Source organism: Vipera ursinii, assembly GCF_947247035.1.
Source record: "Vipera ursinii genome assembly, chromosome: 6".
Classification (NCBI taxonomy): Eukaryota; Metazoa; Chordata; class Lepidosauria; order Squamata; family Viperidae; genus Vipera; species Vipera ursinii.
Window position 1 is genome coordinate 11115327 of NC_139515.1, and position 288358 is coordinate 11403684.

The window sequence follows — 288358 nt, forward strand, 5'->3', positions numbered from 1 at the left end:
TGAACAGACATGCCACATTCCTTTTATGGATATAAAATTACAAGAAAAATGTCTTTGCAACTGAAGGAAATTAAGAAAAATGCAAGAAAGCATTCCTCTCCCTCCCATTCTCTCTCTCTCTCTCTCTCTCTCTCTCTCTCTCTCTCTCTCTGTGTGTGTGTGTGTGTGTGTGTGTGTGTGTGTGTGTGTGTACACGTGCGTGCGTGCGCCAGGGGTGGGGGAGAAGTTGAAAAACATCTATTAACCCATCCTGGACCAGTACATTGTATTAGAATCTGTAACCTTCAATAAAGAGGGTTGGTCATCATGCTCTGGATTGGTCTAGATCAGGGGTAGGCAATCTTGGCTCTTTTATGACTCGTGGACTTCAACTCCCAGAATTCCTGAGCCAGCATGGCTCAGCTTGGAAACTTCTCTCTTTCCCCTCAGCGTGGCTGGCTCAGGAATTCTGGGAGTTGAAGTCCACGAGTCATAAAGCAGCCTAGGCCTAGGCCATAGGTAGGCAACCTTGGCTCTTTTATGACTCGTGGACTTCAGCTCCCAGAATTCCTGAGCCAGCCATGCTGAGGGAAAAGGGAGAGGTTTCCAAGTTGAGCCATGCTGGCTCAGGAATTCTGGGAGTTGAAGTCCACCAGTCATAAAAGAGCCAAGGTTGCCTACCCCTGTGTGAGAAACAATTTCCAACAGCACTTCCCATAAACCAAGATTGAAGGCCTGTTGTCTAGGATTCAGAAAGTAGTCACGACCACCATCTATAATAATAGCCACTGATGGGCTAATTGCCCGTGAATCTGTCCTGTTGCTGTTGTTCTTTTAACTGTCCTGACTGACGGCTACTGGAAGTGAATATGCTGCGTGGCAATGTTATTCGCTTCCCTCATTTCCATGTCTCCTTCAGTGGAAGATCTTGAGATCTAACACCTTGTGAGAGAAAGAACTTCTCTCTCCGCAGTACCCATGCCGGACTCAAGGGTCCAGGGCTTCCCTAGGAAAAACATTAATGGATGGAAGCTAATTCCCATTGCCGCAAATATCTGCATGTTTATAATGATAGTTCTCGGCAACCACAGCTTAGTCCACTGTTGTGTTTGAGCCAAGCTGGCAACCACAGTCAACTGAAAATTGTTAGCTTTGGCTAAAGCCACCACTAGCCATGCAAGATTTCATATATCTCTACATCAGCTTTCCACATCTCTTTTATTCCAGTTGCTGTAGTCTTTCTTTGCGAGAAGACAGCTGCATTTCCAGATATTTTTTGCACATGGTCTAATACTTTTGTGTTTCTCCTTTTCCAATGCAGTGACCATTGGCTTAAGCTCAAAGGAATAAACAAGTTTTGATAGAGATCAGAATCCTAGCTAAGCTTGAGAAAGTCTGCCTGCCCAGCAGAGGACCCAAAGCAGGAACGGGGTGTGAGAAATGTGTTTCCCTGCAACCAGACTTTGCAGTAAGGTTGCATCGTCAGAGACCAAGAAGGCCTTCTGGTGGCAACTCCCATCTTGACACTCAGGGCTGAATGTGTGATTGACGTTTTTTTCACATTCTGCCCTAAGGAGGGAGGCTGGCAAATGGGGCACGGGTAAACCAGCCACATAATGGTCAATCCAAAATGAATTAGCAGGTATTAAAATGCAAAAAGGTAACATGGATGACATTAGCCGATGCCTTCTGATTAAAGAATATGAGCTTAATTGGTGGCATCACACCTTGTTTGTGGACGATTCCACCCAAGTCTCATTTCCCAGCTCTTTTTGAAGCTTTAGATCAAATTGTTCTAAAACTGATTTGCTGAAAATTGCTTCTTTTTGGTGAATTGGCTGACCTCTATTAAGAGGCGTGTTTAGTGAGATGCTCACACCTTCACTCAGCAAGTCTAATTTCTCCCTTTTAAACGGCATCAAAGCATCAGACACTAAAAACTGGTTATAAAGTTTTGCTTTGCTTTGGCCTGTGTGGGCAGAACAGCAGCTCTGCCCTCTGGGTGGGAATCTGATCCAGAGCAGGAGTAGAGGTGGGAAACCAAATCCTACAAAACAAAACAAAGGATCTTCAACCTCTCCTGCCAACTGGGAAGAAGCCGCAGTTGGGGGGAGCTAAGCCTAAGCCATTTCAGCCCTTCTCCAGCAATATATTAAAATCAATAGTTACAATGTCATGTTCATTTTAGTAAAATCAGAACTCCAGCCTTGCGGAAGAGAGGAACGTTTTACACAGTACCGAATCTGGAGGAATCTTCTTTATGTTCCATATCCTGGGAAAGAATTAACACAACTTATTGGGTCACGTGGAAATTTACTGGTTGCTCTGAAAAAAAAATGTGATTTCGGCTTTCTCACCCTGTATTCCTAGGAGCCCTGTGATTTGGCCCCATAATTAGTGCTTGTTCCTAAGTATGTTTTTTACTTAGTAAGCAGCAGAGCTTACTTTAACCATGGCTTACTTTTCACATTTTCTCTAGCTTCACAAACCTGCCTGCTTTGACTGTATATTTTCCACCCACTGACGTTTAATTTATGTCTCCAAAGACTAAGCTACTTTAAATCTGTGAAAACCCTAAAGACACTCTAAAGGAAGTCATGTTTTAATTGTAAGTAATGTGATAGGTTTTTTTACCTTTTTTTTTCTTCACACCAGGTTTAAAAGCAAGTTCTCCTGTGATAATTGTGTGTTTTCATTCAGCTTCAAGTTACTTCTTGACTGATGTTTCTGTTTTATCATTTCATATCATGGTTTATTCCCCAACCATGATATAAGAGGATATATTTAAATCTAGTATTATAGTTTTAATATTAACCTGGGCTCCTATCCCACCATTTTCTTTAGTTCCCCTCCTCTGCAACAGCAAGGGGACCATTTTAGGTGGGTTTTGCCAAAACATGAACTCCATGAAGTCATTCAGCAAATTGGCTGAATGAATCAATGCTTACCTTCGCTGGCAGCGCAAGAGTGCTTTTATGCTGCCTGTGCAGTTTGGGGGAGGGGGGGCAATCAGTGAGCCCATGTTTAAACCCAGTGCATTACTATCCTTGGAGTTCATTACCCATAACAGATCCAAGATTACCGCAGATGGGGACTGCAGCAAAGAAATTAAAAGACGCTTGCTCCTGAGGAGGAAAGCCATGGCAAATCTAGACAGCATACTAAAAAGCAGACACGTCATCCTGCCAACAAAAGTGCATATAGTCAAGGCTATGGTCTTCCCAGTTGCAATGTATGGCAGTGAAAGTTGGACTGTAAGAAAGGCTGAGAGCCAGAGAATTGAGGCCTTTGAACTAGGGTGCTGGAGAAGACTCCTGTGAGTCCCTTGGACTGCAAGGCGATCAAACCGGTCAGTCCTAGAGGAGATCAACCCTGACTGCTCTTCAGAAGGTCAGATCCTGAAGCTGAAACTCAAATACTTTGGCCACCTAATGAGAAGGAAGGACTCACTGGAGAAGAGCCTAATGCTGGGAAAGGTGGAGGGCAATAGAAGAAGGGGACGACAGAGAATGAGGTGGCTGGATGGAGCCACTGAAGCAGTAGGTGTGAGCTTAAATGGACTCCAGAAGATGGTAGAGGACAGGAAGGCCTGGAGGAACATTGTCCATGGGGCTATGATGGGCCGGACACAACTTTGCAACTAACAACAACAACAACAACAACACATAATGGTGATGGCCGCTATGGAGAATGATTTTAGAGGGATATTGGGGACATGTCTATCCAGGACAAAGGGCTATCTAGAGGTGGGGACAGCAGCACACCTCCAGAGGTAAGGTACAGAGGAACAAAGTCTGGAAAGAGGCTTGGATCCTGCTGGTGAGCAGCCCGAAGCATCCACTATATCCCTACAAGAAGTGAAAGGTTGACCTGATCTTCAAGGCTGATCTCATGTTCTTGCATGCATAGTTTTCCTCATCCCCCTAGTTCAGGGATAGGCAACCTTGGCTCTTTTATGACTCATGGACTTCAACTCCCAGAATTCCTGAGCCAGCATGGGGGAACTATGGCCCCTTCATGACTCATGGACTTCAACTCCCAGAATTCCTGAGCCAGCCATGCTGAGGGGAAAGAGAGAGGTTTCCATGCTTAGCCATGCTGGCTCAGGAATTCTGGGAGTTGAAGTCCACAAGTCATAAAAGAGCCAAGGTTGCCTACCCCTGCCCTAGTCGAACTGAGGCAGAGCCACTTGGATGAAATTGAACAGGGAGTATCAAACGTAGAGCTTCTTTTTTTTCATATAAAGTGCTAATAAGCATAAACTAAGAATTGCTTAAAATTATATAGTTAAATCCTATCGATCCTCAAACTATTTATTGAAAGGTACATTTTGACTGAAAAGTGTATACAATAATTTTTTACTCAAGCATATTATATGAAACTTAAAATATTTAACTTGAGCTGGATCGTGTCCAATGGCGTTTGAAACATTAGCCCAAGATTTATAGATTGCATTGCTTTCATTACATTTGAGATTAATATATCAAACTAATTTGGCTAACTTTTCATATGTTTTACCTGTATTTATTCAAAGAAACTATTTTCATTTCCCTTTTGCTAGATCTTAACTTTCCTTTGTTTTATAATGTAAGCGTTTATCTTAATAAGCATTTATCAAACGGGGAATGTGAATCATTTGCTTCCAGCGTAAACCAATTATTAAATCTCTCTGGACATTCAGCTAGGGTGGATTTTTGTTCTCTGTATACGTGCGGTTTTACAATTAAACTTTGCCTGGTTTACCATTTTTGGAAGCATGTCAAAAGATGCCTGTAGAGTCATTTGTTGGGAAAGAGTTGCTATAGTAAGTTCTTTTTATTTATGTTTTGATTCATTTTTAGTATCCCTTTTTATAGAGTGAACCTCTTCAGAACAAAGAAGAGATGTGAGCTGTACAATTTTCGACCAAGTAAGATGTTATGCTCAATTTGTCCATCAGTGTACAGTCCAAAGCATACCTGCTCAGAAGTAAATCTCACTAGATTCAGGTGCCCCTTTCTTCTACCTAGGTAGGTAGAAAATTGCGCCCTAACTGTGCCAACGAAATGTACTGCATTCCACCTTTTAGTACTGTATTTGCTTCTTCTGACCTTGCATAATTCAGGAAGGAAGAATTTGTGGTGTTGCATATGTGCCCCCTCAATAGCTCTCTCCTATTGGCTATGCTCAGCGAAGGCTTATGAGGGTTGTAATCCAGAATATGTAAACATTTCTGCTTTAATTGCAGCATTGAAACAAAATAATGCTAGAGAGATAGAAAATAAATACTGGATGGGTGATGGAAGCTCTGGTGACTTTGCTGCTCAGACAATTTCCCCTCCATACCCCCCCCCCCCCCGTTTCTCCCTTTTGAATTGGCCACGGCTGTACGTATGGCACTGGCCCTTATGGAATTGTTCCGGAAGCTTAAAATAACTCTGTGGTAAATTCACAGCAGCCACTGGGGAAAACCTCGTGAAAGATTCAGGTGATTCATTGTCACTCTTCATAAAATAACCTAAGAACATGAATACTGTAACTGAAGAAAATCTCATCTTCATCTGCCATTCCTTGCCCCAGGAATAGGCAAAACCTCTCCTCTTCCAGGAAACCAATGGGCATCAAAGCTAGTCTTGGCTACTGATGTGCTTCATTTCTCTAACAGTAAATGCAATGACCTTGGCAAGATTGACGTCAAATGCCTTTAGAATAGAATAGAGCTGGAAGGGACCTTGGAGGTCTTCTAGTCCAGCCCCCTGCTCAAGCAGGAGAACCTGTACCATCTCAGACAGGTGAATGTCCAGTCTCTTCTTAAAAACCTCCAGTGATGGAGCGCCCACAATTTCTGGAGGCAACCTGTTCCACTAGTTAATTGTCCTCACTGTCAGGGAGTTTCTCCTTAATTCCAGGTTGCTTCTCTCTTTGATCAGTTTCCAACCATGGTTTCTCGTCCTTCCCTCTGGTGCTCTGGTGAACCACCTGGCCCCCTCTGCCTTGTGGCAGCCCCCCAGATACTGGAACGCTGCTATCACACCTCCCCTATTTTGTCTTTTCTTTAGACTAGCCAAACCCAAGTCCCGCAGCCCTTCTTCGTACATTTTGGCCTCCAGGCCTTTGATCATCTTACTTGCTCTTCTCTGAATTTGTTTCCAAATTCTCAACATGTTTTTGGGGATGTGGTGACCAAACTGGGCTGCAGAATTCCAGGTGTGGTCTCACTAGGGTTTTATAATGCTCCCAGCTGACTTCCTCACATTAAAAAAAAAAAGAAGAAGGAGGATGGCAGCTGAAAAGCCTTGGCCAGGACCACCATATCTTCCTAGATCAGTGATGGCGAACCTTTTAGAGACCGAGTGCCCAAACTGCAACCCAAAACCCACTTATGTATCATCGGGTGCTGGGTGGGCGTGGCCCTTTGGGTGGGCGTGGCTGCAGTGGTAAAGGCAGACTGGGTGGGACTAAAAAGTTCAATCAATCAATTCCAACTTTGCGGGAACTTTTTTTTCCCGCGAGAAGTTGAAATTGATTGATTGATTGAACCTTTTTTTCTTGTACACAGCACCGGAGGCCTAAAGCGAAAAGGTTTTATAAAACCCAGCTTGAAGGCCTAGGACTGGGGCAACGGCACACGTGCCCACAGAGAGGGCTCTGCATGCCACCTGTGGCACGCGTGCCATAAGTTCGCCACCACGGCCCTAGATGATAGCCTGAGAAACCAATGGGAAACAATGGTGCTACAAAGGAGATGCTCCCCCTAAGGAGCCATTTAGTCCAAGCCTTGTTGTTAACAAATATTGCAAATGTTCATATTCCTTCTGAGCTGAGATGTGTTGGTGGCCTTCTCAAGCAATGAGTGCCTACCAAGATTAACCATCTGGGTGAGGTTTCATGCATCAGTCTGAATACAGAAACATCTCCCAGGTATGTAAGAGTGTTGATCTGTCTGGATTCTTGCCCTCTCCTAAGTCCTAGTGTGACTTCTTTACTGTAGTTCTGGCCTAACATTTTGTGAATCCAAGCTTTGGTGTTTATACACTATCGTTTTATTCAATAAGCCACGATCAAATACATCCAACACAGTGCCCCTGTGGTTTATTCAACAAGCCATGATCAAATACATCTTGACTCAGCAATCTCTGTGGGTAACCTTTGTGTATTGTGAGTACAAGGGATGAAGTAAATGGATTCCATTAATTTCTGAGTGATATTTGCTACCACTACCTGATTACTGCAAGTTTCGTGCCTGAAACACGCTCCAGCACTGTTTCAAAACATTTGAATAATTTTACGAAAGCAAAATGCAATTGATATCTACTTGAAACCTTGCCAGAAAAGTCACAGACTGGATGAGCCATGGAAAATGAATTACGCTCCAGTTGTGTAATGTGGAAAGTTAAGATACAGCAGGAGAGAAACGCCATCCGGTCCTTCCTGGGGCTTCTCCGTGAACAAACCGCTGACATTTTATACCCTGCAGCGCTCAACTCATTATCTTATTATTAATGGGAGGCGAAGATGGAGAGGATTGTATTGTGAGCGTATGTGTGTCTTAATTGCTTTAAGTGGGGTCAGACTTTTCTAAGAAAATTCTGGCTGCAGGGGAAGGTGCCTTGAGCTCCTTCATGTACGACATGAAAAGATTTCACTCGGGGGGGGGGAGGGGTAATTGGCACAGCCAAGAGAGAAATATTTGCATCCAAATCCAAATATACAGTAGTATTCTCAAGCTTCTACAGCAGGGGTGTCAAACTCAATTTCATTGAGGGCCGCATCAGCATTGCGGTTGCCCTCAGGGGGCTGGGTGGGTATGGCCAGGGTGGGCGTGGCCTACTGGGTGGGTGTGGCCAGCTCTACATTGGGTGCCTATGGGGGCCTGGGCAGGAGTGGGACAGATCTGAGGGTCTCTGGCAGAAGGAGGGTCTCTGGGCCAGGGCCAAGGCAGTGGGGGCCGTTCCCTCACTGTTTCCAGGATGGCTTCGTGGGCCACATGAAACCACTTCGCGGGCTGGATCCGGCCCCCAGGCCTTGTGTTTGACATGTCTGTTCTACAGTGATAAATGTTGTCAGATAGCTAACAGGGCATTTGCTGAACACCTCCAGCTATAGTCTTTTCTCCAAGCCACCTCTGGGCATGCTGGAGCAACACCTCCTGGGTCTGAAATGTCTGCAGCCAAGGAAGTCTTTAGCAGCAAAAGGAAGAAGAACAGCAGCAAACTCTTCCAGTGAGGTGCTCATGCCACCTCTTCAGTTGAGGTGGCAAGATCTTTTCTGGATCAGATCCCAGCTGTGCAACATTTCCAGATGTGGTATCTTTACTTCCAGAAGGCTTCAAAACTCAACAGAAGGAAGCTGCAGAAGGCTCAGGCCATTGTGGAAGAACACCTGAAATCCACCAGAAAGCAACCTCAAGTTCACATGATTATTCCAAAACTGAGTTCCCAAGGACTCGCCACCATGGAAGATGATTAAAAGCTGAGAGTGAGAGAAAAGGTGTTAGATTGAAAAAGGGGGCTGTGGTGGTTAAATCACATCTGCAGCAGGAGTACCAAAGTTCCTCATAGATGTGAAGATTGAGCGTTGGTCAAGTACAGATGCGGGGTTGGGTCGCAATGAAACACGGAGGCCCTGTTCCCCCACAGCCCAATCTCATTTCTGTTGCCACATCCAGCCTGCCCTGAAGCCATTTAACCCTCCTCAACAGCCAAGACCTGGCTGCTAGTATACCACCGTGCTAGGTGACAAACTTTATGGCTGATGGGAGGAACTTTTGACAAATGCTACTGTAGTAACTGGTTAAAAGCATCATGCTAGAAACTATGACAAGTTGTAGTCCCACCGTAGGTACCAAGGCAGCTGGGTCACCTTAAGCCAGTCACTCTCTGCCAGTCCTCAGAAGGAGACAATGGCAAACTGGAAGACTGTGTGGTAACATTCCCTGTAAGGCTGACATTGAGTCAAGTGGAACTGTGGTCATCATTTTTGGACAAGAGGGCCTTCTGTGCAGATGCAAACTGGTTGACTTGCTCTGAAGCAGAAACGAGGGTACGAATTGACCAACCACCACCTTACACCTACAGGCATTCCCCACTCGATTGATATATTATGGCTCAGAATGTAGAATGGATGGGCTGGGTGGTTCCTCAGAATTCATCAAGCCCTACCAAGTACTCAGGGCAGGGATCCAGACAACCAGGTGGGGGAGGGCTTCATGTGGTTGACTGGATGAAAGATTGACATATTCCTTTTAATAGATGATAGATAGATAGATAGATAGATAGATAGATAGATAGATAGATAGATAGATAGATAGATAGATAGACAGACAGACAGACAGACAGACAGACAGACAGACAGACAGACATGATATAGCTATAAAAGGTAAAGGTAAAGGTTCCCCCGCACATGCTGGCTAGTCATTTCCAACTCTAGGGGCCGGTGCTCATCTCCATTTCAAAGCAGAAGTGCGCTTGTCCGAGGATGTCTCTGTCGTCTTGTGGCCAGCATGAATAGACACCAAAGGAGCACGGAACGCTGTTACCGTACCTATTTTTATAGTTGCATTTTTATGTGCTTTCGAACTGCTAGGTTGGCAGAAGCTGGGACGAGTAACAGGCGCTCACTCTGTTATGCGGCACTCGGGATTTGACCCGCCAAACTGCCAACCTTCTGATCAACAAGCTCAGCGTCCTAACCCACTGAGCCACCGCGTCCCTTGATATAGCTATAGCTATAGCTATGGAGAGAGAGAGAGAGAGAGAGAGAGAGAGAGAGAGAGAGAGAGAGAGAGAGAGAGAGAGAGAGAGAGAGAGAGAGAGAGAGAGAGAGATATGAGGGGGTCCTTGATGCTCTCCGAGCTTGATAGTTTTCTTGCAGACGTTTCGTTACCCTAACTAGGTAATATCATCAGATCTAGTGCTAAATAGATATAGATATAGAGCTCTCTGTCTAAGGATTGACATACCCCTTTTCATACATAGATATAGATGATATAGATATAGATTATAGATATATAGTTTATAGATATACAGCTCTCTGTCTGAGCTATGTGTGGTTTACAGACGGCTGCTTATGACATTTAATGAGCTGCAGGCCAGGGCAGCAGAGAGCTTCCGATGTTGTTGGGCCTGGACCAAGAACATTCAGGTTCAATGCAATCAAACTAACCCAGGTGCCAGTGTTGGACCACCATCCCAACCTATCCTTATCTTGGTATCCCCCGATGACTGAGTCTACCCAGCTGAGCTCCCACCATAAGCCAAGATTGTATTACAGGTTGTCATCTAAATTATAGTGACATTCATTCAGCAACGGATGGCATCTTAACCAGCAAAGAACCGTCTGTACAGTTTTGGAAGATGGGTATCCCTTCTTTATTTAGAAGAGCTGAGAAGCACCATTATTTTCTCATGTCTTCAGCTCTTTCTTCCAAGTCCCTGGATTTGCGGCTTTAAATAAGAAAAACATTGGGGAGCATTGAAGCAACTAGCCACAGATTTCGGCTTATTTACGCCAGTGGTATAAGCGCTAGATGTGCACAATTTTATAGGTTTTTTGACTCCCAGTTTCTTTGCTGCCCATCAAACAACATTCGATCTCTTTTCTTTTTTTTTGTTTGAACCTCCGTATTACAGCACTTCAGCAATAATTTAACTGGCTTCAGCTCAACTCTCTGAAGCCACACTTAGAAATGCTTAATTTCTGCGTAATGATTGGTATGATGTAACTCTTTTGAAGGCAGGGAATGGGACCGCCACACTCATTTATTCCTGCTAATGATGTGAGTTTTCCCAACAGGGTGCCATCCCGTGTTGCTTCAAGATGAAAATGCTCAGATGTCTGGCAGTTGAAGCAGAGGGGCGTAATTGAAAGGGTGATCCAGATGCTCTTTGACACCTCGTCATATACCCTCTCGTGGGCAGGCCAAGGGCTTCGGATCTCTGCTGAAGAAAGGATTTCCAAAGCACCAGAGACTTTTTTTTAAGGCACTAGTTAAGAGTCTGCCCAAGTAAATATGCCACCAGCCAGCTGAGGTCAAGTGTAAAATGCAACAATAATAACCATGATCAGGGAAAAAACGATTTCTTGCAGCACGAACACCAAAAGGAGTCTGTCGTTTTTCAACGATGCAGGGAAGAAACAAAACAACAAACAAACAAACCACCAGCTTGTCATACTCCCAAGATGCTCTGCCTAGAAGAAAAGACCTGACTAAGCTTAGGGTGAAGATTGGTGCAGAGATGCTTTAATCAAGCCAGGACGGGTGGGAAAGTAAACAGCCTTTCACAACTCGGCACATTTCAAAGGTTTTGGAAGAAAGCCTGCCGATTTCCTAGCCAGCTTGGCCAAAGTTGCAGAAGTCCCATTACATCTGGAGAAGTGAGTTGCTCGAAAGCTGCCTTGCGAAATGCTAACTCATTGGCAGTTGACCTTAGGGATTCAACAGACGGTCATTCATAAGAGGGGAATCTTCACTGGCTGTGAGCTTTGGAGACCACAGTTGCAATGTTTAGTAACGGCTGATTTATTTATTTATTTTTAGCACAATAACATTCAATGGCCAAGGGCCAGTCTATGGTCAGTTTCCTTGCCTAACCTCCACCGGGGCTGGAGGAACCCCTGATGAGCTGCTAGGTTGTGAGTTCCAGCCTACTGCACAACACCACAAAGGGATAATTTCTGAAGGAGCGAGTGGCAGACCCTTGCACCAATCAGATGCTACCTTGGAGGCAGAGAAGTGCTTCTACTTCCTCTTAATGGTTTAGGATTTAAATTCAGGCTGAGTAAAATACAACCTTTGAACTCTGAGGGGAGAATTCAATATTGCACTCTCCCGTCTTCGGCCTGGATGAGCAAGTCACATTTATTGATCCGTCAACAAATAGACCTTCTTTTGTGCATTTATCAAGACCGCCGGTGGAACATATTTGAGTCTAGTGTAAAGAAAATGCTTTCTTTGCCCACCAAGCAAAAGGTAAAGGGCCCGGTGACCATAAACTAATATTAGGAATGATCACATTGCTAGGGAGAGAATACTGTTAGAAGACTGGAGAGGGAGGGGGGATGCTAAATGCTCCATGGAGTATTTGAGCCATTATTTCCAGAGTCTGGGGTAATGCAAGTGGATGTGAGCGTGTAATGTGAATTCTCTGTAGCGAAGAGATGCCTTTCATTAGAATTCACAGGAAATGACTCCTGTATGCAATCGTAATACTTGGCTTCTTACAGTCACTCAACCATCAATAAATTTGCACCCTTAATTTAGTTTGCTGCAAGAGAGCCAAAATATCTGGATATGAAAGACTGAGAAAAGGAATCCCTGGATCTACCCTGAGGGGTTTTTTTTCCTGGGGGAGACAGAGGACCACAGTAGCTCTTGACCCACCCTGGAGCAGCTGATTTGCATGAACAATTAACTTGCATGAACTATTTATTTATTTATTTATTTATTTATTTGGATTTGTATACCGCCCTTTCCCGAAGGACTCAGGGTGGTTAACAGGGTAATTAAAACAAGAAATACAAAAATTAAAAACAATTAAAAAGATTATAACAGTCCCTGAAAAAGTAAAAAAAACAATTAAAATTAGAATTAAAATTCTCAGCCTGGGCCGGAGAGCTCGAAGAGCCAGGTCTTCAGGTCCCAGCGGAATGAACGGAGGTCGGGGGGCAGTCCTCAGCTCCACGGGCAGCTGGTTCCAGAGGGCAGGTGCACCCACTGAGAAGGCCCTCCCCCTGTGTGTTACCCACCGGCAATCTTTTACCGGCGGCACCTTGAGAAGACCCTCTCTGTGGGAGCGCACTGGACGAAGGGAACTTGATGCCGGCAGCAGGTGTTCCCTCAGATATCCCGGACCCAAGCCATTTAGGGCTTTATAGGTCATTACCAGCACCTTAACTTGCACCATGATTCATCTGGAGTCAGTAAACACAAGGCCTCACCGTGTCAAAGCCATCTTTTGTTAGAGGGTGTGAAAAAGACTTCTAAGGCATCTGGGATGGCTTTAGTATCACCCTTTTGCTCCTCTGTAAGGGTTAAATTATGCTTGTAAACATGGAGGCATTGGCTGCCCATCAGCCTTCTCAACGTGGCTGCCTGCCCTGCTGCTGGTTTGTCATCTAAGCTTGTGGCTAGGAAGAAATCTCCACACTCTGCTCTGAGGTTGGCCCAGTTACTGCTGCAATCTCCACTCACCCTCATTGCCTCAGGTGGTACAATGCTGTCAGCAGCTGCCATGATGCTGAGACTGAACATTTAGACTAGGGCTTTTCAATCTTTTCACCCACTGTACCCCTTTTAGGATAGGGCAACATCCGAGGACCACCAGTCGCCTAGCAAGGTGTCAAAAACTTGATGATCCCCCCCAAAAAAGGAAAAAAGGGATGAAGTACAGGTAGTCCTCAACTTACAACAGTTCGCTTAGTGACTGTTCGAAGTTACAATGGCACTAAAAAAAGTGCCCCCCAAGCCACAGCCGAGCAAGACACCTGCCTACCTGCCTGGCAGCGCTCTTCCTCCTGTCCGAGGTTGTGAGCATTTCTGTTGAGGATTGGCAGCAGGGGTGGAGTGGGGGTCGTTTGGTTTTTATTCCCCCCCCCATTTGCTGGGTGGTTGCAGCAGGTTTTGGTCACTTCACATGGGACCTGGGACACTGTGACCGTCATAAATATGAATCGGTTGCCAAGCATCTGAATGTAAATCACAAGACCCTGGAGATGCTGCAACATTCCAGATGATTGGTGCTTCTTCTGGGCTCAGCAGACGTGCCTGGATGAGTGCTGAGCTCCAGCTGGAGCCTCGCGCTGATCCTGGCGCTTCCGCTGAGCCCTGACAGCCCTGCAGCTCCAGCCATCTCTGGCTCAGGCTTGCGCGGTGCGGCCAGCGGTTCAGCTCATTCCCCTCCCCCGCTACCACTTTTCTAGGATGGTCGTGTACCACCTGCCAGGTGCCAATGTACTACAGGTGGTACCCGTACCACTGGTTGAAAAGCCCTGATTTAGAGCTGACGTGGATTCATGTTTACTTAGGCTTCATTCCAGCCACTTCTACAGGGCCGGTTCCCAAATGAACGGGCGCACAACACAGCAGCTCTTACTCATTAGCCGTGGATTTCTTTGCTGCTCAGCTCACAGCATGTGGCACCTCTGGACCAGCTTTAAATATTATTCATATGTGCGATGGGAAATGTAAGGTGCAGGGCAAGGGATTAATTGTGCTCTCAGATGATAATCTTGTCTCTGTGCTGGTGTGTGAATGTGACATTAAACTGTCAAAAATCACGCTAATTTTCAGACATCTCAAAAGAAACACAAGATGATGTTTTCGAGCCTCTAGCCAATTTGCAACTGAAACCGTTTATTACTGACCACCCATTTTCCAGCTCATCTTTAACAGATTAATCAAGCTAAATTAAGCTCAGGGTAAGGATCAGAAATGATAGCTTGTGTAATGAAGAATTAATCAAGCCAGTCGGATGCATTTTTAGTTGCCTTGCCCACTATTTTCCGGTCTCAGTCCAAGAGAAAAGAGGATAAAGTCACAGAGAGATTAAAATTAAAATGTGCACATCAGCAGTAAGAGCAATAGCACAATTGCTGACAACAGCATCGCTGAAACATAAACTCTCCTTTAAGAAATTTAAATCAGGAAAGCATAAACTAAGTCAACTCTTATGTAATATTGGATTAGAATTAGAATAACAGAGTTGTAAGGGACCTTGTGGGTCATCTAGTCCACCACCCCCAATCCAAGCAGGAGACCTTACACCATTTCTGACAGATGGCAGTCTAGTCTTTTCTTGAAAGCCTCCAGTGATGAAAGTCCCACAACTTCTGAAGGCAATCTGTTCCATTGGTTGATTGTTCTCACTGTCAGAAGATTTCTCCTTATTTCTAGGTTGAATCTTTCCTTGATCAGATTCCATCCATTATTCCTTGTCTGGCCTTCAGGTGCTTTGGAAAACAGGTTGACCCCCTCTGTTATGTATGCAGGCACCTGCATAGCAACAGCCACCAGGGGGCATTGGCCTGAACGGTTTTGGCAGGAAACCTGTTGTGATTCAGGGTCAGCCTGTGGGTTCGGCAGTTGGGTCGGACGACTCAGAGGAGGAGGGGGGTGTTGAAGACCTTGCTGAGGGGGTTGAAGATCTTGCTGATGATAGCCCTCAGCCAGGCCCCTCCCACTTGGTCACCACGGAGACCCAGCTGTGTGAGCCTGACAGTGTGGATGAAGATGACCCACAGCTGGCCCTGTTCAAGGACGCCAGACGCAGGAGGCAGTCAATTAGGAGTAAACAGAGGAAGGCAATGGGGCTTCTCGGAAGGAGGCAGAGAGAAGCCACACCCTGAACTCTATATAAGGGGAATGTCTGGGAGGGCTGGTTTGCTGAAGGCAACCGCTCGGATGGTTCATGTTTCTTAAAGCTCCTGTTTCTTGGTTCGTGTCTTGTTTGTTTTTGTAGCTATAAATTTGGCAGGCGTAATTCCAGCCTCTTGCCGGTTGTAAAGGGGTTGTCCCTGCCTTTTCTGCAGGGCCGGTAGCAGGCTAGTACAGAACAAAACCTAGTTTCGGCGGGAAACCTAGGGCCAACCCCATTGGCTGTCCGCTTACCTGGCTAGGTATTTAAGGAGGCCAGGTAACCCTCATTCCTCAGTATGCTACCCCCCTTCCAATAAAGAGCTGAACACGTACTCCGGCTGGTGTCTCTTCCTTGTGTCGGACCCACTACACAATACCCTCCTCTCTGTGAGACCTCCTCAAATTTTGGAACACTGCTAATCATGTCACCCCCTGGTCCTTCTTTTCACTAGACTAGCCATGCCTAGTTCATGCAACCATTTTTCATGTGTTTTTTTAGCCTCCAGTCCCCTAATCATCTTTGTTGCTCTTCTCTGCACTTTTTCTAGAGTCTCAGCATCTTTTATATAGTGTGGAGACCAAAACTTGTTGCAGTATATGATAATCACCACTTTTTTAATCCTGTGAAATTAATAGGTTCTTTGGATAGGAGACCACCAGGAATTCCCAGGGGAAAAGATTAGATTTGGGCGGAGGGGGAGAGGGAGGAAGCCAGAAAAAGGCCATGCCAACCCTCTTCCTTATTATAGCCAAGAAAACCTCATGTCATGAATAGCTGAACTCAGCATGAAGGAGCTCACTGCAGAGTCAGAAATTTTGCTCCTCTCTCTCCCTACTTCTGTGTGTCTATAAACAGTCTAATGGAAATTTCAAGGTGCTTGTCTCCCTCACACTACTTATGGCTACTTCTGTTTTCAGTGAGGGAAATAAAATCTCTCTCATCCTGAAAAGGGGAAGTATTTCTGCAATCTTGTGCATACTACATCAGGGGACATGATAAGCCTGTTAGTTAATTGAATTAGTCATCAGTAGGAATGAACAGCAAGCCCTGGATGTAATGAACCGTGTTTTAGCAAAGTTTTAATATAAAAGGCACACGGCACCCTAAAAAGCAGAGACATCACCCTATTAACAAAAGTGCGTATAGTCAAGGCTGTGGTCTTCCCAGTTGCAATGTATGGCTGTGAAAGTTGGACCATAAGAAAGGCTGAGCGCCAAAGAATTGAGGCCTTTGAACTATGGTGCTGGAGAAGACTCCTGCGAGTCCCTTGGACTGCAAGGCGATCAAACCGGTCAGTCCTAGAGGAGATCAACCCTGACTGCTCTTTAGAAGGCCAGATCCTGAAGTTGAAACTCAAATCCTTTGGCCACCTAATGAGAAGGAAGGACTCACTGGAGAAGAGCCTAATGCTGGGAAAGATTGAGGGCAATAGAAGAAGGGGACGACAGAGAATGATGTGGCTGGATGAAGTCACTGAAGCTGTAGGCGTGAGCTTAAATGGACTCCAGAAGATGATAGAGGACAGGAAGGCCTGGAGGAACATTGTCCATGGGGTCACGATGGGTCGCACACGACTTCGCAGCTAACAACAACAACAAATATAAAAGGCAAAACAAGTATACTGCACATGTTTTAAGATGGCTAAAACAGGCATATGTAAAACTGCCATTTGAATTTGCAGATATTCCGCTTCCTCCCATTAGCCCATGTAAATAAAGTGGTTTTGGTGGATTTAAGCATATCTGCCACTTGAAAATTCAGCACTCATCAGGGATTAAGTTTATACTTAGACTGAGCATTATGAGAAAATCTCAGGGCTTCCTACTAGACTGAGAAAGATCCAATACAGCCAGAGAGAGAGATGTACCTACAATGGCAAATACCAAATGGGATAGCAAGGAGTGTAGTTATTTCACTCCATTGGAGGAGAAAGCTTGCACCCGAGTCCATCAGTGTTTCTCAACTTTAGCAAGATATGTGGGAATCCCAGAATTCCCCAGCCAGCACTCATCTTCTCTGTATAGCATCCAGGGGTTCTACTTCATTCTTCATCCAAGCATAAATTTTATGTGTGTTCATAAAATCACAGACTGGGGAGCGGGCGTGGAGCTCATCTAGAGCATTGTGTCCCAACCTCGGCAACTCTGAGGTGAGTGGACTTCAGCCCTGGCTGGGGAATTCTGGGAACTGAAGTCCACCCATCTCAGGGTTGCCACAGATGAGAAAGGGCCCCCTGACATGGTGCAGGGTTTGCTAAAGCCTTTCCTGACAGTTAGAACAATTAATCAGTGCCACAACCTGCCTCCAGAAGTTGTGAATGCTCCAACACTGGAAGTTTTTAAGAAGAGACTGGACAGCCATTTGTCTCAAATGGTATAGGGTTTCCTACCTGAGCAGGGGGTTGGACTAGATGACCTCCAAGGTCCCTTCCAGCTATATTATTGTTGTTGTTGTTGTTGTTGTTGTTATTTTTATGTTTTATTCATTAATCATGAACCAGTCAACTGAACATTCAAATTGGCACCAATGGTTGACATGGGTTGCTGCCAGCATCCTAGGTATCAGCCAGGTATCTCCTTAAAATGTAAGATGTTCCAAGTAGCACAGATGATTATTATTGTTCTGGCTCCCAGAACTAAAATGCTTTGTAATCCCAGATTCCAGACAGCTTAACTCAACGAAAATTATTGTAAAACAAATATTTTATTGCCCAGGAACTTTAAGCAAAGACTTAGATTTTGCAGTAAAGACACCTGGTCATGGAAACTTATTCATGTTACATATATGTTCATTCTCGTAATGTAAAAAAGGAATGGTTTTCTCCATCTCCGCTAAGCACTGCTGAGCATTGTTACAGATGCTATTCAGAGCATGCAGGATGGTGATTAAAACAAAGGTTTTTACAACCTGGCACATACCCAGGATGTCCTGCAATAAACTTTGAAGCTCCTCCCACTGACTAGATAGGATATAGGCCTAACAACTAGACTACATTTCTCAAAAGCCATCTCTTAAGGAAATGGCGTTTAACCCTTTAAATGCTAAATGTTCTTACATAGTTCTTTCAGTGATACAACATTAACTCTGTAAATTCTAAATACTTTAACACAGTTCTTAATTCCTAAGTTAGCTATAATAATAGACCAGCTGACTATATAATGGTCCAGCACTATTGTTGTTGTTGTTGTTGTTGTTATTATTATTATTATTATTATTATTATTATTATTATTATTATTATTATTATTAAGATGGCTAGCCAGCCTCAGCCTGAAGACCTTCTGGGAGGGCCAACGTGCCATGTCATGAAGTAACAGCAAATTCTTCTCAATATCGGAGCTGGGCCCTGTGGCATCCTGACTGAGCTCTCGTTCTGCTTTGCCTGCCCAAAAGTTTCCTTTGTTCAAGAGTTTCTGCAGACTCTGTGAGAAAAGAGAATTAATTAAGAGCTTAGGTATGAAATTTCAGGATAGCTGACATATCAGTAGTTTTATTGGTAAAATGACCTAATGGATTATGATTCTTTTTCCCCCCTTTCTTTCAAAAAAAGGCACAAAATGGAAACTGCAGCTCAGATACTGTCTGGAGGTGGAAGAGGAGAAAGAAACACAATTCTGTCCCCCCAAACTAATGAAAAGATCTCTGCATCCCACAGATAAATTCAGGCCGCAAAGCATTCTGGGAAATGAGAATTCAGCTGCTGAGATTATTAAGCACATTCAGATGCTGTTTGATGTACTTTGAGTGGTGGAAACTAGAAGTGTAGTGTGGGGGGGGAGATCTCAGAGTGGCCTGAATTGGAATCAGGCGGGCCGGCGGATGACATTGAGATGCCCCAAGGGAACTCTCTCCATCAGCCGGACTTAATGGGGGAGGCTCATCTCGCATTCTCCCACTTCAGAGAAGGCTCTCTCCAACATAATGAACAAAACAGAAATCACATTAGTACTTTTTAAGCAGAACTCTGGTGGGCCTCTGAGATGTTTTGCAATTATAGGCAAGCCAGGAAGGAGGGGAGGTGGTGTCCTTGGAAATATGGTAGAATGCAGAATTGTAGCACCGGCAGGTATTGTCCAGTCATTAAGGTTAACTCTTTTTAATGGCTTGGCCCGCCTCTTTTCCACTCCTGCTTTTTTCTCAAAAGATACTTGTTTATTTAAAGGAGCTTCTCATGCATTGGTATTTATTGCTGCCTCTGTTAAGCACTTGGGGCCTTGATTGCATAAACTTTTGTGACAGGAGCCCTGATAAGGAAGGGGGTTTTTTTGGTGGGGGGAAGGAGCACATTATGGCTAGCAGGCAAAGAGGTTGTTTATGTCGGGACTTGCTTGTGGCAGAAAACACAAATGATGTTGGCCCTCTTTTTCACAATTCAATCATTCTTCCAGCATTTATAATCAGCCTAGGTGTACATCCAATGCTGGAATCTTCTTAACAGAACTTCTGCCCTTTTTACTGTTTTTACTGATTTGGTTTGCATTGCTTCTATTACATTCAAATTCCTCAACATAAATTCCTCAGCATCCTTTTACTCCAATTATCAGAAGTGCTTGTAAAAAAAATAATTTAATATCCAATAATGTAAGTTATTCACAATCTGGCTCAAAGCAACAAAGCAATAAAACAAACCAATTACAGCAGTTTCAAGGAACGTTAAATTAAAAAATAATTAGTGCTGCAGGGGCAAATTCTTCCCAGGAGAGAGACTGTAAAATTGTAATGGCAGCACTTAAAAAGATACTTTTTCAAGTCAACAACCTATTCTACCCAATCTGCTCCATGTCACATATATTTGGACGAGTCTTTTAAAGGGCAAAGAGAAAAAAAAATGGTGTGGTGATTGCCTGAGATAATTGTTTCTCAAAATCACTTTCTGAAACCTTTTCTCCAAAATATGTTGCATTCCTGTACCTTGCATTTAAACTCAAATGGAGAACTAAAGTTTTTTTGCAGGTAGTTTTCCCTCAACCCAAAAGGAACTGATATGGTTGTGTGGGAAGTCAGCCCCCACAGAGAAGGAAATATTAAAAGGGCGGAAAAATATATTTCCTCAAAGGATCTTAAAGAGGCAGAAAAGCATGTCCAGTTTTTTTCTTAATAGCTCCAAGTCTCCCTCCCCCAAGCAGAAACCAGCTCTGTAGAAATGTAGATGTAAACCATTTTGGAAAGTTGAAGCTAGAAGATTAAGAAGATAAAGACACCTAAAATCTACATACTCCACTCAAATTCTAAAACAGAATAGGATTAACACAGAGATGCTAAAGGAGCACACTCAGACTCAGGTCAGAATACATGACACAGGAGCCTCAAACAGGAACAGGAAACAACTCCAAACAAAGCCCCAGAGGGTATGAAAACCCACTCCCTACATGTGCTCTCTCTCTTTTCTTCAAGAGCCATCTTTCTGTCTGGCTCTCCTCTTCAATAAACTGCAACCTTCTTTCTAAAGCAGTCGCCATGTTGTTTATTCCCAGCTTGGACTGAACCATGATGAAGACTTTTCCTTCAATGGTTGCTAAACACCACAGTTGCTAATCAGAAATCACAGCCTTACTTTCCTTTTGTTCATTAAGCCCATGTCAGTAAGCAAAAAAAAGCAAAAAACATAACCATGACTTATTTTACTTTGCTGTTCTCCATTAACTGTTGTAACTCAGTTGTAACTGCTGCAAAATGTGAATGGCGATCACAAGACTGCAGGATGCTGTGGCAGTCATAAATGCAAGTTTGCTATGTTATTTTTTAACTTTTGTGCTGACGTAGCTTTGAGTAGTAAGTGAGGACTACATATAATTCTTACCCTTCCCCGTTTCATTTAAGAAAGTGAACGGGGACTCCCAGCTTCACACAATTAATTTAACCACAGGCCTATTGACCTGTTAGACCAGGTTTCTCAACAGTGGCAACTTCCTAGGAATTGAAGTCCACATATCTTAATGTTGCTAAGATTGAGAAACACTGTTAGGCAAATCCTTCATGGTTTTATGACTTCACTGTGGCCAATTCCTAGCTCTAATCCTTTGCTAATACATAGCATTTTGCTTTATTTGACACTGAGAATTTGCTATAACTTCTTATATCCTGCTGATATATTTAGAGTTCATGGGCCTTTTAAATTCATCTGGAAAGCAAATTTTCTTTATCCCAGACCATTTGGTATCAGGATGAAAATCAAAACGAGTGAGCTAATGATAACAATTGTTAGAGCCAAGTGGCTTTTCAGAGTTATAAAGGGGGAAGAATTGACAGGGCACTGACAGCTAGGTGAGAAAACTGTTATCAGAAGAACATAACTTTTCGTGTTTTCAAACTCTAATCTAAAAGATGATGAAATTTCCTAATGACAGTATCAGAAACCCTAGGGATTTTTTTCCAAATGGTCTCTGCTACTATGAGGTCAATACGGTTTTTGTTCTCTCTTGCAAGTCAGTTTGCACTTACGTGCCAATTAAAATTTAATAGAAATGCATGAAGGCTTAAATGTTTTACTGTCAGGGAGAGAGATGGCTTGTTTATCTTGGGCTGAAGCTGCCTCTCAGGAGGAGATCAACTTCTGTACCCGTGTTTCACACGTGTTCATACAGTGAATGGTACAATCCCTCAGCTTGCAAGGAGGGCTACTGAAGTAGCACTTTTAATGGTTCCCATATGTCCTCTCTGGCCCCTTTTTAATGCATCGGAGGTCATGAGATCACACATTATTACACAGGTTGGAAACTTGGTGCAGACCATCCAGCCTGTGGAGTTAAGCAGAATGTCTGGACACCAAATAATTTTATGGGGACTCTCAGAGATGGTTGTCTTTCTTTTTATTTTAATTTGGGGTGGAGGAACGAATGAAAGGAAAGCAAAACTAGAGGAGGAGGAGGAGGAGGAGGAGAAACAGCAGGCAAACATCATCATACATCTTTCATCCAACAAAAAAGCCAAGGCCAGAGTGTCACAGGCTGAAATCAACAGCCACATCCCAGTCCGCAGCAACACAATCCAAGCCAGGCATAAAGGCTCCCAACCATTAATTCCTGGGGCTGCATCAGCAAGTTAAGCTCAACACCTGATCACTCCATGAAGTTTCCTTGGTAGAAATATAGGTTTTTTTCTCCCCCTTTGGGAACTTTTTCAGCTTCCCAACCACCGCTGTGGTTGTCCGTGGAGAAATCCCATCCAAATGCTAACTAGCACGGGCCCTTCTTAGCTTCCAAGCTCGTAATTCCCTAATCATAATAGCCATCGTAATTCCCTCACCCGATTGTATTGAGGTGCGTAAAACACGCGGTTTCACCTGGACCAGACTTATCTCTTCATTCCAGTAGTTTTCCGCTAACCAGTTGCACCAAGTGCTCAGGCCAAGGCTGAAGCACAAGACAATTAATCTGGGAATTAACATGAATATAACCCCTCCACCACCACCACCACCCCCATTTTAAAAAAAAAAAAAACAAAGGATGAGAACTATCCATACAAAGCATGGCTCACTTATGTTGGCTTCATCTCTTCCAGAGTCTAAGATCCATCTCACGTATATTTAAATCTCAGCTCAGAAAAACATCCGGTATCTTCAGTGGTGGGATTCAAATATGTGAACAACCGGTTCTCTGTGTGGATGCCACTTCCGGAAGTCCATTCTGGGCCTGGGCAACAAAAAATTAGCTGCCAGTTTTGCCAAAGTGGTACCAGTCGGTTGACTCCCACCACTGAGTATCTTGATTAAGTATAATTACAGGAATGCAGAAGATGAGAGCCTTTCATCCATCTAGCCCAGTTTTGCCAAGATTCCTAGCAAGATTTTTGGAAACGTAAGGATGAAAACAACTCGCCTAGCTCTTCAAGTTGTTTTTCTTGCAAGCTATCAATCAGCCTGTGAGCGAAAATCAGTCAGCAGAGTTTGAACACCCCAGGAATTAGGGTAACTGAGGCGACATTGTTTTAGCTTTGAGGAAAACAGGTGTCTCTAGCAGGAGATCTAGTGTGATACTTCACAGAGAGATCCTGAATTCATAGCCTTTTGAGAAGTGGACAGTAAGGAAAGGGGCAATTAGAAGACTGTAAAGCTGAACAGCTGCTTCTCAAAGGGATCGGAGACGAATTTGATGAGAGCCTCGGAAGACAAAGGGGGTGAATAGAACTCAGATTTTTCCCTCAAGACTGCATACCCATCCAACCAGCTAATGGAAGGCTGGACAATCAATCCCTCCTTCTTTGGGCACATCTTCTGGGCCTGAAGGAAGGCTGCCCCCTGGTGGAGCATGCTTGCATTTCAGCTGGGAAAGCCCAACTTGTTACTGTTGTTTGCTGTTCTTGTTGATCATCGCACAGTCAGCCAGATGTTCAGACTGGATTTGGCATTTTTGTCTAAGACCTGGGATAGGCAGATGTGGATGTTTGATGGTATTACAGATCTCGTCGCAGAGTGGAAGCTGTTCCTAGTAAGGCCTTCTTTTGCAATTGACTAACGGCGAATTTGTCAATGCCAATGGTGTTCAAGTGGTGCTCCAGTTGTTTTGGGATTACACCCAAGGCGCCTATTACTATTGGTACTACCCTTGCTTGCCTTTGCCACAGACTTTCTATTTCTATTTGTAGCTCTTTGTAATTTGTTGCTGCTGCTGCTGTCGTTATTATTAAGAACTTTAATCACTGTGAGAGCCAGGGTTTTTTTTGTCATAGAACGCTCAGAACGGAGTTCCGGCACCTTTTTTGGATGGAACCTTGTAGGGTAGGCAAGGCGGGTTGTATGATATGTGTGAGTTCCGGCACCTTTTTCTTTTACCAAAAAAAAGCACTGGTGAGAGCACTTTTCTCAGTCCCTTCCTGGCAGCGATTTTTTCCCCCTCTTATTCTCACAAGACCCCTCAGGTTTCATCTCCTGTCAAGAAATTAAATGAAGAGAGGAGATATGTAGGGAGAAAAGTCCCTTTTCAGTTATTGCAATTTGAATCCTAAAGCGCAAATAAAGCAGGCACTGAAGCTTCTAAGTGGATTGTAACCAGTTAGTAGTTACAAGTGGCAGCTGAAGTTGAGAGTTTTAGCTCTCACTCCCACTAGTTCCCAACTTCATGTAATGAAGTTTCTATCACTTAAAGCAATAAATGAAGGAAGCATCGGTCAATCAAGGAGGCTTCCAACTTTTCCCATAATTTAGCGTGGGACAGAAGGGTGGAATCAGGAAAAGTAAGAATGGTGAAAAATGATCTGAAATGCATGTGGCAGCATCTAGCTAGTTAGATGGTTTAGTTGTTATTCTTCTAGTTCCCTGTCTATATCTAGGGGGCACAACTAAAATTTTAAATAGATTGAATATCTGGATGGAGAAAACTGACAAAAAAAATTCCAACATTGCTTCAGGTAGAGGCGATCTCTGGAAGCCATTGCTGGGTTAAATTAAATGAAAGATAACTTCTATTGTTTGGGCTAAAATAATGTTTCAGACTAGTTATTCTGGAAACGTAAAACACATCTGTAACTCCATCTCTTTAAAATCAAAAAAAGGCTCAACTGTCACATTATTACTTTCCTCCTCCCCAGAAAATGAGGCATTTTAATGGGTGACTTCTAAGGCCTTACGGGTGTATAAAAACTAAAATAAAAAAACAAAAAAAACATGGAGGTACATATCACCTAAACTGACATTGTGAGGAAGCAGCACTCAGAACATAGAAATAAAATATTATCATTTGACCAATTAAAAAGATTATGTAATGATTTATCCATCTAAACCTGGTTGTGCAAATAAACTGCAGAAAGAATTTTAATGAGAGCTGCTGGAGTTTTGGGGGGGGGCGGGGGAAGGTAAGTCAACCCAACACAGATTGTTGGGGGCAATAAGCTGACTTTGTAATAATGCCGCTTGGGGGGGGGGGGGCGAAAGCCCTAATAAGCAGGCATATACATAGAATGAAGGCTACTGCTAAGCACATTGGTTTGTGCTTAAATTGTAAGCCGCCCTGAGTCTTCGGAGAAGGGCGGGATATAAATGGGATTAAAATAAATAAATAAATAAAACCTGCCTTGCAGGAATATGGAGCAAGTAGAAGGTGAGAGCATTATGCACCACTGTCTGGAGTTGTACAGAAATAAAAAAACAGGTTATAAACCTAACAAATAATCCCTAATCAGTCTGCAGCTGATCCACACTCCTGGGATCCCTGAGTGGATTGATTGGATCAGGTGCCACCAACCCTCTTGAGGGCAGGTGTCTATTTCTTTCCTGAATCTGGTCAGCATCCCCACCATCGCCACTGTTAACATCCGCCTTGGCTGCTGGCCTCCCGTTCCGATTCTGAACAAGTTCGTCTTTCTTTCTTTTTCTTTCTTTCTTTCTTTCTTTTTCTATCTTTCTTTTCTTTCTTTGTCTTTCTTTTTCTTTTTTTATTTTTTCTTTCTCTCTTTTTCTTTTTCTTTTTCTTTTTCTTTTTCTTTTTTCTTTTTCTTTTTCTTTTTTCTTTTTTCTTTTCTTTTTTCTTTCTTTTTCTTTTTTCTTTCTTTCTTTTTCTTTTCTTTTTTCTTTCTTTCTTTTTCTTTCTTTTTCTTTTTTCTTTTTTCTTTTCTTTTTTCTTTCTTTTTCTTTCTTTTTCTTTTTTCTTTTTTCTTTTTTTTCTTTCTTTTTTTCTTTCTTTTTCTTTTTCTTTTTTCTTTTCTTTTTTCTTTCTTTTTCTTTCTTTTTTCTTTTTTCTTTCTTTTTCTTTCCTTTTCTTTTTTATTTCTTTGTTTCTTCTTTCTTTCTTTCTCTCTCTCTCTCTCTCTCTCTCTCTCTCTCTCTCTCTTCCTTCCTTCCTTGATCAAAAGTCAGGTGTGCAGTAAATGGGAATTAAAGGGAAGCTCTCCGTCCGTCTAAAGAGGGCGCGCGCACGGGAGCCGTCGGCGGAGCATAAACCTCCCGGCTTGGGTCCCGTGTCCCCGACCCCACACACACACTAATCCTCCCTCGCCATCCAGGTGAGGATAGGGCAGAAAGTTGCGCAGCTTTCCTTCGTGGGCTCCGTGCCCCCCCCCCCCGCCTCGCGAGCCCAGCCCGACGGCCGCCACTCTGCTCGGGACAAGATCGCGGAGACGCTGCGGAGGGTTCGCGTGGGGACGAGGGGGGGGGAATCCGTCCCGCGGCGCCTCTCCGCCTCCTCCTCCTCCTCCTCCTCCTCCTCGGCCGTCGCCTATCCCGGCGGCTGGAGAGAGGGAAGCGGGCAACCCCCGCGGCTTCTGGTCCTCCCGGGGGGGGGAAGGGGGCGTCCCGGCACGTGGCTGCCCCCGCCGCTCCTGCCCAACTTCGGCAAGGGGAGGGGGCGCCGCGGGTGGAGAGGAGGGGGCGGGGAGCGCACCCCCTAAGCCCCCCCCCCAACCCGGGCGCGTCCCGGCAGGTCCCGTCGAGCGGCGGCCGCCTCTTTTCTCCTCCCTCCCGCGGGCTCGGCTGTGCGGCGGCGGGGGGTGTGTGTGTGCCGAGGCAGCTCCTCCCGGAGCCGAGCGGCAGAGCCGGGGCAGAGGCAGCGGCGAGCAAACGGCTGGCTTTGTCTCTCTCTCTCTCTCTCTCTCTCTCCAGACGGGGCTCTTACGCAAGCCCCCCCCCCCGCCGCCGCCCTCCCCTTTGCAGGAGGCGGCCAGAAGGAGCCGGGAGGGATGCTGGCTGCGCTGGGCGCCCCCAACCTCCTCCTCCTCCTCCTCCAGGCTCTCCCGCGCTAGGCGTGGAAGCCGGGGAGCCCCCACCCCACACTCCCCAAACCCCGCAGAACTCCGGAAGGGCGCAAGCCGGACCTTCCCAACCCTCCGCCGGCCGGAGAGCCCCCCCCATCCCCTCACCCCTTTGGAGGAAGGGGCGCCGGGCTTCTCCCGGGTCGGCATGGCCCGGCGGGACTTGCTTCTCTTGACCTTGGCCGGGCGGCTGCTGCTGCTGCTGGAGGCCTGGACCGGAGGCCACGCGGCGGACCCGAGCCAGCCCAGGTTGCGCCTGGCGCATAAAGGTAAGGCGTCGCTGTCTTTGGGGCAGGTGCCGCGCTTTTTTTTTTTTTAGGAGAGATGGCGGGGGGGGGAGTCGAGCTTAGCACTTCGGAAAGCTTCGGTTGCCCTTCGGCTTCGTTCAGCGAGGGGGTAGGGGGGGTGAGGGGGGGGAAAGAAAGAAGGTGTTTGTTTTCAGTCTAGGCAAAAAGCTCTCCGGGCGCCTTTAGGGATGCGGAGAGGAGAGGAAGCGCGACGTGTCTTTCTCGCTTAGCGGGCGTCTGCTCACCGCCGGCCAACTTTGCCTCGTTTTGCAGAAGTGGCGCCGCTTGACAAGACGACCCCCCCACACACACCAAAAAAAAAAAACACCTGCTCCACCCTCGCCAACCTGGCTTGCCTCCTCCGCCTTGGCCCGGCGCGCTGAGCTTAGGAAGCCCAATGCAAGTTTATTTATTTTATTTATTTTTATTTTAATTCCATTTATATCCCGCCCTTCTCCGAAGACTCAGGGCGGCTTACAAGCTTAGCAGTAGCCTTCATTCGATGTATATGCCTGCTTATTAGGGCTTTCACACACACACCCCAAGCGGCATTATTACAAAGTCAGCTTAATTGCCCCCAACAATCTGGGTCCTCATTTTACCTACCTCGGAAGGATGGAAGGCTGAGTCAACCTTGAGCCTGGTGGGATGCGAACCTGCACTAATTGCAGGCAGCTGGTGTTACTTAAGGAGGCATTAGCCCACTGCTCCACCAAGGCTCTTTATAAGTTGCGCGTAGGATCGTATCCAGGCAGCCGCGTCGGAATCCTTCCGAGAGACGCCCGGAGTCAACTTCGGGACCTGATTTTAGGGGCCTGAAATGCTCCAGGATCCAATCTGCCTCTCTTCACCCCCACCCCACGCACCCCGCTTTCCCCTTTGCCTCTCGTCCTCCTCGGAATCCAGATTCGGCTTAAGGAGCAGGTGGGGGGGATTGAATTCTTCGAGCGAATGAATCATCTTCCGAACGAGCAAATGTCATCGTGTAGCAATTACACTGATGATGAACAAGCCTGCTTCTAGCTGAATTACGTTGCCCAAAGTGAAAATGGGGGGGGACCCAAAAACCCTGCCTTATGTGTATATACAAATCTGGGGGTGGGGATGTCCCACTCTTTCTCTTCATGATGGGAGATTCACCCTCCTGCAATTTCTTGCTCAGCCCTGGAATTTGAAATCTCCTCATACAGAACCTTGATTTCGTGCCAAGGACTTGATGTAATTTGACAAGAGGCTACTTTAACATAGAGAGGGTGCTCTTTGCTTATTTATTAATTTTGGCTTTTAATCCCGGGAGAAAACTGATAAAATGTCCCGTGCCCCTTGCAAAGGTTCACTTGTTTTCAGATTTAAATCTTAGATTCTTTGGAGTCCCATTGAAGCCACTGGTATTTGAAGTGTGTGTGTGTGTGTGTGTGTGTGGTGGGGGTGATGGGGAAACTTGCACGGAGTGAGAGACAATCTATGAGGACCACAGGTGGGACTTAAACATAGCGTTCATTTGGAAGCATCACCTATTTTGTTGACTATTGTCATGTGGATGTGCAGATGAGGGCACTTTGCTGACCGGGTTGTATCTGGGCTACAGCCAGGAATATCCCAAAGAAAGAAGACAGAGTCTGACTCTCTTAAATGGCAGTGCTGTACGGATTCGTTTCTGGATCATGCCTGGGTTTTTGGCTTTACAGCCAGACAAGATTAGGCTGTTCTGACTGCAGTTCTTTGCACATGAGCCTGAGGGGAAACCTGGATGTTTTTATCTGTGTGGGACACATTCCACGAATGGCTGCCCCCCCCCCACCGCCGCCTTGTAGCTGAATGGTACTCAGTGCAGGTGGGACCCTTTTGGCGTAATTGGTAATGATGGCATCATCTTGGTTTGTTTTTCAGTGCTCATCAGCAACTGGGAGGGAAGCAGTTACGTTCAGAATACGTTCAGCTTTTTTTGTCCCTTCAAGAGGGCTTTTTTGACACTTGGGCAACTCCTGCACTTTTCTTGGCATTTTTCGGGGGGGGGGGAGTGGTTTGCCCTTACCTTTTTCCTGGGGCTGAGAAAGAGTGTCTGGCCCAAGGTCATCTAGCTGACTTTTCCGTCCCAAAAGTGGGACTTGAATTCACAGTCTCCAGGTTTTTAACCAGGTGCCTTAAGCACTCTGCCAAGCTGGTTCTATTACTGACATTTCCAAAGATGAATAATACATTCTTTTCTAAAGAGATAAAAACTATTCTTCTCCTTATATTGCATCTTTACTTACCTTTTACAATAAGAACTTCAACCGAACACTCCATTGTGGAAACTGCTATACATTCCCCCGTACAAATATAGAATAATTGCTATCTACTTCCTGTACTTCACTAAGAAATTAAAAGCCTCCCTTAGTAACTAGGCTCTCTATCCATACTTGGGAAGAGAGGGAGAAGCAACTCAAATTGTACATTTGATTGTAATTGTTGAAATAGATGGTTAAAGATTTCTGAAAGGAAGCTAATTAAGATACTGGTAATCTTACGCGGTGGCTCAGTGGGTTAGGACGCTGAGCTTGTCGATCAGAAGGTCGGCAGTTTGGCGGGTCGAATCCCGAGTGCCGCGTAGCAGAGTGAGCGCCTGTTACTCGTCCCAGCTTCTGCCAACCTAGCAGTTCGAAAGCACGTAAAAATGCAAGTAGAAAAATAGGGACCACTACAGTGGGAAGGTAACAGCGTTTCGTGCGCCTTTGGTGTCTAGTCATGCCGGCCACATGACCACGGAGACATCCTCGGACAAGCGCTGGCTCTTCGGCTTTGAAACGGAGATGAGCACTGGCCCCTAGAGTTGGAAATGACTAGCACGCATGTGCAGGGGAACCTTTACCTTTACCTAATCTTATTGTGACCCAGACCCATTGAATACAACTGGGCGGGCATAGACTGACCCTAGCTACATTCACATGACACATTCAAACAGATCACTGAAATATTGACTTCTCATATTGTTCTAAACATTTTTTTACAGCCCGTGTTTATGACTTAGTGCATTGTGCAAGTATTTTCTGGGTTAAACACAATGTAAGAGCATAGCCTTACTTAGGTACATAATATTTGGTATATACCTTAATGTTTTGCACAGAACACTCCAGGAACTGTAATTGTACTTTAGCAAGTAACCTGTTGCTTAACAGGGAAAAAAAAGTTGGAAATAGAGGAGACCATGTGGTGGATCAAGTAGGGTGCCAAGGGACCCCTCTGTACTTTAAAATATAATACATGGCATCACTTTGGGCCAAATCCATCCTCTCAACCCCACCCACTTTGTGAGGATAAAGATGGAGCAGAAATGCTCTATAGGTTGCCTTGTAAACCTGGAGGGGAGGGGGAGGGAAAGGGGAAGGAAAGGAAAGGAAAGGAAAGGAAAGGAAAGGAAAGGAAAGGAAAGGAAAGGAAAGGAAAGGAAAGGAAAGGAAAGGAAAATTTAATTTTCTATAGTGCCATTGTTTTGTTGGAAGCGAACATCAGTTTAAATCTGATGTGGCTGGCTGTGTGGCAAAGCCTTCGTGAGCCTTCTGTTGTACACTTGGCAGCCAAATTCATCCACATCAGAAATGTACCGGGGTGGCCAGTACAATATTCCTTTGGGCTGATTGTGTCCTCAGGACATGGACAATGGCAAACTTTATCTCTTGGGAGAAGACGGTTTGATTGCGTTCTCTGCCTCACTCTCTCCACACTCGTAACTTCTTGTCTCTACATTTACAGAGACTTCAGAATACCCCAGCAATCATTCAAAATTTCTCACCCTTGCTGGGAATAAATGCCGCAATCAGACTATTCACAAAAACGATTGATTTCAAATCCGGGACAATCATAATGTTCAACAATCAGTTCCAGTTAAATAGCTGTAGTAACTCTTATTTTGGCTCTTTTCTTCTTTGGGCTGCAAATGGAGATAGAAACGCCATGGAAGAAAACCTCTCTTTGGCATTTTTGCATTCTGCTGGGTTATCTGTCAGGAACTGGCTAGCTTCCTCTAATACAGGGGTCTCCAACCTTGGCAACTTTAAGACTTGTGGACTTCAACTCCCAGAATTCCTCAGCCAGCTTGGCTGGCTGAGGAATTCTGGGATTTGAAGTCCACAAGTCTTAGCCAAGATTGGGGACCTCTGCTCTAATACACCCCTGAATCAGTGCCTTCTGTTTTATCACTAGCTGAAAGTTGTACAATATTTTTTTTACATTTTTTATCCCACTTTTATTATTTTTATAAATAAGACGGTAAACGTACCTAACACTCATTCCTTCCTTCCTTTCTCCTCCTGTTTTCCTCAGAACAACCCTGCGATGTGAGTTAGGCCCAAGTCACCCAGCCGGCTAAGAGGGGACTAGAACTCCCAGTCTCCCAGTCTGATGTCTTAACCACTGTAGCAAACTGGCTCTCATTACAGCTCTTTGTGGGTATTAATATCTAATATTAGTAAAAGCTTTAGATTAACGGTCATTAACGAAGCGAAAGAGCAGCTGGCACATTCCCACGTTGGTCGCTCCGTGTCCTCTGCCATTGTCTGCTTTGCAGCAGTGCAGGAAGGTGGTGGCCATTCTCCCTGAGATAGGCTGTTCCTGAGCCCCAGGCGAAGGCTGCGGCCGAGGCTGGCAGCCTCGGCCTTCAGTGGTGGGGAGGCAGTCCTGCCAGGGAGAAGTGAAGCTCGGTCCAAAACCCTCCGTGTCTTTCCAAATGAGCAGGTCCTCTAGCCACGGACCCGTCCAGATTCTGAGTCAGACCCTCTTGGCGTTCCAGATGTTTTCTGCCTTCGGGGGTCCCAGAGAAGAAGGCTCGGCTAGGAAGGCCTGCCTACCTTCCCATCATGGCTGCCTTAGGGAGACAAGGCCAACACGGAAGCTGCCTCAAGGGACACCTGCTTATCATGCTGCTGTGGAGATGGAGGCTGAGTTTAGGACCCCTCTCTAGATGGCAGTTGTAGTGATCAGGGATTGGCACCGTCTTTTGACTGAGTTTCTGCCGCTCGCCAGGCTCTTGCTTAGCCTCAGGGCAGGAAGAGCCTCTGAAGAGACTGGGGTTAACAGTGGAGTTATGGGCCCAGTGGCGGGATTCAGCCGGTTGGCACCACTTCGGCATCCACACAAGAGAACCGGTTGTTCACATATTTGAATCCCACCACTGTATGGGCCTCATCCTGCTTCTCAGCGCTGCCCAAGCTTTCTGTTGTCAAGGGCTGTGGTGAATCAGTATTCCGTTCTTTTTTAAACAATCGAGTGAGTGGGATTTGCTTCCTCACTGAAAAGAGAGAGAGAGCACTTTAGAGCAGCAAGGCGGATGGAGAAGCCCTGCTGAAATGGGGAATTTGATGCTCCCCATTAAAGCAGCCAGGCTGGAGAAGTCACAGAAACCTTGAGCATCTTCTGAGGGGTCCTCACAAGGCAGCACAAAGACATGCCTGGAGGCTGGGTCTGTTTATTTGGCTGTGTGGAAATATCCTTAAAATTGGGAGTGACCTCTGACCCACCCTTAAGCTTTATGTGAAACTTGTCTTCGCCAGAAATAATCTGTTTCATCCAAGGGATTTCCATGGCATGAATTGCATTGTACTAAGAGGCTTCAATAAATCAGGCTTGTTGGAACTGCACATCTGAGCTTTGTTTCTAAGACAGACATGTCAAACACAAGGCCCGGGGGCCAGATCCGGCCCGCGAAGTGGTTTCATGTGGCCCACGAAGCCATCCTGGAAACAGTGAGGGAACGGCCCCCACTGCCCTGGCCCTGGCCCAGAGACCCTCCTTCTGCCAGAGACCCTCAGATCTGTCCCACTCCTGCCCAGGCCCCCATAGGCACCCTTGATGCAAACGATGTAGAGCTGGCCACGCCCACCCAGTAGGCCACGCCCACCCAGGACATACCCACCCGGCCCCCTAAGGACAACCGCAATGCTGATGCGGCCCTCAATGAAATTGAGTTTGACACCCCTGTGACAGAATAGTCTTTACAAAGACCTGACTGACTGATCTTTTGAACACAGGATTCGAATGAAGCATCCATAGTATACTTCACTCTTCCAAAGCTTGTTTGAGTGGCCATTCAACTTCAGCTATGCATCCAGCTAATCTAATAAGCCGGTTAGATTTTGAATGGGAGACCACTCAGCGATCACAAGACTGCAGATTGGATTGGCAGTGTTTTGGGTTTTGTTTTGTTTTTTTGAAAAAGCAAACATTTTGGGAGAAGCAGCCTCGCAGGAAGTGGATTGTGTTGTTGTCAGCAAAGCAACAAGGGATCTGGCAACCAATTGGATTTAACACAGGGAGCCCCATTTTATGCCTGAAGATTTCAGTCCGTGTGTTTTCAAAAATAGGCCAAAGAGAGGTTAAAAAGAACATAAAACAAAGCATTCTATTTAATGATAAAACGATTCTTTTGCTTAATGGACGTTTTTATATATATGTCGATATTAATATGACCTATTACTGTAACTTGCTTCATTGACAGTGAATTGTGAAATGTGAGATACTCATTCCTAACTAAAGTACATTTGTCACATGTAACTTTTTAAACTATTATTTTAAATTTGTTTTGTGTAGAGATAACAACTGTAGAATATTAACTGGGAGATAGGAAAAGGCTCACAGTGTCCAACTATTCATTCTCAGCTACATTGAGAGGTCTTGGCAACAAATTTGTAAATATTAGAGTTTTTGGACATAACTTTTATGTTCCATCTTGTCTTGACTCTTTCCCTAACCATTGCCTTGGGCGATTATCAAGGATTAATGGATAATATTGAGTTTACATGCTCAAACATGTTAATAGCAGTATAAGTTGATGCCTTCTGGCTCTCTCAGATAACTCCGCATTTTGCAAACTGATCTACGTATAGCAGTAACCTCAGGGCTGATCTGACTTCATCAGATCACTTTTTAGACAGAGGGTAGATGCGTTCCCCGGGCTATAGGGTCACCTCCCATAACTGCAGTTGTCTGCAGTGAAGATCTCCTGTTTTTATGCACGACCGTCCTCATCCTAACATTCTTTTGCCGTCACATTAATGCACGTACGGATGCGATATGCTTGTTTTAATCTCTGTTGAGGCAGGAATAATAAATGGTATTTACACTCGTGTAAGGATCAGAAGGACATGATTAGGGGACATGATTCCTGCCCTATCACTTACATCCATGTCTTCTTAGTCTTGCCATATCAAACAGCTACATCTTCGGGGGAGGCTCTGTCGGCCATTTTTGAAGAGAAGGAGATGTGGAAACTATCCAGCATGGCTGGTTGGGATCTGCTGCATCAAACCACAGGCCACCCTGGCCCATGGAGGAGATGGGAGAAGCAACCGCTTTGGTAGCCACACAGGAGAGGGCCAGTTTGGTGAAGCTGCTGATTAGAATATAATCTTCCTTGGTTGTCCAGAGAGAGCCTTTGGCCACTCAATATTTTTGTTGATTTCAAAATTTAATGGATCTTATGTGGGCCTCAGTGAAGATGATGCCGGAGGCTAACGTGTACACGTGGGTATTGTATGTGTATATGCATACACGCAACACAGTTCTGGAGAGAAAAAAATGAGTAGGGTATACGCGCAACAAGGAATCCAAAGCAAAACCAGTCAGGTAACTGTGGCACTGGGAGAGTGAGCAGAACCTCAGAGTGGATTGATAGAAAAGGGGCCTCAGAGAAGGAGATCTCTGAATCTTGGGACAATTTAAACCAAGTCATACAGATAAGGACAAGAAAGCCATAAAGCAAAATATGTTGCGGTGCCCTTAGTGGTTTTGAAATTGTTTTTGCATTCGAGTGTGTGTGTGTTTTTGTGTGTGGAGTATGTGGCGAAAAGGTCCAGATGGTAGCCGGAACCATGTGGTCAAAACCCTAACTATAATAATAATGATAAAGTTGGAAGGGACCTTGGACGTCATCTAGTCCAACCCCCTGCTCAGGCAGGAAACCCTATACCATTTCAGACAAATGGCTGTCCAGTCTCTTCTTAAAAAACTTCCAGTGTTGGAGCATTCACAGCTTCTGGAGGCAGGTTGTTCCACTGGTTAATTGTTCTAACTGAATGAAATGAAGGAGGGGTTTTGGGGTTTTTTTTAAAGCTTGGTGGATGTGTGAATTTCAGTCGGTATAACTACTGCTGCCTAAAAGGAGTTCCCAGATGGTATATTTCAACCAGCCGAAAAGCGTTGGAAGCTGAAGGGGACTAATTTTCCCACTGCTGAATGGGCCAACTTGTGAATCAGCTCCCTGTGTGGTGCCTTGGCAGCTCTCTGTGCATTTAGCACCTCAAAAGTTCACTTAATCAGTGGAAGACACCCAGACGCAGTGGGCACGCCGACCTCTGCCAAGGGCTCATGCCCATCAAGGGAATATCTGTGTGCGGGGAGGGCCCCTCTCTGCATGCACCAATGTTTGGCTCTGGGCCCTTCCTTTCTGACAGTAGGGCGTTTTGACTCACACGATCACTGAAAAGTTAACGCTTAGCTCTGTGACCGCAGTGCCAGCAGACTCGTGCTCTCCGGCGTGGCAAGGTTGGCACCCAGCAAAACGCTCTCCATGCGAATATTGTGGACGTCGGCTTGACAAGGTGGGGAACAGGATGAAAGGCCGGTGGGATGAAAGTGGCTGTACCAACCAGACAATGGCTAATCTCAGACCCCAAGAAATCAAATGGGGATTACTTGGGAATTAGGCCGTCGGCCAGAGTCCAGGGGTAGGCAACCTTGGCACTTTTATGACTCATGGACTTCAACTCCCAGAATTCCTGAGCCAGCCATGCTGAGGGGAAAGGGAGAGGTTTCTAAACTGAGCCGTGCTGGCTCAGGAATTCTAGGAGTTGAAGTCCATGAGTCATAAAAAAGCCAAGGTTGCCTACCCCTGGCCTAGGCCTATGCTGCTTTATGACTTGTGGACTTCAACTCCCAGAATTCCTGAGCCAGCCATGCTGAGGGGAAAGGGAGAGGTTTCCAAACTGAGCCGTGCTGGCTCAGGAATTCTGGGAGTTGAAGTCCACGAGTCATAAAAGAGCCAAGGTTGCCTACCCCTGGGTAGACAGAGAAGTTGGGAAAAGAAAATAGCTTGCAAGAAAGCGGCGACAGACTATGTCACCAACACGGCTTACGAAAGTACATTGGATGCAGGCTCAGGAATTAAGCCTGACTGGAGGACACCCCTGGTTTTATGTTGCGAGTGGCTCAGTGATGGAAGGAAGACATGTTGGAGGCACCTCGGAGCCCAGTTCTTCGTGGTCCCAAGGCCATTGTTCCCTGGTTTCCTGAGAGAGAAAAGCCTGGAATTCTCAGGCTTTTATAAGAACATGGAAGTGGCACAGAATGCTCCATATTATCTTCAAGGAACCTGCTGTGACAAATTCTAATTCCACTTTGGCAGTTTAGTCAATTACTGATGGCTTCTACACATTATAATTATTCACACAGCTTATGCAGACAATTGCACATTTATTTACAGTATCTTAATTTACACTGAGTTGGTGGTTCACATGTTTTTTGTTTGTCTGCAGATGCAGACTTGGTCTGCACATACCCACACTCATGCACACACTCATGCGCGCGCGCGCACACACACACACACACACACACACTGGTGTTTGAGAATGGGAAGTCTGTATTGTGGGCAGAGAGGAATCTACATAAGAACAAGAATGCTAATCAGAAATTTAGAATATTGAGAAGGATCCAAACCATTTTTCTTTCTAGTATTTAAAAAAACAACCAAGAATACAAATGGTGTGTCTTTTCTGCACTGGTATTATATACATATACATATACATATACATATACATATACATATACATATACATATACATATACATATACATACATCATACATACATCATACATACATATATATATATATATATATATATATATATATATATATATATATATATATACTAATGATCAAACCAAAAGTTTTACGGCAAGCCCTTTTCATAGCCCCTTGACCTGGCTTACAACGGCTTTTCAAAAGTTGTGGGGAATGCTTGCCACAGTGAATTGAATTTACAAAATGTTCTATGATTTCCTGGTTATAATCTATTGCTTTGAATATGTAGGAAATATATGTTGAATTTACAAAATGTTCTATGATTTCCTGGTTATAATTATTGCTTTGAATATGTAGGAAATATATGGGAATTTTGATCCTGTGGATTCCAGAAGAGAGAGGCATATGGAATTTGGTTAATTTTCTTGTATTATTAATCTGTTAATTTGGTTAAACTTATTAACGATTGTTAATAAGTCATCTTATTTTAGGGACCCTCTCTTTTTTCTTTTTTTTCCTAACAGTGGCGTAGCGTGGGGGGTGCAGGGGGGGCCGGGCGCACCGGGCGCAACATCTGGGGGGGCGCATTAGATGCATTTTACTTTAATTACATCAGTATTTTCATAACAAACAATACATGTGCTTAGGGGGTAAGGGTTTCTTTAACTAATCTAGTGGAAGAGACTCAAGTGCTAAAATCCACGGGTTAGGGGGCGCAAATTACTTGCCTTGCCCCGGGTGCTGACAACCCACGCTACGCCACTGTTTCCTAATGACAAAGCTGACATTGAAATGTTCCTCTTTATTTTGTGCCTCTGAAAACCAGCACAACTCATACAAAGTCCCGCTTCGTTCAGATGATAAGTCAGTAGGCAATATGAATGAGAAGAAGAGAGATGGATGGAGTAAAGATATTATCTTCTGCTTAAATCAATCAAATGGCTTTTCCTCCTTAGTGGAAATGACTTTCATGATGCTCATAAGGGGCCCCCAACCTCTCCGAAGAAGAGGTTCTATGCCAGTTCCTTCCAACTGCTAAAACATCCACCCACGGTCTTCCTGCAGGCCATCTGTCCCTTTGTCCTAGAGGACTATGCAGCAGGCACCTCCCTGAGGGAGTGCGGGCTGTGTGTGTCGCCACTTCCCCATGCGCTTTTCCTGCACCCAGCGGCATCTGCCAATTTCAGAGGACCTGTTTTGGAAATGATGGAGATCCAGAATTCTTCTCTGGCTCACAGTCACAATCCAAGCTGATGAAGCATATTGGACTTTTGCATCCTCGTGCAAATCTGGTGGCTCCTGTGATTAGGATTGTCTTTTCACTGGATTTTCAGAACTCATGCATTTCTTCTATTATCTTTTTTGGGGGAAAGTGTGAGTAGAGAATATTGCACCAACATGGGTTGAACATCAATAGCAGTAGCGCTTAAGACTTATATACCACTTTCAGCCCTCTTTGGGTGGTTTACAAACTGCCCCCAACTATCTGGGTCCTCATTTAACCAACCTTGGAAGGATGGAAGGCTGAGTCAACCTTGAACCCATGCAGATCGAACTGCTGGCAATGGGCAGTGAGCCGGCCTGCAACGCTGCCTTCTAACCACTGGGACACCAGGGCTCCTGATGCCCTGCCCACATCCTTAAAGTTAGCAAGTGGAAAAGTACCCAGGACACGTCACCCATCAGGATAGGATGTTTTGCCTTGTAACTTCAGGATGGAAAGAGAAATGAATACTTTATTGTTTGACTTGGAAGACTTGGTCACAAATAATTCAAACAGCCACTGGTTTGTTAGCATGTGAAGTGGACTTCCAATTGCCGTTTTTGAGTTTGAGAGTGTTATTTTTCCTGGCTATATTAGGGCTGTGTGGTCATTTTGGACAAAAATCTTTTTTTTAGCTCCTTTCTTCAGTTCAACTCTTCAAATGACTCCCCCCACCTTTTTTCACTTTTTACAAATAGAACTAAGGTGAATATGTTTAACATAAGGAACAGGGCATCAGGGCCCGATGATGATGACCAATGAAGATGATGACGATGATGATGATGATTTTAGGTTGAAGAAGTGAGCATTACGCCTGAACCTTGAATCACCTGGATGCACCCATTTCTTTCCCTTTCTTTCTCTAATGTGAAACCATCTGGTGGAAACTTTTACTGCAGCCCAGGTCTTTACGGGAATACAAGTTCTACTGAATGAAGGATTAATATTCTCAGTCTGATTTACTGTGTGCTTTGCCTCGGCATCCATCCGCTTCGTCCCTTCCAAGGATGAGCTGTATATGCATTGCAGAATGCTCCCCTTGAGAGCGCTACTAAGCGTTATTAAATCTGGGCTCCTAGCTCTCTTCATTTTGCCAGACAAGAAAGACCAGGCAGCAGTGGGCAGTTTGCACCAATTAGGATCTCTCATTTTTTTTTTTAAGAAACAGGTTTCCCAAGAGGAAGGAAAGGATGGAAAACCACTTCAACTCATTTAAAATGTTTTCTCCCTTATTGTAGCTCTTTTCCAGCTCTTTTCAAGGAGGAGAAATATTCCTTGACCACGTGCCCAGTTTTCTGCAAACCCCAGGAGACAGACTTTGGGGCTGCAGAAACAACACGGAAGGCAAATAGGCCATGGAGCAGCTCCGTGTGTGACGGTTGTGACTGATTGTGCAGCTGCTCTGCAGCTTGTTCTGCTTGCATATTTATGCTGCTCGTACACATGCAGAATAGAGCCTGAACCATCTATTGAGAACGGGTTGTGTTGGTCCGTCCCTGCAGCTACTAATTAAATCTTTCAAGTATTATTTAAATATGGGGGTGAAATGTTGAAGCTTTGCACTGACGCCAAGGAGCCAGCGGTATTTAAAATAAAGCAGAAGATTGCTTCGGATTAAGTTTGAAATAGATACTTTGAACCATCTCGGGAGAAACAGACAGTACGTATGCATATTATTTTGTCAGCCCAAATCCATGTGTCTGCAGGATGCGACATCTTTACTGGAGGTTATGGATCCTAAGCTACCACAGGCCCATTGTGGGTTGGTAGATGGATGAATGATTTTTTTTTTTTACTTCACAGCCTAGGGCTAAAAAAGAGGAGAGATGACTACATAGTCTCACAACTGGCTTTGATGCCTAAGGAGAGATTGAACCTCGTTCTCCTGACCCTCATCTTAATCACCACACTGACTCTCATTTCACACACACACACCCCGATCAAACTCATTAAATCACAACTTCAAACTGCCTCTCGAGTGATTTGCACAAGTAGATGCAAAATGTATGCTTTGGTATCTAGTTACACTTCACTGAGTGCTTGTATCTTTATAGGATTCTGCCCAAATAACTCATGACCTGTTTTACTCATCATGGATAATAGCTTGAAAATTGAACATGGACATAGCTTACAAGGCTGTTCAATCTGCCCTGAGATCTCTTGATGAGACCCTAGGACAGGGGTAGGCAACCTTGGCTCTTTTATGAGTCGTGGACTTCAACTCCCAGAATTCCCGAGCCAGCACAGCTAAGCATGGAAACCTCTCCCTTTCCCTTCAGCATGGCTGGCTCAGGAATTCTGGGAGTTGAAGTCCACGAGTCATAAAAGAGCCAAGGTTGCCTACCCCTGCCCTAGGAGCACCGTTATACAATACGTTTTGTTCCTCTTCTACAGAAATGTCTTCTTTTTAAGCAAACTCTTAATCTTCCCAATTGTCTTGTGGTAGAACTGGAAGAAATATACTTATTCTTTTCTGGTTACTGGTGCAGCCTTGCAGAGAAGAGGAGTGAAGGATGCTCTCTGGTGCATTTACCTGGGGCCTTCCTTTGGCTGTGGCTGATGGGTTTTTCTCGCCTGCAGACAATTCCTGAAGCCGCCCAGACAGCAGCCAATCTCTAAGGGGCCTCTGCACAGTTTCTCTTGAGAGAGCAATTTCACTAAGCCGTGGCTTGGGGGGCTTCCTTGGGTTGTCAGGAATCTCTGTATCCATAGGCTACCTACGGAGTTGTTCACAGGAAGAAGCTTCCATATGTCAGATATGTGTCAACAACACTAAGTTTGATAGACACCCATGAATTGCAGAGCAGACATACAGAGAGTTATCCAATTAGAGGACGGGGGGGGGGGACTAAGAACGGTAGCTAAAAAATTATAGATGCTTTAGGCAGATGCCGGTAGATTTAAAATCAAGATTTATCTGCTTAGTTTATATGCCCCATCAATTGAAAGTGGCTGTGAGCAATTTATTTATTTTATTATTTTATTTATTTGATTTATATACCGCCCTTCTCCCGAAGGACTCAGGGCGGTGTACAGGGCAATAAAAATAAGAATACATACAATATATACAATTTACATACCCTACTTCACATAAAGCAGGTTAAAAAGTACAAGGGACAAATACAGATAACTACATAACACAAATCATAGTACCAGAGAGGAAGAATTATATTTGTTATGCCCCTTATTACAAAGGAAGCGGTTTACAACACACCCACGAACAGATATAGACATACATATTATAATAATATAATATCATTCCTGTGTGAATGCACATTGTAAGAGCAACTGATGCCCCTTCTTCTCGTTTTGTTCCCATCTAGGTTTGTTTTCTTTGCCATCATTGTCCTATTGTCTTGTGTTGTCTGTGTTTTTTAAACTGTTCTTTGTTCATAAATGTTTATCACAAGTGTAAATTGCTAGGATTGCAGGGAGCCAGGCAGCGTATCAATTTAACGAACGATATTACACAGGATTAATAAACTGACCCTAATTATGCACTGTCTCTTCGGCTTTTTCCTTCCTCTGATCCGTTTTGATCACAGGGGGAAGATGAGCCCGCGTGCCTCCGACGGCTCAGATGTGTCCTACCTGCTTTGTAGCCCACGCTTGTTCCCTAATTTATTCTCCTCGCGAGTCTTTCTCCGTTAAGTCCATCTTGCAATTCTCACTTTATTTCCAACCGAAATGCCTGCTGATGTTCCCAAATGGAACACAGTGTAAATTATTTGCCCTGAAAACCATGAGCACACTGAAACGTTGTAAGATAGGCGGAAATTGCAGCCTTGTATCAGGAAATAAGAATAATTCACTGCATAATATATGTGCATAATTAGTCGATAATTTTGGAGAGGCCCCCCTCCTCCCTTCCTGTAGGTCAGAGTACTGTATATGAGGCTGGAGGCTGGCCAATATCCGATCAGAGGAGTGGGGGCTGTGCAACTCTGCTTGAATTCTTGGGCTCCAGCAAATGGGCAACTGTTGGGGAAAAGAAATTTCACGGTGAATATGTAATACTTACAATTGTGTTGCTCTTTTTTAAAAAAAAAAAGTGGGGGGGAATGATTAACACAGGAACAGCAACATGCTCAGGCATTTCAAGCATCCTAAAAGTACAGCATTTGATCTTCATTTATTTTATTTTTTAGCTTCTTTTCCAAATTTCTCAGAAAATGAATATATTTGCTAATTCAGTTATCAAGACTTTTTGTATGGTTTGGATTAGGTGTGGGAGGCAGTTAATCTACCTCAATCTTCTGTTCTGAAGGTTAATTATTCCTGATTCCTTCAATTCCTTCAACCTTGTTTCTAGTCCCCTGATAATCCTCGTGCTTTGAACTTATTTCCAGTGTCTTCAAAGCTAAATGAAATGTGTACTAAAATTGGACACAATCCTTGAGGTGGATACAACATTCCAGTTGGCCAATAGATGGCAGCAAAGCAGTACAGAATCCTCTCTTTGCTGACATCTAGTGGTCTCCACTTGTTTGAAACCCTAATTGTGGGAACTGACCCAATGCATAAATTGTAGAATTATTTACTTCGTATGAATTAGAAACTATATTTGTTTTGTTGTGACCTAAAATTGTACTTGACTTTTTCATAAAGAGGGCTGGCTCATATTTAGCTTGTGAATTCTGCGATCATTTTCTTGGAATGATTAGTGGTCACAAAAAAGCAACAATATTGCTGTCGTCAGCCTCAAGTCCCTTCAGGGCCACAAGAGTCTAAGTCCAGCCCACCTCGAATTCTGCTGACTCTTATCTATTGATTGTTAATGGTTCAGATTCTTGTGGAAAGGGTTAACAAGCTATAAACCTGCAGCCATTTGAACCACTTTGGCTCCTGATTTGTTGTGCCTACTGACAAATACAATGCCAATCATCACCTTTAAAGATGGATGGTCACTTTTGATTCTTCTTTCCCACCTGGACCACTGGGGGCTAAATGAGGAATAGACTGGAAGACCGGCTTTTTTTCTTTTTTTTTCTCCCCTGTAAAATAAAGGGGTAGCTTGGCCGCATCTGTTTGCTACTTCAGAAGGCATCAAAACCATTTTATTTCAGCAGATCTTTGGGCTTTAGGGAGTGCTGTTGGCAGCCATTTAATTGGAAGTGGAAGTGGAGTGGAACAAGAAATAAATAACATCTAAAGCTAAAGGCCTGTATTTTCTCACCAATCCTGGAGATTTCCTACCCTTCATTTCAAGGCCAGACGCGATGTGTTTTCACTCCTGGTTTTTGTTTTGTTTTGTTCTGTAAACTTGTTTTGAGAGAGAAGGAAGCTGGGCTACACATTCCTCTCCTTCGGATGTTGGAAGAAACTCGACAGAGTTTGGACAGAGAGCGGGCACACGTCTGGCATTAAAGTGCATCAAAGGTCTCAAAGCAAATGGATGGCGCTGGCATAGAATTCATTCATTTCCAATTTCTAATTTGTTGGATGGGCTGTATTTGGCTGGAGAGACGGGACTGCCTTGCAGGAACTTCCCTCAATCTGTGCATCAGGAAGATCCTGAAAAGTGGACCATTATCAAATTAGAAGGTTGCTGTAATAAGTACTGTATTAGGGCTGGGCATGCTTATAAACAACAGAAATGTTTTAGAACTTGATGCAAGCACAGCAGCTGTTTAGAGGTGTGCAGTTTTTGGATCCGAATTGGGCAGGGAAATATCTATTTAGGAGGAGGTAGCAATGAAATCCAACCACATGCCTTCTCTCTCTCTCTCTCTCTCTCTCTCTCTCTCTCTCTCTCTCTCTCTCTCTCTCTCTCTCTCTCTCTCTCTCTCTCTCTCTCTCTCTCTCTCTCTCTCTTTAATGTATCTGTGTGAGCCTGGGTGGGAAAAATCAGCTTCTTTCATGTTGAATTTTTATGCATTTATATCTCCATCTACCATCTACCTACCTATCACTTTTGTTAGGAGTTCTGATTATAATAGTAAAATCTAATACAAAGTAAAGTTAAAGAGATAAAATAGAAAGGAGTAAAAATGCAAGGAAAGAGAGAGAGAGAGAGAGAGAGAGAGAGGGAGAGAGAGAGAGAGAAGAAACATTTCATAGCTTAGAGCAGGGGTCTTCAAACTTGGCAGCTTTAAGACTTGTGGACTTCAACTCCCAGAATTACTCAGCCAGCCCTCTTTTAGAAGTAGTTAATGAGCAATTTCCAAAAGTGATTACAGTGATACCTTACTACCTGTCCTTAAGGTAGGAGAAGGGAGGAGTGCTGAAAAGGACGAGTCCCAAACAAACCAGGTAACCTGCCCCGTGACCCCTTGCTTTGGGTGGTTCCTTTTCCTATGTCAGCATGGCCAACTTCCTTTCCACCCTTTGCGGTCCTCCCCTGCTTCCTTGTGCAGTGACCTTCCCTACAGATTCTCTGGCTGGCCTTGAGTTTGAATTCTGTCTCTTTCTCTTAGAATCATGAGAATAATGTTACCCTGCTCTGTTTAATCCTCAGGGCCCATTTTTCAGCACAATTAAAGGACAGCTCAATGTTAAAGAAAGCAAAATATCTGTACTGTGGGTTGGAGAAGGGATCACTTTACCCATTCTAGCTGTCCACCCCCCCACCCCACCCCCATTTACTCCCTGTACAGCCTGGGGCTGGTGAGTCAAACTTGCTTACTTGAGCGTCCACTTATTCATTTATGCCTCAGCAACCAAGCTGCGCTCTTGACAGCTTATGGACAAACATGCATGCCACCCAAGGGCTAGTAGGTCAGTGGAATGGTTTGCTGTCACAAGTAAAGTAGCACCCAGTGAGGAATGTATGAGCAATGTGCAAGTAGTCAGATGGCTGTTGAGAAATGGAAAACTCCAGCTATTTCTAGGAAAAGGCAGGTCATTACTGCATCAAGCTTTCCGCTGTAGCTGCTTTTACTATTTTGCTACCAGGTTTGTGTGAATGTTTGTCTGTTTTGTGTTTCCCAAGCAGCTGTGGTGTTAATTTCAAAGACAAATGATACAGCAAATAGTGAAATTTACGCATTTTGAATAAGTTGTTACTCTGAAAGTGAGATCTCTTGAGTGCAAAAAATGTTCACGCTTGCAATTGTTTGAACTGCTGTTGATTTGACATGCAGCTGTCATTTATAATTAAGCTGATTGTTTCAGTGTGGGTGGGGAAATTAACCAAGGGTAAGAGACCATAAAAAGGCATATATTTATTTCTCATGACTCAGCGCAGCTGGCTGAGAATGTCAGGATGCTGAAGTACAGACAGGGAGCTTAGAACAGCAAAACATGACCAATATTGATGCTGTCAGTTTGGGAATTTAGTTTCTCTTAGACATTCTGGTTGCATCTACCTCCAGTTTGGGTAGATGTTTAGTATCAATCATGATTCCTGATACTTTAGTTTCCATTTGCACATCTAACTTGCTCTATTACTTTTCATTTGTAAAAATTTTTAAATATTACTATAACAATATTTTATGATGCATATAAAGAAATTATATGCATTCTCTTAGATGAATAGGAGCAGAGTGTCCAGACAGAGGCTGGGAAACCCTACTCTCCCTTAGTCAGGCCTCACTCAGAATATAAGGTTCAGTTTTGAAAACTGACAGACTCAAATAAGGGCCACCAAATTCAAGATACTAAGTCCCATGTAAGGAAGAGTTAATAAGCCAACTGGACATGTTCAGCAAACGAAAGAAAAGGTCGGGGTGAAATGTGAAGGGAAATTTTTGTCATAGAGAAGAGAGAATGACTTGTTCTTTAGCAGGACCATAGGTGAAGGGTTGAAACTGCAAATCAGATGAGATGTTAATGGCTTCCACAGGATTGTCTTCTCCTGTGCTCATCTGCTCATAGGATTCGATTGAACAGGGACTATTGTCCACCATCTATCTAAGTCTGTGTTTGTCCGGCTGTAGAAAATGGGCATGTCAGAATCCAGCCCCATTTCCTCAGGGTAATCCCATCCATCTCTTCCTCCTCAGGGCACAATTAAACCCTGGATTTTCCCTCTAGCGCAGGAGGAAGAGAAGAAGCTTTATTTTGGTCAATGACCAGTAAATATCAGCTAAATCAGTGGCCAAGATTTTTTTAGCTAGTGTATAAAGAGGTTGCTGGCTCAAAACCCATCTAGTTGAAGGGGGAAATTCTAGAAAGCAGGAATCTCTCTGTGCTACTGCATTTGATTGTTGATGGAAAAGGGAAAGTCTTCATAGATCAGGGACTTAGGGCCTTGATTGAACCATGTTCTCTCCTCTGCGAAACAGCCAACAGACCTTGTAAGGCCTCCAGATGAAATGGACAATGACGTGGAAATGGACAATGGAAATGGAAACAAAATTGGTGGGGGGAAAATTTCAAAGTGCAGGAAGAAAATACACTTGGAAACCAAATCTGCAATGCAAGGATGGTGAGCAAAGGATGGTGAGGTTGCCTATTTGTGCCCTTTAGAAATGACTGCTATCTGCTCTGCTCAAGGAACATGGGTAGACAAGGCAGTCTCCTGTGCATACAGGGAAGGATGCTGGGCTTTGCACAATGAAGACATGAGTCGCTCCACCCTTCCAGTATGGACTTTCTGTGTATATGAAGCACCCAGCTTAAAAAGCAAGTCTCTCTCCCCACTGGGTACGAAGGGCCTTCTTGAAATCGGGGAGCAGAGACGAGAGCGCATTGCCTTGAGACAAATAGAGCTGGAACTGTCTTCATAAGACAGTTAGGGATTTGGTTGTGCTCATGCACTTTTAAGTCATAGTTCATATAATAAACCATTCCACTGTCTTCAGGCCACAGCCACAATCTTTGCCACACAACATAAATAAATCAGTGGAAATTGGTTTGTGAAAGTTGGGACTGTAAATACCTCAGAACAATGTACTCTGTGAAGGAGGGCCCCAAAGAGCAGAGGCTGGAGGGAATAAGTAACCAAAAGTATAGCTTGTCCAACCGACCTTGGATGACTCACATTTGCTGATGGGGCTGGTGGAATATTCAGTCTGGCAGCTCATCTCCTTTAATTTGAATAGAGAATTGTAACAAGATTTTAGGAAGTTTTCCATTTTAAAGGTTATTTTTTTAAAAAAAATGAATCGATACATCTTTTAATCACTTAACTTTCTGGCTGGGAATTCTGGGAATTGAAGTCCACACATCTGAAAGTTCCTGAAGTTGAGAAGCTCTGGGTTAGATTGACAATCCATTCAAATTGTTAGGGAGTAAAAAGGATAGGACTCAGGGGGTAGGTAACTTTGGCTCTTTTATGATTCATGGACTTCAACTCCCAGAATTCCTAAGCCAGCCACGCTGAGGGGAAAGGGAGAGGTTTCCAAGCTGAGCCATGCTGGCTCAGGAATTCTGGGAGTTGAAGTCCACGAGTCATAAAAGAGCCAAGGTTGCCTACCCCTGGAATTGTATCCAGTAATTTGTTTTGTTCTGAAAACGTGCCTCTCAATCTCATCATTGCTTGGCTATTCCTGTTCATTGTGCAGACAGATCTCTTTGTGGCAGCCATTTATAGAGGACACCCAGGACACGTTCTCAAAATTCAGCAAGGCCCAGGAGTCTCTCCTATGGTCTCCCACTAGGATCAATATTTTCAGGCAGAAAAGGGCCCTGGTTTATTTGGTTTTCATTTAAAATCTCTGCGTATTCATTTAAATATCCATTGTCCAAAGTGATAAAAAAAATAAAAGAAGTTAATTAAAATAATACAAAAGCTGCTGTGGGGGCTGGCAGAATGTAGATTTATGGGTGACCCACGGCACGGAAGTGCTATCAGACCCGGTTTCTTCTGATTTATAGAAACCAATTAACAGCTTGATCTTGGAGATGAAAGGTGTGGGTTTGAACTGAAGGCAACCAGGACTGTTGCCAGATTGTCCTGCTTGATTTTCTTCTGTTGATGTCAGGCCCTGGGAAATGAATCTTGTGTGCAGCACATTGAACAAAATGCTTGGTGCGCTGCCCGGTTTCTGAATCCATCCCTGTACTAATGATGGAAGCCTTAACTAGGATTCCCACTTCTGTGGTCTGTTGGGAAGGTAATTGATTTACAGAGGCAGGGATCTAATTTCTCAAATCCACCCTACGGTATATATTACATATATATATAATCCACCCTATGGTATATACTGTATATAATCCACCCTATGGTATATATTACATATATTCAGTGAGTTAGCCACCCAGTATTCTGCTTTTATTAGCTTCTGTTCCCCTTTTTGATCTTGTTTTTTCTTTTTTTCTGGCCAGTATCATTTTTCACTCGGTATCCTATAACTGCCCTGCCACAAGCTTACTATTATTCTCTACCTTGGAATTTATATTCAGATTTTTTTTCTCCCTTCTTCTTCCTGCCTCAAAGAAGTCTATTCATGATGTACATGAGGCCAGACTAAATATTGCTGGAGGCTTTCAAGGTAAGCAAAGAGAAATGCGTAACTCGGCAGTTGTAGGTCTGTCTGGCAGACACTCCAAGGAATTCCAGCTATCTGGTCAACATATTTCTGTTATTTCTTGTAAGGCTGCTTGAGTTTTGAGTAACAGTGATTCTCAGGACTCATTTTGTAATGTATTGGGCTTTGTCTTGTTAAGGGAACACAACGTGGGTTAATTGCTGGAAGGTTGCTTAAGCTGGGAAGCTGGCTAACGGCTCCCAGCTCCTCAGACAACTCGTCTCCAGCGCCGCCATTGGCTGCCTCTAGGGTGGCAATAGGTTGCTTTAAACCTATTGGCCGCAGCCTAGAGGCCAGGGTGTAAATTGCTGCATTCGCAGCCCTGTTTTTCAGTTCAGATCCTGCAAGCAATAAACAATGATCTTTGCTGAACTCACTCGTCTCGTCTCGTCATTGAAGCAACGAACCCAGTACATAACACATTTCATCGGTTATTCTTGCATGCCACACTTTATTTTAATGGCATTAATCCTTGGCTTCTTCCGTTTCTGCAAATCAGTTCGAGCAAAGATGATTGTTTTGAGTTATATCTTCATTTTTACTCATCTTAATATTGGAATCAAAGCAATAATGCCCAGGCAAAGCTAACTAATTTGGGGGAACTTAGGGGTCTTCAGACGTGTTGGGTAGGCCTCAGGATCGCGTGTTGTGTTCGTATTATGGGGTTTGTCTCACCAAGATGCTCCTCCACCCTTGTGAAGAATTCTTGGAGCAGCATAGAGGTGACTCGTATGAGAAAAAGCAAAACGGGTCACAGGGAAAAATGTAATTGTGAATCACACCTTGGTATATTTGTTATGCTTTTTCCCCGTATGACTGTACTTGTTTACTTTTTTAAAATAAGGCTTGGAACTCAAGCACTTCACAAAAAGAGTTTCCATGACAACCGATCTCATGCCATTTGAATATTTCCTTGCACTCATCCGTCCAATAAATTTGTGTATACTTGAAAACCCTAGCCCAAAAAAAGTCCCTTGTGATTCAGGATTTTAAGGTGTCTTCTAGTTTTGGGTGATTTCTGTCAAATGTGGGATCTGATTTAAGGGTTTAGTGGAGCACCAACAGTCGCAACTTTGAAGGGTGCTCAAACCAGATTTGGCCAAGATCACTAGTTATGATTATTAGATGAAAAGGTAGGTAAAAGTTAAAGGTAAACTTGTTTTATTTTAAATGTTTGTATACATATATAACTATATATTTTAGGTAGTTACATACAGTATGTAGGTAAAGAGAAAGATATACGTGTGTCCAAATTGGCTAAAAAATTGACCATTATGAAGAGGGACCTGTATGGGCCTGTTTTTTAGAAGATGTTCTTTAGTCTATGCTAGGATATTTATGCTGGAATCTGTCAGAGATTTTGCCTTGCCTGTTAAAATGATTCCTCTCATGGAGAAAAACAAAGTCCACTGTGCCCTAAAATTTAAAACATTTTGAACCCTCCAGGGAATCTTATAACTGTACCATCTAAAGCAGGGGTCTTCAAACTTGGGCCTTTTATGATTTGTGGACTTCAACTCCCAGAATTTCTCAGCCAACGTGCCTGGCTGAGGAATTCTGGGAGTTGAAGTCCACAAGTCATAAAAGGGCTAAGTTTGAAGACCCCTGATCTAAAGCAATACCTACCAAAGCGTGCAGACCTTCAGCAGAAAAGGCAATAATATACCTCTCCACATTAAAGTGCTCCTGTATTCTCTGCTCCATAATGCATAAAGTTTCCTTCTCAGCCTCAGTGCATATTTAGGAATCTTTCGCAGAAATCCTCATTGCCAAACTATGAGAATCCATTCCTACTTGTTTGAACTCATATTTCTGCCAAAAGGTATGTCTCGGAAACAAAACCTGTCTCCTTTAACAGTCAACAGAGCAGTTGTCCAGGTTGATTTCTCTCTGGATTGAGACTTGCTAGTTAGCTTTAACTTTCCAGCTCCCAAGCTGGACTCTTTCAGAATGCTGCCCATTGAGTGGAGAAAGCTTTCCTTACCCAACTAGGTAGTATGATTAGTGTTGTGTACTGGGTTCTTTTCTTGAAGCAAGAGATGAGGTGAGAGTGTTCAGGCAGGAGCATGCTTTATTGAATGCAGGAACTGAACTGTTAATCAAGGCTTCTACGCAGCTATTTATACACTGGCCACTAGGCGGCGGCCAATAGGTTTAACCTATTGCCGCCCTAGAGCCAACCAATGGTGGTCCTGGAGACGGCTTGTCTGAGGAGCCAGCGACCGTTACCCAACTCCCTACTTAAGCAATCTCACAGCATTCAAAACCCACGTGGTACAGTTCAAGTAAAACTAGGCCCAATATATTACAGCTAGTTCAAGTTTTCGTCTGTCTTCCTGGCTGCTTCTTTACTTAATGTGTAGGTAAAAGGAATATTGACCAGGGATCTGCAACAAAAGGACTGGAGCGAATATAACACTCTGTCTATATTCCTTCACAAAGGAGATTCAAGAAATTTCCTTTATGAAATTTCTGTTTCATGGCGTTTGATTTCACCTTTCGCCTTTTCTTCTCATTAGCAGGGAACAGACAGCCCCAACTGGATAGCACCATCCCTGCTCCCTTTGGGCTGTCAAAGAGGGAAGAGATATTCCAGATATCGTCGTAGCAACCCAGATCAGTTTCAGATCCATTTGGTATTAAAATCCAAATGGTTGGGAGGCGGAAAGGCTGGTTGCCTGGAAGACAAATTGTGAGAGCTTCAGAGCAGATTGCTTCTCCTCCCACTCGATGGGTTTCAAGGGGGCCATTTTGACTTCTAAGTAAAAACTAAGTTTCAGGGTTTCTCCTGCGGGGAACCCCCACCGTACTGATCAATGACTACGACACTGTTGCTATGAAATATTCACCTGAATCGTCTTTGCAGCATCCATCACAACCAGGAAAGGCATTAAATGCTCCTGTCCCCTCCTCTAATTTGGTAACGGAAGTTTGTCTCCTCTGAGCCACAGGTTCCCAGCTGCCCTTTCTCTACCCCAGGCTCACCAGCGACAGCAAACTGCAGGCCCTAAATCTCGGGCTAAGTCACAGTGGCTGTTTGCTCCAGGCTGTGGGAAAAGGAGGGCAGACGGGCAGGCTCCTGGCTCTGCCAGTCAAAGACCAGGCTTCCCGTTTCACTGAGGATTCATTAGATGCTCTGATTTCCCCCTGAATCCAAGGAGAACATGTAATAAACCATCTGTTGTCACCAGGGCTCAGAATGGAGTTCCGGCACCTTTTTGGGATGGAACCTTGTAGGGTGGGCAAGGCAGGTTGTATGACATGTGTGAGTTCCAGCACCTTTTTCTTTTACAAAAAAAGCACTGGTTGTCACTCTCAGGAAGTTGTTTCATCATGTGTTAACTCCTGCTTAGAATCCGAGCACATTTGATAATAAGTGCAGCCTGAGAATTTAGCCCGTGCAGGGCAATGAAGTATAGAATATAACAGCTATGTTTCATTATTTTATTCGGGTACATTAAGTAAATTTCAAAAGAGAAAATTAGGGTGTTTTCCCTAACCAGTTGGGGAAATACTAATTCTAAAAATCTGATTTTCAGCAAACCCTGAAGGGCTACAGAAAATAAGCACTTAATTTTTAATAAGACTCAGTTTCAAGGTACTTCATATCCCTGTGTCCATATTTAAACTAAACCAAATTAACTTTTGCAGGGGTTTTTTTAAAAAAACAACAACAGGTTTCCCAGATATAATTTAATAAATAAATAAAGAGTAAATAATCACATTGCAAAGTCTGAATTAAATTATTTGAACTAATGTGCAAGTAAGACAGAGTGAAGGCAAATTTTAAAATGCGTGTGTTGCTATCATTCATAAATTAATTATCTATGTAAGATCAATATTATGCTGAAACCATAATAATGTTGATATTACCAACATTTATTCAGAAGCTAAAGATGGAAGGGTTACAGATTTATCTTTCTTTTTGAAAGGGTAGTGCTTAATAAGAGTGACACCAATAACCTGGAATAAAATTATGAAGAAATTAAGTTAAAATTGGAGAAGTATCCCTCTCAACATCTTTTTATATGGATGAAAATGTACTTGTAGTACATCAGTATACTACAAGTAATCCAATCCCAGTAATTGATGTTGATATATGGTACCTATTGTAGAATATAATATATTGTGTTGTTAAAACAATCAGATACGCTTAGCACTAATAAAAATAGAGAAATTGATTGAACTGATAGACTAAAGTGAAAATTTATTGCTTTTTATGACCCATAACTCCAAAATGAAGCATCCATGATGACAATCTGCTTCTAACCTATGTATCATGAGCACCAGCAGCTTACAATGTGGTGCTACAGGGTTACTTCTGCTGACTGCCGGCTGCCTGCAGTTTGGCAGTTCGATCCTGACCCGCTCAAACTTGATTCAGCCTTCCATCCTTCCCAGGTCAGTAAAATGAGGACCCAGATTGTTGGGGGAGGGAATAGGCTGACTCTGTAAACCACTTAGAGAGGGCTGTAAAGCACTGTGAAGCGGTACATAAGTCTAAGCGCTATTGCTATTGCTATTTCTGTGATGCAGAAAGTAAAGCACAGAGTTAGTGGAAATCCTTAAGAGAAGGAAAACCAATAAGCTCAATGAACATAATGTACTTCATGGTGAACAGCAACGTCAATTGTTAGAGGAAGATGGGGGGAGGGGGAAACCCAAATGGCATAATGCCTAATTGAATTTAACCAGTGAGTGGGGCATTTCATGCTATCAGAATTTTGCTTCAAGTCCATTTTATCTCTTATTAAAATTCATGTCAATCGGAGCCGACTTTCAGATTTCCAGAAATTTCCCCGAAATCTACAAACTTGGTTCATTGGCTTAGAATCATGAGAGTCTCCATCGGTCAGAAGGGAAGTTTTTGGATTTTTGCACCCGGTCATTGCATTCTTTTGGGAGTTCAAGGGCCACAGAAAGACAATGATACAAATTGGATGGAATTATTTTTTGTTCTTTTGGTTTTGGAAAGGTCCTTAGTTTGTTATAACTATTGAGGCTATGTTAGCATTTGGACTAGAGGAACACCAGGATCTTGAAAATTGTATCCAGTATAAAAGAATGCACAGTTGACAGCAGGGACTTCATTCAAACAATCAAGCAGCCCCACTTGAAATAACTTTCCCCCTCTTCTCACTAAAGTGTCTTCTTATCTTATAGAAATATTTAAGCAATTCTACGCAGCTTTCTATCTCTCCCCTTGCCCCCAAAAATAATTAGTAGCGAACTATGCTCTGAATTCATACTTCCTCTTTACTGTGCCAATGATGTAACCCAGTGGTTCATCTGAAGAAGGTCCAAGAAAAAAGCCCATCTTCAAATTCCTCTTCATCTATGAAGCTGTTTGGATGATGGTGAACAGGGGGGCCTTTAGCCAGCTCTGTGTTGTGCGCCTGTTGCTCCCAGATCAGTGCATGATATACCTTTGGGCTTCGTTGTTTGCATAACAACAACAATAACAATAATAATAGAGTTGGAAGGGACTTTGGAGGTCATCTAAGTTCAACCCCCTACTCAGGCAGGAAACCCTATACCAGGGGTAGGCAACCTCGGCTCTTTTATGACTCACGGACTTCCAATTCCCAGAATTCCTGAGTCAGCTGACTCAGGAATTCTGGGAATTGAAGTCCGTGAGTCATAAAAGAGCCGAGGTTGCCTACCCCTGCCCTATACCATTTCAGACAAAGGGCCGTCCAATCCAATCAATTGTCGAGAATGAGAGGGTGAAGATCTTGTGGGACTTCCGAATACAGACAGATCGCCATTTGGAACACAACATGCCAAATATCGCAGTCATAGAGAACCGAAGTGTACAGTTGATTGATATTGCTGTACCAGGAGTTGCCAGAGTTGGAGAAAAAGAAGTTGAAAAAATTACGAAATACCGCGACCTGGCCATCGAATCTGCGCGATTATGGATGAAACGTGTAACAGTGATACCCATTGTCATCGGGGCACTGAGAACTATGTCCAAAAACTTTGCAAAATACATCAAGAAATTGCAGTTTCCTGCAATAACTGCAGCAAAGCTACAGAAAACTGTGCTACTCGGAACAGCTTACATTTTAAGGAGATACCTGGTTGAGACCTAGGATGCTGGCAGCAACCCGTGCCAACCATTAGTGCCAGTCAATTTGAGTGTTCAGTTGACTGAGTTTCATGTTTTATGAATAAAAGTTTTATATAATGATAATGATAATGATAATGATAATGATAATAATGATAATAATGATAATAATAATAATAATAATAATAATAATAATAATAATAATAATAAAGTTGGAAGGGACTTTGGAGGTCATCTAGTCCAACCCCCTGCTCAGGCAGGAAACCATATACCATTTCAGACAAATGGCTGTCCAGTCTCTTCTTAAAAACTTCCAGTGTTGGAGCATTCACAGCTTCTGGAGGCAGGTTGTTCAGGAAGTTTCTCCTTAGTTCTAGGTTGCTTCTCTCCTTGATTAGGAGATTAGTTTTCATCCATTGGTTCTTATCCTGCCTTCAGGTGCTTTGGAGAATAGCTTGACTCCCTCTTCTTTGTGGCAACCCCTGAGATAATGGAACACTGCTATCAGTTTACTTCCGGGTTTAATTCAAGGTGCTGATTATAACTTATAAAACGCCTGGTTTGGGCAAGAGGTCAGGTTATTTGAGGGACCTGCCCTCCGCGATTATGTCTACCTGTCTCATGACGCTGGGCAGAAGAGTCCTGCCCCAGGTTTCACTTGCCAAAAGAATGCCCTTGGCTGAGCCTTTTCTGTTACTGTGCCTGCCCTCTGGAATATTGTTTCCCTAGAGATTAGACTGGCTTTTCATGGGGTCTTGAAGATTTGGTTTGGTCACCAGGATGTGTGGTTGAGCCTCACAGAATCATGGAATTTGCGTTGGCATGCTAGCCATTGACTTTTACCTGCCCTTCCTCACTTGAGGATGTCTGCTGAAGAAAGTGAGGGCAGGAGGGGTACAGAGGTTAGGCAGTGGGGGGGGAGAGAAAAGATCCTCATTGCCCCCCCCAATAAACTGGACACTCCCAACCCCTGTTTTATTAGGCAGTAGTCCACTTAAATTTGAAACACGAACATGTGCTATAGGCTTGATAGAGTAATGCATTAATGCATAAATAAAGTAAAAGTGTTAGCAAAATATATCGAATGCTATAAGGTGCTAGTCCTTAGGAAGCTGATATTTCAATGAAAAAAGAGGCTTGCCAAGCTTGGTGTCTCTCTCTCTCAATAGAGAGTTTCAGTCAAGAGCAGCTGAATCAGGCAGGCAGGGCGTCCCCAGAAGACTTTGGTGGCCAAGCGGATCTGGGTGAATGGTTGCCTCCGAGGGTCACCTCCAGGCTGGTCACCAAAGCACCCTCAACCATCCTGAAGGTAAACAACCAGAGATGGCTCAGAAGGCCAGGGAAAGGTCATGAGGACATGCCTTTGCAACGCATTAACTGAGCCCTCAAAGAAGATTTTTTTTTCTAACGCAGGATTATGCGGAAATCTGTACTATGGTTTGGAAACAGCCTTGATCGCAATGAATTACAAGCTCTGGTGTGCTAAAGTCACTTTCTTCACCAACTGCACTGCAAAACAACAGAAAAGAAAACAGCCTCTCCAAATGAATCATTTAAAATGTTTCTGTCATTTAGCAGCTTCTTGTCTGCAAAAACAAACCTTGCACCCATGAAAGGAACTCTACCTATTTTTAGTGCATAGCAGCTACTTAATGACCCACCCAGTCCTAATAATTCCATTAGTCTGAACAGGCTGGTTTGCTTGCTGGCAAGTCGAAGCCGTGGAGCTCTTTGGTTTGGCTGCGATTTTGGCTTGCCATGGGCTGGGCTGGGTTTCGAGTGTTACGGGAGGTGTGAGAGGAAGGGAGGCTGAACGCTGCTGGATCCTCAGGAAAACAAGGCTGGGCATTCGGCACCAGGCCTCAGGAGAAAAGCTGAGCTGGCTCTTGCCATGGATGCCCGGCAGCTGGCATGTGTTGGTCAGAGTGGCAATATCGTAGAGACCTAGACCATGCAGTTACCATTTTCATTGGTCAAGCAAAGATCCCCTTTATAACGGCAGTGATTCACTTCAGAACTGTGGCAAAAAAAAGGTTATAAAATCAGGAAGGACTCAGTTAACAACCACTTAGCTTAGCAACGAAAATTACAGCAGTGAGAAAGGTTCTCTGAGCCTCCAGTGGCTAAAACAGGGGTCTTCAAAGTTGGCCCTTTTATGACCTGTGGACTTCAACTCCCAGAATTCCTCAGCCAGGCACGCTGGCTGAGGAATTCTGGGAGTTGAAGTCCACAGGTGATAAAAGGGCCAAGTTTGAAGACCCCTGGGCTAAAACCTGAATCAAGTACCGAAGAGCCACTGGTTGATGCTCCCCATGGGATTCAGGATTCCCCCGAGAAGGGCTGGGGAGTAGAAAAGAGGCCTCGGCCTTCAAAGCGGGCCTGTATTCCCCATGTTGCATCTCATTTCTTCCCCCCCACCCTCCCGACGCCTCTTAAAGTCATAGCCGCAGTGGATGGTTTCCAAACATTTCGTTCAGAGGTCTGGACTGCACAGCAAACAGGTGAGTTTGTCTGATCTTGAAAAGCTAAGCAGAATCGGGCTTAGTTAGTTCTTAGGGACCGGGATGGAAACCAGAAGACACCCCATCAAAAGGCAGTAAGAAGGCTGCTTCCTGTCCCCCAAATACAGATGGGTTTGTTTAAACATCAGGACTTCACTTTGATTTTGAGGTATCTTTTCATGGGCTGAAGCCTTACACCCTTCCGAGGTCAGTAAAATGAGGACCCAGATTGTTGGGGGAGGGAATAGGCTGACTCTGTAAACTACTTAGGGAAGGCTGTCAAGCACTGTGAAGTGGTATATAAGTCTAAGTGCTGTAGCTATTGCTATTGATGAACATGATAACCATGGCAGGGCTTTAGGTGGCGCGGGTGATCGGGGTTAGTCAGTCCCTAAGAAAGTGGGTCTGTCTGGTATTTATGGACAAAGCATAAGAGACCGGTGCGGTTCCTTTGAGGAAACCACATTTGCTACACATCCCTTTTAGGAATGCAATGGCTCCATTAACATGAGGGGGGGGGGACAAAATAAAAGCCAAGGAAATGGTGTAAAGGGTACCTTTGATTATTTGGAGCTGCCCTTTCATTCATAGATATATACTGTATGTATATATATACAGACACAAACACACACACACACATAAAGCTTGAAGAACATACACAGTTTATTTTTGCCCAGATGTGCTCAATTATTCAATTTATTAAAAAAAGAAAAAGAAACCAGTCTCAGATGGAGATGTTTGGAACTTTTAGCCCAAACACTGTTCTCATTTAGTTTATGTCATTAGCATAACTTCACTTAAGTAAGTTGGGAGGATACCCATTTCAGCTTCCCTAATTTAGCTTCAGTTTCTTGCTGTCAGGAAAGCTTTGTGGTTATTTGAGCAGAAATATGCAGCGCAGAGCATTTTTCTCAACAGCTATGCTTAGAAACCTATACTAGCCTAAGAATGACTTGCCTCTAATTCAGCGAGACTCATTTCCAAGTACGCCAATCTCGGCTTTACATTTTGAAAGCTTTACTCTCTCCAGAAATTCTAACTCCATCTTAATAAGATAATCTTTATTGTCTTTTTTTTTTTACTGTGGGCACAACGGCACCCATCAAAAATGAAATTTAGTTGCCCACTCTCAAAGTGAAACACATGATATACACCTAAACATACAACATATGTGTAGACCCACACCCCTACATATACATAACAAATAAATATTAAATACAGTCCATCTTGAATATATAATGGAAGGAGGAAGCTTGAGAGTTCACAAGCTTAATGCAGTATGGAATGAAACTATGGCTGAATCTGGGTATTCTGCTACGGATACCACGAAGGCTCCTCCCAGAAGGTAACAAAGAAAACAGGTCGTGAAGAGGATGTGTAGTGTCCCAGACAATCTTGCGGACCCTGCTCAAGCAACACTTCTGTGCTATGTCCTGGATGGGAGGGAGGGAAGTGCCAATGATCTTTTCAGCCATCCTCACCACTCTCTGCACTGCCTTCCTGTGAAGCAGTGATGCTTCTGAACCAGATTGTAATGCAATATGACAGGATGCTCTCAATCGTCCCTCTATAGAAAGTGGTCAGGACAGGGGAAGGAAGATGTGCTTTTCTCATGCGACGCAGAAAATGCAGGCGCTGCTGTGCCCACTTCACCAGTGTCTTGCTGTTGAGCGACCAAGACATCTTAATAATTTAAAGTTAAAATGCAGAACAAAAGGATCAAAATGAAACAAAGTTCTGAAACAATAAGAAGACATGGATGCCACCGAGTTTCTGCATGCCGTATCTATTGCAAATGAATTGGCAGCTCTGTTGACTAACTAGTAATGAATAAAACATCTTGCAATTCGCCAGCTGGACCTGAGTTTTGGCGCACTATAATCTATACATAGATAATAAATAACATTATATATTGAATTCTTATGTTATATGATAATGACATGCACAGCATCAGAGTAAAACAATCTGCATAAAGAATATCTGTGATTATCATAGCTTGTAGTGGCCCCCTCTCTCGTGGCATCATTTATTCAGCCTGATCAGTTTTGTTGCAACCATAACAGTTGAAATTATAGTTTCATCTGTTTCCTTACTAAATCTGCATTTGCTGCTGTTTGATACATCTTGTATCATCGATTTTGCTATATTTGTTTGTTTGGGAACACAAAAATCCTTGTTTCCTTCTCAATGGTGCCAACTTGTAACAATTGCCAATTCTTGGTATTGTCCACTTTATTTTCAGTTTATTTTATGCACAGGCAATCACTTACTAATGAACTGAAGATGAGAATGAGAAGTGAAATATTTTCAAGGGGGGAAAAAAGTCCAGTTACCTTTTGAAAAAGTACCTATGGGACAACCATGAACTGGATGGCTGAGAATCTCCGTGGACATTTAGGCAATTTAATAGTTTACTTCTTCAATGTTGTCCAATAATTCATTTTTGTAGTCATTTTTTCCCCCATCTACTGTTTTTAGGATGTTTCCTGTACAAGCTGTGACAAGCTTCTTGGCTTTGCTTCCACATTTTTCTTCTTGAATTTCCAGTGTTTTTGTGCTAAGTATAAGTCAAGTGGGGCATCACTTCATAGGTACAAAGCATAATATATTGCAGTCAGGTTTTTGAGGGGGTTTTTTATAAATACATTTCCCAATTCAAACTGTGTTGTTGTTGTTAGCTGCGAAGTTATGTCTGACCCGTCGCGACCGTATGGACAACATTCCTCCAGGCCTTCCTGTCCTCTACCATCTTCTGGAGACCATTTAATCTCACGCCTCCTGCTTCAGTGACTCCATCCAGCCACCTCATTCTCTATCGTCCCTTTCTTCTCTTGCCCTCAATCTTTCCCAGCATTAGGCTCTTCTCCAATGAGTCCTTCCTTCTCATTAGGTGGCCAAAGTACTTCAGGATCTGGCCTTCTAAAGAGCAGTCAGGGTTGATCTCCTCTAGGACTGACCAGTTTGATCGCCTTGCAGTCCAAGGGACTCGCAGGAGTCTTCTCCAGCACCATAGTTCAAAGGCCTCAATTCTTTGGCGCTCAGCCTTTTTTATGGTCCAACTTTCACTGCCATACATTTTTTTTAATTTTAATTCCATTTATATCCCGCCCTTCTCCGAAGACTCAGGGCGGCTTACAAGCTTAGCAGTAGCCTTCATTCTATGTATATGCCTGCTTATTAGGGCTTTCACACACACCCAAGCGGCATTATTACAAAGTCAGCTTATTGCCCCCAACAATCTGGGTCCTCATTTTACCTACCTCGGAAGGATGGAAGGCTGAGTCAACCTTGAGCCTGGTGGGATGCGAACCTGCACTAATTGCAGGCAGCTGGTGTTACTTAAGGAGGCATTAGCCCACTGCTCCACCAAGGCTCTTGCAACTTGCTCTTCCCATTGCAACTGGGAAGACCAAAGCCTTGACTATACGGACTTTTGTTGACAGGGTGATGTCTCTGCTTTTTAGTGTGCTGTCTAGATTTGCCACGGCTTTCCTCCCGAGGAGCAAGTGTCTTTTAATTTCTTGGCTACAGTCCCCATCTGCAGTGATCTTGGAGCCCAGGAAAATAAAATCTGTCACTACCTCCATTTCTTCCCCATCTATTTGTCAGGAACTGAGAGGGCCGGATGCCATGATCTTGGTTTTTTTAATGTTAAGTTTCAACCCAAGTTTTGCACTCTCCTTCTTCACCCGCAACAAGAGGCTCTTTAGTTCTTTCAAACTGTGTACATTGTACTATATTTTTTACACATTGTTTTGACCATTCATATCCAAGTTTTGTTTCATTCAGAGTATGTGAGGCATATCACTGGCGTGGTGAAAAGCAATGGGAATAATGAATCTCGTTGAAGAAAATTCTTTTTCTGATCTTTATATTTCCAACTTCTTTGCCAGATAATGGGTCCCTCTGCCAGTCTCTCTTGATTGGCAGCCTTGCCGGCAAAGCAATGTCTGAGCATAACTCGTCTGAGGTTGCCGTTGGATGATGTCAAAATAATGAGGGGGGGGAATGGCTCCCACACTAGAATGGCCCAAGAGATCTACCCCACTGGTCAGTGGTGAGAAGAAGGCAACATCACAGTAAAAAGCAGAGGCTGTGTCCTGCAGAGGGGAGATTCTGCCTGGTTGGTGAAGAAATCCTGCCACCGCCACCACCACCACCATCATCATTGTTTAATTAATACTATTATTCAACTTTTCTGTTTCATGCTTCCATTGTTAGTTCTACCTCTTGCCAGTGTCTGGCTAAAGGTGGAAAAGCAGAGAGCTTCATGGCAATGAATGTGTGAAGGGATCTCAATGTTTCCCAACTCATCTCTGGAGGTGATCCCTGCAGCAACAATTTTCTATTCACATATATCCATTTTTTCACACACGGGTCCTGGGTGCTCATTTCTGCAGATTATGTCCTGCAAAAGAAACAGGGACAAAGTTATAAATAGCACATGTGCCTCGTGAAAGCAGTTTATAACTGCTGAGAAGATGGTTAAGAAATAAAAAGAAATGTCGATCTATCGGCATGAGCTATCAAAACAGTAATTGCATCACAGGCTGCATTTGAACCTCCAAATCGGTACAGATGAATGTCGGGACCTATTTTACTTTCGTAATCGTCTTAATATTTTTGCCCGTGATATTTTTATTATAATATTTTTGCCTGTCGTAAATCTTCTTCTCCATCTGTTGCAAAAGAAGGGATTAAAAGTGCAAGTTTAAAAATCAACCTGAATTACATTGTGACTTGTACACTACACTTTAAAAAATACGTGGCAGCTCAATCTGACATTCGAGGGGGAGGAAGACAGCCCCTTTAATTGCTTTCTTTCACTGTCTCAGCCTGATTTTCTTCAATACTGCCTCCACTCTGAGGAAAACTGCTACTTTCCACATTGTTGGACTCCAGGCTGGCTGATCAGTTCTGAGTGAGGAGAAGTTTTTGAGTGTGGCCCCATCTTCCCTATAGGGATGTGTTGATTCAGTGGGTTAGGACACTGAGCTTGTCGATCAGAAGGTCGGCAGTTTGGTGGGTTGAATCCTGAGTGCCGCGTAACAGAGTGAGCGCGCCTGTTACTCGTCCCAGCTTCTGCCAACCTAGCAGTTCGAAAGCATGTAAAAATGCAAGTAGAAAAATAGGGACCACTACAGTGGGAAGGTAACAGCGTTCCATGCGCCTTTGGCATCTAGTCATGCCGGCCACATGACCACGGAGATGTCCTCGGACAAGCGCTGGCTCTTAGGCTTTGAAATGGAGATGAGCACTGGCCCCTAGAGTCGGAAATGACTAGCACACATGTGCGGGGGAACCTTTACCTTTTACCATCTTCCCTAAGGTGCCCACCTCGTGTGTGTTAGACCAACGGCCAGTGTTGTCACTGGGCACAACTTGGAGAAAGGGAGACACAATCTAGGAAGGTCACACACAAGGCATTTCCTACAAGGAGAGGCTGGCCATCTTTCATCTGCCACCAGGATGGAAGGGTTGATGGGATGGGAATCAGACCTGCAGATGCTGCAGGGCCAGAAAGAGTGGGTAATGCTTTAGAAAACAAAAAGAGAACGGTTAAAAACAACAACGACTTGGACTAGCTTGAACAAGGGACTGGAATAACCCACATAACATTTACCAGGCATGAGCTGGCGACACTGTGACACGGTTGCTAAAAAGGTTAATGCCAGAGAAGGCAGATCACTAGGAGCCATCGTCCCACTACAATCTTAGCCAGGAGAGGCTTGGAATATTGGATAAAGTAGAGCAAGTTCATAGAAGAACAAGGTGGTGAGGAGCTGCCAAACCCCACGAGACATGGTTATTGCTAGACAGCCTTTGCCCCGTTGGGTCATCCTTTCAGAGAGATTTCCTATTCTAACCAGGAAGTGAATCACCGCAGGCAGGTTGCTATTGTGTAACTCGGCCTCTCATCTTCAGTCTTAGCAGCCAGGTCAACCACGTATTGTGGCAATAGACATCTTACAAGGATGTTAAGCTCATTCTCTTGGCCCTTTATTCGATATGCGTAAGTAATGCATTGCTGTTCGTTTCTGGCTGTTCGTCAATTGGAGCTGAGATTGTCAGCCAGGAAAGAAAAGTGTAGCCATCCAAATACAGTTCTCACATCCACAGTTCATCTAGAGGTCACTTACCATGTTTCCCCAAAAATAAGGCTGACCCCAAAAATAAGCCCTAGCTTGTTTTGGGGGGGATGGGCCTAATATAAGCCCTACCCCCAAAATAAGCCCTAAAAATCAGGCGGGGGTGGGGTGTGGATCTGCAGCCAGGCCTCTCCTCCCCGGCCCACTTCTTCTGAGACATCTTCTGCAGCCAGGCCTGCATTTCTCAGAGGCCTTTCCAGAAGGCCACTGCAGCCAAGAACAGAGCTAGGGATTCAATCCATAGCTCGGTTCTGCAAGACCTCTGCAGCTGAGAAATGAGCTATGGATTGAATCCGTAACTCGGTACTCGGCTGCAGAGGCCTTCCGGAAAGGCCTGACTGCAAAATGCAGGCCAGAATGCAGCTGCAGCTCCAGAAGTGGACCTACTGGGTGGGGCTGTTGGTGCCGGAGGTGAGTAAGACATCCCCCCAAAGTAAGACCTGGTGCCTCTTTTGGAGGCAAAAAAAAAACACCCGCTCTTATTTTGGGGGAAACATGGTACTTGGTCAACTTCAGGGCATCCTGACAATTGCAAGGCTGAGTGGTTGTGCAGCCGATTGGACCTACTGAATGCAAAAGTAGCGGACGATGGAGACTGAATGAAGAACCTTCCTTGAAAACCTATAACGTCAGATGACGGGAGACAAATCTAGCAGGTCTGTTTTCAAGGAACTGTCTCCGTCTCCTATCTATAGGAACACAAAGTTTCACATCTGCCCGCTGAATGGTTTCATCGGTGGCTTGGTGGTTTACAGCAGATTATTGCAAAAGCAAAGAAACAAAACCTCCAATCAGTGGTCGTAATGAATCATTTTATTACTTTAATTCAGAGCAGGCTGTTTATTTGAGCTGCAGGGGTGGGGAGGGAGGGTAGAGCATACCACCAACTGATGGATGGGGAGGGTTCACCTGCAGGGATGGCAGAGAAGACAGCGCTGTGCCTGCTCCGTGTCGTCTGGCTTGATGGTGCTGACTCTGCTCCCGATTAGCAGAGCGTCTGGCTGTTGAACAAGAGCATCAAAGAGGCTGGTGCTGGCCTGGGACATTGATCTGTGTCATTGCAGGACAGGCAGCCCAGCTAAGCAAAGAAAGATGGTTCGTGGACTCAGAACAGTGGTGGTTTAGCAGTAGCTCTGATCTGAGTAACATATTGAGCAAAGTTAACTTGTGTTTATTCAGCCTCAGGTCCCGTTGTAGACTGTCTAACTGCTGCATTTAGGATTGCCACCAAACTCTTGTGTTACTGTTACTAAATTTTCTTTTTCTGCTTCTTATGAACTCAGGGGTGGGGGGGGACCTGTATTGCTTTGTCTTCAACTAAGCTCAGAACGTATGCTTATAATTAAACTAAAACATTTTGGTCCTTGCTTTATAAGATTCTTTCTCACAGAACGAACTGCAAACCCTAATAAAAGGCAGACTGGAACACAGACTTTGGTTTTTGTTTGTTTTTTAAAGGAAGGAGTTCAAGATTTCATAAGAAGTAAAATAAATGTCACTTAAGCAAATCCTCTCACCAAACAGGGGTGAATAGAAGTTAACGATTCCAGCGAGACCTCGGTAATTTACTAGAATTTTTTTCCAAAGTTTGCTCTTGGGACTTTTGATCAATGGAGTCACCCCTGCTGAGAATTTAAATTAAAACATTGGTCTCAGAAGTAGGTACAAGAAGCAAAAGTTCAGTTTGAGTGTTTATGATGTTATCCATTCAGTCATAACCAACGCTGAGCAATGCTGTGAGCCAGGCGGTCTCTCCACCTGGCTCACCTGGTTTCCTTTTACTGCTTACTCTTACAAGCGTAATTGCTTTCTCCAATGGTTGGAGGATGGGGATGGGGACTGTAGCCAAGAAATTAAAAGATGCTTGCTCCTGGGGAGGAAAGCCATGGCAAATCTAGACAGCACACTAAAAAGCAGAGACATCACCCTGTCAACAAAAGTGTGTATAGTCAAGGCTATGGTCTTCCCAGTTGCAATGTATGGCAGTGAAAGCTGGACCATAAGAAAGGCTGAGCGCCAAAGAATTGAGGCCTTTGAACTATGGTGCTGGAGAAGACTCCTGCGAGTCCCTTGGACTGCAAGGCGATCAAACCGGTCGGTCCTAGAGGAGATCAACCCTAACTGCTCTTTAGAAGGACAGATCCTGAAGCTAAAACTCAAATACTTTGGCCACCTAATGAGAAGGAAGGACTCACTGGAGAAGAGCCTAATGCTGGGAAAGGTTGAGGGCAAGAGAAGAAGGGGACGACAGAGAATGAGGTGGCTGGCTGGAGTGACTGAAGCAGTAGGCGTGAGCTTAAATGGACTCCAGAAGATGGTAGAGGACAGGAAGGCCTGGAGGAATGTTGTCCATAGGGTCGCGATGGGTCAGACACGACTTCGCAGCTAACAACAAGGGTTGGAAACTGACCAAAGAGAGAAGCAATCTGGAATTAAGGAGAAACTTCCTAACAGTGAGGGCAATCAACCAGTGGGACAGCTGGCCTTCAGAAATCGTGGGCGCTCCATCCCTGGAGGTTTTTAAGAAGAAACTAGACAAGTCACTTGTCTGAAATGGTATAGGTTCTCCTGCTTGAGCAAGGGGTTGGACTAGGTGGCCTCCAAGGTCCCTTCCGGCTCTATTCTATCCTATTCTACTCCAGTGGATTCCCCTGCATGAGGTGGCCAAAATAAGTGAGTTTTGTGATTTTACAAATCTTTGAGCATTCCTCTTATTTAGTAATGGATAGGTTATCTAGGGTAGATTGTGCACAGTTTAGATAGGCAGGCACTTCAGAGCATGTGGGGGACACACACATCGCATCTGGCTGTAGTCCCTTAAACAATCTGCACCTTTTGCCAGAACTAGCTGGAAAGATGCAGCTCCTCGGTTCAAGTAAAAGATGCAGCTGCTTGAAGGAGTGGCAGGCAGGTGCTGTATTTGCACCCCGTGAAGCACTCTTTTGCTTCTGAATGTGCAGCCTTCGTAATAAAACTGTATATGAAGCAGTTTCATGGCCTGGAGTAAAAGGATTTTATCAAGATTATTCAGCAGTTGATCAGAGAACGCGAGAGTGCCAAATGATGACCAAGACCCATGAACCTGAAAAGATACAGTACATGCAATTAAATGCCTAAATTTGATATATAGTTGATATATAATTCACTGGGTCGAAAATGGATATCAAGGAGTTGTGTGCTGTTAATCCTTTTGACTTTGTTGCTGAATCCTATTAGCTTCCCATGTCTCTAAGGAGGCCCTTTTCCACCTCATTTAGGCCCCTGAATAAAATACACAAAGCCATTAGTAGATGTGAGCAAAGTACATTTTCTTTGTAATTACAGCATTTATCTTTTTTGTAGAACATTGAAAAAAGCATGTGTTTATTTTCATCCCTGTTCCCTAATCTCTTCATTCTAAATGTGGGCAGTAATTCAAAGAAATAAAATAGAAAATTCCACCGGTCAGACTCTCAAGTGTTTCAAGTAGCAGTTGAAACCCAGACTTGTCATTTGGAAAATGAAGTCAATCTACATAATTTTGATTGTCTTGGGATCTGAAGTATGGCAGTAGCAAGTACATTAATTCACTTGTTGCGTTTATATCCCCGTTCCTCTAAGAGTCCAAAGCAGCTGATGTGAGACCACCCTCAATAGGTGCTTGTGCCTGTCTCAAGGGCATAGGGGTGCCTCAGGCCACGTTGACTGATGTAGCTTCCTTCCACCAATAGAAAGGTTTGCATTTGTAGAATTATTTGGGAGAGAGCTAGGCTGAACACAGCTGGGAGACAACCATGAAATACTAAGGCTCAAACTACGAAAACATCCAGAGTAAGACACTGACAAGTCTCTTTTATTATGCTGTTGAGAAAGCTGCATGGACATATCTGTCTAGTCACCAGGAGTTAAGTCTCCATATATATTTTTTTCATATTTTCTTCTTTCTTTCGTAAAATACCCTCCTATTTCCCCCCAAAGGCTGCAGTCGTCACCATCACCATCATACATGACTAATAAGATGTTGGCCAGATGTGAGCACCAGCTGAGGAAGCGTTCAGTGTGTCCATACCTTAGACATTCCTGACCCTATGCCAAGATTCCTCCTCCAGTTTTCCAAGCATTTCCTTTGCCTCTTTCTCTAGTTCATTCCCAAGAGGCAAGGTTGCTTTTCCTTCGGGCTTACTTTGTCTTCTGGAGGTGACAGAAGGTGCTGACAATTTCTGAGTGGTGACAGAGAATTTATGGTACAGTTAAATCCTTCTGTATTAAGAACATCTTTTCTTAATTGGCCTTGTCCCATCAGTACAATCAGTTATGACATCTTTCTCGGCTGTCCTTTCTAGATAATTCCCACCGTTTATCTTGACGCTAGGTCAGGGATAGGCAACCTTGGCCCTTTTATGACTTGTGGACTTCAACTCCCAGAATTCCTGAGCCAGCATGGCTCAGCTTGGAAACCTCTCCTTTCCCCCTCAACATGGCTGGCTCAGGAATTCTAGGAATTAAAGTCCACAAGTCATAAAGCGGCCTAGGCTTAGGCCAGGGGTTGGCAACCTTGGCTCTTTTATGACTTGTGGACTTCAACTCCCAGAATTCCTGAGCCAGCATGGCTCAGCTTGGAAACCTCTCCCTTTTCCCTCAGCATGGCTGGCTCAGGAATTCTGGGAGTTGAAGTCCACGAGTCATAAAAGAGCCAAGGTTGCCTACCCCTGCGCTAGGTTAATCCCAGATCTGAAAAAGCAGCACATTCATAGAGAGCAACTGAATTCTCTTTCTTTCACTCCTTCCATTGCTTAACCATTGTTTATTAAGCAAGCCATAATCGCCTATTTCACAGCTGTAGTGAAAGGCAGGAGGTGGAGATGAGCACCATAACCTCAGGAAAACCTCTCCCTTTCGGAGAAGACAAAATCAGTTCTATTACCGGGAGAAAGAAGAGCTGAGAGGAATGCAGGCATTTTGAGGGCACCACTGGCGGCTGCGATCAATTTTGCCTCCCTCCCGTTATTGATCTCCCAGTGGGGGAGCTTCTCTTCCCGACATGAATTGATCTCCCAAAGTCAGTGGGAAAGTTTCTCTTTCTGGCAATCTTGGCATTTGATTGCTTTCTTGCTTTCTCAGCTTTCTTGCTTTCTCCACTAAGCGACGTTTTTAATCTGAGGCCTCTTTTTTTGGGCTGTTCTGCAGTCAGCCTGCTTTTATGATCTCTTGACTGGTCCCCTTCCTAGCTGCTTTGGCATTTCTGAGAAGCATACCTTTGTTGCTTTTTATTGTCCTTGGAAAGTGATAATCGTATGGTTCTGCTGGTGATTCAATTATTTTTCCTTTTGTGAAAAAATTTTTTAAAAAAATTCTCATCTTTGGGGATAGGCAAAAAGGGCTCTGATCGTTAAAAATGAGATTGGAGCACAGAGCCAAGTTGTGAACTGCAGACTGTGAGTTGCGAGTATTTTAGACAGTTTTGCTTTATATCTTTTTGTGGCAAAGAAGAAAGGCAGTATATTTAAGGCTGACGTTTAAGAGCAACAAATGCCTAATTTGTGAGAAAGCAGCCTGACAGAATGAGAGATTCCTTGATGCCAACTCGGTTGAAAACCAATCAAATTTATGGGCCGTGTCACATTCTTAAACCTTGTGGGAAGGGTATTAAAATCTATGGAACCTGCTGTTATTTCCAAACTGCTTTAAAATTAGGAATATTTTCACCTGTGTACATTGTAGAAAGTGAGACTTTGGGGGAAAGATGGAATACTGGCCAATCCTTAAGTGTGCCAGGTTATCTTTCTGACAGGACTTTTGGGGAAGCAAAAGTATCAAAAGCTTTGGCTTATGCGCATTATTTCAGAACCCGTCAACAAGAATTTTAAAATATCCTCAGGCAAAACATCTTGCTAATGGGAAAAAACAACAACATAATAATAATGTGCTGCACCTTACTCAGTAAGCAAAATGGAGACAAGTTGGTGGTTCTTCCCTGAATTTGATGTCTTTGAATTTGAGGTCTGTAGGTCTATTTGGCCTTACAAAGTTGTGAAACACAGTCACAAAGAGAAAGGATGGTGCTGCTTGGAGGAATGTGGTCTTTACAAATGCAACAGCTAGGGCAGGCGTAGGCAACCTTAGCTCTTTTATGACTTGTGGACTTCAACTCCCAGAATTCCTGAGCCAGCATGGCTCAGCTTGGAAACCTCTCCTTTTCCCCTCAGCGTGGCTGGCTCAGGAATCCTGGGAGTTGAAGTCCACGAGTCATAAAAGAGCCAAGGTTGCCTACCCCTGAGCTAGGGCAATGTTGTTTGGGGTCAAAATATCTTGAATAGACAGACAGACAGACGACAGACACTTCCAAACACAATGTAATATTCTTTGAACTAAACTTTCCCTAATACCCATGGGCTTGTTTGGGTGTTTGGAGAGTGACGAGACCAGCTGAGCTCTCTTTATTGCTGCCTGCCCGCCTTGTGATGGGATCTGTCTCGACAGATCCCATTGTGTCCACTTCCACCGAAATCCGTGGTGGATTTGTTTTAGCTTTCTGTTTTGTCCTGCATTGTTTACTCTGCATTTGCTGCTCGGAAGAGGGGACGCCTGGGTGCCGTTTGCCCCTCTTTGTGGAGAAAGAGGCCACCCCTTCCCAGCACAAGGTGGGAGCGGACAGGCGTGGCCCAGAAAAAGAGAATTCCTAAGCCCCTTTTCACCCTCCAGCCCTCCATCTGAGGTTTCCGACCTCTTGTATTGACACGGAAGGTGCCCTGCAAGTCATTCTCATGCTGCAAAATATTTCCCACCCCTGCTGTAGTCACATTCAATGTAAAGATAACAGGAATATGTACGTACGGGTGGTCCCCGAGTTATGTCTATAACCCAGCTCTGCAATTATGGTTTTGATCAAATGATGATTATCAAAACAGTGAAAAGATACATGACCCATTGGGATCCCCATATCAAAATAACTTACCTTATGTCCGGCCAGAACTTGAAAATAACATTCAACGTAGCACAGTATTTAAACAAAATGATCCGGTTAAGATCTGCATATGTGGGACTGATTGGGGTAGATTGTAAGGGCGACTCCGAAATATAATGTTATCATATTTTATCTATATCTTAAATTTGTATTTTATTACTATTTCAACTTAAATTGTATTTTAATTCCATTTTAAATTGTATTTTATCAAATTCCATTTTGGATTGCTTTTATCAAGTTTTGGTGACGGTTTGTTGCTGGAACTTTGTACTTTGATATGGCCCAAGGGCTAATCAATAAAGTTGTTGTTGTTGTTGAAAAGATACAGACCACCACCATCCCAAAAAAAGCAGGGGGGAAGGGAATAGAATTTTGCCAGCCTGGATGTGGCCGTCTCCTTTGAAAATAAGGCTCTCCGTGGAGGATTTGCATTGCAGCCTTCACCTTCCTTCTGATAAATAGTCTTAATTAGGAGTCTTGAGAAACAATGGAATCTGGGAAGTTTCTGGAGATAAACAGTAATATTCTCGGTGAAATATTCCTCAAAGAGGCAGGAATGAACAGAAATAATTCAAGCACAAGTTATCTAAGTAACATTTTAAAATGAGAGGGGAAAGTAAAATGTGTTAGCTCTCCATCCATTTCCAACCCCAAACCACTCATTTCACTCTCTAGATCAGATATTTTGGGCACAATTTTCAGGTGGTTTGCATTTAAAATGTTTTGCACAACTCCGATTACAGATAATTGCAATCTGAATACTGCAGTAATGTTACATCACTTGCTGCCGTGATGCAGCTTTAAAAGTATTTTGACCATGTCTGCTTTCAAAGATAATAATAATAATAATAATAATAATAATAATAATAATAATAATAATAATAATAATAATAATAATTCCTAACCAGGGTGATTCTTCTGCAAAAATTGAACAGCTCTGTCTGCTGTTGGGGAAAAAAAATCTGCCTGCCTGATTGAAAAGAAGATTGCTCTGGGGCTGCAGAATTCTTTGCTTAAATGTTGCCATTCTAAAAAGACAGACATAATATCACTGAGTTTTTGCTTCCATGCTTTACTGCCCATTTGAGGAAAGTGTTTTGACACACAGTTCAGAACAGGATTAACGAAAGGTGGTTAAATGCCATTTTAGAATCACACGGCTAATTTGCTCTTTCCCCGTTGTTAGAAGAGGACCTTCCTTCTATTGCGACCTGAAGACTTGGCTATTTGAACTTGCCGGCCTGGACTGAGGGATTGGGATTTTAGATTTTAAATCTTAAATTTTACATTTTAGAACGTGTTTTATTGTTTAGGGCTACTTGGTTTAATTTATTTTAATTTTTGTAGATTATGTGTTGTATATAGTGTTTTAATTGCCCTGTACACCGCCCCGAGTCCTTCGGTAGAGGGGCAGTATATAAATCCAAATAATTAATAAATAAATAAATAAATAAATAAATAAATAAATAAATAAATAAATAAATAAATAAATATTGCCAGCAGCTCCCTCACTTCCAGTCCTCCTGGTTCTTGATAAAGTAATGAAAGCTAAGGAATTTCAGAGAATTAAAAAGCTACTTCAAGCCTAGTCTAGAACTTGACCTGATGGAAAATGAGTTTTCTTCCTTCTCTGTTTGCCTTTACATCGCTGTCAGCTTTGGAAATTAAAAATGACTGCGGGATAAGAATATGCAGTGTGTTTGCTTGCTCGGTTTCATTGCTGGGATACGTGAATCTGCCTGGAATTTGAGGAGGTGAGATGCGGTTGCATTCAGTGGGATTCATGATCTACTGTAACTATTGATCACAGCCATCAGCACCTGCCCCCATAATGTACAAGTTTATTTTTTGTTTATGCCTTTTCACGGTTCAGTTCTACCTGTGTAAACCCAGCCTGGAGTTTAATATCCTTTAAGGATGCTCTGGATGAAAGCCAGACTGTAAATAACGGAAGCACCAGGTAATGAATTATGTTCAAAGAAATATCTCCCTTGATTTCTTAAGATGCCTTTCAGGTCACACAAAGAGAAAAGGACTTTATAATGCCCTTATACTTGTCTTCTGGCCAGATCCTATTTCCTTTAAATTAATTTTTGTTTATTTAAAATTATTTAACCAACCATATTGCCTTTTCCCTCTGTGTTGCCTACAAAGCAAGAGCCTTCTTTTAACACCATGTTTAGATTTAAACTTAAAAGCACCTTATATTTATCTGGAACAAAGCAGGCCCATGTGTTGCCAGGTGAAAAGCCTGTCATTTCTTTGGGATAACACTCGAAAGAGCAAAAGAACTGATAAGCTTAAATCTTTATTTCAGGAAGCACACCTGGCAAACAAAGTCCTCTTTAGTCTTCCATTCTAACACACAGACATACGTACACCACAATTTAAATGCATGAAATAAATGGTAAAAATGGTAAATAATAAACAGAAAGTTTCTTAAATAGTTAGAGGGTTTCTAAAAAGGAAATGCTCTTATAATTGTGCAGATTGATTGAAATGGTATGCGGAGCTGAAACCTCTTGTCTGAAAGAGAAAAAACGCTTTTCCTTTCTCTGTTGGGTCACCATCTGCGTGCTTTAATTTGCTTCTTTCCACCATTCACTGGGGTAGGAGAAGGTGCATTTGGATTGCTAACTGTCCATGCAGGTTCTTCATCCTCCAGGCCACGGTTGGCCCAAAGGTGATTTTTCCAAAAGTCAGACTGGACTTGGGTGGCTGCTTTGACTTAGCCTGACCCAGGCACCCTGCCCCTTCCAAAAAGCTCTCCTCTTCCAACTCCAGGGAAGAAACATTGAACAACTTCTGCAGATTCTGGGCTCAATCCCACTCCAATGCCTCTTCCCCACAAGAGGGTGGGGGTTTGACCAAAGTAGGCCCTTCCTTGTGCTTTTATCCACTTACATGCACTACTCTTCACTTAGCAGCATCCATAATTTGATGCAGGCCTGAGGCTACTTATGAAAAGCCAGCTAGTCTTGGAAGGAAAAAAAAACCTCGATCCTTGTGGCTGCAAATCACTGCATCTCATCGGTGTTGAAAACCACTGCAGTTGTGAGGCTGTTGTTAATTTTCCTTTGTGGCTATCGGGGAGTTTGAGCTGGGCCAATGGAATCCCTATTTTGAAGAGTGTTAAATGAAGTGTTTGCAGCCTTTAAAATAACTACTTGCAGCAAGCCATCTGGGATTCATTTCAGTTCATATTATCCAGGCTTTATTATTTTTAAGTACAGTTTGACAGCAAAGGAAACACAGACATAAGAGATACCCCTGAACAGAAGGATGTAATTAAGTTTTCCTTTAAGAACGGATTTCAAAATGTTTTATGCTCAGAGCTGCATCCTTTTGGCCTCTTGGCATTTGTGAAAAGAAACAAGCTGAAGGACAGAAGCTGTCAAATCTATCTGGTCTGCTTTTGCCCTGAAGGAATCCCTGGGCAGGTTAAACGGTGAGAATCCCCAATTTTATAAGAAATGGGAAAGGTGTAACATTGTTAGGGCAATATTTAGGCAATTAACTGGAACCGCTGCATTTTATGATCCCAAAGTATAGATTATGGTAGTGCAATTTTAATTGTTAATTTTAAATTGTAACTCAACCAGAGGTTCAGAAATGAAAGAAGCAATCAGGGAATCGATATAGCTAGACGGAGGTCTGTAAAAGATCCAGAAGCAAATATCCTGCCAGGAAATGCAGAGTTTATGCTGTATGTGTTTCTGGGTATGAATTCTTTGCTCAGAGGAATACTTGTGAGTAAAAAGCCCATAGGACTTGTGGTGTTTTCATTTTTCCACTTTCGTATTGCCTTCAATCCTTAGGTTCCTATCTTTGCCTGTTGTTATCTTGCAAACTGGATAGCTAGAAAAACCATCTTTTTAAAATAACAATAAAATGTGTCTCCTCCTGTAGGTGGTTGCTCAAGGCAATTTCAACAGAGGTGGCAGCGCTGTCACTAGCTGGCCTTAGAGCAAGGGCTGTAGATGTAGGTAAAGCTCTTCCACTCTGTCTTGGACACAGCGAAAGATTTAGGAAAGCAGGCAGCAGTGGATGGATGGAGGGAGGGAGGGACAGGAGCTGGGCTGGCTATGGAAAGAGGTCACAGTGTCAGCTGGTACCTGAGATACACCTCTAGAAATTCAAGCCATAGACTCAGTTCCTTAAAACAGGGCTTTTCAACCAGTGGTACCTGTACCACCTGTGGTACGTTGGCACCTGGCAGGTGGTACGCAACCATCCTAGAAAAGTAGCAGAGCGAGAGATGGCTGTAGCTGCAGGGTTGTCAGATCTCAGCAGAAGCGCCAGGATCAATGCTTCTTCGGGGATGTCAGGACTCAGCGGAAGCACTAGGATCAGCGCCAGTCTCCAGCTGGAGCTCGGCGCTGATCCAGTCACATCTGCTGAGCCCAGAAGACGTGCCGATCAGCTGGAATGTTGCAGCATCTCCAGGGTCTTGTGATTTACATTCAGATGCTTGGCAACTGATTCATATTTATGACGGTCACAGTGTCCCAGGGTCATGTGAAGTGACCAAAACCTGCTGCAACCACCCAGCAGATGGGGGAAATAAAAAAACAAACATACCCCCACCCCACCCCCACTGCCAATCCTCAACAGAAATGTTCACAACAATGGAAACCTCGGACAAGAGGAAGAGCGCCGCCAGGCGGGCAGGCAGGTGTCTTGCTTGGCTGTGGCTCGGGGGGGGCACTTTTTTCAGTGCCACTGTAACTTCAAACATTCACTAAGCGAACTGTTGTAAGTCGAGGACTACCTGTACTTCATCACTTTTTTGCTTTTGCTTTTTGGTCATCAAGTTTTTGCTAGGCGACTGGTGGTACTCGGATGTTGCCATATCCTAAAAGTGATACAATGGGTGAAACGGTTGAAAAGCCATGCCTTAAAATTATTAAGCCACAGGGAAGACCCAGCAAGGAAGTTAAAGCTTTTGGACCTGCGACTTGGGAATGATTGCCACAAGCTCAGGGTCACAGAGATGTATATGCTGCATCCCTTTTCCCAAAATTATGGACCGAAGGGAAAAGAAGTGGCTCGACGGGGCCCAGAGGAACCTGGGATCTAAGCTGTTGCTTGAAATGCTTTGAATAAACGGTTTGGGAAACCAGGTTATTCGGATGCCCGCCTGCTTCTTCTGAGGCGGGAAGCCCCCTGCGCCTATAACTCTTTGTGTGGGGGCAGATTAATGTGCGATGTGGCATTAACACCACCTTGCTTTATCAAACCTAAAAGCCCTACGTAATGACAGCAGGTGATATTGAACACATGAAACACTGAATGGTTTGGATTTATGAAGCCTGCGTTTCCCGCAGCAATTAGTTGCCTGTTTTATTTTGTCACCTTAGAGGATGGAAGTGAACGAGGAGTGTTTTCTTAGGTGCCAAACATTTCTGGCCCTCTTCCCGGGAAACTGCTTCTCTGTTCTCCTCTGGGCTCCCCAGAGTTGATCATGGTAGATCAGGTTAGTACTTGGATGGGAGGCCACCGAGAAAACCCTGAGCTGTGGGTTGTAGAAGGAAATGGAAAACAACAGGAATCAAAGGACCAGTAATTGGCAAGCCATTTCTGTAATTATTGTCCTGGAAGGTCAGCAGGAGATGAGTTTGACCGAACAGCTCTTTCAAAGTCAGGAATGTTGGACCGGATAATATATGTTAATTTATGCCACATTAACCAGTGGAACGGCTTGCCTCCAGAAGTTGGAGGTTTTCAAGAAGAGATTGGACAACCATTTGTCTAAAATGGCATCAGTTTTCCTGCCTGAGCAAGGGGTTGGACTAGAAGACCCTCAAGGTCCCTTCCAACTCTGTTAGAATAACATGCTTTGCTTTGCAGGCAGTTTGGGTCTTGTATCTCAAGCACAAGTATGGAGGTTGTGCCTACAGCAGTGCTGGGGAATGTGAGGTTCTCCAGGTGTTTTGAACTACAACTCCCTTTGTCCCTCACAATTTCTAGGCTCCTACAAGAGGGAATTAGACAACATCTGAAAGCCACACACAGCTGTACTCATTCCTCAACTAGTGTGCCTGCTTGAAGGCCTAGCCCAGGGGTAGGCAACCTTGGCTCTTTTATGACTCGTGGACTTCAATTCCCAGAATTCCTGAGCCCGCCATGCTAAGGGGAAAGGGAGAGGTTTCCAAGCTGAGCTGTGCTGGGTCAGGAATTCTGGGATTTGAAGTCCACGAGTCATAAAAAGAGCCAAAGTTGCCTACCCCTGACCTAGCCAGACAAATTGGAACAGCCTTAATTCGCCTCTCAGCATTTCAGAGTAGCTATAGAAACAGTGTGGTTATCATCCTATCAGTGAAGGATAATGTGTTTGTGTTTAAATTTTAGCCATTCTCTTACGTTGTCATCTATCCATTCATTCGTTTGTTTGTTAGTAAGTTTGCTTCCTACTTTTTATCAGGAACTTAAGGTGCTGTTTTCAACTCAGCCCCAGGCCTGGGTGGTGGGTTCGGCTGAAAAAGAGTGCCTGGCTGACAGTCACTTTGTTTCCCTGGCTGAGCACATCCTGGGTCCCAGCCACATCGGCTCTGTGTTACATACAGGTTTTCTGAACATCAGCACCCTCTTTTGTGCTCTTGTGGGATGGGAGGGCATAATATATTTGGTTTATAGGTGGATGAGAGGTGGGAGCAGAGCGGAGCACGAAGACACCAAGTGCCGAGTTTTGGAGTGATTGTGGCCCAGACCGTTAATCCCAGCAGAAGCAGGTAGCTGCTTAGCAGAACAATAAGATTGCTTAATTGTGGAAACACTGTGAACGAAAGAAACTCTGGGTCTCTTCTGTAGTTCTGGAAAACAATTTTGTGGGCAGTGTGAATGTCAGGGTCCAACGTTGGCAAACCAGCAAGAGCAGCATGATGGAGGCAGTTTAGCAATCCGATAAATAAATACATCTTTAAATCTGAGCAGTGGGACTCTGCCCTTTTGAGGGCAGCTGTGCTGAGAAAAAGTTGGCCTCCTACTGATAAATCATGTTTTAGTGCAAACGATGGTTAGTCCTGAACAGCGGGGAGGAGCATGTCCAGGTATTTATTCAGGCCAGAAGGTGAGTTTCATAAAGGCCAGTAAAAAAAAAAAAAGCATCAGCTGCCGTTTGTTTTTTCTTCCTATCTTCATATTCCGTTCAGTTAACTCCAATAAATATTTTCTTAGTTTCTGACTGTTTTTAGCTAGGAACTGTACGGTGCCTGCATTTTTCCCACTTGACTCACTACCTTGCTGGTGTTTACATATTGTCCCGAGGGCAGGAATCATAATGTGGATCCAAGACCCTTGTCACACAGTTGCTTCGGAGAGTTTTGGGTGTGCTTCGTAGTCTGAGTTTCAGCACGAACGCTATAAAACACGGCAGGGTCTGTAATGAAAACCAAAGCCTGAAGCAGACAAAGGAGGCAGGGAGGATAATTATTAGCAGTCATGCAAACAAAAATATACCAATGATATTTTAAATGTGGCAATATGAAAGAAAAGTAGAGCAAAGTTTACCCCATGCTTAATTTCTAACCGGTCGCTATGATTTTCTTTTAAGCAAGCCAAATAGAGGATTCTGCTATCCAAAATTATTTTTAATGCCTATGAATATTTAATTAGGTACCTAATCAACGTTTGTCATATTCTTTGAGGCAATATTCAGAGCTTGTAGCATTTCTCGGAGTGTTTGAAAGTGAACAATAATTGCCTGTAACAGTACAGAAGTTATACGAGTTGCCTGTGTCTTTTTGCTAATAACAAGATGGCACTTGCCAGAAGAGCCGAAATATAACACTTCTCTTTCCTTCACTCCATCCCAATCCTTCTCTCTCTCTCTCTCTCTCTCTCTCTCTCTCTCTCTCTCTCTCTCTCTCTCTCTCTCTCTCTCTCTCTCTCTCTCTCTCTCTCTCTCTCTCTGTTTATAGGATTTCTGCTGTCACTGATACACCCATATCATGAGTTAGTTTAGTGATGTTTTTAAACTATCGAAAGTCTTATAGGTAACAGAAGTAAAAATATATAGGTAAAAGAGAATATCTGCACCTCGGGGTTGAACTTTGGTGCTCTCTGACTTTGGTGGTTTTCTTGCAGATGTTTCATGACCCAACTAGGTAACATCATCAATGCTCTCTTTTTATATACCAGTGGCTTTCCCATCAGTGTTGGTGGGACCATTCTTGGTGGCTTCTTGATTAGGCTGTTGTTTACTATGAGCGTGTTGATCTGAAATGGTAGTTCCTTGACTGGAGTATTATTGTTTGATTCTTGATTGTTGGTCTAGTGTTGATTTATTTCAGGGGTCTTCAAACTTGGCTCTTTTATGACTTGTGGACTTCTGAGGAATTCTGGGAGTTGAAGTCCACAAGTCATAAAAGGGCCAAGTTTGAAGACCCCTGACGTATTTGATTCTAGACAAGCCAAGTCACTCATTTTTTTATAAATCAAAGAAATCAAACCTTCCTTCCAGGAAGAAGGAAGTACACATTGTTGTTGAATTTCATTCATTATTTGAGTTAATGTGTTAAACAGTTAAACAGAGTTTATGCCCCAGAAAATCCATCTCTGGATATTTGCTTAATTGCAATTTTTGTATCACTTCTTCTATGTCTTCTTTCTTAGTTGGTTTAGGAAGAGCTTTCTTTTGTTATTCTGTGACTTTTTAAAACCTCCCGTAGTCATTATCATGTGCCTATTGGAAAGTTTCCAGGTCAAAACATGCTCATCTATCTCTTTGGCCTGCCCAAATAATCTACCGTAAAATCCTATGGCAATACTGCTTTGATTCCTCTCTATTTTCACTCTTATCCTAGGGCTCTCAGCAGGATTTCCATGCAGCAATAAGATGTACAGTGTCTTTTCTGTATTTACATAGCAATCATCCCCTGCCTTCCTGCCGTGGTTCTTTCCAAGTCTATAGTCCAATCTTGCATTATGCCGCCAAATTCCAGGGCTGAGACTTCAAGCTCAGCTTGTGTGTTTCACAAACTCTTTGTGTTGATGGAGAAATATCTGATATTGTGAATGGCATTCCCTTGCTGGCTTTCCTCTTGTGGTCTCTTGCTAATCATTAAAGTTCCTCCTTAGTGTTACCTCAACTGTTGACTTCTTCTGTCTAACCTCTTTCTCCTCCTCTCCAAACTGCTTTTGATTTTTTACACAATTTGTCCGGCATGAATTTCCTATGTTGTATAGAAAGAACATCATTTGAACTATTTGAGCAGGGACTTCTGATTTATCAAGCTCTGCTGCTTGCTATAAGTGAAAATTAATCTGTGATATCACCTCACGGTGAGCTGTGGAAAGGTAATGAGGGACAATCCAAATGTATTCATCTCCGCATTTTCTTTATTTAACTGAATAACTTACTGAAAGAGAATTTTATACAAGATTGAATAATTACAGACACTTAAGCAGAAAAATAGAAGAAATAAAAAAGTATAAAAAATAAAAAGTGAGGGACGGTGAAAGGTGAAGAGGAAGGAAGGAAGGAAGGAAGGAAGGAAGGAAGGAAGGAAGGAAGGAAGGAAGGAAGGAAGGAAATCCAGAAGCAAAAAACACCCTGAAAATGAGAACCATAATATTGATGACAGTGGTTAAGAATAGTAGCAGGGCTACAACTTAAGAGTGTGGATGTCAGAGATCAAAGCTTGTCTGAGCCAGTTGGCTGGGAATTCTGGAAGATGTAGTTTCAACTAATTTGTAAAGTTGAGTTACATAAACCAATGCTATGACATAATACAAGGCAAGTTTGTACCTTCGTGCCTCTTGGTTCCTCTAATATTTTTTATTCACAAACTTACCAACCTTTTCTTTCCCATCACTCCCTACAATAATCAAAAGCTCAGATTCTGCTGCTCAAATCAGCTCCTGTATATATTACAAGCTAAAAGATGATGCCTCAGTGACAACTTGTGCATCATGCCCTTATCATCCAAATTGTGCAGTGACGGTAATTGGCACGCACACACTTCAGGATATGCATTGCTTACCAGTTGCCCTGATTGGCCAGAAACTGATTTAGCTAATTTTTTCTACTTTCAGGCTTTTCACTGAAGATTTTCAGTCCTCTTGCCAAGCTCTGCTCAGTTACTACTGACATTGGAGAAGTTGAGGCCATATGGATAATTTCAGCTGGATCATTTTCTTTAGTTTCCCTTCGTTATATTCTTCTTTATACTATACTATACTTGTTGTTTGTTCTGTTTGTTTTTCTTATTATGTCTTTGGCCTGTGATGATGAATCAGTACAGCAGAGCGCGAATAAAGGCCTGGTTCAGAGGGTGAAGTAGTGGCTTGGAAGAGTGAGGAAAATGCTCAGGGGCGACTCACACCCTGGTCGGTACCTCTTTACTCTCCTACCATCGGGTAGGAGATATAGAAGCATAGCCAGCCATACCAACAGGCTGAGGAACAGCTTCTATCCATGGACTGTCAAGCTCCTGAACGGGAAATAACTCTATGTTTGTATTGTGTAGTGGGTCCGACACAAGGAAGAGACGCCAGCCGGTGTGTGAGTTCAGCTCTTTATTGCATGGGGGGTAGCGAAACTGAGGGATGAGGGTTACCTGGCCTCCTTAAATACCTAGCCAGGTAAGCGGACAGCCAATGGGGTTGGCCCTAGGTTTCCCGCCGAAACTGGGTTTCCCGCCAAAACCGTTCAGGCCAACACCCCCTGGTGGCTGTTGCTATGTGGGTGCCTGCATACATAACACCTTGATTGACTTGCGAGGCCGGTGTGTTGTGTGCAATTAGCTCACGTGGTGTAACAAGATGGTGGGTTTGTTGTCACTGTGAGTTGTGGGGGGGTCACGAAGGGAGGCTCAGCCAGTCTCACTCTATACACGTTGTACTTTGATAATAAAAGGTTCATTCATTGGCTGAGATCCCAGAGGGCATTTTTCCCAATCTCTGCATTGAGGGGCGCAGCTCAGCAAGGGAGGGAAACCCTGGAAATCAACAACTGGCTATTCAAAGGGGGGGGAAGGGGAGGGCAGATGGAACAGTTACAATTCTTTAATAATGGAACACGTTTCCACCATGACGCTCTTCCGTAAGGAGATGGGCTGCACCTCATAAGATCAGGAAATGAGCTTTTGTTTGCTTGCAGACCTCATCCAGAGACTTGAACGTGTGAGGCAGGAGAAGAGATACCAAATGTCGGGCAATTCTCCTTCAAAATCCCAAATGTCACTCTTCATCTGGCTGCTCCTTGTTTGTGTTGAAAGAAAAAAAAATCTTCCGATCCAGCTCCAAGCTGGGAGTAAACAAAATGGAGGCTAAGATGCTGGACATAAAATGGAGGCCGCTTAGGGAAGAAGGTCCTTATTTATTTAGTTGCCAGAAACTTCAGCGACACAGCCTGTTTCTGGGGTGGCTGGCAAAATGGAATTGGGAGTGGGTGAGTTTTTATACCTTCTCGGGCTTTGCATTTGAGATTGTTCCTACTCCTGTTGCAATGTGCGTTGACCTGAGCCTTGGTATTCTAATGGTAGCGGGTTAATCCTATTACCGTATGTCCTAAAAAGATCATGTTCCTGACCTTGGGAGACTTTGTTTCTCTAATCCCATCAGCTCAAACCTTCTCTGGGGCTATGGCTGAAGGCATTTTGCTTGTGAATAGGTGACCCAGTCTTTCTGAATAGGATTATGAAATCTGCATTTCTACAGAGTTGGCCTGCTTAGTTTCTGTTTGGGAGAAGGAGACTGGGGGCTGGTTTTCTGCCTCCATTAAGATTGTTTCTCCGTTGCCGTATTCCTTTGGGGAAATAGAATATTCTGCCTTTTTAAATATCCTCCAAAATATTTCCTTCTCTAGGAGGGAGGGTGGGTGTGTGCTTTTCTAACATTAGTTAGGATCAGACCTAGGGGACTGATCTAGTTGTCTCTTCTTTTGGAAATAGTAAGGCAGGAGAGGCAACCCAGGGAATGTAAAGAGATTTTTAAGGAGGATTTAGCCACCATGTACATCTCCAATACCAGATGAATTTCACTCTGCCTTTTCTGGGATTTTTGAGACTGATGGAGAACTGATGGAAAACACAGCGATATGGAGATAGAGGCTAGTATTAGGTTGACAAGCTGAAGAAAGGGCAGAGGGCAAATTTCAACAGGAACACATGGACTTTGGTAGGAAAAACCCAGGGCATTAATATAGAACAGGGAAAACCATACAAAGCAACAGTACATAATATATATACAGTCATGGCCGAAATTGTTGGCACCCCAGAAATTTTTCCAGAAAATCAAGTATTTCTCACAGAAAAGTATTACAGGAACACATGTTTTGCTATACACAGGTTTATTCCCTTTGTGTGTATTGGAACACAACAAAAAAGGGAGGAAAAAAAGCAAATTGGACATAATGTCAAACAAAACTCCAAAAATGGGCCGGATAAAATTATTGGCACCCTTTCAAAATTGTGGGTAAACAAGATTGTTTCAAGCATGTGATGCTCCTTTAAACTCACCTGGGGCAAGTAACTGTTGTGGGCAATATAAAAATCACACCTGAAAGCAGATAAAAAGGAGAGAAGTTCACTTAGTCTTTGCATTGTGTGTCTGTGTGTGCCACACTAAGCATGGACAACAGAAAGAGGAGAAGAGAACTGTCTGAGGACTTGAGAACCAAAATTGTGGACAAATATCAACAATCTCAAGGTTACAAGTCCATCTCCAGAGATCTAGATTTGCCTTTGTCCACAGTGCGCAACATTATCAAGAAGTTTGCAACCCATGGCACTGTAGCAAATCTCCCTGGTCGTGGACAGAAGAGAAAAATTGATGAAAGGTTGCAACGCAGAATAGTCCGGATGGTGGATAAGCAGCCCCAAACAAGTTCCAAAGGAATGCAAGCTGTCCTGCAGGTTCAGGGAGCATCAGTGTCAGCGCGAACTATCCGTCGACATTTAAATGAAATGAAATGCTGTGGCAGGAGACCCAGGAGGACCCCACTGCTGACAAAGAGACATAAAAAAGCAAGATTACAGTTTGCAAAAATGTACTTGAGTAAGCCAAAATCCTTCTGGGAAAACGTCTTGTGGACAGATGAGACCAAGCTAGAGCTTTTTGGTAAAGCACATCATTCTCCTGTTTACCGAAAACGAAATGAGGCCTACAAAGAAAAGAACACAGTACCTACAGTGAAATGTGGTGGAGGTTCAATGATGTTTTGGGGTTGTTTTGCTGCCTCTGGCACTGGGTGCCTTGAATGTGTGCAAGGCATCATGAAATCTGAGGATTACCAAAGGATTTTGGGTCGCACTGTAGAGCCCAGTGTCAGAAAGCTGGGTTTGCGTCCGAGATCTTGGGTCTTCCAGCAGGACAGTGACCCCAAACATACGTCAAAAAGCACCCAGAAATGGATGGCAAGAAAGCGCTGGAGAGTTCTGAAGTCGCCAGCAATGAGTCCAGATCTGAATCCCATTGAACACCTGTGGAGAGATCTTAAAATTGCTGTTGGGAAAAGGCGCCCTTCCAATAAGAGAGACCTGGAGCAGTTTGCAAAGGAAGAGTGGTCCAAAATTCTGGGTGAGAGGTGTAAGAAGCTTATTGATGGTTATAGGAAGCGACTGATTTCAGTTATTTTTTCCAAAGGGTGTGCAACCAAATATTAAGTTAAGGGTGCCAATAATTTTGTCCAGCCCATTTTTGGAGTTTTGTTTGACATTATGTCCAATTTGCATATATATATATATATATATATATATATATATATATATATATATATATATATATATATATATATATATATATATATATATATATATATATATATATATATATATATATATACAGAGAGAGAGAGAGAGAGAGAGAGAGAGAGAGAGAGAGGAGAGGGCTGTGGGCAGATATGACATTTATGTAGAAGGCAAGGCATATTTATTCAGAGAGGAAGCAGCGGATTTAAATCACATCAGGAAAATTTTTCTAACACCAAGCATTGCTTAACACGTTGCACATGTATAGTATAGTTGGCACCTTGTTCAACAGTTAATTTAAAAGTGTCCATCTTTGTAGATAGAATATGTTTTAAAGATGTTATGGAAGAACAACAAATATTGCCTGATATGAGTGAGGCCGATTTGAAAGTGGATTTAAGAATAACAAACTACGAGAATGACATGCAAATGTCGTCACGCATGCAGATGCAAACATTTACAAATGCGAATAGGAACGTGTTGATGTCTCAATAATTAAAAGGAATTTACAAATGATAAACCGAGAGAATGGCTTGGATAATTTTCCTATGCTGGATTTACAAAAGAGGCTTGTTAAGCATTTGAAGAATGAAGCATTTGAGAAAGTACAAAGAAAAACAAAAAGAAATTCAGTTCAAGGACATTTGTTTGAAAGGTTCAGAGATCAAGATTATTAAAAGGAAAGAATATAAATATCCATGCCCTTTGATAACATTAAAACAGTGACACCCAATGGCAAGAGGCTTATATCATTTTCTTCCTATGTCAGCATTGCCCCCTCCAAAAGGGGAAATAATTGTGTTCTTCAATTTAAATTCAGAGGGAGAACAAGCATGAGAGAGAGAGAGAGAGGGAGGGAGAGAGAGGGAGGGAGGGAGGGAGGGAGGGAGGGAGGGAGGCAAAAGGAATGAGTAATGCCACCGGCTGGCCATGGATTCTGAACACCTTCTCCTAGATTGGTAGTAAACTGGTCTTTCCTTAGCAATAGGAAGTCTCTTTAGATTCTCAAATCTTCACTTGTCCTGGCTAATTAAATGCACTGTGCATTAAGTAAAGTTCTCATCTGTCAGACTCACAATTTTTAAACTCAAAAAAAGGTAAACAGCTTGAGGGGTGTATAACTTTGGCATGCTTCCATAAGTGAAATGGATGAAAAAAAAATGAGATGCATAAAGTACTAAGTAGATCTCAAAGAAAGCTGCATTCCACCACAAGTTCAGTGCTTGTTATCTTGAGAAGCTTCAAGTTGGGTAATGTTGATACTATAATTAGAGATGGGGGTTCCAAGTACATCGGTTATAGAATTTATTATGAATTATTATGAATTTGTTGCAATTAGGATTGTTCCATCCCACCTGAATTTCCCCTGGGCAATCGATTTAGCTAATAAATTTATTATTTCATGTTATTCCAGTAATATCCACTTCAGGAAAGTTCATGAAGTGATTCCAATTCAGATTCCAATTCAGTTTCATGCCTTCTCTATAAGCAAATCCATAAAATATCAGGTTTTCAATCCTGGTATTAGCAAAAAGTCCACAAAGAATTCCAAAAAGTTTTATTTAAACCTGATCAGATAGACCTAGTTTATATTCTGTGGAGTCCTTGGTCCTCTCTGGGCTTGGTTTGCTTGCAGACATTTTATTACCCGTCTAAGTAATATCATCAGTGCTAGTGCGTGTGTGGGGTTTTCTTCCTGTCACTAGCTTGCCCTGCCTGTCTTAGTGGGGGTTAGTGGTTTCCTCTTTGATGGCTCTTGGATTAGGGTGTTGTTTTATGTTTGACTATTTGCCTGCTTATCTGGGTGTTGGCTGTTGGATAGGAGGTGTTTTGGTTTTGTTGCTTTGTTCTTAGCTTGTTTATTGTCTCTTTTGGATGATCTGCCAATGTGGTTTATCTCTATGTCTCTGTTGAGTGCTGATTTATCTGAATGCCAATCTTCCAGGAATTTCCTGGTGTTTTAATACTTAGTTTAGTGTAGGAAGTTCATTGTTTCCCAGTTGAAATTATGGTTGAGGCTGTCCGTGTATTCTGGGATTACGAAGTTTTCATTGTGCCTTTTGACAGCTAGTTGGTGTTCATGGATGCACTCTGCTAGCCAGAACTGGTTAACATCTGGGTCCCCAGTGTAGTATTTGAGGGCTGGGCATTATGGTCCTGCATTTTGGTTGAAAGGCAGGCTCAGGTGACAGACAACGTCATGCAAAGCTGAAGAGGATGGTGGAAACCAACCTTACCTATTTTGTCTGGTAAAAAGGTGTTTGGGGATCACCCGTCTCCATTTCAACCGCTTTTCTACGAAATTCCCTTTAATAGAATCGCAACATTACAAATGTTTAACTGCCCAATCTGGATTGCAGCATTTTACAAAGCAACAATCTATGGAAGATGCCAGTTGTACAAAAAATGAAGAAGACATACGCCATGCATCTGTGCACTGACCTGCAATATACTGATTACAGAGCAAAGTAGAATTTCCAGCTTCTAGTTTAATTTTGGAAAGTGACAGAACATACCTCACCTGGGCTGACCTCTGAAAAAGTAATAAGCAGGCTCAAACCTTGTTAGGTGGAATTGCCCAACTGGGCAAATTTGCAATGCAAGTCAAACACAAGAAAGAAAGAAAAAATAGCAAAGCACATCTGTATAGTTGCCCAGAAAATTTCATAATCTATGTTCACCAGGACCTCAAGCTAGAGAGAGACTATTCTCCTTGCTTAGATAATTTCATATACTGTATAGTTACCTTTTCTGCAACCTCACTGATATATCCTTAAATTCTACTTTCTTAACTGTAATATGACTATAACTGGATTGTTCTAGTCAGATGGCCCCACCGTTGGAGACATTCCTTCAGAGTTGTAATTTTAATGTCTTTTTTTTCCTGCAATCCTTACTTAAGTTAAATTATAAGGTGATCTTAACATTTGGAGAACGTTCAGGCGTTTTCACAACTGAGTCATACTTTAACAATTCTATTATTAAGAGTTGAGACAGAAAAGCATCTACATCTCGCCAAGGGTCACCGATAGCCAGTGGTTTTTGGAAGGCTAAAATGCAGATATCTTTCTTTTAATTCCAAACAGGGGCGAAGCAAACATTTAAATAAAGGGAGCGTGACATGAGAGTATCCCTTACTCATTAAGTTGGCTCCAGAGCAGAAAACGTCATGCTCCACGTCTTAGCGCTAAACTCCCACCGTCCTGCAAGTAAACTAAACCTTTCAAAAGAAAGGAGGTAAACAAAGGCTTTGATCTCTCCTTCCTGGCAGGCAAAAACTATTGCAGAAATAAAGCCACTGAACGTTGTTACCATTAAATAATGCATCTAAGTGGTTACATATTTCTTATATTTGGTAAATAGGGGAGGGAGGCTGTCTCTGATGTCTCGCTTGCTTCTGATCTGTTACTAAATAAGAACAAGTTACTTTCTTTCAGCATCTGCCCTGTGATATAATCTGGCTGTTTATAGAATACAGATCTACTTTGAACTTGTTATGAAATTGTACCAATTTACCAACTGTGCCGACTCAGGAAATAATAATTTTCAGCCAGTTAATAAAGACCAACTGAAGACCAACTGACATGTATGGCTGCAGTGTTGTTTTCTGTGTTTTTACAGCTTTTACATGCTTTTGGCAACATGAGGCAGAGCGGCAAGGATAATAATAATAATAAAGTTGGAAGGGACCTTGCAGGTCATCTAGTCTTACCCCTGCTCAGGCAGGAAACCCTATACCGGACATGTCAAACTTGTGACGTCGCATGACGTTGCACAACATATTGAACTTTTTCCCCATTGCCAGGAATTGGGTGGGCGCAGTTTCCTCGTGATGCATCTGACCCACAGGCTGGCAGTTTGACACCCCTGCCCTATACCATTTCAGACAAATGGCTGTCTAGTCTCTTCTTAAAAACTTCCAGTGTTGGAGCACTCGCCACTTCTGGAGGCAGGTTGTTCCACTGGTTAATTGTTCTGACTGTCAGGAAGTTTCTCCTTAGTTCTAGGTTGCTTCTCTCCTTGATTAGTTTCCATCCGTTGCTTCTTGTCCTGCCTTCAGGTGCTTTGGAGAATAGCTTGACTCCCTCTTCTTTGTGGCAGCCCCTGAGATATTGGAACACTGCTATCATGTCCCCCCTCGTCCTTCTCTTCATTAAACTAGACATACCCAATTCCAGCTACCATTCCTTATATGTTTTAGCCTCCAGTCCCCTGATCATCTTTGTTGCTCTTCTCTGTACTCTTTCTAGAGTCTCGACATCTTTTTCACATCGTGGTGACCAAAACTGGATGCCGTATTCCAAGTTTGGTTTCTCCTTTGGTGCCTGACGTTTCAGCAGCCATTCTTCACTTCTTCCAGGCAGGCCTGAGCCATCCATTAAGTTTAGGAACTTGCTCCATTTAAATAAATAAATAGCTGACATTCTCAATAAGCTGCATTCTGAATTCATTAACTCAGCACTCCTGAGAATATGCAAAGCCCATGAAAGCATGTCTTAAATCAGGCAATAAAGCCACAAATTGTTTCACTTTAATGCACAATACATTAAACAGAAAAGAAAAGAAAAACAAATTGGGTGGAGGGGGAGAGAAGATCAGGGGCAGGGGGGAGCTGTAGACCTGGTACTGTTTTGTAACAGATCAGTAAACTCTGATGGTTCTTCACCAACATCAGGGCAGATGTCAGTTCTTAATGCCAACCAGGATACCCAAGATTGTAGAAACCACATTTTAATGGATTATGAGCTGGGTATAAATCTCAGGTTGTTCATGGTTAAGAGAAGGAGGCTAAATCTGAGCTTTTGTTTACATCTTTTGAGATACATCGCATTGCATCATATACGTGTCGCTACCTTGCCATGAGGGACATGGTGGCTCAGTGGGTTAGGATGCTGAGCTTGTCGACCACATGGTCGACAGTTTGGCGGGTCAAATCCCGAGTGCCACATAACAGTGAGCGCCTGTTACTCGTCCCAGCTTCTGCCAACCTAGCAGTTCGAAAGCACATAAAAATGCAAGTAGAAAAATAGGGACCACTACGGTGGGAAGGTAACAGCGTTCTGTGCGCCTTTGGCGTCTAGTCATGCCAGCCACATGACTACAGAGACGTCCTTGGACAAGCGCTGGCTCTTCGGCTTTGAAACGGAGATGAGCACCGGCCCCTAGAGTCGTAAACGACTAGCACACATATGCGGGGGAACCTTTACCTTTACCTTGCCATGACTTGGAAATTTTAATCCAGACACATAACCTTCATCCTGCTCTTTTTTATAAAGAAGAAATGTGCAGACAAATTAGACCCATCTAACTCTTTTAATAATGGGCTTCTAATTCGTAAAACGGAGCAATAAAGACAATGGCAAAAAAATTATTCCATTATTCCTAACAATCCCCGTGGGGCATCAATCTTTTTTTAAAAAAAATCTTCTCAAAAGGTTCTCAATAAGGGATGTTTTCAGAATGTTTCTTAGGCCACCTGTGAAGTTCTCTGTAAATCATATTTGTCTCCTGTTATTTCTGCCCCAATGTGCTACCCATTATCATAAGGAAAAGATAGCAGCTGGGTTATTCAAAACATCAGGCCGAAAGGACAACTGCTTTCCTTGGTTTAAAAAACATGCAATCCTTGCTTAGCTTAATCTCATGGTAATGCTCCTGCTCACATCTCTGCTTATAGTTTCCAGGATTGGGCCATGTATCGGATTCAAAAGGAAAAAAAAGTCTTTTTGAGCAAAACAGGGTGCTCCTGTAACTAGGACCATCTACGTCTCTGTAAAGCAGCTGCAATTTTTCCCCAGGAATGTGCAGCTGCAATGAAATCCTGAGAAAAGATGACAATTCACAAAGAAAGATTGCAAAAAAAAATGTACGAAGAACAAATTGACCATACAATGTACAGCTCCTTTATGTAGCCTGAGGAAAACGATAACTCAATTTTAATGGGCTTTGCCAGTAGGAGATTATTTTTTGGAATGCAACTAAAATTCCTGCTAATAATCTGCAGAATGTTTGGATATCCAAAGAAGGAAAGAAACTGTAATTTATACCAACTGTTAAATTTTTGTTGGCTGTTTAAGATAAGAAACATGTGACCTTATCTTCCACAAGTCAATAAATTCCTGTATTTTGGAATAAGTGATATTTTTGAGGTGGTTACGTGAGTTGAAATCTCAGCCCATGCTATTTTTTTTTTCTTGCTACAGATTGCATCAGTCAAAAATTATTTTTCATGCAGGAAAGACTGACCTTGGTTTGACAAGGCAAAGAGCTTAAAGATGCCCTTGAGTCAAGCTTGACTTCTGGTATTGCACCTATAGCACCATAGCGGTTTCGTGGGAACAAAGCTTCCCAGTCCAGATAAAGTCAGGTGCTTGCAAAGAAATGACATTTTTACTTCTGATTTATGTGCTGTTTCTCTTTTATCCACTCTGGATTCAGTTTTCCAAAGTTGCACTGTATTCATCCTTCCACTTCTTAGGCTTGCTACACAGATTCGCTGTCACACAGAGAATCTTCTAAAAGAAGAAGCTACGTTTGCTTGTCAAATTGCTATAGGAAGAAAGCCACTTGGAATGAGCTAGCAATAAGCCTATCCTGACTGAATAAATCGTTTTCCCCAAGGATTTGTCTGCCGGCATAAGTAGAAGACTGAACTGCACTTTATGAACCATGTTTTTCCTAAAATTTAATAAAATGTACAACGCGAGCTTTCAGCCACTACAAGAATACATGATGTTCATTGTGTGTTAATTATATTCTTGGCAAATAATCAGCATGAATTTTGTCCTTTTATTATGTATTGCAGAAAGCTCGTTTGGAGTGGTTAAGTTAAGGCATCAGGTTAGGAACCAGGAGACTGTGAATTCTAGTCCTGCTTCAGGCATAAGGTCAGCTGGGTGACCATGGGCCTGTCATTTTCTCTCAGCCCTGAGAAAGAGGCAGCGAAAAAACCTTTCCAAGAAAACTCAGGGACTTGTCCAGGCAGTATATATATTACGGTACAAGGGTTCCTTTTTCTTAACACATTGATATTTATTTTATATAGCTAAATGTTCAGAAGGGATAGATTTGATGATGGATTTAGGTGGAGGTGTAAGTGGGCACTCAGCAATTTGCAGAATCTTGTTAGGAGCACATTCTGCAGTCATGAAACAGGTCGACAAAAGACCAGTGGTTCTGAAATAAAGACTGCTTTTGTACAGAAATTAGATATACAATTAATGCAATAGTACATTGTATGGCTAATAAAAACCGGAGATGGCAAATTTTGCATTCCTTTAAAAAAATGTGTGTACATTCCACATGCCAATATTCAAGAAGGCAACAAAGCCCTTCAAAATAAAATTTTAAAAAAGCATTTAGGTATTTCAGACATGTATTACCAGTAATAGGTTTTCTGGATCTAGTAATACAGTAAGCCGAATGTTTTGCAATGCAGAGATTCCTAGAACTGTGAAACCAAAGGAGCCGATTCAAGCGTCAACCTCAAAAAATTCAGAGAAGAGCAACTAAGATGATCAAAGGCCTGGAGACCAAAATGTACAAAGAATGGCTGCGGGACTGGGTTTGGCCAGTCTAAAGAAAGGAAAAAAGAGGGGAGACATGATAGCAGAGTTCCAGTATCTGAGGGGCTGCCACAAGGCAGAGGGGGCCAGGTTGTTCACCAGAGCACCAGAGGGAAGGACGAGAAACATTGGTTGGAAACTGGTCAAGGAGAGAAACAACCTGGAATTAAGGAGAAATTTCCTGACAGGGAGGACAATCAACCAGTGGAACAGCTTGCCTCCAGAAATCATGGGCGCTTCATTGCTGGAAGTTTTTAAAAAGAGACCGGACAATCACCTGTCTGAGATGGTATAGGTCCTCCTGCTTCAGCAGGGGGCTGGACTAGAAGACCTCCAAGGTCCCTTCCAGCTCTATTTTATTCTATTCTAAAATTCTAAGCTGCTCCTCCCTGGAGGAACACCTGTGAAAGCCACCTCGTGTCTCTCCCTGAGGTCATCCAGCCTGGGCAATTAGCCCCCTTGCCAAAACGTTCTGACGTTTAACCAGAAATGGCCTTCCCATAACTAAATCCATTACTCCTCCCGTAGTCTGGCATGAGACAGAAATGGGCTTTGACATTTTTGTGTGACCTACTTTTGAAGTGTTTGAAAAGTTCCCTGAACTCAGAGATTGCCAATTCCTTTCACTTCTCCTCCTGGTCATCTTCACTGGCGTCACGTGGTGGAAGCCGTGATACAAGAAGGTGGCCTAGGATCAGCGGTGGGATTCAAACAGGTGAACAACCGGTTTTCTGGTGTGGATGCCGCTTCCGGAAGTCCATTCTGGGCCTGGGCGACAAAAAAATGAGCTACCGGTTCTGCCGAAGGGGTACGAGCTGGCTGAATCCCTCCACTGCCTAGGATGCCAGGTTCATACGTTGAGGTACCCCAAACTAAGTGCAAATCTGGTTTTTAAGATTAAGAGGCTTTCACTGATACTTTTAAAACCAGTCTTCAAAATGTTGCAATTGACCGAGGCAAATGTCAATGACAAGAGCAAGGACAATCTGGCGAATGTTAATCGGTTGTAAGTAATTGTTTCATTTACAATGATCAAATGAGATTTCATTGCAATTATGCTTTAGAGATTAGAGTATTTATTTTATAATTCCCAAATCTTGTTTCCTCCCCCCCCCCTCTTTTTTCCACCTGTTTACTTCTTTGTTGATAATGTTCATTTTTAAAAGATGGTTAAGTCCTTTTTTTGTTCGCTCCTCCATTAGGAATTTTTTTAAAAAATCCTAATAAATTATATTCCTTGGCAGTGTGCCAGTATCCTGGTATGTATAACCAGATTCCATGATTTCAAATATTCAGTTTTCCTGAACTGATAGTTGAAATACGAGATGCCATTATGATGCCTCCTCATGTAACATGAATTCCGTAAATGATTCCATTAAGCAGTTTAATATCATCTTGCTTGGAGAGCTGTGGCCTGCATAAATAAATCCTTGACATGCTTAGTGTGTTCTAAATTCTAATCAACAGTTTGAAATAAATACGTTTTGAAACAGTAATCTTTGGAACTAATGAAAGTGGAAAAGATTTTTCCAAAGGTTAAAGAACACGAGGAATAAACAGTAAGCAAAATAACCTGATAAAATCTTTCATCTTTTCACCATAGGAAAGCTCTTTGCAAAGTATCATTTGTAAATTAATATTTACTCAGTACCTGTTGATTAAGTTGATAGTAGTTTAGGCACTTCGCATTGATAAACTCTCATTGTAACAGATTTACAGAGGTTGTGAATCAACTGTTCTAAGTTCAGAGTTTTAGAAAGTAATGAGCACCCTTGGTCTTTGGATTGTTTTATATAGCTTTTCATGATTCAGATGAAAGCAGAAATACTGTGCACACTTGCCAGAACTACCCTCAGTTTCAAAGGAAAGTGAAACCTCTTCAAGTTGAGCTTGACTCCTGGCGACTTTAAACAGTTACGTAGTTTTCCTCCCAACAAAAACAATTGACTTGCCACTGCTTTCTCCTAGGTTTTTGGACTTTTGCTTTTTTTGCTTTTTTGTTTTTTTTTACTTCCCCATGTAAAAAAAATGTACACAGTCTGGAATTCCCTGACAGATCCAACCCTTGCTTACTTTCCAAGCCCAGACAAAATCAGTCAGGCTCAATGTTGTGTACTGGGTTCTTTGCTTGAATGAAGAGAAGAGGCGAGTGAGTTCAGGCAGGAACATGCTTTTATTGTAGAGCAGGAAGTGAACTGGGGAAAAGGGCTGCGAATGCAGCTATTTATACCCTGGCCTCTAGGTGGCAGCCAAGAGGTTTAAAGCAACCTATTGCCGCCCTAGAGGCAGCCAACGGCAGCTCCGGAGATGATAATAATAATAATAATTTTATTTATATACCGCCCTTCTCCCGAAGGACTCAGGGCGGTGAGATGGGTTGTCTGAAGAGCTGGGAGCCGTTAGCCAGCTCCTTGCTTAAGCAACCTTCCAGCATTCGAACCCATGGTACACTCAGAAAAACAAGGCCCAATACATTACACTGAATTTTTGATGAGCTTCATGGAAAACAGAAGGGAAGGGAAGGAAGAAGGGGAGGAGGGGGTCAAGCAAGCAAGAAAAGAGAGAAAACTTGTTGAGGTGTTTTTAAGGGTGCCAAATTCACCACCCGACGAGTGGGCCCATCTCTCCTAATCTTCACAGACAAGCTGCAAGGTGTCCTCAGCCGTTTGCATCTTCAGCTTGTTCTTCTGCTTCCTTTGATTCTCATGAACATACATAAAGCAACTCTTTCAATTTGCGTTATTTAGAGGTGGGGGCTGCTCTTCTCCCTATAGATAAATGCAGTGTTGCAGTACTTTAAAGACTGGCGCTTGCGGCAGCATTATTTTTGGAAGTCAAGGTAACTACCTCAGTTCGGAAAGATCAGAAGCATGCAGACTCCAGCTCATCTTAAGCTTCTCAGAATTCTGAGAATTCCAGAATTTAGAATATGCTTTTAGTACCAATAGGAGTAATGTTTCATTACAGATGTAGAAGACCAATGAAGGAGAATACTTGTGGAAGTGAGGGGTCCTTGGTGTTCTCTGAGCTTGCTTATTTTCTTGCAGATGTTTCATTACCCAACTAGGTAACCTCATCAGTGCTAGAAGGGAGGAGGAGGAGGAGGAGGAGGAGGAGGAGGAGGAGGAGGAGGAGGAGGAAGAGGAGAAGAAGGAAGACTGTGGGGCCCATGGTACTCTCTGAGCTTGCTTATTTTCTTGCAGACATTTCATTACCCTACCTAGGTAACATCATCTGTGCTAGTAAGGAGTGCAGTTTGCTGTCTGTTTATATTCTGGGGTCTTGCCTGTCTGGATGAGTGTGGGCGGTCTTAGGGATTCTTTGGTTGGGCTGTTTACTAATAGCTTTGTGGCAGTTTCTTGATTGGAATATTACTTCAGGGATCCCCAGCCTCTGGTCCATGGACCGTTATTGGGCCGCGTCACAACCGGGCCACACAAACAACCAAAGCCCCATCCATGGGGTGCAGGCAGTACTCAAAACCACGCACTCTCCGGTCCATGGAAAAACCTTTCTCTATGAAACCACTCCCTGGTGCTCAAAGGTTGGGGACCTCTGGCTTACTTGATTGTTGGTCTGAAGTTGACCTTAGAGTTAATCTATGCTGATTGGAGTGCTGGTTACTGGTGGAGAAGCCCCAAAGAGAAAAAGACTCCAGTACTTCTCTACCGGTAATCAGCACTCAGATCAGCATAGATTAACCCTAAGGTCAACTTCAGGCCAACAATCAAGTGAGCAATACCCCAATCAAGAAACTGCCACAGAGCCACGAGTAAAATGGCCAACCAAAGAATCCCTAAGACTGTCCCCATCCACCCAGACAGGCAAGACGCCAGAATATAAACAGGCAGCAAACCGCACTCCTTGCTAGCACTACCTAGTTAGGGTAATGAAACGTCTGCAAGAAAACAAGCAAGTTCAGAGAACAGCAAGGACCCCTCAGATGTAGAAGACTCGTTCTGAGGGCATACTTCTTTCTTTCTGCTGTAGTGCAGGATTCCTGCACTGGTCAGGTATAATCTACATCAGAGGTCACCAACCTTTTGGGCACCAGGGACCGGTTCCGTGGAGAGAGATTTTTCCACGGACCGGAGGGGGCGTGGTTTTGCATGCTGCTTGCATCCCACGGATGGGGCTTTCCTTGTTTGCACAGACCGGTTGCTGGCATGCCGCGGTCCGGTACTGGTCCACGGACCGGGGGTTGGGGACCCCCGGTTTAGATGACCTCCATGGTGCTTTCCCACTCTTATATTCGGCAACTCTGCGAATAAAATCTTTGTATGCATTGATGCTTGGTTGTACAGAAATAAGATAACCTGCAAGTAGCCTTCTAGAGAATTTTGAAAGTAAAGAGAGGGCAGCTATTTTCCTAACATCTAGGAGAACGTAGCCTTGCCGGTGTCCCATCCCTGTATCAGTATTGGTAACGCCTAGTCTGGTTGCATTTCAGAGCTGTGGAATATGAACCGAACGTCAGTTTTTCATAGTCCGTCTGGATCGCTTGGGCTTCATGTAATGCTTGTGGACGAGTATCAAGACCGGCTGTTTATTGGAGGAAAAAACCTGATATATTCTCTCAGCTTAGACCGAGTCAGTGAAAATTACAGAGAGGTACAGTACAATTTACATATCCTACGCTAATGGAGGAACTGAGTTTTTGAAGCATGAGGAAAAAAGAGGGTGGGGGTGGGGGGGCTTGGATTTCCGAGTGTTTAGACATAGTATTTAAGGAGCATCACCCTCAAGAGCTTTGACTGAGCAGGCTCATTCCAAAATATTCATTACATGGCGGCTCATTACCCCGGCAGATTACATTTCTAACTTTTTCACTGAATTACCGTAATTAAACGAGAGATAGCTGTTTATTTTCTTTTTTGTGTTTGACATCCCTTTGATTGTTTACCCTCCTCCACGGCCCCAATGTTGTCAGATACCCTAAGACAGGGGTAGGCAACCTTGTCTCCTTGATGACTCGTGGACTTCAACTCCCAGAATTCCTGAGCCAGCCATGCTGAGGAGAAATGGAGAGGTTTCCATACTGAGCCATGCTGGCTCAGGAATTCTGGGAGTTGAAGTCCCCAAGTCATGAAGGGGCCATAGTTCCCCCATGCTGGCTCAGGAATTCTGGGAGTTGAAGTCCACAAGTCATCAAAGAGCCAAGGTTGCCTACCCCTGCCCTAAGAGGTGAGAGAGTCGCTCCTTTCTGCCAAGCAGATCCACACGTCCAAGAGCAAAAGTTTCTTCTGCCCCAAAGTAGGTACACATAGGATGCACACATGGTACATATAGTTCAGCTACTTTGGGAACAGCAGTTTGCCCCCGTGGGTTAGCCAGTTAGAGTGCACTGGTTTATTGATTCTCATTGTGAATTGTTTAAAATCCCAGTCTTTTCCATTTACCGTTTTTAAAAGTATGAAAACCTTTAAAGAAAGATCTTTATCGGATTTGCAGGATATATGGTTTCAAGATCAATGGGCAGCTGCAGCTGTAAATACTCGAATAAATGAATGATAAAATCAGCAGGACTCCAAAAGGGAATAGTACAAAATGCCACCTACCCCGTGGGGGCTTAGCTACTCGCTTGCAACTGAAACCGGGGTGGTGGTGGGGTTCAACTGGACTTCCCAAACGGTCCCACCCCAAACCCTTTGATCTCTCTTGTACCCACGGAGCGAAAGAGACCCAGAGAACAGCAGGCGTTACCAGTGGTTTTCAGTGAGTGAATTGGAGTGCACTAAATAAGCAGGGAGTGCATTAAATATTGTGGGATTAATCATGCTTACTCTAGTTAATTGAATTCATAATGGTTAACTGATGGGAATGGGATGGGGCAAAGCAGACAGCGGGGGGAATTAAATGCATCAGAAGTAATCGTACTGAATCGATTTCATTAGTGGAATGAGAGCAGGAGAAAGGAAACAGACTCAGGGGGAAATGGGTGCACAAGAACTTATCTCATTAATGGATTCTGATAAGGTTCAATTTGTTTGTTTAATTTGTTTACTTTAGAACCTGCGGGCCCTGCCCCCTTTTCAGCTTTAATCTTGCCTCTTTTGTGGGACTTGGGAAACCACATGAAGGAGGTCTGGAAATCATTTCCTTTGCCGGCCTCTGCTCTACGTAGCCTTAGATTTCTCTGCCGAATCATTTTTGTTCATGTGTATCCTGTCTTTATTATTTTTATAAATAATATTTAATATTCAAGACAGCGAACATATCCAACACACTTTCCTCCTCCTATTTTTTCCCCTCAACAACAATCCCACAGCAATAACTCAATGGATTGGGCTGAGAGAGAATGACTGGCCCAAAGTCACCCAGCTGGCTTTCATGGCTAAGGCAGGACTAGAACTCACCATCTCCTGGTGATTGGCCCAAAGTTATCCAGGTGGCTTTCATGGCTAAGGCAGGACTAGAACTCACCATCTCCTGGTGATTGGCCCAAAGTCACCCAGCTTTTTTTTTCATTCCCAAGATGGGACTTGAACTCACCCCACTTTCTAGCCTTTACCACTAGACCAAACTGGCTGTCCGCATAAAATGGCAAGTTGGTAAGGAGTTTGAACATCATTTAGTGCAGGGGTAGGCAACCTCGGCTCTTTTATGACTCATGGACTTCAACTCCCAGAATTCCTGAGTCAGCTGACTCAGGAATTCTGGGAGTTGAAGTCCATGAGTCACAAAAGAGCCGAGGTTGCCTACCCCTGATCTAGTGCAACATCCCCAGCTGATGGCCTTCCAGCATCTCCAGTAGAAAATCTATCTCCTCCCAAGATCCTTGATTCCACTGCTGAGCATCTCTAACCACTAGACAAGCTTTCCTGATCATTCCCCTTGAATTAAAACCCATTGTCTCTTGTCCTGTCTTCTGGAACAATTTAATTCTGTCCCATCTTAATTCTGTCCCACACCTGAGAGTTATCAGTTGATCTTTGTGTCCCTGCAGTCTTCTACAAGCCAGCCAGACCTCCATCCTGGGCCAACAATTACAAGTTCAGGAGGTCACTTCTAAGGTCTCTACAACAGGCCTTAATCTCAGGGTTACACAGGAATGTGGGAGTTCAGAAAACACAAACAATCTGAGGTTCCATGCAGACAAATCCAAGATCCAGGAATCAGAGTGGAATCTTAGACCAGGCGAACGGTCTGTCAGAATAAGAAGGAAATCAGGCCCAAGGTTGGATAGTGGTTTGCCCAAACAAGGTTGACTCCCAAGCTCTTGGTTTATAACCCTGACTCTAACACACCAGTTTCTACTGGAGAGCCTCACTGACCATATATCTCTGTTCGTGCAGAGGCTGCAATAGGATTTGTTTTTCGGTCAACTGACAATTTAAATACTTTAGGCATTCATCCTTCAAGAAAGGCTATTCTTTCTGAACTCCACCTGCATATATCGGTCAGTCCCTTGGTTACCGAAATTACTGAGATCAGAAACCCGCCAAGTCCTATGGTGTGACTCCTGACAATCATAACCTCCAACTAAGTGTACCAAGAAAGATGCCTTCAAATGTTCCTCAGATATTTTCCCTTAATTATCATCCTAGTTGCTCTCTCTGGACAAGCCCCATTTTATTAATATCCTTGTCATAATGCAGTCGTCAGAATCAAATATAATATTCTAATCCGATTAATGAAGAATAGACCGGGATGATGACTTATCTTGATTTTGACAGCCCAGCTCTCTTGATTTAGCACAGGATTCACAGCACAGCTTTTGTTTGGCATCTCACTCCGTCCCATTCCACATATGATCTAGCAGGCTAGCGAGCTCCTGTCATTTCAACATAGATACCAAAACATGAATTATTTATCTTTCTTTGTTCACTTTAAAATATAAACTATGGTGGATGCAACACAATTACTGATGAAATGTAGAAAATACTTCAGACTATGATTCTGTAAACTGTTATGATTGACAGCTTGCCAAAAGGTTTTTTTATCCTGGCAAGTACTCAGTACCAAGCCATGGATGTAATCATTTTGAGTAATTTTCAGAGTTTGTATATCTTGAAGGAGAAATCATGGGGTGGAGGGGGGGAGGCATTTATAATCAATTAGTTTCTGGCTTTATATATAGTACAAACTCATCTTGCATTCTCTATGTGGAAAATATTTAGCAATTAAGGACTAGCAGTCAAGAAAAGGCACTGCATTATGAAAGAACTGTAAATTTATTTTTGGGCTGTCTGTATATATGTACAAAAGAACATTAGCCAAGTAGCTTTCTTCAAGTAGAAGATGGATTTATCCTTGATAAAATCCATTTGTTGGCTCAATAACTGGCTGGTGAGAAACTCTTGAGTTTGCAAGATATTTAACTTCATACTCTTTGGCAAAGAGAAAGTGAAGATTGGTGATCTAGAATTTGTGTCGGGCAGGACTATGAATAGATTGGTTTGATTCCCACCAGTATAATAAACTTGTATAGATAGGGATATGTGTATGCGTGTGTGTGGATGGATGGATGGATGGATGGATAGATAGATAGATAGATAGATAGATAGATAGATAGATAGATAGATAGATAGATAGATAGATAGATAGATAGATTTTTTAATTATTATTTTAATCCCATTTATATCCCACCCTTCTCCGAAGACTCAGGGCGGCTTACACTCTAAGCACAAATCAATGTGCTTAGCAATAGATATAGATAGATATAGATATAGATATAGATATAGATATAGATATAGATATAGATATAGATATAGATATACGTGCACACACACACACACACACACACACACATATACATACATATCACGAAAGCAATACACATCCAAATACATATACATATACATATACATCAGATGCCTACCCTAACATGCAAAATTCCTTAATACAAAATTATATTTTTTTGCCCATCACATGCCAAATTTCTGGAGGTGGGAATCTGGAGAAGATACTTCCAGATGTTCTCTATAAAACATCACTTATATGTACTTCCAAGAAGAGCTGAGAAATCTGATTTTATCATAACTAAAACTGATTATCCCTGTGAACCTGGATCAAGGTTTTCTGATTTTTAGGAGATGCTGATGGAACACATAATCTGGCATTATTTTTCCTCTGTTAATATTTTTTATTTATTTATTTTCCTGTTAGGTCAGATTCTTCTTTGCTCTGTTATTAGCAGATCCTACAAGACTACATTGGCACAACTCCCACTGCACTCAAGAGTTGACCACTGCGTGAAGGGGAAGCTACCATATTCCTCACATGCTTGCTATGTGCTGATTGATTTAGTATCCATGTCTAGAATTAAATGAACACCTAAATATACATTAATATTTATTCCTATATAAGCCACCTAGGTAAGTCACCATGAGTTGGGAGGCCATATAAATTCAATGGGGAGAAGGGAAAGAAGGGGAAAGAGAGAGAATACATAGGAAGATGACAGACAGACAGACAGAAGATAGGATAGGAAACCTACATACTACATTCATATTTTTGTCATCCAGTACTTCCGTCAAACACTAGTTTCCAATGTTAGTTCTTGATAATGAAAAGAAACATCACCCAGCAAATTGCTAAGGGATTCCACAGTGTAATAAAACAGAATTTTGCTGCTTAGTTGCGGCAACATAGAAATCATGCCAAAACAGAAGAGAGAAATATACTTATACGCGATCTTACGTTTGAATGATGAAACAAAAGAGAGATTGGTTAAAAGGATGAGGGATTCCTATTTCAAGGGCAGAATAATCAAGCACTCCAGAAGGTGTTATTAATGGATTTATGGGCAGGCTTTGCATTTGGAAGCATTTATAACAAGAAGGTTTGCTCAGCCATTACGCACAGTGCCCCGTACGGGGAAGAATGGTTTGGCGCATAATTTTGCCTTATTAATCTGGCCAACTTTAGACTGCAGTTGTCTAGAGCAGTGTGTTTTCTTAACCTTAGCAACTTTAAAATCTGTGGACTTCAACTCCCTGACTTCCTCCGTAATGCCAATAGTGATAATAACCCTTTGAATTATAAGAAAGCTTATGAAAAGCAAGTATTGCATTAACATTTAATGAGAAAACTGCATAGTTACACCAGCTTCTAAATGGAGCCCTGTTTTCTTGCAGATTCATTGGCCCAGCAGCTCCCAGCAGGTGGAAGAATGCACAATCAAAGGAAGATCTATGGTTTGTATTAACTGTGAAATACTTTCCTTGTGTTTTTGCTGAATTTTGCCTGCTAATTACGAGTTCTGAAGGGTCTTGTTTTAATCTGGTCTGAGCAACATCCCACTCTGAGGCCGAAAACAACCAGTTCAGTAATGGAACACCCCTTTTATCTGACTGTTTGGGTTTATCTAACTGTAAAAGAATGCGAGGGACCAGCAGAGATTGTCACTAGAAAGTATAACAAATGGGGTAATTGTGAATATCCATCTGTTTCCTGTATTCCTTTACTCGCATCTCTCCTTCAGTGATCTTACACAGTGTCCAATAAAGATGCTCCTTCTCAGTTGCTTTCTTGGTTACAGGTTTCCTATTTTTCCTCCATAACTCAAAGAAGGGATCCCCCTCTCCTTCCTCCATTGTCTGTGGGCGGAAAGATCACAAACGGACCATGATCCCCCAGTGACCTTCCACGGCTGAGGGTGGATTTTCATCAGGGATTCCCCTTCAGTACCTGGATTGTCACAGCAGATTGCTTAATTTCCCCCCCCCCCTTCTTATAATCTCCTCAAGCAGAGTGAAGCCAGATTAACATGAAAGAGATTAAAAACAAGACAGAAGAGCCTGGGAATTGATTACTCTTCTTGAATAGCCAGCTCCCAATTACTCAAGAACCGTGAGAGCTGATTCATGAATCATAACCCTTGGCCAACTAGTAGCTACACTCCACTTTCCTTGGAATTGTTGTTAAAAGGTCTTGAAGACCTGCAGGCCAAGCCATATGGTCCTAGCAGATACCCGGTAGAGAAGTGGAGAGGTATTGGCACCAACTCTTAGAGGTTCTGCTGATGTAACGTATTTTTACAAGCTTGGTCTAAACCAGGGGTCTCCAGACTTTGACCGCTTTAAGACTTGTGGACTTCAACTCCCAGAATTCCAAGCTGGCTGAGGAATTCTGGGAGTTGAAGTCCACAAGTCTTAAAGGGGCCAAGTTTGAAGATCCCTGGCCTAAACTAAAAACTTAATGATGTCACGGGAATAAGAAATAGAATTCCTTTTTTAAAAAAATATCAACCTACTTTTTACCTCTATATTTTTACTTTTCCCCCCTCCCCCCATAGGAGGAATGTGCCAATCACATCTGCGCTTTGCACCGATACAACCGAACGCACCTGCTGGCCTGTGGAACGGGAGCCTTCGATCCCGTCTGTGCTTTCGTCAGAGCCGGCCATCAGTCGGAGGTAAGACACACGCCGTAGAAAGCACGTCACACACGTGCCCACCTTACGCAGAACCCAGGACAGAGCACGTCTTCAGGATTTGTTTTCCCGCAGGGTGGGAAATTGGACAAGGGATTCCCACTCAGCAAAATGTCTCCGAAAGACTGGCCAATCACTCCAGGCTAGGTTTTGAAGTCTGAGGTACAAGATCCACAAGGAAATGCAAAAAAAGTTTGGCTGGTTAGTTTGTGGATTTGGGAGGGAAGGAGGGGGCTCAACCAATGGCAAAATGTAACCTGTTTCAATTTGTTGGATATTAGATTCACCAACCCCCTTCGCCGGTTTTGCCATTCATTGGGTAGAATGGTAGAAAAAGTTTACTTAAGGTTGCTTTTTTTTCCTTGCAAGGAGGAAAAGTAGCCAGCCAGATGCATTGTTTAAGAATGCCCTAATTCTTAATTAAGGGGGGGGGAATAATGTCACTGCTGGTTGACTTACTGTAGGTCTTCTATATTCATCTGATCATTATTACTTACAAAATTAACCTGTGCAATAAATGTATAAATGACTGTTTACTATGACAGCAAATATGGGTGAGATTGATATGGGTCTCATTTTAATGTAGCCTTCTCTAACTTATATATACCAACTAATACATAAATTGGACTGCAATTACTCTTCAGTTTCCACATTTTTCTTTATGTATATCCTCTACAAAACCTGTTTATAATGCCTCGAAGCAAACCGAGCTAAATTGCTAAATGCTTGCTAAATCCCTAAAGTTAAATTTATCCCATGTGCCCATCCTTTGCTTTTCAAACTGCCCTTCTAACCAGAAATTTGTTAGTCACAAACCACAATGAGGTTTACATGATTTGATTGTGTTACATAATCCACACTTTTCTTGACAATAAACTAGAAGAAATAGATTTTGGGAAAGCATAACCAGAATTAGTTAGCACCTATATTAAATTATAGGAGAGAGACATAGGATTAAATTTACAACTAATTTTCCCTAGCCACAATTGCCAACCCCAAAAGAAAAGTATTCATGAATAATTTCTCTGAGAAATATTTTGAACATTTCTTAAGATTTGGAAAAACTCCTAATTTCTTGGAGCACAATCCAGGAGTGTTATTTAAATTGATGTAGAAATGTCTTATACTGATCACATAGATTTGTCAGCAGTTATACATGGTTTGAAAGCCTAGTCTGAACTGGAGAAATAATTGTAAGACTGCCATGTGTGTTTGTGCCTGCTCACTTAATCTGAACAAATTTTATTCCTACATTACGTAATGCATGCATACTCTATGTAAATTGTGAGAATGCCTTACCCTGCCACTTCAAGGTCATCACATTTGTTCTTACTTGTGGGTTGTCACCAGTGATAAAGATTTGTGTAGATAAAATCCTGCAAGCAGGTTTACTCGTGCAGAATAAAAATTAAACAAACCATTCCATATGTTAGCATTGCAATACTAATTCCTCAGGAAATCCAAGATAAACATTACAGATCCAAATCTTTGGGGTTTTGAGGTCAAAAATGTGTGTCGCTGGGTATTACAAGGTAAGACAAAGCCTTCTTTGAGTTAATTCTTGTAGACATTTAGGCAGTTTTTTTAGCAGTAATGCAGAAACCGTCCGCCATGTTTCTTCACCTTCCCGTCTAACCTGTTTCATTGAGATTTCCACTGAAGCTTTGATTGATCAGGCCTGTCCTTCACTATTTGTAACTCCATGGAAAGTTTGCAAGGTTGCTTGTCAGATCAGATGAATTTGACAACATAGAGAGGTATAGTGCAATAATCTCATTTCCAGATATACAGTATTTCGCTATTTTTTTAACTGGGTTTTGTTTCCATAAAATTCCTTATTGCCAGCTGGAACTTCCAGATATATCCCCACAGTTTTCCTTGGAATAAAGGTCCCTGGTAATGAGACATGTGTGCTTAACAGTGCTGGATGCTAGCAAGTCTCTTTGTGATGTCATACCACACCATACCTCAGACATTGTGGCCAATAGCACAGTTGCCTCTAATCCAGAGGAATCCTGGACTGGGGTACTGTGAGGAACAGAGCCCAGGATCTGTCCAGGATCCTTATTTTGTAGGCAAAAAAAAGCATTAAGAAACCCAGATAATAACTCTTGTTACATAATCAAATTACACAATGATGACATGAGATGTTTACTGGAAGAACAAATTTGAGTGGGAAGAGCTGAAATGGCAGCTGATACCAGCCAAATGGAAGGATTGGCTTCCACTGGTCTGCCACTTTGGCTTTGAAGGCACACAGGGGACAAGAATGTTGCGGAGACCAGCCATTGGTGCTGTATGCCCGTCTGTCTATGTGAACTGACACACTTGGCGTATCAAATATGTCCATTTTGTCTGGATGTTTATTCAGATCTTTCCTTGTTATGCTTAGGCTTCAGGCTCAGGTAAGATTCCTTAGGGGGGAAAAACGGATCAAAAATATACTGACACCTTACATGTTAACATTCTGGTGGTAGCAGCTGATACTAATACTTTGCTTGTTTGGCCCAAAGTGAGGATCTTGGACTTCAGTGTAAAAGCAGGGCCTTCCCCTCTAGCGGCATTGCTCTCTTGCCCCTGTGCTTAGGCACGTCTGGGCCCAAAGCCAATCAGATCATTTGGGGGGGGAATGAGACCCAGAAACCCCCTTTGTGAGATTAACCAGCAGGTGGTCCTCTTCCCTTGTATCCCAAGCCATACTGTAAGGGATGGGCTGGAGAGTGGGCCAATGTAGACCCTCTCCAGCTGACCATCTTGTTGCTGGACGTGTCTTTCAAACACATACAGACATGCTGGGATGCTCCTCGTCTGCTTTAACTCTTCTGCTAAGTAATAAGCATGGTGAGGATTAGCCGATAAATCTTCCTAAGGCAAGGAATAGATAATCCACTTCTCCAAGTGGACCATTTCTGGGTGGGGACTGTGTGGTTAAACGCCAGCCCATTCCTCGAGCTGAAGGGCCATTAGAGATTGGGCATCTTTTCAAGCAGGCCCTCTCAATCATTTCTGCGTGATGATGGCTGCGCGGGCAGATTTCCCCAGCTTTCTCAGGGGAACTGTGAAATAAACTGATAACAGCTGTTGGAGGACCCATATGTGTACTATGGGATGTCAGCGTACATATGCCTATGTGTATATATAGAAAGGGAAATAAAACTGACAAGGTGAAAAGCTCCATATTAATTGTCCCCCTAAGCAGAGTTATGCTGCGTTGTTCCTCACACGATCCATCTGAAACAGAAAGGAAACGTAGATAAATGAATATTGTTGTATTAGTAAGACATCTGTTAGTTTGGGTGAGTTGTATTAGTCAGGCGGAGCAATTGAAAAATGGGTTTTCCTCCCCTAGTAGGTTGTAAAGCCATTGCATAAATCCATCAGCTGAAAGAAAAGGCATAGAAATAAAGGATGGAGGCAGCCATGGGACGGCACCTGAACAGCTAACAAATGGCCTGTAGCCAGCCCTTCTCTCGGCCACTTAACTAGTGGATGGAGTCACCACCTTAGGCGCAAGAGACATGTTGTCTGAATAATGAGCACAGGAGAAGAAGAAGAAATATTTTGCTTGCTTCCTTTTCACAAAAGGAAGCAAAAGGGGCACAGAAAACAGCCTTCAAGTAAATGAATATCAGATTGAGAGCATTGTGACTTCCCTACTAGGAGCAAAAAGCTACTGAAGGAGAAGGCGCAGATCAAAACTTGCAACATCCAGTTTAGAAGACGCTCCTGAATAGGGGCAGTTACACTCTTTCGAGGGTTTGCTTTTTTTCCCCCCACTGTTTAAAAAATGTCTACTGTTTTAATTTGATCAGTGCCAAGTCTGCAATGTTTCATTTCTAATGAATCCCAGCTCTGGATGCGCCTAAATGGTGTTTTTTTTCCCTCCCTTCGAGAGATACTGCTAAGCTCTTGGGAAAACTGCGACACTCCACACTGCCCTCTCGTTGCCGGGATTTACACCTACCTAAAGTGAGAATAGAATTGCTTCATTTATATGCTTATATTCATCTTTCCATATGACGGTTTCTCCAGAGAAGCTCCCACAAATGCAAAATGTTTTATAATACAGAGATGAAGGATATTGTAGAAATGTAAGTCACCTTTGGCTTTCATTTGCTGATGTTCATAATTTTTATTTAATAAGGTTTATTTTATTGAACTGCCTTAAAATTTAAATGAAGATAGGTTTTCTGATTATAAACTTGATCATTTTTACTCAGTGCCTGCCTTTTATTTAATGTAATACATTTAAAATTGTTTACCTTCTTTTCAAAATTTATAAACATAAGCATTTGGGAAAAGCCATTTATCTGATATATATATCAAATTAGTCCATTAGTTAAACTGATGTTTATTTATATTTTCCTTGATATTTTTGTACAAGTGATAAAATTGTTCGCTTTCAGAAAATTAAAATAGATTTATTAACACACTGATGCAAAGAATCTGCTCTCCCGTGTGCCCTTGATTTTTGCAGCAAGCAGTTGCAGGGAAGGTTTTTAATTTTCTCTCCGCTTTAAAACATCTCCATGTAATTTCTTTGGGGACTGCAAGCTTGAAAGAGAAAAATTATTAGATTACATATAGAAAACAGGAATGTTAATGTAATGTTTTTAGGAATGCAAGACGTGATCTTTCTGAGGAAAACTCACACAGCATCATTAAGCAAAATCTGATTCTCTTCTTTTAAAATATGAAATTTTGTATGAGACTTGGAATTTGGGAGTTCCTGGAAAGCCCTGGGTTTACAAGCAGCTGTGCTTTTTTCTGTTAATGTAAATGAGAACTTAGGGTGAGGATACGATCTTATTTATTTATTTATTTATCTATTCATTCATTCGTTCATTTATTAAAGTTGTTTGCCACCCATCTTGTTTCAAAGCAACTCTGAATGGCTTAGAGCAGGGGTAGGCAACCTTGGCTCTTTTATGACTCGTGGACTTCAACTCCCAGAATTCCTGAGCCAGCCACGCTGAGGGAAAAGGGAGAGGTTTCCAAGCTGAGCCATGGCTGGCTCAGGAATTCTGGGAGTTGAAGTCCACGAGTCATAAAAGAGCCAAGGTTGCCTACCCCTGGCTTAGACTAACCATTAAAAGCAAGAAGACAGAAAAGGTAAAGATTTCTAAAAACAATAAAATAAATGACAATCCAAAATAAAGTTACAGTTAACAGATGGGGGAGAGGAAGGGAGCAGGATGTCTGGGGTGGGACGGAGGGAGGTGGCACTGAACTTAATCAAGCCCCTCCGGGGCAAAGCTCCCCCACTCGGTCCCCAGGCCATCGGGCAGGGTGGGGGCCTGTCTCACCTCAGGTGGGGGGGCGCAAGATGTTCCAGAGGGCAGGAGCCAGGGCAGAGAAGGCCCTTCTCCTGGAGCCCACCAGCAAAATTGCTTGGCTGACGGGACCACCAGCATGCCTCCTCTGCCAGAACGGGTGGGACAGGCCAGTCCCATCTGGGGTGCAAAATTTATTTGATTAAAAGCAAGGTTTCCCTTTCCTCTCTGCTTCGAATTGCATTTGCAGATAAGAACAGAAGACAGAATGAGCATTAAATACAAATGGCTGCAAACTCAAATAGTGGACAATAATGGTCTGAGGACGGCCGTCGCTTGGATGAGTTGCTTGACGGGTGTGGTTTTGGCTTCCTTCCCTTCCCTTTATTTCCCTCCCCTTCACTTCCATTTTTTCTTTTGCCTGTTTTGACCTCCCATTTTTCCCTTCCCCCCCCTTCCCGTGTGCCATTTACATCACCTCTACCTTTGTGGGTTTTCTTCTGGGTGTTTTGGGTTTTTTTTGCAACTTTTCATCAACTCAGCGGAAAAATAATAGGTCAGACTGGCAAATGATGCAAATCATATAGCTAGTGTTAAAGAGGGAGCAGTAAAATTTACAATGATTTTGAGAGACTAAAGGAGTGGGCTGAGGAAATCTAATGGAACCAACTAGAAAATAAATGCGGGTGGTTCCTAAATTCCAAGAACAGGCCTCAAATGTTTGGGGGCCCTGACTTGAAGGGAAAACAAAAATAGAGAAATCAGAACAGGTGAGGAGATGGGCAACGAGGGACATCCACAGACTGGAAATTGAACAATACGTGGAGAAAGTGAGGGACAGAGATATGCTTAGTTTGGAAAGAAATGCCAAAGAGAATATAGGATAGCACTCTTCAGTTGCCTGATGAGAAGCCAGACCGAAGAAAATGGAGACCTATTCCCTCTGGTCCCTAGGTGCAGGACATGTAATAAGACCTTCAGGTAAATGGTGGCCAACTCCAGTTGAATGGTGAAATATTTCCTCACAAAAAGAACAGCTTAACAATGGAACCAATGATTAATCATCTAAGCATCCCTTTCCAACTTTATGATGCTACTATTTTCATTGAAAATAAGCCAGACCAAAGCATTTAATCAACAAGAGGCAGCTTTGGCTTGCAGAGGATTGGTTTTAGTTACTCGTGTATTTACTTCCTATTTTCTGCTTTATTTCTTTTCCATTGCAGGTCAGCTATTCTCTGTCATCAGGCTAGAGAAGGCCAGGAATTGTTGCTCCGTTGCTCCAAGCATTGTTATAAATACCTAGATAATGCCAAAATTTCACAGCAATGTGATTTTTTTTCTTTGTTATTATTAATTTCTGTACCGTCATAGATCAGAAATTAAGATAAAAATCAGAACAAGATACTTCAAGGCAAATTAATGGGCCCAAATATCATTTTAAAAAATGAAGCAGCATGTTTGTCAAAACTTCTTCAAGCATCATTTATCCAAATCCGTTCTTGATTATACAGAGAAAAATAGTTCTTTTCACAGCACAACATTTTGTAATATTTTTCAGAGATTCTGATATACCAATCATTTCATTAAAAAACTTAAAAATTGATGAGTGGAGTCAATTCACACAATTGCTAATATTGGGAAAAATTAACTCCACCTGCTAGATATGATATAAAGGACCACCCTGGGCAGTTGTGTATGTCGGTGCCCAAATAGGCAGCTCTCCCTGATGAAAGACATCACTGGATTCCCCCTCCATGGCCTTCAAGAGCAAGGGCCCCCATCACTTGCAAATGTCCTTAAAGAGCAGGAAAAGGTGCTATAAAAATATTTGGGGATGGTCTAAGACAGGGGTAGGCAGCCTTGGCTCTTTTATGACTCGTGGACTTCAACTCCCAGAATTCCTGAGCCAGCCATGCTGAGGGGAAAGGGAGAGGTTTCCAAGCTGAGCCATGCTGGCTCAGGAATTCTGGGAGTTGAAGTCCACAAGTCATGAAGGGGCCATAGTTCCCCCACACTGGCTGAGGAATTCTGGGAGTTGAAGTCCATGAGTCATAAAAGAGCCAAGGTTGCCTACCCCTGGTCTAAGAGAGCCACTGAGGTCACATTAATGATGATTGAAAGTTTGAAAACTCTTTGTCCTGTAAATTGATACAATAATTTACAACCCATGATGTGCATACATTCTATACTGGGATGAATTCTGTAGCAAGTAAACAAATAAGATAGGAACTAGCTGCTCATATTAGATTATAAAACTGGAACTGAGTGTCAAAAAGTCTTAATTGTTAGTTTTCTGGTTGGTTGGACTTCTTGACCAGACAGTGACATACTTAAGCCTGACTACGCCTTGACTCTGGGTAGATATTTCCAACAAATTGGTCACACTTGATATCGAAAGGGGAGAAGGAGAGGGGAGAGACGCTGACTGCTGTTTGATCAGCAGAACCATATGTTCCCTTCCCTTGACTGCAGCAGGGATGAGGTCATTGGGAAATGAATCCAGGAGAAATAATTGCACAGGACTCTGCATTTGTTTGGACTGCAGAACGATACATCAAAAAAGATAGTTTCGAATAGCAAAAATAAACATTTGTACAATCCTTGCTTTCAGTTGGCTCTTGGCTTGGGTGGATCATGTTGCTGAGAAGCCACAAGGGAAGCAAGCATAGCCCATTGAGAAAGAATGTGGAAAACACCGTTAGCTTTCCGTCTTATCTAAATTGCAGCATCTAAACTAAGGTTGCGCATATACAGACATCACACGGGGCTTCGTAGAACTTGCTTCTTTTAGTAAATTTGCTCCTTTTAATTGCAACCTGATGGTTTATTCCCAAACCCTTCTGACTGGCTACACAGAGGGGTCTGGTTTTCCTTCTGTTGACAATGCTGCAAAATGCTTGTCCTCAATCTCCTGCTAGTTGTTCATCTGCACTGTAATAGGGTAATCCCAAATAGGAAAAAGTATCATTGGATGACCTGTCAAAGGATATTGTTGCATATTATTTCTCCATTTCGGCCCTCCAATTTGCCTGTCAGAGCGTGCACAGTCTTATTGCATGAGGAATAAACCCAGGAGTAAACACAGTAAACAATAGGGTGTGTGTGTGTGAGTGTGCATGCGTGTGTGTGTGTAAACACACACACACACACACACATCTTACTGTTTACTGTGTTTACTCCTGGGTTTATTCCTCATGCAATACACAAACACGCACACGCACACGCTAATACAGCAGGATCCAACCAACCATAGTTTCAGCAGGAAACGGAAGATAGCACACATCTGCTGAGCCTTCCCTTTTATAAAAAGCTGTTAAAGGGACACAGACCCAGCTGGCTCTTAAAGGGACATAGATCCTGCTGAGTCATTCTCATCATTACATCATACATCTTACATTACATCAGCTGGTTAGCTTCTAAATCATTACCTTGACATTGCCTCTTCATTTGAAGAAGTTATTTCCTTGAAGACCTTACAGGTGAGATGGGATTCAACAATTCTCATATTTTAAAAATCTAGACATGAATAACAACTTTCAGTGGCCATTAATTGGGATTATTTTTCAAAAAAAATTGATATCAATTGAAGACTCCAGTGAGCCAAGCTGAGAGATTATTTTCTTACAGTAATTTCATTCATACAAATCTTTACAGATTTTTAAAAAAAAATCCTGAAGCCACCTCTCTTATACTGATCTATATAAATACAAATATTTATATATCTGTTCCTTTCACATCCCCCAAATTTCCCTCTAACCATTCCAGCAATAGATTAAGGTCTACACAACAACCCGGATCTCCAATAGATTTCAGCCATATCACTTTCATTGTGTGTAATTTTGCTTCCATGGACACGATTAGCGAATTAAGTTCTATAATTTCATATTCTTTTTATTAGAAAAGGAGCATTTTCCCCTCCTTGTCTTTTTGTTTTTTTATTAATAATTTGACAATCAATGTTTGCTGCAAAGTTCAATGTACGTTTTAGCTATATAAACTTGCAGTTTACAATTATTGTTAATTACAATATCTACATTTTGGGGGGAAAAATCCAAAAGTAACTACATCTTCAAGTTCTGTCCTTCAAGTTCTTTCAGTGATTATTAAATTGATGTTAATATGGGAGAAGTCTTAATTTTGTGTCTACTTCAGGTTGCTTTATCTTAGATCAGCTTGACAAATAACTCTGAGCCTCATGATGTAGTTGTGCTGTGAAGTACTAAGGCAACTGGAATAAATACATAAACCAACCCCTGTACTTGAAAATGAAGTCTTAAGTATACCATATTACCTTTTTTTTAATCGTCAGAAAACTCTCCAATCTTTTCCTTCCTTTCTCAAAAAGGTTACCGTATAAGGGTACCCTCGTTTTGCTCTTCTCATTTAATCACTCATACTGTATGCCAATTCCACTTTAAAAATTCATAGACTTTGATAATTATATTTCCCTGCTTTTCTTTCTGAGTTCAGGAATTGCCGTTGTTATGGGTCTCGGAGAAAAGGCCTGCAAATATATCCTATTCCCCATCCCCCCCTTAAAAAACAGAACAAGATGGTCATGCTGCCCCACATTCGGAGAGGATTTTGGGGGAAGAAGGGGCCCGAGGGACTGATTCCAGATATAAGAGGGCTATTATCTTCTCAATATTAGTTAGGAAGAGACGCTCGGCTCCCGAATGAAGCCCTGAGGTGAACCTCTCAATCCTGCTGGTGTCCAAATGGATCTGATGCCCCAGACCAGGGGTAGGCAACCTCGGCTCTTTTATGACTCATGGACTTCAACTCCCAGAATTCCTGAGCCAGCCATACTGAGGGGAAAGGGAGAGGTTTCCAAGCTGAGCCATGCTGGCTCAGGAATTCTGGGAGTTGAAGTCCACAAGTCGTAAAGGGGCCATAGTTCCCCCACGCTGGCTGAGGAATTCTGGGAGTTGAAGTCCACAAGTCATGAAGGGGCCATAATTCCCCCATGCTGGTTCAGGAATTCTGGGGGTTGAAGTCCATGAGTCATAAAAGAGCCGAGGTTGCCTACCCCTGCCCCAGACATTTCCTTGACACTTCCTTTTCATACTCGCCCTTTGGCATGCCTTGGGGACATGAGGGGGGAGGGAAGGAAACAGGAGCACTGCTATTATTTGTTGGTCTCAAGGGGATGCCCTCAATTACTTCGGAGCCCAAGGTGATCATTAACACGAGTATAATTTAATTCGACAATTGTGAAATGTTTAATTAGAAACCCGACGTTTGGGGCATCCTGACGATAACCCAGATCCCCCCTTTAAAAAAAAAAGGTAACAGAAATAAAACCGAGTTAAGATGACACGTTTATGAAACCATGTTGCTTTAAAAGCTTCGTGGTATTAAACATAGGATTACAGCAAACGCCTCCCTGAACTCTGTTGTTAATATATTGTATATCATACTGTAGGATTGTTAGTGGTCTTTCCCCTTATCTGCAGTGACCATCTCCAATATATTTCGCAGAAGCTTTCCTGGCCGGCTTATCACTTGAACTTTGACTTGAGCTTGACATTTATGTGCCTGAAAAAAAACCAGGTCCTGTCAGTAAGTCACCCTAACATTTCATGGTTTGCTTTTAATGCCCACTCTGGCTCTCCTACTGAAGCCTTAACCCGAGGACCCTGTGAAGCGGAATATTTTAGCCCTTTCAGATGAAATCTACCGTTCAAAGCAACAGAGAGCGTCTGTTGCTTCCTGCTTCTCTGATGCTCACCATCAAATATGAAATTTTCCTCATTAAATTTGGGGAACTGCTTCAGGGACTCAGGCACTTGGGGAATCTCTGTAGAGTTAAAACAGGCTAGCTAGGAATGTAGTCCAGGGTGCTTTGGGGTCAATGCAGGAAATTCTACAGATTGCAATATTTTAAATCTTTTTGTTGGGGCTGAAATCCAAAATGTCTGCAGCTGAATGGAATAGTTTATACTTTCATTACATCTATAATAGTGAGGGGTTTTTTTTTAAAAAAAAATAAGTATTGGCAGTGCATTTCAATACTTCTCTGCTGACCCTCTGGATAAGACAGCGGAAATGCTTGGATGCTAAAACTTAGTAAAATAATACCAGTTACAGAAAAGCTTCAATTAAGTGAACCATCTGGGAGGAAGTTTTGTCATTTTAAATAATTTTTACTATTTCTTGATTATGCAAATGATACGATCAGGAAATAGCAATTGGCTAAATTTTCACTGTTTCTTCTAGTATTGTGCTCTGATTATTTTGAGGATCTGCTCAGTTGCTAAGTAACAAAATAGCCACATCAAGAAACAATCACAACTTTAAAAACCATGAAGGACCTGGCAGTTTCCATATACAATTTATCCCTCTTAACTTAGAGGTACCATAAATCAAGCCTGGGTGGTTTTATTTTATTTTACTCTGCCCAAACCTTGCTGAATAATCTACCATTTCCTCCTCTGAGTATTGCTACATCCAGCCAAACCATTGGAGGAATAGAGAGAGACTCAACATGACTAATGGCACCAGGCATTAGGTAATATCCTGCGGACTTTCAATTTTTCTTACATGTTTTCTCCTAAATGGCCAAGAATGGCTAAATCACGGCATGTAGCAGATCAGGATTGTAAAAATCCAGTGGGTCAGTAGATGGTAAAGAAACTCGGAATGCTCAACTTTTTGCTCTCCACTTGTAGTCACCCAGCATTTTGCCGTTACCATTTTCTACTGTATTTGTGCTAACATGCATAAATCATCTGTTTAGTGGGGGCAAAAAACCAAGTGTGGGATGTATCAAAGCCATACAATGCTGTTTCTCACCCTGTCCTGGAAGGCTAGTGTGGAAAAACTCTAAAAAGAGAAAAACTGTTGAAATTTTGCAGACAGCTCCCCTGATGAATGTGTATATCTGCAAATAGTTGAGAAGTATATGCTTTGCTTTCTGTCGAATTGGGGGGGAAACTGCCAAAGAAGCTTCACACAATTTTAGAGAAATGTAAATTTGTGATCCACCTTAACTTCGAAGAGTTCCTTGAAAATGTAAGCTATGTTATTCAGTTAGTAATTGCAGCTGTGCAAACACACTGTAGATAACAAAAGATGCTTAAAAACCCTGCTGGATTGTCTTTTAGGCCTCAGCCAACGCAACAAGTATTTCACATAAAGCAGAAGGCTTAAACTGTACAAAGGGGGAGAATTTTATTGAATAGGAGTGAAACATAAAGGCAGTGAAAACTGTTCTCTGAAGGAAAATCACGGAATCAACACAGGCTTTTGGCTTTCTTAAGTGAAAATATTACTATATTTTTGTGAAAATATTTTTCCCCCATAGAATAAATGGAAAAATTCAGAGGGAATTTTTTTTCCCTCAGAGGGAAAAAAAATCCATTTTTAATTTGCCTGCTGGGTTCTTAATTGCTAATTCATATATATAAGCAGAGATCAGTATCTTAAGCAGAGCATGAAAACATTTCTTTAAAACAATTTACTGCAGTGTTAAAAACAACATGTACATAACAGGAACTCGCAGAAGGCATATCTCATTAAAATAGTTACATTCAGCATCCAGCACAATTGTATTTTAAGAGGGGAATGAAAGCAGTTGGTTTTTGAAGAAACTTTCGGTATAAAATTATGTAATTTTGGGGTTGGAAAAAAAATGCTGAAATTTGCAATGTATTCATATATTTGGAATATAATTTAGAATATAAACAATATAGAAATGTAGACTATAATAGTAGATTAACATATTGTCATCAGTAAGATCATAAATTAAGGCAATTAAGTGACTGGAACTAAAGCAGTTTGTTGCTTTTTCTCTTTTTCTGGATTTATAACAATATCAGGTATCCTCTTCAGATATTCATATATTCAGCAGCTTTGAATTTCTGTTTCTTGCAAGCAGACAGGATATATATGCAACATGCTATGGCACGGATGTAATTACCCTGAAGAAGTGGAGATGTCCACTGATATCCTATGTAGTTGAATGATGAATTTGAAAAGAGCCACTCAGCTTCCCAAAGTTTCCCTGATCTGATTTATTCAAGATAAAAACTGGTTCCCCCGTAACGGATTTCCAGGCTATTTTGGTCTCAAAGACAGGCAATAAGTAGTGAGCATAACTGTACCTGGGACTCTGCTCCGGAATATCTGTCAGTTGCCATCATTCCTCTCCACAAATTGTTTTTCCTCTCCACAAATTGTTTTTCCAGAGTTGCCTCTTCCAATCTTTGGCTTAACCCCATTGTGTAACCTTTCATATGCAAACTGGGAGATGAGACGGTTGCTACAATACAACATAGAATAAGAGGAGTCTTCTAGTTCAACCCCTGCTCAACAGGAGACATTATACCATTCTGGACTAATGGCTGTCCAGTCTCTTAAAAGCCTCCAGTGACGGAGCACCCACAACTTCTAGAAGGAAGCCCTTCTAGATGATTTATTGTTCTCACTGTCAGGAAAATTCTCCTGAGTTCTAGATTGCTTCTCTCCTTGATAAATGTCCATCTATTACTTCCTGCCTTCGTGCCTTCTGGGACTTTGGAAAATAGGTAGACTCCCTCTTCTCTATGACAGCCCCTCAAGTACTGGAAGAGCGCTATCAAACATATTTCAGTCAAACGCCTCTGAGGAGTACTTCATTTGGGCAAATCTGCTTTTTTCAAATAGAGTGCCAATCTATTACACCATTCTTAATTTCCATCCCATCCTCTTTGTGTGGCTTCTCCATCCTTTAACATTTAACACACCGGGAGACTGGATAATGACAGCAGCAGCTTTGAGGATACTGGATTTCTTCCAAGCAGGGGTAACACACACACTCCCCTTGACACAGCTTCAGTCTTTCTCCTTGCCTGTTGACTTTACAACTATTTATAAACAATAAGATCTAAGTCAGAAAGAGAATGTATTTCTATCTTGTTCTTCGTGCTTTCTGATAAGGAAAAGAAACTACCCAAATATAGTTATACTATATTAAAAATCCAAAGTGTTTCTAACAGGCAATAATAATCACTTTGCACCAAAACAAAATATTCAAGCAGATTCTTAAAGACAAGCTTAAAAATCAACAAGGAGTTTTCATCTCCAGATATAAGACTTCTCTGTCATTCCTAGCACCTAATTTATAGGTTTGCTTTGTTTTGTAAAAGTAATGCTATTTTCTCACACAGGGAGTCCACTTTGTGCTTTACAGTTCAGCTAATGATGTTTTAAAATTAAAGATGGGAATCAGATATCTTCCTTCCTGGAGATGGAGAAGTGAAGGGCACCTATTAAAAATTTACCTCCCTTTCATTCTCTGCAACATAACAAACTTTTGAAACAGACATGGGTTCATTAATTAGAGAGATCAAAGGAAATTCATCCAACTTTGATCTTGATTTATATAAACTCCTGGCTGGGTCATTGCAAACAGTGATAGGGCTAGAAGTGAACAAGGCCCTTATACACAATGACTTTATGCCGCTTGGGGTTGTTACTTCCAGATCTATGTGATGTCAGCAGAAGCACCAGCATCTGCCATTGTCAAAAAGACAAGATGATGGACACAATACTACGTCTACTACATTGCCTATTTTTAACACCCTTGCAAACACCACTTGACCAGAACACTTCTCTCATAGGAACCATGACTTACTTTGTTGTGCCAAAAGTGAAGTTGTTATGGGTGAATACAAAATCGCATAATCTGATGGCAAAGCATGCTGCATTCACCTCGGTGATGAACTTGATGGCTCCATGCTTGAAGGGTATCTTGATGTATCCTGCTTCAGTACATATGGAATTTCAGTCTTCTTATGAAGTTTGTCATGTCATTTATGTAGGTGGGAGTTCTGGTGGCCTAAGGTCTGACTACATGAAATCCCTGAAACTTGATAACCCAGTTGTGTTGGTTCTGATGTCTGAGACCATGGTATGGTTCAGGTGGGCTGGGAAGTAGAGCTAGGGTGTCTCCAGGTAGATATGGTCTTGTATGTCCTTAGGAAACCCTTTAATTGCATGGCTGTTCCTGAAGTGCTGCAGTAGGATCTGAGGATAGAAGTCACTAGAACGTTAGGTTTCTTCTTAGTTTCCTTGATCCATCAATACTCATACTGATAATTGTCCCTGCTTAATCACTTTGTTTAATTATGATGTCATTATTCTTGAGGACTTGGATGACACCTCATTTGACACTACTGAGATTATTGGGCAATGGGATTTTTTTTTTATTGGTGATTGTGGCTCGAACTTGTTGGCAAAAGCCTTCAGCATGCCACAAAGAAGAAGGAGTCAAGCAATTCTCCAAAGCGCCTGAAAGCAGGACAAGAAGCAACGGATGGAAACTAACCAAAGAGACAAGCAACCTAGAACTAAGGAGAAACTTCCTGACAGTTAGAACAATTAACCAGTGGAACAACCTGCCTCCAGAGGTGGTGAATGCTCCAACACTGGAGGTTTTTAAGAAGAGACTGGACAGCCATTTGCCTGAAATTGTATAAGGTTTCCTGCCTGAGCAGGGGGTTGGACTAGATGACCTCCAAGATCCCTTCCAACTTATTATTATTATTATTAGGACAGAAAATCAGACAATGCTTTTCAAATTTGTGTAAGCTGAATATCTTATATATAAAATTCTCTACAGTTGAGGAATAATGAAAGAAAAATTGTACACAAGTGAATTTTAGAGACAAAGAATGAAAAGGAATTACTATATGTCTAAACAAAAGTTTCCCATTTACTTGCAGAGATTACAATAGGCACAGTTAACTACGGTATTATTTAGTTTTTAGTCGAAGAACAATATGAAATGAAGTACAACATAGGAGATTTAAGCCATCAGGAAAAGATTGAGGGGTGACATGATAGCAGTGTTCCAATATCTCGGGCTACCACAAAGAAGAGGGAGTCAAGCTATTCTCCAAAGCACCTGAAAGCAGGACAAGAAGCAACGGATGGAAACTAGTCAAGGAGAGAAGCAACCTAGAGCTAAGGAGAAACTTCCTGACAGTCAGAACAATTAACCAGTGGAACAACCTGCCTCCAGAAGCTGTGAATGCTCCAACACTGGAAGTTTTTAAGAAGAGACTGGACAGCCATTTGTCTGAAATGGTATAGGTTTCCTGCCTGAGCAGGGGGTTGGACTACATGACCTCCAAGGTCTCTTCTACTACCACCACCACCACCATCATCATCATTATCCAATTCAAGGTTACATCCATCAGAGGACATCCATTTTTAATTATGACAGAATATATTGGGTTGTCCATGGCTGCATGTGTCTGTCTTACTTCTTTTCTTGAAAGTGTTTCTTCATTCTTAAGGGGGGAAAATGTTTCCAAATTACTGGAAAGTTTAATATTTTATGTTTCTTTAGTGGGGTAAAATGATAAACCCCACTTAGAACGGACACTTTGGCTTGGCTGATTGTGGGTTCGTAGTCTGAGATACCCTCCCTTGATGATGATGAATAGATGCCTCCAGAAGCTTAGTTTGTTTTCTTCCCCAAGGAGACGGGTTTTATACTGTAATGTAAATTTGTTGCTTGTTTTAGCAAAGCTGCGTTGCGCTTCAAGTTGCAGAATATGATTAACTTTTCCTGATTAAAGGATGTTGATTTGATATTTTAGGAGTTTCTTGGAGACATAATCCTTGGCTGTAGCCTGTGCAGTTTGCAGATATTTCAGTTTAATATTTATATGACTGTAATATAAATATTATACGGTATATGAATTATATACCCAAACTTTGGAAATTATCATAGCATGAAGGCTTATGGACTTATCAATCATTTGCAAAGGAATGGCTATGTCCCATAATCACTAAATCTATAGTTTACAATAAATCATGGATTACAAGGGAAAGTCCAGTCCATCCCAACTTTATAATTTTAGAGTAATGGTGGGTCTTCATTTCCTGCTTTTGAACAGGATTTCTTTGGGGGGGGGGAAATCTGAACAATCTTATTCTTATTTTCTTTTTCCTTTCTCCCTTTCTCTGATTTTTTTCCCTTATCTGCTCCATTTAATAGAAAATGTGCAAAGGAGAGGTAACATTAGGTGTTTAACTACTAAATGATTTTTTTTTCCTAAGAAAGGCATTTTTTTAAAAAAGTGGTAATTTTTATAAAATTAATAGTTACAATAACTGGTCTATCTGATTGTCTTTTTATGCATGGGTGGAAATGGAGGGGAGAGATTTAAATCTGTACTTAAAATATCTGGATGACACATTTCAGAATATACACATTGGGGGGCCGGGGGATAGATGGCTCCACCATCTTAACATGTCAGCCCTGGACACCAGAGTGTGTGATTATATTGTTCTGAATAGAAAACACTGACACATCTATTACCTTTCATATTTTTTCATCTGCAAATAACTCTTCTAATACTCTCTGTACTTTTTTTAAAGGATCACCTTTTTCATCTAGAAGCTCACCGATTAGAGAAAGGAAGGGGCAGATGTCCATATGCACCAAGTTCCTCCTTCATGTCCACTTTATATGGTAATAATTAAGAACTCCTTTCCAATTCTCACCAACTCTTTAAGGCTTACCATTATTCCATCTACAATGCCGAAGTTCTGTTCTTGTGTACTTATGTCGTGTTTTGTTGAATTGACTCATAAAGTCTCAGGCTTGGTCTGCCATCCGTCTTGCCTGTTGCATCACACTGGGGAAACGTCAGATGTTCTTCAGGCATTGTTACACTGACTGACTCTGTAATTGCCATCCATTATTGTTACTTATCACATAATCTATTCTGAATGTGGGAGAAATCCCATTTGTGCCAGCTCCTACTGCCCCAGTTTCAACAATTCCCTTTTGGAAATTCAATCCAAGGCCTACAGAAATGGAGGCTGCAGATCTAAACATGTTTCTCCAGAACAGGAAAGTTCCCAACATTCATTCCTGCACTTTATAAGAGCTCATGCAGCACTCATTCACAGATACATTTAGCAGATTCACGGTGTAGTTTGGAAATGTTGATATGACATCCACCCTATATTATACTGTATAAATATTATCCAGTGCAAAAGGCACCCTTGGAACCATGTTAGCTAAGATGAGATTTGTTCCAAGCCATCAGTACAGACAGGGCAGTAAGCAGTCACTCATTGTTCAGTTGTGTACTTGAATCTAAACCAAGCTGAGAAAAAATATGACCCAGCAAAGAGGGGCATGTAGCCACAGTTGGGACTGGATGATCTTAAGCCATCATGGAATCCCCATCTCTAGGGGAGACGCCAACCGTGGAGGATAAGAGAATAGACTTCAGCTCTAGTTGCAAATGCTTTTCCATTCAGAGTTCATGATGGCTTCTCTTTTGTTGCTTGTCTAATTCCAGTACAAACAATTTAGAGCTTATCAATATTGTTTTCCCACAGAGATAAACAAGGAGGAAAATGTGTCCTCCCTGATGCTCCTGCAAATGTGTCCTCTTCTTTCATTCTAGTTTAGTGTAGGAAAAAGTAAGCACAGAAAGTCAACTCGGAGAAGAATAGGGAACAGTTTTGTTTAATCTCACTTATCCAAGCCATCCATCCATACATTGGGATTCATTTCGGACCTCCAGAGCACACAGAAGCTTGAACGCAGAGCCTCTCTGCAGCTCTTTCAAATTTTTCCTGGGGTTTCACAACATTTTCCAAGTTGTAGTTGTTTTAAAGGGCTCCAGACAGGTTCATGTGCTCCAAACTTTTGTTTTGGAATTGAGTCCAACATATTTAACAGCACTACAATCAATAGCCTCATGGCACACTTTCGCAATTTAAAATACATTGCGTGTAGTTATTATTATTTTTTTTAAAAAAACAACCTCATGATTCAGAGTAGCTTTTACTGAAATATCTGTATTACAGCAGGAAAAAAATACAGTGTAATCTTTTGTGGTTTTGTGTGCATTAAATTAAAATCCTGGGCAAACTCCAACCAAAATTTCTAAAATGAAATTATTTTAATGGATGAAATTTAAGCACACGTAACAGAGAAGGCTTAACTTGTGTTCCTTCCCTACCACTTCTGTTTTGTTTTGTTTCTCATTTAACGTTTTCTTGTGATTTAGCTTCAGTTTGGGGAGAGATTATTTGATACTAAGGTAAAAACAGTAAGAAACAATTCTACTCTTGAATGAATAAATTCTGAACGACAATCAGAAAGCAGAATAAGCTTTCAACCATGGCTAATGCTATATAAAAATGTTAAATGATTGGGCATATTCCATAAATAATTTTATGACTCAAACGTCTAAAACAAATGAATTCTCCAGCCTGCTTTCAATAAAACAACTTCCTAGTTGGTAATAGAGCTGACTGGTGAGTTAACAAAGACCACACAAGTTCTTGAAAGAAAGGCTGTTTTCTTTAGGCGTGTGGCTTTTGACAAATGGTGGACTTCTGAACTGCCTCCCTTTTGCTGCAGACCTTTTAACTTCTGTAGCTGAGGAGTAGATGGATCCCTTGTACCAGGGGTAGGCAACCTCGGCTCTTTTATGACTCGTGGACTTCAAGTCCCAGAATTCCTCAGTCAGCATAGCTGACTGAGGAATTCTGGGAGTTGAAGTCCATGAGTCATAAAGGAGCCGAGGTTACCTATCCCTGCCTTGTACCATTAGTGGTAGGGCATGCTTTTCTCACCTGAGACCCATTATTTCCGGTTACTCTGTGCTGCCTCATCTCGGTGTGTTGTATGTGTGTGTGGGGAGGGAGGGAGGGAGGGAGGGAGGAGCAAAGCATGTCTGGAGAATACATTCCTAGCAGATCAATGAAGGCTTGAAGGGCACCCCAATGCCCAGCTAAACCAAGCAAGCACCCAGATGAAGCAGCATCCATACAGGAAGATGCTGAAGTGGAAGGCCACTCTAGGAACAACAGCAAAGGGACCATTTCATTCTGAGAGGAGGGGGATGACAATTCTGTATTTTCCCAGGGAGAGACAGTGTAAATTGATAGACGATCTAGTGCCAGGCAGGGTTGCCCATCAGTCAGATGTTAGCGACTGAGAAAGAACCAAGGGCCCTGACGTGACTACGATGCGGCTACATTCAAGTCTTCAAGTCAACCAGGTTCTCCTGTTGAAAGGCTGGAAGTATGTAGCAAAGATATATGGAAATTGGGAAGAGATTTTTTTTCCCCAAACATGGTTAAATAAATCTAATCAGAGGCTATTACACTGCATCGAGATGTCATCATCGAAAGAAGATCTAGTCCTATGTGGATTAATATTTCGCTGTTCTAGCAAATGCTTGATCAGACAATTGTAGCTGAGCACGAACATTCTCACTGAAAGTAGATTTATTGCCAAGTAAATACAACATTATTAATTACTGGGCTCTGAAAAATCTTACTACTGAAAAGAGTGCTGACTCTGTGCCTTGCAAGAAGAAAATTGCCAGTAGAAATGAGTTTGAAATACAGTTGCATCTTTTCTAAAAAGATGATCTCCACGTTAAATTTCTCAATCAATCATTTAAAACCATAGGTGTACAATTATGCAAATTCTCCAGCACATTTGCCAGGTTAATTCCATGCTTGAAATGGGCTATTAGTTTTATCTATATCTATATATATCTATATATATATATCTATCATCTATCTATATATATGTATGTATGTATGTGTGTGTGTATAGATAGATAGATAGATAGATAGATAGATAGATAGATAGATAGATATAGATATAGATATAGATATAGATATAGATATAGATATAGATATAGATAGATATATATACATACATTTATTAAATAGCTGATTTCTGGAAATGGCTGCAATTATTGAAAAGTTTCCATAGATGTTTGGTTTGTTATCTTTGAGTTTGCCCACTCCAGAAGGATAAATGTAGCATCTTTTAGAAAAGACAGAATAAAGATGGTTGCTTGTTATGCCCTTTGAAGAAGCCGTTGCTCAAGTGCGCAAAAGGGGAGGGGGGTATGGAGAGTTGACACAGCCAGCAGGAAAGACCAGGAAAGTCAAATAAAGAAGCCTCCAAACTATAAGGACAGTAAAATCACAGGCATGCAATAATTTTTATTTTGCAAAGATGCTCCCCATCCCCAACCAAAAACAGGTCTGGGTAGCACTACTGCAAGGTAAGACTCTAGAACAGAGAAGAAATGCTCTTTCGGAGACTGAAATTATGACAAGCAGTTTCTGAATCTGCTGCGGAAGCCTCGGAAAGACACAGCTGCTTTCATTAGTTGTAGAGAGATGCTTCAGACTCCTAAGGAGGCCAACCCTTTCTCCTCTTATATGGGCCTATTTTCAAATACCATGAAAAGCTAGTCTGGGGGAGTCCAATGACTGGAGTCCTGCCAGCTAAACAATCTGGCTCATAAGGCTACACAAACACACACACAACAACGACTTCTGTATTTCTGTAGATGTCAAGGTTGTGTCTTCTAAAGCTGAAAACTAGAGAAGGTGATCACATAATTATTTTGCAGACTCTGCCATGAAGTACCACATCAGTATGAGCTGCTAAAATTTATTTTGTCTGCTGATATTTGACTTAGCTTCAGGGCCTCGTGAGTTTCAAATCAATATTTAGTCAGCATTATTAAGCAAAACCTAAGAAATAATAACATCTCTCTTGTTGGAAACAGATTCCAGAGCCTACCTGGTAGAGAGTTTATATTATTGAAGTCATTATTTAAAATCACAGCATAATTGTTTTCAAATTAATATAAATAAAAATTAAATCCATCCTTGACAAATAAAAATTGTAAATCCTTGAGAAAATACACTAATAATCAAAATAATATAAGTATTTGTGTTAATGGTGAAATGTAAATTAGAAAATGCATTTGTTTTCTTTCAAGTTTAAAAAAGGAAGAAAATAAATATATTATTGTGAGAGGACCATTCTTTTTTTGTATGTGTAATATGTTCTTCCACTATTTTGTGGCTTGGCTGCCATCTCGTGGTAAATATATGCAAGTTGTTTTGATTCCACTGATACCTGTAACTATATTTTAAGAAATGAATCAGTGATATATAAAGCTAATTGCCCTTAGCTTACGTTAGGGAAAATATAAAGTCTAAATATTAGGTTACTGAATCTCTGCCATATCTCTAGTCCCTTGTAGAATATTAGCCTGTATAATATCACACTATTATATATTAAATATTTGTTTTAAATTCATAGCATACAACATTTATATCAAAATCAAACAGACTTTTCCACATCTGTAAAGAATTACAAGATTACTGTTCTGGGTTAAGAGAACCTGAAAAATATTAGTACACGCTGTGATAGCCTTTGTGATAGCCTGGATTTCAGCATGCAACAATTCTTGTTGTCTGAAGATGCTGGACCATTCTGGTATACAACTGAAGTGCAACGCTCCAGAAGTCATTTGGTGGCATATGTGTCTTTGTGGTAAAGAGGAGATTCCAGTCCCAGGGATCTGCAGAGTGGCCTGCTCTGACGAAGGAGCGAGTCTGGGGTTGGAGAATAAGGTCGAGGGGAATCTGCAGATGCCAGAGGACCACTGAGAGATGTGTTGTGTGACTCTTGTCAGGCCTATAGGACTCCCCGACCCTCCTTCTACCCTGCCTGGTCTGGACTCAACTCGTTGCCCAGGCCCAGAGCAGAGCTGAGAATGTCTCAGTTTTGGCATATTTTGGCCAGCCTGACCCAATGAGCTGACAATCACAGTTTGTGATTCAGGATTTCTAACCCTGCAAGCCACAAGAATGCACACCCTGACGGACCACTTCCACTGAGGTACGTCACTTCCATCCTGCAGCCAAGAAAACTACGCAGCTGTGGTCATATACTGTCATTAGGAATTGAGTTGGACTTGCTGGAGAGTTGACTTGACTATCTTTGCCTCTTTGGTCTTCAGGAAATGAACTCTTCACTGGACTCTACAGTGACTACTGGGGGAGAGACGCTGCCATCTTCCGCATGATGGGCCGTATGGCTCACATCCGGACTGAGCCGGATGACGATCGGCTGCTAAAAGGTAAAAATGGCTGTAAGTAACAATAAGGGCAAGGAGGACAAAAACAGCAGTCGCTACCAGGAAGCGTCAAAAATGCTCTTTCAGAACAATATATGCTAGCCTCAGCTTACATAGGTCTTACCATAGGTCTTATCCCAGAAAGCATGGTGGGTCAATCTTTTATGTTATCATCCTGGAGATGGACCATAACACAAGTTAATTTAGAGAAGTTCATAATCTCGTGTGGGGCAATGCAAATAGAAGTTATGCTTTGCGACATTTTGATTAGCCGAGAAGTTATGCCCTTGGTCACAGCCTGCCATAGTCCGCAGAGCCAAACGTTCTTCCCTGCAATGTTAGCTAGTTCTGCAGCAGAGGAATCCATGAGGAGGCCCCAAGAATAAAAGAGCTTTGAATTGGAAACACTGTCCAGGAAAATGGTTGCGTATCCAAAAGAAGCGGTTCTGATGTTTTACAAACCTTATATCTTGAATGCAAGTTTGCTGACATGGGAGTTAAGCAGTTCCATCAATCTCCGTATCTCACTGTCTCTTTAAGAACCTAAATTTGTTAGTTCCCATGTGATTCCTGACAACGAAGACCGGGAGGACAACAAGGTGTATTTCTTCTTCACCGAGAAAGCTTTAGAGGCAGAAAGAGGCGCTCACGCTCTCTATGCCAGAGTGGGCCGGGTCTGTGCGGTAAGAAACACTTTTATTGCCATCTACTGGCGATTCGCTGCTTTTCTACCTCTTTTCCTTCTGTATATTTAATTCAGCTTTTCCCAACTTGACACCCATCAGATATGTTGGGCTTCTTCGTTCTCGAACGGATGAGCATCAGTCCCAGAAGGTTTGCTGGCATGAGCCGGGAGGAGGCAGTTTTAGGAAAGCTGGAATAAAATAAGGACACACACTCTCACAAGCCAAGCTTGAATTGTGAGTCCAGCCCCAATCCCCATATCAGCCACCCCTATACCCACCCATCTTGGTGTGACTCTAGCTGAGCCCACTTAGGCTTGCAGAGAGAGAGAGGTATCGAAAGAAACATGAAAGGCAACATAAAAAGGAGTCCGGTGAAAGAGAAAGAAGTCCCTTTTGTGTAGGACTGAATGTAAATGTCTGGTCTGCTCCTTATTTTAATTCCAAAGCACACACGAGCACCGTTTTGCATTGTGGTGGGCTGAGCAGAAGAGCAGAGCCCACCAGCTTCCCATCCCCTCCCCTCCCGACCTCCTACCTCTCCTCAGCTAAGTCTCTGATGCTCAGGAGTGGCCCATGGGGCCTCTACACAAGAGAGTAGAGGCTTCCCTTTCTAGCTTTATAGCATCACAAGCATGCACCCTCTTCAAGGAACTCCTTTTCCTGGACATAAAAGTACCGCGATGAGTCAGTCCAAATCGTTTTCCTACAGGGCCACCGCAATTGGGCTATGACCAGGTAGGAAACCCTCTGAGGAACTAACGGATGCAGTCATACCAGACACTGACAAGTTTTTTCCCCCCAACTTTTGTGTATGTATGTGTTAGTTTGTGGTCTGGTGCTTTGCACTAAGCCGGAAAATGGATGGGCTGAGTCGTGTTGTGTGAATGCAGCTTAGCAGAGTCTAGCCTGGCTCTGAGAAAGGAGTTTCTTGTGTCTTCTTCTCAGAATGACATGGGAGGACAAAGGATGCTGGTGAATAAGTGGACCACTTTCCTCAAAGCCAGACTGGCATGTTCTGTACCCGGGATGAATGGCATTGACACGCATTTTGACGAGTTGGGTGAGTTACGTGGCTGCAAAGAGTTTGAAGGCAGAACCCCTCGTAAGGGCTTGAAGTGAAAAATAGTTGCATAGCTGTATTTAAATATTTCACAACAGGAAGGTCATGGTTGTTCAGTCAATGCAATAAATCACGGTTTCCTGCAGCAGCCATAGTGGCAAGGTTCACATGTTGGGATATAATATAGGCTACTGCTAAGCTTGTAAGCCACCCTGAGTCTTCGGAGAAGGGCGGGACATAAATGGAATAAAAATAAAATAAAATAAAATAAAATAAATAATGTCAGCTGTTTGATTTTGGCTTAGCATTATGGGTGAATGGGGCCAATGGGGCTTTTCCAACAAATACTGGTTGAAATAAACCCTGGTTTAGAATAATGTGTCAACCAGTTTCAATTTGCATTTTTTTTCTTCTACTTCTTCTTCCAGTTCAGTAGCACAGAAGAGACGGGAAGCTTTCACTTCTGTTTTTAATTAGCCACTGTTATAATAAATCTTTCAGTTCTCTTTGCAGTTCCAATAGGACAGGAGACTGTGATATAGCATGACACACAAATTGGCCCTCTGGGTCAGTAATAACCCTACAGAATTAAGCAAAATTATTTCCTTTGCTTGGTAGTATAAACAAGCCATTCGTCTATTTATTTAGGTATATTATTAAAATATCTAATTTTAGTGCAAGATAAACTGCATCATGTTTCCATTTTTGCAGAGGACATATTTTTGCTCCAGACTCGGGATAACAAAAATCCGGTGATATTTGGACTCTTCAACACTACAAGGTATACAGATATGATGTGGGAAGATCATAAGAGACCCTGAGGGACAGGCCACAAGCCCCCCCCCCCTTTGCCCTATTAGCAAATCAATAGGACAGTTAGGTAATAACATTATCAGAATGATCTGATGCGATAAACGTTATCAGAATGATCTGATGCAATTTAGTCCTGGGCAATAAAATGGTCGTCGTTGGGTTAATTGCTTAGAATCCATATGCAAAGAATCCCGTCTCCCGAATGGGGCTCTGGAGGGTCACGAGGTCCAGATGGAATTTTCTCTCTAGATGGATCCCAGATCCCAGCCGGCCCTGGTCTGGATCTTACCTTTCATACCTCGTACCATTTGACTTTAGGCTAAATAAATTTGATAGGATGTACTTCAAAGCAGTTTTTGCCCCTTTCGCCCTGCTGCTCTGTTTCCCCCTTCCTTCTTTAAGAATAAAACAGCAATGCAAATTAATACCCATTTTGGAACACTAAAGAAACAAGCATTACCACGTTCTTTTGAACAATTTTCATAGCTACCCAGCATTGTTGGCTGTCAATTCAATGCCGACTGCTTGAGGAAGCAATCAAGGCTGCACCACTCACCGACACAAGAAATCTAGAAATAGGGCCACCGTTGTCCTTTGTCACTTCTCTGACACTGAAGCCCCCCAACACACACACCCCCTCGCACACACCCCCTCACACACACCCATCTCCTCTGCTTCCCTGTCTTCAAGAAGCAGCCCTGAACACATCGGGAGGGAAGGGCACCCAGCAGCTTTTGCTTCTGAGAAGGCCTGAGCCCTGAGCAAGGTGTTCACAAGGGGAGGTCAAAAACAGGTGTGACAGTGTTGTCCTACCTGGGTACTGCAAGAGCAGATCCTCAAATGGAAGTTGTCAGTGGCATAAAGAGACTCGAGAATGGCGAGAGGGGAGCAAGGGTTGAAGCCGCTGTTCTGCAGAATGGGACGTGAGGACGAGCTTTCGATGAAGAACTTTCAAATTGTGGACTTCTACCCTTTTTTATTTGTAGCAACATATTCCACGGGTATGCGGTCTGCGTCTATCACATGGCGAGTATTCGGGCGGCTTTCAATGGACCCTATGCTCACAGAGAAGGACCTGAATACCACTGGTCTGTGTACGAAGGCAAAGTGCCTTACCCAAGGCCTGGATCAGTGAGTTTAAAGGGGTCTTTAATGGGGGTGAACCGGTTCGCCTTTGAGTGGGGCTATGATGGTTCTGTTTTAAAAGGCAGGAATGGAAGCCTCCAGCCCGTACTCTTGTGTATGTGCTTTGCTTCCTGCTCTGAGGTGGCTGAGATTTGTAAACAGGGTTTTAAAAAACTTGATCCTGATCAGCGCAGATCTTCACTGACCTCGCAAACCAAGGTTTATTACAGCAGGAACAAGCCACAGCGGCCAGTTGTACAATCATAATTTTGGCTCATTTTTTATTTTATTTTAAAAGATGTGTGAAACTGCATTATATCTTCTTATTCAACAAACCTCAGCTGTAAATTTAAATTTTGGTTTGCCTGCTCATTTTCCCAGTTTAACTATTACAAAGCAATGGGAAAGAGAAAGAGGGAGAGAGATGAAGAAATGGAGAGAGAGAAAGGGCATTGGACACACACACACACACACACACACACACACACACACACACGCATCTCCAGCTCAGTATTACATTCTCAAATCTTGCTGGAGACAGACTTTTTCAGCAGAATTTGGCACTCAACTGTCACTAACTGAGTCGATCTGGAGAAAACCAGGCCTTTGAACTTCTGCTGAAAACCACAACTTCTGCCTTTTATGACAAGCAGCTGATGAAAATTCTGCTGCTGGCTGATGAGAAAATGAATTTTCAAACCATCACAGAGCAAATAGTTCAGAAGACCTAAGTCCCAAGAAAAGGAAAATAAACACTGCCCCGTTTGACAAGCGTTGGAATTTATGATTGTCAATTATAGTCTCGCCACAAGTTAAAAATGAATGTTTCCAGTAAACATGAAGAGTATTTGATTTCACTTTATTGATTGAAAAATCCAATCTAAATGGGGAGAGTCTGCTACTATGGCTGGGCTTTAAATGTTTCTGAAAAACCACACTGTTTTCAAGATCTGTGGAAGAAGTAAAGGACTTCTCAGATGTTTCTAGCAGAATGCTAAATGGTTCCAATTAAAGAACGTGAAGCAACTTTTGAACTAAAGGATCCAGAATGAGTTTAAAACACATTATCCTGTCCGGTTGCTGAAGGAGTTAAAAGCTTCCTTTTTCAAAAGAGAGCTTATTTTAGCTGGTATCAGGCTGGCACACAGACAGGCTTACCAGGGAGTGAGCCCCCCCCCGAATTATTTTTGAGTCGATACATAAAAGACTGTAGTGTAAGCTGATTTGCTTTAGTCAAGTATGCTCGCTTGCTTGTTTATTATTTACTCATTAAATTCATGCCCACAGACTTCCAGTGGTCTGCAGCAGTTAAGAGTATCAAAGAAAGACAAGTGCGCGCCAATTAAAATATCAATTTCATAAAAATGTAAAACATCAAAAGAACCTCAGTCATCTTGAGGGTCTTGTCACTCCCAGTGGCCCCCTGAAACAATTTGGCTCTCCATAGTTCCTATGGTCCAGTGAAAGTTGGACCATAAGAAAGGCTGAGTGCCAAAGAATTGAAGCCTTTGAACTATGGTGCTGGAGAAGACTCCTGCGAGTCCCTTGGACTGCAAGGTGATCAAACTGGTCAGTCCTAGAGGAGATCAACCCTGACTGCTCTTTAGAAGGCCAGATCCTGAAGTTGAAACTCAAATACTTTGGCCACCTAATGAGAAGGAAGGACTCACTGGAGAAGAGCCTAATGCTGGGAAAGGGTGAGGGCAAGAGAAGAAGGGGACGACAGAGAATGAGGTGGCTGGATGGAGTCACTGAAGCAGTAGGCGTGAGCTTAAATGGATTCCAGAAGATGGTAGAGGACAGGAAAGCCTGGAGGAACATTGTCCATGGGGTCTCGATGGGTCGGACACGACTTTGCAACTAACAACAAGTTCCTCAGAAAGCATAGGCTGTGCGTCAGTCTAATTTCTAAGAGGATGCCATCCCACTCATGTACAGAAATGCATGTATCCAGGGCCATATGTAGGAAAACATACCAGGTCTTTACGCTACATTTTTATAAGATCATCCCCAGTGGCATACAGTGATTATTACAGATGATATTTTGTCTCTTTTCCCAACCTTGACAGTCCAACTGAGTACATCTTAAAGGGGAAGGATGGTACTGACAGAGCAATGAACCTTAAGATTGTGGTCGTGGAGGGCTGCAGTACAGGAGCTGCAATCCCGTTCGGCAAAAATTAAAGGAACGTGATTCATATTTGGCCTGTGCCTCCCTTTAATGCCTCGATGTGATACGTAAAATTGCTTAATCGCAGGCACCTAACAGAGAGCAGCATCAATGTTGTCACATTCGCTCCTTTGTGTTTGTTTCCCAGTGTGCCAGCAAAGTGAACGGGGGTCTGCACGGGAGCACCAAGGACTATCCGGATGAGGCCATCCGCTTTGCTCGAACCCACCCACTGATGTATCAAACTGTCCAGCCAGTGCACAAAAGGCCAATTCTTGTGAAGACAGATGGAAAGTACAGACTCAAACAAATAGCAGTAGACAGAGTAGACGCAGAAGATGGCCAATACGACGTCTTGTTTATTGGAACAGGTAAGAGAAAAAGGAGGGAAAGTGGATGAAATTTATCCCCTGTCCCATGGGTGTCAGGCTAGTTCCGTTTGCCATCTGCCTGCCCTAAACCATCCATACTGCTTCATGCCTAATGTTGACCTCGCTTATTCCGAGCCAGCAATTTCCTCCTGTTTTCGTCCTTCATAACTGAGTAGCGAATGCATCCTGACTTAATGCATGGTGAGCAGTGAGGTCAACATTCTTTCAGTCCTAATAGAGTAGAGTAGAATAGAGTAGAATAGAGTAGAATAGAATAGAATAGAATAGAATAGAATAGAATAGAATAGAATAGAATAGAATAGAATAGAATAGAATAGAATAGAATAGAATAGAATAGAATGAACCTTAGAGGTCTTCTAGTCCAGCCCCCCGCTTAAGCGGGAGAACCTATAACATTTCAGACAGGTGATTGTCTAGTCTCTTCTTAAAGATCCCAAGTGACGGGGCACCCATGATTTCTGGGGATAGGCTGTTCCACTGGTTGATTGTCCTCCCTGTCAGGAAGTTTCTCCTTAATTCCAGGTTGCTTCTCTCCTTGACCACTTTCCAACCAATGTTTCTCTTCCTTCCCTCTGGTGCTCTGGTGAACAACCTGGCCCTCTGTGCCTTGTGGCAGCCCCTCAGATACCGGAACGCTGCTGTCATGTCTCCCCTCTTTTTTCTTTTCTTTAGACTAGCCAAACCCAAATCCTGCAGCCGTTCTTTGTATGTTTTAGCCTCCACAAGCCTTTGATCATCTTAGTTGCTCTTCTCTGAACTTTTTCTAAACTCTCGACATATTTTTTTGTGATATGGTGACCAGAATTGGCTGCAGTATTCTAGGTGTGGTCTTACTAGGGCTTTGTAAAGCGCTATTAGTACTTCACGTGATCTTGATTCTATGCCTGTCTTTATACAACCCAAGACTGTATTATCATTTTTGGTTGCTGCTGCACACTGCTGACACTGTAGACCAGGGGTAGGCAACCTTGGCTCTTTTATGACTCGTGGACTTCAACTCCCAGAATTCCTGAGCCAGCATGGCTCAGCTTGGAAACCTCTCCCTTTTCCCTCAGCATGGCTGGCTCAGGAATTCTGGGAGCTGAAGTCCACGAGTCATAAAAGAGCCAAGGTTGCCTACGCCTGCTGTAGACCACTCTCTCCTTTCCCTTCTGTCCCACCATCTTCCCCACCCCACCAGTCTACCTTTCTGCACTGGCAGACAGGACCTAGATGTTCCAAGCTGGAGGAAGGGAAGTTCTCCACAGGCCTACTGTTGGTCAGGAGCCTCCTAAATCATTATTGCCTCGGCGTAGAGTTTTCCTGGAAAAAAACTAGGCAGGCTCAAGGGAGACTCTTTTTGAATTTTAAGAGTATGAAAGCCTTTGCGGTTTCCAGAGCTCATCTTTTGCAAAAGTCAACTGAAAGCTCTCTAGTGGCACAAAGGACAGGTTTATGCCATGCTAGCACAATCCAGGAATTAATGTATTATAAGTATGATCTACGAAGCAGCAATCTCTGCAGGATTTTTTTTCTGTTGATTCAGAGGACAGGAATAACCATTTCCCTTCCTACCCAAGTAAGGTTCTTGTTCCTTCGTTTTCACTCTACAGGGTGCCTACAGCTGACCTGGTCTGCCACAGCCTGTTTTCCTACCTTGGAAGATTTAAAACGATTATTAGGTCTGGCTTGCCAGTTTGGAGCTGTAATTTTCCTCATTTTTTTTAAAAAAATCTCATAACATGATTATTACATTTGAATGTCCACTCTGCCAGGAATTGCATGGGGTCAACCTTAGGCTAGCTAAGTTAGCCTCCCTCCTGGTAAGTTCTAGCAAATCTGTGATAGTTTTTAGGCTGTTAAATGGCTTGGAGAAATAAATAATAATAATAATAATAATAATAATAATAATAATAATAATAATAATAATAATAATAATAATAATAATAATAAAGGTTGTTCCTCTTTGGACCTCCATCCTGAAAGTCACAACTTTAAAACAAAAGAATCTGCAGAGCTAATATTTTTTTAAAAAATTGTTGGTTGTTATTGGGCATACTTCAAAATTTATGAATAATTAGGAAGACGTGTTTAAAGGTCACGTGTGCACAGCACCTCTTGGCTCTTAACTTAGCAAAAATTAAAAAAAAAGTCTGAAAAAAGGTAGAGGCTTCTGTGGTAGCCTAAAGACGCTGCTGCTTTCGGGGATTAAAGGAAGCAAAGTGACCCTGAAAGCAGCTGCACTTTCTTCTGATTCAGCGAGGAAGAATTGGATGCTCCAGGGAAGAAATTGCCCTTCCTCTAAGTCAACTCTGAAGTGCATCACATCTGCAGCTCCTGCTGCTGCTTTGGTCCTTGTTTTGGGTCTTCCCCCACCCACCCCACCCACCCCGCCAAAAGCTGGCTCTTTTATATGAAACTGAGCTTTCTGCAACAAAAAATGAGATAAAATTTAACTAAATGCTGCTGTTTATTCCTTGTGTGTTTAATCACACTTGGCCAATATATTCTATTCTGTTCCTATTCCTATTCCATTCCATTCCATTCCATTCCATTCCTCTATATTCTATTCTATTCTATTCTATTCTATTCTATTCTATTCTATTCTATTCTATTCTATTCTATTCTATTCCATATTCTCTTCTCTTCTCTTCTCTTCTCTTCTCTTCTCTTCCCTTCCCTTCCCTTCCCTTCCCTTCCCTTTCCTTTCCTTTCCTTCCCTTCCCTTCCATTCCATCCCATTTCATTCCATTCCACATTCTATTCTATTCTATTCTATTCTATTCTATTCTAATTCTATTCTATTCTATTCTATTCTATTCTATTCTATTCTATTCTATTCTATTCTATTCTATTCTATTCTATTCCATATTCTCTTCTCTTCTCTTCTCTTCTCTTCTCTTCTCTTCTCTTCTCTTCTCTTCTCTTCCCTTCCCTTCCCTTCCCTTCCCTTTCCTTCCATTCCATTCCATCCCATTTCATTCCATTCCACATTCTATTCTATTCTATTCTATTCTATTCTATTCTATTCTATTCTATTCTATTCTATTCTATTCTATTCTATTCTATTCTATTCCATTCCATTCCATTCCATTCCTCTATATTCTATTCTATTCTATTCTATTCTATTCTATTCTATTCTATTCTATTCTATTCTATTCTATTCTATTCTATTCTATTCTATTCTATTCTATTCCATATTCTCTTCTCTTCTCTTCTCTTCTCTTCTCTTCTCTTCTCTTCTCTTCTCTTCTCTTCTCTTCCCTTCCCTTCCCTTCCCTTCCCTTCCCTTCCCTTCCCTTTCCTTTCCTTCCCTTCCATTCCATCCCATTTCATTCCATTCCACATTCTATTCTATTCTATTCTATTCTAATTCTATTCTATTCTATTCTATTCTATTCTATTCTATTCTATTCTATTCTATTCTATTCTATTCTATTCTATTCTATTCTATTCTATTCCATATTCTCTTCTCTTCTCTTCTCTTCTCTTCTCTTCTCTTCCCTTCCCTTCCCTTCCCTTCCCTTTCCTTTCCTTTCCTTTCCTTCCCTTCCATTCCATCCCATTTCATTCCATTCCACATTCTATTCTATTCTATTCTATTCTATTCTAATTCTATTCTATTCTATTCTATTCTATTCTATTCTATTCTATTCTATTCTATTCTATTCTATTCTATTCTATTCTATTCTATTCCATATTCTCTTCTCTTCTCTTCTCTTCTCTTCTCTTCTCTTCCCTTCCCTTCCCTTCCCTTCCCTTCCCTTTCCTTCCATTCCATTCCATCCCATTTCATTCCATTCCACATTCTATTCTATTCTATTCTATTCTATTCTATTCTATTCTATTCCATTCCATTCCATTCCATTCCATTCCATTCCATTCCATTCCATTCCTCTATATTCTATTCTGTTCTGTTCTGTTCTGTTCTATTCTATTCCATTCCATTGCATTAAGTTGTTGTTAAACTTCAGACATTTGAAATTATCTACATGTGGTTCCTTGTTCTGATGATTTAAATTTATATATACTTATTTTTGAATAACTTGCAGATTTAAATTTTGGCATGTTAGTTTCAAACATTTTTATCTTAACTGGATGACATGTTTTTTTTAACCAGTTCCTAGTTATCTGATAGACATCCTGTCATATTCACCTACAGATAATGGGATTGTCTTGAAAGTTATCACAATTTACAACCAAGACACAGAATCTATGGAGGAAGTGATTCTTGAAGAGCTGCAAGTGTTCAAAGTAAGTGAGCCTACTACACCGGGCTTTTAAACCAGACTGAACCTTTCTCCACCGCCCTCAACACTATTCAGAAACGACAGCCTGCCCAGAATGCAGTAGCATGGGCGGTGAAGAGGGTGTCACATTGTTTGCATGTGGCCCCATTGCTTTGTGAGCTGTACTATTTTTAACCTGGCTTCCAGGTGAAAATCTGGGTCCTGGTTATTACCTGGCTCTCTGAAGGAATGGTGGCTACTGCCAACCCAATATGGTCCGGCCTACGAATCCCATCCCAGATTCCACCAATTATGCCCTGTCATCTTGCAGGACCCAGCAAGGGGGCCTCCTCTGTGCAAAGTCCTGGCTCTCCTTATTGATGTTCTCCCCAGAGGCTTGTGCAGCTCCCCTGGCTCTCCTCTCAGCCCTTGAGGTGCCCCATTTGGTTGTGGGTGGTCAGTAGATGGTGTTCTGCTCTCCTGGTCAGTTGTGTGCTTTATTCTGTGTATTTCTAATTTGTAAACTGCCAGAGCCGTGGCAGTCGGGCAGCCTCAAGAATAAATAACACCCAGAAATTGCAACTGGTACAAATGTAGCATCCTTTTAGCCAGCACTTGTCATCAGGAACATATTACACCTGGGTGCAGCGGTCCTCTGTCCAAAATGTGGACTTTGCTGTCATCAAAAGAGTGGCCTTTATCTTTCAAATGCAGCTGGACTGCTGAATCTTGTCCTCATAGGTTTGTTCTCCTATATTGTGCCATGCGTTTATGAAGTGGTTGCTTTGTTCCCCCAAAGTACAGATCTGCACAAGGCTCACTGCCTTGTACTGCCTATACCACGTTGCTTTGTGTCTGGGTGTTTCATCCTTGGGGTGGACAAGCTTCTTCCTTAATGTATTCAGCAGTCCATCTGCATTTAAAAGACAAAGACCACTCTTTTGAAGACAGAAAAGTCCACAATTTGGATAGAGAGGACCGCTGGTTTGGAAGAGGGGTCAAAGGGGCCATCTATGTCAAAGTTGAATAGCCCTCTCTCAACAGAGGGGGAGGGATACAACAGTCTACAATAGAGTCCTTTCATCAGTACCAAGGAGGCTCCACACCCATTGGCAACACTCAGGTGAACTTAAGGATACAGATAAAGCTCCAAGTGGTCTCAACAACTCTTTAAAAGAATGCAAAAGACCACCTGTCTGGAAGGAATATAAATCCTTCCATTCCCCAGGCAAAGCTACAGAAGCTCCTTGGATGAGAAGTGAAACATCTTCAAAGAAAAACAAGAAAGTCCAGTTGCCTCGTGAAAAAGCACCTTTTGGACAACCATGACCTGGAAGACTGAGAATCTCCATAGACCAAGGCTTTTCAACCAGTGGTACGGGTACCACCTGTGGTACATTGGCACCTGGCAGGTGGTACGCGGCCATCCTAGAAAAGTGGTAGTGGGGGAGGGGAATGAGCTGAACCGGTGGCAGCACCGCATAAGCCTGAGCGGTGGAGCTGCAGGGCTGTCAGGGTTCAGCGGAAGCACCAGGTTCAGCGCCAGGCTCCAGCTGGAGCTCAGCGCTGAACCTGGCGCTTCTGCTGAGCCCAGAAGAAGCGCCGACCAGCTGGAATGTTGCAGCATCTCCAGGGTCTTGTGATTTACATTCAGATGCTTGGCAACTGATTCATATTTATGACGGTCACAGTGTCCCAGGGTCATGTGAAGTGACCAAAACCTGCTGCAACCACCCAGCAGAGGGGAGGGGGAATAAAAACCAAACACCCCTCCACCCCACCCCCACTGCCAATCCTCAACAGAAATGCTCATAACAATGAAAACCTCGGACAGGAGGAAGAGTGCCGCCGGGCAGGCAGGCAGGTGTCTTGCTCGGCTGTGGCTTGGGGGGCACTTTTTTCAGTGCCATTGTAACTTTGAACAGTCACTAAGCGAACTGTTGTAAGTCGAGGACTACCTGTACTTCATCACTTTTTTCCTTTTTTTTTTTTTGGTCATCAAGTTTTTGATACCTTGCTAGGCGACTGGTGGTACTCGGATGTTGCCATGTCCTAAAAGTGGTACAGCGGGTGAAAAGGTTGAAAAGCCCTGCCATAGACAATATGTTGAATATGGATAAAGCCGCTTCCTGCTCACCACAGTGAGCTTTGGGTGGTCTGAAGAACAGCTGAAAGACAGAAGGAATCTCTACCTTTGCAGCATATTACTAAATAATCTTGGCACAAAGTGTATAATTCTTGGATGGACCGATCACCAACCTATAGCTATCATAAGTGCATGGATGGCTTTTTTTCCTAATTAAGAAAAATGTTTTCACTTTCAGGTGCCAACTCCTATTATTTTTCTGGAAATTTCTTCCAAAAGAGTAAGTGTTATATTCTTTTTTAAGAAAACTATTTCACTCTTCTTAGCAGTATGAACATGTCCAATATGTAGACATTGAAAGTTAAAATCTTTGTTCTAAACTGTTATTTTTTTCCCCAACGGCCCCATCAGGCTTCATAGCCCAAGAAAGAGAATATGTAAAGGCGCCCATTTCAAAACCCCTCGCCTTGTGAGATGTAGAGTTCTCCTATGCGAGGATTGCTTTTCAAACCAGGGGACTCCCATGGTGCTTTAATTTTTCAGGTCAGCCCTTGGCTTTAAGAAAATGAAGCAACCACGAAAACATTCCACAGGTGCAGATCCCCAATATAGGTAGAGATATCCCAAAAGATACCTGATGCATCTATCGAGGGCGTAGTATGTCCTAGAACTTTATTTTCTATCTCGATTCATCGAACAGAAATTCAACCAGCCCATAATCTTTCCACAAAGACTGTGAGTTCTAGTCCCATCTTGGGCGCCAAGCCAACTGGGTGACCTTGGGCCAGTCACTCTCTCTCAACCCTAGAAAGTAGGCAAGAGTTAATGACTTGTGGAAAATCTTTCCAAGAAAACATTAGGAATTTGTCCAGACAATTGCAAAGAGTCAAGACTAACTTAAAAGGCACCAAAAACAAAGCCTTAGAAATACCTACCTAGTAGTAATAGTATTTTTATGTATAACTGGTTTATATAGATCAGTTTAATTCAGTCAAATAATATTCAGTTTAATGCCCTTATGTGAAATTGAAGGTTCCTTCTGTTATCCTTTGAAAGGTCAGATTTGCAGTTTTCTTATCTTTGTTCATTTTCCTTCTGCTTCAAGAGACGTCTGCTACCGTATGCCATAAAATATGCCATATAAAATGAATTTTCATGGTCTAGAACACAGGTCGGCAACCTGCGGCTCCCAGCCGCCCGGTGCGCGTGCACCTCTTCCAACGGGCAGTGGTGCACGCGCACCTCTCCAAATGGAGAGTGGCACCGCCCGTTTGGAGAGGTGCACGCGCACCTCCCCAAACCTTTGGAGAGTGCACGCGTACCTCTGCGCGAATGGGCAGCGGTGCCGCTCTTTCAGGAAGCCCGCCGCGGCCCGTCTGTGAAGCTGCCGAAAGCGGCAGCTTAGCAGACGGGCCGCGGCAGCTTCCGCAAAGAGCGGCGCCCCTGCCCATTCCGAGAGGTGCGCCCGCACCTCTCCGAACGACCAGAGGTGCGCGCGTACCTCCGCGCGAACGGGCAGCGGTGCCGCTCTTTCAGGAAGCTGCCGCTTTCGGCAGCTTCCTCAAAGAGCGGCGCCACTGCCCCTTCGCACGGAGGTACGCGCGCACCTCCCCAAAGGTTTGGGGAGGTGCGCGCGCAACTCCGGTCGTTCGGAGAGGTGCGCGCGCACCTCTTGGAATGGGCAGGGGCGCCGCTCTTTGCGGAAGCTGCCGCGGCCCGTCTGCTAAGCTGCCGCTTTCGGCAGCTTCACAGACGGGCCACGGCGGGCTTCCTGAAAGAGCGGCACCGCTGCCCATTCGCGCGGAGGTACGCGCGCACCTCCGGTCGTTCGGAGAGGTGCGCGCGCACCTCTTGGAATGGGCAGGGGCGCCGCTCTTTGCGGAAGCTGCCGCGGCCCGTCTGCTAAGCTGCCGCTTTCGGCAGCTTCACAGACGGGCCGCGGCGGGCTTCCTGAAAGAGCGGCACCGCTGCCCATTCGCACGGAGGTACGCGCGCACCTCCGGTCGTTCGGAGAGGTGCGCGCGCACCTCTCGGAATGGGCAGGGGCGCCGCTCTTTGAGCAAGCTGCCACGGCCCGTCTGCAAAGCTGCCGAAAGCGGCAGCATTGCAGACGGGCCGTCGCCATCGGGCAACCGGGAACCGGTTCCATCTCATTTTTAAAAAAATGGCAGCTGCGTGCGTCCGCGCATGCGCAAAAAACCTTTTTGCGCATGCGCGTGCATGGACACACGCACGCGGCTCCCTCTTTTTTTAATTTGTGATGGAACCGGTTCCCAGTGGCTCTTTTTCTTTTTTAGGTTGCCGACCCCTGGTCTAGAATGTTAAATATTAATGTATAGCTCTATCTCCCTGAGAAGTGTTCAGATATAGTATACTTGCCTCTCTCACTGTGTTTGTTTCTGTGTGTGTGTACACATACAGTAGATGTGTGTGCATATGCAAGCTGTGTCAAATTTCCTTCAATGGTTACATAACCAATCCCTTTTTTCCCAATTCATAAAATGTGAAATGAGATCTTGCTGCCGTTATTGATAAATAAAGCATGGATCTCCTAAGAAACCAAATACTTTAAGGCATCTTAAGCCATTTAGTATCAAATTCAGTTTGATTTTTATTTTCCTGAGCAGTGAAGACATCAGTGAACAGTTTGATTCCCCTGACAGTAAGCTGTTTGCCTCACAAAGAAAGAATGCCAGCTCAACCTTGTTTAGCGAATTTTGTCCAGAATTTTATTATCTTTTGCCACGTCACATCAAATCAAAAAGTGCCCATGGTTCACCACATACCATAAATGAGATAATAATAATAATAATAATAATAATAATAATAATAATAATAATAATAATAATAATAATAATAATAATACCTGGTTGATACCTAGGATGCTGGCAGCAACCCGTGTCAACCATTAGTGCCAGTCAATTTGAGTGTTCAGTTGAGTGAGTCTCATGTTTTATGAATAAGAGTTTAATAATAATAATAATAATAATAATAATAATAATAATAATAATAATAATAATAATAATAATAATAATATGATGATGATGATGATGATGATGATGATGATGATGTTAGAAGGGAGCTTGGAGGTCATCTAGTCCAACCCTCTGCTCAGGCACGAAACCCTATACCATTTCGGACAAGTGGCTGTCCAGTCTCTTCTTAAAAACTTCCAGTGTTGGAGCATTCACAGCTTCTGGAGGCAGGTTGTTCCACTGATTAATTGTTCTAACTGTCGGGAAGTTTCTCCTTAGTTCTAGGTTGCTTCTCTCCTTGGTTAGTCTCCATCTGTTGCTTCTTGTCCTGCCTTCGGGCACTTTAAAGAATAGCTTGACTCCCTCTTCTTTGGGGCAGCCCCTGAGATACTGGAAGACTGCTATCCTGTCCCCCCTCGCCCTTCTCTAGACATACCCAATTCCAGCAACCGTCCCTTTAATTCATTATAACCTGCAATAAGGTTACAGCTTCGTTACAGAAGCATGAAGGTTGGTAAAACGAGGGAGCCAGGCCGAAGGAGGCTGGCTGAGATCTCCGTTCGGCCGAATGCTCTTTCATCCTCTTCTACAAAAGGGACACATATAAGGAAGCTGGCTGTCCACGTTTCGAGGCTGTTGCAAGGATAAAACATAAGAAGTGGATCACCCTTCCTCTTTCTTTGCTTCAAAGCTAAGTGAGGGTGGCCATGCTTGATTCTGTGGTATTTCTTGATCACGTTCCGTCAGCCGTAACAAATGTAGGAAGTGGCTTTTTTTCCCCACTCCATGTTCGTAATATACCTTCTCCTGGTGCTTTCTTTTGAAGCCGTGGATCGTCAATACGAAGGAGACTCACTGAAGATGTGCTAACGATCGTTGTGCTTTCCTTACAGCAACAAATTTACGTTGGGTCTGAGTCTGCCGTTGCACAGGTGAAGTTCCACCAGTGTGACATGTATGGGTCAGCCTGCACTGATTGCTGCCTGGCGAGAGATCCTTACTGCGCCTGGGATGGGATCTCCTGTTCCAGATACTATCCAACAGGAACACAGACAAAAAGGTAAGAATCTTATAAAGCCAAAAGATTTTGGTCAAGAATGCATATGTATGGTTAGAGAAAATGACCAAAAAAAAATCCATGTAGATTTCAAGCCAGAATTATTTTTTGTTAGGTATAATTGTAGGAAATTACCAGAAGGAAGGTGTTTACTTAATGTTACATGTGTTAACTGGAGCGAGAATTGTATTTGCTTCAACATTGGAAAGATGAAGAACTACCAGCGGAGGAAGAGATAATTAAGAAAATTTCAGACTGGGCAGAAACGGACAGTTTGACACTGAAAATCCAGGCGTGGCTGGCTCAGGAATTCTGGGAGTTGAAGTCCACGAGTCATAAAAGAGCCAAGGTTGCCTACCCCTGCTTTAGAACATGAGATAAATTTTATCAACAGCTAGAAAAAAGGAGGTAGAGAGAATGGGGTTTAACATGTATTAGTAAGCTAAATATTAAAACCCAGACAATATGTTTTCTGATAAAATATTAAGGATTTGTAATGATAAAAATTAATAAAATATTGGGGGGGGGGGGAAATGGTAAAAATCTTACTTTGCCTACGAAATGGCATGCGATTTGCAAAAAATTCTGCATTTGAACTGATTCCAAACACAAATTTTAAGCACGGAGCAGCTGCTTTGAGTTGAAATTGGCTTCTCAGTCAGTTCTGAAGTTGTTAGTGCTCAAACTGGACAATCCTGTGGTGACACCCTTTCTGCTGAAAGGCTGTGGTCATGAAACGGGTGTCCTGGTTAACTGAATTAACCTATTTTCCAAATCCACAACACATGGGAGCACATATTAACCAAGTTTGTACAAAGTGATAAACCATCAGAATCGTAATTCCAATTAACCAGATGCTGTGAATGCAGACTGAGCATCTGTTTTTTTCAGAAATGTACTTTTAAAAAAATAAAAATAAAGGAACACTGGACTGAAGACTTAGCCATTATTTTTTATTATTAGTGTTATATCCAAACATTACTAAAGAGAAAAAGGCAGAAGGAGGTCAGGCAACTTTTTTCACTTGTGTTGAAGTGTTTCGGGAGCAAATGATAAACCCTATTTGAAGGAGAGAGGGAAAAAGAATCACGCTGGTAACGTGCATTGATTCACTTGAGTTGATTTCGGCAGTGCAGCATGGGCTACATTGGACAGGAGAAGAAAGCAAAGCAAAGGCAGTTTCTCTTTCAGAGGCTCCAGGCATCTCTGCACCACAGCGAGAAAAATCTGGTCCCATCCACAAATGTGCAGTTTTCCCACCTATTTCTGCCGGAGAGTCAGTCTGCTGAAGTATTTAATACTTGCACTGCTGTAAGACTGATGTGACAAATAACTAAACAATGGTAACATTATGGCCTCGGCAAGGTGCATAATTCACTGAGGTGTGCCCAGATAACTCCGATACATCCCCATTTTATCTCTTGGGAGTGAAGCTTCCTTGGTCACCTCTAAGGGGACGCAGCCTACTACCATCCCTCTGACTTGTAAAACCTCCGTTTCCTGATAGAGGCTTCTGCCTTTTGCAGTCACAACCATGAGTTTTTAGCTGCTCGCAAATTGTTTTTCATTTTTGCTCAGGCGCTTCCGTAGACAAGATATCCGTCATGGAAATGCAGCTCAGCAGTGCTTCGGCCAGCCATTGCTAGGTAATTATTGCTGGGTTTTTTGTTTTTTCTGTGGGAAAGATTGTGCGGCTGGGACTTTGCAACAGGCTGAGGGGCTGCCCTAAGCGGGGTGAAGGCAGCCCTAGGTCGGGTCAGTGGAGGAAGGGTATCAAGATCGTGTGAAGCATTTTGGGTGGATCGGAGGAGGCAGGCAGATCGTAGAACCACGTACTGTAATTGGGGTACATTTTCCTACTTTGTGTTCAAATCCCAGGCAGGGGAAACCAATGCCTCCTCTTACATTATTGAATGGAGGAGCTGTACAGATTGTAACTTGGCTCCAATTCAGATGTTATGTGTGTGGGGGGTGCTTTGACTACTGATAGAATTTTCTGTTAATTCTGTGATTGGAGGTAAGCGTGGCAAAGCAGCTGTGCGGATGTGCTCCCTGTTTACATAAGAAAACCAGCGGAATATTTCCTATATTGGTGACTGCTCCTAAAGTAGGCTGTAGGGGGAAGGTCCTCCCTGTTGGATGCTTAGTTGCTACCCGATGAAAGAGACGCTCAACTTGGCACATTAAAAGCAAGCCTCAGTTTCTTTTTAGAAGTCGGTGCAAGGGGCTGTTCTGTTCCAGCCTGCGACCGGCCCTGTTTGTGTGTCAGGGACAACCCCTTTTTCCTTTTTACAGTCAATAGGCTAGAAAAACCCAACCCAAATTTATTTACAGTTCAAACAAAAAAGCAACAGAATATTTCCTTCAATAAATGAATCAAAATATCAAACAAGAGTCAACAAACGAGTTAAACAGAAGTAGCAAGAACAGACCAGGATTCCCTTAGAATGTCTCCAAATGGTTGCCTTCAGCAACCAGCCCCGCCCATACCTTCCCCTTTTATTATCAGTCCCAAGGTGTGGCTTCTCACTGCCTTCTCCTCCTCTCACTGAGTTGCCTCATTGAATTTCTCTGCTCTGCTCTGCTGGATTGCCTTCTGCTTCTAGCATCTCTGAACAGATTCAGCTGTGACTCATCTAAGTCCGACACCTCGTGCTCACACAGTTGAGCCTCATGAGGAAAATGACGAGGGGCCAGGCTGAGAGTCCTGCAATGCAACAAAGCCTCCCTCTGACACCAAAGGCTCTCCAAACCCCTCCTCCTCAGATTCATCGGACTCAGCTGCTGGGAGCACAGGCTGATACTGAATCACAACAGGGGCAAAGGGGTGTTGACGTGTGTCTTTTGCTGTCTGCAGGAGACGCCCTGGGCAAGACGGAGGAGCGGCTGGCGTACGGCATAGAGCACAACAGCACTCTCCTTGAGTGTATCCCGAGGACCTTGCAAGCCAAAGTGATCTGGTTTGTGCAGAGAGCTCACGAAGCCCGAAAGGAAGAGGTACTTGGGATTACCATTGCCCTGGCCCTGCTCTTGATTCCATGGGGTTTTCCTAAGGCTGTGTAGTTCACCCGGTGTCAAAGGGCAACGTGTGATTTGTAGGTACAGGGGTAGAGATGCAGAGGGCGCCCATCTTCCTCATCGTTCTAGCTGGGAGATCCAGTGGCTTCAGGTGTTCCCAACAGGTGCTGCTCCTGTGCTCATCTATGAAAACCAGTCTCGTTTTGCCCTTTGAAACGTTCAGTGTTTTGTCAGGTTCAGCTCAGAAAGAGTCATGGCTGGAAGACACAAACACACAGACACACACACACCACATCAAGCACTGCTTCTATTTCATGAAATATTGTTATCAAAGCATTGTGTATGTTCCATTAGTCCTTCTGAGTTTGTGATTACGCCTTTCGCACTTCCACTAATATTCCTCCTCAAATAGTTTGAGCATTGTTCAACATGGCTAATTGAACATAAACAGCAACATATGCGTGACGTGTTCTGAATGGAACAAAGTTCATTCAACTCCTCAGCCGTTCTGGAGAATTGGTGCTGCTAAGTCTCCGGTCTGCTGTGGCTACTTTACACAAGGAAGTTAAATTCTTTTTTTTCTTTTTTCCATGTTGAGGGCAACTTCTAAACCAGGGGTGTCAAACTTGCAATGTCACATGACATGTCGCGACGTGTTGTTGTTAGTTGTGAAGTCGTGTCCAACCCATCGAGACCCCATGGACAATGTTCCTCCAGGCCTTCCAGTCCTCTACCATCTTCTGGAGTCCATTTAAGCTCACACCAACTGCTTCAGTGACTCCATCCAGCCACCTCATTCTCTGTCGTCCCCTTCTTCTTTTGCCCTCAACCTTTCCCAGCATTAGGCTCTTCTCCAGTGAGTCCTTTCTTCTCATTAGGTGGCCAGAGTATTTGAGTTTCAACTTCAGGATCTGGCCTTCTAAAGAGCAGTCAGGGTTGATCTCCTCTAGGACTGACCGGTTTGATCGCCTTGCAGTCCAAGGGACTCGCAGGAGTCTTCTCCAGCACTATAGTTCAAAGGCCTCAATTCTTTGGCACTCAGCCTTTCTTATGGTCCAGCTTTCACTGCCATACATTGCAACTGGGAAGACCATAGCCTTGACTATACGCACTTTTGTTGACAGGGTGATGTCTCTGCTCTTTTTTGCCATTGCCGGCAATGGGGTGGGTACGGTTTCGCCATGATGCATCTGGCCCGCAGACTGGCAGTTTGACACCCCTCTTCTAGACCAAAAGGGTATTCAGAAAAGAACTATAAATAAGTAAAAGTAAAGTAAAACTAGTGATGCCTTAAAAAACTTAACTTTGGGGTACATTGTGCTTTGAATTTAACACCCCTGAATCTTATTCAAAATTTTCTAAACTTTACTGATACATTCATTAGACTCTTCCCCTAAACCCAATTCAGTTACACATGTCTGCAGTTGTATCAGAAATGTCAATGTATTTCTCACTTTAGTCATTTATTGCTAGTCAGTCTTAGTTTCATTAGTCTGATTTTTTTTTGTAACGTTCCTATGGATGAAACAGTGTCCTCTTTGACCTGCACACAGGTAAAGGCTGATGAGAGGATTCTTAAAATGGACATTGGCCTGTTGTTTTTAAGACTGCACCGGATGGATGCTGGAACGTATTTTTGTCAGACGGTGGAACACAGCATCGTTCACACGGTGAGAAAAATCACCCTGGACGTTGTGGAAGAGGAACGTGTAGATTACATGTTCAACAGGGACTACGAAGAAGATCTAGCTCAGAAAATGCCCTGCCCTGCACAGAGCAGCATCTCCCATGGATCAAAACCATGGTACAAGGAGTTCCTGCAACTGATCGGCTACAGCAATTTTCAGAGAGTGGAGGAATATTGTGAAAAAGTCTGGTGCACAGATAAGAAGAGGAAAAAGCTGAAAATGACTCCATCTAAGTGGAAGTACGCCAATCCACAAGAAAAAAAAGCACGGATCAAATCAGAGCATTACCGAGTTCCCAGGCACACCCAAGCTAACTCCTGATGGGGGAGAACCCATAATATCATGCAAACCCCCTCCCCCCGCCCGAAATAAATCCATTCAGGAGACCTTTGTGGTGTTTGGACCCAACCAAAAAATGGGGATGTTGAGACTGGAAATGAGCTAAAATGCTTTTAGTAAGTTATATACTTGATGTCTATTTAGATGCATTTTTTTAAAAAAAGAAACCTACTTACCGTAATTGTTGAATTTTAACTGTATCATTTATGAATCCAGCTTCAACTGAAAGACAATCTGACAATCTTCATATTCAGCATTTAGTCCAATTAATCATGGACAGGCTTGCACTGTATATTTTACTGTATTTGGGGGTATTTAAGTGAGTTCAGAATGCTGATGTTTTGAAAAGCAAAGCAACAGTAAATTGTATTGTTCCTTTTTTATTTCAAACATAGCTAAAGTTGATTTTCACGTGGCATATCCCACAGCCTTTTTCTAAATTCTAGAAATTTTTCCAGTTTTCACTTACAAAAAGCATGTTTCTAATTCTTGCTTGGTTTGCATATACGAAGGCACAGGAGGATTGGGGAGTGGGAGAAAGGTGATCATGAATAAAAGCTGAAAAAGCAAAATTATTTGAGCAATGCAGCAGACCATTATCTGCAGAAGCAACAAGAAGGTGCCTTTGTTGCAATTAGCACATCAGCAAGCGCAAAACTTTACTGTATAATTTTCCTGAATTGAGCCCAATTCTACCAAGAAGGATAACAGGTTATCCCAGATTCATCCTGTGAAGATCATTTAATAACTCTTGGTGTAATGATGCAGGCCTACAAAACAGAAATTAAAATTAGCCATGTGTGTGAATACGATAGGTATATTAAAGAGAAAGTCCTGCCAGTTTTATCATTTCTGAGTTTTGTCCCTTCTAGGTCTGTTCTTAACCATAAAGTACTTCTCATAAATGTAGAAAATTCATAATAAGCAGAATGCCCATTAGAATGGTTCATATTGGTAAAAGGTTGGAAGCTATCAGTAATTTGATATTATTTCCATTTGCTTCTGAACTACAGCCAAGGTAGGTTTTTTTTTTAAGTTTGAGATCTAACCTAACTTCTTCCCCCTGCCCCCCCGCCACAGCAAGAAGGCACATAGCAACACCCCCCCTCTGTGTAGGTACCAGGCTGTACGAAACATTGAACTGGAAACTAGATTTTATTGAATGGACTTCCCAAACTCCATTAGTAAGTCACATCAAATCTGGTGTCACAACAGAGGTCTCCTAACCAATTCGGTGATTTAGAAATACTTTTTTTCTCCAATTAATTTGAATCGTTGAATTGGGGTATCGGTATTTTAAACTGAACTGACTTGTTTTAATGAAGCGATATTCCTAATATGCATTTCAAATGTCCGTATAAACTACAAAATAGACAGGGCTTCACTAATGAGGTACATCTCCACCCTGGGCTGAGCTGGCGATTTTGCTCCGGTGCTCGCCCAGTGCCTGGAGGTTGTAAGGATGGGCCTGGACGGGGGAGAGACGGGATGCAACTCAACCCTGGCAGAGACAGAGGGGTACTGGGTTTTTAACCTCCCCTCCAGGGTCAGGAGGAGACAGGACAGTTTTTAATCTGGGCAGGTCCCCCCAGACAGAGCTATTGCTTCATTTGGGGGTCCTGGACTCTCAGCTCCTCCTGGAAGAGGAAGGAGCATCCGTGGCTGGAGGGATCCCTTGCATAAATCCATCTCGGGCACCAGTTGCCCATTTCTGGATTGGGGGGGGGTTGTTCTCAGTCTCATCCTGACTGTATTCCTACAGTGTGCTCCCATGTGGGGGCCACCCTTGAAAGCCACCCAGAAGCTGCACCTGGTCCAGAATGCAGTGGGGGCAGTTTTGTGTGCTCCATACTTCGTGTTACACCACTGTGGCAAAGGTTGCTTTCTGGTTGCAATTCAAGTCGCTGAATTATTTGTGCTCTCCTTAAGGCTCTGTGCCCATCCCACTAGATTAGATAGGGTGGGTGCACTCCAGGCCCTCTCCCCCAAATGGTGTCACCTAGTGGGACCCCAGAAGTGTGCCTTCTCTGTAGCCCCACCCCCACCCCCGTCCCTTTGGAATAAACTCCCACCTGAGGTTTAGGGGATCCCAGAAGACAGTGAAACATTCCCCCTCCCCTCAGCATTGGGCTAGGAGAGGGCTGAGTCAGGGGGTTAACAAGTGGAGAGTTCAGGCCTCTTGTTGAGAAGGGAGCAATGGGTTATGCTGTTATTTTTATTGGTTGCTGTGATCACCGTGTGAGATAGGATGCCATGAAAGTTCTTTAAAAGAATAAAACAACAGTAAAGCTACGGAATGGATCGTATTCATATTTGTGTATATCAAACAGCATTTTTCATTTCAGACTAGAAAAGCTGCTACAGATAACTTGGTGCCTTTACAACAGAGTGCCCAAAACGTAACACATTTTACAGAATAAGAGCAATCTGTGGAACTGATCATTTTTAGTATATCAGTTGGTTTACATTCATATTTAATCCTTACTTCTTTTTTGACTAAACTGATAGAGGAGAATATTAGTAGCTCAGGTTTGAAAAGGGGTGCTTGGTTCTCTCTGAGTTTGGCAGTTTTCTTGTAGATATTTCATTACCCAACTAGGGAACATCATCAGCGCCAGTACAGTAAGTGGTGGGGTTTGCTCTCCGGTCTAATAGTTTGCCCTGTCAGTGTTGGTGAGACTGGCCAATGTCCTTGTGCGGTGAACTTGTGCATCAGCATTTCATCAAGGTTATTGGAGAAACACCAATTTCTCAATGTGAAAGGGACAATTCCCCATTTATTCAGTTCAACTGAAATTGTTCATGACTCAGTGGGTTAGGATGCTGAGCTTGTCGATCAGAAGGTCAGCAGTGTGGCGGGTTGAATCCCGAGTGCCGCATAACAGAGTGAGTGCCTGTTACTCGTCCCAGCTTCTGCCAACCTAGCAGTTCGAAAGGACGTAAAAATGCAAGTAGAAAAATAGGGACCACTACGGTGGGAAGGTAACAGCGTTCCGTGCGCCTTTGGCATCTAGTCATGCCGGCCACATGACCACGGAGACGTCCTCGGACAAGCGCTGGCTCTCCGGCTTTGAAACGGAGATGAGCACCGGCCCCTAGAGTTGGAAACGACTAGCACGCATGTGCGGGGGAACCTTTACCTTTAACCTAAGAACAGGGAATGAAAAGGAAAGTAGATTGACAGTTAATGTGGCTTTCCTACTGAAAGTAATAGAAATAGTTTATGCTTCAGGTATCCAGATCTCTTGCATATTGTGGCAGTTTTTCCTCAGAGGTAGGCAACCTTGGCTTTTTTATAACTCATGGACTTCAACTCCCAGAATTCCTGAGCCAGCATGGCTCAGCTTGGAAACCTCTCCCTTTTCCCTCAGCGTGGCTGGCTCAAGAATTCTGGGAGTTGAAGTCCACGAGTCATAAAAGAGCCAAGGTTGCCTACCCCTGGTCTAGGTGCAGCTTTAATTTTTCACACCTGCAGTACCAACTTGGCTTACGGGCCTCCAGCTCCACAGAACTACAGAGTGAGGCTTGTAAAATTAATTTAGTGCAACCCACTTTTTTTTCTAGCATCATGATGAATTGCACAAAATGGCAAACATGTATATTCTTTACATCTCTCGTTACCTGGGAATTCTGGAATACTATCATCAGAACCTTTTCATGTGTAAATAATTTCAAATTACATTAAATATAACAATGCAGCATCTGGCTGATGGAATCATCACAATACACATTTAGAATACATTATTTTAAGAAAGCACTTGCATTTATAAACTTTTTTTCAAACTAGTGCCTATTGAAACAGGTATTTTAATAAAAGGGTAATGCAGAACCAGAGCAGAATGGCATTGCAAAGAAAGCCAAGAGACTTGCACTGGTTTTTTCTTGGAAAATGCTGCCAACATTTGTGTTTTAACTATCAGGCACTATTGCTAGCATTTCACTTTATACTGTGCAACTGAATTCTGTAACACCAAACATTCCTGAACTAAAATAATCTGGATTATTTAAACCTTCAGTCATATATACATTTATCTTACTAAGTGATTATATGAAAAACCTCAATCTCACAGCTGAATAATTACCAGAATTAAAGCGTTCAACTCAGGGGTGCCCATAGCTTTTTCTCTCCTAAGGCCAACCAAATGCAAAAGCCAAGAAATACACTAATAAGATTTGTGAGCAGGAAGGTGAAAGAAGCTGCTGGACTAAAAGAGAAAAATTGGGGTGAGGATAGAGTCCAGGATAGTATTAGAGCCAGTTTGCTCTAGAGGCTAAGGTACCCAGCTGGAAACCAGGAGGCGCTGAGTTCGAGTGCTCACTGAGGCAGGAAACCCACTGGGTTACTTTGTTCTAGTCACTCTCACCCCTACCCACCTCACAGGATTGTTGTTATAGGGAAAACAAGAGGAAGGAGGATTAGATATGTTCACTCCCTTGAATTATGAAGGAAATAAACCTCTCTTTGGTTATCAATGACAGACATTCGTAGATACAGAACTTTTATTATACACATTAGAAAAGTACATTACATTACTTTTTGACATAATCGCCTTTCCAATTGACGCACTTGTCATAACGTGGTACAAGATTTGAAATTCCTTAGTAGTCGCTCAGCGCCAAATCTGGGCTATGGGAGTGGTGGTGATCAAAAACATCACAACGGAACTGCTTCAAAAGTTCTTGGGTGTGTCTAGCAGTGTACGAGCGACCATTATTGTGAACCAACACCACACCGGATGTGGTGCCATAGAAAACCCCACCAAATGTGAAGATGTGAAAGGAGTACTGCTAGTGAAGTTCATGGAGCGTAGTTCAACCATCAATTCAGGAGTCTACTGTAAAATGCTATGAAAACTCAGAGGACCCACTGGTATTGAAAATCAGCTGACCTGAAGAGGAACAGGTAGAAATGAAGGCTGTCATGATAAGTCTCACTCAAGTGGGTGGCTTAATAGAGCTTCACCACTAAGAGGCAGTCTACCTTGGAAGATCTAGGCCTCTCTCTCTCTCTCTCTCTCTCCCTCCCTCTCTCTTTCTGTCTCTGTCCTTAAACACAGCATCATCTAACATGACTTTGACATTCTGAAAAAAAGGTTCTCCACCTGAGCAGAAATAAACCCTACAAAGAGAGATGTTGAGACCAAAATAAACCCAACATCTAATCACAAAGGGAATCGAACTGGAAGCTGACCAGGAGTTGCATAAGGGAGTCTTGCTTAGTCGGCTAGTTCACTGGAGCTTCCATGTGAAGAGGCAGTCTACAAGCAGTCTACCTCCTGTGCCAAAAGGTAAGAAATAGGTAGCTTTGGTGGTTTCTCAGTGGGTTGCTAAAGATCTGGGCTGGCATTGGTGGGTGTAGAAAAGGTGGAGAAGGTGAGCTTTGATTGGATCCCGAGGGATCCCCGTCATCTCCTGGGGATTCCACTGGGTTGATGAGGTCATCCATCCAGCCCAACTGTCACTTTCTCTGGGCGAGCTGAGTGAAGATGGCTTTCAAGAGGTCAGCAGGTCTTCAGAAGGGCTGCTGGGCTCTTCCCCACTGTGTAGCCAACGTCTCGGAGGATTGGGAGATTCCAGGGGTGGGAGCAGCCCTTTGTGGTCCTCTTAGGAAAGGGGGATTGGGGCAAATTTGTTCCAGAGCTCTTTTACCTTTATTCCTTATTGGCGCTAAGAGACCGGGTTGGTTACTCCCCAATAAATCAGGATCCCATGGCGTACTTAAGCTCCGAATTAAGTAAAATTTGAAAACTCACGTGGTTGTGGAACACATCCAGTCCTGTAAAACCAAACCAAGGTTAAAAGTGATGAGCTCAACCCAGAAGCCTAATTTTTTTTACTATGTTTTCTTAAATCCAGGGGATTCTGGAAAATAGGCTTCAGTTGTTCCCTTTCCTTCCATTCCTGTTTCTCTCTCCTAGGGCCTTCTTCAAGTTATTTTCCTGCTTCCAGAGGAAAACAAGGAAGGAGAGCGATCCAGCGGCCGATGCTCCCAGTTCCCCCACCTGCCGACTGGAGGGCAGCACCGAGTCTCCTGAGCAAAGTCGAGTCACTTCCGTTGTGGATGTGGAGCCCCAGAAAGTGGAGCGATGTGGTGAGTGGATGCTCAGGGATGGGCTGGGACCTTGAGGAGGAGAGGAAGAGGCTCTTAGGAGAGGTTTCCTCCATGTAGGCAGAGACAGGGGGTCCTTGACTTACAACACTTCACTGAGTGGCCGTTTCAAGGTTTGGTAGCACTGAGCAAAATGGCCTGATCGTTTTCCACACTCACAACGGCTGCAGCATCCCCACAGTCACGTGATCGAATTCAGACACTGACTGATTATTATGACCCTTGTGGTATCCTAAGGTCTTGTGATCACCTTTTGAAACCTTCTAACAAGAAAGATCAATCTGGAAGCAGTAATTCAATTAACAACTGGGTCAAGAAAGGTTGTAAGATGGGACAAAAGTCAATTAACAGCTGTCTCACTTAACAAAAAAATTTCTAGGCTCAATGATGGTCATAAGTCGAGGACTACCCGTACACATCTGCACCTTTGCAGATTCAAGGCTCGGAGGCCAGGCAGTTCCTGAGCCACTAAGCGCCTTACTTCTGCAGCTCCGGCGTCTATCCTGATCCTCCAGTGGTTCTTCTGCTTCCATTTGGCCCTTCAGGGAGCCTCTACGATCCTTCAGTGGCACTTTTGACATATCTGGATTTGCCTAATTGGTCCCAGTGAGAACGTCTTTCGTGGCCAGGACACTTAACCAGCGCTGGGAAGCAGAAAAAGCTTTTTAATAAGGGGAATTGGGTCACAAGGGCAGAAGGCTGCAAAGATGAGGCTGGTTTTGGAGGGTTCTCTTCATTTTGGGGGAGACCTAAAACTCTGCCGACCACCTGCCTCTCCATTCCCAGATCTCCCCGGGAAGAAAACGACAGAAAAGAAGAAGATTCTCTTCAACAAAACGGACAACAGGAAAGAAGAGAATATAGCACGCCAGGCTTCTTGCTGCAGAACAGACCGATGGAGGAGCCAGAAGATTTGGGAAGAGGTCCATGAGAGGATGCAGAAGACGGACCAACCAGTAGGTCCTCCTGGGAATCAGAGGGTCCGATAGCTCAGCCTTTCTCCCAAGCGGGAATCCCAGTCTCCATGGGATTCAAAATTTCCCTCGGGATGGAGAGAGACCCAGAAGGTTTCCAACCTGAAAGGGAGAAGACGGGGGACCCTGGGGGCAAGTTTCCCAACAGCCTCCCCAACTTACAGCCTGACTCTTCTCTCTTGCACCAGGAGCGCAGCATCATCCAAGGCCTCTCCTCCATCGCCACTCTGTTTCAGCTGAAGCGGAGTGGGCAAATGGCCGTCCCGGAGCCAAGGAACAAGGACCTCTACAGCCTGGCTGTCTTGGTAAGCCAGAGGGAGGCAGGGGGGGATTGGAGGCAAGCAAAGCAGGACGGAAAGAGAGGAGCAGGAGAGGGAGGGGACAAAAACTGCCCCTCCTTTTTTACTGGGAGGGAAGCTGCAGCGAAAGAAGAGGTCAAAAGGGGCTGGGAGAAATAGGAAGGGCTGGGCTGGAGCATCATGGCTGACTTTCCCTTCTCTCCTTCCATCCACTCTGGATTCCTGCCAGGCTCTGATGGAGGACAACACATCCAGCAGCTTCACGGCAGGACTAGCTGCAATGCTTGCAGTTTATGACATCAGGTCAGCCTTTCCTTTCTTTGGCCTGCGATTCTCTCGGGGAAAATGAACCCCAGGGCCGTTCAGTAAGATGGGCACTGATGTCTCTTCTTTCTTTTGATCTCGCAGCCAGGTTCCCCCAGCCATGGACCCACATATCGAGTCTGACCTCCTGAAGGTCTTTGGGTCCATGTGGATGTCCTGCATGAGAACCGGAGAGGAGAATATCTCGGAGGTACCACCTTCAGCAACATTTCCTTTCTGATACCGGAAGAGCTGGGAAAATGTTTCACATGTCATCATCTCTGTCCTTCATTTCAGGAAGAGAAGAAGCTGCTGGAAGAGGCCTTTGGCCTCCTGCTCCGAGGCCTGCTGCAACAATCGGCAAGAACGGTGCATTTGACTTTTATTTTGAAGGTAAGGGCATCCATGTCCCAGGGACGCTTGAAGGACAATTGGGACCTTGCAAACATTCAACGAATCAGCTGACAGAACTCCAGTGAAATGTTCCACTGGGAAGGATCTAAGTAGGGATAGTTCTCGAGGACAGGCATCAAGGAGCCTGGGAATTTGGCTTGCCACAAGGGCTGATTTCCAACATTCAGGGACCTCTTCACAGAGAGGCCTCTTTACCTCTAACGCTGCATGGCGTTAGAATTGCAGATGAGACACAAAAGGTGTTTGTAGGGTCCTTTGCTGGAAATGCCATCCCAACCTTCCACCTTCCAAAGAGGCTGGAATTTCAGAAGCTGGGAGTAGCCACAGAGGGAGAGGGCAGCTTTAAGGGCCGGAAGAACGTACCCTAAATTACACATGTGTGTTTTGACCATGAGATTCCCCAGAATAGGAAGTTGTCAACAAAGGTAATGTTTTTGCTCCAATTCCACAGCACTTTGAGAAACACGGCTGGCAATGCTTCTCGGCTGCCTGGAATCAGCTAGTCTATTATGGAATGCAGCAAAGTAGGATCAACGTATGTAGACAAATGGAAAGAAGATTGCAAATTACGGGTCCCCCACTGTTTTTGGGACCCCATCCTCATGTAACCCTCTTCGTTAGGAGAAAAGGGCAGGGGGGCAAGGGGTTCTTTTTCCTAGAGACTCCTTGGACAGGGTGTCTTCCTGCTATTGTCTGTATTGCTGGGCCAAAGGAAAACGAGGAATGACTCAGCAAGACACTTTGGCAACAGAAGGATGGACTTCTTTCTTTCTCTTCCAGCTCATTCAAGCCCAGTTGGCATTTCCACAGTTTCCAGTGGAAATTGTACAGGCTGCATATGACGACGGATACATCAATGAGGGTAACTTTCTTTTAGAACATTAAGGTGTGTGTTTGTGTGTGTGTGAACGTATCAGCACATGAAAGGAAGGACAGCAGCCCCCCCCCCTCCTGTCTATCCCAAATGGGGTTGAAGTACTCCTCACTTTCAACTGATCACGTAACATCTGTTCAAACTTAAGACGCAGTGGGGGAAAAAGGCACTTATGACTCATCGTTAAAGCTGCAACATCCACACCAATCCTGCAGTCCTGTGATCACATTCTGGGCGCTTGGCAATCGGTCCACACTTAAGAGCAGTTGTGGTTATGCGATCATGTTATGCAACTCTCTTTTTTATTGCTTTCTGGACAAAAAAAGATGAGAAAACTGATCTTTCGATAATCTGATCTGGATTCATGACTGCATTATTTCCTGTAGGACCACATGATTCTCTTACCAACTATTATAAAAATAATCATAATATTGACCAAATTCTGGACTCAGTTATTGTTGTAAATTGAGGACTGCCCTTATCTAGTTTCCAGAATGTAGACAAGAGCTTAAATTTCAACATCTCTGTATCCCTCAGGTGATCTCATTGTGGTGATCGGCATTCGCTCCCCTTCCTTTTGCCACCTTTCTTCCCTCATTTGTCTCCCCTTTTCTTCCCATGCAGGTGACCTAACGATAGAGGAGCTGTGACGTCTTCAACCCTGCCGCCGTTGGACACTGAAGGACGGATGAAAAGGAGCACCACTCTATCAAACGGAAAGTCCCTTTGTTTCTCCCATCTAACATTACACCTTGTTATATTTGCTGTATTCTACTCTTTTCAACTTAAAACACAGTAAATATTTATATTTGCGCTTTCAGAAACTTGGACCACCTCATCGCTTCAAGAACGGATCATTCAGCTAATGAAGGCCACCACTGATTTTGGAAGATCGCGACAAGGCCAATCGTAGTCGTGTTGTGGAGGAGATACAAACTCTAGTCAGTTTTTCTGTGCTGCAGCAGGTTGCTAATGTGGAGGGTTGGACTAAGTAATGGTTCGATTTCTGCAAATGTGGGCTTTTCCTCTCTGGAATATAGGATTCATGTTGTTTTTTGCAATGTGGTTTTTCTCTCTTCCTAGGATGTTGGGACACCAATCAACGTGGTGCCTGGAACTCATCTACTTCCTTCGACTGTTGTCAACTGGGCCATCCTCTCTCCAGGCTGGAGGATCCATTAAAGACCCTGCGATTCCACAGGCCCCTCTGACGGATGGACTAAGAGATTTCATAGGGAAGCGTCAGCCCTTCCAGCTAATGGTTCTTGCATCTCTCTGACATTTATATGTCCCTATTTAGATGCCACCCATTGAAGAGAAACACGAGATAAAGAAAATAGTAATTCAGCAAAAAGGGCTACATGAACAGCATCTTGCAAGTCTTAAACTACAAACTTCCTACTGCAGCGTTTACTACTGGATCCATTGCAACAGCTGCTTCCTATGTTTCTTTTTCTGACCTTTTAAGTTACTGGGGGCTCCTCCTGACACATTCCATTACCCTAATTAAGTTACAATATTATGTCCATTTCCAGCACAACTCTTCATTTGAGACTGAGGTCCTTCTCATGCACCTCTGTGCAATAAGAGGATTGTGATGAGTCAAGTACTTTTATCATTTCATCAAAATCTACTATGGTGAACTACAAGGAAAATGAAAATAATGGGAAAAGAAAGGAGGAAAAGAGAAAGAGGAAAAAGTGTAGAAAAAAGGGAAAAACAAAAGAAAAGAGAACAAAAGAAAAGCATTCAGTTACAACGCCTTTTGTAGCAGTAGAAAAAGCAATAACTTACAACCTCAACTATTTATTTCACAAAATTATATATATATATATATAAGTTGCCAATGGGTCAAACCAATTCATACGTCAGAGCAAGCAAAGATTATTATTGGTGGAGACTTATCTAAGCCATTTGAAATCCCAAACGGCACAAGGAAAGGAAGGCCCTTACCTCCCCCGCTGTTTACCTCAGTCCTGGAAGTTTTCAGTAAAGATATTAGGCAAGATGAGAAAATCACAAGTGTAAATCTTAAAAAGGAAGATTATAAACTGACGGCATTTACTGATGAGTTGGTCATCCAGAAAATACACTAAAGAATATTTGATGAAGAAACTAAATGACTTTGGAGCTTTAGTGGGCTATAAAAAAAGGAAACAGGAAACAACAATGTTTGTTAAGAAAATGGTTCTCAAATATTGAATATTTGCTACAAATCTACATGACTTTGGAGCTTTTGTGGGCTATAAAATAAATAAACTGAAAAAACAATATTTGTGAAGAATATGGCTCTTCAGGACTATGAAATACTAAATGAAAAGTCAGGTTTTATGTTGGAGAAAAAGCTGGAATACCTGGGTTTGCATGGACAACAAAATTCTGAACTGTTTCAAAATAACTGTGAGCCTTTTCGTCAGAAAATCTAATATGGAGAACCAGAAGGAAAATGAAAATAATGAGAAAAGAAGGGAAGAAAAGAAAAAGAGGAAAACGTGTAAGAAAGAGGGAACAAGAGAAGAGGGGAGGGGAGGAGAGAGGAGAAATGAAAAAAAGCACTGAGTTACAACTTCTTTTGGAGCAGTAGAATAAGCAATAACATACAATCTCAAATTTTTAATCCACAAATATTATCTATAAGGGGCCAAAACAGTTTATAAAACTGGTGAAACCAATCCATACCTCAGAGCAAGCAAACATTATTATTGGTGGAGCCTTAACTAAACCATGTCAAATCCCAAAGGGTAGGAGGCGAGGAAGCCCCTCACCTCCCCTGCTGTTTACCTCAGTCCTGGAAGTTTTCAATAAATATTTAAGGCAAGATGAGAAAATCCCAAGTGGAAATCTTAAGAAGGAAGTTTGTAAACTCATTTGCTGATCAGTTAGTTATCCAGAAAAAACACTACTGAATATTTCCTAAAAATCTACATGACTTTGGAGCTTTTGTGGGTTATAAAATAAATAAACTGAAAAGAACAATGTTTGTGAAGAATATGGCTTCTCAGGACTATGAAATACTAAATAAAAAGTCAGGTTTTAAGTTGAAGAAAAAGCTGGAATACCTCGGTCTACATGGACAACAAAATTCTGAACTGTTTCAAAATAACTTTCAACCTTTTTGTCACAAAAGTAAAAGAGACTTATTAGGATGAGATAAATTGCAAATAACTTATTGGGTAGAATCTCTGTAATTAAGATGAATGTCCTACCAAAGATGCGTTTTGTGTTTCAGACTCTTTTACTGTGCCTGATACTGATTTAAACAATGTCAGATGGACATCTCGAAGGGTTATATGGGAAGGAGGAAAAAAAAACCAAGAATTAGGTATCAGTTACTGCAAAATGCTAGTGAAAGAGGAGGTTTGGGTTTACCAGCTTTGAAATTGTACGTTAATGACTGTTATTTTGTCTGGCTAAAAGAGCTGTGACTCTGTGAAATAAGTGGAGAATTGAGCTGTAGTGCCATGAATTAATATATGGGTCGCAAACCAATTTATGCTATGCAAAAATAACCCCTTGAGTGTCGTCCCAGGAAAAGAAAAGAATTCGTGGTGAGGATAGACTGGTGACCTTATGTTGGTCAAGAAATATTTTCTGTTATGATAACCCTTTACTCAAACTTAAAGAAGAGTTGGAATTAGAAGAAAGTGTTGGCAGTTGATTTACATATTTACAGTTGCAAGAAAGAATTAAATTACATTTTTTCATAAGTGTATGGATTTGATTTTGTAAAAGATGAATTGCAAATTCTGTTGTGTGGTAGTGATAAACTTATTATTGCTAAGGTTTATAAATGGCTATTGAACTTAAATACAGACAGCATTGTATGATTCAGTGGGCAAAGAATCTTGGATATCATATAATGCTTCAGCAATGGGAATACATATGAACAAGACTTTTATGATTAACATTATATTATAGCTTAAAAGAAATTTTTTACAACATTACTGTATATACTATGGTATCTACCTCCAGACGAATTGTCAAGAATGTATAATGGCGTTCCAATGAATGTTGGAAATGTAAATGTAAAGAAGGAACATTTTACCATGTATGGCGGACATGTGACAAAGCAAAGAAGTGTTGTAGGACTCGTTTCTTAATACAGAAGATTCTTAAAGTGAATATCAAGATAAATTCAGAGACTTTTCTCCTAGGCTGAAGGGATAAAGAACTTGAAAGAATTGGAACTTTGATGTTATATATGCTGACAGAGGAAGAATATTCTGCCTACAAAAATGGAAGGATAATTTGATTCCCTCAATGGACAAATGACTGCAAAAGTTGATGGAGTTAAGAAAGACTCTACATGGACTTCTTTGATTAAAGAAAAAAAACCAAAATTTTGTTTCTATTGGAAACTTCTTTTGGACTTGTGCTGATGGACTGTAATAGCTGAAATATTGTCTTTGTAGTACTCTTGTACCGGCTAAGTAACATGTGGGCTTTTTAGTGTTTTAAAATTGCTTTTTCAAAAGTATGACTAATAAGTTCCCATAAACCTTCACTTTCAGAAAAATGCCTCCCTTTCAGAGACGACTGGCAGGAGAGCCTTCCATGCACTGCAGATCACAGTCTCACTTTCACCTGTTCTGAAGCCTCTGTGACCAAAGCGAAGGTTCAAGCTCCACCTTGGGAAGCCTTGAGAATGTCTTTTGCCCCGACACATTCAGAGGTTTTCCCTTTGCAAATGTTTCTCTTACTGAGCATGCAACGCTCTGTTCTATGGCTGTGCTCACATACTATTGGATGCTTTAATTCCTGTGTTGTAACTGGACCCATGACTGTTTCTAAACCAATCAAGGTTTGCTTTGAAGTTCTTGTTTTGCTAATATAAAAGTCCATGTAAACCATTTAACGAGGTTCCCCCTTTTCATAGGGAGCCCCCACTTTATCACACTACTTTATAAAATGCTTTTAAATCATTTTCTGACTCATTTGCTCATTGGAAATGCATGTAGAACGAGACAGAACCTAGAGCCAGATTTGGCCATCAACTTGAGGTGGAAAAAAATGTAACTTTGATTTTGGGTTTTGCTGTTAGATACTTTGCTGTTGTTTTAGAAATGGCTGGTAGATATTATTACATAAAAGTAAAAGTACATCCAGAGCCTGTATATGTCTAGATAGAACCTAGAATAACAGGCTTGGAAGTCTTCTAGTCCAGCCCTATGCCTGAGCAGAAGGCTTGCAAAAATGGTCCAGCTGAGCTCTTGTAGATTTCCTCTGGGGGAAGGAACTTGGAAAGAGGCGAAGGAGATGCTTCTAGAGCAGGGCTTTTCAACCAGTGGTACAGGTACCACCTCTGGTACATTGGCACCTGGCAGGTGGTACGCGAACATCCTAGAAGAGTGGTAGCGGGAGAGGGGAATGAGATGAACCAGTGGCAGCACCACACAAGCCGGAGCGAGAGACGGGTGGAGCTGCAGGGCTGTCAGAGCTCAGCGGAAGTGCCAGGATCAGCGCCAGGCTCCAACTGGAGCTTGGCGTTGATCCTGGTGCTTCTGCTGAACCCAAAAGAAGCACCAATCAGCTGGAATGTTCCAGCATCTCCAGGGTCTTATGATTTACATTGAGATCATTGGCAACTGATTCATATTTATGACGGTCACAGCGTCCCAGGGTCATGTGAAGTGACCAAAACCTGCTGCAACCACCCAGCAGATGGGTGGGGGATGAAAACCAAACATCCCCCCCCACCCCACCCCCGCTGCCAATCCTCAACAGAAATACAAGAATGAAAATCTGGGACAAGAGGAAGAGCGCCGCCGGGCGGGCAGGCAAGCGTCTTACTCGGCTGTGGCTTGAGGGGCACTTTTTTCAGTCCCATTGTAACTTTGAACAGTCACTAAGCGAACTGTTGTAAGTCGAGGACTACCTGTACTTCATCCCTTTTTTCCTTTTTTGGGGGGGGTGTCATCAAGTTTTTGACACCTTGTTGCCATATCCTAAAACTGGTACAATGGGTGAAAAGGTTGAAAAACCCTGTTCTAGACACCCCAACCAGCAACAGGATCATCCGGAAGCAGTGAAGAATGAAGAACGATGGCCCAACAGAGATTCTTCCCTCCTGCACCAGAAGGGAAGGGAAGGGAAGGGAAGGGAAAGGAAGGGAAAGGGAAGGGAAGGGAAGGGAAAGGGAAGGGAAGGGAAGGGAAGGGAAAGGGAAGGGAAGGGAAGGGAAGGGAAGGGAAGGGAAGGGAAGGGAAGGGAAGGGAAGGGAAGGGAAGGGAAGGGAAGGGAAGGGAAGGGAAAGGAAGGGAAAGGGAAAGGGAAGGGAAAGGGAAGGGAAGGGAAGGGAAGGGAAAGGGAAAGGGAAGGGAAAGGGAAGGGAAGGGAAGGGAAAGGGAAGGGAAGGGAAGGGAAGGGAAGGGAAGGGAAGGGAAGGGAAGGGAAAGGAAGGGAAAGGGGAAGGGGAAGGGGAAGGGGAAGGGGAAGGGAAGGGAAGGGAAAGGAAGGGAAGGGAAAGGGAAGGGAAAGGGAAGGGAAGGGAAGGGAAAGGGAAGGGAAGGGAAGGGAAGGGAAAGAAAGGGGAAGGGGAAGGGGAAGGGGAAGGGGAAGGGGAAGGGAAGGGGAAGGGAAGGGAAGGAAGGGGAAGGGAAGGGAAGGGAAGGGGAAGGGAAGGGAAGGGAAGGGAAGGGAAAGGGAAAGGAAGGGAAGGGGAAGGGGAAGGGGAAGGGGAAGGAAAGGGAAGGGAAGGGAAAGGGAAGGGAAGGGAATGGAAGGGAGGGGAAGGGAAGGGAAGGGAAGGGAAGGGAAGGGAAAGGGAAGGGAAGGGAAAGGGAAGGAAAGGGAAGGGAAAGGGAAAGGAAAGGAAGGGAAAGGGAAGGGGAAGGGGAAGGGAAAGGGAAGGGAAGGGAAGGGAAAGGGAAGGGAAGGGAAGGGAAGGGAAGGGAAGGGAAAGGAAAGGGAAGGGAAGGGAAAGGGAAAGGAAAGGAAGGGAAAGGGAAGGGGAAGGGGAAGGGGAAGGGAAGGGAAGGGAAGGGAAAGGGAAGGGAAGGGAAGGGAAAGGGAAAGGGAAAGGAAGGGAAGGGAAAGGAAGGGAAGGGAAGGGAAGGGAAGGGAAGGGAAAGGGAAGGGAAGGGAAGGGAAGGGAAAGGGAAAGGGAAAGGAAAGGGAAAGGGAAGGGAAGGGAAGGGAAGGGAAAGGAAGGGAAAGGGAAGGGAAGGGAAGGGAAGGGAAAGGGAAGGGAAAGGGAAGGGAAGGGAAGGGAAGGGAAGGGAAAGGGAAGGGAAGGGAAAGGGAAGGGAAGGGAAGGGAAGGGAAAGGGAAGGGAAGGGAAGGGAAGGGAAAGGGAAAGGGAAAGGAAAGGGAAAGGGAAAGGGAAGGGAAGGGAAGGGAAGGGAAGGGAAGGGAAGGGAAGGGAAAGGAAGGGAAAGGAAAGGGAAGGGAAGGGAAGGGAAGGGAAGGGAAGGGAAGGGAAGGGAAAGGAAGGGAAGGGAAAGGGAAGGGAAGGGAAGGGAAGGGAAGGGAAGGGAAGGGAAGGGAAAGGAAGGGAAAGGGAAGGGAAGGGAAGGGAAGGGAAAGGAAGGGAAAGGGAAGGGAAGGGAAGGGAAGGGAAGGGAAAGGGAAGGGAAAGGAAGGGAAAGGGAAAGGAAGGGAAAGGGAAGGGAAGGGAAGGGAAGGGAAGGGAAGGGAAAGGGAAGGGAAGGGAAGGGAAGGGAAGGGAAGGGAAGGGAAGGGAAAGGGAAGGGAAGGGAAGGGAAGGGAAGGGAAGGGAAAGGGAAGGGAAAGGAAGGGAAGGGAAAGGAAGGGAAGGGAAGGGAAGGGAAGGGAAGGGAAGGGAAGGGGAAGGGAAGGGAAGGGAAGGGAAGGGAAGGGAAGGGAAGGGAAAGGGAAAGGAAAGGGAAAGGGAAGGGAAGGGAAGGGAAAGGAAGGGAAGGGAAAGGAAAGGGAAAGGGAAGGGAAGGGAAAGGAAAGGGAAGGGAAGGGAAAGGGAAAGGGAAAGGGAAAGGGAAAGGGAAAGGGAAGGGAAAGGGAAGGGAAGGGAAGGGAAGGGAAGGGAAAGGGAAAGGGAAGGGAAAGGGAAGGGAAGGGAAGGGAAAGGAAGGGAAAGGGAAGGGAAGGGAAGGGAAGGGAAGGGGAAGGGAAGGGAAGGGAAGGGAAAGGAAGGGAAGGGAAGGGGAAGGGAAGGGAAGGGGAAGGGAAGGGAAGGGAAAGGGAAGGGAAGGGAAGGGAAGGGAAGGGAAGGGAAAGGAAGGGAAAGGGAAGGGAAGGGAAGGGAAGGGAAGGGAAGGGAAGGGAAAAAGCCTTTTTCTAGAGTGATTCAATTGAACACATGTTCAGTCACACAACAACATCCTGTGATGAAAGAATCTGAGTGGAAAACGTATACTTCTGGCTTGAACTCATCACTTTTAACCTTGGTTTGGTTTTACATTATTGGACATATTCCACAGGAACCTGAGTGTATCAAATTTCAAGTTTTTCCTCATTCACAGGTTAAGGACGCTAAGCGATCCTCATCAATTGGAAAGTAATCAATCTAGTCTTTAGCAGCTATGAAAGGTAAAACTGCTCTAGAACACTTTTGCCCCTTATTTACTTTTCCTAAGAGGACCACAAATGGCGTTCCCACCTCTGGAATCTCCCAATCCTGTGAGAAGGTGGCTACAATGGGGAAGGTTAGCCAGAGTCCAGCAGCCCTTCTGAAGATGACTCAGATCACTGAGAGCTGACAGCAACTGACAGTTGAGCTGGACGGATGACATCATCAAAACAGTAGAATCCCCAAGGAGATGATTATGACAACCTCCTTTGTGATCCTATCAAAGATCACCTTCTCCACCATTTCAATACACACCAATGCCAGACCAAGGTCTCTAAGAACCTACCAACAAATCCCCAAAGCTGCTTATTTCTCATCTTTTGCCACAGAAGGCATGGCTCTTTGGTTGTAGACTGCCTTTTCATAAGGAAAGCTGGACAGCTGATTGAGCAAGAGTCACTGATACAGTTGTAGGTCATCTCCTATTCCCTTTGTATTAGCATGCTGTGTTTTTTTTATTTGTCCCAACATATATATGAGCCAGAAGTGTGTGGCTGCAGCCAAAATGCCAACTCAATCTGAGGTTGCCTTAAGAGAGGGATATAATCAAGATCGTATGACATATTAGTACCACTTTATAAAGCCTGAGTAATACCCCACTTAGAATACTGCTTCCAGTTTTGGTCATCATTTTATAGAAAAGATGTAGACTCTGGAAAGAGTGCAGAAAAGAGCAATAAAGATGATTAGGGGACTGGATGCTAAAACTCGTGAAGAACCATTCAACTCGTGAAGGTCTAAGGATGTGTACTTGGGATTTTAAATCCCCACCACATTTAACAAACGAGAGACACAAGTGCAACAAACCCAGGCTGTGTGACTCAGGAAAAAACATGTCAGCTGCAACTGGCTGAAAGTACCTGTGCTCCAGCATTCGCTACTTCACTGTGCTCCACCAGATAGATGGTGTTTGAAAGGTGATTATTATATTATTACAATATGAGTGTAATAGAGCCTGCCCTTTAATGGTCACATGTTGCAATGGCTATTAAGAGAAACCTCTTACTTAATGACTCCTCATCCCTGCTCTTGCCAATACAATAAACAATTCTGCAGGCTCTTACGTGGTGCACAAGTGCCTCTCTCAGGGATGGTGTGCTGCCCCACTCCACCGATGTACAGCTCAAGAGTTCTATAGGTGTTTATTCACCCACCCGCCCCACCCTGCACCAACACAGTGGGCCTGGCTCCTCTCTGCTCTACGTGTCCTCCTACACTCAGGAAGAGGTGTGGAGCTCATTTCCTCCTCTTTGCTAACGGGCAGCATCTGCTCCCAGTCCTCCACTGGAGCCTCCTGGTCACCTTGTTGCAGCTGTGTCTCACCTCGCTCAGCGTCAGCTTGTCACTGGTCCGACTGACCCAGCTGAGGCTGTTCCATCAGGCTAGCACTCTGCTGACCAATAGTAGGTTGCGCCCTTTCCCCTGCAGGCTCAAACTCACCCTCCTCTGAACTTACACCCAGACAGGGGGTCCAGGGCACATAACAGGTGGGGAGTCCCTTGGAGATCTAGCACAGGCCCAGGCCTGCCTGGTTTGGCTTTCCAAAGCCCCTTCCCCAGGTACCCACTGCTCTTCTTCTCCACCGGGATTGTGTGACCTGCTCCCCAGCCAACCATGCAAGGGAGCCTAAAGCCGATCAGCAGAAGCGACTGGCAAACGGAGGAAGTTACAGCCTGTAGCACAAGGCCTACTTTCCCATCCAGCCACCCAAAACGCTTATCTTTTGAGGTGGGTTTTTTTGTGTGTGTGTGAAGAGGAACCTAGCCAACGTGATTCAAGGTTCAGGTGCCCAGCCTTATGGCCACCTCATACTTTCCTGCAAGTAGGGTGTACTTTGTGCAAGACTGTAGGGGGCTCTGAATATGAAGGGGGCGCTGCAAGGTCCACAAACAAATGGCACCTCTTTAAAAAAAAATCGTCTAGTCTCCCAATGTTGCAGAATCAAGAGACTCAGACCCCGGAATCAAAAGAAGTTTGTTTTATTTTGCGCAAAAGGTTAAGCAATATCAATGTCTGAACACGTTTTCAGGGAAAAGCAAGTACATATATAGTCTTCAAAAGTAGCAAAACACAGAAATGTAACTTATGAGCATTGATTGGTTACTTGAATTACAGCCCCCAACTCCCCCTTGTTGCTCTGCTGAATTTAGCTAAATATCTTGCAACCTTTTACTGATCGAGGTCACAGGTTCCTTGTAGAAGCGCTTAAGTTTCCGGCACCATGGTTGTGGTTAGCTACAAACGAGACATATGTGGTTAGCTGTATCACAGCTCTATGCTTGACTAAATAGGTGTGAGAGACAGATGAACTCGTGGTTTGGCATTTTCCATTTCCTTGTTCTTTTCTAATTAATACACCCGTTTTCTTTATGCCTCACTTTTATGTCCTGCCTTCACTTTATGTCCTGCCTCAGCAAGAAGTAATACCATGAGTTCCTCTGCAAAAAGAAAATTGTGTGTGTTTGTGTGTGTAGGGAAGTAAAATTGGGCGCTGCTGGGTTCTGAAGTTGGATGAGAGAGGCCAAATCCTGCAAGTTCCTTGGGTAGTTGGATGGAAAAGCAGGCCTCATCCTACAGGTTGCAGCTACCTCCGTATACACTGGTTGCTTTTGCTGACCAGCTTTAGGCTCTCTTGCATGGCTGAGTGGCTGGTTTGGGAGCAAACCTAAGCCAAATTCATCCACAGGGGGACCCCAGTCACCCCCACTTAAATCAAGGAAGTTGCCCGCTCACTCTCCTCTTTGCTGGCAGTTTCCTTGGCTGGAGAGGAGATACTTTCAGTGGGTCCTTTGGGGGGGGGGAATTTCAAGGGGACTTTCTGATGGGGTGTGTGTGTGTTTTGACAGTAGGGGCAGGGGGTGCAATTAGTTGAGTTTGTTTTGACTAAGCAAAGCCCGGCCTTGTTATTATTGTAACACAAAAACTAAGTGATGAAAACAATGGGGCTTAAAGGGATCTTCAGAGATCATCTGTCTAACTAACTACCTAGTAGAGCGTGTTTCTCAACCTTAGCAATTTGAAGATGTGTGCACTTCAACTCCCAGAATTCCTCAGCCGGCACTCCATGGGTCTTTCCACACTGTAGCTGTCTTTCATACTGCCTGTAGGGACAGTCTTCTGTCTGACCTGTAAGCCCTAGCTGTCTTTCACAGGCAGTGAGAAGGAAAGCTAAAGCTGGCAAAGACCCAGCGTCCTCCATTTTGTGGCCCAAGTCTCTTGCCTGAGGTGATTCTTTTTTTTCTCTCCATTTCAAGGGAGCGGAAAAAACCGCAAAGATTTTCTTTTGGCTTCTCCTCTTCTTTTCAGCCTGGAGTCAAGGATGGTTTCCCGAAGGGAGAGAGGTTGGCGGACTGAGGGGTGGAGGTGAGTTTTACCACCTAATGGGGTGGGGGGGAGGGAGAGAGAAAGGCCAACTACCCCTCCCATTTATTTTACAACCGTCGCAGAGAATCCCAGGGCTGGAGGATCCCTCAGAGGTCATCCAGTCCAGCCCCGCTCAAGCAGGAGACCCTTTGATCCTCCGGTGTGCAGTTTAAGGACATTCCGTGTGCCCAGCTCTCATGGGAGCATCGGAGGAGAGGGCCTTGCCATCATCTTTCACCTACCATTTTCCCCCCTTCGTTTAGTTATAATCATAATAGTAAAGTTGGAAGGGGCCTTGGAGGTCATCTAGTCCAACCCTCTGCTCAGGCAGGAAACCCTATACCATTTCAGACAAATGGCTGTCCAGTCTCTTCTTAAAAACTTACAGTGTTGGAGCATTCACCCTTCCTGTAGGCAGGTTGTTCCACTAGTTAATTCTAACAGGAAGTTTCTTCTTAGTTCTAGGCTGCTTCTCTCCTTGATTAGTTTCCATCCATTGCTTCTTGTCATTCCTTCAGGTGCTTTGGAGAATAGCTTGACTCCCTCTTCTTTGGGGCAGCCCCTGAGATATTGGAACACTGCTATCATGTCACCCCTCACCCTTCTCTTCATTAAATGAGTGGTTATAAGTGAAGGGCTACTTGCAATAAATACAACTGTAACAATAACAACTTTATTGTCACTTTGAATGTACACCAATTGGGTACATCAAAATGAAATTTTGTTGCGTACAGCTCTCAAAAGGGCCACCACCTCCGATATAGGCTCCTTTGTTCGTGCCTTCCACTTGGAGTTCCATATTGTCCATTTTCATCTCTAGGGAGCAAAACGATGGCAAAGATGGAAACGGAGGAGCTCTGGGTGGATTAGCCTTCAAACTAGATTGTATTCCTGCACAACAACCTCGCCTCCTTTCCTTTTTCCGATCCTGACTCTTCTACCTTTTCCTTAAAGGGGCCAGCTTTGGAAAACGAAGGCAAACGCATGAGGAGCTCCCTCCTTGTTTGAAGGTGACGAGGATCATGGTAAGGAAACACGTCCAAAAAGATGATACAATAGATCAGGGCTTTCCAACCTTTTCACCCATTGTACCACTTTTACGATATGGCAACATCCGAGTACCACCAGTCGCCTAGCAAGGTGTCAAAAACTTGATGATCAAAAAAAAAAGGAAAAAAGTGATGAAGTACAGGTAGTCCTCAACTTACAACAGTTCACTTAGTGACTGTTCAAACTTACAATGGCACTGAAAAAAGTGCCCTCCAAGCCACAGCTGAGCAAGACGCCTGCCTGCCTCCCCGGTGGCGCTCTTCCTCCTGTCCGAGGTTTTCATTGTTGTGAGCATTTCTGTTGAAGATTGGCAGCGGGGGTGTGGTGGGGGGTGTTTGGTTTTTCTTCCCCCTGTCTGCTGGGTGGTTACAGCAGGTTTTGGCCACTTCACATGACCCTGGGACACTGTGACCATCATAAATATGAATCAGTTGCCAAGCATCTGAATGTAAATCACAAGATCCTGGAGATGCTGCAACATTCCAGCTGATTGGCGCTTCTTCTGGGCTCAGAAGCGCCTGGATAAGTGCCGAGCTCCATCTGGAGCCTGGTGCTGATCCTGGCGCTTCCGCTGAGCCCTGACATCCCTGCAGCTCCAGCCATCTCTTGCTCAGGCTTGTGCAGTGCTGTCACCCGTTCAGCTCATTCCCCTCCCCCACTACCACTTTTCTAGGATGGTCACGTACCATCTGCCAGGTGCCAATGTACCACAGGTGGTACCCGTACCATTGGTTGAAAAGCCCTGCAGTAGATCACAGTGCATTTATTAGACCTGTAAAATTCAGATTAACCACAGCAGAGATCCAAGTCAATCATTACTTGCTCAGAATGTCTTTTCCTGCACCATTGGCCCCTGTGTCTTGGGGTGATGCGGTGGGAAGGAGGACAGCAGGAAGTCTCGCTTCTAGATAAAACACTAAGATGTCCTCACTCACCCTGTGTTTTAGCTGTGGTTTGTTCCCCAAGCTTTTTTTAATATAATTCTTGAATGTTTCATAACCAAAATAGTTAACATCATCAGCAGGATTTTCTTGTCCTCTTCTCTAGCTCATAAGCATCTTGTGTGCCAGTCTGGTCAGATGCTTAAGAGCTAAAGAGAGTAGGACAAGAAAATCCTGCTGGTGATGTTACCTAGCTTGGTAACAAAACTTTCAGGAATTATATTAAAACAGCTAAAATCTAAAACTCAAGCTACAAATATTTTCTATTTATTTCAAAGTTATATGGGCGTAAAGTTATTATTGAGACCTGATTTTCCACCAAAGGAGCAGTTAACAAACATGTTAACTGCTTTTTGACCACGGTTGTTAAGTGTACCAGATGGTGGTTAAGCGAATCTGGCTTCCCCTATTGACTTTGCTTGTCAGAAGCAGGCTGGAAAGTTACAAATGGTGATCACATGACCCGAGGAAAGTGCAAGTGTCATAAATACATGCCAGTTGCCAAGTGCCCGAATTTCGATCACCACACGGGGATCCTAAAAGTTCTGACACCTCCCTACCAAATTTAAAACCCTTGTTCTTACATTCTTACAAATAATCGCTTTATTAATTCTTGTGAAGTATTCTTTAGGTTTATTGAGACCATATAGATCACTAGGATCATAGAAATAATCTGTCTTCCTTGTGGTGAAATACATTTAACTAGAAAGTGAATCCAGATTTCTATCTTTATTTTTTCTTAGTAATTCTTCCATTAGACATTAAAGGCCTTTTTCTTTGTATAATTGCAGGACTGATTTTTTTAAAAAAAATACTTTGTCACCATGCCTAGTCCATCTGTCTGTGGAGCCCATGGATTCGCAGTGTCTTTAATCCTTCGTCCAGCCTGGGGAGATGATGGTCCAGCCAGCAACTGTTGAAGAAACCACATGAGTCCCAGGCATCATGTGCAATTCTGTCCCAAGCTGCTACACAGTCTAAGGAGAGACAAATCATATGTTAAAAAGCAGCATCAAACACATACTCGATAAAGGAAAAACCCAGATTTGCAGAAACTCAAGCATCGCTTAGTCCAACCCTCCACACCACCAACCTGCTGCAGCATACTAAAACTGACCACAGTTTGACCACAACACGTGTGAGCTCAGCTCCATCTTCAAAAACCAAAGGCAGAGTTCAATAGCAGAAAAATGCCTTCTTGAAGTGAAGAGGATGGTCCAAGTATCTAAACACTAATATCAGGATTTATTGTAAATTAAGATCAGAATAGTAGAACAGAGCAAATACAACATTTATGTGTAATAATTGAAAGTTGTAGATGAAACAAAACAACTTTCCTTGAGACAGAATGTTAGTGCTCTGCATCCTTCCTGGGGGGTGGGGAGGAAGAAGTTATAGGTCTACAATTAGATCACCTGAATGGGGAAAAATGTGAGACAAGTTAAGGAAAGAAGGTGGCAAATGGAAAGGAAGCCTATGTCTATCAACAAAATGAGAACACCTGAAGGCTGAATTTGTGGAAGCACCTGCTGGGCTTCAGTGAGCTGAAAGAGACAGAATTCCATCGTACTGTTGCCAAAGTCTCTTGCAGAGTCATTCGCCGTCTTCCCTTGGCCCATCGACACAAGTATTAAGCAGCAAGACATCCAGTCCAGGGATTCCCTAGTCCACTGTCTAGTGGAACAAAAGGGGGAAAAAACCCTGCCTTCCTGCCCTTTTCTCCCAAGAGGGAGGGTTACATGAGGACGGGACTGCCAAGAGGAGTGGTGGGACTCAAAGGTTTACATTCTTATTTTGGTTTTGCTGTGTACATTGATCCTAGGATGTTAATTCTCACAGTAGAGAAGCCGACTCCAAACAGAAATACCACCAGCTATGTTCCTCAAAGTGCTGTCGAATTCAAGCAAAAAAGAAACATTTGCTAAGAATTTCTATTCTCTGGAATCTCATGGCCAAAATATGCAATTTAGGCTACTTTCTTCTCTAGGCCTCTGGAGCCATCCTCTCTATGGCCATTTCCACCTCCTTAAATCCCAGCCTTTTTAGAAGGAGGAAGCTTTGGGGTGGCATTTCAAGCAAAGAACCCTATAAAACCACTTTTTGTCTCTGCAATTCTGGCCACAGAGCATTACAGTTAGAGGCCTCTTTGTGAAAAGGTCGCTGCAAGAAGGGAAACGGCTCTTCTGATGAGGGAAATTCCCCTGCTACTTGATGCCTGTCCTAAAGAACAATCCCCTACTTAAATTTTTCCCACTGCAACATTTCACTGGAGTTCTAATACCTGATTTGGTGAATGTTTCCACAGGGCCATTTTTCCTTCAAGGTCCCTTGGGACATCGTTCCCCTTCAAAATAAAAATTAAATGCTCCGTTCTTGCCGATTGTTGCAGAAGGTCTCAGAGCAGGAGGCCAAAGGCCTCTTCCAGCAACTTCTCTCCCTGAAATGAAAGACAATAGATGGTGACGTGTGGAACGTTTTCCCAGCCATTCCAATACCAGAAAGGAATTACCAGAAATGTTGCTGAAGGTGCTACCTATGAAATATCATATATTCCCTCTGTTTCTATGGAGGACATCCACATGAATCCAAAGACCTTCAGGAGGTCAGACTCAATATGTGGGTCCATGGCTGGGGGAACCTTGCTGCGAGATCAAAGGGAAGAAGAGACATCAGTGCCCATCTTAGTGAACAGCCGTGGGGTTCATTTTTCCTGAGAGAATCTCAGGCAAAAGAAAGGAAAGGCTGACCTGATGTCATAAACCGCAAGCATTGCAGCTAGTCCTGCTGTGAAAGGGACTTTCCGTTTGATAGAGTGGTGCTCCTTTTCATCCGTCCTTCAGTGTCCAGTGGCGGCAGGGTTGAAGACGTCACAGCTCCTCTATCGTTAGGTCACCTGCATGGGAAGAAAAGGGGAGACGAAGGAAGAAAGGTGGCAAAAGGAAGGGAAGCGAATGCCTATCACCACAATGAGATCACCTGAGGGATACAGAGATGTTGAAATTTAAGCTCTTGTCTACATTCTGGAAACTCGATAAGGGTAGTCCTCAATTTACAAGAATAATTGAGTCCAGAATTTGGTCAATTTTATGATTATTTTTATAATAGTTGGTAAGAGAATCGTGGTCCTACAGGATATAATGCAGTCCTGAATCCAAATCAGATTATCGAAAGATCAGTTTTCTCATCTTTTTTGTCCAGAAAGCAATAAAAAAGAGAATTACATAACATGATCGCATAACCACAACTGCTCTTTAAGTGTGGACCGATTGCCAAGCGCCCAGAATGTGATCACAGGACTGCAGGATTGGTGCAGAAGTTGCAGCTTTGACGATGAGTCATAAGTGCCTTTTTCCCCCACTGCGTCTTAAATTTGAACAGATGTTACGTGATCAGTTGAAAATGAGGAGTACTTTAACCCCATTTGGGATAGACAGGAGGGGGGGCTGCTGTCCTTCCTTTCATGTGCTGATACCTTCACACAAACACACACCTTAATGTTCTAAAAGAAAGTTACCCTCCACACCACCAACCTGCTGCAGCATACTAAAACTGACCACAGTTTGACCACAACACGTGTGAGCTCAGCTCCATCTTCAAAAACCAAAGGCAGAGTTCAATAGCAGAAAAATGCCTTCTTGAAGTGAAGAGGATGGTCCAAGTATCTAAACACTAATATCAGGATTTATTGTAAATTAAGATCAGAATAGTAGAACAGAGCAAATACAACATTTATGTGTAATAATTGAAAGTTGTAGATGAAACAAAACAACTTTCCTTGAGACAGAATGTTAGTGCTCTGCATCCTTCCTGGGGGGTGGGGAGGAAGAAGTTATAGGTCTTCTACAATTAGATCACCTGAATGGGGAAAAATGTGAGACAAGTTAAGGAAAGAAGGTGGCAAATGGAAAGGAAGCCTATGTCTATCAACAAAATGAGAACACCTGAAGGCTGAATTTGTGGAAGCACCTGCTGGGCTTCAGTGAGCTGAAAGAGACAGAATTCCATCGTACTGTTGCCAAAGTCTCTTGCAGAGTCATTCGCCGTCTTCCCTTGGCCCATCGACACAAGTATTAAGCAGCAAGACATCTAGTCCAGGGATTCCCTAGTCCACTGTCTAGTGGAACAAAAGGGGGAAAAAACCCTGCCTTCCTGCCCTTTTCTCCCAAGAGGGAGGGTTACATGAGGACGGGACTGCCAAGAGGAGTGGTGGGACTCAAAGGTTTACATTCTTATTTTGGTTTTGCTGTGTACATTGATCCTAGGATGTTAATTCTCACAGTAGAGAAGCCGACTCCAAACAGAAATACCACCAGCTATTTTCCTCAAAGTGCTGTCGAATTCAAGCAAAAAAGAAACATTTGCTAAGAATTTCTATTCTCTGGAATCTCATGGCCAAAATACGCAATTTAGGCTACTTTCTTCTCTAGGCCTCTGGAGCCATCCTCTCTATAGCCATTTCCACCTCCTTAAATCCCAGCCTTTTTAGAAGGAGGAAGCTTTGGGGTGGCATTTCAAGCAAAGAACCCTATAAAACCACTTTTTGTCTCTGCAATTCTGGCCACGGAGCATTACAGTTAGAGGCCTCTTTGTGAAAAGGTCCCTGCAAGAAGGGAAACGGCTCTTCTGATGAGGGAAATTCCCCTGCTACTTGATGCCTGTCCTTAAGAACAATCCCCTACTTAATTTTTTCCCACTGGAACATTTCACTGGAGTTCTAATACCTGATTTGGTGAATGTTTCCACAGGGCCATTTTTCCTTCAAGGTCCCTTGGGACATCGTTCCCCTTCAAAATAAAAATTAAATGCTCCGTTCTTGCCGATTGTTGCAGAAGGTCTCAGAGCAGGAGGCCAAAGGCCTCTTCCAGCAACTTCTCTCCCTGAAATGAAAGACAATAGATGGTGACGTGTGGAACGTTTTCCCAGCCATTCCAATACCAGAAAGGAATTACCAGAAATGTTGCTGAAGGTGCTACCTATGAAATATCATATATTCCCTCTGTTTCTATGGAGGACATCCACATGAATCCAAAGACCTTCAGGAGGTCAGACTCAATATGTGGGTCCATGGCTGGGGGAACCTTGCTGCGAGATCAAAGGGAAGAAGAGACATCAGTGCCCATCTTAGTGAACAGCCGTGGGGTTCATTTTTCCTGAGAGAATCTCAGGCAAAAGAAAGGAAAGGCTGACCTGATGTCATAAACCGCAAGCATTGCAGCTAGTCCTGCTGTGAAAGGGACTTTCCGTTTGATAGAGTGGTGCTCCTTTTCATCCATCCTTCAGTGTCCAGTGGCGGCAGGGTTGAAGACGTCACAGCTCCTCTATCGTTAGGTCACCTGCATGGGAAGAAAAGGGGAGACGAAGGAAGAAAGGTGGCAAAAGGAAGGGAAGCGAATGCCTATCACCACAATGAGATCACCTGAGGGATACAGAGATGTTGAAATTTAAGCTCTTGTCTACATTCTGGAAACTCGATAAGGGTAGTCCTCAATTTACAAGAATAATTGAGTCCAGAATTTGGTCAATTTTATGATTATTTTTATAATAGTTGGTAAGAGAATCGTGGTCCTACAGGATTTAATGCAGTCCTGAATCCAAATCAGATTATCGAAAGATCAGTTTTCTCATCTTTTTTGTCCAGAAAGCAATAAAAAAGAGAATTACATAACATGATCGCATAACCACAACTGCTCTTTAAGTGTGGACCGATTGCCAAGCGCCCAGAATGTGATCACAGGACTGCAGGATTGGTGCAGAAGTTGCAGCTTTGACGATGAGTCATAAGTGCCTTTTTCCCCCACTGCGTCTTAAATTTGAACAGATGTTACGTGATCAGTTGAAAATGAGGAGTACTTTAACCCCATTTGTGATAGACAGGAGGGGGGGCTGCTGTCCTTCCTTTCATGTGCTGATACCTTCACACAAACACACACCTTAATGTTCTAAAAGAAAGTTACCCTCATTGATGTATCCGTCGTCATATGCAGCCTGTACAATTTCCACTGGAAACTGGAAATGCCAACTGGGTTTGAATGAGCTGGAAGAGAAAGAAAGAAGTCCATCGTTCTGTTGCCAAAGTGTCTTGCTGAGTCATTCCTCGTCTTCCCTTGGCCGAGCAATACAGACAATAGCAGGAAGACACCCTGTCCAAGGAGTCTGTCTCTAGGAAAAAGAACCCCTTGCCCCCTTGCCCTTTTCTCCTAACAAAGAGGGTTACATGAGGATGGGGTCCCAAAAACTGGGGGACCCATAATTTGCAATCTTATTTCCATTTTTCTACATACGTTGATCCGACCTTGGTGCATTCCATAATAGAGTAGCTGATTCCAGGCAGCCGAGAAGCATTGCCAGCCGTGTTTCTCAAAGTGCTGTGGAATTGGAGCAAAAACATTACCTTTATTGACAACTTCCTATTCTGGGGAATCTCAATGTACACATGTTGTACTTTGACAATAAAGGTTTATTATCTCATGGTCAAAACACACATGTAATTTAGGGTACGTTCTTCCGGCCCTTAAAGCCACCCTCTCCCTCTGTGGTTACTCCCAGCTTCTTAAATTCCAGCCTCTTTGGAAGGTGGAAGGTTGGGATGGCATTTCCAGCAAAGGACCCTCTAAACACCTTTTGTGTCTCATCTGCAATTCTAACGCCATGCAGCGTTAGAGGTAAAGAGGCCTCTCTGTGAAGAGGTCCCTGAATGTTGGAAATCAGGCCTTGTGGCAAGCCAAATTCCCAGGCTCCTTGATGCCTGTCCTCAAGAACTTATTTATTTATTTATTTATTTATTTATTTATTTAGTTATTTATTTATTTATTTATTTATTATTGGGACTTATATGCTGCCCTATCTCCCGAAGGACTGTTGTTAGGCGGCTAACAACAATAACATACAATAAATACAGAAGTTAAGATAAAATTAAAATTAAAGGCCTCTGTACAATAAATTAAAATTAAAATAAATTAAAAATTAGAGTTAAAAAATTAAAAACAATTAAAATCCCTAACTATACCTACTTAGATCGTTCCCAGTGGAACATTTCACTGGAGTTCTATCAGCTGATTCGTTGAATGTTTGCAAGGTCCCAATTGTCCTTCAAGCGTCCCTGGGACATGGATGCCCTTACCTTCAAAATAAAAGTCAAGTGCTCCGTTCTTGCCAATTGTTGCAGCAGGCCTCGGAGCAGGAGGCCAAAGGCCTCTTCCAGCAGCTTCTTCTCTTCCTGAAATGAAGGACAGAGATGATGATGTGTGAAATGTTTTCCCAGCTCTTCCGGTATCAGAAAGGAACTCCCGGAAATGTTGCTGAAGGTGGTACCTCCGAGATATTCTCCTCTCCGGGTTCTCATGCAGGACATCCACGTGGACCCAAAGACCTTCAGGAGGTCAGACTCAATATGTGGGTCCTTGGCTGGGGGAACCTTGCTGCGAGATCAAAAGAAAGAAGAGACATCAGTGCCCATCTTACTGAACAGCCCTGGGGTTTATTTTTCCCAAGAGAATTGCAGGCCAAAGAAAGGAAAGGCTGACCTGATGTCATAAACTGCAAGCATTGCTGCTAGTCCTGCCGTGAAGCTGGTGGATGTGTTGTCCTCCATCAGAGCCTGGCAGGAATCCAGAGTGGATGGAAGGAGAAAAGGGAAAGTCAGCCATGATGCTCCAGCCCAGCCCTTCCTATTTCTCCCAGCCCCTTTTGACCTCTTCTTTCGCTGCAGCTTCCCTCTCAGTAGAAAGGAGAGTTTAGCCCCGGCTTAAGGAACCTTTGCATAGGGGCAGTTTTTGTCCCCTCCCTCTCCTCCTCCTGTCTCTCCATCCTGCTTTGCTTGCCTCCAATTGCCCCCTGCCTCCCTCTGGCTTACCAAGACAGCCAGGCTGTAGAGGTCCTTGTTCCTTGGCTCGGGGACGGCCATTTGCCCACTCCGCTTCAGCTGAAACAGAATGGCGATGGGGGAGAGGCCTTGGATGATGGTGCGTTCCTGGTGCAAGTATAAACACTTCTTGTCTCTCATCTGTAATTTAAGTTAAGTTTATTGAATTTATATACCGCCCTTTTCCCATAGGACTCAGGGCGGTTTACAAAGTATTTAAAAAACGTTAATACAATACAAGAGTATTGTTCTTTCTTCCTTTTTTGGATGAAGAGACCCTCCTTTTTCTTCTGGCCACCAAAGTTCAAGTAGAAGAGAAAGATAAAAAAAACCATTCCTGCCCAACTATGTCCCTCCCCTAGACGTGGAGGCGTATCTTATGATCAGCAATTACTTTCCACCTCTTCCTGTTCGGTCCAACTGATTTTCAACACCAAAGGTCCATTGTGCAACATGTGAAAACCTGAACCCGGTTCCAGAAGAAATAATTTGCACTGAAGAATCAGTTCAGAAAGAAATGGAGTCGATTTCTCATATCGACTTTTTTTTTAAGGGCAAAGTGTAGTGTCTTGCGCGGGTTCCCGGTCAATAAGGACAGCAGACTCGGTTGATTTTAACTGGTTTATTTCATCAGCTTCGGGAACCCTTTGACAGCGTTTCAACCCCTTTTATACTGAAGCCAGCAAGCCTTCGCCCAATCCCAGCCAAGGATTCTCCCGCCGCTTGTGTTCCTAACCAATCAGCGGTAACCGCATGTTGAGCTGTCAACTCGCAGCTGTCAGAGGGAACTGTCAAACCTGCGCTATCAACCCGCAACTGTCAAATGAACTTTTAATTATAATACATTACACCCCTTCCCCCCTACAATTAAACAATTAACTATTTACAGAATTTCTGGTACAGAGTTCATGACAGGTGTGATTAGCCAGACTCTTGACCACCAGACCATGCATAGTCTTAAGTACGCTGGTGGCCTTCTTGTCCTGACAGAGCGTTTCAGGAAATTGTCTGCTGTACATTCCCTGGCTGAAGGTGTCATCGGAAGAGGGGGTTTCATACCCACGGAGTTTCCGCTGCCTTGGTGACTTAGGAGGAAGTGTCAAACCTGCGCTATCAACCCACAACTGTCAAATGAACTTTTAACTATAATACTTTACACAAAGCTTACCCAGTTTTGCACCTCCTCTTAAATTTGTTCATTTCTCCCTAGGAAGTACGATCCAGAGTTTGAGAACCTCTACTTTAGAGCTTTTGGGTTTAATATAATCCCCACAAAGGTTTGGCATATTTTTATTTCTGTTAGTCTCTTAGTAGTCCAGCTAGCTTATCTTTGCCACTAACATATCCTTGATCTGGCAAGATCAAGCTTTGAAGTTAATTTTTGTTTCTGTCCTAAGCTCTTGAGGTAATATGAGGTTGAAACTTGTGACATTCTCAAATTCAATTTGGGTGTGAGCAGATGTCTTGCCTTTGGGGGAACTGGGAAGCCCTTTGCTGATTTTTATGTTTTTTATGGCTGTAATGTTTTTTTTACTAATTTTTGTGTGGTCTGCTGCCTTCAAGTCACCAGAGAGAAGCAATGGAAGAAACAGCTCATGAACACACAGAGATGAATTAATGCTGGGTACTGCAAGGTTTCCTTTCTGTAGTTTTCGAACACGAAGAGAATGATATGCCCCAAATCTGCTGCGGCTATAATTGAAAAAATGGAACTCCCCTTTCTCATTGTTTCTGACGTCTCCTTTATATGTATCTTCTTCCTATAAAAAACGTAACTGTTAAACTTTGGAATAAAAAAAATTAACTTTTCTTTGCCATATCTTATTTGGTATTTCTACTGGGAGTTGGAAATAAAACATTTAATTTTGAAAGGGCCATCGTTTTAACTGCCACAATTGAACTCAGAAATTTTAAATATTTATTATCCCACTTTTTCCATTTCTTTTTTATTATTATTTCCACATTGGGATGAAATTGTTATTAAATAGTTGGTAGATTTTTTGTAAAAAGAAAATTATTTCCTAGATATCTGAAGGATATCCTTTATACCTCCTGAGACTGGGAATTGCTCAGAATCATTACTGGTAATTTGAATCTGGGCCTTGGTAATAATCTCTATTTGATGTACCCTGTTGGAGAAACTACCAGCCTTGAAACCTTTGTTCTTGCCATTACTACAAAGTCAACTTACCATCATGGAAACACCATCATGGTCGGTCTCTCTCTTGTTGCCCATGATTCCCATTAATTTCCTTCCTCCCCCCTCCCCTCGTTCCCCTCTCATCCCATTTAGTCCGATTGAGAGCCAGATTCGCAGAGGATGGATACGATCCTGTATCTCCTTCAGTTTAGGGGACTGCTATGTTCATTTCAGCACCCTGCTTCCTAACTTGTGTTGCCTTTGCATTAACTGCCTGTGATACTTTTGCCATTCTCTCTTTTCCCTTATTTCCTGGTTCATACAAACCAGGGGTCTCCAAGTCCTGGACCGCACCCCACTACTGGGCTGGCCCACTGCTTGCATGAGCCAGTTCCCCCCTTCCCGCTGGGCCACCAAGCCATAAAGGTTGGGGACCGCTGGTACAAACTATATCAAAACAACACCCAATGTATTCTCCCCTTGTCAAATCATCTAAAGATATACTGTATCAAACTTAAAACAAGCATACCATCCTCAAAACCGGTTCTTCATTAATTCTTAGAAAGCATTCCTTCGGTTTATTGAGACCTTATTCATCACTGGGGTCATAGAAATAATCTCTTCCTTGTGATAAAATGCAATTAAGTAGAAAGTGAACCCTGATTTATATAAATTTTTTAAGGAACTCTTCCATTAAATATTTAAAGGCCTTTTTCCTTTGTATGATGGCAGGATTGATTTTTTTTAAAAAAAATTATCACCACAGCAATTTTTTCTTTAATCCATGAAGCTTGCTCCACCTGACTGTTTACGTACAAACTTCAGTCCAGTTTTCCTCAACGTTTTTGGGAACAAAAGATGCCCTGGAATTGATCCAATGCAGATTTTTTTTCTTCAAAACAGACTTTAATTGTAACTTCATGATTGGAGATCAGACCCCAAAACAAATACAGATTAAAAAAAAAAGAAATATAGAAAGGAGCGCAGGTTCTTTAGAGAAACAACTGAAGGAATAGTATCCAAAGTTTTGTTTATTCGTTCAATTTGTGTAGCTGTCAGTCTCAAAAAGTGACCCAAACAGCAAACAACCCTAAAGGCAATGAAACCAACTGAGAATGGAAGACAAAAAGAGAAACCAACAGGTATAGCAGTTGAGACATATTCCAATCTGTAGAGGTTCACGTAATCCCAAAATGGCCCTTTCACACACTTGGGGCCCAGGCCCAGGCACATCACCATCTCTTCGAGGTCTTCTGAAAGGCCAGCTGGAGGAGGATCCAGAAAAGGAGGCTCTGTGCACCGTGTCCAGGCCCCTACAGCCTCCAGAAAGTGCAACAGGCTCCAGCGTAATCCTAGAGGGGAAACATGACTACATAAGCTAATTCTACCTTATTGTTAGACCACATGAAGAGAATGTTGCAAGTCTGAGAGTATTAACTTCCTGCCTCCACTTCTAAATGTTTAGTCAATCAGGTTGCTTCCTGATAGGCGAAGGGGGCAGGGGAAGGGGGGAGATGAAACTAAAATTATCAAAGTTTCATTGGGAATGAATGAAGAGGACTGTGATGTTCCAGCTATGGTTCCTCCCATGAGATATGAAGCTGCAGAGGAAGCATCTAAACCAGACATGTCAAACACAAGGCCCGGGGGCTGGATTCGGCCCATGAAGTGGTTTCATGTGGCCCACGAACCCATCCTGGAAACAGTGAGGGAACGGCCCCCACTGGCTTGGCCCTGGCCCAGGCCGGCTAGGAGCCAATGTACAATTTTGTGGTGGCCATCTATGCTGAAATGCATTCAGTCTTAGCTCCACAACGCCATCTGGAAACAGCGAGGGACCAGCCCCTGCTGCATTGGCCCCACCCCCTGGGGGCGCGCTGGGGAGGTATCACCCTTTGTGAGGAATGAAGAAATGCACCATTGCCTGGAAGTGGCCAGCACATGACCCTGCCTACTTTGGGCAGGCTAGGGGCTGGGCAGCATTGCGCTTCTCTTCAGATTCATGCCACCCGGCTCAGCCTCTCAGGAGAGCACCCTGCTGCCTGCCAAAACCGGGGAGGCTGGGGGCTGGGCAGCACTGCGCAGGTAACATTGACTCTCATGATGCTCATCACATCCCCTCCCCCAGAGCCCACCAAGCCGGTTATGTGAAGTAGGCGAGGGCCATGTGCTGGCCACTTCCAGGTGATTGTGCATTTTCTTCATTCCTCATGAAGGATGACACTTCACCAGCTGCGTTTCTTGCCTGTTTTTCTCCCTCCCTCATCTCACCACTCCCACCACTCATCCCACCACTCATCTCACCATTTCTCCCTCTCTCATCTCACCCCTCCCACCACAGGAAGGAAGGGAGGAAGGGAGGGAGGGAGGGAGGGAGGGAGGGAGGAAGGAAGGAGAGAAGGGAGGAAGGAGAGGATCTGAGGGAAGTCCTGCCTTAGTCCTTCCCTGCTGCCCTTTCACCATCCCCTTGCCCCCTCCTCCTAGCCTATCCTGGGGTGTCTCCCATCCTATTGCTAAAGAACCTTTGGATACAAAGCCAGGTCTCCTCACATGGAGAGGGAGTGGGCCTCCCTCTTGACTTTGCCCTCATACCCATCATGAGCAACCTGGCTAAGGAGAGCAAGCACAGCAGCACCAACCTTGAGGAATAAGTGCAGCTGGACACCCCCTTGGGGAAGTGGGGCTGGGCTTAGTGCTGTGGGTGTTTGAGGACTGGGCTGGGCATTTGACCTCCATGCCACCGTCCAGCTCCCCCCACCACATGACCTGAGAGGAACAGTGAGGCTCCTCCAGTGGACCATGCCTTGGCACTTACCCCGGTCCCATCTCCTTCTGCCAGAGACCCTCAGATCTGCCCCACTTCTGCCCAGGCCCCCAAAGGCACCCTAGACATGAATGATGTATAGCTGGCCATGCCCACCCAGTAGGCCACACACACTCCAGCCATGCCCACCCAGTAGGCCCACCCTGACCACACCCACCCGCCCCCCTGATGGCAACTGCATTGCTGATGCGGCCCTCAGTGAAATTGAGTTTGACACCCCTGTTCTAAACAGATTATATGTTTCAGGAGAAAAGGCAGAGCGTCAGTAATGGAACTCGTAACAAAAATATGCATATTAGAAAAAATGAATGAATAAATGTAGGAAGTATAAATGAAAAGGATTTTGAAGAACATATATTAGAAAATGGATAAACTGTATCTTATTTCTCCAGTTTTGACAGAGCAATTCTTCATCCTTGTTCCAAATTTTAAGAATATGTTTTAATGATAAATTTCCATGAATTTTTATTCAGGCTATGCATTATACTTATGCACATTTCAAATAGTTCAAAATAAGTGCTTCAGAACCTGTGCAAGCAGGGGTCAACTCATGATATAATTCTTAAAGGAACTGAAAAGTTTCTTTTCAGACTTATATGGAAAAATGATGATGTGCTTTAAAAACAACTAATAGGTTGATTGCACAAGGGCTGAAGTACTCCTTCCAAATCAGTTTCAAAGAACACTGTCCTGGTGTGTGGAAAGGGCTCTGTTTTGTATGGATAATGGGATTGTGAAGTTGCGCAGTGTGAGAAGCAATCCAGTGAGAATTTTCTGTATTAGGATATGAATCCTACTCCAATATTTCTTTGCTTTGTCACATGTCCACCATAAATGATAAAAGGTCCCCTCTTTACATTTCCAACATTCGTTTGAAATACCTTTACACATTCTAGATAGCTTATCTGGTAAAGATAAAGATGAAACCAGAATTTTTTCTTCTGGGCTCAAGAGATTTTGTTTTGGAACTTTGATCTTATATATGTCAACGGCAGCAAGACTATTGTATGCACAAAAATGGTAGGACATTTCCATTCCCACTATGGATGAGTGGCTACAGAGGCTAATGTAGTTGGGAAACGTGGCTAAATTGACCATTTTGATTAAAGAAAAGAATATACTGTAAGTGCTTTTGTTTCCACATGGAGACCACTTCTGGATTTTGTGCTTGAGGCAGAAACAAACGAAACTTTGATCTTAGGATTTATCGATCCAATTGATTTGTTGTTATAGAAATGGCTAGTTTATACTACAGGTGAAACTTGAAAAATTAGAATATCGTGCAAAAATTCATTTATTTCAGTGATGCAACTTAAAAGGGGAAACTAATATATGAGATAGACTCATTACATGCAAAGCAAGATAGTTCAAGCCGTGATTTGTCATAATTGTGATGATTATGGCGTACAGCTCATGAAAACCCGAAATCCACAATCTCAGAAAATTAGAATATTACATGCAATCAATAAAACAAGGAGTGTACATAGAACAATATCGGACCTCTGAAAAGTATAAGCATGCATATGTACTCAGTACTCAGTTTGGGCCCCTTTTGCAGCAATTACTGCCTCAATGCGGCGTGGCATGGAAGCTATCAGCCTGTGGCACTGCTGAGGTGTTATGGAAGACCAGGATGCTTCAATAGCGGCCTTCAGCTCTTCTGCATTGTTCGGTCTCATGTCTCTCATCTTTCTCTTGGCAATGCCCCATAGGCGAGTTTGCTGGCCAATCAAGCACAGTAATCCCACGGTCATTGAACCAGGTTTTGGTGCTTTTGGCAGTGTGGGCAGGTGCCAATTCCTGCTGGAAAATGAAGTCAGCATCCCCATAAAGCTCGTCTGCGGAAGGAAGCATGAAGTGCTCCAAAATCTCCTGGTAGACGGCTGCGTTGACCCTGGACTTAATGAAGCACAGTGGACCAACACCAGCAGATGACATGGCTCCCCAAATCAACACAGACTGTGGAAACTTCACACTGGACTTCAAGCATCTTGCAGTGTGTGCCTCTCCATTCTTCCTCCAGACTCTGGGTCCTTGGTTTCCAAATGAGATGCAAAAGTTGCTCTCATCAGAAAAGAGGACTTTGGACCACTGAGCAACAGACCAGGTCTATATTTCTTTAGCCCAGGTAAGATGCTTCTGATGTTGTTTGTTGTTCAGGAGTGGCTTGACGAGGAATACGACATTTGAAGCCCATGTCCAGGATCCATCTGTGTGTGGTGGCTCTTGATGCACTGACTCCAGCCTCAGTCCACTCCTTGTGAAAGTCCCCAACACTTTTGAATGGCCTGACAATCCTCTCCAGGCTGTGGTCATCCCTGCTGCTTGTGCACCTTTTTCTTCCACACTTTTCCCTTCCACATAACTTTCTATTAATGTGCTTTGATACAGCACTTTGGGAACATCCAACTTCTTTTGCAATTACCTTTTGAGGCTTTCCCTCCTTATGGAGGGTGTCAATGATGGTTTTCTGCACAACTGTCAGGTCAGCAGTCTTCCCCATGATTGTGATTCCTACTGAACCAGACTGAGAGACCATTTAAAGGCTCAGGAACCCTTTGCAGGTGCTATGGCTTAATTAGCTGATTAGAGTGGGACACTTTGAGCCTAGAATATTGCACCTTTTCACAATATTCTAATTTTCTGAGATTGTGGATTTGGGGTTTTCATGAGCTGTACGCCATAATCATCACAATTATGACAAATCACGGCTCGAACTATCTTGTTTTGCATGTAATGAGTCTATCTCATATATTAGTTTCCCCTTTTAAGTTGCATCACTGAAATAAATGAACTTTTGCACAATATTCTAATTTTTCAAGTTTCACCTGTACTTTGGAAAAGTAAAATGTAGAGATTCGATATTAATGCTTTATTCTACTGCAACAGAGTAAGTCAGAAGCCAATGCTCTTTTCTCTTTTTCCCCTTCTCGTCCTCACTTTTTCCCCTTTTTCTTCCCCACCAGGGATTATTTGTTTTTTGTATTTTATTTTATAAACCAATAACATGTTATAATGAAGAACCAAGCCAGTGATACCGCTCACTTTTAACTCATTGTGTAGTTGTCCAAAAGTGCTCCAATTGTAGGCATTTGAGTTACAATTTTTGAATGCCTATGTATTGAATGCATGATTAATATCTGTTCTGGGCCCAGTGCTCTTCAACATCTTCATCAATGATCTGGATGAGGGGATAGATGGGGAACACATCAAATTTGCAGACAACATCAAGCTGGCAGGAATAGCCAACTCTCCAGAAGATAGGCTTAAGATACAGGATGATCTGGACAGACTTGAACATTGGGCACTATCTAACAAAATGAAATTCAGTGGTGAAAAAAGTAAGGTTCTACATTTAGGCAAGAAAACCAAATGCACAGGTATAGTATAGTAGGTGGTATCTTGCTCAAGAGTAGCAACTGTGAGAGGGATCTTGGAGTCCTAGTGGACAATCACTTAAATATGAGCCAGCAGTGTGCTGCAGTTGCCAAAAAAGCCAACACAGTGCTAGGCTGCATTAACAAAGGGATAGAATCGAGATCCCGTGAAGTGTTAATATAACTTTACAATGCCTTGGTAAGGCCACACTTGAAATACTGCATCCAGTTTTGGTCACCACAATGTAAAAAATATGTTGAGACTCTCTAGAAAGAGTACAGAGAAGAGCAACAAAGATGATCAGAGGACTGGAGGCTAAAACATATAAGGAATGGTTGCTGGAATTGAGTATGTCTAGTTTAATGAAGAGAACAACGAGGGGGGACATGATAGCAGTCTTCCAATATCTCAGGAGCTGCCACAAAGAAGAGGGAGTCAAGATATCCTCCAAAGCACCTGAAGACAGGACAAAAAGCAATGGATGGAAACTAATCAAAGAAAGAAGCAACCTAGAACTAAGGAGAAATTTCCTAAGAGTTAGAACAGTTAATCAGTGGAACAACCTGCCTTCACAAGCTGTGAATGCTCCAACACTGGAAGTTTTTTAAGAAGAGACTAGACAGCCATTTGTCTGAAATGGGACAGGGGTTCCTGCCTGAGCAGGGGGTTGGACTAGAAGACCTCCAAGTTCCCTTCCAACTCAATGATGATGATGATGATGTTGTCCTGGAAATATGTGATTTTTTTTATACAAATCATGTTATGCTCAAAGTCTAAGGTTGTTGTGCCACAAATCCCATAATCCCTAGCCATTGGGCAGAGCTACTGGTGAACAGAGTTACTAAAGTTTAGAAACAACTAAAATTCTATAAATTACTCTAAATTTATTCTAATTTAGACAATTACATCTCTACAGACCTTAATGTTTGAATTGAACAAACCTATGTAACATTTGTTGAACTATTGCCCCCAAACCTCACATTCCTCAATAAATCAGTCTTGTATAAAAAAAATCAGAAATCTGAACTTCCTTTGATCTTTTCCAGATTTGCAAGGAATCTTTTCTGTAGCCATAAACGTCTCCTTACCTTCTGTCAGAACTGCCTGCTCTTCTTTCAGCACTTCTGGTTTGTGGCTGAGGGCCATACGCTCCTTGGTAATTTCACTAAGCTGGATACCTGTCCATTTTTATATAAAATCTACATTGAGAAAGGAAATACAAGAAGGAAAAGGGAGAGGAAAAATCACAGCCAGAATATAACAATCTTTTCATTACTCTGTTTAGTAGAAGGACAATGTATCTTAGAACAGGTCTTTTATAGTTTGGAAAACATAAAATGTACCTCTATGGCAGGTGGCTTGATTGCACTTCTACTACATCCATGGGACATCACCAGCTCTTCAAGACCTTTGGAAAGCCCAGTAGGATCAGGGCCACCCTGATCTCAGGAGGGAGAATGTTCTAGAAGGTCATATGAGGAGGGGTCCCCAAAACAGTGGGGGACCCAAAGTTTTCAATCTTATTTTCTTTTTGCTACATACGTTGATCCTAATTTGATGGCTCCCGTAGTAGAAAGCTGAATACAGGCAGAAGAGGAACATGGCCAGCCATGTTCCTCAAAGTGCTCTGGAACTGGAGGAAAAAAGATACCTTTGCTGAGAACTTCCTATTCTTGGGCATCTCGTGGTCAAAACACCCATGTGCAATTTAGGGTACGTTCTTTAGGCCTTTAAAGCTGCCCTCTCCCTCTCTGGCTACTCTCAGCTTCTTAAATCCCACCCTCTTTGGAAGGAGGAAGCCTTGAGGTGGCATTTCAAGCAAAGGACTCTATAAACCCACTTTTTGTCTCTCATCTGCAATTCTGGCCATGGAGGCCTCTTTGTGAAGAGGTCCCTGAGTGTTGGAAAACAGTGCTTGTGGCAAGCCAAATTCCAATGCCCCCTGATGCCTGTCCTCAAGAACAATCCTCCACTGTTCCTAGTGGGGCATTTCACTGAAATTCTAACACCTGATTCAGTGAATGTTTGCATGGGCCCAATTTTCCTTCAAGCTTCCCTGGGACTTTGATGCCCTTACCTTCAAAATAAAAATTAAATGCTCTGTTTCTGCAGATTGTTTGCAGAAGGCCTCGGAGCAGGAGGCCAAAAGCCTCCTCCAGCAACTTCTTTCTCTCCTTGAAACGAAAGACAAGAGATGATGATATGTGGAACATTTTCCCAGCTGTTCCAACACCAGAAAGGAATTCCCAGAAATGTTGCTGAAGATGGTACCTCTGAAACATCATCTCCTATTTCCATGGAGGACAACCACATGAACCCAAAGATCTCCATGAGGCGAGATTCAACCCCTGGGTCCATGGTTGGGGGAACCTTGCTGTAAAGTCAAAGGAATGCCCATCTAAGATTACTCCCAGCTGCTTAAATCCCAGTCAGGCTGTTAGTCAGGGACTCTGTGGCAACGTGCCCCCAGGGTCCCACATGTTCTACCTTTCCGGAGGGAACTCTGAAACCCTTCCGAGTCTCTCTCCATCCCGAGGAATCTTTTGCACCACACTGAGATGAATTTACAGCTAGAGGAAAATCCCAACCACAGGAACCTCTAATTCCAAGGGATGCCTCCTGGTTGGCCTGTCTTCTTGGTACTCTTATGGACCTTTTACCACAGACTTTCATTGATCTGGCAGTTCCTTCTCATGCAAGCAGCCCTGAGTGGTGTTTTCTAATTGGACATCCCTTTTTTATCGAGAAGCATCTTTGTTGCCCCAGGAGGGTCCTTTGGGGGAAATCTGAGAAAGGAGGTACACGTCCTGACATTCTCAGCAAAGATGAAGAAAACTCTCCAAAATCAGGCTTGTCTTTTCAGCGTTCTTTCCTTTGAGATCCTATTCCATCCATTGAAAAGTGTTTTGTGGCTAAATCTCCTGGCCATGATAGGAGTCTCACGGAGGCCTTAGGCAAATCCTGCTCTCTCTATTCTCCCTCCCCATTTGCCAATATGTAGATAGGATTCATTGGACCATCTTAAAAGGTTCCCCAAAAGTCAAATGGAAGCAAAAAATCTTGTGGTGAGTCAGTATGGACTCAGGAGTTGTAGGAGGAGGGGTACTCAGTGGGTCCAGAACAGGTTAGCTTCCGACAAATCCCTTTGTAAGTCTTTATTGATTAGCCCTTGGGCCATATCAAAGTGCAAAGTTCCAGCAAAAAATTGTTACTAAAATTTGATAAAGGCTATTTAAAATGGAGCAAATCCCTTTGTGTAACCTTGAATCTGGAAAACTGCAATGTTTGTCTTGCGTATGTCTACAGGAATCAGTCCATTCGTGAAGGAATTCCTTCCCTTTCCTTCTCAATCTCCCATCCTGATGCTACATGTCTACTCATCACATTGCTCCATTTCTTGGAGATAAAAATGACCTTTTCTATGAGGAAACCTGGTGCTATCCTTGGCAAGTTAGAAAACTTTTGGGCCCCAGCTCCTGAATTGCTCGACCTTTTTCCTCCCAAAACAAGAAGCTGGGAAATTTCCTGAAAGAGAGAAAAAAGAATCTGAGGAAAGAAAAGGACTAAAGGACTATTTTCCAGAATCAGGTTGAGTGCCTAAAATAGGAATTCTGGGTTGAATCCATCAATTTTAAACACGGTTAGCTTATGCATGGTTTAATGTGTTTCACAGACAAACAAGATTATCAAATGTATAAGCTTTTCCTAATTCAGGATGCCATGTGACAGTAGGATAAAGTAATCAGGATAGTAAAGCAATAAAGAATAAAAGTAATAAGGAATAAAACATAAAACTCCTCTGGAATACATTTGCCCCGTCTCCCTTTCCTAAGAGGACAAAAAAAAGGGGGGGTGTTTTCCCCACTGGAACATCCCAATCCTTGGAGATGGGGAGGGCTCTCAAGAGTCCAGAAATCCTCAAACACTCCAACTTAAATCTTGAATTGAAACTTTTCACTCACCAAAGAAAGGGAGTAACTGTGAAGCCCAAAGCTGGATGGATGAGGACACAAAGGCCCTGGAGTTTCCAAGGAGATTTCAGGCCTCCCTGCCTTTTAAGCAAGGTAAGGTGATTGTGAGAGCTCCCACGGCTTAGCATTTCGGCCTCCCAGCAATACCAGGCCAATGCCTTCGGGAAGCTATCTCCTAAAATCATAAAAACAGCCCATCTTCCCTCTTGCTGGCCAGGAGGACTAGCTCCTTGGATGCGGACTGTCTCTGAATGTGGAGCCTCCATTCAGCTAGCTGCTTGAGCAAGACTGATTGATGCATCCTCTCCCTTGCTACTAAGCTGACTTTGGGAAGCCCCTTCTCTGTGGCTGTCCCATCATCCCTGCCTCTTGGGTCAGCTTGCACCATTGTTTCTTCTTAGGGGAAGACACTGTCCTTGTTCCCCTACCACAGCACTGAGATCTTTTTTTTTTAACAGCAGAATTTATATTTTTGTACACCGTTATTCAGTTAATTCAAGCTTGTCAAGCCCTTTTAGGCGAATCGTGGTCTAAATTTGCCCTCGTGACTTGAAGATGTCTGGCAAGGAATGGGGAGGTTTCCCAGAAGGTCCCGTGGAAGGAGCTTCAGAAGGAAGGAAGGGGCGCTCAGCGGGCTTGAAAAGGTTGGCCTGGGCTCTGCCTCTGCACCACCTTGAATTTGGCAGAAGAGAGACCGTCCTTCTGTACAGATCTCCATGAAGGAGCCCAGTCCTGAAGACTTCCTGCCCTTCTCACTTCCCCACCCCAGGGCAAAGGGCCTGCCAACCACAATGCTCCAGGGGTCTTTTTTCCTCCGCTGGACAATTGTGAAAATAAGCTCAGGTATGCCTTGTACAGCCAGCCTCCACCCCGCAAAGGAAAAACCATTGAGAAAGGGAGAAGATGGAGGCCATAAAACTAAGTCCACCCTCTTCGTTTCTGAAGTCACTCTAAGCTTTTCCTCTTTAGTTTTCATTACAACCCCCCCCCTCGCCGCCATGTTTTCTTTACCTAAATATTTCATGTGATACTTTTACTGGAAGAGTTTGAAAGAAAACATGTAATTTTGAAAGAACCGTCATTTTAATGGCTGCAATCTGACCCAGAACATTGAAATATATATTTTATCCCACATTTTCATTTTTTTTTCCACACTGAGGTGAAATTATTACTCAATAGCTGAATAATATTTTTTAGTAATATTAAGTTCAGATATCCAAAAGATCCCCTTTCTACGGGCATATTTAAAACCTCGGCTATTAAATATTGGTCTTTCATGTTGAAAAAGAACTTAAGGTTTTTTTTTACATTGTTTTAAACACAGGCTTCTTATTTCTATAAATAATTCAAGGAAGTGAACATATCTGATCCTCTTTCCTCTTGTTTTCCCCATTAACAACAGCCCTGTGAGGTGGGTTGGGCTGAGAGAGAGTGACCGGAACAAAGTCACCCAGTGGCTTTCTTATCTTAGCACTCGAACTCAGCACCTCCTGGTTTCCAGCCGGGTGCCTTAACCACTAGAGCAAACTGGCCCTATTACTATCCTAGACTTTATCCCCACCTCAATTTTTCTCTTTTAGTCCAGCAGCTTCTTTCACCTTCCTGCTCACAAATCTTATTAGTGTATTTCTTGGCCTTTGCATTTGGTTGGCCTTAGGAGAGAAGAAGCTATGGGCACCCCTCAGTTGAACGCTTTAATTCTGGTAATTATTCAGCCTTGAGATAAGATACTCATTAAAGTACCGTAGCCCTTTCTGCTTTTTCCTGGACTCTTCCCTCTCGGCCTGAATTCCTCTGCCATTTCTGTTGTGTGGTGGGTTCGGTGGAAGTGACTGTACTGGGGAATAGGGGTTACCTGCCCTCCTTTTATGCCTGGCCAGGTGAGTAGCCGGCCAATCGGTCTGAACCTGTTTCCCGCCGAAACTGGGTTCCCTCCAAAACAGTTACAGTTCAATGCCCCCTGGTGGTGACTGCTATGGATACATAACAATTTCAAAGATGGCCCCTTTTAGGCATTGTTTCCCTTGCTAGCCTTGCCATGTGGCTACATATCAGTTGGAGGAAAAGGGCAGGGCTCAGCCCAAAGGTTAAGGGCTTGGCAGTCCAGAGAAGGACCGAGAGAGGACATGGTCTTTAAACCCACAAATGGTTCAGCGCTCTGGTTTCCTTTTGTTAAAGGAAGCTGATAGAAGTAAAGGACAGGTCTTCAAAAATTTAATATTGAAAGAGAAATTTAAAATTTTATAATAGTCTCTGGTGCCAGTTCCAGTTCAAATGTCATCATTTTCCCCACAGGGTCTATAGTCTGGAAAGAATAACTGAAGAACCGAGTTGGAAGGGACTTTGGAGGTCCTCTAGTCCCACCCTCTGTTCAAGCAGGAGACCCTCTATCATATTAAAGAATCCTATCAAATGACGTTTTGTAATCTAAACGCTATGCCTATATTTAATGTAAATTATCAAACAGTCAGAAAAATATTAGCACTTTCCTCAACTGCCAAAGTGTGAAAGTGAATGAATTTAAATGGATAATATTTAGTTTTCTGCCTTTTTTGTATGCAAACATATTTTGCCAAGTGTTCATTAATATGTCAAAAAAACTGTTGAAGCTTTGTTGCTTCACTGCTCTCTCACTGCTGTGTTAACTGAGGAGGCCAGATTTGCAGGACTCCTTGTCAGTCATGAGCCTAGAGTTTTGTGGTGACTCCACTGATTATTATGTTATTATGCCAATTAAAACCATCTATCTGATGGAACACAGTGAAGTAGTGAATGCTGGAGCACAGGTACTTTCAGCCAGATGCAGCTGACATGTTTTTTCCTCAGTCACACAGCCTGGGTTTGTTGCACTTTTCTCTCTCATTTGTTAAATCTGGTGGGAATTTAAAATCCCAAGTACACATCCTGAGTCCTTCACGAGTACAACTGTTCTTCATGTGTTTTAATATCCAGTCCCCTAATCATCTTTATTGCTCTTTTCTGCACTCTTTCCAGAGTCTCTACATCTTTTCTATAATATGGTGACCAAAACTGGAAGCAGTATTCTAAGTGGGGTATTACTCAGGCATTATATAGTGGTACTAACACTTCATATGATCTTGATTCTATCCCTCTCTTAAGGCAACCTCGGACTGAGTTGGCATTTTTAGATGATGACTTCTGGCTCATTTGTATTGGGACAAATAAAAAGCACACAGCATACTAATACAAAGGAAATAGGAGATGACCAACAACTGAATCACTGACTCTTGCTCAGTCAGCTAACTAGCTATCCTTATGAAAAGGCAGTCTACAACCAAAGAGCCATGCCTTCTGTGGCAAAAGATGAGAAATAAGCAGCTTTAGGGATTTGTTGGTAGGTTCCTAGAGACCTTGGTCTGGCATTGGTGTGTGTAGAAATGGTGGAGAAGGTGATCTTTGATAGGATCCCAAAGGAGGTTGTCATAATCATCTCCTTGGGGATTCTACTGTTTTGATGATGTCATCCATCCAGCTCAACTGTCAGTTGCTGTCAGCTCTCAGTGATCTGAGTGAAGATGACTGCCAAGATGTGAGTTGTCTTCAGAAGGGCTGCTGGGCTCTGGGTAACCTTCCCCATTGTAGCCACCTTCTCAGAGGATTGGGAGATTCCAGAGGTGGGAATGCCATTTGTGGTCCTCTTAGGAAAAGTAAATAAGGGGCAAAAGTCTTCTAGAGCAATTTTACCTTTCATAGCTGCTAAAAAGACTAGATTGATTACTTTCCAATTGATGAGGATCGCTTAGCGTCCTTAACCTCTGAATTAGGAAAAACTTGAAATTTGATACACTCAGGTTCCTGTGGAATATGTCCAATAATGTAAAACCAAACCAAGGTTAAAAGTGATGAGTTCAAGCCAGAAGTATAAGTTTTCCACTCAGATTCTTTCATCACAGGATGTTGTGTGACTGAACATGTGTTCAATTGAATCACTCTAGAAAATAGGCTTTTTTTTCCTTTCCTTTCCTTTCCTTTCCTTTCCTTTCCTTTCCTTTCCTTTCCTTTCCTTTCCTTTCCTTCTTTCCTTTCCTTTCCTTTCCTTCTTTCCTTTCCTTTCCTTTCCTTTCCTTTCCTTTCCTTTCCTTTCTTTCCCTTCCCTTCCCTTCCCTTCCCTTCCCTTCCCTTCCCTTCCCTTCCCTTCCTTTCCCTTCCTTTCCCTTTTCTTTCCTTTGGGGTGTCTAGAAGCATCTCCTTAGCCTCTTTCCAAGTTCTTTCCCCCCCCCCCAGGAAATCTATGAGAGCTCAGCTGGATCATTTTTGCAAGTCTTCTGCTCAGGCATAGGGCTGGACTAGAAGACCTCCAAGGACCCTTCCAAGCCTGTTTTTCTAGGTTCTGTCTAGACATATACAGGCTCTGGATGTACTTTTACTATAGCCATTTCTAAAACAACAGCAAAGTATCTAACAGCAAAACCCAAAATCAAAGTTACTTTTTTTTTTCCACCTGAAGCTGTTGGCCAAATCTGGCTCTAGGTTCTGTCTCATTCTACATGCATTTCCAAAGAGCAAATGAGTCAGAAAATGATTTGAAAGCATTTTATAAAGTAGTTTGTAAAGTGGGGGCTCCTTATGAAAAGGGGGAACCTCGTTAAATGGTTTACATGGACTTTTATATTAGCAAAACAGAGAACTTCAAAGCAAACCTTGATTGGTTTAGAAACAGTCATGGGTCCAGTTACAACACAGGAATTAAAGCATCCAATAGTATGTGAGCACAGCCATAGAAAAGAGCGTTGCATGCTCAGTAAGAGAAACATTTGCAAAGGGAAAACCTCTAAATGTGTCTGGGCAAAAGACATTCTCAAGGCTTCCCAAGGTGGAGCTTGAACCTTCGCTTTGGTCACAGAGGCTTCAGAACAGCTGAAAGTGAGACTGTGATCTGCAGTGCATGGAAGGCTCTCCTGCCAGTCGTTGTCTCTGAAAGGGAGGCATTTTTCTGAAAGTGAAGGTTTATGGGAACTTATTAGTCATACGTTTGAAAAAGCAAATTTAAAACACAAAAAAGCCCACATGTTACTTAGCCGGTGCAAGAGTACTACAAAAACCATATTTCAGCTATCACAGTCCATCAGCACAATTCCAAAAGAAGTTTCCAATAGAAACAAAATTGTGTTTTTTTTTTCTTTAATCAAAGCAGTCCATGTAGCGTCTTTCTTAACTCCATCAACTTTTGCAGTCATTTGTCCATTGAGGGAATCAAAGTATCCTTCCATTTTTGTACATAGAATATTCTTCCTCTGTCAGCATATATAAAATTAAAGTTCCAATTCTTTCAAGTTCTTTATCCCTTCAGCCTAGGAGAAAAGTCTCTGAATTTATCTTGATATTCACTTTAAGAATCTTCTGTATTAAGAAACGAGTCCTACAACACTTCTTTGCTTTGTCACATGTCTGCCATACATGGTTAAATGTTCCTTCTTTACATTTACATTTCCAACATTCATTGGAACACCATTATACATTCTTGGCAATTTGTCTGGTGATAGATACCATAGTATATAATGTTGTAAAAAAAATTCTTTTAAGCTATAAGTTAATCATAAAACTCTTGTTCATATGTATTCCCATTGCTGAAGCATTATATGATATCCAAGATTCTTTGCTCACTGAATCATACAATGCTTTCCGTATTCATTCTCGAGGTTCAATAGCCATTTATAAACCTTAGCAATAATAAGTTTATCACTACCACACAACAGAATTTGCAATTCATCTTTTACAAAATCAAATCCATACATTTATAAAAAAATGTAATTTAATTCTTTCTTGCAACTGTAAATATGTAAATCAACTGCCAACACTTTCTTCTAATTCCAACTCTTCATTAAGTTTGAGTAGAGGGTCATCATAACAGAAAATATTACTTGACCAACATAAGGTCACCAGTCTATCCTCACCACGAATTCTTTTCTTTTCCTGGGACGACACCCAAGGGGTTATTTTTGCATAGCATAAATTGGTGTGCGACCCATATATTAATTCATGGCACTACAGCTCAATTCTCCACTTATTTCACAGAGTCACCTGCTCTTTTATCCAGACAAAATAACAGTCATTAACGTACAATTTCAAAGCTGGTAAACCCAAACCTCCTCTTTCACTAGCATTTTGCAGTAACTGATACCTAATTCTTGGTTTTTTTTTCCTCCTTCCCATATAACCCTTCGAGATGTCCATCTGACATTGTTTAAATCAGTATCAGGCACAGTAAAAGAGTCTGAAACACAAAACGCATCTTTGGTAGGACATTCATCTTAATTACAGAGATTCTACCCAATAAGTTATTTGCAATTTATCTCATCCTAATAAGTCTCTTTTACTTTTGTGACAAAAAGGTTGAAAGTTATTTTGAAACAGTTCAGAATTTTGTTGTCCATGTAGACCGAGGTATTCCAGCTTTTTCTTCAACTTAAAACCTGACTTTTTATTTAGTATTTCATAGTCCTGAGAAGCCATATTCTTCACAAACATTGTTCTTTTCAGTTTATTTATTTTATAACCCACAAAAGCTCCAAAGTCATGTAGATTTTTAGGAAATATTCAGTAGTGTTTTTTCTGGATAACTAACTGATCAGCAAATGAGTTTACAAACTTCCTTCTTAAGATTTCCACTTGGGATTTTCTCATCTTGCCTTAAATATTTATTGAAAACTTCCAGGACTGAGGTAAACAGCAGGGGAGGTGAGGGGCTTCCTCGCCTCCTACCCTTTGGGATTTGACATGGTTTAGTTAAATCTCCATCAATAATAATGTTTGCTTGCTCTGACGTATGGATTGCTTTCACCAGTTTTACAAACTGTTTTGGCCCCTCATATGTAGTATTTGTGAATTAAAAATTTGAGATTGTATGTTATTGCTTTATTCTACTGCTCCAAAAGAAGTTGTAACTCAGTGCTTTTTTCATTTCTCCTCTCTCCTGTCCTCTTCTCTGGTCCCCTCTTTCTTACACTTTTTCCTCTTTTTCTTTTCTTCCCTTCTTTTCTCATTATTTTCATTTTCCTTCTGGTTCTCCATATTAGATTTTCTGACAAAAAGGCTCACAGTTATTTTGAAACAGTTCAGAATTTTGTTGTCCATGTAAACCCAGGTATTCCAGCTTTTTCTCCAATTTAAAACCTGACTTTTTGTTTAGTATTTCATAGTCCTGAGAGCCTTATTCTTAACATATATTGTTGTTTTCTGTTTCCTTTTTTTATAGCCCACTAAAGCTCCAAAGTCATGTAGATTTGTAGCAAATACTGTTATTATTTCGTGGTTTTTTTCTGGATAACTAACTGATCAGCAAATGAGTTTATAAACTTCCTTCTTAAGATTTCCACTTGGGATTTTCTCATCTTGCCTTAAATATTTATTGAAAACTTCCAGGACTGAGGTAAACAGCAGGGGAGGTGAGGGGCTTCCTCACCTCCTACCCTTTGGGATTTGAAATGGCTTAGATAAGGCTCCACCAATAATAATGTTTGCTTGCTCTGAGGTATGGATTGGTTTCACCAGTTTTATAAACTGTTTTGGCCCCTTATAGATAATATTTGTGGATTAAAAATTTGAGATTGTATGTTATTGCTTATTCTACTGCTCCAAAAGAAGTTGTAACTCAGTGCTTTTTTCATTTCTCCTCTCTCCTCCCCTCCCCTCTTCTCTTGTTCCCTCTTTCTTACACGTTTTCCTCTTTTTCTTTTCTTCCCTTCTTTTCTCATTATTTTCATTTTCCTTCTGGTTCTCCATATTAGATTTTCTGACGAAAAGGCTCACAGTTATTTTGAAACAGTTCAGAATTTTGTTGTCCATGCAAACCCAGGTATTCCAGCTTTTTCTCCAACATAAAACCTGACTTTTCATTTAGTATTTCATAGTCCTGAAGAGCCATATTCTTCACAAATATTGTTTTTTCAGTTTATTTATTTTATAGCCCACAAACGCTCCAAAGTCACGTAGATTTGTAGCAAATATTCAATATTTGAGAACCATTTTCTTAACAAACATTGTTGTTTCCTGTTTCCTTTTTTTATAGCCCACTAAAGCTCCAAAGTCATTTAGTTTCTTCATCAAATATTCTTTAGTGTATTTTCTGGATGACCAACTCATCAGTAAATGCCGTCAGTTTATAATCTTCCTTTTTAAGATTTACACTTGTGATTTTCTCATCTTGCCTAATATCTTTATTGAAAACTTCCAGGACTGAGATAAACAGCGGGGGAGGTAAGGGCCGTTTGGGATTTCAAATGGCTTAGATAAGTCTCCACCAATAATAATCTTTGCTTGCTCTGACGTATGAATTGGTTTGACCCATTGGCAACTTATATATATATATATATATAATTTTGTGAAATAAATAGTTGAGGTTGTAAGTTATTGCTTTTTCTACTGCTCCAAAAGGCGTTGTAACTGAATGCTTTTCTTTCGTTCTCTTTTCTTTTGTTTTTCCCTTTTTTCTACACTTTTTCCTCTTTCTCTTTTCCTCCTTTCTTTTCCCATTATTTTCATTTTCCTTGTAGTTCACCATAGTAGATTTTGATGAAATGATAAAAGTACTTGACTCATCACAATCCTCTTATTGCACAGAGGTGCATGAGAAGGACCTCAGTCTCAAATGAAGAGTTGTGCTGGAAATGGACATAATATTGTAACTTAATTAGGGTAATGGAATGTGTCAGGAGGAGCCCCCAGTAACTTAAAAGGTCAGAAAAAGAAACATAGGAAGCAGCTGTTGCAATGGATCCAGTAGTAAACGTTGCAGTAGGAAGTTTGTAGTTTAAGACTTGCAAGATGCTGTTCATGTAGCCCTTTTTGCTGAATTACTATTTTCTTTATCTCGTGTTTCTCTTCAATGGGTGGCATCTAAATAGGGACATATAAATGTCAGAGAGATGCAAGAACCATTAGCTGGAAGGGCTGACGCTTCCCTATGAAATCTCTTAGTCCATCCGTCAGAGGGGCCTGTGGAATCGCAGGGTCTTTAATGGATCCTCCAGCCTGGAGAGAGGATGGCCCAGTTGACAACAGTCGAAGGAAGTAGATGAGTTCCAGGCACCACGTTGATTGGTGTCCCAACATCCTAGGAAGAGAGAAAAACCACATTGCAAAAAACAACATGAATCTTATATTCCAGAGAGGAAAAGCCCACATTTGCAGAAATCGAACCATTACTTAGTCCAACCCTCCACATTAGCAACCTGCTGCAGCACAGAAAAACTGACTAGAGTTTGTATCTCCTCCACAACACGACTACGATTGGCCTTGTCGCGATCTTCCAAAATCAGTGGTGGCCTTCATTAGCTGAATGATCCGTTCTTGAAGCGATGAGGTGGTCCAAGTTTCTGAAAGCGCAAATATAAATATTTACTGTGTTTTAAGTTGAAAAGAGTAGAATACAGCAAATATAACAATAAGGTGTAATGTTAGATGGGAGAAACAAAGGGACTTTCCGTTTGATAGAGTGGTGCTCCTTTTCATCCGTCCTTCAGTGTCCAACGGCGGCAGGGTTGAAGACGTCACAGCTCCTCTATCGTTAGGTCACCTGCATGGGAAGAAAAGGGGAGACAAATGAGGGAAGAAAGGTGGCAAAAGGAAGGGAAGCGAATGCCTATCACCACAATGAGATCACCTGAGGGATACAGAGATGTTGTAATGTAAGCTCTTGTCTACATTCTGGAAACTAGATAAGGGCAGTCCTCAATTTACAACAATAACTGAGTCCAGAATTTGGTCAATATTATGATTATTTTTATAATAGTTGGTAAGAGAATCATGTGGTCCTACAGGAAATAATGCAGTCATGAATCCAGATCAGATTATCGAAAGATCAGTTTTCTCATCTTTTTTTGTCCAGAAAGCAATAAAAAAGAGAATTACATAACATGATCGCATAACCACAACTGCTCTTAAGTGTGGACCGATTGCCAAGCGCCCAGAATGTGATCACAGGACTGCAGGATTGGTGTGGATGTTGCAGCTTTGACGATGAGTCATAAGTGCCTTTTTCCCCCACTGCGTCTTAAGTTTGAACAGATGTTACGTGATCAGTTGAAAGTGAGGAGTACTTCAACCCCATTTGGGATAGACAGGAGGGGGGGGCTGCTGTCCTTCCTTTCATGTGCTGATACGTTCACACACACACAAACACACACCTTAATGTTCTAAAAGAAAGTTACCCTCATTGATGTATCCGTCGTCATATGCAGCCTGTACAATTTCCACTGGAAACTGTGGAAATGCCAACTGGGCTTGAATGAGCTGGAAGAGAAAGAAAGAAGTCCATCCTTCTGTTGCCAAAGTGTCTTGCTGAGTCATTCCTCGTCTTCCCTTGGCCGAGCAATACAGACAATAGCAGGAAGACACCCTGTCCAAGGAGTCTCTAGGAAAAAGAACCCCTTGCCCCCCTGCCCTTTTCTCCTAACGAAGAGGGTTACATGAGGATGGGGTCCCAAAAACAGTGGGGGACCCGTAATTTGCAATCTTCTTTCCATTTGTCTACATACGTTGATCCTACTTTGCTGCATTCCATAATAGACTAGCTGATTCCAGGCAGCCGAGAAGCATTGCCAGCCGTGTTTCTCAAAGTGCTGTGGAATTGGAGCAAAAACATTACCTTTGTTGACAACTTCCTATTCTGGGGAATCTCATGGTCAAAACACACATGTGTAATTTAGGGTACGTTCTTCCGGCCCTTAAAGCTGCCCTCTCCCTCTGTGGCTACTCCCAGCTTCTGAAATTCCAGCCTCTTTGGAAGGTGGAAGGTTGGGATGGCATTTCCAGCAAAGGACCCTACAAACACCTTTTGTGTCTCATCTGCAATTCTAACGCCATGCAGCGTTAGAGGTAAAGAGGCCTCTCTGTGAAGAGGTCCCTGAATGTTGGAAATCAGCCCTTGTGGCAAGCCAAATTCCCAGGCTCCTTGATGCCTGTCCTCGAGAACTATCCCTACTTAGATCCTTCCCAGTGGAACATTTCACTGGAGTTCTGTCAGCTGATTCGTTGAATGTTTGCAAGGTCCCAATTGTCCTTCAAGCGTCCCTGGGACATGGATGCCCTTACCTTCAAAATAAAAGTCAAATGCACCGTTCTTGCCGATTGTTGCAGCAGGCCTCGGAGCAGGAGGCCAAAGGCCTCTTCCAGCAGCTTCTTCTCTTCCTGAAATGAAGGACAGAGATGATGACATGTGAAACATTTTCCCAGCTCTTCCGGTATCAGAAAGGAAATGTTGCTGAAGGTGGTACCTCCGAGATATTCTCCTCTCCGGTTCTCATGCAGGACATCCACATGGACCCAAAGACCTTCAGGAGGTCAGACTCGATATGTGGGTCCATGGCTGGGGGAACCTGGCTGCGAGATCAAAAGAAAGAAGAGACATCAGTGCCCATCTTACTGAACAGCCCTGGGGTTTATTTTTCCCAAGAGAATTGCAGGCCAAAGAAAGGAAAGGCTGACCTGATGTCATAAACTGCAAGCATTGCTGCTAGTCCTGCCGTGAAGCTGGTGGATGTGTTGTCCTCCATCAGAGCCTGGCAGGAATCCAGAGTGGATGGAAGCAGAGAAGGGAAAGTCAGCCATGATGCTCCAGCCCAGCCCTTCCTATTTCTCCCAGCCCCTTTTGACCTCTTCTTTCGCTGCAGCTTCCCTCCCAGTAGAAAGGAGGGGCAGTTTTTGTCCCCTCCCTCTCCTGCTCCTCTCTTTCCGTCCTGCTTTGCTTGCCTCCAATCCCCCCCTGCCTCCCTCTGGCTTACCAAGACAGCCAGGCTGTAGAGGTCCTTGTTCCTTGGCTCCGGGACGGCCATTTGCCCACTCCGCTTCAGCTGAAACAGAGTGGCGATGGAGGAGAGGCCTTGGATGATGCTGCGCTCCTGGTGCAAGAGAGAAGAGTCAGGCTGTAAGTTGGGGAGGCTGTTGGGCAACTTGCCCCCAGGGTCCCCCGTCTTCTCCCTTTCAGGTTGGAAACCTTCTGGGTCTCTCTCCATCCCGAGGGAAATTTTGAATCCCATGGAGACTGGGATTCCCGCTTGGGAGAAAGGCTGAGCTATCGGACCCTCTGATTCCCAGGAGGACCTACTGGTTGGTCCGTCTTCTGCATCCTCTCATGGACCTCTTCCCAAATCTTCTGGCTCCTCCATCGGTCTGTTCTGCAGCAAGATGCCTGGCGTGCTATATTCTCTTCTTTTCTGTTGTCCGTTTTGTTGAAGAGAATCTTCTTCTTTTCTGTCGTTTTCTTCCTAGGGAGATCTGGGAATGGAGAGGCAGGTGGTCGGCAGAGTTTTAGGTCTCCCCCAAAATGAAGAGAACCCTCCAAAACCAGCCTCATCTTTACAGCCTTCTGCCCTTGTGACCCAATTCCCCTTATTAAAAAGCTTTTTCTGCTTCCCAGCGCTGGTTAAGTGTCCTAGCCACGAAAGACGTTCTCACTGGGGCCAATTAGGCAAATCCTGATATGTCAAAAGTGCCACTGAAGGATCTTAGAGGCTCCCTGAAGGGCCAAATGGAAGCAGAAGAACCACTGGGGGATCAGGATAGACGCCGGAGCTGCAGAAGTAAGGCGCTTAGTGGCTCAGGAACTGCCTGGCCTCCGAGCCTTGAATCTGCAAAGGTGCAGATGTGTACGGGTAGTCCTCGACTTATGACCATCATTGAGCCTAGAAATTTTTTTGTTAAGTGAGACAGCTGTTAATTGACTTTTGTCCCATCTTACAACCTTTCTTGCCCCAGTTGTTAATTGAATTACTGCTTCCAGATTGATCTTTCTTGTTAGAAGGTTTCAAAAGGTGATCACAAGACCTTAGGATACCACAAGGGTCATAATAATCAGTCAGTGTCTGAATTCGATCACGTGACTGTGGGGATGCTGCAGCCGTTGTGAGTGTGGAAAACGATCAGGCCATTTCGCTCAGTGCTACCAAACCTTGAAACGGCCACTCAATGAAGTGTTGTAAGTCAAGGACCCCCTGTCTCTGCCTGCATGGAGGAAACTTCTCCTAAGAGCCTCTTCCTCTCCTCCTCAAGGTCCCAGCCCATCCCTGAGCATCCACTCACCACATCGCTCCACTTTCTGGGGCTCCACATCCACAACGGAAGTGACTCGACTTTGCTCAGGAGCCTCGGTGCTGCCCTCCAGTCGGCAGGTGGGGGAACTGGGAGCATCGGCCCCTAGATCTCTCTCCTTCCTTGTTTTCCTCTGGAAGCAGGAAAATAACTTGAAGAAGGCCCTAGGAGAGAGAAACAGGAATGGAAGGAAAGGGAACAACTGAAGCCTATTTTCCAGAATCCCCTGGATTTAAGAAAGTATAGTGGAAAAATTAGGCTTCTGGGTTGAGCTCATCACTTTTAACCTTGGTTTGGTTTTACAGGACTGGATGTGTTCCACAACCACGTGAGTTTTCAAATTTTACTTAATTCGGAGCTTAAGTACGCCATGGGATCCTGATTTATTGGGGAGTAACCAACCCGGTCTCTTAGCGCCAATAAGGAATAAAGGTAAAAGAGCTCTGGAACAAATTTGCCCCAGTCCCCCTTTCCTAAGAGGACCACAAAGGGCTGCTCCCACCCCTGGAATCTCCCAATCCTCCGAGACGTTGGCTACACAGTGGGGAAGAGCCTAGCAGCCCTTCTGAAGACCTGCTGACCTCTTGAAAGCCATCTTCACTCAGCTCGCCCAGAGAAAGTGACAGTTGGGCTGGATGGATGACATCATCAACCCAGTGGAATCCCCAGGAGATGACGGGGATCCCTCGGGATCCAATCAAAGCTCACCTTCTCCACCTTTTCTACACCCACCAATGCCAGCCCAGATCTTTAGCAATCCACTGAGAAACCACCAAAGGCTGCCTATTTCTTACCTTTTGGCACAGGAGGCATGGCTCTTTGCTTGTAGACTGCCTCTTCACATGGAAGCTCCATTGAGCTAGCTGAGTAAGCAACTTATGCAACTCCTAGCCAGCTTCTAGTTTGATTCCCTTTGTGATTAGACGTTGGGTTTCTTTTGGTCTCAATATCTCTCTGTCTAGGGTTTGCTATTTCTGCTTAGGTGCAGAAACCTTTTTTCTGAATGCCAAAGTATTGTTAGATGATGCTGTGTTTAAGGACAGAGAGAAATTGAGAGAAAGAGAGAGAGAGAGAGATAGAAAGAGAGAGAGAGAGAAAGAGAAAGGGAGAAGAGAAGAGAAATTCTCTCCCTGGCTTTTTAAATTTCGATATGTTTCTCAAAAGCAGTCCAGACCAGAAAAATAATTGGAAAATAGATCTAGTCGATTCTCACATTGCGTGTGTCATTTTAAGGGCAAAATTTACCCAGTTCGCACCTCCTCTTAAATTCGTCCAGTTCTCCCTAGGAAGTGCGATTCAGACTTTGAGGACTTCTACTTTACAGAGCTTTTTCTAGTTTAATACAGTTTCCCCCCCCCCCCTGCCCAAAGGTTTCGGTCCCTTAATAGTTCAACTTGCTGATCTTTGCCACTGACCTGTCTTTGCTCTGGCAAAATGAAGCTTTGAAGTTAATTTTGTTTCTGCAATAAACTCATGCTTCTCAGATCTTTAGGCGAATGGTGGTCTGAATTTGCCTTTGTGACTTGAAGATCTCTGGCAAGGAATGGGGAGGTTTCCCAGAAGGTCCCGTGGAAGGCAAGACCTCGAGGGAAGGCCGGGCGGTTGGAGGGGCTTCAGAAGAGAGGAAGGGGCTCTCGGTGGGTTGGCCTGGGCTCTGTCTGTGCGCCATCTTGAATTTGGCAGAAGAGAGACCCCCCCCATTAGTCTGAGTTAGTGCTGAGCGGCGACTACTAAGAAATTTCAAACCTTGTAAGACGTTATGACAAGTGCCTCAGTCTGAGTGGCAATTATGTTGAAAAGAAATGTAATGTTCTTTTGTAATGTGTATAATAAAAGTTCCATATCTACGAGTGTCTGTCATTGATAACTAAACAGAGGTTTATTTTCCAATTGCCCTCTTAATTCAAGAATGTGAACATATCTATTCCTCCTTCCTCGTTTTCCCCATGACAACAAACCTGTGAGGTGGGTCTGGCTGAGAGAGAGTGACTGGCACAAAGTCACACAGCGGGTTTCTTGCCTCAGTCAGCACTCGAACTCAGTGCCTCGTTTCCAGCCAAGTGCCTTAGCCACTACAGCAAACTGGCTCTAATACTGTCCTGGACTTTATCCTCACCCCATTTTTCCTCTTTTAGTCCAGCAGCTTCTTTCACCTTCCTGCTCACAAATCTTATTAGAGTATTTCTTGGATTTTGCATTTGATTATCTTTAGGAGAGAAGAAACTATGGCAACCCTTGAGTTGAACGCTTTAATTCTGGCAATTGTTCAGCCTTGAGATAACATACTCATTAAAGTAGATTTTCCTTCTTTTCCCTTAATTCCTCTAATTCTCCACTTTATTTCTTTTACCCTGATCCCGCATCTCAGCCAGATCCAATCAAATGTCAGTTGCACCTTTCTGAGCTTTTGCCAGGTCGAGCTGGTTTTTCCACAGAGCTTCATCAGCCCCTGGGCTAGCGGTCTGGGCAGGCCCTGAGTCCGGAGGAGTCAAGCCTTTCCTCGGCTGATTCTTTTGTTTGGACGTCCCTGCCAAGCCCTTCCGAATCCAAGGGGCTGATTGATCCCCTTCCTCCTTTAACTCTGCTTTAAGCTCCCTCTTTTTTTTAACTGAGGCGACCTTGAGGCTTTCTCCTGGCCTCAGTCAGCTTTTGTGGCCCTTGGTGAGGTGTTTTCTCCTTCACTGCTGGGGTCCTGGACTCTTCCCTCTCGGCCTGAATTCCTCCGCCATTTCAAAAACATCCCTCTTTAGGACCCATAGATTACATTGGCTTTAAACCCACAAATGGTTCAGCACTCTCTTTTCCTTTTGTTAAAGGAAGCCAAACTCGTATGTCTCATGACATCATGTGTTGTACAAACCCAACTTTGGCCTCGTGGTGAAATCACCAGTCTACAAAGTGGGAGACTGAGAACAAGTCCCACCTTAGCCACGAAAGCTGGCTGGGTGACTTTGGGCCAGTCACTTTCAGATCAGCCCACCTGACAGGGTTGTTTTTGTGGGGAAAACAGGAGGAGGAAGGTATTTTGGCTTTGTTTGCTGTCTTGAGTTATTTGTAAAAGTAATAAAGGTGGGATATAAACGAACAAGCCCAGGAAATTAGGTCAGAGGAGGAGAGCGTGTTTGATTAAGGGTGGAGAACTTCCCAGTAGCTTTTAATAATACTAATAATTACAGAAAGATACAGACTTTAATAATGCTGTCCACTTTCTTATTTTTGTTTTTACTACTTGCTAGTCTGTCACAATTGCTTGTATATTCTTGGAATAGTAATAGCACTAAGACTTCTATACCATTTCACAGTGCTTTGCAGCCCTCTGTAAGCAGTTTACAGAATCAGCATAATCCCTCTAACAATCTGGGTCCTCAATTTACCGACCACGGAAGGAAGGAAAGCTGAGTCAACCTTGAGCCTGTGAGAATCGAACCACTGGCAGTCAGTATAATTAGTCTGCAATACTACATTTTAACCGCTGTTGCTCCCCAGCTCTTAACAGGAATAGGAATTGTTCCTTTGATCCTCATTAAATTGTTTACCTGAAAATTCCGTATTATTAAATACTATGTTTGAAAAGGCAGTGTATTTTACAAATCAGACCCATATCATAGAATAGAAAGTAGTAAGGTTGGAAGGAACTTGGAGGTCTTTTAGCTCAACTCCCTGCCCATGGCAGGAGATTCTATACTATTCTGGACTTTCTCTTGGCTTGATGGGATCATAAAAGAATGAGACTTCCGGTTTTGTCGCTGACAGGACCGATGGAAGCCAACGCTCTGGCTTCCCAGTCCTGTTTCGCTTTGCCCAGCAACCCTTAAAGGCTCGGAAAGTTGCCCTGGATGGGCAATGAAGAAGGAGGGACACTCCAGGAGCTCAGATCAGGTGGTGGCCGATCGGAGCAGACTGAAGAACCCCTCTGAAAGAGCGGAAGAAAGGCTGCCGGGTAAGCCAAGGCAGCCCAAGTCATCCCCAGCTGGAAGGAAAGCACCGCAAAACAGCTGGCTGTCAACAGTGTGCTGAGGCTGGGTGATCTAGAGTTTTGTTTCCTTCTCCTTGTGGATTATAAAACGTTGAGCCCCTGATGCAAAAGAGCTGAAAAGCAAAGAAATCCTGGATATAAAGGCTCAATTTGAAACTCAAAACCAAATGATTATCAAAAATGAAGAAAGAATTGAGAAAATGGAAAATAAATCAGAGGACATTGATTAAAAAGATGGAAATGTTATTATAAGAAAATGAAAAACTAGAACAAGCAAACCAAGACCTAGAGGGGACAATCAAGATTCTGGAAATGGAGAAAGCAGAACACTACTTGAGATTTCAAAATATCCCTGAGGATAGAGAAGAAAACATAGCAGTGGTGATCACTGATCTCCTGGCAGAGGCTCTGAAGGCAGACAAGAGTAGAAATCCAAATGGAGATTGATGAAATATTTCACATGAACTCAAGCTATGCAAGAAAAAATAGATACCAAGAGAAGTACATGTAAGGTTTATAAAGAAAAAAACAAGGACTGGATTCAATCTGGAAAGCAGAGGATTTCAAGGCAAGGAATAGAGCAATTTTAGATGAAAGAGTGAAACAACAACAAGGGGAGAGTAAGGAACAGAAGCAAATGGAAGAGACGACTCAAGGAGCAACTGCACAAACAGGAGAACAGAAAGAGAAAGATGAACAAGAGGGTGAAGGAACCACCAGAGAACAGAGGATTATGAGATCAACTAGACATCAATATAAATAATGGAAATGGAAGTGGAGAAAGAAAATGGAATTTTTCCACTGAATGTAAATGGACTAAACTCCCCATCAAAAAGAAATAAACTTTTCAGGAAATTATAGAAATTGAACATAGACATAATTTGTTTGCAAGAGACACATATAAAAGAACAGCATCATAAATTATTGGAATATTCAAAAATTGGGAAACTTTATTACACATCAGCACACCAGAAAAAAAGAGGAGTTGCTGTAAACATCAAAGCGACAATAGATTCTAAATTGGTATACTCAGATAAAGAAGGAAGAATCATAATGGTAGAAATATATCTGCACCAAAAGCAAATATTGTTAGTGGCAATTTATGCACCAAATAACAATCAAGAAGATTTTTTTCAAAGCCTACATAGAAAAATAAGAGAAATGGAGTACCAAAATATCTGTTTAGTAGGAGATTTTAATGTGACAGTAGATGAAACAATTGATTATAAAAGCAACAAAACAGGAAAAACTGGAAGAAGACGATTACCCAGGACATTTTCTGATATGGCAGAGGAAATTGGAATGCAAGACATCTGGAGGGAAATCAGTCCACAAAAATTACAATATACTTTTTACTCAAACAGCCAAAAATCCTGGTCAAGAATTGATATGATTTGGATGACGTCTGATTGAGGATGAATATACAGGACACTGAGATAGAAATAGGAACATGGGCAGACCATAATCCCCTAAAAGTGATATGGAAAGGAACACAAAAAAGACCAAGATGGGCTTTAAATCAATCTATATTAAAAGAAAGAGAATTTATAGAGCTAGCGAAAAAAGAAATGGAATTCTTTTTTAAAGAAAATAAAAAAGAAGATACAACATTACAAAATGTATGGGATACAGCCAAAGCATACTGTACTTTAGAGGCATAGCTATAATGTATATGGCAAAGAAAAATAAGCAGAGAAGACAACAGTAGGTACTATTAAAAGAAAAATTTGGAAAGCTAGAATCAGCATTGCAAAAAAAAATCCACAGAAAAAGACTTTGAAAAAAGAAATGGACATAATAAAACACAAATTAAACCTCTTGAACTCAGAAAAAGTGGTAGATCAGATAAAGAGAGCAAAACAATTTTTTTTGAAAATGCCAATAAACCAGGAAGATGCTGTAGGACATTAGCAAAAACAGGTTATTGAGGAAACAGTTTCAAAATCAAGTAGCCTTTTAAAAAAAATCCCATTGGCTCTTCTGTTAGCGGTAGCAAATCTGGGTAGTAAAAGTCCAGATGAATGCTAGGTGGAAGAAATGTGTTAAAATAGTTTTCTATAATTGCCTTCTGCCATCTTGTGGTCATCCAGATTTCTCAGCCTGAATAACGGTAGTTGTGACATGTGTCACCTATAAAAAACAAGTTATTCCACCATTACAACTACCATCTTGTCTTTTCTGATGGCTTTATTTTCCTTTTTCCCAATATAACTTTCTTTTCTAGATACTCACAAATCCCCCACTTGATTATCTTTTGCAGGATTTTCCCAGATGTTTTTATCAAACTGATTGGCCTATATTTTCCTGGATCCATTTTTCCCTTTTTTGTACAGGGAAACCACATCAGCAATTTTCTAGTCATGACACAAGAGCTTTGAAATATCTTTCATTCAGTGGCTTCGAAATATCATCTGCCAGTTCCTTCAGAACCCCAGGGTATAAATCATCTGGTCTAGGCGATTTGCACAGATGTTGTTATAGCACCATTTTGAAATTGATGCTTACAATTGGTGTTTATAATCTGCATCATTTTGTTGTATTTTTCATTCCTTTTCATAAATCAAACATTTATAGACCAAGAAAATCATCAGTAAAGTTAGATTTTTTTTATTACATATGTGAAGAAAGTAGAAATATTTTTTATAAACATATAACCTACACATCTGTATGAGAGTGAATATCGGCTCCAACATCATCGGCTAATTGTGTTAAACTGTGAGTAATACTGGCCAGAAGGAAAATTTGTATATACTTCTTCATTCATATATGCTTGTCTGAAAGGAAAAAAAAAGTTGATGCATGTTAATCGTTGGAAGTGTCTAAATATTAGATTGCTTATTCTCAGTATCAGCAGGACATCAATTTTAATGTTTTTTTTTTTTACGAACGGGCTAAAGAAATGAGAATGCCAGTTTGGTGAAATGGGTAAGAGATGAGGCTAGAAACCACTTAGGCATAAAGCCAACTAAGTGACTTGGGCCAGTCACTCTTAGCACCAGGAAGGAAGCAAACCATTTTAAAAAAACAACTTGCCAATAAAACTGCATATAAAACACTAGAACAGGGGTAGGCAACCTTGGCTCTTTTATGACTCGTGGACTTCAACTCCCAGAATTCCTGAGCCAGCCACGCTGAGAGGAAAGGGAGAGGTTTCCATGCTGAGCCATGGTGGCTCAGGAATTCTGGGAGTTGAAGTCCACGAGTCAGAAAAGAGCCAAGGCTGCCTACCCCTGCAGTAGAAAAAAGTGTCTTTTGAAATAAGTTGACATCAGTGGTGTTTGCTGAGGGCAGTCAGAAAAGGCAAGATGATGGACATGACAGCATCATTGAAGCCCCACCCCTTTCTACATGCATGCACATGAGATCCAACTCATTAGATTAAACAATGTGTAGGATTAGCCTTAATGTATAGAATGCAGAGGTCAGAGCAGGGCTATCTGGCAGGCTGGAAAGCTGTTGAAAATTACATTATTCTGCTGCTCCACTGGTCAAAGCTACCAGGTCTAAAGCATCCAGAAGCATCACATACACGTGCTTGCCGGAAGCAGATGCTAATGCTGCCAAGCCCCACGTCTGCCCCAGGGAGTTTCTGGGCTCATCTTGGGCTAGAACAAAGTGGGCATCCTGAAAAGTGTCTTACTTATTTTTCTGCTCCTGGGATAGCTGTGTGTTAAAATTATCTAACGTTCTCCGCAGGTCCCGATTCTGACGTTGCTGATGACGCTCATAGAGCAATTCGGCTCTGGCCTCCTGAATCCGCTTTCGGTCCCATTCTATGTTTTTCTGGTGTTCCTCTTCATCTAACCTCTGCATGAGGACCAGAAAGTTGGTTTATAGTCAGCAAACAAACACCTCCACCCCCCACCCACCCATTCCCATCTTTCTTTGCTGCTAATAGCTTTCAACAGGTGGGCTGCTAATGATCCTGGCTGCTAATGGAGGAGGAGGAGGAGGAGAGAAAGAGAAAGATCTTGACTTTTTTTTTTAACCACACCATGCAGAATTCCAGGTTGTTATTCCACAATGCTATTCCTTTAAAAAAAAAAAGGGACGCGGTGGCTCAGTGGGTTAGGACGCTGAGCTTGTCGATCAGAAGGTTGGCAGTTTGGCGGGTTGAATCCCGAGTGCCGCGTAGTAGAGTGAGTGCCTGTTACTCGTCCCAGCTTCTGCCAACCTAGCAGTTCGAAAGGACGTAAAAAAAATGCAAGTAGAAAAATAGGAACCACTACGGTGGGAAGGTAACAGCGTTTCGTGCGCCTTTGGCATCTAGTCATGCCGGCCACATGACCACGGAGATGTCCTCGGACAAGTGCTGGTTCTTCGGCTTTGAGCACCGGCCCCTAGAGTCAGAAACGACTAGCACGCAGAAACGACTTATTCCTTTAAAGCAGCAGCTCCCAGCCTTTTCTATACCCCTTACCCCTAGAGCGCTTCTGATATATTCTAGTACCCCTTACAAATGTTCGAAATAACGGTAACAAAGTATGCATAATTTTGAAAACCCAAGTTTTCCCACCCACAGGGGGTGTGAGCACACACACACACACACACACACACACACACACACACACTGGTTGGGAACCCCTGCTTTAAAGGGAGTACCAGCTTCTCCAGCACTTGTTGCAGTTGAATATCCCGGATTTCTTTCAGCTGAGCTTGGCTCATTCCTTTCCATCGATCTGTGATGATACCATTTGGTCCAAATGAGCTGACAGCTTGCTGTGGGTTTTCAGTTAACAGGTCCCCCTGAAGTTGGTTCAAAATCTCCCTCTCTTTTGCTTCTTTTTCTTGCTGTTTTTCGAGTCTTCTCTTACGCTCAGACTCAGCAGCCTTAAAAAAAGAAATTTAAAAAAAATCACAGAAATGTTTACAAAGTAAGAGAGGGTTGGTCCTCACCACATGGCAGCAACTGTTTGTTTTGTAGGATTTCTGGTAGGGAATAAAGACCGGATAAGATAAAGAGAAAAGGGGAAAGAAAAAAAAGCGAATAAGGAGAGAGTGCAAAGTCTTTTAAAACCCTTCTCTCATTCTGACTGTCAACGCTGCTAACATCGAATGTTATTGCTTGACAAGAGATGAAGAAGTAGCCATTTCATATGTTAAACTTGTGTATTGCTTTAAGAAATTTAGTTTAAGGTTGGGAGGGGGGACGAGTAGGATTGCACCTTTCAATACCATCTCTAACTAGAGAAGATAAGACCTTGGCGTTCTAACGGAAGGGAAACTGATTCTTTAAATTAATTGGAGAATATGATTAATGACAAAATTAGAAAGGTGGAGAATTGTGTTTTAATATATTGTGCAAGGGGCGGAGATTTCAGATTCCAGCTTCCTTCGAGCAAGCATCTGCTGGTATATTAGGCTAATAAACGACTTTTAAGGTAAACAATGCCTCAGAGTCACTTGAAAAGCTCATACGTCGGAAACTTGACACTGACACCTTAAAAATTAGAACTTGGTGGGTACCCAAGACTTTTGGCAAGAGAATGGACCAAACAAATTTCACGATGTCGTCACCCGCTGGGAAACTCGGTTTTGGGGACCACTTGTAAATACATTGGTGTGTCCGTTAAAAGTCGTTGGCACTGTTTGAAATTGTTCTGCCAGCAGCAAGATCTGACTGCCGGCACAGCGACGGATTTGACTGCAAATCAGGGCTGTTTCCGAAGGAGGCAGAGGAGGAGAGGTCCCAGGGCTTGTGGAGCGAAGGAACTGGATGAGGCTGTTGGCAGGCCCAGAGGAAAGGAGAGAGGCTTTTGGAGGAGTTGGAGGCGGCAGAAGTAGAGTGCCCCTTTAAGGAAAAGGTGGAAGAGAAAGGATCAGAAAAAGAAAAGGAGGCGAGGAGGTTGCCGTGCAGGAATACAAGCGAATTTGAGGGCTAATCCACCTGGAGCTTCGTTTCCATCTGTCCTGTTTGCCATCGTTCACTCCCTAGAGACTAAAACGGACAATCTGAAACTTGAGTTGGCCACAAACAAGGAGCCTATATCGGAGCCAGTGACCCTTTGGGAGCTGTATGCAACAAAATTTCATTTTGATGTATGCCGATGGATGTGCGTTTAAAGTGACAATAAAGTTATTATTATTATTATTAAGAAAGGCTTAGTGCTAATCACCGTTAAGTTCCTTTCCAACAAACCTGCCCCAAATAATGCACCAACCACAACTTGGATAGCTTATAATTTCCCTCTTCTTTTTGATCTCGGCAGACACATCCGGGAAGAATATCTTGAAGCAGCCACGTCGAGCTTGCAAAAGACGTGCCTCCTGCAGTCCTTTAGAAGGATCTAGATCAGCATCTATCCATCTTTCCACACACCTATGATTAACCATATATTCTGCAGCACTTTAAGGTAATTGATATCCTAGGAAGCTTTTGTGATTGATAGAGAAGTAGTGCCAGGACCTCCCCAGTCCTAATCCAACATCTTCTCCATAATGGCACCCTAAATACACACACACACACCACCTCATTTTAACCTATCAACAATCCTACACACTACACTGACTTAAGAAAGTGAGTCACTTATACCCAAAATCACCCAGTAAATTTCCATGGCTGAAGATGAAGTAAAACCTATCCCACTACACTAGTAGCTTGCTTTTTTTTTCAAAAGAGGATGAGAATTATTAGATTGCCACTGAACTATATGCTCAGTCTGAGCTGAGAAGATATGCCGGACCGTGGTTAAGAGAAGATGCCTTATAACAAGCCATCATTCTATATTCCAGTTTAAACTCTCCTCTTTAATTGCAAGTTTCCTGTGATCTGGATTGAGATGGATTCCCTGTGGAGGGTATCTGGAGGAGGTCAAAAAAGTCAAGATAACGGCTGTGGTTTTTTTTTATCCCCATTCTCTCCAGATGTCCCACCCCTCCCAGCAACATCGCCAAGAGCCGAGAAATGCATTTTGACACCAAAGCCAATTCCTTTACTGCTTATTCAGATAATTTATTCAGGCATCCCCTTTTTTAATCGAGCTTGAGATGCAGCTTACTAGAGGAGTTTTTAGGAAGCAATTATTTGTAGAAACCAAATCTTGCTGTTCTCTTCTAGTTAACCACTCTGACACAGAGATATACAATTAATTGACTTGTTTCTACTATTGAAGCAGAAATATGATTAATAATTAGCCAGTTTAATTAAAACAATGAACTCGCTCTCCCCAGAACGGTTGGTACAAAGCTCTTGGAAAATTAACAAGGGAACAAATCTTTTGCTTGTAATCTATTGCTCTTACAGATAGAGATTATCCCTAGTTATTACAGCTACTGAACAGTATTAACGTAATCAGGCCACAAATTAGTGAGATCATTGCACACATGATGCAAAGTATAATTTATACTGACATCCTGATCTAGGTGATGTCCTTTGTCCTCTCACAGTCTGCCCATGAGTTCACTGATGGATTTATACCTCCTTCCAAGCCAGGGGTCTTCAAACTTGGCCCTTTTATGACTTGTGTACTTCAACTCCCAAAACTCCTCAGCCAGCATGCCTGGCTGAGGAGTTCTGGGAGCTGAAGTCCACAAGTCATAAAAGGGCCAAGTTTGAAGACCCCTGTTCCAAGCCATGAAACAAACCACAAGGATTAACAAGCAAGTACTATGCCTTCAGTTCGGTGAGTAACACTCAATCCTCTGGAGGGGTTCAAAATATGCAGAGACACAAAACAGTCCAGTTTCCTTCCCTTGCTTAGGACAAGGCTTAATCAGAAACGAGCATTGTGTTGAGCGCTCAGCATGGCATCCAAGACAGGGCAGGGAGAGCCACAAATGACAAGGTGAAAATTACTGCCAACCCAACTGTGAGATCATGCCAGAACTACTGCTGCATGGGCATTGCATATTTAGAACTAGGAACTATCATTCATAAAAGTAGAGGGGTGATAGTAGGCTTTGAAGATTGGACTGGATGCTGGGTTTTAAGTATAGTTTTCAAGTTTGAATGATGTAAATTCAAAATACTCTCCAAAATTAAGTTACGCTTTTGGAGGAATTCTATATATGTTATTACCCATCCAACTCCAATGGAAGCTTAAACTCCTTGGAGAATTAGAAGAATATAAATGAATATTGTATATCTGATAAAGCAGTAGACAGATATAGATATATAGATATATCTGCTTTATCAGATACACAATATTATCTACAGTATTTAAGTAATAGTAACCGATTTTGCTTTACCAGGGCTTTATTGAATTCTGTAGTAGTGATACAAATTGCTCGTCTGGTTTCCTCATCTGCTCTTTGGAGATTCATAGCCTTTTCATCAAGCTCCAGTCTCTGCTGCTTATAGAGTTCATCTATAAATCGAAACAATTCCGTTATGTTACAAGTGCCATGTAGTAAATCACTGCCCCCCCCTCCAAAAGCAATAGCAATAGCACTTAGTCTTATACTCCACTCCACGCTGCTTTGCAACATTCCCTGAGCAGTTTACAATGTCGAATCCTCATTTTACCAATCTCAGAAGGTAAAATGAGCCCCATCCGAATTGAGCTCCAGGCTGTGGGCAGAATTAGCTTGCAATACTGCATTCTAAACACTGTGCCACCACAACTCCTGTTTCTTCAAATCTTGGTTCTTTAGCCCAAGTTCCCAGCTTCTGTCCCTCCTCCATTCTTCAAGTGTTTTCCCTTTACCAGAGACAAATTCTATGTTTTCAGTTCTTGCAGTGTTTCCTATTAAGGTCCAATGGAGAAGAATGTGGCTAATATCTACCATTTTTTCTTGTATTTGAATTTGAGCTTGACGCAAGGATGGACAGCTCCACATTCTTGACGCAAGGATGCACTTTGGTTGCTGACCCTGGTTATTTTTGTTTCAAAGTGGATTTTGACAGGTTTTTTTATTTTTGTATATTGGTTTTTAACTTGTTTTTTTTAAAAAGAATGTTGCCTTTAACTGTGGTGAGCCACCTAGAGTTACTAAAGTGGAATGGGCAGCAATGCAAATCAAATAAATACATTTCATATATGCTTTGCCTATCAAATGAGGAATATGGCGTCTTGAAAAGGGCCCTTCTATCAACTTCAGCAACTCAACAAATGTGTAGTGGTGTCAGGACCCACCCCAATCCATGTCTTAGGAAAACAAAAAACTCTTGGAGTCAGTTCTAATCCAAAAGGAATTTTTCTACCAGGACATGCTTGGTTGTGGAAATACAAGACAGGACTTGGTAATGTTTTACAAACTGAAACTTTATAAAGAGTTCCCGGTTCAATTTGGTCAGCCCCCCATCATTTTACTTTGTGTCATCCCTTTCGTGGGAAAAAGGGAACTTCGAATCTTTATGGTTATTGCCTTCTTCCTTTACAGATTCAAATGGAGACACAGGCCAGATACCTTCTTCCCTAACCCTCCCCTTTGTTCCCCCAGTTCAAAAGGTTTCCCTTGGTCTTTGAAATAACCTAAGGCAGGCTGAATCCACATGTGCTCCTCCTTCCTCGGGAGATGGCAGAATCCATGGGGGGGGGGGGAAATAATGTTTTAAACATACATTTATGAATGTGATATAAATGGATTCTGACAGTGGGAGAGTAATCTCTTATATAGACAGTCCTTTGGTCATTTAGGATTTTAAAGTATTGACAGATTAATTTACGCCTGCAAAACAGCCACGCCAGTTTTTCAAAACAGGCATCAGTGGTTTTCAAAGTAGACAACCTTAAGATGTGTGGACTACTTAATCTTTTAAATCATAACAGTAACTATGAGTGAGAAACAAGGTCCCTCAACACCCAAAGTGGTAAAGGGGGAAGTAAAGAAGAAGAGAAATCACATCATGGCACTCTTTGCAAAATTTGGCAGATGACAACTGTTAAGCCAATTCCCTATTGCAGATTCAATCATACCTGCATATTTTTTATCTGCAAGCGCTTTCTGCTTTTCCTCTTCTTGCTGCAATAGCCATTCTCTGGTTTGCTCTTGCTGGAACCTCCATCTATTCTTACTGTTTAAATCTTCTCCCATGAACTTCTGCAAGCTGGATATGGTACAGCGTGGATCACTGTCAGCAAGGTGAGCAGCAGTATCTTTCTGGAGGTGTTGTGGGTCAAAGAGGTCATATTCACGCGCTGTTTCTGGCTTCTGATAATTTTGACGAAATTCGTTCATAGCTTTGTTTAGAATTTGGGTATCTCTTTTCTTTCGTTCGTCTAACAGACAGAGGATCTTATCATTTTGTTTCATCTCTGCAGCTATATTTAGAAGGGGGAAAAACGCTGTGATTCCAATCCTTAAAAAAATACATTTTTTGTGAAGTTAAATAGCATGTTGCATGGCTAAAGTTTATTGTCTCAATCCAAATAATATCAGTGCTCTCTTTTACCTGTTCAGATTATACATTCAAGCACTTTATTTCCATGCAAAAAAGTTCATAGTTACAGGTAGTCCACAACTTTATGACCACAGTTGGGACCAGAATTTCCATTGCTAAGCAAGAGAGCTGTTAAACAAATTGCATCTAATTTTATGACCTTGTTTGCCATAGTTGTTAAACAATCACTGTAGTTGTGAAATTGTAAAACATGCAGTTGTTAAGCTTCCTATAGTGACTTTGCTTGGTCCCAAATGGCCTGGGATGTTGCAACCATTATAAATAAACAAAATCTGATCACATGACCATGGGGATGCTGCAATGGTCGTAAGTGTGAGGTGTCACTTTTTTCAGTGACATTATAACTTGGAATGGTCACTAACAAAAATAGATATAAAAATTGCAGACTACCTATATTTTCAAATATCCCTTTAAAAGAATGTTGCACAGGGGCACTTCTATAACCTAACATCCACACCAATAAAATTCCTCATAGCTCACAACGGTCTTTATTCGTACTTATTGCAGCTCGATTAAGCCCAGAATAACTAATGTTTCAACCATCTGTATCCCTGTCTTGCAGTCCTATTTTAATATGTGCTGGGGGAAAAACCAGCTGAGTGAAAAAAATCCTCAAGACTGGGACAAATACACTGAGATGCTCTGGAAAAAGAGAGATGTATGTGATGGAAGTTCTCACCAAGATGTCAAAACCCAAACCTTGCAGAGTTCAAGCATCTTATGATTTACAACTATCTTACTTGCCCAAGGAAAACCTCAGGTCAGTGGATGCCGGGACAGGAATGGAATCAAAGTTTTATGGTAGAAGGGCTGAAGGAGAACTCATTTTTATAGCCATCAGACAAATGATTTTTTTAAAAAAATGATATGATATATACCAATGGAATCATCATGGGCCCTCTGGACTGCTTCTTGAATCTTCTTGTCTTTTACTTGGGTGTCCAGAGCTTCCTTGTCAATCTGTGGTAGGTATGAAGAAAAACCTGGTTCAGATCTCATACCAAACAAGATAACCCCAGAAGAGGAAATTTCCCAAAATAACCTCAGCTTTAACTGCTATTTTCAGGAAACAAAAAGCTGAGACAAATAAAGGCAACAAAATATTATTCTAGTCTTCATGGATGAATTAAAACTAAATAAATCACTAGAATTACATTGCATCCCATTAAATAGATTTTTTAAACTCTCAAATACAGAACTATTAAACTTGTAATTCAGTTATGTCACATATCTTTAAGACTGTCCTTTGGATGTATGTCATGTGCAAAGGGTTGCACTCCCAATTGTGTGCTGTAAAATTATACCAAATAATTATTTGGGCATCGTCTGTTTCTGGGTAGGAAAACTTTCCTCTTTTCTCCTTTTGCGTATAAAATAAAGAGAATTTTTTTAAAAAAATGCATGAAGTCACACAACTGGCGTTGAAAAAACTATCCCAATACTAGTTGGTGCCAAAGAATTAAATTTAAATGACAGTCAAGAAATCTAAACAATTACAGAACTTCCTACCCCGATAGTCCTGACTCGGGCATCAAAGATCCGGCTTTGCCTTTGCAGCTCCCGGTAGCGCCTCCGCTCCCGTGCCGCTGCCTCGGCCCGGGAGTGCAGAGCCATAGCCGGCCAGAGCAGTCCTGCGGAAGCAGGGAGGATGAAAGAAGATGCTTCGCGCCGGGGAAGGTATCTAGGACGCGCAGCATCCCCGGCGCCTAGCAACGGTCTCCACAACTCAGAGTTGCTAAGGAAATGAGCTAAAGCTCTTCCGCTCGAACATGGTTCGAGCTATCGAGGCTCTCTTGCCCGCAGTTGCCGTCAAGAATAGAGATTAAGCGATTGCTAGAGTGGCCACAACATCCCACCGTCAGGAGTTTAGAACGGAGGCAAGGACCCCACCCCCTTAGGGCGGGGCAACGCCTCGGAAGGCGGAGCGCGGCCGGGGGGGGGGAAGCCTTCCCTTTCAAGTCTCGCGAGATATCCTTTCCCCTCAAGAATAGCGCGGACTCGGCCGAATTGGCGGGAAGGGAGCTTGTTACGCTGTGAGGGCAGGGAGTCGAGGTCTCTGTATTAATTGTCTAACCTTCTGTATAAGCTCTTATATCGTTCATCGCGGGTCTCTGGAAAGGGAATATAGTCTTGTGGTCGCCGCTCGTTATTTTGCACATTTCAAGCGCTCGTCCTGCCCGGTTAGGCGCGGTAATACCTCAGATGAAATTTCCCAACCGCGCGGTTCATCGTCCATCTTTTGTTTCCTTTCCAGAATTTTTTTTTATTCCCCCCACCCCCTTTGAGGGCAAGCTGCGTGGAATCCAGTTGACATAAATACCGAAGTGACGCGTTGAAGTGTTTAAAAAAAAATGGGTGCTCTTTGAGGAACCAGGTTACCCCTCCAGAGGTGTCCCCAAAATGCTGATATTTCATCCCTTCTAGAAGGGACTATATAATTGGAGGAAATGAATGCCCATGTTCAAGAGTAATGTTTCTATAAAGGCAAGGGGCAGCTTAAAAACGGAGATAGTGGGTCCACCAGTTTTGGCTAGTCTGCACTCGGGTTAATTTTAAAATATGTGAACCTTTCCTTAGTAATATATATATATATATATATATATATATATATATATATATATATATATATATATATATATATATATATATATATATGGATATATATGGATATATGGATCTTTGGTCATTCGGGTTGTTTCGCGCGTAGAATTGAAGGTGTAGGAGCAACGTTTCGTCATCCTCAGGCTGGTGGCTTCAGCTTCCTTCTGGGAGAAGCATGTGAGGATGATGGATGGGATTCCGTCGAAACGTTGCTCCTACACCTTCAATTCTACGTGGGAAAAAACCTGAATGACCAAAGATCCACATGCAAACACCCGCGAAAACCTCAGAAATATATATATATATGTAACTTTTAAATTGCTAACAAAGAATTAAGGGAGACTGATATGCATTCAAGTCAGCCATACCCTTCCGAGATTCGAACCTGGGCTGATTACACATTAGGCAGTTGTTTTCACCTCTAAGCCACAGGATCTCTCTCGCTTTGTTAGCTGAGAAGCAAGGGGAGATATATGTCGAATGCTTGTTAACTATTTTTTAGATTACCTTGCTAGGCCCCAAACAGGAAAGATTTAGCTAGCAAGGTATTCAAAAGGCTTGATAAATACTTAACATATATGTGTGTGTATGTATGTGTGTGTGTGTGTATATGTGTGTGTGTGTGTGTGTGTAGATCTTTGCTCATTCACGTAGAATTGAAGGTATAAGAGTAACGTTTCGACGAAATCTCATCCGTCATCCTCAGGCTGGTGGCTTCAGCTTCGTTCTGGGAGAAGAGTGTGTGTGTGTGTGTGTGTGTGTATGCATTCAAATGAAAAAAAAATAAGTTGCAGCCAAAGACTAGGGCATAATAAAGCTCAGTAGCATAAAACAGGAGACATATAAAGAACAAATGGTTAAAATTAACAGACTAGCATATCCATTAGATGATTGCACACTTTGTGTATAATATAGCAGAATTTAGCAACTTTAAGAATAACAGATTAACATACAAAAGTAAAAATGAAATTAGAAAATTGGGAAATTTGCTTCAATACGAGGCTATGAATGCTAATTATACCAGCATAATAAAACGCAATATAGCAAATGTTCTTATTTTGGCTCCATCAATCACGGCAGTGTTCTGTCTCACATTCCCTTTGCTTTCCTTCCTCATCCATAGATGGGCTACTTAAAGCTTTTGCTGATTGAGAATTTCAAATCCTGGCGGGGACAGCAATGCATTGGGCCGTTCAAGAAATTCACTTGTATCATTGGACCTAACGGCTCAGGTAATGTGTGGAAATGAGTTCTAGCAGTTCCCTTCAGTCAGGATAGGGCTTTTCAACCAGTGGTACAGGTACCGCCTGTAGTACATTGGCACCTGGCAGGTGGTACGAGACCATCCTAGAAAAGTAGCGGGCGAGGGGAATGAGCTGAACTGGTGGCAGTATCACACAAGCCTGAGCAAGAGATGGGTGGAGCTAGGCGACTGGTGGTACTCGGATGTTGCCATATCCTAAAAGTACAATGTGTGAAAAGGTTGAAAAGCCTTGAGTTAGGACCCTCCTAGACTTCTGTATCCCTTTTCAACACCTATTGTACCTATTTTATCCTATACATGGTTGCATTTTTTCAAGATGTTTCCCTCCCCTGCTAGACTGGCTGTAGTACAGTATTGTGCAATTGTTCTTGTTGAAAAGCAAAAATGCTTTAGGTAAATAAAATATTATTGATTAAAGGGTACAAACAAATTAAGCTATATAAATAGCTATTTAATTTATATTGGCAGTAAAATATTAATCTGTACAAGAAATGCCATTCCATTGGGGAAGGAGAACAAATGTTGTGTTTAGAAGGAACATTAAGAATTAAGAATTCCCTTAGTAAGTGTTTACAGCAGGTAAAGGGATATATCAGTGAAGGGTGAAAATGGTTTCATGAAATTTAAAACAGTGATATTTGTAATTCTAATTTATAACTATAAAAAGCTATTTTAACATTTTATGCAATTAAAGGGAAATCAAATGTAATGGATGCCCTTAGCTTTGTAATGGGTGAAAAGACATCTAATTTAAGAGTGAAGCACATTCAGGAACTGATACATGGGGCACATGTTGGAAAGCCAGTTTCTTCAAGTGGAAGTGTAACAATGGTGTATGTAGAAGAAAATGGGGAAGAGAGAAGATTTTCAAGGATTATTCGAGGCAAGTACAATTTTTTCTAAAAATGAAATATTGTGAAGTATTGTTTTGTTCAATTACATGTGGCAAATTTATGTCATAGGCTGTTGGATAAATTCACATTTTATAAAATGGGAATATCTTTGTTGTCTGGTATATGATTAAGCATAGCGAGAAGAGCAGAAAATTTATGGATTGGACAATATCAAGTAATAATAATAATAATAATAATAATAATAATAATAATAAGAAGAAGAAGAAGAAGAAGAAGAAGAAGTAGTAGTTGGAAGGTCATCTAGTCCAACCCCCTGCTCAGGCAGGAAACCCTATACCATTTCAGACAAATGGCTGGCCAGTCTCTTCTTAAAAACTTCCAGTGTTGGAGCATTCACCACTTCTGGAGGCAGGTTGTTCCACTGGTTAATTGTTCTAACTGTCAGGAAGTTTCTCCTTAGTTCTAGGTTGCTTCTCTCCTTGACTAGTTTCCATCCGTTGCTTCTTGTCCTGCTTTCAGGTCCTTTGGAGAATAGCTTGACTCCCTCTTCTTTGTGGCAGCCCCTGAGATATTTAATAGGATATATTGGATAATATCACCTTCTGCCCTGGCTCCTGCCCTGTAGAACATTATGGCTCCTGGGTGAGATTGCGCCCACCGTTTTGGCCTTCCGAAAAGCCCTGATGGGAGCAGCTCATTTTAGAAGTAGTTAATAAAATCCCACCTCCTCCATGTATGTATCTTGTTCCTTTCCTTTCCTTTCCATCCTTGTTAATTTTTAAGTCAATTTTAGTGTTAACATTTATTGTTCTAATGTTTTATTTTGTTGCTTTTGTTCATAGTAAGCCACCTAAAGTCGCCTTAGGCAAGATGGGTGGCATATAAGTTTAATAAATAAAATAAAATAAATATTAAAGTAATTGTTGTTAGGAATAAAACTGCCGATGTACATTATTTTAAAGGCATACACCAAATAGTTTTTTTAAAAAAAAACATGTAAAACAAAATGAATAGATACTAATACAGTATAAGACAACATTTTGTTATAAAAATGATATTTTTCATAGGCAAAATAAATATCATACAGAATAAAAGAGTTGAAAGGGACCTTGGAGGTCTTCTAGTCCAACTTCTCCTTTTCTATCAAGAGACCCTATACCATTCTGAGCAAATGGCTGTCCAATCTCTTCTTAAAAACTTCCAGTGATGGGTACCCACAACATCTGGATGCAAGCCATTCCACTGATTAATTGTTCTCATTGACAGGAATTTTCTCCTTAATTCTAGGTTGGATCTCTTTGTTAAACTTCCATCCATTACTTCTTATCTTGTCCTTAGTTGCTTTAGAGAATAGGTTGACCCCCTATTCTCTGGACAGCCTCTCAAATATTGGAAGACTGCTATCGTGTCACCCCAGTCCTCTTTGTTAGACAAACATTTCCATTTCTCATATCTGTTCATCATATGGTTTAACCTCTAATCCATTAACCATCTTTGTTACTTTTCTCTGCACTCTTTTCTAGAGTCCAACATCTTTTTTGTACCATGTTGACCAAATTTGGATGCAGTATTCCAATCTAAATGTGCCAGTGCAATATAAAGTGGCACTAATACTTCACGTGATCTTGATACTATTCCCCTGTTGATGCAGCCTAGGACTGCATTGGCTCTTTTGGCAACTGTAGCACATTGCTGGCTCATAACATAAATTATTGTCCACTAGGACTCCTACATCCCTCTCACAGTTACTGCTAAGGTTTTTAAAAAATACATTATAAGCAAGTGAAATTCAGGAAGTAAAACACAACAAAATTATTAGGGGCATAAACAAAACAGCTGCTTAACATGAAGAATTACAATATGCATAATTATAGCTTTAAATATGAAGCGAAATATTTATGCAATGCAAAATTTGCAATATCTCAGTACAGATTTAAAAAGAAATAGTTTGCTGTTAGGTTCAAGCTGTGTATCCATGAGAAAGGAAAGGAAAAGAAAGAGGAGGAAGGGAGGGGGAGAGAGAGAGAGAAAAGAAAGAGAAAGAAAGAAAGCCTTATACCGTATTTTCCGGCGTATAAGACGACTGGGTGTATAAGACGACCCCCTACATTTCCTGTTAAATTATAGGGTTTGGGCTATACTCGCCATATAAGACTACCCCTCTTCCAACGCACACCAAATAAAAATTAAAAAACATGAGATTTGATTTTAATATGGTAATTTTAATTCAAATGCTTATGACATGCAGGTACTTAGTAAGAAAACTGTCACTTATAAACATAAGGCTGTTTGTCATCAAACGTAAACATAAAACAGCGCAAGTGGATTAAACTTTTCCTAATTCACTCTAAAGCTTTCCCTGCGCAGACCAAATGGGAGATCCGCTCCAGGTTTTCCAGCTAGCCCGCCCAGTTCCTGAGTCAAATGTGTCCTTAGAGCTAAGCAGCTGCTCTGGCTGCTGTATTCCCCACCTGCCTTTCAAGTTGGGATAGACTGCAGCTGCTGTTCAACTTTAGAAGGAAAGATGCCCAGACCCCAGCCTGTAAAAAATCACACACTGCAGCTTCTTCTCCAATTGGTCCCGCTTTCCCTGCACAGACCAAATGGGAGATCCGCTCCAGGTTTTTCAGCCAGCCCTGTCCCTAAAGTTTCAGCACCCGGCGACCCCTGACTTTTGAGAAGATTTTCATGGGTTGTATTATACGCTAGAAAATACGGTAGTTATGCAGAAGAGAATTTAGGAAAAATGATCAAGCAAAACAAGACAGCTTACAAAGAGAAGCAAAAAAATTAGAAAACCAAAAACGCTTACTTTGTTTCATGCAAGGATCTAGCCCACAGGTCGGCAACCTGCGGCTCCGGAGCCGCATGCGGCTCTTTGAGCCGTCTCTTGCGGCTCCCAGCCGCCCGGTGCGCGCGCACCTCTTCCAACGGGCAGTGGTGCGCGCGCACCTCTCCAAATGGAGAGTGGCACCGCCCGTTTGGAGAGGTGCACGCGCACCTCCCCGAATGGGCGGAGGTGCGCGCGCACCTCCCCAAACCTTTGGAGAGGTGCGCGCGTACCTCCGCGCGAATGGGCAGCGGTGCCGCTCTTTCAGGAAGCCCGCCTCGGCCCGTCTGTGAAGCTGCCGAAAGCGGCAGCTTAGCAGACGGGCCGCGGCAGCTTCCGCAAAGAGCGGCGCCCCTGCCCATTCCGAGAGGTGCGCGCGCACCTCTCCGAACGACCGGAGGTGCGCGCGCACCTCCCCAAACCTTTGGGGAGGTGCGCGCGTACCTCCGCGCGAACGGGCAGCGGTGCCGCTCTTTCAGGAAGCTGCCGCTTTCGGCAGCTTCCTGAAAGAGCGGCGCCGCTGCCCCTTCGCTTTCGGCAGCTTCCTGAAAGAGCGGCGCTGCTGCCCCTTCGCACGGAGGTACGCGCGCACCTCCCCAAAGGTTTGGGGAGGTGCGTGCGCAACTCCGGTCGTTCGGAGAACGGGCAGCGGTGCCGCTCTTTCAGGAAGCTGCCGCTTTCGGCAGCTTCCTGAAAGAGCGGCGCCGCTGCCCCTTCGCTTTCGGCAGCTTCCTGAAAGAGCGGCGCTGCTGCCCCTTCGCACGGAGGTACGCGCGCACCTCCCCAAAGGTTTGGGGAGGTGCGCGCGCAACTCCGGTCGTTCGGAGAGGTGCGCGCGCACCTCTCGGAATGGGCAGGGGCGCCGCTCTTTGCGGAAGCTGCCGCGGCCCGTTTGCTAAGCTGCCGCTTTCGGCAGCTTCACAGACGGGCCGCGGCGGGCTTCCTGAAAGAGCGGCACCGCTGCCCCTTCGCACGGAGGTACGCGCGCACCTCCCCAAAGGTTTGGGGAGGTGCGCGCGCACCTCCGGTCGTTCGGAGAGGTGCGCGCGCACCTCTCGGAATGGGCAGGGGCGCCGCTCTTTGCGGAAGCTGCCACGGCCCATCTGCAAAGCTGCCGAAAGCGGCAGCTTTGCAGACGGGCCGTCGCCATCGGGCAACCGGGAACCGGTTCCATCTCATTTTTTTAAAAATGGCAGCCGCGTGCGTCCGCGCATGCGCAAAAAAACTTTTTGCGCATGCGCGTGCATGGACACACGCACGCGGCTCCCTCTTTTTTTAATTTGTGATGGAACCGGTTCCCAGTGGCTCTTTTTCTTTTTTAGGTTGCCGACCCCTGATCTAGCCCAAAAACTAGCTTGAAAGTTGCAAATAACAAAATTATTTGCAACAAAAATATTTCTTAAAAATTAAAAAGAAATAAATTTGTTTTATTGAGTTTCTGTACTGTATAATAAAGTGGCAAGAAGCTTGTTTAATGCTGTAAACAATGAGGACAGTATAATGAGATCTGTAGTTAAGTGTAAAAATATAATTGCAGACAGCCATCTTCTAGAAATAGTCTGTTTATAGCTAATGTTTTACAGTGAAAATATATTTATTTTCTGTACACTGTTTCTATACATTTTGAAAAATGGTGGGTTGGGTATTAACTTCTTATTTTGTTGCTTCTTTCAAAATTAGGCAGTGGATCTGAGTTTCTTGTTAATGGTACTGCTGTTAACCGATCTATGTATACAAAGGCACTTGCGGACATTGGCATAATTGCAAGAGCAAAGAATTGTCTAGTTTTTCAGGTAAATGTGTTCAAAATTTAATATAGCATAAATTACATGTTTATATTATTGGTAATATTTTTTTAATTTTGATCCAAATATTTAGAAGAATGTGTGGGATAAGATGGCTTCAGCAATGATTTTTTTTAATCTTACAGCACCATATTTGCCACTTTTAGATACAACTGTCACTTTGGACTGCATATCTTTCCAGTTTAAAAATATCTTTTGAATTGTAGTGACTGGTGGCAAGGAGTTTTATAAGCATTGCCATGTATAAGTATTTCTGGAGAGAGATACTTGCATCACAGTGTCTTCAAAATTAATAAACTCACATTTTAATCTGGAGGGTCCCTTAGGCCTGGCCTGCAGCTTCTGCTCTTACCAAAAGGAGCAGCAAGTATGTTCTAGAACAGGGGTGTCAAACTGCCAGCCCGCGGGCCAGACACATCACACGGAAGCTGCACCCACTTCATTGCCAGCAATGGCAAAACAGTCCCAATACGTTGCACGACGTCACATGACATTGCGAGTTTGACATGTCTGTTCTAGAAGATTCCTAGCGCTGCCATAAAATGTAGCAGGAGAGCTACACTGGCTACCAGTTTTAACATGACTTCCCTTATTATACTGTTAATCTAATGTTTACTTGATTGTCCATTTCCCATGTTTGAAAGGAATTTATGGGTAAATAATCTGAGAGTTGAATACGTGTCACTGTATATTTTCTTGACATGGATTTATATAACACTTCCAGTATCTGGAGTAATTTATGCACTGTCTTTAACATTTTTTTCTGATGCTAGGTATAGGATTTATATACAGGATTGAAAAAAGAAATTTATGAAATTAACTCCCTCATGTCTGGCCCTTCCTGGCTCTGAATACTATTGATATATCAGATAATATTGTTATCACCATAAGAATGAAAAAACTTCGGTAAAGAATGTTGGTTGTTTTCTATAAAATTGGTCCTTAAGGTCTTATTTCCAGAATCTTTTTCATTTTGTTCAATTTTAACATTTTAAAATAAATAGAATTATTATTATAGGGTGAAGTTGAAGCAATTGCAATGAAGAAACCCAAAGAAAGAACTCAGCTTTTTGAACAAATTAGTAACTCAGGAGAGCTTGCTGCTGAATATGCAGAAAAGAAGAGGGATTTGCAAAAGGCAGAGGAAGATGCACAGTTCAGTTACAACAAGAAGAAAAATGTTGCAGCTGAGCGCAAACGTGCAAAATTAGAAAAAGAGGAGGTGAATTCAGAAAAAAATAGTTTGGGTTCTTACGTTAGTATATAAAATGAAAAATTTATGTTTTCAGTGGAAAAAAATCATAGTTGAGTTTATCTTTTTTAAATTAAGTTTTCTGGCAGATTCTTATCATGAGAAGTTATGCCATGATACTGTTAATTTTCCTGCCTTATTTTGACTGTTATAAATAAAATGATAATACAAGAAAGATTGCATAGTGGTACTAACCTTTGATCAGATTTTTTTTTAAAAAAGAGTATTCTGAATATAAGAAAACTAACTCAGTTTAATTTTATCAGAGTCCTTTGAAAGCAGATTGAAAGCACATTGAAGCAGCTAGTCTGACCCTAGGAAAATTGTATTAATGCTGTACAAACAATATTAGAAGTGTTCTTAATTTAAAATGGAATTAAACTATTAGCAAAGAAGCAAAGAAGCTATATACCCTAACAATGGGGTGACAGGAATTGCAGCCAGATTTCCTTCATATCCTAAATCATATACCTAAAATAATTAAACTCAACAATAAAGGAGGGAAAGAAGGAAAGAAGGATAGCATCCTATGTGTTGCTGTATATTCTAGCCATTATCTCCAGCTCTTACTAAGCAATTTTAAGAATTCTATAACAATGTACTATAATATAGAAAATTTAAGAACATGTATTATTAAGCCAATCATTAATATGAATACAATCCTTTCCTATAATATATGTCTAACAATCATGATTATCCCAAAGATGCTTTTTCATGAGGCAAGTGGACTTCCTTAAGAAAGTCCAGTTGACTTGTGAAAAAGCATCTTTGGAATAACTATGACCTGGATGACTTAAGAATATCCATAGACAATAATCATGGTTAAAATTTCTTAGTTATGAGATAAAGAAAAATGATAATGTTGAGGCTTGAATGGAGGTGAGGCTCTCACTCTAATATGCTATTAATTAGTTGACTTTAGGAGCAAAATACATAGTACAATGCAGCTATATCCAGAGAACATATTCTTATCTTCAATTATTTATATGGGTCTCTTGATGGATGTACAACAAGCTACTAATACTATTACAAATGTTAGCAAAATACTAATATGGACTCTTTTTTATAATTGAAAGGCATGTGCCTAACTCACAATTAATATTTACCACTGCATATGAGTTCATAGCTAATCATTTTGTTGACTATAGGCAGAACGTTATCAGGAGTTGTTTGAAGAACTGAAAGAACATAAAAAGCAGTTGCAACTTTTCCGATTGTATCACAATGAGCAAAAAATCAAATTTCTTAATAATAAACTGGCTGAAAAAACCAGGACTATCGGTACTAAGAAAATTGCTGTTTCTCATGCAGAAGAAACCATGAAAGCCAAGAAATCTGCTTTTGGGATGTTAACTAGAAGCAACCACCACATTGAAAAAGAAATTAGGTGAGTGCATCTAACAAATAAGCTGTGCCTAATAGTTAATATTAGATGTTTTTGAACTTTCTCAATTTTTTTTTGAAAATTGTATTCCTTTGTAGAGCTCTAGAAATTATACTGAATCAAAAGAGACCTCAGTATATTAAAGCAAAGGAAAAAACTTCTCACCAAATTAAAAAAGTAGATATGGCTAAAAAAAAATTAAGAGACCATGTGAAAGTGCAAGCTAAGCAAGAAGAAGGCAAAAGGGAATTGGAGGTAGAGCTGGCTGAGATTGATAAAGCTTGGAGAGCATTTGAAAAAAAGGTCGAAGAAGAGGCACAACATCTAGGAAGAGAAGTTTTGCTGGAGGAAAGTCAGGTAAATTTCAAGGCAAATAATTCTATAATATTCAAAGGAGCAGATTTGGATTATAAATTGGATCATTGTAGTTACATACTTAAATCAGAAGTTAATTATTCTTTATGGTCATCATTGCTACACTATGTTAATAATTTGCACTCTACTGCATATCTACAATGCAGATTTGCACAGAAATGGAGAGAGATGTAGTGATAATAGTTAATGTGTTTGGCTAGGAATGGGGGAAACCTAAATTCCAGTTCCACCATCAGCCATGGAAGCTTGGTAACTCTGGTCCGATCACTTTCAGCCCAACTCACTTAGTAGGGATGTAATGGGAAAAAAATAGAAAGCATACTTTTTGTGGCTCCAGAATGATGGCAACATATAAATTTAATAAATAAATGCAATAAGTTGTGTTTGTGTGTGAGAGAGATCCACAATATATGTACACATTAATATATAATTCAGTCTTGAATCTTGAATCCTCATATGTGCCTTCCCCTTTGAGGTATAATCAATTAACTATTAGTACATTTTCTTCCTAAAAAGTTTATTCAAATGAACATTCACCCTTAAAACTTGAACGACTCAACTTCTAATTCACTAGGCTGTAATCCAGTTTGGTCACCATGAGGTAAAAAAGATGTTGAGACTCTGGAAAGAGTACAGAGAAGAGCAACAAAGATGATTAGGGGACTGGAGGCTAAAACATATAAGGAACGATTGCTGGAATTGGGTACATCTAGTTCACAGGTCTGCAACCCGTGGCTCCAGTGCCGCATGCGGCTCTCAGCCGTCTCCTGTGGCTCCCAGTCCTCTGCCATGTGCAGTCCAAAAAAAAAAAGTGGGACTAAAAAAGTTCAATCAATTCAAATATGCAGGGTAGGCGCATATCTCGCCTTGGCACCACTCTTCAGTCAAATTCTGTTCTGCGCATGTACGTGCATGTGCACACATTTTTTGCGGCTCCCAATTTTTCCTTTTGTGAGGGAACTGGTTCCGAGTGGCTCTTTCACTGTTTCAGGTTGCTGACCCCTGATCTAGTTTAATGGAGAGAAGGACGAGGGGTGACATGATAGCAGTCTTCCAATATCTCAGGGACTGCCCCAAAGAAGAGGGAGTCAAGCTATTCTCCAAAGCACCTGAAGGCAGGACAAGAAGCAACGGATAGAAACTAATCAAGGAGAGAAGCAACCTGGAACTAAGGAGAAACTTCCTGACAGTTCCAACACTGGAAGTTTTTAAGAAAAGACTGGATAGCCATTTGTCTGAAATGATAAAGGGTTTCCTGCCTGAGCAGGGGGTTGGACTGGATGACCTCCAAGGTCCCTTCCAACTTTACTATTATGATTATAAGTAATAAGATTTAAATAATCTGAAAAACTAGAATATTTTGAGGAAAATGCATTATAAAGGAGTAACCATAATGCTAAATAATATAATCCAAAGATAAAGGCTTAAATTCCATATCCAGATTGGATTGTATAACAATTAGCATCACATCTTAAAATACTATCATGGACAAGATATATATATATATACTTCTACAGCAAATCAAGATGAGCATATAACAGAGAAATTCTATGAAAAGTTAAAGCTTGCTATAATTCATTTAAAATAGCTCTAATGAGTGATTTCAAAGTAAAAATTGCAAATGTGAAGATCTAATGTTACTTATATCTTAGAAATGAACATGCTGGAATATCTATGTAGTTCTCTGAAGAACAATAATACATTTGCCTTAGATAAATTACCTTTCTGTGTGTGTGTGTGTGTGTGTGTGTGTGTGTGTGTGTGTGTGTGTGTGTGTGTTTAGGTCTCTGTAGATTCCTGATGACTGTCTAGATTAGAGTTTATAGTTTATTGGAAAGAATTCAGAAGTTCTTTGCCTTCTTCCCAGGGCTGAGAAAAATGGACTGGCCTACTGGCTTTGTGTTTAAGGCAGGACTAGAACTCAGTCTCCCTGTTTGTAGCAGGTAGTCTTCGACTTACAACCTTTTGTTTAGTGACCATTTAAAGTTACAATGGCACTGAAAAAAGTGACTTATGACCAGTTTTCACACTTATGACCGTTGCAGCATCCTCATGGCCATGTGATCAAAATTCAGGCAATTGGCAACTTGGATGTATTTATGATGGTTGCACTGTCTGGGGTCATGTTATCACCATTTATAACCTTCCCAGCTGACTTCTGACAAGCATAGCCAATGGGGGAAGCCAGATTCACTTAACAGCCACACAATTCACTTAACAACTGCAGTGTTTCACTTAACAACCATGGCAGAAAGATTGTAAAATGAGTCAGGACTCGCTTAGCAGCAGAAACTTTGGGCTCAATTGTGTTTGTAAGTGGAGGACCACCTGTAATAGGTTCTAATCATAATCCGATAATGGCAGAATCACTGCAGTTATTCAGTAAGGGACACTGTTAAGTGAATTTGGCTTCCCCTTGACTTTGCTTGTCAGAAGGTTGCAAAAGGTCATCATATGACTCCAGGCAATGCAACTGTCATAAATATGAGTCAGTTGTGAAGCATCTGAATTTTGATCATGGGGATGCTTCAATGGTTGTGACTGTGAAGAATGGTCATGTCAATTTTTCCCAGTGCCTTTGAATGGTCACTAAATGAACTGTTGTAAGTCGAGGACTACCTGTATTGAATGACAGTATGATTTATATGATATATTTAGGGATACAATCCCGTACACAGGATGAAGGTTTCTTTATTTGTGTGCAGGTAAATCAGTATCAGGAATTGAAAGAATTGGTTCGTAAAAAAGTAGCCACGTTAACTCAGCAACGGGAAAAACTGTTATGGGAGCAGAAAGCGGATATGGAAAAGATGTCATTTGATAAGCGGAGACAAAAAGAAACTGAGGTATGTATAAATAATCATTGTTTGGGAGCCAAGAACAATGTTCTAAAAATAATTAGCTCCTTTTTATTACGTCTGTGCTGAAGACTTACAGTTTAATTTTAACATAAATGGAAAAATTCTAGCAAAGATAATCAAGCAATAGGTTTGCAAAAATCATGGTACTGAGAACAATCACCACAAAAATTCATTTTAGTCATGGACTACTGTAAAATACAAACAGGAAAAATTACATCCATCTCAACAATTCCATTAAAGCTTAAAACAGACAGGAGATAACTAAAAATTAGTATTGCTAGCACAATACTGTAAAATTCAAAATTAAAATATCTACTTTTTAATATTAATAGTAAAACTAGACTAAAGGGTGACCTCTGAAGGCCAAAAAAAAGATGTAAAAAAATAAAGATTAGTAGTTTTTTTTTAAAAAAAAATCTCAGTGCCAATACCCTTAATTTTCTTTTTGAGAATTTCAGTTGTTCCTAGGCAAAATCTAGCTACATGGTATGCAATAAATGGTTCCTTATTTTAGAGGATAAAATCAAGAGGAAAATTTTCATTATAAGGTATAATACACATAAATAAAAGAAGAATGGTCTGAAAAGATTTTGTTTTTATTGTACTAAATTGAAAAACATTTTATGAGAAAAACACAATTTAATAACAGTAATTTAAAAAAAATAAGGTCTTTAAAATTTCTTATATGTATAACCAATTTTTAATATATCTTACTACATACTTTTAGGAAAATATAAAGCATATCATAGAACAGATAGAAGATAATGAAAGAAGGATGGAGAAGCTTATGGAATACATTAGGACATGCTCGTATGTATTTATAACATCTATTTTAATTAATAATTTCCTGCACTAAAACAGGCTTGTAACATGCAAATCTTGCTAAAGTTCATTTGGTTTTCTGTATTACTTACATTTCCGTCCAAATGGATTATTCAAGAACAGTCTAGGAAACGTTAAGATCTGTATGTCTAGCATATCCTCAGAAGTTCTGGGATGAGTGTAATAATAATACATGATATATGATCCACCTCCTTTGTGTTATTTAAGTATGCACTAATTTCACAAAACTCAGACATGCATCTCAATTTGGGATTTGCAAACTAAGGGCGCTTGACTTACAGGCATTGGCCATCAAAATTTATAATAATTTTATTAAATTAAATTATTTGTCCAATTCTTTATTTTACCTTTTGGCTTGAATTGAAGGGAATCTTTAGAAGAAAAAAAGCAACAAGAAGAAATGCTAACAAATGAGATTCAAACTTCAAAGATCAGAATAGCCCAAATAAATGAAGAACTGAGTAAAGTTGTTAGTGATTTGCAGACTGCTAAAATTGATGTCCATGAAGGGAAACGCCAGCAGAAGAGGGCAGAAAATTTGGAGAGCCTCAAAAGATTATATCCTGATTTTGTGGTAATTAATTAGATTAATTCTTTTAATTTCACTTCAGTTTGTTTACAAATAAATAGCTCCTTTAATAGTACATCCTATTTGGTTATTTGGTAATACTGAACACTATTCAAGACAAGCTCAATGCCATGGAGATAAATGCAGCAAGAACTGTCAAGACAGATTAATATTTTTCAATATAGGTTTAAACAAGGTTTCCCAGAGTGATCAGTCCTGATCCTCAAAGATTGATGGGACTATACAAAGGGATGATGATGATGTTTCGTTGCACAATCAGACAGTTGTTCATACTGGATTTGGCATTTTTATCCATCTATCAAGTCCTTCCCAAGGACCTGGGATGGGCTGACGTTATATGTGGTGTTAAAGGATCATCACAGGATATAAGCTATTCCAAGAAAAGCTGCCTTTTGCACTTGACTGATGGTGATTTTGTTAATGTCGATGGTTTTCACCTGGTTCTGCAGTTGTTTGTTATCGTGTTATTCATAGAACCATTAGTTAAAGAAGTATTTATTAAATTATTTTCACATAATGTTTGAGGACCGATTAAACAATCTGAAGCTTCATGAAGAGTTTGATGAGTTGAAGAGTTTTTTTGGGCAGTGGGCTAGTTTAAACAAGCAAACCTTCAAGCAATTGACATCAATTTTTAATTTTTTTTATTTATGTACGTACACTACCTACTCACCAGATGCTAGCAATTTAAAATTATAAAAATGTAAATAGTAATATCCGTTCTGAATTAAATAGTATTAAAATACTATCTATTTGCTGTTGCCTACTTAGCTTTATCCATTCTAAACAAGTCACCTTCCTAAAGGTGCAGCCACCCTGACCTGGGGCAGCAAATTGAGGGGGCTTTGAGTATCTGCAACCCCGACCTCTTGGGGGGGGAACTTAGGGCACTTGCTGTGGTTCTGACATATTAAGTGTTGTGTCCATTGAACATTGATTTCACTGAAACCAGTTGGAACAGTTTCTGGGCCATCTGGAAGGGCAGCTCACATAGAGCAAATTTCAGTTGTCGCACAAGGAGATGAGGAAGGACTCTGGTCCAGGAAGGCCTAAAATTGACAAGTTGAAATTAATCAAAGGCTTTACTGGGCACAGCTTCCCCCTGCTATTGAAGCAGGAACCTCCAAGAATGTGTAACTGCTCCTTCATAACTATGTGGAAGTGGTGGCTCCATCTTGCTGGGATTCAGACTCTTCAGTATCTTGCAGCCACCAGGTGCTAAGTTAAGACACCCCCTCCACACACACACACTGCATCTCCTGCTTGGCGGGAGGAATACAGCTGCATATCTTCAGCATATTGCTGATATCTCGCTCAGCCCCTCCCCTTGGTGTTAGGAGTGCCCAGGCTCAACAGCTTCATATGAATGTTAAAAAATGCAAGGGACTGAGTAGGAAGGCCTTGCTAGAGAGAGGGGAAATTCCTTAGCAAAGCAACAAGGAGGGAAGCATTACTTAAGCCCAAACAAGGAGAGAGGAATGCCAGTGTCTCAGGTAGACAGGTCCCTAATTCACATTGCATTAAAGAGGACAAAGCATTCAGAGTGGCAAGATTCTGTTACCAAAGCTAATCTTAATCAAAGTACTTTTAGTTTTATTTTGAAGTAATTTATCTGGCTGACTTACGCTTCGGGCGTAACGAAAGAGCAAAATTATTTGCTGGATTTCCATACATGTTTATGGAAACTGGTGTCTCCATTAGTTGAAGTAATTTTATGTAAAAGTATAAATAGTTGCAAATTAGTACGCTATTCTTCTTTTAGTTTGGAAGACTTGTGGACTTGTGTCACCCCATCCATAAAAAATATCAGCTTGCAGTCACCAAAGTTTTTGGCAGATACATGACTGCAATTGTTGTGGCCTCAGAAAAGACAGCTAGAAGTTGCATTCGTTTCCTCAAGGAAGAAAGAGCTGAGCCGGAAACATTCCTTCCTTTGGATTACCTTGAAGTAAGCTGTAGCATCTGTTAATTCCAAATCTCACTCAGAATCTTTCATGGAAAGATCATAATATTTTAAATTTTATTCATCCTTTTTTTATTGTGTTCTGACATGAATCTTATAAGGAGGTGTACTTTGCATTGCCATTTTATCTCACTAGCTTTGTTTTGCTGTCCATTGTCTAATGTCTGTAGGTTTCTCTTCTGTTCCTAACTTCAAATTGGTTTGTTAATCATTTAGATTTTATATTTTATTAGCTTTATATACCATTTTATATATCATAAAATGTGTGTTAGTTTTTCTTAGATGCTTTTGTTTCTTGCAGTGTATTGATTAAAATATTTTATTCTGCTCTTCTATTACAAGGAACTCAAGTCATTTTGTCAGGACTTCTATCTAATATGAGATTTATCCACACCTTTTCATATGTAGGTTGAACCAATCAATGAACAATTAAGAGAAATAAGAGGTTCAAAACTGATAATGGATGTCATACAAACATCTTTTCCTCCATTGAAGAAAGTTATTCAGTTTGTCTGTGGAAATGGCCTTGTATGCGAAACAATAAAGGAAGCAAAACAGCTAGCATTTGATGGCCCACATCGCCTGAAAGTAAGTACTTGGCAGCTGAGTTTCAAAATATATATTTTTAAATGGTCTTTAATAAGTTTTGCGTGTTAGTCAAATTAGCTTTGGCTCTGCTGGAACTATATCCTTTAAAGATAGAGTTGGAACATAGACTGTTGGACTGTATCTTTACAGCTAAAGTCCTGACTCAGGTTTAAATCTGTTCTGTACCAGCCTACTACCGGCCCTGCAGAAAAGGCAGGGACAACCCCTATACAAACGGCAAGAGGCTGGAACTAAGCCTGCCAAATTTATTAACGTAAAACAGAGCAAAACAAGACACGAACCATGAAACAGGAGCTATTCAAACGGTTGCCTTCAGCAAACCAGCCCTCCCACACATTCCCCTTTTAAACAGTTCAGACCGTGGCTTCTCTTTGCCTCCTTTCGAGGTGCCCCATTGCCTTCCTCTGTTTACTCCTGGTTGACTGCCTCCTGCGTCGGGCGTCCTTGAACAGGGCCAGCTGTGGGTCATCTTCATCCACGCTGTCAGGCTCACACAGCTGGGTCTGCGTCGTGACCAGATGGGAGGGGCCTGGCTGAGGGCTGTCATCAGCAAGCTCTTCAGCACCCCTCTCCTCCTCCTCTGAGTCGTCCGACCCAACTGCCGAACCCACAGGCTGACCCTGAATCACAACAAAATCTTCTCTGCTTGTTGGCTTTTAGAAATGGCAAAGTACTGATTTTTTAAACTGCCGTTGTTCTGAAAGGTCCATTTACTTGACAAGGAAAGTGAATGCTTTTAATTTTTTTACTTTGAAATACTCAGTTTTAATTAGCATGAATTCAATTCATAATGGACTGAAAAGTTTGGTAACCTTAAAATATATTGTAAGCTCTTTATAAGCATTTAGGTAATATTTGAAATATACACGTAGCCCTTGCTTAGCAAACGCAATTGGCACTAGCAATTCTGTAGATAAAGCGACATTGTCACTAAGTGAAGCATCACATGACCATGATGGAGTTATGATATCACTTTTCATTCAGTTGTTAAGTTAGTCGCTGTGGGTTGTTATAGGAGACCTCACATGACCATGACTTGCTGCTGCTGGCTTCTCCATTGACTCTCAGTGTTGAAAACTGGTTGTAAAGCATCGATAGAAGAGAATATTTGTAGCTCAGGGTTGAATTGTGATGCTCTCTGAGCTTGGCTGTTTTCTTGCAGTCATTTCATTACCAAATTAGAAACTTCATTAGGGCTAGAAGGGAGTGGGATTTGCTCTCTTTTTGATTTACTAGTAGTGGTTTGCTCTATCACTAGTGGAAGTGTTGTTGGTTCCTTGATTAGGCTGTTGTTTACTGTTAGCTTGTTTGTCCTAGTTAATAGTTCTTTCATTGGGGTATTGTTTACTGCTTGATTATTAATCTAGTACTAACCTTGGTGTTAATTTCTGGTTTTAAAGTGTACAAATGGTGATAAGGTGACTGCTGATATGCCACAGTTGTAAGTGCCAGTTGCAAAGTGTCTTAATGTTGATTACGTGACCACAGGGATAGTGCTAAGGTTATAAAAGTGAAGACTAGCCATAATTACTTGTTCAGCATTGTCTTAACTTCAAATGTTGCTAAACAGCACAGTCATTAAGCGAGGTCTACTTGTGCTCTGATTCTGTTGTGATAACTTGAATCCTAAAGCCAAATGCAGGATAGTCATATCTAGGATAGTCAAGATATTCTAAATGTTGTTGTTGACTCTCTTCTTGTAAAATAGAATCCAAAAATAAAAAAATGAATATTTTGTCAAGAGTATCAATGGTACTTTGTGTCCAGGAATCAATTTAGTGTATTGGTTAAGGTGCTGGCCTAAAAACTAGAAGTTGGTGAGTTCTAGACCTCCCTTAAGGGACACGGTGGCTCAGTGGGTTAGGACACTGAGCTTGTCGATCAGAAGGTCGGCAGTTTGGTGGATCAAATCCCAAGTGCCGCATAGCAGAGTGAGCGCCTGTTACTCGTCCCAGCTTCTGCCCACCTAGCAGTTCGAAAGCACGTAAAAATGCAAGTAGAAAAATAGGGACCACTACGGTGGGAAGGTAACAGCGTTCCGTGCTAGTCATGCTGGCCACATGGCCACGGAGACGTCCTCGGACAAGCGCTGGCTCTTCGGCTTTGAAACGGTGATGAGCACCAGCCCCTAGAGTCGGAAACGACTAGCACGCATGTGCGGGGGAACCTTTACCTTTTACCTTTACCTAGACCTCCCTTAGGTATAACAGATGGCTGATGACTAGGGACGAGTCCAAGCCATCTCATAGGGTGGTTGTGGGGAAAAGAAGAGGCAGGAGTATTAGGTAAATTCACTGCCTTAAGTTATATATTAAAAGGGCAAAACAACATGGTAGTAGTAATAAAGATGATGCAAATAACTACAGTAGTTATCTTTTAATTTATTTTTTTCTGTGTCTGCTTTTTCCCAATTTTCAGACAGTGGCTCTTGATGGAACTTTATTTTTGAAATCTGGAATAATTTCTGGAGGCTCAAGTTATTTGAAATTGAAGGCTAAATGCTGGGAAGAAAAAGAAATAAATGAACTTAAGGAACGAAGGGAGAAACTAATGGATGAACTAAAGGTAAAGCTATAAATTTATATGTGGCACTGTGTTCTAATTAAGAAGACATAAATCTATCAAAACTAAATTGTTGGTTTCACATATTTTTTTAAATACTGGGATATTTAAACATTGTTTACTTAATAAACATGTTATTTATTAAATAGGTTAAGGATGAGGAACTAATTGAGAATTGAAGGCAGTAGTAGAAGATAAAAGGAAAATACCATGAATGACACAATCCTTAACTCATAGCTAATCTTGCAGGTTGAAATACATCGGTACAATTAGAACAAAATAGTATTAATGATAGAATGAAACAGCTTAAATCAAGCCAGAATGTAATTTCAAAAAGGATCCTAATTTGCATTGAGCAACACTTTCCTTGATGATTATTCCTTCTGATTCTCCAACTCTTCTCCAGGTTAAGACATGTTTCTTATCTGGCAAGATGCCATTTCCTCCCAAAATGGAAGGCATAAGAACAAAGGTAGAGAGAGAAACATTTCAGTTTGAATGTCTTGGGCTTTGCTGCTCTTGATAGTTTTAGGTTTAATGCAGGGGTAGGCAACCTCGGCTCTTTTATGACTCATGGACTTCAGCTCCCAGAATTCCTGAGTCAGGAATTCTGGGAGTTGAAGTCCATGAGTCATAAAAGAGCCGAGGTTGCCTACCCCTGGTTTAATGGATGAACTCTTTCATATCTGGAATTTGTAGAATGTCTTCTACATATTTATTACACTGTACAACATCTCTCCATAGATCTTACTAAAAATTAAACACAAGGAGGCTGATTTAAAGCATTTACAAGCTCAGTGCCAAGGAATTCAAACCCGATACAAATATTCACAAAATGAACTAGAGATTCTTAAGAAAAAACGTCTGGCTAATTTCTACAAGGTAGAATCAGGCTTTCATATTTTCTCATTTGTCTTAACTATTGCCTAAATAATGTATTTTAAACCTCTGTTATAATGAAAAAATATTGTTACTTTTTTCTTTTTCTTTTCGAAAATCTATGCAGCATGTTCTTTGTATTGTATTATTTAGTTAAGTTACAGATTTCTGTTTTAGGTTTTGTAGTATTTTTTATGATATATTTCTTTAATACTGTTGTGGTGAACTGACAAAAACCCATAATGGGATAATCTTATAAAGCAGACATGTCAAACACAAGGCCCGGGGGCCGGATCCGGCCCGCGAAGTGGTTTCATGTGGCCCGCGAAGCCATCCTGGCAACAGTGAGGGAATGGCCCCCACTGCCTTGGCCCTGGCCCAGAGACCCTCCTTCTACCAGAGACCCTCAGATCTGTCCCACTCCTGCCCGGGCCCCCCCATGGGCACCCTTGATGCGAACGATGTAGAGCTGGCCACGCCCACCCAGTAGGCCATACGCACTCTAGCCACGCCCACCCAGTAGGCCACGCCCACCCAAGCCATAGCCACCCGACCCCTGGAGGGCAACTGCAATGCTGATGTGGCCCTCAGTGAAATTGAGTTTGACACCCCTGTTATAAAGTGTTACAGTAAAAGGTAAGTTTACTTTGAATTGAATTTGACTTCTGGTAATTACATAAACTCCGCCATACTTGCCATTTCCTCTTCCTGAATGCTTTTTCAACTGTTCAGTTGAAAAATCCTTGAGTTTGCAGGATGTCTCCTATTAAAATATTAAACCTGTTTAACTTTTTGAAATGAAATGTGACCCCCATAGTAAGCAATTAATTTTATAGACTGCTGGCAGCAAGAGTGTCCATTAAAGTAGATTGTTCAAAATTAGAGGTTTACCCCAACCTTAACAAGAACTCTGACTAGGGCATGGTTGACAAATAGGGTAAAGTGGATATGTATCCCCCTTCTTCCTCATAACAGTTCTTTGCAAGACCTGTCCTAAGATCTGCTGTCTGCCTGCTATCCCAGCCACTCTACTTCTGTATTCATTGATCTGCCAGTATATTCCTGTTCAGCAACTTTTGTTAAGGTCAAAATCCACTAAACCAAGTTTGTTAAATCATGGCTTTATTAATCAAAGCAGTTAGAATAGTCATCCATTAAATAAACCTTTTTTCCCCATTTTTATTTCTATTTAGGAAAAATCTATGCTGGAAAGTGAACTGGTCAATATACAGTCACAATACACCATGCTGAATGAAGGAGTTTTACAAAGAACTGAAAAAACGAATGAGCTCCAAAAAAAAATTAATGAGGTATAGGTTTTCCATTCTAGCAGCACCTGGAATTGTGGCTGGCTAGCTCATAGCACTGGTTTAGGGTCTTTTTGTTCTACCTAACAAGTGATATTTTCAAATAAAGAATATTCTTAAGTCGAAGACACCATTTTTATGGAATGTGACCTTGAATGTGATCCTGTGCATTCCCTTGAAAAGCCTTGGCTGAAATTTTATATTGTATCAAGTTTAAGTCATGTTTTTGAAATTAGAAACTAAAATTTTTTGGATTCCTAAGTGAAATATTTAAATCAAAGTAAAATATTTAAATTATACAGTAAATAAGGTGTGGGATCCATGTAGTAGTCCAATAACGTATTTTTGTCTTCAAAAGAATGTTAAAAATAAATGCTTTCTGTCAGTTATAAAACTGATATGGAATGGAATATTTTTACTCCCTGGATGAAAGTAAATGCTGAATGCAGCTGAAGGGATATAAAACCACAAAATAGAGTTTGAAATGCAGACAAACTTTTAAAATATTTTTTCTATCCTGCTTTGCGAATTTGTTGGAAACAGAATGAATCTCATTAACATTTTCCCAATCATTTCAGCAATAGTAAGTGGTATTTTAACAGCTTAATAAATTGAAATTAGTGTTTGTATAATATTGGAAATGTGAGGAAGAGGAAATGCCACAGAAACCCAACCCACAATTCTTGCATTTGAGATAGTGAAATACCACAGTGATTTTGCTAGCTTAAGGAAGAAAACACGTAATAGCAAATTTATTCCCCTATATCCTTTAATAGTTTCTACCTAGAACAATTTTCTGATGCTGGTAAAATTCATGTAACAAAAGACAGATTTTAAAATTCCTGTGTCTATTCCATATTACTTTATAAGATAAAAGAAGCATTCTTGTTTTTAGAGAATATATTTAATTCCTGTACTTTGGATGGTGGATGGTTATATAATAGGTGGAAGACAATGTTTTTCGTGAATTCTGTGAAGAAATTGGCGTGGAGAACATTCGTGTATATGAAAAAGAACACATACAAAAGCAAGAAGAAGTTGACAGGAAGAGGTAAATATTCAGAACTGAAAAAGAATACTCATTCAGTAATTTCTTTGTTAAGTGCAGTCTTTAATATGTTTCATCTCTAGATAGAGGAAGTTCCTGCAAAGATAAAATGTTTGTCTGAATAGAAAATGATTTTTTTTATAAAGTGAGGTACAGTAGGTGAAAGGAGAAATAAGAGCTTTGGGAAAGAAAGAAAGAAAGAAAGAAAGAAAGAAAGAAAGAAAGAAAGAAAGAAAGAAAGAAAAGCAATAAATCCCCTTTAGGTTTGGGTAGAACCATAGTTGAACTATCTGGAAAAGTATGCCATAAGTGCATTTTTTATCTATGTAAGATATCCAGTATAACACAGTCTGTAGCATTTAAATATGTTGTTATAAATTTTAGGAAAGAGTATTCATGAATTTTCCTGATAGCCCTGTTGTAGATTTCTTGCGTGAGAAACAGGAATCCCTATCCTCACCAGTTGACAAAATAAATTGAGTTTTTACATTGTCTTCCATTTTGCAAAAATGTGTTTGGCTAGATCTGAATTTGAAAACCAGAAGACGAGACTGAATACCCAACTTGAGTTCATTAATAGTCTCATAGAAAAGATGGTGAAGAAAAATAGTGTGCTAAAGGAGGACATTCACAAAGAAGAAGCTGAAATAATTCAACTGAAAAAGGCAACTAATAGTTTTATAATAATTTGAAATATATGCAAGTCAGTTAAAAAATATAACAGCACTTCTTACTATAAATTATTAATGATTATAGAAACCCCTGTAGGACTTTATTGTACTGTAAATTAATAGTTTAGAATCAGGGAACTGTAAAAAATGTAAATCTATTTTCTCCATAATTTTATCTTAATCGGAAATCTATACTGTATGTGATTTTGCTGATTTATTTATACAACTTTAATGAAATCTGTTTGTTCTATACTGATTATTTTGCATTACCTATAAATAGAAGAGGAGAGTATATAAGTTTTGCAGATTATGTTAGCCGCATCCAGTAAGTCCAAACAGCAAGGTGTTTGGGGTCTAACAATATCTGGAAGGCTTGACATGCCTTGTCCCCTGTCTAGATTAGTACTAACGTATAAGTGTGACTTATGAAGAAATTATTTATAGGTGTAGATGATGTATTGATAATTAAAAATAAATACGCATATTCTTTATTGAAACTTGTGTAAAATTTAATGTAGACATATGCATGTTTGAGAAGTTAATAATCATGGCAAAGTCACTAATTTTGATATTACCATTAATCTGTATTTGGCATCCTTCATTAGATAGTCTAGTGAAGAACCTGTTTAACAACTGGGGCATTTCTATATTTTAAAAAATGACATTTTTTTTGTCTATATAGGATGAGGAAAACTTTTTACAAATGGTAAATGAAGTCATGGAAGAATTACAGCAGTTTAGGGAAAAGCAGAATATTAGTAGAAGCGATGTTGTAAAAGCACAGAATGAAGTTGAAGAATCAAGGAAGGCATTATTAACTTTAAATAGGTAAATGATTTTTGTTGAAAAGATAATTAATTTCACCTGAAATGGTCTTGTTGGGCCCGAGTTACAAACCTCTCACATTACTTTGAACTTTAATTCAACTATAATAGATCCTCTTTCAAAGGATTGGGACTAGCACTCAGTTCTTGTCTTCATATTTTGCATTTTCTCTTCAGATGGAAGTCTAATGCTTTGAAAAATGCTGTAAAATTTACCTGGCACTAATTCAGCTTTATTTTTTTTCAACAATGCAAATTTTAGTGTTTAAGGTATTTGGAGGGAGAAGATTCCGACCTGTGGTAACTCCATCTTATCTGCTCCAGTGTGAAATCAGCTTGCTCCCATATCATTTGACCATTTAGAGCAGGGGTGTCAAACTCAATTTCATTGAGGGCCGCATCAGCATTGTGGTTGCCCTCAGGGGGCCGGGTGGGTATGGCCTGGGTGGGCGTGGCCTACTGGGTGGGCGTGGCTAGAGTGGGTGTGACCTACTGGGTGGGCATGGCTAGCTCTACATCGTTCTCATCAAGGGTGCCTATGGGGGCCTGGGCAGGAGTGGGACAGATCTGAGGGTCTCTGGCAGAAGGAGGGTCTCTGGGCCAGGGCCAAGGCAGTGGGGGCCGTTCCCTCACTGTTTCCAGGATGGCTTCGCGGGCCACATGAAACCACTTCGTGGGCCGGATCTGGCCCCCGGGCCTTGTGTTTGACATGTCTGATTTAGAGTCTGCAATATTTTTATTTATAAAACAAATACAAGTTTGTTTATTTAAAATTTATTTTTTATTTAATATTTATTTATAAATAAGGATGCCTTTTTAACAATATTAATGATTGCATGACAGGCAGTGAACTCTGGCAGTTCACTTTCAGCAGACATACTAGTTCTGTATCTTGACATTGTTCGTCTCAGGGTTATCCTCATTCTCAACAAGATGAAATTCTTTCCATTTTTCTCCCTAATCTAACGCCTAATGTTCATGGTGGAGCTTGATCCTTTAATTATGTGGTATAGCATAGACCAGGGGTCAACGGCTCTGGAACCACATGTAGCTCTTTCATCCCTCTGCTGTGGCTCTCTGTCACTCAAAATATGTGTCACAACTGCCAATATGCGACACCCACCAGCACGAGATTTATTGTGCTTTTCAACCCCTGGTAGGCCAACCATGGATAAATCCAAGAAAATAAAAGTTTCAGAAGAAAACAGAACGTTTAATGCTATGTGGACAGATTCATTTGCTTTCATTTTAATCCCATTTATATCCCGCCCTTCTCCGAAGACTCAGGGCGGCTTACAATTTAAGCACAAACCAATGTGCTTAGCAATAGAAAATAACCTTTAACCCAGCGTCTTTTTTTTTTTTGGAGTTCAAAATGTTTTTGTTGCATGCAGAAATAAAAATTTGTTTTGTCAGTAGAAGTTCATTGATTTCATAAATGCAACACACTATAGTTTTTTTTATAGATAGCATAAATGTAAAAAATGATATATGCGGTGTTATCTTCATTTTAGATGTCAGAAGGGTTTTGTGGCTCCAGTGTTTTATTTTTTGTAGGAAATGGGTCCAAATGGCTCGTTGAGTATTTAAGGTTGCTGACCCCTGGCATAGACCTTACTTTGCACTACATTCATTTTTTTTCAATAAGCAGCCAAGGCTCTGTTTTGAGGCCTCTCAGACGAGCCTTTTTGAATCTCAGCTTTCTGTACTATACATATCTATAAACCTTGTTTTGCACACCAAAGCAAATTCCCAGGACCCCCATGCCTTAGCAGTAATTCTTCAAACCACAACTAAATTAATAGAATCCTGGAATAATCTCCAGAGCAAGGAGTTAACCATTAAGAGTTAAATATTTAAAAGCCATTTTGTATTTGTGTATCTTTTGTGTCAGATCAATCTCATTCTAAGTATTGCTACTTTCTGTGTTATTAGATGATTTTGAATCTTAAGAGAAAATTTTTTATATATATATATATATATATATATATATATATATATATATATATATATATATATATATATATATATATATATATATATATATATTAAAGGTAAAGGTTCCCCCGCACATGCGTGCTAGTCGTTTCCAACTCTAGGGGCCGGTGCTCATCTCCGTTTCAAAGCCGAAGAGCCAGCGCTTGTCCGAGGATGTCTCCGTGGTCATGTGGCCGGCATGACTAGATGCCAAAGGCGCACGGAACGCTGTTACCTTTCCACTGTAGTGGTCCCTATTTTTTTACTTGCATTTTTACGTGCTTTCGAACTGCTAGGTTGGCAGAAGCTGGGACGAGTAACAGGCGCTCACTCTGGTACGCGGCACTCGGGATTCGACCCGCCAAACTGCCAACCTTCTGATCGACAAGCTCAGTGTCCTAACCCACTGAGCCACCACATGTGTGTGTGTGTGTGTGTGTGTGTACACACACACACACATGCATGTCTATGCACACTTATGCAACATGCCATTATAATACTTGAAGGGAACATTTCCAAATTTCTTTAATGAGCGATTCTGCACTGGATGCCAGGATCCTTAAAATATTGCCTTATAAAGCTCTTTAGATAAAATAATGAAAATTTTGTTGGATTACAGTACTGTATTTAGCAGATGAACAAAACTATATTTCTATATTTCTGTGTCTTTAAGAAATAGGAATCACTTTGATAAAACAATATCTGTCCATATAAGTAGATTAATATCTGAAAACATTTGAAAACCTAAAAACTAGATTTATATATTTTGAAGTTTTCAAACTTTTTCAGGCTGCAGAACATTTTTATGTTTTGCTTTTAAAAAAACTCTTGGAAACCCTGATCAAGACATAACAAGCCCTAACAAGCAGGCATATACATAGAATGAAGGCTACTGCTAAGCTTGTAAGCCGCCCTGAGTCTTCGGAGAAGGGCGGGATATAAATGTAATAAAAAAAATAAATAAAAATAAAAAAATAAAGATGTACCAGTAAAAAAACTGGCTGCATATAAAAAAAACTTTTTCCTGCCCTTATCTCTTAAGGAACCTTGGGTAGTAGGGTAGTTTGCAGTTTGAAAAATCCTGGTTATTGTCAGGTGCAAAGAATTTGAACCATTTGTGTAGGTTGCAGCAGAAACCATTTACTGAAGCTATACATAAAAGTCTGGTCAATTAAATTGGTGCTACATAAGAATCAATGGAATTCAAGGGGGCTAGACATGGATTTCTTGTGGCAATGCAAAGACTAAACTGAAGATGTGTTTTACTCTGCTCCCCAGCTCCGCCTGCTCTTCTCCTACAGTTAGTTTACTTATCTCTTTTATCTCACTACTGGAATTGTCCAATGAGCAATTAATGTACTGAATTAGGGCAGAAAGTGCTGAAGTTCTAGAACGCCATGTTAAGATAAATTCTGGTAGTTGAAACTATTTTGAGATTGTTATCTTCTTTGTTATCTTCTTAGAGTAATTGAATGTTACCTGGAAAACTTTGTCATAATTGATTTCAAGTTTCAGAAATACCAATGACACATTTTATTTGCTTTTCTCTTTTGCTGGCAGAGAGTTAGCAACATTACAAAAGGAAGCAGGAGCTATTGAGACCTCTCTGGAACAGAAGAAATTAGAGAAGCATAATAGGCTTCTTGATTGTAAGCTGCAAGATCTAGGAGTAAACCTTCTTTTGGGATCTCTGGATGACATTAGTGAAATTGAGGTACAGTAGCCGCCTCCTTTGTGGCAGAATCTTAAGGAAATTTTAGATGTTGAGAATCTGTTCATAATTGTGTGAGCCAATAACAGCTACGTCAAAACTAGATTTTTTTTTCCAAGAGCTAAAAAGTGAATATTGATACGGCAAATATAAGAATTAAAGATACCAGAACTGAGGAAGCTTCTTGATTGAGAAGCAAACCGTCTTCAAGGAAAAACAAAGCCCAGTTGCCTTTTGAAAAAGCACCTTTGGGGTGAGAATTAAAGATGGCTCATTCTGCATAATATTTTTTTTCTGTTCAAGTTAAAAAACAACAACACGTAATAAAGACATTTTAATCCCTCAAATGTTGGCTGGGTTTGGAAAAGTGAAGTAGTGTGGCTCTTTTCTTTATTTTAACTCTTGCATATGAATACTAACTTAGCTATTTGTTACAGCTGGAACCGGACACTGAAAGCACAGAAGTCACTGCAGACATCTATGAAAGAGAAGAGGCACTTCAGATAGACTACAGCAGTATTAGAGAACAGTTAAAGGTAATATAATGTATATTCTTTCCCTATAGGATATTGCTTATTTCTCAAAGCAATTTACAACTGTATGATTTGCTTAATGACCATGTGATTTGGACTTACAACTACATGATTCGCTTAATAAACACTGTAACAAACAGTTGTAAAATCAGTTCCGATCCTATAGCACAGTGATGGCGAACCTTTTACAGACCAGTGCCCAAACTGCAACCCAAAACCCACTTATGTATCATTGGGTACCAGGTGGGCGTGGCCCATTGGGTGGGCGTGGCTGCGGTGGTAATGGCAGACTGGATGGGACTAGAAAGTTCGATTAATCAATCCCAATTTTGTGATATCTTTTTTTTCCCCATGAGAAGTTGAAATTGATTGATTGAACCTTTTTTTTTTTTTTGCACATGACGGAGGCCTAAAGCGAAAAGGTTTAATAAAACCCAGCTGAAGGCCTAGGACTGGGGCGACGGTGTGCGTGCCCACAGAGAGGGCTCTGCGTACCACCTGTGGCACACATGCCATAGGTTCACCACCATGGCTATAGGATGTCATGACTTATGACTGAAATTCCGGTCCAGTTGCAAACATAGATTTTGTACTACTACCTGTAGTATATAAAAACCATTTTGTGTTCATCTAAATAATAATAATAATAATAATAATAATAATAATAATAATAATAATAATAATGTTGGAAGGGAACTTGGACATCATCTAGTCCAACCCCTTGCTCAGGCAGGAAACCCAATACAAGGGTAAAAATGTGCAGCATATTGCTGCGATTTCCTACATGGCCCATAATGTCTAAAAAAAAATCAACTGAAACGATGCGGGAAGTGGTATTTCAGTCAAGTATACTTCATAAAGAAATCTTAAAAGTGCCTTTCAGTCAATAAGTTTAAGTGCTCCTGTAGGTTACACTACTTCAGTTTTTTAAAGCAGGTGCTTAATCTCAATCATAAGTTTCATATCTGGTTTGATTCAGATTCTAAAATTTGAATCTTACTTTACCTACCAGTAGTTAAAATTGGGTAGTTTCAGCATCATGCCTATACAAGATTATTGTGAGAAGTTTTATTTCTCCAGTGAACAGTGAGTATAACAGAAGTGTTTGCAAAGTATGGTCCTAAAAGAAAAAAATCAACATGGCCATCATAACAATAAATTGAATCTCAGCCTACTTTTTAGTGTATCGCACATAAAAAGTAGGCCGAATTTCTATTGCACCATTGTAGAAATCCCTGGGGTATAATGAGTAAACAAATAATACAAGGTATGACTTTCAAAAGGCCCATTTCAAAAGTCATGCTATACTTGTATTCTATTTTTAAAATTCTACATTATTTTATCATATTAATTAATGTTGTAGCTACCCACAGATCTACTCTACTTAACTCTAGAGACTTCCAATCAGTCCTTAATGGTTCAGAAATATTTCTTGGTTGTTATCATCACTAATTGTTTCATTTTATAATTAGGAATTGCAGTCTGACAAAGAGATTGAGACTCACTTAGAACAACTTCAGCAAGAAGTGGCATGTAAAGAAAATGTTTTGTTAAAAACAACAGCACCAAACCTCAAAGCACTGGAGAAGCTTCATATTGTTACAGACAGATTTCAAGAATCTGTCAATGGTAATTAATGCTAAACACTTCCTCATTAATTATTTGTGGGAATGGAGGCACTTTTCTAGCACTTCACTTTGTTTATCTCTAATTTGGACTTTTGCCAGTGGATCAGATTTGGGCTCCAGTTCAGTTTAACTTTGTACATATACATGTAGGTTTATAAATATAGATCAGCATATTGTACTTTACACCTAAACCTTTGTACATTTGAAGATTTCAGATGCTTCAGAAAGATCAAGAGAAGCAGCACGGTAAACTAGTGCTGGCATGTGCAGTAAGACACAAATGTGTATGCTGTTTTGTTACTTCCAACTGTTCACAGCTGTATTGTAATACTGCTAAAAAGAAGAGAATAGTTACCATAAATAATATATTCTTTTCCGAGTGATGATTATTTTGAAGCAAAAAAGGACAAAAAAGAAAAATCAGGACCAAATATTGCCACTTGAGGCTTATTTTTTTATTCTTTTGCTCCATTAAAATAATATTGCCTATAAAATGAAATGGAATGTATGTTTAAATTTTAGAGTACCCTGTGACACATATATTTCTGATAATAGTTATTTTTGTGTTTGCTGATAACTTAAGGTCAGGTAATATATTTAATAATATGAATTCTAATGTTTAACCGCTGCATTTTATTTCATTTAATCTTCCATAGTGTTTGAAGTCCATAGGAAGGAAGCCAGATTATGTAAGCAAGAATTTGAAAAAGTGAAAAAAAAGAGATACAATAGGTTCAGCCAGTGTTTTGAGCATGTGTCAGTCGCTATTGATCAGATCTACAAGAAACTTAGTAGAAACAACAGTGCTCAGGTTAATATTTCATTAATATTGATTAATTAAAACCAGAAATTTGACAACAGATACATCATACATCACTATTAAGAACCTAATATTACTTTACGTATGCTGTTTCCATGCTGGGCAGTAAATATGAAAGTTGCTAAAGTGAGACATAAACAATAAAAAGTAATTATAGAATGAAACACCCAGTACAGGTTAAACAGTTACATAAAACAACGAGAGGTCTTAAAACTTTAAAACATCCCTAAGAGGTCTTTAATATCTGGAAAAATAAATAAGAAGAGGTCTCATGGCCCCGGTAAAAAAAAGATCAGGTAAGGTTGAAGATGGAAGGCATTGCACCACAGAGGGGTGTTACACAAAGAGGATTTTCCTCTTGGCAGGAGCACTTTGAAGGGCCACATCTGGCCGTAGTAAGGTCTGGAGTGATGTATTTGGGAGGAGGCGAACATAATTAATCGGGAACATGATTATTCAAGAATGTAGTTTTAAAACTACATGCAGGTGTTGCGATCTTTAAGTAAGCATATTGTCTAGTGCAGATTGAATCCCTTTTCATCATATCTCACTTAAGCTTCAGGGCTCTTGCCATTCTGACACCAAACAACTTTTGTGAATTTATATGGAGAGATAAAATTAGATGTCCTCAGAATTCAGGTGGCACCAAATTCCAGACACCAAACTTCAGATATCTCCTGGTGCAATTGTCTGTGTATTAAATAACCTAGAGCAGTGATGGCGAACCTTTTAGAGACCAAGTGCCCAAACTGCAACCCCAAACCCACTTACGTATCATTAGGTGCCAGGTGGGCGTGGCCCATTGGGTGGGTGTGGCTGCAGTAACAGCCAACTGGGTGGGACTAAAAAGTTCAATCAATCAATTCTAACTTTGCGAGATCTTTTTTTTTCCCGCGAGAAGTTGAAATTGATTGATTGAACGAACCTTTTTTTTTTTTTGCACACGGCAGTGGAGGCCTAAAGCAAAAAGGTTTTATAAAACCCAGCTGAACGCCTAGGACTGGGGTGACAGCGCATGTGCTCACAGCGCGTGTGCTCACCTGTGGCACATGTGGCATAGGTTCGCATCCACGGGCCTAGAGAACACTATATCCCCTGAGGAACTCAAGACAACAATGAGACTATGAAGTAGCAGCTCAGTTACCTTTGGAAACACTCATCATAAAACTGAGCTTAATGTCCTCTACTTCTGTACTGAATGAGTAAATGTTGTGTCTTGTAGGCCTTTCTTAGTCCGGAGAATCCCGAAGAACCTTACTTGGGAGGTATCGGCTATAACTGTGTAGCTCCTGGGAAACGATTTATGCCAATGGACAACCTCTCAGGTGGAGAAAAGTCTGTTGCAGCTCTGGCTCTTGTGTTTGCGATTCACAGGTAACAAGCTGGGCCTTGCTACTTTTTCTGGAAAAGGAAGGTAATGTGAGAGGTATTTTTTCCACAAAATTGCTCAGATCGATCATGCCTTCGATCAGAGCTTCAAACTCCATAGAAGGCAGCGATGCTCACTTCAAGGGTTTCTAGCAGAATGAAGCATTTCTTTGGGAGCGTATTTTATTTCACTGGCAAGAGTGAGCAGCTTTGGATAAACTTAAGAGAAAATAAAATCTCCCCTCCCCAAATAATTCAGATTTCTTTTTTGGGGGAGTGGGTAACGATCCTTTTCTGAGGGTGAAATTTATGCCATATATCTTCCAAATTAAACTTTTGTGTATAACTCTAGATTAGCTTCTGAATTTGATTATATTTTTAGGAGGAATGTTTCTATTGATATTTGGATACATCAGTAGATTGATGTCATTACTTAGAATTAAAGATCATATGCTAATCTATACTATTTTGCAAAAATATCTTATGAAATAATCAGGGTTGTTTTTAATCTCATAAAAATCATCAAGAAATAAGTCAGAGTCAAATAAGAATAATATGTCCATACGATCAGTATATTTTTGATGTTGAATATATTCTTGATCAATATTCTGCCCTCTTACCCTCTTTCCTAACTAACAATATAACTCCAGCTGTGTTAATACTATTACCAGTGATATGTGAAGTACCTGATTAATTTCAGATGATTTCCTCATTTCTGAGATAAGACTCTTGTAAAAATATAAAATATAAAATCAGCTTACCTATTTATTAAATACTGTATCTTTCTATTATTTTAAATACCTTTAAGGATATTTCATATACTTTTAACATTTGAACACAGTATTTCTTTGTTTTTTATAGAATTTATTTGCTGCCCATCTGTTAGCAAATGATTCCAGGTGGCTTCTAGCACTGAAACATTAACATCATCACAGATAAAGGTCTTTAAAAGAATAAAAATAGAAATTGTAATATCAGAGATCAGGAAAGATCTGAAACTTACCTTTTTAAAATTTCAGTGAAGAGATTTCACATGCCTTTCCCAAACCATATCACAAATTGTCGTCCTGATAAATATGACAATAATTGGAGGACCACTCAGTGTTCAAACTGCTTCTAACTCTATATACATCATTGATTTCCAAATCCAGTTCAGAGAACAATGACTACCTCTTGAAAACATTTTCCGCCAAACTCAGGCAAAACTAAGCCTTCAATATCTGTTGGTAGACTACATATTTTTAAGTATTTGTGAGTCAGCTCCCCATGTACTGTAAACAAGGCTTCGTGGTACAAAGTAGGTTCTTGTTTTTGAATTATAAAGGTGGCAGCCTTCAGCCTGCAATTCATGAGAATTGACCTCTCGCTAATATTTAATAAATCATTTGTGTTTACTTTGTTCTTTCAGTTTTAGGCCTGCTCCCTTTTTTGTTTTAGATGAGGTTGATGCAGCTCTAGATAACACAAACATCGGAAAAGTAAGTCTTCCATTTCTCTGTTTACTGTATCTACATCCAACTTTTATTTGTATAACCCAAGGCGGGGTATATGATGATCTCACCTCCTATTTTGCCTATTACAACATCTCTGTGAGGTGGGTTGGGATGAGAGAAAGGGATTGGTCCAAAGTTACCCGGCTTGCTTTCATGCCTAAGGCAGGATTAGAACTGTCTTCTAGCCTGCCTATCTTCCTTACTCTCTACAAGGTATCGACAAAGAAACATTGGCAGATAACATTTATTGTGTTGAGTTATCCAGTGTGGAATTGTCTGCAGTAAGCTGGCCATGGCAAGATGGCCGCAGCAAGGTGGCCGTGGCCACATGGCCAAGACGAATTGTCCCATTCCTCTCAGGACTGTCTTTCTCCAGTAACTTATAGCACATGGGCTCTGAATGGCCCCCATCTTTAAGAGGCTTGGAATCATGCCTTCTCAATTCTCAACACACAGCCACACACGCCGTTCCTCTCCTGTCTGAGGAGGAATTAGCTTATTTTGGATAGAGCTCCCAATATAATGTTATTCTGTGTAGTCTTGTTTTCAAATTTATTTATTTTTAATGTCAATTATTTATTGGAAGTTATACAGCACTCAGAGTTACCTGATAAAGAAATAAGTTTTAATAACTCAGAAATAAGAGTTATTTTTATCGTGGTGCATTCTTCTTTTTTCTAAATGTGTAACACATTTAAACCATAAATATAGTAAATAAAGTTTAAATATATAGTCTGTTTTGATTTTTTTCCCCCAGCAGCTTATTTACCAATTTATAAAATAAGTTTCCTTCCAAATCATATTACATTTCATATAAGCCATCCCTTTTTTTTTCTCCAAAAAGGTATCGAGCTTTATTAAGCAGCAATCAGAAGAAAGCTTTCAGATTATAGTTATTTCTTTGAAGGAGGAATTCTATTCTAAAGCAGATATTTTAATTGGAGTCTGCCCTAAAGTAAGTAATGCCTTTCCCCGATTTATTTCAGAGATGAAAAAGAAACCCAGCTCCTATTAAATGAAATTTTAATGATTTTGAAAACCATCCCTATATCACAATAAGATGATCTGTGCTCAATCTCTCTTCCATTTTCAGCAAGATGACTTTATGTTTAGTCAGATACTGATCCTGGATCTTACTCGATATCCAGACTATGAGGAGAATGAAAGACAGAAAAGGAAGAAGAGCTCTCTGCTTTAATGCCTGTTGGTTTTACTAAGTTACAGCTCTAGATAAGGTTATATGATCCCTGTTGCATTGGTTAAATGTAGTTGCAAAATCACTTACTTTAGTTGAAAACCACATCACGAAAGATTTAATGTAGAACTGATTAACATTCTGCAGTATATTATCCAAGTATACTTTTTTTGGATGAACATTGATTGTTCATATCTGCAATGCCCGAGACCCAAATTAGAAATTCAAAAGATAAAAATAGTGTACACATTGTAATAAAAATAGAAAAGGGGGTTTGAAAAAACAACTTTCTGCTCTGTTTTTCTTGTAGCTTTAGCATTAACCTGAAAGATCCCACATACATATTCCAAACAGCAACAGATATAAAACTATCAAAGAGACTAAAGCAGTAGGATTCAGATTTAAGTACTGTATAGGGAAGGGCAGTATAGAAGGCTATAAAGCTTTTGTTGCTTTTGTGTATTAGTTCTGTCTTTTAGCCATGCATTTTTTTTTATTTGATGAGGGCTTTGGGGTGGTATTAGAAATATCTTCATGTACGTCATGTCTGCCTATCATTCTGGTCACTGTAGGACGGTTCTTCAAACTTGGCCCTTTTATGACTTGTGGACTTCAACTCCCAGAATTCCTCAGCCAGCATGCCTGGCTGAGGAATTCTGGGAGTTGAAGTCCACAAGTCATAAAAGGGCCAAGTTTGGAGACCCCTGCTATAGGACTAACTGCCAATTTGGGGGCATTTCAAGTGAATGCTAATCTAGTTTCAGATGAACATCTGTAGACAGTGTGATGTACTCGTTAGAGATTTCATTTAATAGTTCTTGATGGTAGAATTAAGTTTGTCCACCATATACACTTGTATTTGAAGATTGTTAAATAAAACAATTCTAGCTTTCAGATATCAAGTTTCCTATCTACTATGTGTCTTATGTGTCTTTTCTATATGGAGAGCTAAGCTTTATTGCAAGTCAGAGTGAAATTTACCATCTAATTTCAGATTAACGTAAATTTAATTTTATCTTAATAGATCACTTTTATTACATGACATTGAGAAACATCTTTGCATGCGTAAAGGATGTGTTATGCTTTATATCAGTTCATCAGCCTTCAATCCTTGATTTTTTCAGATCTAATAGATGCACAAGAGAACCACTCTGAATTATATATGAAATTATTTATTCAAATACAAAGAAATTAAGACACATAAAATTTCTCATTTTGTTCAAGGTTTTTTCTTCAAGAACTTACAAAACATATAAATCGCATTACATGAGAATAGTATTTCTCAACCTTGGCAACTTTAAGATACTGTATATGGACTTTAACTCCCAGAATTCCTCCCACCATGCTAGCTGATGAATTCTAGGAGTTGAAGTCCACATGTCTTCAAGTTACCAAGATTCAGAAACACTGCTAGCATTTAGCCACTGATCTTTTGCAGCTGCCTGCATGAGAACTCCCAGTATCGTGCTAGGAAAAATTCAAGAGTTCTTTGCCTAGACACATGAAATGTACTCGGATTGTGTGCCTTTTTCCTCTCACAAGATGTCGCGTAGCCCTTTCAAGGGAAGGGACAGGCTTCCTGTGTTTAGGTGCATGGGTTGAAGTAAGACGAGAGGAGTTAAAACTTAAAAACTAAATGATATTTCAGAGGCCACATCTCCCTCTTTTCCAAGACTTCGTCCCTGAGATATTTAGAAATTTGCTCTTCCCTAAGAACAGCTGTGAAATTTTATTGGGTATGATATTTATGAGGATCTCACCCTCCCAAGGAGACATTGTAAGAAGTCTACACCTATCCGTTATTTGACTCCCAGCAGATGCAAATGGCCAAAGTCAGGAGGTGTTTCTCAAGGACTGGTCTGATACAGTCACAGAAGTCCACCGTCTTCTGCAGGATCTGTTTAAAACAACATAAAAGTCAGTTTCGTCCATCTCGGCCCACATGATTTAAAATAGTTTACCCTGCATAACCATAGGAGAAACGAGTACTCTCAGTCAATCCAAGCTAAATTTAGTTAATTAGATGTGTAGGATTCAAAATTCCTTTTATCTCCTGACTTGTGGCTTCCAACCACTGGATTGCTCCTGCAGTCAGGTTTTTTTTCCCCCCTGTTAGAATGGGATAAGGAGCATCGGAATCTTGAAAATGTCTCCTCCCTTTAACAGCGACCCTCAGACTAGAATCCAGTGCATTGTTTTCTTCTTCTTTTTTGTACAAAATAAAGCATGAAGCAATCTACACCGCTCATGATTTACAAAAGGAGAAAAAGACATCAGTTGCAAAATGTCCCAAAAGCCAAATAGAACAAAAGTTGGTCAGCATTATGCAATTCTGACGGAATTAGAAAATTCAAAAAAGAGTTAATTGGACTTTCAAAACACAAAACTACTTACCTTTTTTTAAAAAAAAATTAAAATGTGTTTTTCCTCTCTAGGTTTATATACACATGCACACGTACGGTGTCCGTTCCTTTAATGTATCATTGTTGAACAATAGTTCTGGCTTTTCCTAACATGCCAAAGGGTAGTGCAGACGGATCTACTCATTCAAGATCTTGGTTAATGATCTGTGATGACCCTCAGTGTTTCCTCTTGTTTCCAGTGCTGATATTTTAACATTTACATGAAACTGGAGAGGGAGTCGTTTAGGGATAAGAGCACCCAACTCTGCTGTTCCCACATCAATATATACAAATAAATATGGGGCCAATCAGATACCAAACGCTAACCATATTTGCACAGATGGCTAAATCACTTTGATATTTCTCACACCTTTAGGACCACTGTTAAGTGTTAGTATGAGAAAAGCTAATGAATATTGGACAATGGCAATACAACCCTTGATGAAACCTCACACATGCTACAAAAGACATAATACAACCATCCCGACAGCTAAATATGAATAAGACTAAGGAATAAAGCATGAGCTGTCCTGCCCTCATAAAAATAAATGCAGAGGTGGTTTTCCAAATAGATACAAATGCCTTTCTAGTTGCCCACTACCAGTGATCCTCGACTTACAACAGTTCATTTAGTAAGCATTCAAAGTTACAACATCACTGGAAAAAGCCACATGACCATTTTTCACCCTTACGACCGTTGCAGCATCCCCATGTGGTTTACACGTGTTTTACATTCAAATGCTTGACAACTGGTTCATATTTATGGTGGTTGCAGTGTCCTGGGGTCATATGATCCATCTTTTGTGACCTGACAAAGTCAGTGGGGAAACCAGATTCACTTAACAGCTGTGTTACTAATTTAACAACTGCAGTGATTCACTTAAGCATTGTAGCCAGAAAAGTCGTAAAATGGGGCAAAACTCACTTAACAAATGTCTCACTTAGCAACATAAAACTCTTGGCTCATTTGTGGTTGTAAGTCGAGGACTACCTGTACACACAAGCTATCCACAGTGCCAGAAGACACAACTTGCAAGGTGAGAGTGCAGGGTCTCAAGTGACATAATGCATGCAGGCCCATTTGCAGAATTGAATCCCTCCAGTGGCACAGAAGCCCTTGCAGAACAGCCCTGGCAGTTTTGTCTTCCTAATTTAAATAAGATCTGGCATTCAGATAAATCAGGTGCTTCATGTTGTCGAAGCTTTTCTCCAGCTCCGTTGTTGACAAGATAAAGGTTCCCCCGCACATGCGTGCTAGTCGTTTCCAACTCTAGGGGCCAGCGCTCATCTCTGTTTCAAAGCCGAAGTGCCAGCGCTTGTCCGAGGACGTCTCCGTGGTCATGTGGCCAGCATGACTAGACGCCAAAGGCGCACGGAATGCTGTTACCTTCCCACCGTAGTGGTCCCTATTTTTCTACTTGCATTTTTACGTGCTTTCGAACTGCTAGGTTGGCAGAAGCTGGGACGAGTAACAGGCGCTCACTCTGCTACGCAGCACTCGGGATTCGACCCGCCAAACTGCCGACCTTCTGATCGACAAGCTCAGCGTCCTAACCCACTGAGCCACCGCATCCCTTCAAGATACGTTATATGACTACATTATATACCTTCTTCAAAATAGAAAATTAGGAATGATAATTACCATCCTTCGGATGTCTCGCCTTCTTGGCTTGGTCATTCTCACGCTCTCCTAACCTTTTTGTGCAATCTGAGCGTGATGGCCCTGTAGGAAGAAGTGTTACCAACAACATATGTGCAACAACGTTAATGATTTTTGCGAAAACGTTGGCATCATTTTTACTCTGGCTCTATTGAGATATTTTTTTTTCCTATCTACAAAGCTAGAACAGAGACTCAAGAGTCACAAGAAAAATATCTAATCACCAAATTTGGGGAGTGTGGGGGGTAGTGGTGGTGTTGTAGTCAAAGAATGTAATTCAGCACCAAAGCCAGTATAATGTTAGCACAACCTAATTGTAGCTAGATATGCCTTCTTTTACTTGAGGTGAAGTCCAGTGGTGTCCATGGGGAAGATCAAAATATGCAAAACGTTTTGACATCCCACCCTTAACCAACAGCAGCAGGATTATTAGGATTCATACAGCTTTAAATTTTGGCTCTCTTTATTTAGTTCTTGGCTTATCCAGGAAAAAGCTCACGGACAAACTCAATAGATTAATTGCTTTGCTGTAGCCAAGAATGAAATTGTAGATGAAAGATTTGTCCGCAACTATATACAATGTTATTTGGTTGGTCTCCGCTCCTGGGTTTAAATTCTAGGTCTTCCTCTGCCTTTACAAACCAACTTGATACTCTGCTGGTCTTTGAGATGGCACCTAATCTAAGCACAATGCCGGTAAGGATGTAGCGGGAGAACTATACTTTCATGCTTGCAGGACTGATGTCAGCCTTACTATGTAGACTAGGCAGGAAACTCAGCCAGATAAACTTAATTCTACTTTATTATGAATGAGTTTTTATTTTTGAATTCTCTCCTCCCTCTTTTCCTCTCTTATCTCAATATCCTTATCCTTTTAAGAAGTTATTTGCTTGTGGTTGTTGTTTTTTTCCAATTGGAAGTGGGGGACAAAAGGGACTCTACTTCTGTAAAAGGCAATATTCTTCTGGAGATTTAAGAACCAACTCCAAAAGGCCCAGATCAGTCCCTATAAAGGGGGGGAACACAGAACCGTCTAGAACAAGCAGCTTCACGTCGCATGTTTTATGCGTTTATGTACAATATGCACGTACTTAAATTTATTACAGACACCCATTCCAGCAAGTTCTGGGCAGCTTGCAAAGTCTGCTACTAAGTTAAAACCATTAAAAACATAAACAGCCATTGAAACACAGCCTCCCCCTTATTGCTAGTTCTTGCAGGCTAATAAGCATCCATTGTGAGCTAAATTTCAGTTCTGCTAGAGAACCAAATAAGTTACATTGTAGTAAATGGAAGTCATGTGGTCAAATTCAGGTTTTTCGGAGCGAACTGCAAGAGAGGGATGTGGGCATGTATAAAGCTCCAGCTTAGAAGGACCTGGAAGCAAATGGAGCTACGTTACAGCTGCAGGTCCCATCCCTGGTGGGGAGGCTTTCTTATGGGGGGGCCTGTTTGGGGGCAGAATCAGCCAGTCGGCTCCGAATCCCCACGCAAGCTGAAGCCCCAGTGATTTCAGCAGCGGCAAAGTGAGACATGGCCAGGAACCATCCCCAAGATTTTTTATGTTCACATTGCTCAGTGGTTCTGGTAAGGTGATAAGTGATTGTCCAACTAATACCAAGAGATGATCACCATTTGAAATTTGAAGAAATATGTGGAAGGAAGGCTATACTTTACCCCAAAGTGTTGTGCTATCCACCCTGTCTGCATCTAGAAGAAGAAAAAAAAGAAAAGAAAATTAAGCAATGAATTAACTTGGATACAATAGTTTAAAACATGCCTCTAGGCAAACTTTTAAATTTAACAGTAAACCATATATACATCTTGGGTTTTCAGTTTCATTAATAACTTAAAGCAATGTTTTATTGTAGTAACACTTCCCATTAGCAAAGGAAGGCACAGAAGCAGAGAGAGAATGTTTGTGGCTCAAGCTGAACTGTGGGGTCCTTGGTGCTCTCTGAGCTTGATTATTTTCTTTCAGACATTTCATTACCAAACTAGATAACATCATCAGTGCTAGAAGAGAGTGGGGTTTGCTCTCAAACTGAGAACAACTGATCTCAGAGAGCACAAAAGACCCCATAGTCATAGAAGAGACAAATCTTGGAACAATAGAATGCAATTAGCAGAATTATTAAATTACAGCATTTCTCCTTTGTGATGCCGGTGGTCCTTCCTTCCTTCCTTCCTTCCTTCCTTCCTTCCTTCCTTCCTTCCTTCCTTCCTTCCTTCCTTCCTTCCTTCGACCTAAACATATACGAATAATATACTGCAATGTATGCTTTGACCTAAGTCTTAGGTCCTAAGACAACATTTTGGATCAGTAGTGACATTTGGGACTTTGTACATTCTAAGCACAGAATGGGTGGCTTGGTGTGTTTTGTGTGTGAATCAAAGCAGGGGTGTCCACAAGGTCCGCCAAAAAAAAAATCAAGATGGATTTCCGGTGGCGGCGCGGCGCCGGAGACAGCCTTTTCGGGCTGCCCGCGGCTCAGCTGTGTTGTTTTCACCCAAAACAGCGCCGATCAGCTGTTCGGGTGGATTGGAAGCCCCCTCCTCGGGAGAAGAGGAGGGGGTGAGGCCCCAGGTAGGGGTTGAGGTCTCCGGGGCCGCCTGAGCTTAAAGCTTGGGCGGCTGAAGGATTGAACTCCCCCGTAGCCTGGGTTGCTCCCAGGTGTTCAGCGTCTCTGCTCCGGGATTTCTGGAGCGGAGCCAGGCGTTTGCGACCACCCCTGCCATAAGGAAAGACCATGGAATAAAAGGAGCAGGCAGAGCGGTACAGGAGGATAAGGTGAAGAGGACTTTTATTTTTACTCTCTAGCTTAATGGACTTTATAAACTTAAAGTGAAAGTGCGTAACAAGTGAAAGTAAAAAGATGGCGGCTAAACCTCCCTCAAAAACTCTTCGGAGTGCTGGAACTTCCCCGGTGCAACAGACATCGTTGCAAGCTTTGCTTCCTCCTGCTGCATTGACATCGAAGGATTTACAAGATGCTCTTGAAAAACAAGCCCAGGTAATTTTGGAATCACTGGGTGATAAATTGGCAAAGATGGAGGAGAAATTGAAGAAATTGGAGGAGAGAATAGAAGAGAGGATGGAAGAGAAGTTCAGTGCGATGAGGGTAGACATTTTGTCTACAGTGCATAGGGTGGCTGAATGTGTGCAAGATCTGGATGAAAAAGTGGAAGACCTGACTCAAAAGAATGCCATATTAGAAGTAAAGGTACTGGAGAATGAAGATTTAAGAGACAAAATGGACAGAGAACTGAGTTTTGTTCAATATCATCAGATGCAGTATGCTGTTAGAATCAGAGGCTTAAAAGAAAATATTAAGGAAGACCTAAAGCAGCTGATTTCTGAGGCTCTGGAAGCAGTATTGGGTCAGCCAGCATCTGAAATAAAGGGATGCATGGATAAAGTGTTTCGTGTAAATTCATGGATTGCTAGACAGAGAAAGCTACCTAGAGATGTGGTGGTTTATTTTGCAAAGAGGGAAACTAGAGATGAAGTTATTCAAGCTGCCTATGATACTAAAGTTGTGATTGCTGACCAAGAAGTTTTGGTTTTAAAAGAAATTCCTCCAAAGATTTTAAGGAGAAGGAAGGATTTTGCATTTCTTGTGCAGGAACTCAAACAACGTGATATAAGGTTCAGATGGGAGATTCCAGTTGGATTGGTGGCGATGCATGAAGGCAAAAGGTACCGTCTGGTTACTGTGACACAGGCGCGTGATTTTTACAATAATGTTTTAAAAGCAACCCCACTACCACTTCTGGAAGCTGCAAAGGGATCTGGAGAAGGAAAACCTCAAGAGGCTGAAGCTGGACAGACAGAGGAGAATGGTGCTGGAGGAGATCAAGCTACAACTTCTTTGGCTGATCCTGGAGAACAGAGGGTGACGCGTGCCGCTTTAAAAAGAGCAAAAAAATTAAAAGAACAAGATCAGCAGAAGTTTATGGAACTTTCAAAACGTACTTACAGCCAAGCAGTGGGAGGAGCACGGCCTAAAGGAGATAGTGGGCCTATTAAAGATGTGCTCCAACAGCTTTGGGATGACATGCATGGCGACTAAATTTTTAACTTGGAACGTTAATGGACTAAATTCACCACAGAAGAGGAAGAAAGTTTTTCAATATTTAAAACAATTCAAGATAGATGTTATATGTCTGCAAGAAACGCATATTAGGGTTATGGACCAAAAGTATCTATCGAACTCAAGGTTGGGCACGCAATTTGTTGCTTCTGCAATGAATAAGAAAAATGGAGTGGTTGTTTATGTTAAAAGTGCTTTAACAGCGGACTTAATTGAAGCAGATAAGCATGGAAGATACGTTATGATAGAGTTGCTGTTAGAAGGTAAAAAGACGCTTTTAGTTGGATTATATGCTCCTAATCAACAACAAGCTGATTTTTTTAGTTTACTTCACACAAAGCTTACTCAGTTGGATTATAAATCGTTTATTTTTATGGGGGACTGGAATGGTGTTTTGGATGTACAGATGGACAAGGCTGGTTCTTTTAAGCGCGTTCCAAGTCATGCTAGACTGCCTAAATCCTTTTTTGAAATGAAGGATGATTTGGAACTGCGAGATATTTGGCGTGATATACATTTGCATGAAAAGGATTATACTTTTTTTTCTGACAGACATCAATCTTTTTCCAGGATCGATTTTATTTTGCTGACTAATGACTTTTTTTCTAGGATTAAGAAGGTGAAGATATGTGCAAGAACTATTTCTGATCACAGCCCAGTTTGGCTAGAGATTAATAAGGAGAATAGAGATAGGCGGTCGTGGCACATAAATGAGAATTTGTTTAGAAATCAGAGAAATGTGGAAGAATGTAAACAGCGGATGAAGGATTTTTTTGAAATTAATATGAATAAGGATACTTCTATGGACATGGTTTGGGATGCTAGCAAGGCCTATATGAGAGGGGTGTTGATATATATGAATAATAAACACAGACGTACTTTGGAAGCCAGGAGGAAAGAATTGGAGAATGAAATTAAGGAAAAAGAAAAGGCTTTGATTTTGAATCCAGCGGATGTGAAGACTAAAGAGGTTATTAAGCTATTAAGAGGACAATTTGATAAATTAATGGCTGACCAAGTGGCAACCAATTTGCGGTTTGCCAGGCACAACACCTTTTGCAATGCTAATAAGCCAGGTAGATGGCTAGCTTACAGACTGAGGAAAAAGCAAAGGGCTTCTAATATAGATAAAATTGAGCATAAGGGAAGGGTTGTGTTTCAACAGGATCTTATTAAGGAAGCTTTTGTGGATTTTTATTCTAAATTATATGCTAAGGAGAAGATTAATGAAAAAGACATTGATGTATATTTGGAGAATGCTAGCATCCCGGTTCTTACGCAAGCACAAAAAGAGGGGATTAATCAATTGATAACAGAAGAAGAAATTCTTAGCAATTAAGGAATTGAAGGTGGACAAAGCGCCAGGTATGGATGGTTTGACTGCGGCTTATTACAAAAATCTACAATTAGAGATGATAAAACCGTTAAAGGAACTGTTCCAGACAATTCAGAGGGGGGGAAAGGTGCCTCCGTCTTGGAGAACTGCTTTTATTTCTTTGATTCCGAAGGAAGACCAAGATGCTACTCAAGTTAAAAATTATAGACCGATATCACTTTTAAATACAGACTACAAGATATTTGCTAAGGTGTTGGCTAATAGACTGATGAGGGTTCTGCAACAGGTGATTCATGGGGACCAAACGGGGTTTATTAGTGGTAGCAAATGAAAAATAATGTGAGGCATATAGTTGATGTGTTAGAGTTTTTGGAGAGGAACAACCAGATCCCTGCGGCGCTAATTTTTTTAGATGCTGAAAAAGCTTTTGATCAATTGAATTGGCAATTTTTGATGAAAGTTTTAGATAAAATGAATTTTGGGGATAATTTTTTGCAACCAATTAGGGCATTATATCAAAAACAAACTGCCCGAATAATAGTTAATAATAGCCTGACAGAAGCATGTAATATTGAGAAGGGCACAAGGCAAGGGTGTCCGTTATCGCCCTTGTTATTTGTGTTAACATTGGAGATATTATTGGTTAAAATACGGAATTCGGAAAAAATTAAGGGTATACAAATTAGAGATCAGGATTATAGATTGAGAGCGTTCGCAGACGATCTGGTTGTTACAGTGACCCAGCCGGAGAACTCTGTTGTGGACCTGATGGAGATAATAATACAATATGGGAAGGTTTCTGGATTTAAAGTTAATACACAAAAAACTAAAATCCTGGCTAAAAATATGACAGCTTCGCAAAAGGCTCTCTTAGAAGGATTAACTGGATTTGAGATTGTTAAAAGGGTCAAATATTTGGGGGTGCTTCTGTCGCCCTCTAATACAAAGTTATATGAAAATAACTATGAAAAATTATGGGGGAAAATTCAAAAAGAAATGGAGAGCTGGGAAAAATTGCAATTGTCTTTGTTGGGGCGAATCGCAGCAGTGAAAATGAATGTCCTGCCTAAATTCTTATTTTTATTTCAAATGATACCAGTTCTTAAGAAAGATTCTAATTTGGAGGAATGGCAGCAAGGTATCAATAAATTTGTTTGGGCAGGGAAAAGGCCGCGAGTTAAACTTAAGATTATGCAGGATACTCATGAAAGAGGTGGTCTTAAAATGCCTAATTTTAAATTATATTATGAAGCTGCTGCGTTAGCAGGAATAAGTGATTGGATCAATTTGACACAAGAGAGATTATTAAATCTTGAGGGCCACGACTTGTTGTTTGGCTGGCATGCATATTTGTTGTATGATAAGAAGGTAGATAATGTGTTTAGAGTGCATATTTTAAGACAGGCATTGTTGAGAGTTTGGAAGAAGTACAGACATAAGCTAGATTGTAAGATACCATTGTGGGCAATCCCAAAACACGCAATAGAAAATATAAATGTTGGTTTTAAACATGATGTGACTACGTACAAGGAGATTTTAAGCTTGGAAAGAAATGTCTGGTGTTTGAAACCATATAGCCTCTTGCGAGATGAGAAGATTGTTCAAACTTGGTTTCAATATACTCAGCTACGGGCCAGGTGGAAAGAAGATCAGAAAAATGGTTTTACAATGACTGATGAAAATCTGATAAAGCAAATCAGAAATCAGGGTCCAGCACATATTAAACGGATATATCTTGCTTTGATAGAAATTGACTCAGAAACAGAACTTGTTAAAGATTGTATGATTAAATGGGCCCAAAACATCCAAGAAGTTATTACAATGGACACGTGGGAAAGGATTTGGGTGAGGAACGTAAAATTCACACAAGCTCAAAATTTAAGAGAGAACTTTTATAAAATGTTTTACAGATGGCATTTAGATCCTAAAAAGCTTGCAAGTATGTATCCGAACTATCAGCCTAAATGCTGGAGGTGTGGTGAAGAAGATGCAACATATTTTCATATATGGTGGACTTGTAAAAAGGTTAAGGCTTTTTGGATAAAAATTTGGTGGAATATGCAGAAGATTTTTAAGCAAAGGATAAAGTTTTGTCCACAACTTTTTTTGTTGGGAATAATTACAGATGCTACGGTTGTGGACACTAAGCTGATGTTGAATTTAATTACGGCAGCAAGACTCTTAGTAGGTCAATATTGGAAGAAGGAGGAACTGCCGACTATAGAAGAATGGACTTTAAAGGTTTCTGACCTGGCAGAGATGGCAAAGATCTCGGCTTATTTGAAAGATCACTCGCAAGAACGTTATGTTATGGAGTGGAGAAAATGGATTGAGTATATCCAGAACAAATATGGGACTAAGAAGTTTCATATAGCATTTGAATAAGTCTTCCTTTCTTTTCTCCTTTTTTTTCTCTTTTTTTAATATATCTTATATTAATAGTGTTTGTAGTTATCCTATATGAGCTAGAGAGAGATAGATTTTAGAGTTTATGGTTGTTAGCATATGGATGTTTATGATTGTTTTTTTTGGTTTTTTATACCTTGTACTTAGCTCTGGGAAGTCGGGGGGGAGGGGAGGGGGGGAGGGGTAGGGAGGGAGGGATAGGGGAGGGGTAGGGGGAATCAAATTAAAAAGCAAAAAATAAAAAAAATCAAGATGGCGGCAGCAACTGTGTAAGCGAAGCTTTCCCTATTGTGGTGCGTTGTACCCATTGCGTCTTCACTTTAAAGTTAGACATGGCTATTATGATCAACATCAGTTGAAAAACTCATTTCAGAGTTGACGGTTATCAAAGACACCAAATGGAGGAGCTGCATAGATAACATGGCATCCTTATTTTGCAAGGCATTTGAATCGATGCAATCTCCCGATTTTTCAACTAAGTAATATTGCATTTATTATTTATTTTATTTAAGAAAATGTATATGGCCACCCAATTCACTCAATGACTCCAGGTGGCTTACAAAGATAAAACCAGGACCATCTGCTGCCGGGAACGAATTCCCATCGCCCAGTACGCTCACACAGAGAAGGCCTCCTCAGGGTACCGTCGGCCAGACAATGTCAGCTTGCGACCCCCAGGGGAAGAGCCTTCTCTGTGGGAGCGCCAGCCCTATGGAACCAGCTCCCCCCTGAGCTTCGGATGGCCCAAGATCTCCAGTCCTTTCGCCGCGGCCTCAAAACACTCCTTTTCCACCTGGCTGACCTGGACTGACAGGGACTTTAATTATGTTTACAATTTTAACTCTATTCTTTAATTTAATTTATTTCAATTTTTAATTTTAATTTACTGTACAGAAACCTTTAAGTTTTGTTGTTGTCAGCCGCCCTGAGTCCCTCGGGAGAAAGGGCGGGATATAAGTCCCATTAATAAATAAATAAATAAATAAATAAATAAATAAAACCCCAATATAAAAACAACAAAAAACAATCACCACCACTATCCTTGCTGCCCTGGCAACAACAGTCAGTCAATCAAATAAGCCACTTGAGCACTATCCTATGAATAATTGAAGGTTAAAACATTTTAAAGGGGCAAAAGAAAGCAGAATGGTAACCAAGGTAATTTTTTTCATACAACACCTGGACTTCTTTGTTTGCAGATCTGTGCAGTGAGATCCTGGAGATAGCCTGGGAAATCTTCAAAGCAGTCCCCATAGGTTACGACTTTTATGCCATGCACAAGCATATCGGCCTGCAATTTAAAGAACTGGTCTTCATTTTCCTTGCGCACCAACATGTAATGTTCTAGTTCCACTTTGTTCTTAACCATGTAGAGAAAGAGAGCTTGAAAGATTTGATCACGCAGGGTCTCCCCACAGCCCACAAACAAAAAGGATTTCCTCCGGTATAGATTCTGCAGTGCTTCCTATAAATAAATAAAATAGAAAAAAACAAGAAGCAATTATTCAATTAAATGTTTGTGTCGTGAACTGTTTGGATGCTGACCTCATTTGAATTGAGTTGGCAAAGCGCAAGACGTAATCTTAGGCTGGGGAGACCTTAGCTAAGTCTCTACTGAGTTAAGCACAGCCCACTGAGGAATCAGTCTATGCCACCCTGATATCTAGGAAGCTGTGAAAGTTAAAGATCCACTAGTCCTCCCGTGTCTGTCAAATGCTTCTCGCATTATATGAAGATGCTCTATAGCAGCTGTAGTGAACATACAAGTTTTAACTCGGTTATCGTGGCCCAACTTGGCTGTGCCTAAATGGATCATTGTCCCCAAAGGATGCACAAATGCAATCCATCAGCTCTTCTCAGGGTACTTTTGAGGCACTGCTGACCTGTAAGACTGCATGGTTCAACAATAGGAATAGCAATCGCAATAGCACTTGGACTTATATTCCGCTTTGTAGCATTCTCTTGAGAGGTTTACGATTGCCTCCAATAATCTGGGCACTCATTTTACCGACCTCGGAAGGATGAAAGTCAACCTTGAGCTGGTCAAAACCGAACTGCTGGCAATCGGCAGAGTTAGCCTGCAATACTGCATTCTAACCACTGCGCCACCACAGCTTCTCAATTTAAAAAAAGTTTATCCAGCCTTTGGATCCACATACCATCACTTCAGGGTCTTGAGTCACTTCCTGATATCCTGAGGGATCCAGCACCATTCCACAGGGATCAGTGTACAAGCCATGAATATGAAGGACACCATATCTGAGGAGTCCTTTGGCCCACTGGAGAACCTGACGAGAGAGCAGCTGTTCAGTAACACAACTTGCAGAAGGAAGCTAGGCTCCACCAACCCAAGAGATGTACACATTTTGATGGCAGAGTTGTTCTGTCCTTGCTCGGTTGCTTCGTATACCATCTGGTAGCAACGGTGATGATCTTGTATATTTCGTAACATTGTCATTCAAAGGTCAACTTATACAATTTGTGTAATGATGTTACAGCCCTCATGATGACTTCCCAACTCCTCACTATGGATGCCCAGAGAGTACATTGCAACCTTTTGGTTAGTGTTTCTCAAACTTAGCAACAATAAGATGAGTAGACTTGAATTCCCAGAATCCCCCAGCTAACCATGCACTGCCTAAATAACTAGCACTTTTCTTTACCCTATTCTTGATGTTACCTAATTGCACCATCTCCAAGACTTCAAAGAAACAACCTTCTCTAGCTGCTTAAAAATTAAGATTTGTATGGAGACGTGTAACCAATGATATTAAAAGAGCATTAAAAAACTATAGTTATTTAGCAAATGACACGCCTTAAAACAGGAAGAATACCATATATATCTAAAGATCACTATGTAATGAAGAAGCCATCTCCTTTGAAGACTGCAGTACAGTCTTCAAAGGAGATACATTCTTCATTACAGAAGGATCTTTAGACATACGGTGTTCTTTCTGTTTTAAGGTGTGTCGTTTGCTAAATGTTCTAAGGCAGGGGTGTCAAACTCAATTTCATTGAGGGCCGCATCAGCATTGTGGTTGCCCTCAGGGGGCCGGGTGGGTATGGCCAGGGTGGGCGTGGCCTACTGGGTGGGCGTGTCTAGAGTGTGGATGGCCTACTGGGTGGGCATGGCCAGCTCTACATCGTTCGCATCAAGGGTGCCTATGGGGGCCTGGGCAGGAGTGGGACAGAGCTGAGGGTGTCTGGCAGAAGGAGGGTCTCAGAGCCAGGGCAGTGGGGGCCATTCCCTCAGTTTCCAGGATGGCTTCACGGGCCACATGAAACCACTTCACGGGCCGGATCCGGCCCCCAGGCCTTGTGTTTGACATGTCTGTTCTAAGGTCTGTCATTTGCAGCCCACTATCGGGTCGCGACCCATTTGAAACCAGGCCGCACAAGTGACGGGCAAGTGAAACTCCACTTGTGTGAGCGGAGGGCACTTGGGCTCATGCGTGAAGCTCCACTGGCATGAGCAGAGGGCACTCATGCACAAAGCTCCATTTGCACAAGTGGAAGGCACACACCCCTGCTGCTTGCACCAATCGAGCTGTGAGTGTGCCCCTGCCACTTTTATGTCCCCCCCCCCACCGCCTCAGCTGGGCTGCCAAGCTGGAGAGGTTGGGACCGCTGCCGTAGGAGAAAAAGGAATATGCAAAGAACATAACCTACCTTTGTTCCCAGATCGGTTTTATCAAAAACACCACAGGATACCACATCAAACAAGTAAAACTGGCACCCATTACTGTGATGCACACTAGAACAGCAGAGATTTGGTTACACCTTTGGGCTGCCATTTTACCTTTTCATACATTTCTCCTTATCTATTTCGATGAAATCTGAGAGATGGGGCTGACCTTTCAAATTTTCGAACGGAAGCTCGCAGGTGTACAGCATTTATTGGTGACATCGTACCTTGTCTTTGTCTTTCAGGTCAAGCGATTCCATAGCTTTGTGCTGCTGTTGCCCAAAGATTTCAAGTAAATTGTCATAATTGGTGGTAAGCACCATTGTGCCCCGTTCCATTAGTTGAAGGATGGACAAGAGGACAGCAGGATGCTGAATGTGTTGGTCCAAGTTGTCAAATACCTCCATTAAACAGTCCTGGAAAAAGTTGGGCTTAGCATCCCCGGTGCGCTGCAGAAGGAAACTGAACAGCTTCAGGGAATTGGAACGATTTATATCTTAAGACATTTTGGATGATGTTGGAACTGCAAAACATTTTTTTTATTCCCATTTATATCCCGCCCTTCTCCGAAGACTCAGGGCGGCTTACAATCTAAGAAGCACAAATCAATGTGCTTAGCAATAGCCTTCATTCTATGTATATGCCTGCTTATTAGGGCTTTCAGGGCTCCCCAAGCGACATTATTACGAAGTCATCTTATTGCCCCCAACAATCTGGGTCCTCATTTTACCTACCTCAGAAGGATGGAAGGCTGAGTCAACCTTGAGCCTGGTGGGATGCGAACCTGCACTAATTGCAGGCAGCTGGTGTTACTTAAGGAGGCATTAGCCCACTGCTCCACCAAGGCTCATTTCCGTGTGCCGTTGTGCCCACAGTAAAAAATGACAGTAAAGGTTATCTACCCATGTTTCCCTGAAAATAAGACCGGGTCTTATTTTATTTTATTTTTTTACCTCCAAAAGAGGCACCAGGTCTTATTTTTTGGGGGGGTGTCTTTTATACTCACCTCTGGCACCAACAGCCCCACCCAGCAGGTCCACATCTTCTGACCAAAGGAGCAGCTTCATTCTGCAGCTGCATTCCGGCCTGCATTTTGCAGTCAGGCCTTTCCGGAAAGCCTCTGCAGCCGAGTACCGAGCTATGGACTGAATCCATAGCTTGGTTCTCGGCTGCAGAGGTCTTGCAGAACCGAGCTATGGATTGAATCCATAGCTCAGTTCTCGGCTGCAGTGGCCTTCCAGAAAGGCCTGTGACTAAGAAATGCAGGCCTGGCTGCAGAAGACGCCACAGAAGAAGAAATGGGCTGGTGAGGAGAGGCCTGGCTGCCAGGTAAGTGGGTGTGGGGTGCATGGTTTTACAGTGGTTCTCCTACCTCCTGGGCCGCTCGCAGTCGGTGTTGACGGGAGGACAGAGGTCCACCCCGAGATCTCTCATTTGTGGAGTCCCTCAGGGGTCGGTCCTCTCTCCCCTCCTGTTCAACATCTACATGAAGCCGCTGGGTGAGCTCATTCGTGGTTTCGGGGTGGGGTATCACCAGTACGCTGATGATACCCAACTTTTTCTTTCCACCCCGACCCAACCCAGTGATGCCCTCACTGTGATGTCCCGTTGCCTGGAGGCGGTCCGGGGTTGAATGGGGAGAAACAGACTTCGTCTCAATCCTGACAAGACTGAGTGGCTGTTCATACCGGCATCTCGGGCTGACCAGCCTTCTCCATCATTAATAGGGGATGAGTTATTACCCCCCGTTGATAGGGCTCGCAACTTGGGAGTCCTCCTGGATTCACGGCTCAGTTTGGAAGACCATATAGGAGCTGTGACCAGGGGGGCTTTTGCCCAGATTCGCCTGGTGCGCCAGTTGCGTCCCTATCTGGACCGAGATGCTCTACGTACAGTCACTCATGCGCTCGTGACCTCCCGATTAGACTACTGCAACGCTCTCTACATGGGGCTGCCCTTGAGGACCACCCGAAGACTTCAACTGGTGCAGAATTCAGCCGCGCGAGTTTTGATGGCAGCTTCCCAATACTCCCATGTAACACCTCTTCTCCGTGAGCTGCATTGGCTTCCGGTTGCCCTCCGGGTGAGATTCAAGGTGCTGGTAATGACCTATAAAGCCCTAAATGGCTTGGGTCCGGACTAAGGGAACACCTGCTGCCGGCATCATCTTCCCATCGTCCTGTGCGCCCCCACAGGGAGGGCCTTCTCAGGGTACCGCCGGTTAATGAATGCCGGCGGGTTATTCCCAGGGGAAGGGCGTTCTCTGTGGGTGCGCCTGCCCTATGGAACCAACTACCCACAGAACTTAGGACTGCCCCCGACCTTCGCTCATTTCGCCAGGACCTGAAAACTTGGCTCTTCGATCTGTTTGGTCCAGACTGTGGGGTTGTTAATTTAACTGGGTTTTAGATTTACTCTTGGGGCTTGAATTTAATTTGTTTTAATTGTTTTTAATTTTTTGTATTCATGGTTTTAACTGCCCTGTAAACCGCCCTGAGTCCTATGGGAATAGGGCGGTATACAAATCCAATAAAATAAATAAATAAAAAAATAAAAAAATGGGGCAGATCCACACCCCCACCCCTGCCCTAGCTTCATTTTTAGGAGTGTGCCTCGCCCCAAAACTAGGGCTTATTTTTGGGGTAGAGCTTATATCAGGCCCACCCCCCAAAATCAAGCTTGGGCTTATTTTCAGGGTAGGCCTTACTTTTGGGGAAATGGGTATCTGTCTGTCTGTCTGTCATAAGTCAAGGACTATCTACAATGGAAAGCCTGACCAGGGATACAGATCCACTTGCATCTTCACTTTCAAAACAGGAATAACGTTCACTTCAGATCCTTATCTGAGAAATGCTCACCGGTGACATCTTTCGGATTAAATCATGTGCAACCACAAGCAAATCTCGGTCTTTGGACACTTTTTGGCGGAAATCAGCCACGTCTCCAGGATGCAACACTTCTAGCTGGTCAGCTGCTTCAAGGACCGCTTCAATGCAACTCCGCCACGAACACAAGGCTGGGATTCCTGGTGCAACAGCAGCACTCACTCCGGTTCCAATTACTAGCAGGAGTTCTTGGGGGTGCTTCCGTATAAGGCTTTTCAAAAATTTCCTAAAGAGAAGTCCAGAAAAGCTATTTTGGAAAACAACTGCTGCGTCTCTAGTCAGTCATTTGATTACGTCATAGATTAAAAATATCTAATCCCCTTGCAGGAACAGGAAGACAGATTGCAAAATAATTATGAGGTTCTGGAATCAACAATGGAGGTTAACCAAGCCATTCAGAGCTGCCAGGAGTTGGGTGGGATACAAGTTCAATGGAAGAAAGGAAAGGAAAGGAAAGGAAAGGAAAGGAAAGGAAAGGAAAGGAAGGAAGGAAGGAAGGAAGGAAGGAAGGAAGGAAGGAAGGAAGGAAGGAAGGAAGGAAAGAAAGAAGAAAAGAAAGGAAGGAAAGAAAGAAAGAAAGAAAGAAAGAAAGAAAGAAAGAAAGAAAGAAAGAAAGAAAGAAAGAAAGAAAGAAAGAAAGAAAAAGAGAAAAAGAGAACAACTAGGACGGGGAAAAACTTTGCTGGATAACTATGTGCATCTTCCCATTTTAATTCTACCTTGAGCTGAAAGTATAAAAATAAAGATTACTGTATAATAGCTTTAAAGGGCTCCAAAGTTGCCCTTATTTTAATAAACCAAATAGATTTTAGGGGTAATGAACAGGATAAAAAGAAGAGGTAAAGAATGGGCACAGTTGATTAATCTGGAAAAAGGACATGTGAAGAAGCAAGATTTTAGGCTTAAGGAATATTCTTTTGTGCCAAACAATTTGATGATTATGAAATGGCAACAGTAGTGAGCCCAATAAAAAAGAGAATGGAAAGGTGTTCTAAGAAAGGCTCTCTGAAATCGTCATCAATAATCATCTTTCCATAGGTAAAGGTAAAGGTTCCCCCACACATGCGTGCTAGTCGTTTCCGACTCTAGGGGCCGGTGCTCATCTCCGTTTCACAGCCGAAGAGCCAGCGCTTGTCCGAGAACGTCTCCGTGGTCATGTGGCCGGCATGACTAGACGCCAAAGGTGCACGGAACGCTGTTACCTTCCCACCGTAGTGGTCCCTATTTTTCTACTTGCATTTTTATGTGCTTTCGAACTGCTAGGTTGGCAGAAGCTTGGACGAGTAACAGGCGCTCACTCTGTTACGCGGCACTTGGGATTCGACCCGCCAAACTGCCGACCTTCTGATCGACAAGCTCAGCATCCTAACCCACTGAGCCACCGAGTCCCTAGCCATCTTCCCATAGAGGGGGGTAAAAAAAAAAAGTCCTGCCCCACAACATCACATTTAAAAAACGGGCAGCGCTTCAACTGAGTGGCTGTGATTACCAGTTTTGTATGTTTTGACACACATGCGCTTCCCAGGACACCCCTGTTCACATATTATCAAGTTTAACCTTTTATTCATTTATTTACCTTGATTTTTGCTCCCTTTTATGCGTCTTTTTTGAAGGCTCCATTCTCTTTCTCCCCTTCCTGTGAAGTAAGAATGCATGGAGTCAGGGAGTTTTTTTTATGAGCAGCTACGCCAGCTGATGAGATTGATTAAAAATGTAGTCCAATAAAACTCAGACAAAGCAAATTGGACAACCTGGCAGGAACTTATCCTATCTAAGGCTATCGTATCTAGAATGCAGCTGTACAGTGTCCTCAAGAAGCCAAGTTTTTTGGCATGTCTTTGGTGCTACCAAAACACCCCTCTGGATTTCAGCATTTGTTGTTCTTTTTCTCTTCATAGGCCACCTTCCTCCCCCACCCAAGGGTGGGTGGGCACTAATATGAAAGAAAGGATGTGAATATTCATATCCTCCCTTCCTTGCTCCTGATAGAAACAGCAAAAAGAAAAAGAAAGAGAAATAAAGAGGATAAAAAGATAAGAGAGGGTAGTGATAAAACACTTGCCCTGACAAGGGAAGGAATAAGGAAAAAAATCCCGTTGAAATATTACAAATTGGGTTTAAATAACTTGTCATCAAAGTTTAATCTTTAATTGATTCTGTTTTTCAATGGGGATATCCGCTGCTTCTTTAATCTGCACTCTCAATTCACAGCTGTTTAAAACACATCTCATCTTGGACTAAAAAGTTTCATCTAGCTTATGAATGAACTACAGAATATTATTAATATTAGTATGTTTTTATGGTATTTTTATTAGTTTTTATTATATTTTATTGTTATTTTTATTATTAGTATTGTTTAATAAATAAATAAATAATAATATATTATCTTGCTTTTATGTTTTTATTATTATTATGTTTATTTTTATCTTGTTTGTGTTCATGTTAAAGGGGAGTTAAAGTGCGTTAGGAACTTGGTTACATATATAGTTGGTTAATGTTATTTAGATTTCGATTGTTATTTTTGTAACCCTGTATTCAGTTCTGGGAAGTGGGGGAGGGTGGTGGTTTGGGGGTGGGTTTGTATTGTAACTTTATAAAACTTTTTAATAAAAAAAAACACATCTCACCTTCCGGTCATGGAACAGTTATTATTATTATTATTATTATTATTATTATTATTATTATTATTATTATTATTATTATTATTATTATTATTTTATTTATATACCGCCCTTCTCCCGGAGGACTCAGGGCGGTGAACAGGGCAAGCATAAAAAATATCAATGTCATTTAATTTTTATAACCAAGCTTTGCACAATGTTGCGATAATGTTCATTTTTTGTACTACTACCGCAGCTGCAAAATTCAGAACTATTAGATGACAGCTAAATATAAAGAAAACTTTGCCGGCATCTTGTGGTCATTTTAGGATTTGCAGCCCAACAAGCTGAACTTGATCTTGTAGTCTTAGAATTCAGAATAATAGAGCTGGAAGAGATCCACCCCCACCCCGATCGAACAGGAGACCCCCATGTCATGCCAGACAAATGGCTATTCAATCTCTTCTTTAAAATCTCCAGTGGTGGACCACCTGCAAACTTCCAGAGGCAAGCCACTCCAATGACAAGTTCCTGGGTGTGCAGTTAACAAGTAGGCTGGCTTGGGTGCTCAACAGTGAGAAACTGGTGAAACGGGCACAGTAGCACCTGCATTTTCTGTGTCGCATGAGAAAAGCACATCTTCCTTCCCCTGTCCTGACCACTTTCTACAGAGGGACGATTGAGAGCATCCTATCATACAGCATCACAGTCTGGTTTAGAAGCATCCCTGCTTCAGACAGGAAGGCAGTGCGGAGAGTGGTGAGGACGGCAGCTACAGTCCAACACATCTAGGTTGCATAGCTAGACTGAAAAAAGCTGCTTAAGGAACACAATGAAAGAACTTCTCTGTTCCTTGCAGAGATGGCATGGAATTCTGCTCAATTAAGATTTAATTTAAATAAAAATAGAACTATAAAACTGATAAAACCACAAAAGGAATGTGATTTGAAAGCAGATTTTCTGAGAAGAATTATGGACCCAGACTTAGAATTAACTATGTTGATTCCATACGCCTCCCTGAAGTTTTAAGCCTGCTTTTTTATACAACTGCAGAAAGCTATCTGAGTGGATGTGACAAATTGGTCTTTGGTGCATTGAAGGACATGGGCAAATGGATTTATTACACTTAATTGGGAAACAATTTCATCTGACCTTTTTTCGGAAGATAGACTGGCTTTGGAAATTGGACTTATTATGTTTAATCAGACAATTGATAAGGGATGCTATTAAGAAACAAACGTAGATATTTCATCCAGAATGTAAAGGTAAAGGTTCCTCCACACATGCGTGCTAGTCGTTTCCGACTCTAGGGGCCGGTGCTCATCTCCATTTCAAAACTGAAGAGCCAGCGCTTGTCCAAGAACGTCTCCGTGGTCATGTGGCCGGCATGACTAGACGCCAAAGGCATGCAGGAATGCTGTTACCTTCCCACCGTAGTGGTCCCTATTTTTCTACTTGCATTTTTACGTGCTTTCGAACTGCTAGGTTGGCAGAAGCTGGGACAAGTAACAGACGCTCACTCTGTTACGCGGCACTCTGGATTCGACCCGCCAAACTGCCGACCTTCTGATCAACAAGCTCAGCATCCTAACCCACTGAGCCACCGCGTCCCTTCATCCAGAATGAATCAGTGTTAATTCTTGGGATGATTTGGGATAGTTAAGAAGCCGTGGTAAATTTTCTACAAGTTGATTATAATAACATTTTAACAGAAGTTTTTGAAATTTTAATCTTGTCTTTTTTTATCATTACTGTTCTTCCTGTAACTATTTTGTCATCAATATAGTATATAGAAGACAGGTTAATAATTTGCAAATAAAATTAGTAGTTTAGCGGTATAAAACTGTTTGGGTCTGTTTCGCAAAGGGTGGGAAACTAATATTATTGTAATATATTAATAAATATTCAACTGGGGGTATATGTCTATATGTATTAGTTTTTTAATGCAATTTTTAAATGTTTGTTTTGTGTTTTTTATTTCTCTCTTTAAAACAAATTTGGTGTCTCGTATTTTAACTTTTGTTTTTAATAAAATAAAAATAGATGGGGAAAAAAGGAAATTTCTCCTTAGTTCTAGGTTGCTTCTCTCCTTGATTAATTTCCAGCCATTGCTTCTTGTCCTGCCCTCATGTGCTTTGGAGAATAGGTTTATTTTTATTTTTTAAATTTTAATTCCATTTATATCCCGCCCTTTTCCGAAGACTCAGGGCGGCTTACAAGCTTAGCATAGTTGACCCCCTCTTCTCTGTTCACAGCCCCTCAAACATTAGAAGACTGCTATCATGTCATCATCATGCCATTTTGGCAAGCTACCTTTTACCTTTGTTGTTGTTAACTGCGAAGTCGTGTCCGACCCTTCGCGACTCCATGGACAACGTTCCTCCAGGCCTTCCTGTCCTCTACCATCTTCTGGAGTCCATTTAGGCTCAGGCCTACTGCTTCAGTGACTCCATCCAGCCACCTCATTCTCTGTCGTCCCCTTCTTCTATTGCCCTCAACCTTTCCCAGCATTAGGCTCTTCTCCAGTGAGTCCTTCCTTCTCATTAGGTGGCCAAAGTATTTGGGTTTCACACACACACACACACACACACACACACACACACTCACACACACACACATTTGTTGTTGTTAGTTGCAAAGTCGTGTCCGAAACATTATGACCCCATGGACAACATTCCTCCAGGCCTTCCTGTCCTCTACCATCTTCTGGAGTCCATTTAAGCTCATGCCTACTGCTTCATGACTCCATCCAGCCACCTCATTCTCTGTCGTCCCCTTCTTCTCTTGCCCTCAACCTTTCCCATCATTAGGCTCTTACCTTTTACCTACCTTGTAAGAAAAGGGAGTTTCCAGGAACTGAATCAGCAACTGAAGATAAAACTTGTTACTTGTTTCTTTTGACCAAGGACAGCTGCCAGTTGGTCTCTGGCAAGGCTCTGGAAGCAATAGAGAAAACAAGATTTCAAAGCAAAGAAAAGAAAAAAAGGATGACAATAATTCTCGAGTCGAAAGAAAAGCCGTGTTCACACATCGGACTTAAACCAGCCTTAATGTGTTCAGCTTTGGATGAACACGATGCAGCCTAAAAACTGTGGTATTCAGCTGAGTAAAGTTGCCCAGGGGTATGACTCAAAGAGGTCAAAGATGACCCATTTCCTGTCCCACAACCCAGAAGGGGAAAGTCCCAAAATCCTTGACGGTTTCACCCGGTTACCAAAGAAAGAAAAAGGAAAGAAAGTCTCTCCTTTTCTTGCTCCACCTTTTCAAAGGAGGGAGTGAAGAAGATGGGGGGAGAAGAGTCCCCCAGGTTGGTGGGGGAGGGAGACTCTGGCTCCAGTAAAACACCAGCTGCTTCGGATCTGGTGCAGGAAAGATCTGGCAGAATTTGCCTTGGCGCAGGATGGCAGCCACTTTCTTGAACCCCTCCCTTTGCTGGAAGAAGAGGTCCTGAAGAGAGAGGGCACGGTCCCCACTGGTTCTGGGGCTTAACCAGATGGTGGAAGAGGCTATTGACCGGCCCAAGGTTGACTTAGCCTTCCATCCTTCTGAGGATGGTAAAACGAGGAGCCAGACTGCTGGGGCCAAGATGCTGACTCTGTAAACCGCTTAGAGAGAGCTGTAAAGCACTGTGAAGCGGTATATAAGTCATCAGGGGTAGGCAACCTTGGCTTTTTTATGACTCGTGGACTTCAAATCCCAGAATTCCTGAGCCAGCCAGGCTGAGGGAAAAGGGAGAGGTTTCCAAGCTGAGCCATGCTGGCTCAGGAATTCTGGGAGTTGAAGTCCATGAGTCATAAAAGAGCCAAGGTTGCCTACTCCTGGCCTAGGCCGCTTTATGACTCGTGGACTTCAAATCCCAGAATTCCTGAGCCAGCCAGGCTGAGGGAAAAGGGAGAGGTTTCCAAGCTGAGCCATGCTGGCTCAGGAATTCTGGGAGTTGAGGTCCATGAGTCATAAAAGAGCCAAGGTTGCCTACTCCTGGCCTAGGCCGCTTTATGACTTGTGGACTTCAACTCCCAGAATTCCTGAGCCAGTCATACTGAGGGAAAAGGGAGAGGTTTCCAAGCTGAGCCATGCTGGCTCAGGAAATCTGGGAGTTGAAGTCCATGAGTCATAAAAGAGCCAAGGTTGCCTACCCCTGCCCTAGACCATTGGTGAGGAACCTTGGCTCTTTTATGACTCGTAGACTTCAACTCCCAGAATTCCTGAGCCAGCCATGCTGAGGGAAAAGGGAGAGGTTTCCAAGCTGAGCCATGCTGGCTCAGGAATTCTGGGAGTTGAAGTCCATGAGTCATAAAAGAGCCAAGGTTGCCTACCCCTGGTCTAGCTGCCATTGCTAGACAGTTAGGCAGAAGTGTCTCAAAGCACTTCTGCTCTCTCCTTTCTGCTGCTTCTGGGGGAATTCTTAAATGGTGTGTGTGTGTGTGTGTGTGTGTGTGTGTGTGTGTGTGTGTGTTGGGAGGAGTGGAGGGAAATCTGGGCTCATCCTGGGGGCAGCGCAGGTAGTTGTAACAGCTTCTTTGCCAGGCCACTTCAGGGTTGCAAGCCCAGAGCCCTTGCATCAAACCAGAATCTGCTCCTTTGGATTGGAGTGAACACATTACAGATACTCCACAACTCACAACAGTTCATTTAGTGACTGTTCAAAGTTACAGCGGCCCTGAAGAAAGTGGCTTATGACCATTTTTTTACACTTAACAACTGTTGCAGCGGGACGTTCACGTGATCAAAATTCAGACGTTCGTCCACTGATTCCTCATATTTACGACGGGTTGCAGCGTCCCGGGATCACGCGGTATCTCCTTTTGAGAGACCTTCTCACAAGCAAAGTCAATGGGGAAGCCAGATTGACTTAACGACCGACCGGGTTACTAACTTAACTAACTCAACAACTGCAACGCTTCGCTTAACGGTGGCAAAAAAAGTCGTAAAATGGGACAAAACTGATTTAACAAAGGTCTCACTTAGCAACATAAACGTTAGGCTCAATTCTGGTCATCAACTGAGGACTATGTGAGAGAGAGAGAGAGAGAGAGAGAGTAAAAGAAAGAGAGATTGAGAGAGAGAGAGTAAAAGAGAGAGATTGAGAGAGAGTAAAAGAAAAAGAGAGATTGAGAGAGAGAGAGAGTAAAAGAAAGAGATTGAGAGAGAGAGTAAAAGAAAGAGAGATTGAGAGAGAGAGAGAGAAAAAGATAGATTGAGAGAGAGAGAGTAAAAGAGAGAGAGAGAGAGAGTGAGAGAGAGAAAGAGAGAGAGAGAGAGAGAGAGAGACCCCAGAGGGACTAAGGCAGGGGTCTTCAAACTTGGCCCTTTTATGGCTTGTGGACTTCAACTCCCAGAATTCCTCAGCTAGGCATGCTGGCTGAGGAATTCTGGGAGTTGAAGTCCACAAGTCATAAAAGGGCCAGGTTTGAAGACCTCTGGACTAAGGAGCCGAAGATCGCCGAAGCAGGACGACCTGGCCGGCTTTCCATTCGGGGCCGGAGGGAGGCCGGGCGGGGACAGTCTTCCCACCCGAAGTCCCCCTGACCGCCCGCTTTTCCCGCCGGGCCGCCCTCCGGACCCCGCATCCCGCCTCCCCGGGAGATTTTCGGGGCACCCGCCAGGGCAGGGAGCCGCCTGAGGGCTCTCCAAGCGCGCACCGACGCCGCCCACTCACCCGCCGCGCCCCGGGCTCAGCGCGCCTCGCCTCACTTCCGAAGGGCGCCGGCCTGCCCGGCTCCAGCTGGCCGGGGAGTGGGGCAGGAAGGCCGGTCCGCCGGCTCCGCCCAGCCTGGTTGGAGAATTGCCCAGGCGGGGAGGGAGGGGGAGAGAGAGAGAGAGCCAAGAGGACGACAGCGCCGGCAGAGCTTAGTCCAGCCTCCTCCGCGGAAAGGGCCGCGAAGCAGCGCAGCCTCCCTCGGGAGATGCTCGACGGAAGCGAATCCGGCGCTGCAACGGCCCCCAGCTCGAAGCCGCCCGGAGGCAGAGGCGGCGCTTTGGCCCCGTCAAGTCGGCGGGCTGGAGCTCCCAGTGGCGCCTCTTGGGGGATATAGGATGGGATGGGATGGGATGGGATGGGATGGGATGGAATGGAATGGAATGGAATGGAATAGAATAGAATAGAATAGAATAGAATAGAATAGAATAGAATAGAATAGAATAGAATAGAATAGAATAGAATAGAATAGAATAGAATAATACAGAATAGAATATATGTTGGAAAGAATAGAATAGAATAGACGTTGGAAAGAATAGAATAGAATAGAATAGAATAGAATAGAATAGAATAGAATAGAATAGAATAGAATAGAATAGAATAGAATATATGTTGGAAAGAATAGAATAGAATAGAATAATATAGAATAGAATATATGTTGGATAGAATAAAATAGAATATATGTTGGAAAGAATAGAATAGAATATATGTTGGAAAGAATAGAATAGAATGGAATAATATAGAATAGAATATATGTTGGAAAGAATAGAATAGAATAGAATAGAATAGAATATATGTTGGATAGAATAGAATAGAATAGAATAGAATAGAATAGAATAGAATAGAATAGAATAGAATAGAATAGACGTTGGAAAGAATAGAATAGAATAGATGTTGGAAAGAATAGAATAGAATAGACGTTGGAAAGAATAGAATAGAATAGACGTTGGAAAGAATAGAATAGAATAATATAGAATAGAATATACGTTGGAAAGAATAGAATAGAATAGAATAGAATAGAATAGAATAGAATAGAATAGATGTTGGAAATAATAGAATAGAGTAATATAGAATAGAATAGATGTTGGAAATAATAGAATAGAGTAGAGTAGAATAGAATAGAATAGAATAGAATAGAATAGAATAGAATAGAATAGAATAGAATAGAATAGAATAGAATAGAATAGAATAGAATAGCAGAATTGGAAGGGACCATCTAGTCCATCCCCCTGCTTTAGCAGGAGACCCTACATCATTTCTGACAGATGGCAGACCAGTCTCCACTTGCAAGCCTCCAATGATGAAACTCCCACAACTTCTGAAGGCAAACTGTTCCATTGGTTGATTGTTCTCACTGTCAGAAGATTTCTCCTTAGGTTGAATCTCTTCTTGATCAGTTTCCTTCCATTATTCCTTGTCTGGCCTTCAGGTGCTTTGGAAAACAAAGCCTGGCTGTCCAGCGCCATCTGAAGGGACTTCATGTGCGGAGGCAGCCCAGCAGCACCTTTGCGCCTTGTCACTGTGGCTTATAGACCTCCCAGGGATCTCCTGGTGGTCTCCCATCCATGAACTGGCAGGTCCAACCTTGCTTTGGGTGGCAGACTATTGGAAATCACCGGATTATAGGCTATACTAAGAGGTCTGAAAGGGATCCTAAACAAAAGGCAGAATTCCTACTGGTACCAATAAAATAGCTTGGATATGGAGTCACCAGTCATTTCGTGGAGCCATAGATGGTATTTCAAAAAGTTAAGCAGGCTCAGACTTTGTTAGTACTGGGAGACCACTGAGAAATCTCAGGCCTTTGTTTGTTTGTTTTTAAAAGGTTTTCTTTTTGGCTCTTTTCACTTTTTAAAAGTTTTAAACACTTTTTAAAGTTTAGTTGAGCTTTATTTATTCTTACACCAACTTAGCTTATTATAGCATAGTTTTATAGTTCACATATATACCTGTTACTGTTATTAACATGTATTGCTTTTTAACAAAAAAAAATGATGATAAAATTCAGTCAATAATAATAATAAACAGAAACAATTGAAGGAGAATAAAAGGAAGAACAAAAAGCCAAATAATATTTAGTAAGAAAATACCAGCTTGATATGAGAAGGATAAAAAAAACGTTGGAAATTGTTAAACAGTAAATTATGATCATGGACAGGGCACTGTATCAAGTCAGACAAGATAATTTAAACTTTTGGCTGGTCTAATAGCAGATGCCGTGCAAGATCATCTTCCTGAAAACAATAACCTGCTACCAGCTGAATAGAAAGAAATAGACAAAACTAGAACAAGAACGGAAGATCAAGCTCTAATTGATAAAACGGTTTTGGAAAATTGTAAAAGAAGAGTACGTTGCTCTGACTGATTCTAAGAAGGTATCAGACTATTATCAGACAACTGGGTTATATGACCCTAGCTCGGGAAACATTGGAGGGAGCAATCAGATCAAGAAATATGTGTTCAAGACAATGAGCTTCTGGAAAGCACAGCTCATGATGGATGGTGAACAAAATTGGGCAAGATAACATCTGCAGACGAATCCTTCAGGGAAAATCCCTCTCAGCCATTAATATTCGTAATATCATTGACTCCCTGATCCATAATTTTGAATAAAAGATGTTGCGGGTATCTGACATCCAGACACGAAGCAGCTCAATTAAGCTTTCTCACCTCTTGTCTGCAAACGACCTGACACTGTCTGGAAAAAAATCACAGTTGGAAACTGAATCACTACTTCAGGCGGTCAAAATTTATAGCAATGACATGACATGGATTTTCAGCTAGGGAAGCATGGATTGCTGGGCAGAAGAAATAACCTTGAAAAGAAGAAGGAAGAGCTGCAAGCAAGAAAATGGTCACTAGAAGAAATTTGAGCCCAGAGGAAGAAACATAATTTGAAAGTGCAACTCCAACTTGACCCTGTCTGGTTCTCTTGAATGTAAAAAGCAGGGAGGGTTAGAGGCACATTCAAAATCGTAAGATTCTGTTAGTGCAATCTAGTAATAAAAATAATATTAGTATGTTGGAAGGGACCTTAGAGGTCATCTAGTCCAACCCCCTGCTCAGACAGGAAACCCTATACCCATTTCAGACAAACGGCTGTCCAGTCTCTTCTTAAAAACTTCCAGTGTTGGAGCATTCACCACTTCTGGAGGCAGGTTGTTCCACTGGTTAATTGTTCTAACTGTCAGGAAGTTTCTCCTTAGCTCTAGGCTGCTTCTCTCCTTGGTTAGTTTCCATCCGTTGCTTCTTGTCCTGCCTTCAGGCACTTTGGAGAAGAGCTTGACTCCCTCTTCTTTGGGGCAGCCCCTGAGATATTGGAACGCTGCTATCATGTCCCCCCTTGTCCTTCTCTTCATTTGACTAGACATACCCAATTCCAGCAACCGTTCCTTATATGTTTTAGCCTCCAGTGCCCTGATCATCTTTGTCATTTTTGTTGCCCTTCTATTAGACTTTGGTGTTCAAGCCTGAGCTGGAAGACTCTCAATGCATTAATAATGGTAAACAAAAAAGAATTAAAAGTGATGGAACTGAAGAAGAGACACTAAATCAGAGGTCCCCAAGCTTTTGGGCACCAGGGACCGATTCCATGGAGAAAGGTTTTTCCACGGACCGGAGGAGGCATGGTTTTGTGTGCTGCCTGCATCCCACAGATGGGGCTTTGCTTGTTTGTGCGGACCGGTTGCTGGCATGCCGTGGCCTGGTACCGGTCCATGAACCGGGGGTTGGGGACCACTGCACTAAATGACCTAATAAAGAAGACATAATTGAACAAGGAGCTGCAGCTCAGGAAAGCTTCTGCCTTTTAATAACTTTTATTAGGTGGAAAAGGTGCAATCAGACCACTGGGTTTTTGGAACCACTAATCAGTCTCCCGCACTTAGTAGCACAGAATTAACATTCTGAGGGACGACCAGCTTAATTCTTTTCCTGTAACAGTTTTCAGATGAAATTGATATGCTGGTTGCCCCATGGCTGAAACACATCTAAAGCTCTTGAGGAAACCTACACCAAAGGGGCCGTCTATAACAAAATTGAACAGCCCTCTCTCAACAGAGAGGGAGGGATCCGACATCATCTATCTCCAGTCTACAACACAGTCCTTTCAGCAGTTCCAAGAAGGCTCCACACCCATTTGCACCACTCAGGTGACCTTGAGGATACAGATTAACCACCAGGTGGCCTCAATGACTCTCTAAAAGGATGCAAATTACCAGCTCTCTGCAAGGAGTATAAATCCTTCCATTTTCCCCCATCAGCCATTCAGAGCCGAAGAAGCTTCTTGGATGAGAAGCAAAACATCTTCAAAGAAAAAACAAGAAAGTCCAGTTGCCTCCTAAAAAAAACATCTTTGGGACTCTTGAGGGAATGGATTTTAATGATGAAAAAGTCACTGTGAGAAGACTGAAGGATGGATAACTCAGGCTTAGGGAGAGAATGAGAACCAACTCCAATCTATGTATACTCAACATCAGTCATGAAGCAATGTGCACAATAACACCACAAATACCTTCATATATACTTTCTTGCTCTGATATTCCTCTTTGCAGCAGTTATTAACTGCTTAAGAAATATCTCTCCTTTGGACCTAAAATCACAGAACTTTTCCTTAATATAATATACTTATCATCACACTGGAGCAAGTTGCATCAGGAATAAAAAAAATAGTCCTCCTTGGTTTGAACTGAACTCCTGGAGTTCACTACATAGAAATGTTTTCTTGGATTTTTTTTTATTTTTTTTTTATATTTTTTTGTGGTGAGGGGAAAAGAGTTTTCTCAACTTTGCAATAAGTAGTCTACAGCTTGTGGATTTTCTGGTGTTCTTTCAGCCAAGTTCTATCTGGTTCCAATCCCTTTTAACTATTTTCAGTGAAAGCTAAGTTAGAAACAGCCAATTGTTATGACGTATTAGCGGTAAGGATGATGTTTAGGAAAAGACCCTGCCTCTGGAGGAAAGAAGGAATTCTAGGATAACATGACATGGTTTTCCTCAACACAATGAATATTTTGGGAGGAGACAGAATTAGGAGTTATGTATATTGGATTACTGTATAAAATTACATATGTTGATCCATGCTGTTGAGGAATTCTGGGAGCTGAAGTCTAACCTCCAAGTTGCTGAGATTGAGAAATACAGGTATAAAATATAGAACAATATGTAAATAAGACCTGCTAGCATTCCCATTCCTGAAATATTTAATAATGTTCCCTTATATTGAAAGTACACAGCCAAAGCTGAGAGTGTCTAAAAATGGAGATTGAAGGCTGGTTTGGTCACAATTTCCCACCCTCTCAGCGCAATCCATACACCACACAATCCGTAATTTTAGATTTAGATTTTTTTTATCCTGCCTTCATTATTTTTATAAATAACTCAAGGCAGCAAACATACCTAATACTCCAAACTCCTCCTGTGAAGTGAGCTGGGCTGAGAGAAAGTTCTGTCCCAGTGCTGCAATTTTTGCCAAATAAATAACTAAATCAGAGCCTTCGTGGAGCAGTGGGCTAATGCCTCCTTAAGTAACACCAGCTGCCTGCAATTAGTGCAGGTTCGAGTCCCACCAGGCTCAAGATTGACTCAGCCTTCCATCCTTCCGAGGTAGGTAAAATGAGGACCCAGATTGTTGGGGGCAATAAGCTGACTTTGTAATAATGCCACTTGGGGGGGGGGGCGAAAGCCCTAATAAGCAGGCATATACATACAATGAAGGCTATTGCTAAGCACATTGATTTGTGCTTTTGATTGTAAGCCGCCTTGAGTCTTCGGAGAAGGGCGGGATATAAATGGGATTTAAAAAAATAAATAGTGTAGCATAGGTTGAAAGGAATATATATATATATTTGTAGCAGGCCAAGAAGTCATAAACACAAAGTCTCAAAATAGTTTTTCAGTTATTTAATTCAGGCATTAGGATTCTATTCACCCTCCTTCCCCAATACTTTTATACAATGTGAGGACTGATCACTTTGCCTTCTATGTGAGAACATCTGGAATTATGTTCCTGAGGGCAGACATTAATTTGCAGCACCGTCCTAGAGGCTCTTCCACTCCTGACAAAATGTTTCTCAATACCAAAAGATATGAAATTGG

The 288358-nt window shown here is 42.2% G+C and overlaps 4 protein-coding genes across 6 annotated transcripts; 2 read left to right on the plus strand and 2 right to left on the minus strand.

Moving 5' to 3' along the window:
• Positions 1 to 27124: 27124 nt before the first annotated feature.
• SEMA3E (semaphorin 3E) lies at positions 27125 to 147821 on the plus strand (the record flags this gene model as incomplete). The annotated part of the gene is made up of 17 exons (XM_083366193.1): positions 27125 to 27260; positions 96096 to 96256; positions 101725 to 101784; positions 102885 to 103004; positions 120671 to 120764; positions 126106 to 126225; positions 126763 to 126905; positions 127854 to 127968; positions 128680 to 128749; positions 129768 to 129912; positions 132225 to 132447; positions 136610 to 136701; positions 139001 to 139042; positions 142631 to 142797; positions 144373 to 144440; positions 145652 to 145791; positions 147366 to 147821. The coding sequence occupies exons 1-17, from the start codon at positions 27140 to 27142 to the stop codon at positions 147819 to 147821; spliced, it is 2337 nt and encodes a 778-aa protein (XP_083222319.1). The 5' UTR covers positions 27125 to 27139.
• A 62694-nt stretch (positions 147822 to 210515) lies between these two features.
• Positions 210516 to 220046, minus strand: RIBC2 (RIB43A domain with coiled-coils 2). The gene is made up of 7 exons (XM_083366634.1): positions 219760 to 220046; positions 219129 to 219210; positions 217766 to 218110; positions 216096 to 216214; positions 212511 to 212738; positions 211549 to 211715; positions 210516 to 210682 (listed from the first exon to the last, which is right to left on the minus strand). The coding sequence occupies exons 1-7, from the start codon at positions 219862 to 219864 to the stop codon at positions 210601 to 210603; spliced, it is 1128 nt and encodes a 375-aa protein (XP_083222760.1). The 5' UTR covers positions 219865 to 220046; the 3' UTR covers positions 210516 to 210600.
• A 1928-nt stretch (positions 220047 to 221974) lies between these two features.
• SMC1B (structural maintenance of chromosomes 1B) lies at positions 221975 to 255499 on the plus strand (the record flags this gene model as incomplete). The annotated part of the gene is made up of 25 exons (XM_083366239.1): positions 221975 to 222083; positions 222810 to 223002; positions 227484 to 227592; positions 228623 to 228826; positions 230005 to 230243; positions 230339 to 230597; positions 233321 to 233461; positions 234204 to 234286; positions 234686 to 234893; positions 236671 to 236856; positions 237280 to 237459; positions 239899 to 240045; positions 240787 to 240924; positions 242115 to 242231; positions 243173 to 243279; positions 243800 to 243941; positions 244630 to 244775; positions 248309 to 248462; positions 248897 to 248995; positions 250465 to 250621; positions 251277 to 251431; positions 252663 to 252814; positions 254217 to 254286; positions 255146 to 255256; positions 255395 to 255499. The coding sequence occupies 25 exons, from the start codon at positions 221975 to 221977 to the stop codon at positions 255497 to 255499; spliced, it is 3711 nt and encodes a 1236-aa protein (XP_083222365.1).
• Positions 255500 to 256663: 1164 nt separating this feature from the next.
• FAM118A (family with sequence similarity 118 member A) lies at positions 256664 to 282335 on the minus strand. 3 transcript variants are annotated; one of them, XM_083366829.1, is made up of 10 exons: positions 282224 to 282335; positions 279394 to 279500; positions 275541 to 275600; positions 273938 to 274190; positions 271307 to 271528; positions 269554 to 269682; positions 268574 to 268685; positions 261236 to 261268; positions 259541 to 259621; positions 256664 to 257393 (listed from the first exon to the last, which is right to left on the minus strand). In XM_083366829.1, the coding sequence occupies exons 3-10, from the start codon at positions 275582 to 275584 to the stop codon at positions 257365 to 257367; spliced, it is 903 nt and encodes a 300-aa protein (XP_083222955.1). In that variant the 5' UTR covers positions 275585 to 275600; positions 279394 to 279500; positions 282224 to 282335; the 3' UTR covers positions 256664 to 257364. The 3 variants fall into 3 exon arrangements, with proteins under 3 accessions (XP_083222955.1, XP_083222953.1, XP_083222954.1); XM_083366827.1 differs by having other exon boundaries at positions 268574 to 268859; XM_083366828.1 differs by lacking the exon at positions 282224 to 282335 and adding an exon at positions 281529 to 281574 and having other exon boundaries at positions 268574 to 268859.
• Positions 282336 to 288358: the final 6023 nt, after the last annotated feature.

Bases quoted from the DNA above. Each gene is read 5' to 3' on its own strand.
- FAM118A (XM_083366827.1), bottom strand. From the start codon at position 275,584: ATGGAGCCTTCAAAAAAGACGCATAAAAGGGAGCAAAAATCAAG. The intron at 274,191-275,540 runs GTAAATAAATGA...ACTTCTCTTTAG, and splicing joins AAAAGGGAGCAAAAATCAAG to GAAATTTTTGAAAAGCCTTA. The intron at 269,683-271,306 runs GTACGATGTCAC...CTCTCTCGTCAG, and splicing joins ACCTGAAAGACAAAGACAAG to GTTCTCCAGTGGGCCAAAGG.
- RIBC2 (XM_083366634.1), bottom strand. From the start codon at position 219,864: ATGGCTCTGCACTCCCGGGCCGAGGCAGCGGCACGGGAGCGGAGGCGC. The intron at 212,739-216,095 runs GTAAAGCAAAAT...TCTTTTTTTAAG, and splicing joins CAGAATTCAATAAAGCCCTG to GCTGCTGAGTCTGAGCGTAA. The intron at 210,683-211,548 runs GTAAGACACTTT...TTTTCCTTTCAG, and splicing joins TCCCAGGAGCAGAAAAATAA to ACAAGCATATATGAATGAAG.